This window comes from Equus caballus, chromosome 2, assembly GCF_041296265.1.
Source record: "Equus caballus isolate H_3958 breed thoroughbred chromosome 2, TB-T2T, whole genome shotgun sequence".
Lineage (NCBI taxonomy): Eukaryota > Metazoa > Chordata > Mammalia > Perissodactyla > Equidae > Equus > Equus caballus.
In genome coordinates this window covers 58,128,348-58,375,498 of record NC_091685.1, presented here as the reverse complement: position 1 = coordinate 58,375,498, position 247,151 = coordinate 58,128,348, and the positions used below count along the sequence as shown (strand labels likewise).

Genomic DNA, 247,151 nt, shown 5'->3' with positions numbered 1-247,151 from the left:
CCCTCCCCAGCACTTTCTGTCCCCTTACCCTGCTTTAATTTTCCCCATGGTGTCACCTTCTAGCATATTCTATATTCATTGTTCCTCGTGAGTCTCTACTAGAATGTAATCCACGGGGAGAAGAGTTGTGTTGGTTTCTCTGCTGTATCCCCGGTGCCTGGCACAGGGTCCGAGACACAGTAAAGGCTCAGTGAATATTTGTGGAATGAAAGAAAAGACCTTGCAGGAAGGGGTAACGATGGGCTGAGAAAGAGGAGCCTGCTTAACTCCCCCTCTGCCCCTGAGGTGTGGGGCAGGAACCAGGGCTCAAACCCCTTCCTCTATCTGGGGGGACATGCTTCCTGTGCAGAATCATCCCGCAGCGTGATGATGGCCTGTGACTGCCAGGCAGGCTGTGGTAAGCACCTCGTTGACACCCACGCTCCTGAGCACGGCAGCATGAGGCGGCGCAGTTGCTCTCCTCACTTTCTAGGTGGAGGAGCAGCCGTGGAGAGGTGGCGGGACCTGCCCACAGCTGCACAGCCAGTAAGCGGTGGGGCTGGGATTTTGAATTTGGCAGCCTGGCTCCCGTCTAGAGCTACGCTGTCCAGTAAGGCAGCCGCCAGCCACATGAAGTATGGTCACTGCTAACGAGACGGGCCGTAAGGCCAGATAGATGCCAGAGTTCAAAGCCTTCGTCCAAAGAAATAAGTAAAAGATCCCAATTTGTTTACATTGGTTACGTAAGACGTGATAACATTTTGGCTACATTGTGTTAAATGAAATATGTTATTAGATTGATGTCACCTGTTTTTTTTTACATTTTTCACGTGGCCGCTGGAAGCTTCACTGAGCTGCGTGTTCACGTTATTCTCCTGTCAGACAGCGCTGCTCTCGGTCCTGGCTTCTCAGAGCATGGTCCTTGGACCAGCAGCACACAGCCTGACCGAAGCGCCGAATCTTGGGGCCGCCTCAGACCTCCTGAGTGGGTTCCTCACTACAGGGTCTCCAGGTCGTCCCTGCTGCCCACTGCAGGTTGGGAAGTGCCGCTCTAGACCAGGAGTTGGCAAAATTTTCCTTCAGACAGCCAGATAGTGATACGTTAGCTTGGCCGACCATTTGACTTCTGTCTGAAACTGGCTTCACTCTGCTCTTGTAGTATGAAATGTGTCACAGATGATATGTGAATGAAGGGGTGTGGCTTTGTTCCACAAAAAGCAGATGGTAGGCCAGTTCTGCCCGTGGGCGGGAGTTGCCAACCCCCGCTGGAGACCACTACACAATGCTGGGCCTCACACCAGGGAAGACCTCCTGCCTCCAAGATCCCACCGCCTTTCCTTCCAGACCCCTCTTGAGAGTTATAGTCTCTTATTTCTGTTTCCTACTAGATGTTACCTAGATGTCCCAGAGGATCCTGAAGCTCACGTCCAAATATGAGCCTTTCCTCCCCCCGACCTCCTCTCTCTATGCACCAGGTGAGTCAGACCAGACTCCTGGAAGTCACTCTAGATGACTTCTTTCTTATCACCCTCTCTCCCCATCTAATCAGCCACCAACCAAGTTCAGGCCCCCCGTTTTTCTTGGATATAAGGTTCTAGGTGCAGTCTCACTCATCCTGTCTGGATAGTTTCCCCTCAGAGCCTGACCAAGGGCCAAGTGGCAGGTCTGGGGCCTCCCCTCATCAGGGGCCGAGTGGCTGCTGTCCAGCTACAGAAAGAGATGTTGCCACTCTCTGTGGTGGCTGCTCTAACTGCTGCTCTGAGAACCCGAACCGCCCTTATGAAGAAGCAGTGTCCCCTTTGCAATGTCATCAGAAGCTGAAAGTAGTCACTCTATGGGTGGAAGTCCAGAAGTGTTGAGCGAATTGTACGAAATGATAGAGACAGTAAATGTGAAGGTCTCCACAGCTCTCACTTCACCTCCACTGTTAGTGAGGAACTGAAGAGAGGTGATAACGTGACCAGTTAGCTTCCCTGGATGAGGAGCCTGTGTCTTCCCCAGGGCGCCTCCTTGGGATGTGTTCACTGCTTGCTCTCAGAGCGGAGAGTGGGCTCAGACTTGGAGAGCTGAGGTTTAGCACACAGACTCATCTCACTCTCACGAATGAATGAGTGCTAACCCGTCGTGGTGAGGCGAGTGGCAGGCTAGCGAGAAACTCACTTCGAATCAACAGGTATAGCAGGTATGTTAGTTTCCTGGGGCCGCCATAACAAATCCCCACAAACTTGGGGGGGCTTAAACAGTAGAAATTTATTCTCTCAGTTCTGGGGGCCGGAAGTCCAAGGGTGTTGGCAGGGCCGTGCTCTCCACTAAGGCTCTAGGAAGAATCCTTCCCGGCCTCTTCCTGGCTCCTGGGGGTTCCCTGGCAACCCTTAGTGTCCTTGGCTGTGGCAGCATCTCTCCAGTCTCTGCCTCACCTGCACTTGGCTTTCCTCTCTGTGTGTCTTCAGATCTCTCTCTCCTCATAAGGACACCAGTCACTGGATGCAGGGCCCACCCTAATCCAGTACAATCTCATTTTCAGTTGATTACGCTTGCAAAGACCTGATTTCCAAACCAGGTCACATTCCCGAGTACTGGAGATTAAGACTTCACCATCTCTTTTGGGGGACAGAATTCGACCCACAACAGCAGGTGATCATTTATTAAGCACCTTCTAGGAAGACAGAGCTCTGGTAAGGAAACGGTTAACTCGACTCCTCAAAAGTGAAGGGAAGCCTGTATGAGAAATGGGCGAACTCACTATAATAGAAGATTTTAACTCACTTTTCCCAGTTATTATTAGATCAAGCAGCAAAAATTAGTTTACTACACTTGAATAACATGCCAAGCAAACTTAATGTATGGACATTTGTGGAACACATACTTTTCAAGTGCAGGTAGAACATTCACAAAATTTGAGCTTAACGAATTTTGAGCAATTAATTTCACACAGACCACCTTTTCTGCCAACAATATCATGTTAGAAATTAATAGCAAAAGATAATTTTTAAAAAGACACAATATTTAAAAATTTTTAACACATTTCTAAGTAACTCATGTTCCAAAGAAGAAACCATATTAAGAATTAGAAAATAATTAGGGCCGGCCCAGTGGCACAGTGGTTCACTGTGCACGTTCCACTTCGGTGGCCCAGGGTTCACCAGTTTGGATCCCGGGTGCAGACATGGCACCACTTGGCACGCCATGCTGTGGTAGGTGTCCCACATATAAAGTAGAGGAAGATGGGCATGAATGTTAGCTCAGGGCCAGTCTTCCTCAGCAAAAAGAGGAGGATTGGCAGTAGTTAGCTCAGGGCTAATCTTCCTCAAAAAAGAAAAAATTGAAGCAAATAATTAGATCTGACCGTAAATGAAATACATCTGAAAACTTGCTGGGTGCAGCTAATGTTGTACTTAGAAGAACACTACAGTTTTAAAATGCATATATTAGAAAAGCATAAAAGATAAAATTTAATAAACAGCATAAAAGGGCTAGGCAAAAAAAGAATAAAGCAAATAATAAGCTTGAAAATAGAGGATCAGCAAAGCGTAAGTTGGTTTTTTGAAAAGACTGATAAAATGAACAAAACTTTAGCAAAATTGTTCAAGAAAAAAGAGAAGGCATAAACAATTTTACAAATAAAGCAGATATTAAAAAGATAAGAGAAAATTATAACTATATTAATGCCACTAAGTTGGAAAACTTAGATGAAATGAACAAAATCCTATACAATAACAACTTAACCAAACTGATTCAGGAAGCATTAAGGTACTTGCATAGTCTTACATTCATAAAAGAATTAATTAGTGATTTAAAATCTTCTCACTCAGCCTAAGTAGTTTGATAGGAAAATTCTACCACTGTTCAAAGAACAGATAATTCCAGTCTTATGCAAACTTTTCCAGATAATATAATATAGAGGGAACATTCCCCACCTCTTCTGTGAGGCTAGCCAGACCTCATATGAAAACTGGAAAAGGACAGTGGGAAAAGGAAAAACTAAGAAACGTATTTATGTAACTCAGTACCTTAATAATAAAGGAGAAAGACTGAATGATCACACCAGTAGATATAGGAAATATATAAATAAAATGATAAAATTCAACATGCTTGTAACAGTAAAAATCGACTTAGGACAAGGAAGAGCAGGGACCCCCGACCCTAGCAGAGGCATCTGCCACCGCCGGCAGCTGGCCTGGTGGGAAAGTGCTGCAGTCATTCTCTGCACAAGCAGAAGCAAAACTAGGGTTCCCACTAGGACCCTTTCTCCGTGGCCTCTCCCAGAATAACCAGGCCTGTGCACAAGGTCAAGGAAGCAAACAAAATCGTAAGAATTGGAAAGGGAGAAAGAAAATGGCCATTTTTCACAGATAAGCTTGTCTACATGGATTCTAATAAAAGAATCTATTTATTTATTAGAATGACTAAGAGAGCTAGCAAAGTTGCTAGATATTTTAATATCCAAAGAGCAATTGCATTTCTGTATATTGGCAACAGAATTAGAAAATGTAATTTGAAAAATGCCATTTATAATAGCAGTAAATAATATGAAGTGCTTAGAATAAATCTAACAAAAGGTGGGCAAGACTTTTATGCAGACAATTATACAACTTTAATGAGAAACAAGACAACGAAAATGGAAAAATATTCCATATTCATTGGCAGAGATGCTTAAGATATCAATTATAAGATATCAATTCTCCCCAAATTGATCTATAGATTCAGTGCAATTCTAATCAAAATTCTGCGAAGGTTTTTAATAGAAAAGCCGATTCTAAAATTTATGTGGAGGAACAAATGGTCAAAAATGGCCAAAGCACCTTTTAAAAACACAAAACGTTAAGATCTTTGTCATACCATGATTGTGTCATATCTCGTCATTACATGTTGTGTGGTTCTCCCCTTTAGGACAGGGTGCGGGTGGCTGTGTCTCTATCCAAGGCTCCTGGATGCTGTCTTTTCCCGTGGGTGTCACCACCCAGAGGGTGGAGATGTCTCCCGGTTCAGTGTCGCTCTAAGGCGATAATTGAACCTGAAATGCAGCTAGTTAACACCCCTAAATTTGAATACATCCTGCAGCATGGGCAAATTAAGACAAACGTTCAATTAATTAGGTTAGGCGATTCGTTTTTCTCATCAGATTGGCAAACATTAAGAACCGGTGCAGTCCAGCTCTGGAGGGTGTGGCAGGACAGACAGGTGCTCTCCTCTTCAGGGCTGGCTCGTGGGACCATGACATGCTGCAGTCCTTGGGGCAAGTCATCTGATAGTATCGATCAAAACTTAGAATACTCCTCCCCTGTGGCTAGACCATCCCACTCCTAGAAATCTATCCCATAAGAATGAAAGCACTGTGTGTACTGCGGAATATATAGCTGGCACGCGCAGGCCTCCCTGCTGCAGCCAGGCACGGTTCTACACTCCTCCTTATACGGATGCCCTCGTTTAACTCTACCACAATCCCGTGAAGCAAGAATGATTACCATCCTCATATTTCACATAAGGAACTAAAACTTAAGTCAAGCAACTTGGTAAAGCACATAGCTAGGGTGAAACTAGGATTCAAACCTCGGCAATCCATCTCCATAGCAAACAGTTTTAAACACAGAATTGCTTGTCATCACAAGAATGGAATAATCTGAATGCACATCCACAGTGGAATAAATGGTTGAATAAATTATGAAACTTCCATGCTACAAAATATTACAGTTACTAAAAGGAGTTAATTAGGTCTAAATAATACATTTGGACCTTGGAAAACTGTCTCTGATACATTTTTAAGTAGAGGAGCAACTTTCAGTGTAATTTGTTCATTACTAAACCATCTCAAAAAATCTTTATGTCATCCATTTTGATGTATTTGTACAACAGATCAAATAATGGAGTTATTAATATTAATCCTTCTGGGCTATATTTGTTATGAATGTCTTCTTCTAGTTTGTAGCTTGTATTCTCACTTTCTTTAAGCTGCATTTTGATCGACAAGATCTTAATTTTAATACAATAAAATTTATAAATTTTTTTGGAGTTAATGCTTTTGGTATTTAGTTTAAGAAACTCTTCCTCACTCCGCGGTTAGAAGGGTAATTTCCTATACTGTCGTCTAAAAGGCTTAAAATTTTGACTTTGACACAAGTTATTAATACCTCTGGGATTGGTTTTTGAGTACAGTGATAACTAGAATCCAGTTTCATTTTTCCATCTGGATCACTATAATTTCCAGCCGCATTTACTGAATAGTCCCTTTTCTCCCAGTAATCTGCCTTGACGCTTGTCACACATCAAAACTCCTCAAATGAGCGGGATTGTTTGCAGCTTGTCTGTACCGTTTCCCCGTCAGTTTGTCTATCCCTATGCCAAGTACCATACTTCTTTAATTAATGTAACTTTATATTATAATGCATCTTTTATTCTGGTGGGTCAATTCTTCCACTTCATTCCTTGTCTTCAGAAGTATCTGGGCTACTCTTGATCCGTTGCTTTTCCACATCATCTTATAAAATTTCTCCTACAATTTTTACCAAAGTTGAAATAAACCTACAGATCAGCTTGAGGAGAATTAGCATCTTTCTGAGATTGTCTTCTTAATCCATGAACATGGGATGCCTCAGAAAGAACAAACAGCCCCGAGACAACATGGGCAACAGTCTCAAAGGAAACATGAAGAGAAAGCCAGGTGGCCAATAAACATGAAGAAATCCTCCACCTCATTAGCAATCAGGGAAATGCAAATCAAGATCACTGTGGGAGACCATTCTGCACTCATTCAAATGGCAAAATTTAAGATGTCTGCTGGATTTTTGGTGAAGAAGTGGACCATTTCCAACTTGCTGGTGGGAAGGAAATTGGAACAGCTACTTTGGTAAACATCCTGATATTCTCATGTGAAGCTGATATTTACACATTCTAGGACCTAGAAATTGCAATGTAGGTGTACATACACCCTAGAGAATCTGGTCTGGGGCTGACCCAGTGGCGCAGTGGTTACATTTGCATGTTCCGCTTCGGTGGCCTGGGGTTCGCCGGTTCGGATCCCGGGTGCAGACATGGCACCACTTGGCAAGCCATGCGTGGCAGGCATCCCACATATAAAGTAGAGGAAGGTGGGCATGGATGTTAGGTCATGGCCAGTCTTCCTCAGCAAAAAGAGGAGGATTGGCAGCAGATGTTAGCTCAGGGCTAATCTTCCCCACCCCTCCCCCCCCAAAAAAAGAGAGAATCTGGTCTGTCGTCCCAAAAGATGTCCTGGCCTGAAACAATCCTTTCTTTTCTTTTGCTAATATCTTTTTGCTCCACTCTCCTTCTGCCTATAAAAAGCTTCCATTTGGTAATCTCCTGGGAGCAGTCTTCTATTTGCTAGATGGGATGCTGCCCTATCCATGAATTGTTGAATAAAGCCAATTAGGTCTTCAAATTTGCTCGGTTGAATTTTGTTTTTTTAACAGTTTTATTATAAAGGATACAAATCAGGACCCCAGGCCAATGAAAGGACTCAGAAGAGAAGGTCTGGGAGGGTCCCAAATACAAAGCTCTCCTCCCTCAGACACATCAGCCTGCAGGCACCTTAATGCACGTCACTAACCGGGAAGTGCCCCCAAGATGTGGCATCCAGAGTTTTTACTGGGGTTTCATTATATAAGTATGATTGGTTGAATCATCAACCACATTATTGGACTCAATCCTCAGCCTTCCTTTTGAGGTTGGGAGGTTGGACTGGTATCATGTAGCCCAAAACCTCACCCCTCTAATCACATAGTTGGTCTTTCTGGCATGGCCAGCCCCCAACCTGAAACTATCCAGGGACTACCATGAGTCATCTCATTAGCATAAACTCAGGTGTGAACTGAGGGGTCCACCATAAATAACAAAGACACTTCTGTCCCTGGGGAAATTAAGGGGTTATGTCACCACTCAGAATTGGGGTGCTCTTGCCTGAGGCACATAAACAGCCAATGAGTTATGGCATCAGCCTTTGGGAAAAGAGATCAGCTTTATTCTGTGACATGCATCTGCAGGGAGAAAAGGGGGCATGTGTTCTCAGGTCTGTCTCCCCGATTCAGGATTTGGGGTGAAATGTAAGAGGTTAGGGAGAACAGGCTGGCACATGGAAACGCTGGTGGGGCAGGTTTTGATTGGTGGGCTTCAAGCACTTGTGGTGAGGTTTGAATCATTTCTGACAGGGCTCTAAACATTCTCGATGAGGTGGGGAAGGAATTTGAACACCAGATCTTCCTGAACGAGGGACCCCTCACTTCTGCTAAGTCTGACTCTCGAGTTCCAGTCATGTCCCAGCCCCTGGGTTCCACGGGAAGGAGGATAATTGGTTCTGCGGTCATTTTGGGTCAAGATTTCTTCTTTTGTGCATACTCAGGTTACGTGACTTTGCAGACTTTCTGAATGACAATTCTTGGTCACTCTGTTAATAAGAGAGGGGGTCAGTTGAACTGGTCCTGGAGGGCCCTCGACCACGGTTAAAGACTCCCTCCCCAGAACCAAGGACAGAGACCAGACAAATTCTTTATTGTACAACACGCCACACACCCACACACACTCCGAAAAAAATCTGTGGTTACTGCAAGGCAGCCCCTCTGCGAACAGCACAGTTATTCTCTCTGCACCTCAGTTTCCCCTCAGCCACATGGTGAGAACTTGCCCTGACTTTGTAGGGAAGAAGTGAGTGCGTCTGTAAAAGTGCCGTGAAAACCTAGGAGGTGTGAACTCCTGGCTTTCCAAAAGCGGAGAAGTCAGGAACGCACTATGAGTGAGAGTGCTGAGATGAGGGACCAGGCAGGGCCGCGGGGCCAGCTTGGTATCTGCTCCTCAGGACTCTGCTGGCCTCAAAAAACCCGCCCATTTCTCCCTTTACAGAGCCCTAAGTGGATCCTTTTGCCCATGGCCGCTGCTGCCAACAGGACAAGACAGGGTTTGGAATAGCAGAGCAGAGACTTTATTCATTGATCAGTGAACGGAGGAGGCAGAGCTTGTGCTCTCCAACACCTTCTCCTGAAGGGAAGGTGAGAGGGTTCTTACAGGATGTGAAGGGGGAGGGGTCTCTGCCACATCACTCTGGGCTGGGCATTTGGGGCATACGCAGACCTTTTCTTGCACACAGCACCTTTAGCACATGGCACCCTGCTGCCATCTTGGCTCTTTCTGGTTTGGACCAGTTCTGCCATTTGGTCATCTGGCAATATTCTGCCTTGGTTCCTATAAGGAAGAACAACTTAAAAACAAAGATTAGACATGGGAAATGTTTTAGGGACTTCCCTGGGTGCCAATTACACAAATATTTATTAAGCCAAGCACTGTTTTAGGTGTTCAAAATAGCAGTGAAGAAAAACAAATTAAGAAAATAAAAAGCAAGCTCTGCCCCATGGAGCTTACATTCCAGTGGAGAGGAAAATTAATGAATAACGTGTATAGTATGCTAGAAGAAGGTTTAAGAGCTAAAGGGAGAAACAGAAAGCAGGGAAGTTGGGTCAGAAACTCCAGAGGGGCGGAGTGGAAAGTTAAAGTATTACCATCAAGAAGGACCTTCTAGAGGAGACAGTGCTGGAGCAAAGTCTTGAAGGAGGCAAGAGAGGAAGCCCAAGGAGCCCCAAGTAGAGAGAGCTCCAGTGTGAGGAAGGGTGCAAAGGCCCCGGGGAGCGGGCCGTGGGCCCCAGCAGGGGGAGTGAAGGGGAGACCAGGCAGAGAGGTGTGCGGTGGGGCAGAGGGCATAGGAGCTCGTGGGCTGTTGTAGTCATTCGGCTTAAACTCTCCGTGTGACGGGATGCCACCACAAGGTGCTGGTCGAAGGAGGGACAGCATCAGGCTGGTAAAGAAAAGCATTACCTGGCCTGGGGGCTTGAAAATCGGAGGTTGGGGCAAATGCAGAAGCAAAGCCATGAACTGGGCTCCTTCACGCTTCTGAAACAGAGGGACGAGCAGAGGATCCGGGGAGGGCTGGATGCTGGAGAGCCTGCGAAGGCAGAGACAGCAGAATTTGCAGTGAATCTGGGGCTTAAAAGTAAAAGACTGATAAGAAATTTTCACGTATTGAGGTTTAGAGGTAGCTATTGTGGTTTAAACCTGACTTGGCCCCAACTAAGTAGCCTGACTTACGGCCTATCAAACATACATTGTACATCTGCTTTAAGCGTTAAAGATAAGGGTGCATCAAACTATCTCAAAGTAAAGGAATGCACCCTTTGAAGATAAGCATGCACCTCTCCTTCCCATATCAGTACTCCCGAAGGAAAGTCGTCCTTTTCCCAAGTGGGGTCGGGTCGTGTTGACCTGCTAATCTGAACTGAATTGAAACTCTGATGAGTACAGGTCCTGGGTGTGTTTGATGTATGTTCTTTCTTCCAAAAAGGTATAAAACTGTACTGAAAACTGTGCTTCTCTGGAAAGCTGTCTTCCTTTGTGGAGACTGCCTTCCCAGATTACAGTCCTCCACGTGGCTCAGGTAACACTCCCCTTCTCTGTCCTGTTAGCAGGTTGGTTATTTGCACTGACAAGAGTTTCTGATTGGGGCAGATTTGGGGAGAGGATCAGGAGGGTGGTGTGGAACATAACACAGAGGCGTCCCTTAATCCCCAGTGGTGACTGTCAAGCGTGGAGGGGGTCACAGGGGTCGGAAGAGGTGTGCAGAGGGCCAGGCTGGAGATCCGCATCTGGGAATTGGCTACATGTAGAAGTGGTTACAGTGGGAGCCTGATGGCATCACCCAGGCTGAGCCCTGGAGCCCTCTGATATTAGGAGGTCAGGAGACACGCAGGGGACTCATTACCATAAAAAGAGAGAGTTTACCTTGGGACAGGGTGGCAGTTTTGGGGAGGAGTACGTTGTGAGGAAGTTTCTGGGATGCCAGTAACATTCTAGTTCTTGAGATGGTAGTGAGTGTTCGGGTGTTTGCTTTATATTGCTTCATTATGCTCATGTTTGTATTTTATGCATTTTCCTATATATAGGTTATATTTCACAATTTTAAAAGTTTTGAGATGATAGGTAGATTATAGACATCAAGCTAGTAAGGAAAAACCAGGAGAATGAAACTCAATGGCTAGAAATTACTTATGCTGAGCCACAGGAAGCTGCGTTTTTGTTTTACTACAGCTCAGGAACTCCGGGTTTCCTTTAAGGGAAAACGATTCCAATTCCCAAGCAGCGGCTGTGTGGAGAGGAGGCTGTTCAAAGACTGATGCTGCGCAGACATGCGCATCCCTGCTGCGGTCTCCTAACAACCCAGGAGGCTGGTCGCTGAGGCGGGGCCTCTGATGACGCGGCCCCTGCCGATTTTCCTGAGGTTGCTCCTTCCCTCATCACACCCAATGACAAAGGGGAGCAACTTTCCCTCCTTAGAGGATGTGCACGTTTAATTTCTTTCACGTTCTCAACAGCCCTGTGAGGTAAGTGAGGAAGGTATAATTATTTCTCAATCTCCAGGAAAGACCAAGAGTCAGAGAAAATAGAGCAATGCGACTTTTATAGCTAGGAGGGCCCTTCATTATCTAACTCAGCCTCTCGTTTCCGGAGGGGAAAAGCCGGGACGGGAGCGCAAGCCGCCTGCGATCTTGGAGCTCTCCACCAAGTGGCTCTGGCAGCTCCTGACACATCGCCAACTCCAGAGAACGAGAATAAAAGGAAAATAAGGTCTTAATTGTATTATGAAAATAGTTTGACTTCATGGACCTCCTGGAAGGGTCTTGGTAACCCCCGCGGGTCCCCGTCTCCCCCAGAGCATCAGGGGCCGAGTGGGGACAGCTGCTGTCCACCTGGAGGAGGGTCAGGCCAGAGGCCGAAGGGAGGGGGTGTTGGGGAGACACGACATCGCTCCCACATCTCTTAGGGCGCCTTATTCACGAGGCAGCCTCTTCGGCGGGAAGGCAGGGAGGCTCAGTGGATGCGCCTGTGTGTGAGGAGGGAGTATAACCGTGGAGGGAGGGGACCGAGGGGCAAAGCCCCAGGGTCACAGTGTTGCTGGGAGGCTGGGAGGAAGCAGCAGTCGTGTTTGTCTCAGTCAGGGCAGACTGCTGAACCAATGACCGCAGAAGGGCGGTTTCAGCAACACGCACTGTTTCCCTGAGTCTGGACGCTGAAGCCGCAGATCCAGGCGCTGCCGAGCTCCTTCCCCACGAGGCCCCGCCTCCCGCCTTGCAGACGGCCGCCTTCTTGCCCTGACCTCTCGTGGCAGAGAGCGGGCTCTGGTCTCTCCTCCTCTTCTTAGAAAGCCATGGATCCCAGCGGGGGGTCCCGCTCTCACGACCTCGTCTAACCCTAATCGCCTCCCAGAGCCCAAGTGCAAATACCATCCCACTGTGGGTAGGGCTCCAACATGTGAATCCAGGGGCACAATTCAGGGTGCGGCAGTGTTCCTGCATTTTGGTGATTAACTGTGTTGGGGTTCGAGGGCTTTTTCCTGAACCAGGGCTCCCTCTGAAGCTCCCGTCCTCTCCAGATACGTGAGATAAGGCATCTGCCCTTGCAGGCTCGTCCGGGCCTTCTCCCCAGCGGTGGGGGCTGGCAGGCTGAGCAGGATGGGGCCCTCCTCTCCCGCCCTGGGTGCTGAACCGGCTCTGGGCACGCAGGAGCCTCGTAAATGCCAGTGGCTGGAATGGAACAGAGTCAGGCTGTGTCCTCAGCCAACCTCGGGCAACGGGGCAGGCTGCTCCAAGGCTCTGCGAGGCTGTGGCCTGGAGCCAGGGCCCTGCCGGCCGCCAGCCCAGGGCACTGCAGAAGCACGTCCGTTTTTGTCTGGCCCTCACTCTCCCAGTTCCAGCTGCATCTTTGAGAGAAGGTGGTCAGAGCTGGCAGAGGCCAGGTGTCTGGGAGTGAGATTTGGATCAGGCTTGCTTTCTTTTTGCTTTTTTCCTCTAAATGAGGGGCTACCTCAAAGTCCCCTCCTCTCTCAGCAGGGACTTTCCCAGTGAGGGGCAGGTGAAAAGGGAGGGGAGGAGCAAAATTATAGTGCGAGTGAAGCTGGTGTTCAGAACCTGTTGCCTCGTGTTTTGTGCCTTCGCCAAATTCCCAGGGTCCACTCTCTGCCCAGCCCCATCCCGCCTGTGCCCAGATGTCCCGGGGCTCCTCCTTGCGCAAGGATTAGGCTGTTTTCCTGGATGTGTGTCTCTCACTGGCCATTCCCACCTGTCCCAGCCTGGACCGCATGCCCTGTTACATGTGACTTTTTTTCCAATTTTAAAAATTGTGGTAAAATACACAGAATATAAAATTTACCATCTTACCCATTTTTAAGTGTACCATTCAGTGGTATTAAACCTATTCATAATGCTGTGCAACCATCACCACTATCCATCTCCATAATTCTCTATGACATCTCATAACTCCATCTCCTTCATCTTGTAAACCTGAAACTCTTTACCCATTAAACACTTCCTTCACCCCTGCAAAGCCCTGGCAACCAACATTCTACTTTCTGTTTCTGTGATGTTTACTACTCTTAAGTACCTCTTATAAGTGAACTCATACAGTATTTGTCCTTTTGTGACTGGCTTATTTCACTCAGCATAATGTCCTCGAGGTTCATTCATGTTGCAGCATGTGTCAGAACTTCCTTCCTTTTTTTTTTCCTGCTTTTTTCTCCCCAAATACCCCCGGAACATAGTTGTATATTTTTAGTTGTGGATCCTTCTAGTTGTGGCATGTGGGACGCTGCCTCAATATGGCCTAATGAGCGATGTCATGTCTGCGCCCAGGATCTGAACCCTGGGCCGCCAAAGTGGAGCTCGAAAACTTAACCACTCGGCCACAGGGCCGGCCCCAGAACTTCCTTCCTTTTTAAGGCTGAATAATATCCCATCATATATGTATACCACTTAAACTAAACTCTTACTGTACACATATATCCAGCAATTTGCTCCATGGTATTTGCTCAAATGAGCTGAAAACTTATGTCCACACAAAAACCTGCACAAGGATGTTTACAGCAGCTTTAGTCATAATTGCCAAAACTAGGAAGCAACCAAGACGTCTTTCAATAGGTGAACGGATAAATAAACTGTGGCACATGCAGACAATGGAATATTATTCAGTGCTAAAAAGAAATGAGCTGTCAAGCCACGAAAAGACATAGAGGAAACTTAAATACATATTGTTAAGTGAAAGAAGCCACTCTGTAAAAGCTACATACTGTATGATTCCAACTATATGATGTTTAGGAAAAGGCAAAATATGGAGACAGTAAAAGGACCAGTGGTTGCCATGGGTTAGAGAGGAAGGAGGGATGAACAGAGAGGGCATGAGGGATTTTCAGGGCAGTGAAACTACTCTGTACGATACTGTAATGGTGGACACGTCATTATACATTTGTCAAAATGTCAGAACATACAACATAAAGAATGAACCCTAGTATACTATGAACTGTAGTTGATAATAATGTATCAATATTGTTTCATCAATTGTAACAAATGTACCAGCCAACTGCAAGATGTCAGTAATAGGGGAAATTCACTGTGTGAAGGGGGTATTGGGAGCTCTCTGTATTTTCTGCTCAATTTTTCTGTAAACCCAAAAGTGCTCTAAAAAAAAAACCAGGAACTAGGAAAAAAAAGCTTGACATGAGTCTGTGTCCAACAAGTCGCCTCCATGTAAATTAAATGAGCTGGCACTGGCCATGTGCCAGACACTGCGCTCTGAGCACCTCACATGTATGCATCCAAGTCAGCCTCATGAGAATTCTGTGAGGCATCTCCACACCTCATGGAGGAGGGACCCGAGGCCCAGAGAAGTTAACGACTCGCTCAGTTTCCACGGCTAGTAAGCGGGGAGCTGGATTCCACCGGGTAGCATGACCTGGCTACTGTGCTCTTAACCACACATCACCCTGGGCTGCCCTTGCCCCAACTGCTTTCACTTTAAAAGAGGACATCAGGGGGGCCCAATAAAGTTTTAAATCAACTTTATTCTGGAATAATTCACATAAAATGACATTCACCTATTTTAAGTATTCAGCTTCCCGAATTTTGGAAAAGTGCAAATACCAATGTAAACACCACCACAGTCAAGAAATAGAACGTTTCCATCACCCCAGAAAGTTCTCTCACGCTCCTTCCCAGGTAAGCCGCATGCCAGCTCCAGCGTCTGGCCAGACTGATCTGCTTTCAGCCACCGTAGTTGTTTTGACTTTCCCAAAGCATCATATGAATGGAATCATACAGTATGTTACTCTTTTGTGGATGGCTGCTTTTTTTTCTGGCTTAGCGTGATATTTCTGAGATTCCACCATCCTGTTGCGAGCACCAGTAGTTTATAAACAAGGGACTAATTTCTACCGGCGGGGCTGCAGATGCTCGCCCTCCGGGAGAGGAAAGCACACTTCCACGGAGGCTCCTCAAACTGCACCTACCAGGTCAAGTTCAAGGGATGGGAGCACTGGGGACATGAGGCTGAACTGGGCCCCGGGTCGGCTGCAAGCCCCTGAAGTTTTCTGAGGGTCTAAGTGGCTGCAGCCCAGGCTGGGGGCAGAAATGGTAGGTCAGCCATGCAAAATGGACTTCCCCTTTCTAGACTCAGTGTCTTCTCTGCAGGATGTAAAGGATGGCCTTGCCCTGCTTTCTTCCCTAGAGAAGGCTCTGGGAAGCTTTGAGCTCCCCAAGTAAATCAAAGATGCTGTGATGATGATTAATAACGAAAGTAAGAAAAGGAAAAGGAAAGGGATGAGGGAAGTGTAGCCCACAGTGTGTGACAAAGAATGATTATACGTCCTAGAAAATAGGTTATGTGAATGAAAGTATACTCCAATGTAAAAACATGTGCTTCCTGGGGAAGAGACAGAGGCACCCTAACCGCTCGGCATGTAGCCCACGTCCAGTTTACCACTGTGCTTTCTGAGCAGATTTGTGATTCTACCAGCGGTTAGAAGGCCTCCGTTAGAACATGGTTTCGGCGCAGCTTCTGTGACCCGTCGCCAGCGCTGGGGGTTCCCGCTCCCACGTCTGTAACGGAGATGCACGGACCTGACGTTCTCTGAACTCGGCCTTACAACCTGGTCCGGAAAGGGCAAAGGTCAGTGCTGTGCGAGGCGCGGACCACCAGGGGGCGCTGCCTCCCAGGAGGAGGCAGGAGCCGTCCTTGCTCTTCTCGGGTAAAGTGTCCACACTCGCTAAGCATGGTGGATAGAACACTACAGATTTCTGAATCTGAGAAAGCCGGATAGAAGAGCCTGACAGGTATCTGGCCAACATAGGACCACTGGAACATGTGAAATATTTGGCCACGCTGACTCTTTTAACCACAATCCCTTCCCCCAGGACCAGATCCAAACCACACCCTGGCCCCTTGACACAGATTTCCAAATCCCTTTCCAAACGGCTGAATCAATGGTCATTTATTGGGCTGGTTGGTTGGTTCCCTTTTAATTTAACAAGTAGGCAAGAGGGAGCCTCTTCTTCAGGTCTATAGATGTAAATTCCTCGTTTCTCCGTTCCTGTTAGTAAGGGCAATCAGTAACAATACCGACTAGAATGATTTCTGTTTTAATCATGCCTATAGGCTTTCAAGTGTTTTTTATTCAATCTGATTCACTTGAGCAGACGCTGACGGCCCATTATATGAGCAAGGCATGCTGCAGGCTACGGAGGTCGAGGCCGCGGGGCGAAGGTTTCTGTGCACAGGGCCTTACAGCGGTCCTGCGCAGAGAGAGACCCAGCGCACACACACCCTTACCAGCAGCCGAAGGGGATACCAGCTCACGAGTGGGACAGTGAAGTCCTGTGGAGCCCAGAGGACAGCGGGATCTTCTACCCCAAATGTCCACACCACCCCGTGCCCTCCTCCGAGCCTCTGCCTGTGCCACCTTGTCGGAGGTGACTTCCTGGCCACCTGGGATGAAATAGCGCCCCCTGCATCCCTCGCCTTCTAGCCTCCTTACTCGGCTTTGGTTTCCTCCATAGCCCTTGCCACGCTCCCTCCCATATGTCATTGTTTCCACGTGTCAGTTTGTGTCTTGCCAGTGTCCGCACACTGCTGTGTAAGCTCCAGGAGAGCACAGATGAGAACATTAGCTGGGCCTCCACTGAGGCCCAGGGGGTGCTTCCTACACATGCCCAGACTGTTAGCAAGGCCACTTGGCAAGAGAGCTCAACAGCCAAGAAAAAAGAGAGAGAACAGTCCCCACCCCTTGAGCTCAGTCATCCCATCCTGGGAGTGTGTCCTAAGGAAGCCATTCCCACGGACCCTGCAGGAGGCTGGGGCGCTGCCTTCCCTCCGGCTGCGTGGGCTCTGCAGCTCCCACTCACGCAGGGAGTTGCAGCAAAGTTGTGCCGGCTCCCTGCAGCCTTGCTGCGCTGCAGGAGCAGACGCCAGACAGCATCCTTCTGTGCAACACCACGCGGCGGGGACAGCTCCCTGCCCCCACGTGCATTCGGCCCTTTGACTCCAGGAGGAAAGTGAAGTGCTTGTTACAGACGAGGCAAAGGGAGTCACCCGTCCAGGACAGGAAGGGGTCCAGTCAGGATTTGAACCCAGGTCCTCCCACAGCAGAAGCATGCTCCAGATCCCTTGTGTGGCTCGGCCGCTGCAGCAGCACAGGACCTGGGGGATGGAGCGCACGCACCCGGATTTACAGACCTGCAGCACATGGTCATCATTTTGTTTCATCTGGAGCAGGAGTCTACTGCCTTCCTGAAGCGGTCTCCCAGGTCTTCGGTTTGATTCAACAAAAGTGCGTCAATGAATTACTCTGTGCAAGCTTCCGAAACTCATTTTCTCTTGGTAGTGGGGGCACGGTGATGCCCAGGTGGACTGGGGCCTCCAGCGTGCAGTCATTAAGTACTTGCAGGAGGGGTCAGGTACCCTTTAGTTGTCCCAGCTTGGCTCCTGATCAGCTCTGTGACTCTGGGAAAATTACCTAGCCTCTCTGAGCCTCGGTTTTCTCATCTGTAACAATTAGCAGGAACCACACAGTAGCTACTTGATAAATGTTACTTTTCCGAGCATAATTGTCACCGTGTAATTTATAGTAGTAAACAGTTGTAAACAACTTGACATCTAACAGTATAGAAATAATGCCATAACATGGTAGTTTTAGATCCTAGAATCGTCTAAAACCATTAAAAAGGACACTGTATAAAAATGCACACAAAACAATACAGTAAAAAGCAAAGCTAGATACAAAAACGATATCTAGTGGGCCAGCCAGTGGCGTGGTGGTGAAGTTTGCACACTCTGCTTTTGCAGCTGAGAGTTCACTAGTTTGGATCCCTGGTGTGGACCTACACACTGCTCATCAGCCATGCTGTGGTGGCGTCCCACATACAAAACAGAGGAAGATTGGCACAGGTGTTAGCTCAGTGACAATCTTCCTCACCCAAAACCCCAAAAACAAAAAGCCATATCTACAATTTGGTTTTTAAAATATCCTGAAGGAAATATTCCAAAATGTTCAGTGTTCATCCATGGGTGAGTGGACACCGGGGTGACCAATTTCTTCATTGTACTTTGTCATATTTTCTGAATGTTCCACAAGGAATTGGGCTTTTGTCACAATCAGAAAAAACATTGTTTACGAAGTGAGTTTCCTTTCACTTTGTGCCTTGTTGGTTGATGCTTTAGCAGGAAGAGTAGGACTAGAAGTGCAGGGATCAGAGAAAAGGATGAAGGGAGTAGAGAGACCCCAGGTCTACTTGCTTTCATTGAGCATCTGCCATGTGCAGGCCCTGCGTTGGGTAGACTGTCACAGCTGAGGGAGAGCTCAAAGAACTAGGCATTGCTGGGCAGACGAGACAAGGGAATGGTGTGTTCAAAGGCCCTGGGGTGTGAAACAACAGGCAAGGAGAACAGCAAACAGCACTGAGGGCCTATGGGGAGGGGGTGACCGGGAGATGGGTGGGCTGGAAGTTCCCTGTCAGCTGTACCCAAGGGTGCAGATTGTGTCCTGGGGGCCTTGGGGCTCCTGTGCGGTTGTTTTTCTTTTTTAAGTGGAAATTTTTATTGAGATCATTGTAGACTGACATGCAGTTGTAAGAAATAATACAGAGATGCCACATACACTTTGCCCGGTTTCCCCCAATGGTGACATTTTCCAAAGCTGCAGGAGAAGATCACAACCAGCATACTGACGTTGAGACAAGGTTTTGATCTTATTCAGATTTCGCCAGTGTTGCCTATACTTGTGAGTGTGCGGGTGTGTTAAGGTCTATACAATTTTATCACTCTTGTAGGTTCTTGCATCCACCACAACTGTTGAGACCCGGAACCGTTCCAACACCGCGAGAACTCGATCTCCCTTTCATGGCCACGCCCACCTCCCTCCCGCCCCTCCCCCTACTGCTCGCCAGACCAAGGGGTGATGGGTGTGGAGGGTCAACAGGAGGGGCCCGAGAAGACCCCATTTCTGCCTAGCAGAGCTCACAGGGGTGGGGCGCGCTGTGAGTTAGGGTGCCCAAGTCTGGCGCTCCTAGGTTACTGTGGCCGTGGGAATGTCCAGGGGGCCCGGAGGAATGACCTGGAGGCCAATGGGTTGGGCGAGAAGAGAAGGTTGAGCTGGAGTCTGAGATTTCGCTGGTGCTGTGTGCGCTGGGGAGGGAGCCGAGCGAGAGGACAGGACCGAGGAGGGAGAGGGACGCAGGAGGGTCGAGGAGGATCGCCGCGTCAGTGCGTCACAGTGTCTGCGGACTGCCCCCTCCGGGCCGGCCCGAACAGAGGCCCACAGACTGCTGCCTTGATTTACAGCTTGCGGCCTCCAGCCTGGCCAAGCCTGGCTCTTGCTTAAGGAGCCCCGGGAGTCTGCACGAGGGCTCCCCCAACAGGGTCACTTTGCCCCTGCTATGAGCTTCAGAGCCAGGCATGGAATGTCCTTCAGCACAACATGCACCCCTTGGCTGTGTCCTGTTCAGTACCCTCAGCGCAGAGCTTGTTAATCCTGGCCCTGCCATACCAGGAAGGACCTTCAAGGTCACTGACTCCAAAGCCTTTAATTTACAAAGGAGAAAGCTGATCCTCAGCGAAGAGAGAGTCTCGCTGATCGGTTGATGTGGTCTATTGGAAGAAAGGGGGCTGTTTGTTTCACCTTCAGAATCTGCTTTCCCCTCAGAGGAGAAAGCCCGGCGAGACGGATGAAAGTTTCTGAACTCTTCATTCATCAGTTTTTATTGAGCGTCTACTGTGTGCTGGGCCGTGCTGCGCTCCCTGGATACAGACATGGATTAGGGAAGGACGCCCTAGCGCTGGTGGATAAGGACATCGAAGGGTTAAATTCCGGGCGCTGTGCGGGTGGGGGAGGGCAGAGGACTCTCCCAGAGGAAAGGCCCCCTCCCTGGCTTCTCAGGCTCCGGAAACCTAGGCGTGAAGAGCCTGGGAAGGGCTCCCCGCTGGCGCGCGGCCTCCCCCGCAGACCCCCCTCGGCCCCGGGAGTGGCCGCTCTCGAATTACAACAAAAGGGGCTGGAGGCCAGGCGGCTGCGGTGGCCGCCTTCGGGGAAGGAGGTGGGTCCGGGGAGGGGTTTGCCGTCCGACTCCCTTTAAAAGTACCGGGAAAAGAGTAAAGGAGCGACTCCGGCCCGCGGCTTCCTAACTTGGAGCTCGCTTTCTCCAGCAGCCGGAGAAGTCCTCTCCCCCGCTCTGCTGCGGACGGGGCTCAACGCCGACGGGCGCAGAGGGGCCGCCGCGGAAAGCCCGAGCCCAGCCACGCCAGGGCGGACTCCTGCGGCCAAGTAAGAGAGCTGCCCGCGCCTCCCCTCCCCACTGCGGTGCGCGGGAATGCGGGAGCGTCCGGGTGGGGTCTCCAGGCTCCACTCCCCGCGAGGCCGCCTCTCAGCCGTGCTTGGGGGTCCCGGGATCTGAGCAGCGGGCGCACAGGGCGAAGGCTTCTTGCTCTGAGAGATGCGAGGACGTGCAGGCTAACGGGTCACCTCCCCTCTCGGGCAGACCCACCCAGCCCCACCTCGCCTGAGCCGGGCGAGGCGATGCAGCTGGCGCGTCCCGGGGAGGAGGGCGCTCGGTTCCTTGCTTGCCAGGGGTGCCTGCGACCAGGCAGGACGGAGCAAGTCTAGGCTTGGTGCGCGCTAGGTGCCTAGGAGGGTGCAACGTGGGGCCCAGAGACACTGGGGGCTGTTCTCGAGTCTGGAGTTCTGGTTTTTGAGGATGTGGAACGCTAGAGGAACAGGGGCGCCCTGGGGTGTCCCCGGAGCTGTGGCTTTGGGGATGTGGAGCGCACGGGGCTGGGACGGAGTGGGGGAACCCTGGGCCTGCTCCTGGGCGCTTCAGCGTCCACTGCCTGGAATTGGGCTTTTTCCCCAGCCTGCCGGAAGGCTCGTCAGAGCGCAGGAGCGCCCTGAGTCCTGCAGGAGAGGCGCGGTCCGCACGCCAGGTATTCACTCCCAAGTCGTTCCGGCTCGTCCGGCGACCAGGGAACCTCTCCCGCCATTATCCCAGAAGGGCCTGGAGTGGGGAAGAACCAGCACAAGTGAACCCACGGATCGTGCTTGTGGGGTCGCCCCGGGGTAGAGCTAATCCTCGTCTCGTGCCGATACTCCCGCGGTCCTCGGTGCCTGCAGTTTTTACGCAGGCGCTTTCGCCTGTGCGCTCCGCCCCCACGCCCCAGGTCCCCCAAATCTAGGAGCTCACTGATGTAGCTGCCTGCCGGAGGTTTCGCTGTAAATCATCGCCGGCGTAGAAACGAGGGGAAGAAACAAGCGAGACTCCTCTCTTTCATCACCCCCTCCCCAGCCCCCGCCCCGGCAAAGACCACCAAAACCAGCGGGGGTGGGGTGAGGGGACGCGGCGGAAGGCGGCAGGGGGAGGGGCCTGAACTGCTCCTTCTCGCTGGGAAAGCTCAAGTCTTGATGAGAGGAGAGAGATGCATGAAAGTCAGAAACTTGCCCCAAATTAATTTCATCCTCTAGAATTTTGGACTGTGGGGATCTTAAAATCAGTCCAGTCGTTTCTTTTGGCAGAAGAGGAAAAATGGTGAAGCTCAAGGCCACTGAGTTAGTCAGTGTGGGAACTCCGACCCACATGCTGTCTGTCCTGGGACCCAAAAACCCATTTGTCACCCTTGGTGGGATTATTTAGTTATTTATAGTGTCTTGTGAACTTAATGGTCAGGGATGGGGCTTAGGACGAAGACGAAGTGTTCATTTCCGTGTTCAGTTCCCAGATGTGACTGACTCATTGGACCCTGCCTTAGCTGAACTATTCATTTCCCAACCCCCTTTGGCCTCTTCCCCTTCCTGGTCCCTAGTATCTGTCCCTCGAATGACCATCAAACCCACGGCAAAGTGCCTGTGCCCCATGGACCGTGGTGGCTCCTAGGGCCCAAGGGGGTCGAGTCTAGTGGTTTTGTGTGTATGTGTGTGTGTGTATGTGTGTGTGTGCGCGCGCGTGTGCACGCACGTGCCCAAGCATCTGTTTGTCTCTCTGTGACTTTGTTATAAAGTGACTTGGTCTAAGGTCACTTAGCCATTAAATGACAAAGCTGAATATGAAAGCTAGGTCTGAAGACAAAGCATGACCTGACAGCACAGGGTGGCTGACTTTTGATGCGGAGCAGAGGAGAGATTCTGGGGAGCTGCTTCCTACTGTCTCTGGTCCCACTCGGCCCCTTGTCTGGCCTCTCCTGGCCTTGTCTTCTGACAGCGGGATGACCAGTGTGGAAAGGGCTCGTGAAGGAAACACATTTTCTATGCTCTGGAGATGACCATCAGTGGAACTTTCTAATGTCCTCCCAAATTTTGCATTGTTTACTTAAACATTAGTTTTTATTCTGAAAAGTTTTAAATATGCCCAAGAGTAGACAGAAGCTGTCCATACGCTTCTTACTCTGCTTCCACAGTTATCGACATTTTGCCACACTTGCTTCGTCTGTCCCTTTTCTCTTTCTTTGTTGAAGTATTTTAAAGAAAATCTCAGACATCAAATCATTTCATCCCTGCATATTTCAGCGTGATCTCAAAATATAAATAACCACTCTGCCATTATTATACCTAAGAAAATTAACAATCATTCTTTGGTATCATCTAATACCTGGTCCATATTAAAAAATTTTCCCCAAAATGTCTTTTTACAGTTGATCTGAGTTCTGTTGATTTTTATAATTTATGTTCACATTGTATGTTATTCTTTTCAAACCACTTTTCTGTTCACTATGTTATCTGACTCTTACCACATCCCACTAAAGAGTGAGGTGGGCATCACTGGTTTCATTTTGCAGCTGAGGACCTGGCGGGCAGATAAGTTGTCCGGACGGCACAGCTGGGACGGCGGGGCCAGGCCTGACCCAGCCTCCTGGCTCTGGCAGCAGTGGTGTTTCCCAGTGCTCCTCATGGAACATCAGCTGTTCTCTGAAGCGTTCATCTTGCCTCTGGCTCCGGCCTGGGCTTATCACTTCCTGTGCACCTGCTATCAGGACTGCCTGTGTAAATGTTTCCTCGTTGGCCATTTGGTGCTGGAGATAAATCAGCGGCAAAGTCAGGAAGCTTGGGGTCATTTCCCAGCTCATTGTAAAACCGTATAACGACTTACCTCTCAAGGACTCAGTGGTCCCTCTCCAAACCTTGAAGCATTGTCCCTCCCCATTCTCTGGCTCCTGGGTCTGAAAGTAGGATGAGTGACATGACTGTGGTGGGGATTCCTGGAAGAGACAAAGGCCCCAGAAAGAAATCTCATTGAGAACATTGACCTGCTCCCGAGTATTTTGGCAGCTGGCATCCTAAGTCGGAGGTTCCTATCCTGTGACAGAGAAGAGGCCTCCCTCTGAAGTCCTTCATCGATGGACAGCTATGTCTATTCTGCCTTTGTCTGGTGGGCAGTAGAAGACCAGACCTTTTTACTTTTAGCGTTTTCATTACTTGTGTTTTTCTGCTTTGAAATAGGGCGATAAATCATTTTTACGTCTTATTAATGAGACTCATGAGTCAGAATTCTCTTTCCTTGGCTGGCTGTGTGGGAAAATGGACTCTTTTATTTCTTGACTCCTAGATTTTCTGCTCTTAAGTTCATTGCCCTGAAATAGACAGAACGAACAGACCTTCCATAAAACAGCTGGTTAGGGACAGAGACACTGATTGCTCCAATCCCGTTATCCAACTGCAGGAACTCAAAAGGGTCAAAGCATTAAACTGAAGCCACACTGTCTTCTGGCAGCCACAAGTTCTCTTTCCCCTTAGCTAGGAGGCCAGCTCCGTGGGGGTGGAATTTCTAGGTGATTCCACGTCAGCAGCTGCAGTTGCTTCCTTCCTTTTACAGTTTTGGGATTGTAAGAGGTATGGTTCCTCACTCCCAGGGCTGCCTGGGTTCTGAAGAACAGCCTGTAATTACCATTGTCCATTTCCCTCGGGAGAAAGACCTTGTGGTCAGTCTGCAGGGTGGTGTCCCACAGACCCTCCTGCACTCTGGACCCTGGGTGGGCCATGAGGCCTCAGATGAAGAGGCCAGAGGCTGCCCGGCTGCAGGCCACAGAGTCAGCAGGACTAGCAATTGTCGGCCAGAAAAGGGAGAGCCCAGCAGACGTTGACAGAGACACAGCCACAGCAATGCTCTGCTCACCTTCTAAGTCTCCAGCCGTGTCTAGGTTGAGGCGAGTCTTCAGACCGTCTCCTCCTCGTCATTCCAGCTGTCCTCTGCTGTTGAGCGTGGTGCATGCCTGGCAGGGAACACAGCTCGGCCAGGTGTGCTGGCTGGTCTTCCCCGCCACCTGTGCCAGTGAAGTCTTTAGATGCCAAGACCACCCTTTCAGAATAGCCACTGCTTCAAGGGTGATAAAGCATGATGGTGACAGTTTAGATAAGATTTGCATCCAGACTTTTAAGAAATCTTTTGCACTTCCCTTGGCAGAAACAATCTACCTGGGCGAGTTGTGTGTGGCAAATACGGGTGTAGAGCGAGAACGGACTCAGCCCATCCTGAGGATGTGGGTGGGATCACGGTCAATAAGTTCTTCTTGCCCAGGGCTTCTTGATCTCTTCACTTGAGATGCCTTTAAATTATATTATAAAGTTATATGCAAATGGTGGTTTCTTTTTGGTTTTTTCACTGTCGGAATCTCTGACAAACAGACACAGGTTGGCCCCATGGATGTCCCTGGCAACGTCTCCCACGTGTCTTCCTTGATGAGTCGCCAACATAATGTTAAGAGTGTCTTCTGGGAGAATCATGCCGCCTGCCTATACAGCATGCACTTTATGAGAAGATAACATGTCCATCACTTGTGAACAGCTTCGTTTGCTCAGACAGCTGCTTTCTACTGTCCTTCCTGAACTTGGATCCATGAACTCCCCCCACCCCCACCCTTGTCCTTGAGTGCCATTGATGTCCTGGGATGAACAGAGCACAGCTTCCCAAAGTACCTGCATGACTCAAAGATTTAGTAAGAAAGAGAATTTTCTAAATATTTCTAGAACTCTTCTAAAGCACAAATATAAACTTGTGTAAGGTACATTTTTAAAGTAAACCGCCCCCCCCGCCCAAGAATACCATCCATAGGTAAAATGGCACCAATCCTATGCAAACACCTGGATGAACTTTTGTTTTTGTTTTTATTGTGGTAAAACATACATAACATAAAACTCTCCATTTTAACCTTTTTTTTTTTTTTTGGCTGAGGAAGATTAGCCCTTAGCTAACATCTGTTGCCAGTCTTCCTCTTTTTTTTTTGCTTGAGGAAGATTAGCCTTGAGCCAACATCTGTGCCAGTCTTTCTCAGCTTTATATGTTGGTTGCCACCACAGCATGTCTGACAAGTGGTGTAGGTCTGCGCCTGAGATCCAAACCTGTGAACCCAGGCTGCCAAAGCAGAGTGCACCAAACTCAACCGCTATGCCACTGAGCTGGTCCCTATTTTAACCATTTTTAAGTGTAAAGTTCAGTGGCATTAAGCGTATGCACACTGTTCTGTAACCATCACCACCATCCATCTCCAGAACTTTTTCATCTTCCAAAAAATGAAACTCTGTGCCCATTAAACATTAACTCTCCATTCTCCCATCACCCTGCCCCAGGAAACTTTATTCTACTTTCTGTCTCTATGAATTTGACTACTCTAGGTGCCTGATATAAGTGGACTCATACAGTATTTGTCTGTTTGTGACTTGCTTATTTCACTTAATGTATTGTCTTCAAGTTTTGTCCATGTTGTAGCATGCGTCAGAATTTCCTTCCTTTTTAAGGCCTAATAATATTCCATTGTATGTATAGACCACATTTGGCGTATCTCTTCATCCATCAGTGGACACCTGGGTTGCTTCCACCTTTTGGTTACTGTGAATAATGCTGCTGTGAACATGGGTGTGCACATACCTGTTCTAGATGACGTTTTACGAAATGAACATACCCTTGTGGCTCCCACCTAGATCAGGAATAGAACATGACCAGAGTGCATCGATTTAAAGGTACAGCAGGAGATTTCAGACAATTTCCCTGCCTGCGTGCGGCTGCTTCAGGTCTGGAGATTGGATGTGTATTTTCTCTACTGCGACGTGGTTTGAAAGAGATGTTTAAAAACACAGTTTATAATCTGGAAGGATGAGTTGTGCGATTTAAGCACCTTCTTTCCCTAAAACATCTCAGGAAGCTAGTGCGACATGTTTGGGGCTTGCAGCTGCAGCTGTATGAGCACAACGTCACTAAGTGTCATTCTTCCAGGCTCTCCTGGCCCAAGGAGGTTTGCGTCCACCTGGAGAACTCCCGCTCTTTTGTCAGCTTCTGCTGGGGCATGAGATTTCAGCCTGAGTGAAAAATTCTGTGGCCGTGTCCTGCCTTCCTGCCTCCCTTTCCTTCCTTCCTCCCTCCTTCCCTCCCCTTCTGGTCCTCTCTCTCTTCTTAACTAAAATGGTTGATTAGTGACTTTCTATGTGCCAGACACTCTGCCAGTCACTGTAGGAGATGCAAAAATTAAAAAGATGCAATATTTGACATGTGTATTTAAAAATAAGTTATCAGTCAAGAAAAATATTCTGGTGCCTGGCACCCAACCCCATGGAGCCCACCCGGTGCCAACAGCAGCCTTAGAGCACAGCCAAAGAATCTGGGGGGCTTGGGCTTGTTGCTGCCCACAAAGAGGGGAAGACCGTCCCTCAAGCTACCTGGAGTTGCTCTAGCATGCCCAGAACCAAATGGTAGGAAGAATTGTTTAAAATACTTTTAAGCTGCCTTGAATTCGGGTGCTCTGTCGAGACCACTCTGCTATATGATATTTAGGGGCCATTTTAATGATTAAGAAGGAAAAACCAAAATTTAGACATCAGTGAAAGCCTGTGACATCTCTAATAGGTTTCAGTGTCACTCTTGATTTTCCTAAATTGATTTTTCCCAAGTGTTTTTTCTTCCCTGCACCTGTCAAAGCCATGCCCACCGCTCCACCCCACCACCAACCCCCTATGTTATCTGTTACCCCAACGCCATGACATTGCATCATGACGTCTCCCCAGCGTCACCTGTTGCCAGGAGAGTTGCTGGTACCCTAACTGGCCTCCTTTCCTTTTGGTCTTAACCTGTGTCAAAACGTCCTTTATGCTGTAGCCACAGTGATCTTTCTAGAGCAGGGGTTGGTGCACTTTTTCTCTAAGGGCCAGATAAATATTTTAGACTTTACAGGCCCATACCATCTTCGTGGCAAATGGTCAACTCTGCTGTTTCAGTAGGAAAGCAGCCATAGATAACTACTAAAGAAATGAATATGACTGTGTTCCAATAAAACTTTATTTACAGATTTGGCCCATGGGCTATAGTTTGCTGACTTCTGCTCTAGATCACAGCTCTGCGTCCACCACCCTCCTCCCTACCTTTCATTGGCTCACCCCAAAGGAAAACTCAACATTTCTTAGCATGACTTTCAGGTTTCCTCATGGCCCTCTGCTTGCTTCTCCAACCTCACCTCTTCCACTTCTGACCACACCCACTCCCCCAGCACTTTCACTTTTCATCTTGCAGTTCTGAACCACACACACTCCAGAACACCCTGTGTTATTTTAGACCTGCTTGGAATGGTCTGCCCCCCACCTCCCCCCCGCCACCTGTCAAACTCTTAACTTTCCTTCAAAATCCGCCCAGGTGTCAACTGTCTAAAGCTTTCCCTGTTTCTCATCCTCAGTTGTATCACTGCCTTCCCGGTTCTATTTCTGTACCTTATTGCTTCTCTAAATATACGGTGAACTCCTGAGGGCAGAACCCATGTCAGGTTTATCTTTGAATTCTCAGTGCCTAAGTCATATAGCAAATGCTTTATAAATATATACTACTAAACTGAAGTGTCATTTAAGTAGATTCATTTTTTAACAGTTTGAGATGTAATTCAGATACCAATCAGTTCACCTATTTGAAGTGTTCAATTCAGTGGATTTTGGTGTATTCACAGATATGTGTAACCGTCACCACAGTCGATGCGAGATCATTCCATCACCACAGAGAGAATCCTGTACCCTTTAGCCATAGCCAGCTTCTCTCCCACTGATCCCTAAACAGCTACTAATCGACTTTCTGTCTCCATATTGCCAGTTTTGGATATTTGATATAAATGGAATCATATAATATATGGTCTCTTTGGTTTGGCTTCTTTCACTTCACATAATGTTTTCAGGTTCCATCCATGTTGTGGCATGTGACCATACTTCATTCCTTTTTATGGCTCAATAATGTTCCATTGTATGGATGCACCACATTTTGTTTATCCATTCATTATTTGTGGACATTTGGGTTGTTTCCACCTTTTGGCTATTACGAACAGTGTTGCTATGAATATTCGTGTACAAGTTTTTAATTGCACACCTGTTTTCAATTCTCCTGGGTGTATAAGTAGGAATGGAATTGCTAGGTCATATGGTAATTCTATGTCTAACTTTTTGAAGAACTGCCAAACTATTTTCCGCAATAGCTGTACCATTTTACATTCCATCCAGCAACGCATGAGGGTTCCAATTTTTCCCCGTGTTCACCAACACCTACTTTTTCCCACTGTTAAAACAATATTATAGACATCCTGGTGAATATGAAGTGGTATCTCGTTGTGGCTTTGATTTGCGTTTCCCTAATGATTAGTGATGCTGGGCATCTGTCCATGTGCTTGTTGACCGTTTGTATGTCCTCTTTGGGGAAATGTCTATTCAGGTCCTGTGCCCATTTTTAAATTGGATGGCTTGTCTTTTTGTTATTGAATTGTAAGAAGTTTTATATATTCTGGATACTAGCCCCATATCAGATATATCATTTACACAGATTGTCTCCCGTTCTGTGGGTTGTCTTTTCATTTTCTTGATAGTGTCTTTTTTTTTCTCAGTTCACATCACATTTACTCAATATTTATCCTGTGCTCGGCACAGGAGATCCAGAAATGTGTGCGTCACCAAGGGGTTTACAGTCTCAGGAGGGAGACAAACATGCAAGCAATATAATAAATACAGCCTTTTTCCTACCCCAGCTACTGCTGCCTGGTTCATGGAGCATCTTGATAGTGTCTTTTGATGTACAGAAGTTTTTAATTTTGATGAAGTCCAATATACCTATTTTTCGTTTTGTTGTCTGTGCTTTTGGTATCATACCTAAGAAACCATTGCCAAATCCAAAGTCATGGAGATTTACCTCTACGTTTTCTTCTAAGAGTTTTATAGTTTTGTTTTTTATATTTAGTTCTTTGATCCATTTTGAATTTCAATTAATTTTTGTAAATGGTGCGAGGTAAGGGTCCAACTTCTTCCTTTTACATGTGTCTATCCAATTACTCCAGCATCATTTTTTGAAAAGACAATTCTTTCCCAATTGATTGGTCTTGTTACCCTTGTCCAAATGAATTGGTCATAGATGTATGAGTTTATTACTGGACTCTCAATTCTATGCCATTGATCTATATGTCTGTTCTTGTGCCAGTACCATGCTGTCTTGATTACCCTTGCTTTGTAGTACCTTTTGAAATTGGGAGGTGTGAATCCTCCCACTTTGTTCTCCTTTCTCAGAATTGTCTTGGCTATTCTGTGTCCCTTACAATTCGGTATGAATATTAGAATCAGCTTGTCAATTTCCATGAAAAAGTCAGTCGGGATTCTCCTGGGATTGTGATGAATCTGTAGGTCGCTTTGTATTCTCATCTTAACGATATTAAGGCTTCCAACCCAAGGACATGGGATGTTTTCCCATTTGTTCAGATCTTCTTTAATTTCTTTCAACAATGTTTTATAGTTTTCTGAGTATAAATTTTGCATGTCTTTTGTTAAATTTATTCTTAAGTATTTTTTTGATGCTATTATAAGAGGAATTATTTTCTTAATTTCACTTTTGGATTATTCTTTGAAAGTGTGTAGAAACAGTTAATTTTTGTATATTGATCTTGTATCCTGTAACCTGCTGAGCTTTTTTTTTTATCAATTCTAATGGTCTTTTAGTAGATTCCTTAGGATTTTTTATTTACACATGTGGATAGATTCCTAAACAAAGAGTAGGTGCTCAGGAGGTGGATATATGGTGTCCTAGAAGAGGGAACAGCAAGTCCAAGGCAGGGTAGTGTGGAAACAGAATGACATGCACTCAGGTCAGTATGGCTGGAGCTCGGGGTTGCAGGCTGAAGCCAGTGTGTGTCCTGCTAAAGAGTGTGGAGGCATCCTGTATCCCCCAGTGGGAGCCATACCATGCTTGGAGATACAGTAAGAATATTAGAATCATTCTTAAAAGGAGGCCCAGAAAAGACTTATGATCAGCACCCAAGATATTGGTCTGCTCCAAAGGTAGCTGAGAAGGTCTGTCCCCTCAGTAAGAGCAAGAGCCTGTAGGTCTCTGTATACGCCAGTACTCTGCGGATGCTGTGATCTCGAGGAATGATCACCAGCGACAGTACCAGCTGGCATTGTGCAGCCGAGCCCGGCCAGCTTTGGTGACGTGGCAGCTGGTGCCTGCTGCTGTCACTCACTGGGCGTCTGGAGGGAGCCGGTGCTTCTATGGACAGCGGAATCCCAGATAACAGGGTCTTAGCAAACTTCACAGCAGCATTCCTACCCGCCTCCCCCATGTAGCCAGACATTTCCAGACAAGCCAAAGATCAGGCTGTGGCGCCCATGCCAGCGGCTCCTTCTTTCCCTGGGCCCTCTGAGTCTAGCTCTCGTCTGAGGAGCTCAGGCCTGACGAACTGACTGCTGGCCCAGGTTGCATTGATTGGAGGAGAGCCTGGTCTGGAAGCTTCTGGAGACACAAGAGGTGTACAAAGCTAAGGGTGAGTCCTGCTATGACCAGCCCTACCTGAGACACACGGGAAGCAAAACAGAGAGGGCTTGAGAACTTAGGAAATGAGCTCAGAAGGTGCCTCCTTGGCTGCTTTTGAGAGGCCGTCTCTTAGAAAAACTGGCTTTTACCCACCCTCCAGCATAGGACTCCCTGCCCCGCCCCTCCCTACCCCCTGCTCCTCTTACCCCCACTATCCCAGCCCCTCCCTCCCTCAGTGTCTGTGCCTGGACCAACCCTCGGCACGCCCCCTCCAGGAGTCTGTACGAAGTGGGCCCCATCTCTAACCACACCTCTTCCTGGAAACACTGAGCGGGTCTGCAGTGACTGGAGTGCGTACCGAGTGTGCTCACCCGTCTGGCCCTGCTCCTCTTCTCCTCCCCTGCCTGTCTTTTATGGACTTTAACATCTCCTTCAAAGTGGCATGGAAATTCAGACCAGTTTGGCTACTGACTGTAGCCCTGGGAAACAGCGTGTCTGAGAGTGTGGAGGGGGTCGGAGGATGGTTAAAGTCTGTTACCCGAGTGGGGTGTGAAGAGCAGTCAGTGTGTGAAGGGACACTCCTCTTGGAACTTTTCCAGGTTGTTGCTGTTTTTATAATTATAATAGTTACCACTCATTGAGCATCACTGTGAGTGGTCACCATACTGGGCACTCGATACTTCTTCTGTAACCCACTAAGACCCTAAGACCCTTTTCCATTCGCAGAAGCCAGATTGAACCCGGGACCATTCTCTGATACCAGCACCATGTTCTTTCAATTGTGATGTGTTCTCCTGTAGTCAAACCCTCTCTCCATTTTTTTTTAGGGGTTGGGGTTGGGGCTGGCTACTTTGAACCCAGTGGGCATCCTTGCCTCACTCTGTCTCCTCTGCCACCGTGGCAGCGTTGCCTGCCAGCTACTGCACTGATTGTGGGTTTTTCCTGCCCCTCCTTTATGGGCTACTTGCTCTAGAGATAAGATGTGTCTCTTACAAACATTATTTATTTGGCTTTTTCTTTCTGATCCAATCCAAGCGTCTCCAGCAGGCACCTTTTAAAGTGTATGAGGTTGTGCCTTCAGCCTCCCCAGGAAACACATTGGTCAAAGTGAGATTCCGCCCAGAGCCAGGGGTGGACTGTGGGGAAGCCTGGTCCATCACAACAAATCATGCCTGACAAAAGCCTCTTTCTGGGGGTGGAAAAAAATTCCGTGCTGTATGCCTACCTTCTCACCGTTTCCCTGTGCCCGAACATTCCCACTCTGTGGCCAGAAATAGATGGGACTGAGCCGGAATCTTTGGCCAGGGGCCAAGTGGACCAGCCTTGGCCAAGCCTGGTGTCGAAGTCTGCATTCTTGTCTGAGGTGGCTCAGAAGGCCCCCTCGTCCCCCATCCGCTTCCCTCTTTCTCTGAGCACACTCCATTCACCCAAGATAGCCTTCCTCCACAAAGGAATGTGTTCCACGTGTGGCCAGAAGCAGCACCCAGACCACAGCTGGGGTGGGCTCTCTGCGGTGCACTCTGGCCGTGAATGAGGCCCATTCATCACTCTGGCTGGTTCAGCAGGAGTCCCTGGCAGCAGGGGAGGGTCTGATGGAGGAGATGGCCCCCACCCCAACCCCTGACCCCAAATCTGAATGCTGACATCTGGCAGAGACGTTAGGCAGAGTGTTTCTGTCTGGGAGGAAGAATTCAGCTGAGCTCCATGCTGCGCTGTTCAATGACACTAAGCAAGTGCCCTTTGCATCGTGGGCCACTGCTCCTGGCTGGGGAGTGAGTGGCATGGTTGTTTATGTGATGCTTCCCGTTTGGGGCAGGAGGCCCATTACGGGAGCTCCAGAGCACAAGATGTGGAGCAAGTGCTGGGAGGAATGAATCATTTCCCCACCTACCGTGCCTCAGAAGCTGTGAGGCTAGTCACGCAGAGCTGGAGCCCGAGGGAGGCTGCTTTAGGAGGCTCCTATGCCCCAGAGGGCCAGGTTGGTGCGCTGGGGGAGTGGGAACAGTTACGCGGATCAGCTTGTGTAAGAGCTGTGCTTTTTGCTAAGTGCACTCTGCAGGAATAGTGCATAATTTTCAGTGTGTCCCCCGACTCTGTGTGTGCCTTTGCTGTTGACTAGGCATCAGTCCGTCGTATTGGGCATTTTTTGCCTGGGTGCCACAGAGTGAGGTGTCAGTTGTAAGAGGCCACGTTTGTCCTACTTTTGAAGAACACACGGGGGACGTCAATAACCACTTGGCTTTCAGGAATGTTCTTAGGCCGGCAAGTTCTACAGCACAGAATGCCTTTTCCGGGTAGACGAGAAGTGATCCAGACAGGCCTGCTCTGGGGAGAAGAAGAACATTTGAGCAGCCCCAAGGAGATCTTGGGACTCAGAGATCTTGGAGTAGGCCTTTCATCTTTCTTCCCAGGCAGAAGGATTCGGCTCTCAAAGTACGAGCCTCAGAAAAGGACGCTGGAAGTCCCAGTTTTACATTTTCTCCTTTCCCTTTTGGAGGCCTTTTGGGTCAAAATTAAGTAAAGGGTTTTCAGGTATTTATCCATTATCAGTACAATGCCACTCCTGGAATCATAGAAATCGCTGTTTCTATAATGTACTGGAAAGTTCCTGAGGCGACGTGTGCGCCAGAGCTAAAGATATCCTCCAGAGCTAAAGATGCTCTTCAGACAGTCGAAGTAGCACTGTTCATGATCAACGGAGAAACTTGAGCAAGGTGTGGGTTTAGAACCTCTGCCTCCCCCTCTGACCACACCCTGCGCCCCCGGTCCCAGCAAGCCCAGCAAGCAGCGGTTGAGGTAAGCCCGCTTAAACGTCTTATTTGCAGATACTGCCTCTCCTGAAGCACACCCTCCCGTGAAGTCAGCATTAGCGCCTACCCAGTTTATACTGCACATGTGAAGACACCTTTTTACGTAGGTAATTAAGCTTTTCTCCAATACTGTGTATTCTTTGGAGCAAATGTATGTTTCTGGTTTTCAAGTAAGTTGTTGCAAGAGCTGAGTCCACGAGGAATTCCCTAAGCTCAGCTGGGGAGTTCCCAGTTCCCAAAGAACGCTGGGGGAAATCTGAAGATCAAAATTAAATACAACCAATTGCATTATGTAGCTTAGGATCAACCAACATTGTCGCTGGCATATGAACAGCCTGACTTAAATCTAGCAGGTAATGCCTGTTTGAACAAAAATATTTTACCTGATATTTTTTGACCACCTACTATGGATCAGGAGCTTAAGAAACGTGATCTTTGATTTTATAACAGTCCTGAAAGGTAAAGTATATGTTTCTTGTTTTCCCTTAAAAAAGCTGCTTTTAAGCACGTATCATTTTCCATTTTATAGAAGAAATACTGAGACTTAGAAGATCTGAGTGTGCCTGAGTTCACAGGACTAAGAAGTGGTAAAAACGGGATTTGAATTCCATTCTATGTCACTCTAAACCACAGGTTCATGCTGCTTACTGGCAATAGAGAAGGGGCAGCACATCGAGCCTGTTCTCCATGGAGGAAAAACGTGCAGGCTGTCTGAGTGGGTCCCTGCATGCAGGGGCTGCTCAAGGCCCTTGGGGAAGGTGACCTGATTCTGGCTGATGTTTGTCAGGAATGCCTGGAACCCAGAGTCCCAGTGATGTGAAAGAATTCTTTACCCGTCTCCCCCAGACACCCCTTAGCGGTACAGTGTCCTTGTCGGCAGGCAAGGCTTGCACTAGTATCAACTGTGTCAACGCTGTATCCTCAAATGGATTGAGTTGAATGTAAGAATGTCCTCAACTGCTTAGCCAAGAGCCCAGTGAGAAAATACTGGGAGAGATAATTTACCACTTTCCGATAAGCCAAAGTCACAGCCAACATTTTTCTGGCACGTACTGGCTCTTATTTCTGTTAGTCAAATACCGCTGTCCTTGCGCATCTTGGCTTGAACCTTCTGATGATGACCCACCCCTGAGCTAAACTGTGTGAATAATTAACCATCTGCTGCAATAATTCCTTCATTCGGAGGAGGTTTTAAGAGAATACTCTCCAAGGTGGGCCTTCCTTTGTGGAACTTTCCTCTGCATGCCTGGAGAGGGTTGGTGAAACCTGAGCTTGGTTTGGTATGTGTGAACGAGCTGCAGCAATGTTCTCCTCACTCAGTTGGCTTGTGTTCAGGATAGAGGATGCCCCTGGAATTTCCCTGATGGGTGCTGATGCAACCTCCCTGGCATAGACTCTTCTTGGGCTGTCAGTGACCTTAGAGGTCTTCAAAGGTGAATGCTGAGAATAGATCTTCCTGTTATCTAAAAACTCTCCCAACCGTGGTATCAGATAGATGTCTCCACCAGGCTTTTCGATTTCTTTAGTGAAATAAAAATCTCTGACCAAGGACTAAGAGCAGGTGTGAGGAGGAGAAATGTGTCTTCATCAATGCAAATGTCATCAAGTGTCCAGAAGAGTAGGAGGAGAATTTACCATATTTGTTCATGATGAGGCACCAAAAAATGCCAGACACATAGCACGCTTCTGTTTGGTTTTCTTTCTTTTGTTTCATTCCAATTAAAATTCAAGCTTTTTTTTTTGGCTTTTGTTTTTAATCATTTGGATCCTACTACATTTCTTAGCGAAGCTCAAATCCTTTAACCCAAAGCAGTCTTCTCAAGCTGATTGGTCGCTGGGCAATGCGGCTGCACCGGAGTGCACACGTCTCAGTGCCGGGGATAAGAGGGGCTGGTGAAGAAGGGGTCGGCTCTGGCGTCTGGCCGCCTGGGTGCCAGCATGATCGCTTTCTAGCTCTGTGACCATAGGAGAATCACGAAGCCTTTCCATCCCTCGGGTTTTCCTCAGGGAAACAGGCGGGCTGATAGAACCTCTCTCACAGGGCTGCCCAGAGCTGTGCCATCCAGTGTGGCAGCCACCACCACATGGGGCCAGGGGGCACCTGAAATGTACTAGTCCCAACTGACATGGGCCGTGGGTGTAAAGTATGCACCAGATTTCAAAGACTAGAATGAGTAAAGAATGCAAAGTAACTCATACGTAATTCTTACATTGATTACATATTGGAATTATAATCTTTGGGACATATTGGTTTAAATAAAATATATCATTAACATTAATTTCTCCTGCTTCATTTTACTTTTTTAATGTGAGTACCAGAAAAATTTAAATTACGTATATGGCTCACATTATGCTTGAATTGTGAAGAGCCAGTTTAGACCAGATTAAAGGAGTTCACATCTGTGAAGCACTTTTCACACAGTAATTGACACAGAATAGTAATCAATAAATATAGGGTTTTTTAAAATATAACTTTGTCTTTAACAGAATCCCACCTTCAAGGCCAGCCCAGGTGGTGTCCAGGTTGCTGTTTAAAGTAGAAGTCATCTTTTAGAACAAGGTGGAGGGTGGGGTAAATGAATTCATAAATCAGTCAGAGAATAAGAAAGTCCAGACGTCCATAGGTGGGGGCAAATACTGTGGAGCTGCTCACCACAGTCCTTGCACGACGAAATTACCAGACCCACAAAGTAAAGCACTCTGACCTCTCAACACCTCCTAATATACTGTGATGCTGAAGATGGAGCCTCCTGGGCTGCTCCACAAGGGCTCCTCCTGCCTCCCTGAGGCTGGCATCCATTTGGAAATGGCCTCAGAGAGGCGATGAGATGCGCTTGGCTGCCTGGCACCCTGGGAACAGGAGAGGATGCCCGCCGCCCGTGGGCCCCGAGCACAGCTACAGGTGTGTGGAGGCAGGCCGCGGGTGGAAGCAGCCGAGGAGGCTTCTCAGAGGAAGTGGGACTTCAGGAGTCCCGGCTCCTGGTGAGTCTGCTCCGTGGGCCCTTCAGACGCAAGCGCAGGTGCCCGCACCCCCTCTGAGAGTCCGCAGCGCTCACTGCCTCAGGCCCTGAGGGCCAGGGCGCCAGGGTCCAGCACGTGATTAGGGGCCATTTAGGGGAGATTGCATGGATCCCAGGGGGGCTTCATTTCCCGTAAATTGCCCCAACGTCTGCCTGTGCCCTTTACTACCCGGAGTGGGTTGCAGACCTAAGCAGACACCCCGTCAGCTGATTTGAGGGACCTGGGCAAGGTCCACCTCCTCACAAGGAACCCTATGCCCTTACTTCCAACATTGCACAATATGCAAACTCAACTCTTAGAGTTCATGTCTAGGCATTCTTCATTAAAACATAAAAGTGCCCTGTCCTTAGAAAGGCAACTGATTTATTCCTTAATGTGTTAAATTCCTTAATACGATAAATTCATAAGGAATGCATTTATCAACTTGCTGTCCAATGCAAGTCAGAAGAAAAAGGTAGTTTTGATAAGGTGTGAAGATTTGAATAGGAATTGATAAGTATTCATTCAATAACTATTTGCCAAGTACAAGGCACAGGGCCCCACAGTCAGGGCATCTGAGTTGGCAGGAAGGAAAGCAAAGAATGAATGTGAATGAGGCTATGCTGTGTGCTAGGGATTTCCACATGTTATCTCATTTAACCATCACAACTCTCTCTCTCACACACACACACACACACACACGCACACACACTTAACGAGGGTTATTTCCATAATCAGGAGAGGAAATCCAGCCTCTAAAAGTAAATTGCCCCCAAATCTGTAGAGCTTGGTAGTGGTGAAAACAGGATTTCGACCCTTGTGTTCTGACTCCAAGATGCCCAACATCACCTGTCCTGGGAACCAACGGTGCCAATAGTTACCAGGAGGAAGGCTTGCCAAGAGGCCAGAGGCCCCCGCCGTCCACTCACTTTAATAGCCCTTGACCTATACAGTGGAGTTTGTTTTTCAAACCACAGTGGAGAGGCCTGTCAAGTATCAGATGACCGTCAGAGCAGATGAGCCGGATGTGGGTGGAGCAGCCATGGAGCAGAGCAAACACACTCATGGAGGTCTGGGGTGGGCTCGGCAGCCGAGTATCCACCGGTAGTCCTGTAGTGAGAGTGCCGGGGAGGAAGCTTTCCTGAGATCCAGCTCTAGACCCAGGGCTCACAGAGGGAGGGGTCTGCCCCTACAAAGACGGACCACAGCAAAGCAGGGAACCCAGTTCGACTCCTAACAATAGTCTTCTCACCTAGGACTTTGAGGACTCCAGTGGAGTCATAAAATCTTAGAACCAGAAAGGTTCTTAAGATTGTTCCTCCAGTGCCTAGGATGGCAAATGCCCAGCAGACATGCTGCCACTCTGCCACCCAGACCACAGCAGTCATCACAAATCCAGGCCAGCGCTCTTTCCCCTCGGGTCTCAATGCCACTCAGCACCACAGATAGCCATCAACGGCTAGCTGACTCTGACGTGCGAGTCGCCATCTGCCCACCTCCCCCATCCTAGCCCACTCTCCTCATGACACAATGAGGAACTGGAGGCTGGGAGTGGCAGGGACTTGTTAAAATTACGGAACAGACGGGGAGCCTGAGCTCTTGTCATGGTCCTTGGCTGCATCTTGGGACCCAGAATGATACTTCCAGGTCCTCTGCAAGAGACCTCATCCAGGAACTTAGAGCATGGCTGAGAGACAAAATGAGGACAGACAGGGACAGACAGGCAGCCTGGTATACGAGATAGAATTGGAAGCCAGGATACCCAAGGTTAAGATGAGGCTCTGCAAGTACTAACCGTCGACCCTGGGCCAGTCCGTTAAACTCTTATTCCGCATTTCTTTTATCTGTAAAGTGAAATGAGATGGACTTGCTGACTCTGAATTCCCCTCCTGCTCTGAAGGTCTGCCCATCCGTCCTTCTTTTCCAGCACCTTCCAAACACTGTGTTCCAAACCCCGTCTCTTTTCTTTCCCTGCACTGAGTGCTTATTTCCACATCTGTTGCTTGCATCACGTCGTTGGCTCCAGGCCAGGCTGCTCCACTTTTTTTTCCCTGATTCTCCTTCCCAGCCATGCTCACAGCCGTCCTCCTCTCATAGCCTCTCCTGACCTTTGTGCTGAAGTGGGAGGAGTCCTGCGCTGGAGAACCGGGAGATATAAATTATACTCCCTGCCCTTCCTCCCTTAGCCACGAGACCCTGGACACGGCCCTCCGCCTTCGCATGGCCCTGCATGGTCCTTTCTGGCTCTGACCTCTCTCATTGTACTCACAGGGACCCTTTGCATCCATACCTCCTAACACTCCCACAGCCTGGGCCCAACTGTTTGATACTTGAGTAACTTCTCTCCTTGTAATTCTCCCATTCCAGATAGAGAGATTGGACCCACTCAGGAGACAAGGGGCGAATAATGAGGACAGAATTTACATTCTAGATAGGACCAACCCTGCAAGAATGTGAGCACCTCCCATTTCTGGCGTCTCTCCCATGGCAGCTGGCTCCACACGTTCCAGAACAGGTGCTCAGTTAAGGGTAATCAGTAAGGATTTTTAAAATTGACTATTATAACTTTTTATTTACAGAGCACAATTTGTGATGATTCTATGAACTGATAGGAACAGAATATGGGATAGTTCACAGGAACTAGGGAGTCATACTGACTGTCCCTCCATTCTTGCAGGAAAAGAAAGGAGGGCATGTTTTTCTGTACCTTAACCCTTTATTTATCACCTTCTCTGGGAGGATAAATCCACAGAGGGAAGTTTTATTGTAGAGGCTACCAAAATTCAGTCAACAACTCTGCAAATTGTTCAATGAAAAAATGGTACTTTCACCGGCTTCAATGATCCCTTCGGGAAGAAGCACGTTTGTGAAACAAGACATTACTTACAGAAACGTAGGAGGCACAGGGAGTCTTTCTCGTTTGAGGTTTGGTACCGTCGACCACCCTGCTCCTCTCTGAGTTTTCCCGACCGAGCCTCACCGGAGCGCCTGAGGCAGATGAAAGCGACCCCTGGACGTGATAAAGCTGGGACCCGGGAGGGTGGCTGGGGCAAGATGGGGCTCCCACCTCCTGGGACATGGGGGGCTGCGGTCACCAAGTTTCTCTTCTGCATCAGCTGAATACATTTCATCACAGGTAGAATCCACGTGTCTGTTTTACAGAGAAAAAGGCTGACGAAGAGGGAATGACCTTCTAGGGGTGAGAGCCGCCCATTGTGCCAGCCTAACCGCAGTCCCAGCTGCCTGGGGTTCTCTTCCAGCTCCTTTGTGAGCTCTCTGCGGTTTACAGTCAAAATTGTGACTCTCATCCCCCAAGTGGGGCCAGGCCGAGGTCCTCCTGGTCCCCGCCGCCCCTCTCCCAGGAATGAGGCTGGATCTATGCTGAGCTGTCCGCACGCTGTTCTCATCCAGCGGGGTTTTAATGAGCGCCTAGCATGTGCTAGGCCCGGGGCCAGGCGAGTCCCGCTTCACCAGCAGCTCCCGCCCCGCGTGAGCCGTGTGAGAAGAGAGGGGACATCCGCTCCCACGGAGCCTGGGGCGGCCTCCGCCCCCTCCTGACCCGGCCGGGCCCGCGGGAGGCAGGGGCCTGGGCGCAGCTGCGGGGCTGGGGAGCCGAGGCCGCCGAGTGAGCGCGCGGTCCAGCTCGGGGACCGGGTCACCGGCCCGCGCGCCCCGCGCCCCCGGGCTCACGTGTGCCGCGCCCCGCGCCGCGTGCGCCCGCCGGAGCTCTTCCCCGACCCTGGGCCTGCGGGCCGCGAAGGGAACCTCCCCCCAACCGCCCCGGGGGCGCGGTCCTCAACCGGACCATCGCGGTGGCGGGCGGCCCAGGCTGTCCTCGAGAAAGGACCCAGGACGAGTTGCCGCGAACAGCGGGACCCAGTTCCCAGAGGCCGCCCCGCCCCAGCGGCTGGGGGCTCCGCCGGGGAGGGGCTGAGCCCGAGCGCGCGGGGGCGAGGGAGGCGCGGGCCTCAGCTCTGCACCCGCCCAGGCTCTGCTTTGGCCGTCGGCTTCCGCCGGACAGCTTACCCTCCCGAGGGTTGGATGGATGCCACTGAGAAAAATGAATTTTACAAAGCGATAGGGAAAGATGAACATCCAGTTGAACAGAGGATAAAAAACATGAAGACGTAATTTCCAAAAAAGAAGAAATACAGGGGCCATTAAGTATGGGGGAACAAGTTTAACCTTCTTAGTAGCAAAAGAAGTGCTAGTTAAAGCAAAATACTCTTTTCTGCTTATCGGATGGAGAAAGGTTTGATAACATGGTCATGGCTAGAATTTTTGAGATTGTGGGAAACCTACATATTCCTGGCTGACGTGTGAATTGATATAGCCTTTCTGGACTCTAGTATAGTTTTTCAGAAGTGTTGCCTTTTTTTTTTTTTTAAAGATTTTATTTTTTCCTTTTTCTCCCCAAAGCCCCCCGGTACATAGTTGTGTATTCTTCGTTGTGGGTTCTTCTAGTTGTGGCATGTGGGACGCTGCCTCAGCGTGGTCTGATGAGCAGTGCCATGTTCGCGCCCAGGATTCGAACTAAGGAAACATTGGGCCGCCTGCAGCGGAGCGCGCGAACCTAACCACTCGGCCACGGGGCCAGCCCCCAGAAGGGTTGCCTTTTAACCAGCCCTTTTCCCAGCAATTTTGCTTTTAGGAATTTATCCCAAGGTTGTGGAAAGTGTTACGTACAAGGATATTCATTTCAACAATGTTTATAGCACTATAGCAATATTCAATCTTACGGTGCATCCATAGGCTTGGATACTGTGTAATAAAAACCTAGTAAAAGAATAGTCAATGAGGCATAGCGTTGGCAATATACTGTTAAACGTGAAAAGCAGCTTACAAAGCAGTATGTAGAAAATGATTCCAATTTTTAAAAGGAAATATGTATGTACAGAAAAAAGGCTGTAAGCATTATACACCACAGTGCTGATAATGGTTATCTCTGACAGCAGTATTGCAAATTACGTTTTTCATTTTACTTGTTTGCATTCTCAAGATTTCCTTTTTTTTTTTTGGTTGAGGAAGATCGGCCCTGAGCTAACATCCATGCCCATCTTCCTTTATTTTATATGTTGGACACTGCCACAGCATGGCTTGATGAACGGTGCAGAGGTCGCAGCCTGGGATCCTAACCCATGAACCCTGGGCCACGGAAGCACAGCGCATGAAGGAAACAACTATGCCACTGGGCTGGCCCTGCATTCTCCAGATTGTTATCACCAGCTTGTATAACTTTTGCAATAAGAAATGACAACAACAAAAAACCCATAAAAGCTATTTTTAAAAGAAGAGAGAAGCATCTGGGTCAAATATTTACAATTCCCCAGAGCAAAGAGTAGGAGAAGGCCCCACAAAAGAAGCAAAAAGTCCAGGAGTATTTTTCTAGGAAAGATTTAGGAGTTGAACACTGGCCATTCCCACAGATTGTGGAATCCAAGAAGATGAGTGGAGCAGTTTATAGAAATGCAAATCCAGAGATTGAGTTCTTTTAAAATATTGCAGGGCCACATATTTTTTTCATTTCTTTCTGAGACGTGCAGAGATGGTCTGGAGGCCTTTGCGGCTCCCTTGTGGGGGAGAGGCTGGCGGATGTGGTGGGCAAGTGCTGGCCTGGGGCGCAGCTGCTGAGGGACAGCAGAGCATTTCTGCGAAGGACACAGCCCAGGTCAGCCTGCTGCCCTCGATCAGGTCCTGGCCTGCCACTTACCGTCACTGCAACCTTGGGCCACTTGCCCAACCTCTCTGTGCCTCGTCTACCTCCTAAGGATAATAATGGTGTATACCTCATTAGGTGAATTAATACAGTTGACAGAGGATAATAATGGTGTTTACCTCATTAGGTGAATTAATACAGAAAGTTGAGAATAATGTTTTTAAAAGTACTTGGAATTTGTTTTAATGGTAAGACACACAGACACGGAAATGACTGTCATGAAGGAAGAAGTGTATACTCACAGATCCCTAGAAACAGGAGGCGTGGTGGGCCATGCAGGGCCACATGGGGAAGCACCAGGTGGGTCAGGGGGCAGAGGGAGAGGGGAAACGTGGGCAAGAGCCTTTGTGTGGTTTCCCAGCAGGGAGGGGGTGAGGCAGGGCGAGCAGGGTAAGCAGGTTTAGGATTGGCTGGCTGAATAATTCTGGCTTGCTCTGTGGCATAGGGACTGTCTCTGTGACCCTGGGGTGATCAGGGCAGGGGGACAGTGGCCCAGAATGTGAGAGCCCATACAGGAGGTGATTGGGAGGGTGTGGCTCTGAACTGGCCGGTTTGCAGTCCTTTATCATCGCTAGGAATCAACTAGCCCTAGGAAAGATAGTCTCTCTACAGGGTCAGCAAGACCCCAGATGTCAAAACAGCAGAAATACAGAAAATAAAAAGGCATGATTAATACACAGTGCCCGCATATAGGAGACACTTTATAATGTCAGCTTCGTACCAGTTCTAGCTCTGTCATTCTGTGTGACCTTTGGCAAGTCATGCACTTTCTGCCTTAAATTTCTGTAAGATGAGGATATAGAAGCAGTGTGGAAGTGGAAAAGCTTCCTGAGTTCCAAGTCAGGCCACCCGGGCTCAGGTAGTTGACTCTATGAACATTCACTGATTTCCTGCCGGCACCCGGCAGCGTGACCATCAACACTGTGTCAGTGCCTATCAGCACCACGGAGAGAACACGTCTGCGGTGCCACGGGAGGCCCAGCGTGGAGAGGAGCTCGGTGCATGTCTGCTGAACAAGTAAATTGATTTGGAATGTGACCTGGGTGGAGATTAATAGTAATTGGATTACTAATAGTAATCTAATAGTAATTAGATTAATTGTAATAAATTTATTTCCTTTTACATCATTTCTAAATATTTGGGGATTTTCTAGTTATGGGTCTACAGCTTAATTCTATTGTAGTTGGGCAACACATTCTGTGTGAGTTCGTTGAATGTGGTGAGATTTACTTTATGACCCAACTTGGACACCGTTTGGGTAAATCTTGCAAGTGGACTTGAAGCAAATCTGTGCTCTGTAGTTGAGCACAGTGGACGGAAACTTGTCAGTTAGGTCACTCTTGTTAATCGTGTCGTTCACATCTTCAGAGCAAGGATTTTTTTGTCTACTGCTCCTGACAAAAGGTGTGTAAGCTCTCCCACTATAATTACAGATTTGTCTATTTTTTCCTGTTCTGGCAATATTTATTTTGCACATATCGAGTCCATGTATACAAATTGAGAAGTCATGTCTTCCTGTTGGACTCACTTTCATCATCATACAGTGTCCCTTCCCAAACCAGTAATGTTGCTTGTCTTGAAGTCAACTTTCTCTGACTTTGTACCAGCTCTTTTTTCATTAGTGTGTGTATGTTGTATATTTTAACTTTAAATGTCTGTGTCTCTTATAAAAAATTTAAATAGTATCGTTTTCTTAAATCCACTCTGACAATCTTTGTCTTTTCATTGGAGTATTTATTTCATCTAATGTAATTACTGTTATAATTTGGGTTTTAATCCACCATCTTACTATTTTTTCTACTTGTGATAACTGTTCTGTGTTACTTTTTCTCTGCTTTATTGCTTTAATTTTGGCTTAATCAAGTATTTTTTAGAATTCCATTATTTCCCCCCTTTATTAACCTGTTCATTCTCCGTTTTTGTTTTTTACTCTTCTTATGGTGATTATCATAAAGATTGCCACATCCGCCGATCTAAGACTATTAAGACTTGCTATCGTCTAATAGACTACAGACCTCTTACCACTTCTCAGATGGTGCGAGAACCTTGAAATGCTTTCCCTTTAATCCTCTCCTATCTTTTGCGCTATTGTTGCCATGTATCTTTTTTTTTTTCAAAGATTGGCACCTGAGCTAACAACTGTTGCCAATCTTGCTTTTTTTTTCTGCTTTATCTCCCCAAACTACCCCGTACATAGTTGTGTATCTTAGTTGTGGGTCCTTCTAGTTGTGGTATGTGGGACACTGCCTCAATGTGACCTGACAAGCGGTGCCATGTCCATGCCCAGGATCCGAACCCTGGGCCGCCGCAGTGGAGCATGAACTTAACCACTCGGCCATGGGGCCGGCCCCTGTTGCCATGTATCTTAATGACAGCTATGTTTTAAACTGCACAAGACGTTGTTTTACACAATTGATCTTCATTTAGATCCGCCTACATAGCTTCCCCTTCCATACCCTTCATTCCTCCTTACTAACATCTAGAGTGATTTTTCCTTTGGCCTGAAGAAATTCCTTTAGTATTTCCATCTTGTGGGTCCTCTGATGACAAATTCTCTCCAATTCGGTCTGTCTGAAATGCCCTTATTTCGCCTTTATTCTCTCCAATGGTTACAGAATTCTAAATTGACTTATTTTTTCGTCCCTTTGAAAATGTCAGGGATTCTCTTTGTTTCCCTGTTCCCGTGGAAGTCCAGCTGTTAGTCTTACTGTTGCTCCTTTAAAGGTAATGCTCCTTTTCTACTCTGGCTGCTTTTAAGATGTTCTCTTTGTCTTGGATTTCCCCTGGGTGGGTTTTGATATGCCCAGGTGTGGTTTTCTTTGTAAGCTGCTTGGACTTGATATCTTTCATCCGTTTTGTATAATTCTTGGCCATTACCTCTTAAATATTTCATACGTTCTTCCTTTCCTCTCCTTTGAAATTCCAATTATGTGGATGTTAGAGCTTTCTAACGTGTAGGACATAACTCGTGCCCCGGATCTGGAGTTGAGTCCTAGAGCTGTTTAACAGGGCCCTTCCTCCTTGGCAGACTCTGAACCCAGATTTTTGTCTTCTCAGTCCTCGGAGGCTGCCTAAAGCTTTGCTTAGCTTCTCAGCCTATGGACCTCTGCCTTGGAATTGCCGATGTCTGAAAGAGAAAAGCAGACACAACACCAGGCTCACCTGCTGGACTTCCCTTCTCTCTCTGGGTTCTTGGCTCCCTGAGTCCTTGCTAACCCAATAGTTTTCCATTGTCTTCAAATATGTGCTTTTAGTATTTCGTCTTCCTTTTCCAGCTATTCTCGGCAGGAAGGTTTATCTAATATGAGTTAGTCTGCCATAGCCAGAAATGACAAAGAGATGGCTTCTACCTCCTGGGGTGAGGGTCTGGTAGAGCCTGACATGATAATAGTGTAAAGCACAAGCAAAATGCCATTTCAAAGAGGATCAGAGAAGACATTCATTCTGATTAGGAGCATCTGGGAAGGTTTCCTTGAAGAATGGGAAGGATTGAGACATATGCTATTGGGGGGGTGGGGAGGGATTGGGGATGGAGGCACGTTAATCTAGGTGGAAAAACTTAAACCAAGTATAGCTGATATGATCGGACAGGTGATATGTGGAGACTGGAATGAGGGTGCAGGGAGAAGTGTCATTGGAACTGAAGCTAGGAATGTAGGCATGTGCCAGATCGTAAAGGCTTCTATGTCCTAAGCAGAATTTGGACTTTTTTTTGTATGTGCTAGTGGATCACTGAAGTTTTGGTAGCTTGAGAATGGCTCGTTCTGGCTTTGCCTGCACTAACTCGTGTCAAGTCCTTAATCCTCTCTGGTTCTTGATTTTGTCCCTTATACAATAAGAATCATAATCCTTGCCTCCTCCACCCACGCCTCAAGGTTCTGGCGAGGCAGAGATGAGCTCGTGAACTTTGAAGGGGATGAAGTGTGTCCAGGACACAGAGGCAACATTGCTGGTTTGTCAGGCTCTGGTCTGAAAGGGGCTATTGCAGGATCCCCACAACTTTCTGGCCTTGTTTGTGAGTCACAGGATGAGGATGGCTGGATCTCCTGTGGAACCGGGGGGCCTTCCGAAGTCCTTGGTCCCAACTGTCCCTTGAGCACTGGCGTCTCTGCTCTGGCACCCTCACGGGGGACTGGGCACTGCCTGGCCATCCTGACAGGCGAGGACTGCCTCTCTGCAAGTTCGATCGTCCCTCCTGGGCAGCTCTGGGCAGTCATCTGGTCTTTCCTTGATGGTGATGTGCCATGAGCTCTGTACCTGGTTAAAATAGGATGTATTCTGCCCCCTTTTAGCTCCCTCCTACTGGTCCTGGTTTTGCTTTTGGGGCCCCACATGCCAAGTCTGCTTCCTCTTCCATGAAACATTCCTGCGGTCCTTTTAAGATAGTCTTCCCATCCCTCCGAATTATGGAAGGAGCAAGGTACGCAGGCTAAGTACTTGTCCTTTGCTCTATGACCTCACTCCAGAATTCTTGGAAGTAGGCTCCACTTGGGTATGGTACCCACAGTCTTGAGAATTTACATTTTTATTTAGCAAATGCTCCTGTAGTGCTTATTACGTGCCTTTCATTCAATCTTCATAACAATGCTGTGAGCTAGATATGGTTGTGATCCCCAGTTTATAAGTCATAAACACAGAGAGGGTTAAATATTTGCACAAGGTTGCACAGCTAGTAATTATCAGAATGAGGATTTAACCCTAGACTGTCTGACTCCAGAGTCTGTGCTCCTCTCTCTCTGCTGTCCAGCCCTTCTTTGCTCAATGACAGGCCACTTGGCCCCTCTCCTGTTTGCCGCAGTGAGCCTTATGCCTCCCTACTGTGTGCAAAAATCAGGCTGGTCTAAGCCCCCTCACCCCTCAGGGACAGAAACTATGCAAAGGGATGGAATTGTCACCAGGGCACCCTTGGCCTCCCTGAGGTGAGAGATGTGCCTCAGGGCTGCTCTCTGAACTGCCATTTGCAGAAATGGCAGCTCAGCAAGGACAGGTGCGGTGTAAGAGCTGTTGAGGGGGCTTCGCCTCTGACCTCCTCACTCAGCAGCCTCGCCGTCTTGTGGTCCAGAGTCTAAGGCATAATAAGATCAGGTGTGTGTGTGGGCAGCATGTAAGTATGTCTGAAGACCTGGAGCCTGAAGGCAGCGCCACAGGAGGGTTTGGGTGTGTGCGCAGAGAGAACAGCAGCCCATGAGCCAGTAAAGACAGACTCAGAGCCTCCTAGTGTTCCTCTGGGCGCTTGGAAGAGGCCATTTCATCCGGTCAGCTGACATCCCCAGAGGGAGTACCTGGAGAGCTCACTACGGCCTCTTCAACGCAGCACCCTCCAGCTCCACATTTCACCAGGGCCGGTCCCTGAACTAACTCACCCTCTCCTTCAATAAACGTGTCCGTGATCCTATCATATTTGCTCTGGAGGAGCCAACGAAGAGTGAGATACAAGTCCTGCCCTTAAGAAGTTGGTAACCTGCTTGGGGACATGAAAGTGTCTGGGAAGGATGAGAAGAATGTCTAGCTAATAAGCCCACCCTGGAAGGGAGAACCCTGGAGGCTGCTTCGGTGGGAGTGTTGCATGAAGGAGATGGGACTTGAGCTGGGCCCTGGAGAAGGAGAAAGTGTACAGATGGGGAGGAGAAAGGAGGAGTGTGCGGGATGCTCTCTGCTGCCCTCCCTCTCCACCATCCCTGGTGCCTCAGGAGGCCAACCGGTATAGCTAAACTCAGGCTGGTTTGCCCAATAGGAGGCACCAGAAAGAGATCAGAAGACCGGAGGAAAATGAGCTCGGGCATTTATTCTGCCTGCCTCTGTTGCTGTGGGCTGGCTCTGAGACCCAGCTGTCACTGAAGCCACAGCTCCGAACAGGCGGCCCTCGCAGTTGAGCCACTCTCTCTGGTTCTGGTGACAGCTCTCGCCCTGGCCCTTCAAGCCTGGAGGTGGTAACAGCTTTCCTCTATTGCCAGCTGGGTGTCGCCCTCTCCGTTGTTCCTTTCCCTGAACTCTGCCCACACATCTGTAAGATAGTCTTTTAAAACACTTGCCTCAGATTAAGTCTGAGTGTGCTGTTTCCTGCCAGGAGCTCGACTGAAAAAAAGCATTTCAGAGACATGGGGAGGTGAGTGGGTGAAGGAGGTGGGAATTCACAGACCTGTCTGGCTGAAACGTAAAGTGGGAGAAAAGAGGAGGCTGGAGTCTAGAATGAACAGCTTTACGCATGAAGCAGAGCAGTATGAAATCCCCAGACGTTTTGCAGGGGTCTGCAGCCTTCATCTCTCCTCTCTTCCAGGAAACTCCTGCCTGTTGCCCCTAACCGCCCGGTGCCAGCTCCAGGAGGCGCTCCGGCAGAGGACGGGGATGGAGAGGCACGGAGGCTCCCGCCTCTGCAGTGGTTTGGCTGTGCTCTGCCTTCTTCCCTGCCTGAGCCTGGCGCAGTACGAGAGCTGGCCCCACTACCCCGAGTACTTCCAGCAACCGGCTCCCGAGTACCACCAGCCTCAGGCAACCTCCGACGTCAAGATCCAGCTGCGCCTGGCCGGGCAGAAGAGGAAGCACAGCGAGGGGCGGGTGGAGGTGTACTACGATGGCAAGTGGGGGACTGTGTGCGATGATGACTTCTCCATCCACGCCGCCCACGTCGTCTGCCGGGAGCTGGGATATGTGGAGGCCAAGTCCTGGACCGCCAGCTCCTCCTATGGCAAGGGGGAAGGTAAAACGCCCTGTGCTCTGGCACCGAGTGCTAATGTCTCCTGGAAACCCTGGAACAGGCTTACATGTGGTTAACCTGGTAAAGGGAGCTGCGATTACTGTCATGTATGAATTCCTGATAATACCCCATCTCGCAAGCTCCCGTGTCAGTGCAGGAAGGGGTAGTGGAGGGGTGCTGGGGAGGGTGTAGTGACCCGGACTTCCCTGGTTTAGCAGGCAAAGTCCGGTATCCTGGGAAATGCCTCATCGTGGGCGAGCCAGATGGGGTGGTGACCCTAGTTGGGGGCTGAAGTCAGTCTGTGCTCATCTCTCCGAGCCAGGTGCCCCGCCTGGGCTGTATCAGACAGAGCAGGTGGTACCTTTCTCCCTGTTGCGGCTTGGAGTTGTGCCTTTCGCTCCTTCTCACAAACGCTGCCCACAGGCCAGCGTTCCCTGCCTCTCCCCACCTCCTGCATGTAGAGCTCACGCTGTTCACACTAACAGGCTGTCCTGGGCTTGGCCGTGACAGGGAGAGTTGCTTTGGGTTTTCACTTTGCTTGGCCTAGTCTTTCTTCCCTTGTTAAGTTCAATCAATATATTGAAATTTTTTTTTGGTAGGAGCTTTGGGGGAGGGCAGGGTTGGAGCCCAGAACCTTGAGCTCAGTCTCGGTGCTGATCCAACTAAATAAATGCTTTACAGGAAGACACTTTTCCTCTTTGGCCTCAGTTTCCCCGTCTGGCAGTTAGACTTTCTAAGAACTCTTGACACTCTCATGTCTGTGATCCTAAGTAGGAAAATAGATAAGAGTGAAAGCCATTACTTAAAAAAAAAAAATCCAAGAGCTGAGAGCTCCCCCTCTCCAAGCTGGGAAAGCAATGGCAGCCCCTCTGCCTGGCCGGGCTACTGCCCCGGCCGCAGCATGGGTCTGGCTGCTGGACTAAAGCAGAGGTGCCCACACTCCCATCCTGGACTAATGGATTGATGCCACGCTGATGGCATAAGAATTCCTGGTGGGGACTAACCCACCCTACTCTGGGCCGAGGTCTGGGCTGGAGTCTAGGTCTCTGTAACTTTTGGAAACCTCCCAAGTGACTATAAACATAGCCAGGTTTGGGAGTCATTGAAATGGGTCATTGTTATGGTCCCATCCAACCCCTGCTTTCTGTTATTCTAGAACCTACAGGGGAAGGGAAATGCCATCTCATGCCTGTCTCACCTCTGTGGAGTCAAACGTGTCCTGTTGGAGTGATGGGGTCAGGAGACCGCCCTGAGGGCACAGTGTTCCTCCCAGTGAGGAGAGTGGAAGCTGCAGACATGAGTCAGCACATGCTGGGCTTTGGGAACCCATTTCTTCTCTTCTTTACAAAACCTCCGGACACTGCCCCATACTTCCACATCTCTGTTTCGCTGCTAGCTGAGTGATCCAGGAGTAATGGCGGATTTACATTTTCTATTCCAGGCTCTCTAAGCCTAATTATTTTATAACAAGTGCTTTCCAGTGACTATGGGGCTTTTCCAGTGACAACTTTATTTTATTTCTACCCAAACTTTACATTTACCTGTCATCAGATAAGACGGGTGTGGTTTTTCCTCCCCCAATGTTCACCTGCCCAGGAGTGAGAATGGGGTGGCTGCGGAGCTGGGTTAACCTGGCTCAGACTTTGCCATTGAAGATCGATGAAGCGAGAAAAATTCAAAGGAGTAGAGGGAATATGCAAGGGAGCAATTAAAATCATTGTCCGTGGAAGGTACTACGTGGAGGAGTCGGAGGGCTGTGGAAAGCTGCTAGGATTGATGGATTGTGGGTCTCTGTTGAGACTGCAACACTAGAAGGAGTATGCCCGAAAGATAGGGTGGGGGGGAGGTGGATGCACGGCAGAAGCGTAGAAATGGAGACTGGGGAGGGCATGCGAGTATTGATAATGACAAGGTCTCAGCTATGACCACGGGACAGTAGCTGACGTAGGCTGGAAGAAAGTCATTGGAGAGAAGAAGTATAGTAACCAAGAGTCCTGGATGGGTCATGTGTGTGGCTGTTGAAACCATCAAGATTTAGGAGAGGAGAAGTATCAAAGAGACAGATGCGAAGACAATTACAAACTGTCGTGTCTCCAGGACTTTAGGGATCATGCTGTCTACATAAAGTGATGCTTAGTTTACGTCATGAAAGACCTTTTAAATATAAATGTATTTGAATTTCATCGGCATTGGTCTAGGATTTTTAGCACTGGGTACAGGGCAGGCACTCAGTTAATATTAGCTGATGGATTCATTTTCATTTGGAAGAATATTAAAAGCAGTTGGCAACCAGTACTTGGCATAGTGACCAGAGGAGGTGAGCAGTGCCCTGTGGTGTGCTCCGATGGGGCTTAGCCTGCACGCCGGCTCTGGGATGAACAGGGAATGCCACAGCTGAGCCTGTGAGAGGTACCCCTGCCGGAGTGCTCACCACCCGCCTCCCCTGCAGCTCAGGCTGAGGAATGAAGCCTCGAGAGCACCCAGGGGCCTCCCCAGTTTTCCAGCCTGGCCTGTTCCCGGGTCTCTTCTCCTAAAGGTCTCTCAGCTCAGGAAATCATGGGCCCCTTTGGAGGGTTCCACAGAGGGAGCCGCTCCCTTTGCACCCTCTGGACAGGTCTCACAGCAGTCTGAACCTCACGTGGCTGCTGTCCTCTGCCTGTCTTCAGATCTGAGATCAGATTTGATGCCCCTGCACCTCGCACTCTTCAGATCAGAGTGACAGAGCCAACAGATGACCACAGTGGGGCCCTGAAGAGTCCAACTTGAACGCTATCGATTGCCCTGACACCCCAGGGGAACACTCTGGCATTCAAGTGGAAACTCACTTATCTTCCAAAGGGTCGGTTAATTTGTTTGTTCATCTCTTCTCCCTTCATCAGGAGAAGCATTTCGTAGAGTAAGTGAGTTGAAAGAGTACAATGAAGTTTTGCTCATGCTTGGGTGGCTTTTGGTGTACAAAGTTTGAGCCTTACGTGGGTCCCGAGTGCCACTTTTGTGGCAGCTCTGAGATGGCATCTACTGAACTGTGTCTAGAACCGTTCTGCCTTCCAGGAGGCAGAGCCAGAAGCTGATTCCTTGGGAATCAGACGGTCTAGTGATAGGCATTAAGCATCCAGAAAAAAAAAGTGTCATGAAATCAGACCATATTAGTATACCATGCATGGTCGTGCTATCTCGGGATAAGTAGAAGTTCACATTTCCACCATCTACGAAAAAAGAACCGGTGGGCATATGTAGAGAGCCGGCTTATTGGAGCTGAATTGAAGCTACTTATGAAAGCACCTCTTTCGGGTAAGTTAGTTCCCGGTAACACTCCCGGGTGCTAATTTCTACTGTTCCTTATCGGAAATGAAAGCAGGCCTTGTGGCTCTGTTTTGCAGCTCTTCGGGCTTCCCACCCGCTCGCCCCTTAGAGTGGTTTCTCTCGCTGCAGCTGCAGCTGGAATAGGGTGGAGGGTCTCTCCCGTTGCTACTGCTTAGCAGGACAAACATTGGTTTGTTGTTGAAACAGCAATCGATTAGGGAGCATTTGTTTCAGTGGAGCTCGGCAGCTTGGAAACTAAGCCAAATTGAAAGACCAGTTGCAAAACCTCAGCCCAGATGTTTTCAATAAGCTCCTTGTTCCCCACAATGCATCTGAGGCACTCTCATTTGAGCCCTGACCAGCCATCCATCACAGCGGACACATTTCGGAGAGGCCTCCAAGTCAGAAGACTGGCCTGTACCCTCCCTGACCTTCAAGAGCCTCAGATTCTCCTTAGTTTTCTCATCTCTATGATGGGAATGTTTGTATCTGCTTTCTCCTTGCGTCATGGAAACAACAGTATCCTCTCTTTTTCTGACTTACTGGAAGGAGGAAGGGGAAAGGGAAGTTGAACACGTACTAGGGACATACATTCTTTCATTGAATCTCATGGTGACCTGTTTGTTGGGTGTCGTTGTTTTCATTACAAGTGGGAAACAGGCTTGGTTAAGTAGTTGACCCAGCCATGGAGTGCCCAAGCCTGAGGCTGGGGGAATTTGAAACCAGGTTATCTGACTCCACTATATCATAGAGTGCTACATGGAATCATGAGAAAAACGAGAGGTTTGGTTTTGTTTCCTTTCATTTTGTAGTGGCTCTTATAAAAATCGCTATTTGGAAACCCTCCAGCACTTTTTTAAAAGTTTTTATTTTTAAATGTGGTAAAATGCACATAATATAAAATGTGCCATCTTAGCAATTTTTCGGTGTGCAGCTCAGTAGTGTTAAGCACATTCGCATTGTTGTATGACTGATCTCCAGAACACCTTTCCTCTTGCAAAACTAAACTTTATACCCATTGACAACCACTCCCCACGTGCCCTTCCCCCCAGCCCTGGCAACCACCATTCTGTCTTCTGTTCCTGTGAATTTGACTTCTCTAGATACCTCGTGTAGGTGGAACCAGACAGTCTTTATCTTTTTGTGACTGGTTTATTTTGCTTAGCATAATGAACTCAAGGTTCATCCTTGTTGTAGTATGTGTCAGAATTTCCTTCCTTTTTAAGGCTAAATAATAGTCCAGTGTATGCATATATCACATTTTGTTGGTGGACGCTTGAGTTGCTTCCACTTTTTGGCTGTTGTGAATAATACTGTAATAATGGGTGTGCAAATATCTCTTCGACACTCTGCTTTCAATTCTTTTGGTTACCTACCCAGAAGGGGAGTGCTGGATCATATCATAGTTCTATTTTTAATTTTTTGAGGAAGCTCCATACTATTTTCCTTAGTGGCTGCACCATTTTACATTCCCGCCAGCAGTGCACAAGGATTCTAAGTTCTCCGCATCCTCACCAACACTTGCTATTTCCTGTTTTTTTTATTGTAACCATCTCAATGAGTGTGAGGTGGTGTCCCATTATGGTTACCCCTCTAGCACTTTGCACGCCAAATTCTCAACTTACTGCAGACAGGCGAAGGCACAGGAAGGGAGCAGAGTTCTATGGGGAGTCCCAGGCAGATGGCCTGGCTGCAGCCCAGCCCTGCCTTCCCCTGACTTCTGAAACCTGACGAGGTGGCTCTGTGTGTTAGTCCGGCTGGGCAGTCTCTGAATCAGGTGGGAAACACGAGGAAGTGAGAAGAGCACTGAACGGGGAATCAAAGACCAAGTTCTGGGCTTGGGGGTGGGGTCCTTGCGTGGTGAGTTGCCCTCTCTGAGCCAGGCTCTGCATCTGTGAAATGGGAATAGCAATGCCACCTTGTCCTCTTCCCTGAGGTATGGGAAAGTCAGGGGAGGCAATAAATGTGAAAATGCCTTAAAAACCTGAAACCCTCAGTTGCAGGATAGCTTAGATTTTCCCCGAGGGGTCAGAGTTCAGCCTCTGCTGTAGATGGAAGGGGAGTCTCACTTGTGCCATAGTCAGTGTAATTGAAATCTCCTCCTCTTCATCATTACCGTTTGAAGTAGCCATGGGCCAACGATAAATGAGACCTGTGCCCTGTATCGTCTCTAATCTGCACACACCGCTGCAATTCAAGTGTCATTATCGTCCCCACTTTACTGATGAGAAAAAGGGGCTTTGACCAAGGTCGTATAGCTAAGTGGCTGAGCCAGAATTCAAGCCCAGCTTAGTATCCAAAGGCCCTGCTCCTTCTCCTCTACCACGTGACTTCCGGGCTTAGCTCTGCTTCCTATCCTAGTCATCTTTGATCTTCCACATCCCCAGCTCACATCAGCTGCCCACTCTGGCAAAGGCATCCAGATGGCCTAGAACATACTAAAAGTCGATTGATGACCACACCCAGCTGGCAAAATTAGAGGAAAATTATGTTTCTATGTATGACGTTGATGCCCCCAAAGACTCAAACTTCCTTAGACATAGTTCCTGGTTTTTCTTTTCTCTGCTTCCTTCAGGGCCCATCTGGTTGGACAATATCTACTGCACTGGCAAGGAGACAACCCTCGCAGCCTGCTCCTCCAACGGCTGGGGTGTCACTGACTGCAAGCACACGGAAGACGTGGGTGTGGTGTGCAGCGAGAAGAGGATTCCTGGGTTCAAATTCGACAATTTGTTGATCAACCAAATAGAGGCAAGTCATGCACTCTTGATGACTCCTTCATGTGAATATTTTCCTTCTTCCACGTAACTCACTTTCACCTATTCATTCCAGGAAGTGTGTGTGAGTGGTAAGGAGGTGGACGAAAGCCAATTTGATTTGGTGTGGGGGTAAATGAGGGGAAGATTTCTGGAAGAGGGGATAGCACAGTGGAGAAGGGGCATTCCAGACACACAGAATGGCTTATGCAAAGGCACAGAGGGACAGAAGTGTGAACTGGGGATAAGTAGGTCAGTACTGCTCAAGGCCAAAATGTGAATCTGGGAGTGGTGTGAAATGAAGCTAGCAAGGTGGGCATGAAAGGCCTGTGCTGTGTTCAGGAGCTTGCCCTTTGGACTGGGAAAATGTACTAGTTCTCAATTGCTGTGTAACAAGTTACCCCTGGATTTTGCAGATTCCAGCAACAACATTTATTATCTCATGTTGTTTCTGAGGACCAGGAATCAGGAGTGGCTTAGCTGGTTGATTCTGCTCAGAGCCCCTCATGAGGTTATAGTCGTGCTGTCAGCTGATGTTGGGGGACCCTCTCGCGTGTTGACTCTTGTGGTTGTTGGCAGGCTGTAGTTTTTCTCTGGCGTCAGCTGGAGCCCTCTGTTCCTCTCCACACAGCCTCTCTAAAGGCTGCCTGAGTGTCCTTAAGACTTATGGCAGTTGTCTTTCTCCAGAGAGAATGATTCAAAAGAGAAAGAGAGGGAGGGAGCAAAACGTGGAAGCCACAGTCTTTCATAACCAAATCTCAGAAATGGTACACCATCATTTCTGCTGCATTCTGTTGGTCACACAGACCAGCCATACACAGTGTGGGAGGGGATTACCCAAGAGCATGAATACAGAAGTGAGATCGTTGGGGGCCATCTCAGAGACTGGCTGCCTAAGGACAGGTATTCCCAAATCTAGCTAAGGATCAGAATCACTTTAAAAACGCAGCTACTGGGGTCTCACTGCAGACCTCCTGAATCCGAATCTGCCACTATAGGACTAGACTATTTATTTTAAGCTCTTCCAGATGATCTGATGTCGCCAGCCTGACCCAGGTCAGCGTTTGGGGATGGCAAAAGGGCTTTTGATTCTTTTTCTACACTTATGGCTGAATTTTCAGATTTAGCTTTTCAACAAGTTCTTTACCCAAATAAAGAAATTAACAAAGACTTATTGCACTACTCTTATGTGCAAGGTATATGGGGCTCGGGGCAAGAGGAGTGGGTAGCCAAGACTCCTTCCTCAAGGAACAGGTTGGATGTCACCCCCAAGGGGCTGTGGGGTCTGCTGTGAGTCCAGCCAGGGAGACTTCACTGTGCTCTAGCCTCCAGCTGACCCCAGGACTGACGCTGAAGGAAAGTGACTCTTGAAATGGCCTTATTTGGGCTCCAGAGGAAGTGCTACCCAGGCTGTGGTCTTTACATTTTCCTCTCATGACTCACACCAGCCTGCTCTTTTCTCATATGTTCCTAGAGCGTGCTGAGCGCGCTTGGGAACTGGTCCAAGCCTGCATTACAGCATGGAGAAGGGTTTCCAGCCTCCTCTCAGCCGGCAGGATGAGACTGCTTCTATTTGACACCCTTCAAACGCTGCCATTTTATTTGGGATAACCAGAAGAGATTGTTAGAGTTGATGTACTTGATGTACTTGGGTGTTCTAGTTACTGATGACAACTTTGCTTTACTGTGAAGTTTATGATTTGGAAGGTAGGCTTGTCCAACCCAGTTTCACCCTTTCCATCTCTGCTCTTTATATCCTCATACGGAGTAATTGGCATCCACTTATCTGTATCTCATCTTTCTAATGAGATTGGAAGCTCGTGGAGGGCAGGAGCTATATCTTATTCACCATTGTATCCAATAGAAATAATTCTAGGGACCTACTGAGAACAGTATCTCCAACCCCACATTTTCTTCTTCCCAGGAACACAGCCCAAAGATCATTATCCCCATAGGTGAAGAATCCCCCAAAATAAAGAATTAAACTAAACAGTGATGACAAGCACATAGAAATAAATCACCATTCATAGCATTGCCCTGCCTAATAGGACAGTGAGCTTTCTTGTAGCATCTTTGATGGGCCTCTGTTCAGACTAGAACCTCAGGCTAATCCAGTTGGATTGTCAAGTGAAGATCCAGGCTTCTGGACATAAGAAAGTCATCAATGGCTTGAATAAAAACAAGATGGGCCAAAATATCAGTGGGTTTTGGGCTGGGAAAATACGAAGTATCATGTGCCACTAGGAAAAAGTATTCTGGAAAAAGAACTCTGTGAGTGGCACTTCGACAGAGAAGTGTTTATCCAATACCTCCATGGGCCCGTTTTGATGCCCAGCGTCTGAAGGGGAAATAAGATGGGCCATATCAAAAACAGAGCCTTAATTGGGTGGAATAGTCAGAGAAATGACTGAAAAAAATACGTTAGAGAGTACTTTCTTATTCTGGAAGGGCTGAGAGTCCATGATAGGAAAGCTTAGCACCTGTCTTTATTCTGGACATTTGTCGGGTGCCTGATGCACCCACATCACGGTCCAGGATGCCATTAGGGAAAGAAAACACAGCCCTTGTCCTCCAGCCCTCATAACCTGAGAGGACAAGATGCATGCCTTGGGCAAAGCTGGAAGATCATTCCAAGGCAAGGAGCCTAGGTCCTCAGTGAACTTACAGTATCCCAGAGAGGACTACCTGTGGGGACGTCTGGTTTGAAGGGCCGGATGACTTCCACAGCATTTTCCTAGAAGGCCTCCCCCTTGCTGTCGTACAAATCAGACTGGTTACCATGAGACAGGCTGGGAGCTTTCTTGTCCAGCCACAGCCACTGAGGGCAACTTCAATTGATGAGCAGTCCCCTGTAACTTCTTCCCTTTGAGATTGGCTGAAAGTAGGTCATGAAAGGGCCTGGGTGTCAGGATGTCTGAGGAGAACCTTTGAGAGTTGCCAGAAGACTCTTCCATCCAGGATTTCATGGCGAGAGCTTATGCTTACTGGCTGAGCTGGCCTGATGGGTAGGGAGCCGCCCAGACCACCTACAGGGAATATTTGTGGGATGCTGAGAAATTTCTCCGCAATACCTCATGTAATAGCCTGTGTCGGTAGCTGAAGTCATGGAATCATTCCTCTGGGCTAGAGAAATGTCCCCTGTTTAATGTTTGTGGACAAGAGGAAGAGATGTACGTTTGGTGGACATGCAGTTAGATTGTGTCACAGTGTACTGACAACGGATGCCCCTGAGAACTGCTGATTGATCCATGTGAACTCGGTGCATGGTCTCTAATGATGTTCCCCAGGGCTCTGCTCCGGCCTCTCTGTCATGGCAGAAACTAGCATGGAGATTAAAATGTGTGCTGATAAAATTTATGGGACATACAAAACTAGGAGGGGTTGCTGAATATAACACCATGGAAGGAGCTTCAGAAAAACCTCAGTAGGTTGAAATAATAGGCCCAAACTGTAACACATAGGGATGAATATGAGGTCCTGTATCAAGGTTCATGGGAAAAGGTTCAGCCATAGAGTGAGAGCTGGAGAGAATGACTAAAAGGAATTAATTATATTTAAAAAATTTCTGAAGGAGATGGGTTGACTGAAGGCTCAGTCAGAGCCAAACGTGTGATATAGCTGCTGCAAAAGTGGAGATAAACAGCTACACCGAGTGAAGGATTATTTCCCTCAACTCTGCTTTTTGGACCAAGAACTGAGTACAGGGTTCAGCTCTCGGGCCATCTTTTATCTAGGTCACCCAGAAGAAAGGCCAGGAGGATGGTGACCGGTCTGGAGACCATATTATAAGAGGAAATGAAGATATGAGGGGAGGCATCTCAGTTCTTTTCAAATATTTGAAGTGCTACCATGAAGAAGGATGTTTATGATTTATTCTAACTCCTAGAACTGAGATGAGTGAGAGGCAATGGGTGTAGATTTCCTCCCAGCGCAAAGACTCTGTAATGTGGGGGAGCTGCCCCGCAGTGGATCGGGCTGCCCTGTTAGTGGTGAGCGCCTTGTCACTGGGGCAGCTCAAGCAGGAACACAATGACCTCCTGCCAGGAATATTGCAGCTAGATTCCTACACAGGGAAGGAAGCAAGACAAGGTGATTGCCATGTTCTAAGATCCCTTGTTACTGTGCATATGTGAAGACGCATCTGGCCTATGCAGGGGGCACCCACTAGCTGGCTATTGGCAGTATCCACCATTGTGTGAATTGGCGTCACCCATCATGCGCGTGCACGCGTGTGCGTGTGCACACACACACACACGAGGAAGGGATGCCAGCGAGTGTGTGTGCTGTGTGCTCGGGCCTCTCCCTGCCTCTCTCCGGTCCCTCATCACCTTGGCCTTGAAAGCAGGAGCAGACTTTTTGAGCTCACGCTTCCACATCAAAGTGTGAGATCTAAACTCCCTCCTGTATTCCCCTGGTTTGGGGCCCATAAATTCAGAGTGGAGTGTGTTCAAAGTGAGGTGTCAGTAACTGCTTTCTCTGTGTCTTGTGACCCCAGGGTAAATGAGTGGACTAATGGATGTGAGGAGGACAGCCTGTCTCTTCCCACCCGTACCCTGCAAGGGTGTGGCCAGCCTCAGTAACATCCATCCTCATCGACTCCTCTAGAATGGGGACAGATCCCAGACCACTAGAGATGACCGTTCACAGGCTTGCGCCTTCTCCAGACACGCTCAAATTCCCCAAGCAGAGAGTGGAAGAAAACTGCACATCAGTCTAGACCAAGTTCATCCCACTCGGGGATGCCAGAGGTGTGAGTCACTGAGCCCTGGGGCCTGGCTGATGGAATTTCACTCGCTGAGCTAACCGGGCTGCAGTGGACTCCTACATCTGCTTGGGGCTCCCTCACACTTCATAAATTCCCTTCTGGAGGAAGGAAAAAGTGTATCTTCTTCATATGAACGACCCCACCAAAGGAGAGTTCACAGGCGTGGACCCTGAGCTACCTCCTGGCCGGCAACTGGGACACTACGCGAGTCTGTTCTCTTCTTTAAGATGAGTGGGTTGAATTCCATCCCTCCTGCCTATGACAGTCTAATCCAGAGTGGCAATGGCTTCTCCATCAGAGTGACACAGCAGGCACTCATCATTTTTACAAGGGAGTTTCAAGTATTCTGTAGGGCAATAAATCAGATGGTCTCTGTGAAAGCGCTGCAGTAGGTCGGCACCACCACTCGGTCCTCAGCCCGCGTTCATTTCATCAAGAAAATTAGCCACGCGGAGTGTCAGTTCTCCCCTTTGCGGACACAGGCTGTGCTGTCACATCTTGCAGTGTAGTCTAAGTGTTGGACCCCAGAGTTCCAGTCCCAGTGGAGCTTGGGACTTACAGCTCTATGTCCAGAGTGACGGACCCTTCTTGGGTCTCTGGATACCTCCCTGTACAACAGCATTCCCTAAGGAAAATAAGTCTTAGGCCAATCCTCAAAACCTTCTTAAAAAGAGGTAAGCCCAAGCAAAGAATAAAATGCAAAATACTATTGATTTCAAGTGAATAGATCCTTTTTAAACCTAGAAAACGGAGCCCCAACCAAACCTCCCAGGATTTCAGAGGCTCTTAAATTGAGAGGCTTTATTTCCTGTCTGTGGCTGTAGACAAGTTGGAAAAAGCATTAGATAAGGACAGATGACAAATCCAGATGCCCTTCTGAGCAAACCTCTACACGAGCTGTTTTGCACGTTGCTAAGTCATGTGCTCACAGAAAGGCGTGGGCGGGACCGTGTGCCATTCGATCAGGGCACGGCAGGTCTTTTCCTTTCTTCCCCTCCCCACCCCACTTTCTTCCCTACTTATGTTTTTTATTTATTTATTTTTTGAGGAAGATTAGCCCTGAGCTAACATCTGCCCAAATCCTCCTCCTTTTTTTTTTTTTTTTTTTTTTTTGAGATTGGCACCTGAGCTAACATCTGTTGCCAATCTTATTTTCTTCTTCTTCTTCTTCTCTTCAAAGCCCCCGATATATAGTTATATATGCTAGTTGTGAGTGCCTCTGGTTGGGCTCTGTGGGATGCCACCTCAGCATGGCCTGATGAGCGGTGCCATGTCCGCACCCAGGATCTGAACCGGCAAAAACCTGGACTGCCGACCCGGAGCTCACGAACTTAACCGCTCGGCCACAAGCCGTCCCCCTTACTTATTTTTTAAAGGTTCTTTTGCAAAAGCAGTTAGGTTGCCAGAACTGGTTAGAAATTCCCAGGCTATGATATTTATGTGTTGTCTATCCCTTATGTAACCCCTGAGCCTCAGTTTCTCTTTTGTGACAGCAGGCAGCCCAGGAGGTCTTGAGAGGCCAAGAGGGATGATGAGGAAACAGTGAGGAGAATTTGGTATCCCTACCCCTCACAGTCTCACATCCTTGTGGAAGGGCCCTGAGGCCTGAAAAAGCTCTTTCTTCTCTTAACCACAGGGACTCAGGCTGTTGTGAATGTTTTAAATTCCAGGAGTCCAGGTTTTTATTAGTCACAGTCAGCGGCCAAATGCTTCAAGGCTTTCCTCTGAGCAGCAGCTTTATCTCACCAGCATCTAGGGGCTCCTGGGGGTGGAGGCCTGGAACCTAAAAGGGAGTAATTAACTCTGGAAAGATCCGAGCACTTCCCGGCCAGGAGTTCTGTCCCGCACAGAGAGTAGGTGCAGCAGGTTGCGCTGGGTGGGAGAGAAAGAGGGTCTGTGTTCATCTCTGTGTGGTTTAGAAAGTGGTGGTCCCTCCAAACCTAAATATAGACCTGCTTCCCCCAGTGGCTGCAGGAGAGCTGGGCGGCTTCCCTCTGGGGCAGAAATGGTAGCAAGTGGGCAGTTTGTGTCAGACTCTTGGCAGAAGAGTAAAGAGCTACGGTGGAAGCCCACAGCCTCTGAACCCCAAGCCTTGCCGTCGGATGTAGCTGTCCTGAGTTTTGTCTCTCCCAGCTCACAGGGAACCGGGGCAAGAGGATGCTTAAGATCCTGTCTGGTGCTAACATTCCATGATTCTATTTATCGAGAGCCTCTGTGTGGTCAGGGCTTGCCAGACACCACAAGAGACACAAGAGAAGTCGTTCTAAGGTGACCTATTTTCCCAACTAAAAATAGGTCACAGCATCTGAAAAGTAAAAGGGCATTTATGCAGCTAACACAACAAAATATTTGAAATTGTGCAAATCCTGGCAAATCTGGGAACCCGATTTGTGGCCAGGGTGTAGCACAGGTGACCCTTTGAAAAGTATGGATACGATTATAATTGTTTGTGAGGTGAAATAAATGAATAGGTAGCATTATAATTTGTTTTAGATGAAACAAACGAGTGGACAGCATGTGCACAAACTCCGAACATTGCGGGTTGGATGGGGAATTGTGGGGCAGCCTGGAAAGGGAGAGACTAACGGGGAGAGAGGAGTGGGAGAGAAGCTGTATGGAAGAGGCAGGGGCTTGAGCTGGGCCAGAGAGGCCCTCTCTCTGCCCCGTTTGTCTGGGTCTGTCTGTAGGGTGGTCTGCTGATGAAACTAGGACTGGCTCTGCAATGGGTTCACATAGCTCATTTGAGTCACCTCGGCCATGCTGGAGGGGTCAGTGCCAAGGAATCCCCCCAGCCATCCCAGGAGGCTGTTGGTAAGGCAGCAGGATGCTGCGTCTGTCCATTCACCCACTCACTACACTTTAATGGAGCTCCAGGCCCCACGCTAGGCACTGGGAATGGAGGGGTTGATGAGGTGAGTGGCCAGTCTTGCCCTGCTGGGGCTTCCTGTCTCGTAGTGGAGATCGCCATGAGCAGAAGCATCAGGTACCCTACCTGGGAGTGTGGTGGGTGGTTCGACCTGGCCCAGGGCTCGCCTGGTCTGTGGTCTCAGCTCCCCTGCTAGGTCAGAGGGACTGGTTGCTGGGGCAGGTGTCCTGCCAGCTTCCTGCAGACAGCAGGCCTTGCCTGTCCTCCAAAGAGGCAGCCTCTGTTACCTACCCAAGTGCTTGCAGGTTGGAAAATGAAACACAGAGCAGATGATTTTCCAGCAGCGTTGAACATCTCTTGATTTATAGGAGGACGGCCCAGACAGACTGCCGACTTTTTCCTCTGGTGGCTTGGCATGACCTCAGCTGTCCACGCCACCCCAGCCCTGACCCGACCCCCTCTGCCCGGACTGGTCTCCCTCACACAGAGCTGAGGCGCAGAAATCCTGCAGTGTCTGCCTTCTTCCCTTTCCTCCATCTGACCCCGTCGGAAGACACTAGCTAGAGAATGTTGCTGGCAGCTTCTTACGCTGTGAATTTGTGATCTGATCATCAAAAGAGGATAATTACAGTGTAGCCAGACTCCTCGAATACAACCTTCCTCATGCTGTTTACAGTAACACCCTCTTAGCTAAGCCGTGTAAACGTGGGCTGAGGGGCAGATCGGCTTTTAAGTCAGTTTCAATAACTATTTATTAGCATCACATTTTGAGGGGAAAAGGGAGTTTGTCAAATAGCTCAGACAGCAAGAGAAGCAAGGATAAAGCACAGATGTTCTCCGTGTCCATCCGTAGGTCACAGTAGCACTTATGTGGTGAAGGGAGGCGAGCACTGCCTCGCTGTTTATTTTGCGTTAAACAAAGAATAAAGGGAGTCCTTATTAAATTTTTGGCTTGGGAGCCCAAAGTTTCTAGCTAAGCTGAATTCCTGTACTTGGATTTTTAAAAATTATTATTGATTCATTCCAAAAATATTTGAGGACCCACTATGCGTTGTGCCTGTCTCTCGGAGCCGTGGGTAATATAAAAGTGAGTAAGGCACAGTTCTGCCCTTGAGGAACTCACAGTCCGATGAGGCGGCAAAAACACGTGGAAAGATAAATAATAGTACAAGATAGCATAAATCCGGGACCAAATGCATGACTCGGAAAGCGAGTGCCAGAAGGCTAAGGGGGAGATCCGATGATGAGGATGAGATATTTGGGGGAGGGGGCTTCGTGGAGGAGGTGGTGCTGTCTCTTTCCCCCTCTGTCATGAGTGACTGCAAGGGACTTGCTTGTCTGGCTGAACTGTGCGTCCCAGGGCCTCACACGGTGCCTGGGACATGGGACCACTCAACAAATATTTGTTGAATGAGTGGATGAAATTGTCCTTGATGGTCAGTAGGATTCTGATGGCGGGAGAGAATTGTGGAGAGTGGCTCAGTGCTGGGTGAAAAGCATGATGTGAGCACGGGGTTGAGAGAAGCTCTCTAGCCAGGAAAACAGAAGGGAGGGAACGAGGTGGGTCAGATGTGGGAGGCTCTTGACCGGCAGCCTGAGGCAGGGAGCCACGGGAACGTTTTGAGGAAGACACATGAATATGCAGTGGTCAAGGATGAATGTGCTGGTGCTGTGTGTGGTGGACTGGGCCAGCGATTCATCCAGACTGACGAGATGCACAGGGCCCACGTGAAGTGACAGGATTGTAATGCCCTTTCTTTTACTTCCACAATTCCCCCGACTGAAAAATAGAAATGGGAATGGAAAGGTGCTGGAAGGATGGAGAAGCTCTTGCTGGGCAGACTGGACTATAAGAGTGAGGGGGAGGGTGCAGAAGGCGTGTGAGGCATGTAGTCGCACGCGGGAAGGGTGGGAGCCCCACTCAGCGAGAGGAGGAAAGAGCGAGGCATCTGGGATGTGTTTGGTTCGAGGTGCTGAGGAAGGTGCCAAGCTGGCAGTTGAGAAAATGGGTCTCCATCTGGAAGGCCGTTTTTTAACAGCCGAAGAAAGAAGGCTGAGAGCAAGATGCGGGACCTGTTAGCAGCGGAGGGAAGGAGCTTGCTGAGGGAGCAGAAGTTGTATAGAACTAACCAGTCGTGCACTCCACTTGGGGTGATGGCATACTGGTCTATCTCTTCATCATGGTCCTCCCACCCCAGCCACTCCAAGGATGACTTCTCAGGTGGGAAGGCCTGGGCTGGTACTAAATTACAACTTCCAGAGCGGAGGGGAGGAGGATGGCCGGGCTGAGACCTGGCCCCGGCGAACGTGCCTCCCGGGACGCTCTGCCAGGGCCGAGCTTTTGGACAAATTGTGAAGTGGACTCTTTTAGGGTTGCCTGCTTTCTTGCCTCGTCTCCCCTTGTATCTTTCCCTGATGCAATCTCCCGCTAGACTTTCAAAACTGGTGATTTTTCTTCATTGGCGACAGCCCCAGACGGTCACGTTCTGGAATTTGCAAGTCCTTCACGGAGGCTGCGAATGTGAAAGTCATTCAGGTACAGGCCTGGGAGTCCCGGCCCTGCTGCTCCTTCGCTGGCCTGTCTTTCCACCGACCCCCTGGCTGAGGCAGCGGGGGTCCTGCCCCTGCCCCCTGGCTCTCTCTTTTGGAAGTGGATGAGAAGCCCTCCCAGGGCTCACGCCCTCCCCAGGGACGTGCTGAGCTTTGAGTAGGACAAGTCCAGAAGGCTCCGTGAGTCCCTTGGAGGGAAGCCTTTTGGAGTTCTGGGTGAACTAGTGAACTGTTGTCTCTGGCAAGAGGGGCACCATTCAGACTTTAATTTGAATTTTAAAATGTGCCAGATGCGTTACCAGCTTCTGGGCTATTGGGCTCAATGTAACACTAACAAGTCCAGAGAGTCCTCTGTTAGAAAAGAAAAACGTGTATGTGCTTTAGTGTTTCAAATCTTCTCTTCTCTTTTGGGGCTGAAGTTCTGGGAAAAAAGTCTTAACACTTGTGGTCATGGGAGGGATTCCAGAGCAGTGATGTCAGGAGGGAAGTTGTGTGGATGCGTGTGTTCTCCTCCACAGAGGCCTCTGAGTGGTCCACGCAAGCTCCTGCTGGCAGCAAGTGCCGGCAGTGAGCCCGAGCTGCCCCTGCCGCCCCCTGGCCGGCATCCCGGAGCAGCTGGGAGGCAGCTTTCCCTCACACACGCTGGTCGGACTCACGCTCCTCGGGGTGGGCGCAGGGCCCACTTTGACTGTGGACTTCGAATGTGCAGGCCCCAAAGGTCCCTCAGAAGGCTGAGCTCCAGGCCCTGCCTCGTGTGGGTCAACTCAGCACGGGGCAGTGGACCGGTAGGGGCGGCAGGGCGAGGATGGCGCAGAGACCGGGGGTTACGGGCCTGGAGGACGGGAGTGGAGTCAGAACTCGGTTTTCACCCTTGTTTGCCTATTTATCAGCTGTGTGAACTAGGAGAAGTTGCAAAACCTCACCAAGGTTTCTCGTTTTTCACCGGTAACATGGGTACGATTAGCCTTCTCCTAAGTTGTCGTGGGAATTGAGTACGGCAATGGACGGAAAGATCTGAGCACAGTGCCTGGAGTGTGATAAATTGGTTGGTATTTGATAGATGAGGGCCACCACAGTCATTATTATTCAGGGAAGAGACAGGCCCTGTAGTTGGGGCATGGGGAGGAAGCCCGGCAGGGTCCGTGGAGTGGACAGACTGCATTTTGTTGAATGAATGAATCAATCAAGTGAATTTGAGCCATACAGAATGAGGAGGAATTGGTTCCGTGGGGAGAGAGAGAAGACATTCCATTTTGAGGGAACAGTGGCTGTAAAGCCGACCCTGCCGGCTCGCTGAGGCTTTGAAGGGACAGTCCCTCTGGACCCCTCCTTCACCACATGGGTGCACAACAGACCTGCACTCCACACACACAGACCTACACAGTGCACAGACACACAACCCTGTCACGTACACAGCGTCAGGCACACAGACGCACACAAGCAGATGCACTCCCAGAGACACACATCCAGATACTCAGACACATACAGAGAGATACACTCAAGACAGACACGCAAAGAGACACACACGTCATCACACACACACACACACACACACACGCACGCAGTGAGTTGGTGGGAGAACAAGGACATGACACCTGGTCCTGGAGCTTCCCCTCCTCCAGGCCTCATTTCTGCATCCTGGAGCCCACCTGGCTTTCCCCAGCAGTCATACTTCTGCTGAGGGGGTGCTGTCCCACATCAGGACACAGGTCCAGGGATCTGCTGAGCTTCCCCTGCTGGGCCTGCCTCCTCCGGTCGTAGGTTCCCGTTTCACAGCTCCCCTTGGCGAGCCTGCACCGCGGGCCCACAGCAGGCAGGTGGTGGCAGGGAAGTGGAGTAGGGGAGCAGGGTCTTTGAGGTTAGTAAATCGGCCCGGCCTGTCTGTCCTGTGAAGCCACAGGGCTGATGCTAAGCGGTAACTTTCCTTCTGGGCACTGGGCATAACGCATGACACGCTGGAATTCCAGCCCGGCCTCCCGAGGTGGGAAGGCAGGACGGGGCTGGCCCGCCTGCTGGTTCAGACCTCAGGCCCTTTCGTGGCTCGCCTCTGTCCACGTGTCTTGGTGGCACGAGTCCTATGCCCCTAACGGGGACTGTAAAAGATCCAGATTCCAAGCTGGCGAACATTATCCTACCACTGGCGGCTTTCCTTCCACTCTGCGTGGAAAGGAACCCAGGCCAAATGCCATCACTCCCGCCACATACTTTCCACTGCCTTGCAGGACTGGTGAAGCAGGGCCTGGCTTTACACCCTGAAACCCGTGGTGAGGAGACATGAATCCCTGGGCACCCAGATAATGGTCCCGTTCAGCCTCGAGGTTCATCTGCATCCTGGCTGGACACGGGCTCGGGCACTCCGGGCGCCAGCTCCCTGCCTGCCAGCACCCTGCCCAGCCCCATCTCTCCTTGGCCCAGCTCAGAGAACTTCTCACCCTGTGGCTCAGGTGCTCCCTGCCGCTAGGTGGTCCTGGGGACATAACTGCGGATGATAAATGGGAATGACAAAAGCTATAAACCACCTCATTCTATTGTTTGAGGATCAAGTAGGAGAAAGCACATAAAACGCTTATTATGTTGTAATTCATCATATCTGATTATGGGTTTGGGGTGGGGCAGTGAGGGGCTGGAGGTGTAGGTGGAATCAGTCGTGACAGGCCGTGGGCACCTCGGTAAGGAATTGATTGAGGCATCAGTACGCAGGCACAGAGTAGTTGGTCAAGGGACAAGATGAGCTGTTTTAGAAAGAGCTCTCTGGTGGCTGCCCGGTGGCAGATGGGTGGAGGAGAGGCCCAGGGAGCCTGCAAGAGCTGGTGGGGCCCACTGGGCAGGGGCAGAAAGAGGGGCTTTGAGAGTTTGGGGAGGGAGCTTGCCCAGTGTTTAGGCACAGATTGGCTGACATTTGGAAAAGTGTGAAGGTATCGCTCCGGGGAAGCCTCCATTCCTCTCACCCAGCCTGGCTCTCAAGGCCCCTGTCCTTCTACTGAGTCCCTGGGACTCGGGTGCAGACGTGGGGCAGGGACATGGCCACTCAGAGTCAGGGGTACCGCGAGGACAGCCCCACTCCCCACCTCCAGCCTCTTCCCCTTCTGCCTGTCAGGTCCTGCCTCTTTCACTCGCTGCCACAGAAAGATTGGGGGGAGTGGGCTGAGGAGGGGGCTTTCCAAGGGCCTCGAGGCATTCCAAATCTTTCCTTTCCTTACCACAGCCAAATGATTGTGGCCATTCCCCCAGGACACCCCTCCCTGGTAAGCAGGCCTGGGTCCTTGCATACAACTTTCCCCTCCTCTCTCCTTCCCCTTCTCTCCTGGGATTTTCACACTGAGGAATGCCCACCCTGGGGTACGAGGTCAAGGTCAAGGTCGTGTGCAAGGTGATACTGCTAGTCTCAGGATATCTGAGGCTCAGCTGCCTGAAACTTAAATTTTACCTAAAGTGGAGAGACACACACGCACTCACATGTATGCACACACACGATTTGGGGTAAAATGCAAAATCCAAATTATTTTCAACATAGAACATGAAAATTCAAAGAACACATTCTTTTTTATGCTCTTAAGACCCCTGCAGGAGGAGGCTGCTGCCCTCTGCTCCCTGGGCTTTCTGTAGGATGTGGGAGAAGCTGCTGGGGTCTTCCCCCCAAGTCTGCTGATTGCTCCAGGCCACTCCTGCTCCCCGGCCTCTGTGCAGCCTGAGGGGAGGGCAGGCTGGCAGAGTGCCCAGCCTCTAGCCACCCCTCTCCGGCCAGACCAGGGAAGTAACCCCTCTCCTTCTGTGACCCTCCTGCCCAGAACATGAACATTCACGTGGAGGACATCCGGATCCGGGCCATCCTCTCCACCTACCGCAAGCGCAAGCCCGTGACCGAGGGCTACGTGGAGGTAAAAGAGGGCAAGACCTGGAAGCAGATCTGCGACAAGCACTGGACGGCCAAGAACTCCCGCGTGGTCTGCGGCATGTTTGGCTTCCCTGGGGAGAAGACGTACAACACCAAGGTGTACAAGTAAGAGGCTTGCCTATGGCGGCTGCCGGGCCCTGCTGTCTGGCTAGAGTCGCTCCTCAGTGCACCCTGGCGGAGGGGCATCCCGCAGCCACTGGGGGCCAGCGTGCAGTCCATGCCCTCGAGGAGCTCAGGCTCCTGCGGGAGGCTGACCCCACACCCACGACAATAGTTGATGAGGGATGGGGTATGGCAGAGGTGAAGGGCGAGAAAAACCCCACCTCTCCGTGCTGACGGCCTGCACAGTGACCACGCGAGCTGGACAAGGACGACACCAATCCGAGAAGAAATGTTTTCTTTCCCTCAGCAAATGATTATTCTGAGAAACCGGGAACTTACAGCAACTGTTAGGAAATTGAGAAACTGATCAGTTTGATTCAGTTACACCAATCCCAATTAGATTTACCACGCTTGTATGGCCTCCCAGGGGAGAACAGTAGATGGTAACGAGACAGAGTAATTTGCCATGAGGGATGTGCAATGAAGGGATTGCAGCCCCGTGACGAGCTGGTGGCTGGGTATATTGGTTGGTAGTGGGGTCTTCCTATCTCCTCTTAGTAATGATGATAATAATCTGTTTACTGAGTGCTTACTATGTGCCAGGCTCCCTTCTGAGTCATTTAATCCTGAGAACACTGGGAAGTGGGGTCTATTTCAGAGTTGAGGAAGCAAAGTCAGAGAGAGGAGAGAACTAGGTAGTGGCAAATCTAGGATTCAAGCACAGGTGTCCAGCTACAGGGTACACACTCCTAGAGAGCGGAGACTCACAACACTACCTCTCCTTTCAAGCCAAGGGGCCAGGTGGCTTCCAAGTCAGGAGACGTGGGTTCCAGCCCCAGCTCTCCCTCCAGATCCTTGGGGTCAGGGCAGGTTGCCTAGTTCCCTGGGCTTGGCCTGGCCACCTTTGGTCTGAGCCTGGCTCCCCCTCTCCCCCGTCCTCCCCACCCCCGCCCACCCTGAGGGTGAGTTCTAGCAGCAGAGCTGCCCAGCTGGGAGCGCTCACAGGGCCCCTGGGAGTGATCATAGTGGTGATCCCCCAGACATGGCCCAGACCTTCCTGTTTGCATGGGGTACGGGGCAGTGGTGGTCTCCATCTTCTGAGTACTTGGACAACTCCTGCCGGGTGGCCAACTCCTTCCCTGGAGACAACTTCTCAGATCTTCCTACCAAATGGGGGCAAGAGAGCCAACTGCTCCCCTGACAAGCTTCCCACCTGGTTGGCTCACCAGAGTCGCCAGCCTGGCCCCGTCCCGGGAGTAGGAAGGCTGCCATCAGCCCTGGCCCGGGGAAGGACAGGGTGCCTGGGGCCAGGCAGCACGTGGTGGCCCGTAGCCCTTTTCATGCTTTTGAGGTGGATCTCAGAGCTGTCTTGTTTGAAAACCTCCCTCCCTGCTTCTCCCACCCCCACATCTGGGGATTTGCTTTTTCAGATGGGGGCTGGAAAGGGCTTCGAAGGCTGGGAGGCCCCCAAGGTGGTGGTGGGTGGTGGTCTCATCTGAGATGGGAGATGACTGACAGATGCCACTGGAAACCAGCTCCTACTCCCCACCTCTAGCTGGAGGTGATGTGGAGCGTGGGCAGGCGGGCACAAAACTTCTCGGCTTGTCTCAGGCGTTTTGTGTTAGTCTCTGGGACTCAGCTGACAGTTGGGCCCCAAAAGGGAAAGGCACACTGGGAAGAGTTTCTGTGCCTCAGTGGTGCTGTTAGGGGCTGAGACGGCAGCTGCTGGAAGAAGCTGTCAGCAAAGAGCAGGGCTCCCGGGTCATGAGGTGGCCTCAGCGGTCATCTAGTCCAAGCTCTCAGGCTGCACAGGAGGAGACTGTCAACCTGCAAAACAAACCAGCTTAAGAGGCAAAGCGTTTGTTTGGGATCAGAGAATTGCAGTTCGGGAGCACAATTCGGTAGAAACCCAAATAGTGTCCCAGTAGGGAGTAAAAGTCAGGGGCTCTTAAAGGCAAAGAGGGGAGGTTGTATTACACGCAATTTTACCTAGAATTGGAGGCAGAGAGCTAGTCTTGGCTAAACATGGATTGACGATTGATTCCATCTTCAGAAAGTCCACCAGCCTCAATCTTTGTGATCAGAATGTCGTTCTCTTGCTGGCTTCTCAAAGGACTGCTTGTGAAATAATTGCTGTCTTGGCCCAGCCCAATGGTTTGGCCCAGCTCAAGGTTCAAGACAGCCAGGCAGTTTCTCTGGAAAGGCAGCTCTGACTCCATTTTAAAATGGCTCCACTATAGTCGATTTTGACAAGCCCCAGGCCTGAAGACAGTGGATTTGGAGGTCACAGAGCACCCTTCTGGCAGAACCTCTGGGGAGCCCAGGTCTGCCCCAGGGAGAGCTCTCTGCCCTGATGCCTCCACCTTCAGACACTGCTCCCGCTCTGGCTACACAACACAGGCCCCAGCACGGGGCTAGCTATTAAGTCTGAGAGCTGGGGCAGGACTGGCCTGAGGACGAGGTACCTGTGAGCCCTGCTCGGAGGTTGAGGACAAAAGAGGCCTGGGAACCGGAGTGAGGGCCACACCCTGCATGGTCCCTGAATCTTTGGTCTCCGGGAGCATCTTTCTCCATCTCCCTCTCACCCTTCCTACAGCCTGTACCTGCGGTTGCTGACATCGCCTCCCTGAGGCAGGGGAAGTAGCCTCCCCCGGCGGCTTTTCACTCTAGGAAGAAAATTGTCTTCAGAGCAGTTCTGTCTGGGGTGGGGTTAGTAATCCGCCTGTACCCACTGAGGCCCTAAGGGGCTGTGCAGCCGTGGAAATGCCCGGGGGAGCACCTGAGGCCCCGCCACCCCGGCTCACTCTGCTCACCTGCAAGTCTGCTGGCTGCTCAGAGGCCTCAGTGTTATCCCCAAGACCAGGACTGCAGCTCTTCCTCAGAGCCTCGGCTAGCCCTGGCCCCCCATGTCAGAGGAGTCTCGGGGGCTACCCGCACGTCCGCAGAGGCCTCTGCACCCACAGGCTCACCTGAGAGTGGAGTGAGAGGCTCCCCGCCAACGGCTGCTTTACCCTGAGCTGCTTTCTGCGCTAGACTAGGGCACGTGTGCCTTGAGGCTAATGAAGCCAAGCTTCAGGGCCCCATCCCCGGGCCAGGAGCGTTTGTCATTTAAGACCTGTTCACCTGCCCTGGGAGGATCCAGAAGACGCACCTTTCACTACGACTGTGAGAAATAAATTTGTGAGGGGGTCTCAGAATCCTTGAAGAGCTCTGTGATGGCTCCCCTCTGTAGGCCAGACCTTTCAGTGGGAAAAGCAGTTAGTGCAGCTTGGGAAACCTAAATGCAGTGGGGGCATTGCATCTCCAGGTGGCAGTGGCCCATGGGGGCACTCAACCGCCAAAGGCAGGGTGGGCGTGGTTACCGCATGGACAGCTGAGTCAAAGCAACAGTCAGAATGTCTGACTCACAGAGACCTGTGGCGCTGGCGAGTCCATCATGGTGTTCCTAGAAGTGGCATAGATGGGAAGCCTACTAAATTCTTACTTGATCTGTGTAAGCAGAAAATTTCTAGGTCAAGTGAACAAAAGTCTAACCTGAATCATAAAAACAGAGAGTCATGCCCCTCAATTACTTCCCACACCTGCACCAGTTTACAGACCAGAACCGCTGGAATGAAGGCGAGGCTGGTTCCCCTGAGTACACTGCCAAAAGTTTACACCGTTAATATTTCTCCCAGTCTTCCCTAAAGGGGCCTGGGATCTTTGACCAGGGTAACTGTGCACTGGGGAAAAGGAAATAATCAGAACTTTCTGACACCACCGGACGCTGGCTCTGAATTGACACTGATTCCAGGAGACCTAAACATCACTGTGGCCCACCCATCGCGGAGTCTGGCCTGTGGAGGGCAGGCGGTCAATGGAGTTTTTGCTAAGGTCCACCTCACAGTGGGCCCCTGGGTCCCTGAACCCATCCTGAGGTCAGTCCCCTAGTTCTGGAATGGAATTGGAATAGACATACTCAGCAGCTGGCAGAATGCCTGCAAAATGGGGCTTCCCCCCTTGGCTGGCGGACAGTCAGTGGGGCTTTTCATTTTTGGCTGAATCAGTCCGGCTCGCTGTTCTTCCTGCTCCCCTCTTTCTCAAGCAGCCTTCCCGCTTGGCCCACTCCAGTCACTCTCCAGTCACCAGGCCTGGAGTGGGCTGTCCACCATCCTCCCCGCACCTCCTCTCTGCACCCCCTGGGCCTGTCTGGGTAAATCGTGGGGGAGGGGGCCCGCTGCACTCAGCCTGTGGAGGCCACGGGCATTCCTGTGAGCTGATGTAAGAGGGAAGGGGGGCTGCTGGGGAAGGAGGAGCAGTCCGTGTTCGTGTTCGCCGGGAGCACTTCGCTCTATAGTAAGAGCTCGGGACCTCTGTTCCTGGGAGAGGGTGTGCTCGCTGAAAGCTGGAAGCCGAAGGAATCTGATGAGTCCTGTGCAGCTGCTATCTCCTGAGCGTGTTCTCTCGCCTGATGTGGGGTGTCATGGGGAACAAGCTGGAGTTTGCGTTTCCAAGTGCAGGGGCCTGACAGGAAGTGGGGAGGGGAAGTGGTTTTGGAATTAACAGTCCTCCTGTGTAGTTCTTTGCTCTAGGCTGTAGCTACAGCGAGCACACATCCTGAATTTTCCAGGATACTCCTTTTCTCAAAGATTTTGTGTCATTGTGCCCACAGCTACACTAGACTTATTACTAGTCGAAGTTTGGGTTAGGGAAAGGTATTGGCAGCATCTGTAGGGTTTTTTCTCCTTCTATGGTCACATCCCGTTCCCTCTGAGACAAAGCAGAAGCTCCCAGGCCTGCTAGACCAGCAGGGACAGGACCCCACTTCTGGCCCCCCCAGGGGCGAGCCTGCCCTGAGGCCCCTCACTGGGCAGCTGGCAGCGATGCTGGCTCTCTCTGGCATCTCACAGGGTTCCTCCAAGCAGGGACAAGCACACAGACCCCAAAGAGCTGTGACAACGTAAGAGGACAGGTGTCCTCCCTGCTCTCCTCCTTTGCAAATCCAGCCGTCACTCCAGGCCAGTTCACCCTGCTCTGCCTTGAGGTCGTCTCTCCTCGCTCTCACCACGGGGGTCCCACCCTTCTCTTGTCTCTTCTGCTTTTCCTTTAACCAACACAGGTTTTATTTATTTTATAAACACGCATTAGCCCTTCCTACGTGGTGGGTACTGCGGTAAGCGCTTTACAAGGATTAACTCGTTTAACTTTCCTAACAGTCTTGTGAAGTCGCTCGTATTGCTACTTCTAGTTTGGAGATGGGGAAACTGAGGCACAGTAACCTTTCTGTTGACCAATTGATTACTTATTGGTTGGTTATTGTTTTAGAAAAAGTTTGACTCACCTTGATCCATATTCTGCCTTCCAAAGAAATATAAAAAGGAGCCCTTTACAAGGATAGATAATAATACAGGCTGAGGGCTTCCCTGGAGGATGGGACAGAGACTGCCTCAGCCTCCTTGACTCCGGAGCGAAGGTTTGATAAGGGCTGTGGCTGAGTTTCATCACCATTATAATTTCTGCTGCAAAGCAAATTATACTTTGAGCAGATGAGGTCATTCGAGACTGTGCTCGCTGCTTCTCCGTGGGTTACACCTTTAATCTGGTAGATTACTGGGAGGGAGTTTAACCTTCAACCTGTACTGCTCACTGACAAAGGGAAAAAAAGGCAGGAATGACAAAAAATCGATAATCGTATTGAAATTATCTTAGGAAGTCGGGGACCAGTCATCCTGGTTTGCCTGGGACTGAGGGTTTCCTGGGGCCAGGGGTCTCGTGTCTCTTGGATCCCCTCTCGGATTTTGTGTTTGGTGGCTTTAGCATCATCTCACCATGCTGAGTTAGTCCCTTCTCCCCTAGAGTGTTAAGCTGCCTGGGGGCGGAAGGCTGGTCTGCCCTTCGAGGTCCTGCTGCCCCTGCCCCGCACGTGCCCTGTGCGAGCGAGGTGCTCAGTGAGTGCCGGCATAGGCGCCGTGCAGAGCCCCGCCTGTGGAGCAGGCCGAGCTCCAGCAGCAGGGTCCACCACCAGATGCCTGGCAGCCAGCACAGCGGCTGGCCCAGAGCCCAGCTGTGGGAGGAATGAGGGTGGGCACCCTAATGCCCTGTCACCTGCTCCCTCCTGCCCTCTGCAGGATGTTCGCCTCCCGGAAGAAGCAGCACTACTGGCCGTTCTCCATGGACTGCGTGGGCACGGAGGCCCACATCTCCAGCTGCAAGCTGGGCACTCAGGTGTCGCTGGACCCCGTGAAGAACGTCTCCTGTGAGAACGGGCTGCCGGCTGTGGTGAGCTGTGTGCCTGGCCAGATCTTCAGCCCTGATGGACCCTCAAGATTCCGGAAAGCCTACAAGCCAGAGGTGAGGGTGGAACAGGACATCTGGCTACTTGGGACCCGGGGGGGGGCGGGCGGGTTGGTTAAAGGAGTGGACAGGGACCCCAGGAGAGAGTGAGGAGAGCAGGCCCCCAAAATATAGCCACCAAAGGGTCTCTGTGATTTGCATATTCTAGAAACTGCTAATATGGGGCTGGTGGGTGGGAATAGCACATGGGAAGAAGAGAGGAAGGGGTAGGAAAGATAGTTGATCGTCTGTTAGGGAGTGATTCCCTGTGCCGGCTAAAATCTCCGTACTTGGTAATCAGTCACCTGGGCGGGGTGAGTCCAAGTCCTTCTGACCACAGCCGAGCTAAGAGGAGGGAGAAAGGCCGTGATGGGGCAGGTGCTGTGTCTACCTGGTCCAGGCGGTGGGGCAGGAGAAGCAGCCCTCTCCCAGCCGAGGCAGCCCCGCTCTGTGTCTCCTTTCCCCTCTCCCTGTCTCTCCATCTTTCCCCTCTCCGGTCTTCCCTAATGATGTGCTCTTGGACGCGGATGATAACTCTCATCCAGCAGAAAAGGGAAGGCAGGATGGGAGCCAGAAAAACTGCATTGGGTGTACTTGGACGAAAGGAATAGCCTTAAAGGAAGGGAGTGAGCAGAGCACTGGAGCCCGGCCATCAACCAGAGGGGTATGCAGAGTGCCTTCCCACAGGCGCCTGCCCCTCAGCCCCCTCAGTCTCCACAGGGGCCTCCGAAGTGCACAGGCCTGACCACACATCACATGTGTGCAGCCAGGTGACACAGGCACACCAGGACAGTGCCAGCCTCCCTGCTACCCCCCCACACCCTCACTTGCCTCCCTGCCATGTGATTTGATGGCCACATCCTTCCTACAGCCTCAGCCTGAGCCTCTGAGCTTTCCTCATGTGTCATCCAGAATACCAGGTCCTACTGTTTTGGAATTCCTCTTACAGTGTGTGGTTTCAAGGAAAGGAATCAAGTTCATACCAAACCAATTAAAAAAGAAACAGAGCAAGAGAGCCTTACATCACATTTTCCCTGGGTTTCTTTCTTTCCTCTCGGGCCAGCTGACTCTGCCTGGCCATTGCCAGGCTGGGGCAAGGTCATTTGGCACTTTGCCTCCACTGAACTGGGGTCAGGGATGGTCCACATCATGGAAGGGGGCCCTGGCAGCCAGCTAGACAGCTTGGGAAGGGAGAGGCCACAGTCTACAGCAGACAAGGCTGGAGCAAGCACGTCTACCGTTTTGTTTTCTAAAGCTAGAATAAAGGTTCCCGAAGCCAATGGGTGTTTTACACCCCCCTCGGTCCCTCTTTTCTTCTCCCCCTAGTGCCAGGGTCAGAACAGTCCCTGCGGTCTGTAAAACTGGGCGCTATCACCGCACCCCATCCTGCCACGGCAACCCTGGGGAACAGTCAGTGGGGAAGAGACATGTGGCTGACTGGGAACCTCAGCTGGAGCATGGAGACGCATCTCATTTGATGCCTTGGCCTCCAGGTGGCTGGTGTACGTGAATCCTCGAAAAACACCGCCTCCAACCAGGCCTGCCTTGGCTGGGCCTTCAGTGGGCAGGGTGAAGGCAGTCGTGGGAGGAGGCCTGCGTGGGCGAGAGCAGGCCCATGACTCTGGTCTGATCCAACACATGGAGCACGGCTGCACAGCGCCCCTTACGCACTCTGTGTTGAATCCAAGGAGTGTCAGCAATGACTCAGAGTCCTCTACCCCAACACACACACAAACATGCTCACACACACGCACACATACTCTTCCCGACTTTCTAGCCTCTTGTCTGCCCCCTCCTGCCTCTGTACATACATACACGCGCACACTTGCAGGCACAGAAATTGATGCAAACCAGGGTATGTGGGCAGATGGAGTCAAGTGACCTGGCTCCCATCTTGTAAGACGTGATCCAGTGGGGTCAAGATGCTGGTGGAGAATCGTCTTACTCCTGTGCAATTAGATAAGCCCCATAAGGTCATTAAGGATTCCAGGCTGTCAGCGAGCAATTAGGGCTCCTTAAACCGTAACTGCCCACCCTCTCTGCATTTTCTGGTGCGGCTGCATCTCCTGAAGAGTTGGGCCCATGTGGACTTGGAGTAGAATCAGGAGTGGCAGGAGCAGGAGTGGGGGCAGGGCACGAGCCCAGCTCCAGGACAGATGTCGGTCTTGACCGGTGTGAGGCTCCCCATCCCTTGCAGCGTCCGTCCTCTCAGTCGTGGCCTTCTTGGTTAGGCCCCTCTGCCCAGCTCCCTGCCTTCCCGCTTCTGCCTCTCACCTGCATGCAGAGCAGGACCCTTTCAGTGTGGTCTATTTAGTACCCTGGAGTCTCCGCAGGGCTAGACGATAGTGCTCTGTTATAAGCAGGGTAGAGTTCCGATCTAATTGGAACCTGCAGACTTTGGAGGTGGGAGCTTCTTTCTGTAGCTCTAAGGCTTGAGGTTCTGGAGTGAGGGGGTGGAGGAAAGTGCCGATGATAAGGTCTTTGAGCCAAGCATGGGTTGGGGTGACGAGTTAAGGAGGGTCCCAGTGGGCTCCCCAGTGGTCCAGGACAACAGCTCCCCAGGGGGCCGCAAAGGGAGGTTGCAGCAAAACAGAAAATGCAGAGTGAGCGTGCATCACCCCCCCATGCCCTTTCCCCCCACAAATCGAGCAGAGTTTCAGCTCTTGGCCTGGGCACCTGGGTTTGGAGTGGGGCGGTCGGGAAGGAAGGAGAGTGGGCAGTGACTCCCTGCTGAATGAACGTGATCAGCTTCTGCACTCAGCAGGACCATGTGTCTCTCCAGCAACCCCTGGTGCGACTGAGAGGTGGTGCCAACATCGGCGAGGGCCGCGTGGAGGTGCTCAAGAATGGAGAATGGGGTACCATCTGTGACGATAAGTGGGACTTGGTGTCTGCCAGCGTGGTCTGCAGAGAGCTGGGCTTTGGAAGTGCCAAAGAGGCCATCACTGGCTCCAGGCTGGGGCAAGGTAAGGAATGGGAGGATGTTCTGGGGCCTTTCTTCATGCAGAGCATTGCACAGGGAACCCAGCCTGGGCTGGCTGGCCTGGTGCTTTCCAGGCTCTTCTTACTCTGCCTGCTTCCTCCAGCAGCTGCTGCTCTCTTAGAGAATCCCAAGCCTCTCGCGAGTCAGTCAGAGCCAGGAGGGCCTTAGGGAACATTGAGTCCCCATTCTATGGATTTGGAAGCTGAGGCCCAGAGAACCCAGTAATGACCAAGATGAGACAACATATTAGCAGCCAATGAATACGTTAATGAAGGTCTCCCAACTCCTAACGCAGTGCTCCCCACAGCCCCACTGATAAAGCTGGAATTCTCCAGCCCTTCCTCCAGGAGAGGACCTTAGAATTCACCAGGCTGCGGACCACCCAGGGCACAGAAGAATCCCAGATGTCATCTTCCTCTTCCACTCTGTGCAGCACTGAAAACCTTCTGTCCCTGCCACCAGAGACTGGGAACGGGCTGCCCCTCTCTGGAAATCATGAGACACTAACAAGTAGGGGCCTGGTTTTCATTAAGTGTCCTGAACAAATCTTTCATCTGAGCAAAGAAAAAAGTATAGGAGGCTTTCAAGTGAGTCACTCTGTTGAGAGCAATGTTGTAAACATGACATGACAACACAACAGATAGCGAACCCCGCCACGACAAACTCCATGAAGACCACTGATTCGTGCAAGCCCTGGTCCTTCAGAAGGAGGAATCTTCACCCCAACAGACTCTGGCCTGGTGAGTGCCCAGCTCTCTCCCAGAGAACTGGGGCTGAGCAAGGGGAATTAGTCATCTCCTGGAGTCTTTTTAGTACTCACCGGCAAGGAGGCCACAGTGGACTGCAGCTGCCGTGGCTGGGAGCGGGTGGGAAGGAAGGAGAGTGGGCTGTGAACAAGGAGGGTGTCGTAGCGTGTGGGGAGATGTTTCCATACTGTCATACATAGGGCCATCACTCCACAGAAAGGAATGTGGTGAGGTCATCGATCACAGCCTGGAATAGCCCAGTGGACTGGAGAGAGAGTCCTGGAACCATGCACGGCACTGCTGGAGGGGAGTCAGATTGTCTAGTCCAACAGATAAGGAGTTTGAGGCTCAGGAGAACGAGCCCGAGGCCACTCCAACAGTTAGTGGTAGACTGAAACCCAAGTCTTCTGACTCAGATTTGAGCTTCTCCCTTTATACCCACCTTGGCCCAGCCCTATGCACGTTTAGAACATCTCTCCACCTTCGTTCTCCAGTCCCTGCAAGCTTCCGGGCCTGACTGAAGTTTGGGGGTCTAGGGTGGACTTCACCGTTGCATTGTGCACCGGCAGCCTCAATTACGCCACATGACAGTCGTCCTCCTCCCCAGTCATGGTGAGCTCTTTGGGGAGCCCTGGATCCTGAATATCCCACAGTCCGTCTCACCAATCGGCTGAAGTGTTGGTTTGTGCTCTCCCAAGGCCTTCAGGACGAAGACTGGCCATTCTGAGGAATAAACGAGCACTGGAGACACAAACATTCCATTTGTCATGGGTGTGTGCTATTTGACCTAATTATTTCACTGCCCAGAGCAGCCGAAGGTTTCCAAGGGCGGGCAGAACTCTGGGAGAAAGAGACATTTGGCATTTTCAGTGCTGTCCTGGAAGGAACCGTTGGGTGATTTATTATCTTCTGCCACGCTGGGTGGGTCAACTCCGGTAGGCAGAAAAGGAAAAGTCCACATTTAATGTCAAGTCACAGAGCAGACAGAGTCAGTCGTTGGTCCTGGCTCTGGCTGGTGGGCTGAGTGACTATATCCCCAGTGAGGGGGTGAAGAGGCAAGGACTGTCGGGCAGTCTGAGTCCTGGTCCCAGACTCGCAACCTGCTTGCTCAGTGACCTTGAGCAACCTCCTGGGCCTCAGATTCCTCACTGGATTCATGATGTCTGAGGATCCGTCTGCTCCAGCCTCCTGTGAGTCTCTGAGACCAGGCCTCATCACCAGGGTGGATGTCAGGTCAGAGGCAGGCACTGTGCCGCGTGTTCTGGGACCCTCTGCACACATCTGGATGCCAGCTGTTTACACAGCTCCCTCCCCCCGAGACTGAGTGAGGGGAGGCTTGTGTCTTTTATTTCTGTGTCCTTGGTGCTGAGTCTGTGCCCAGCTTATAGTGTCCTGGGAATAGTCACTTGGTGAAGAATGAATGAATGAATGGAGGTCCAGTTGCATAAGTTGGGTCAGCTAAATGAACACTTGGTAAAGAAGTTTCGACACTCTAGACCTGCGCTGCCCAATGGAAGTATCATGTGAGCCACATATATAATTTTAAATTTTCTAGTAGCCAGTTAAAAAAAACAAGTAAAAAGAAACAGGTGAAATTAATTTTAATAATATATTTTCTTTACCCAGTACATCTGAAATATTATGATTTCAACATGTAATCGATATAAATGCTATTAATGAGATAGCCTACATTTTGCGTACTCTCTGAAATGCAGGATGTGTTTTACGCTTACAACACATCTCAATCTGGGCTGACCACATTCCCAGTGCTCACTGTGGCCAGTGGCGACTGTATTGGAAAAGGCAGCTCTAGAGCAGTGGCTTTAAAACCCTTTTGCCTGCAATCCCCAATAAGAAATACATGTGACTGTACACGCCACATGTGTAAAGGTGAAACAATGCAACCTCTACAACACGCAAAACACTATTCTCCTGTGCTCTTTAAAGTCTGATTGTACCCTGCAGAGTTGATGATAGGTCCAGAGTCCATAACATTGCTCCAAGAGGTTGGGCGTGGCTTTACCTAGCACCTTGTCCCAGGCCTGTGGTCCCCCGGGCCAGGCTTTGTATGTGGGGGAAAGCAGAGCCAAGGTGGAGGTGGGGAAGGCATCATGAGGAGGAGCAATGCAGTGTTGGTCCAGAACCCAAGAGTAAGGGAAAGCTGGGGGTCGGGATGCAGATGGTGAAACCCGGGTCAACAAAAGGAGCCAGGAGCCCACAGACCGCACTGGGAGTGCTCAGCTGGACACCAAGGCCAGTGTCCTTCAGCGACGCCTCCCGCCCTGCCTGATCCACTGCAGAGCTGAGTGTGGTTGGGAAGAGGGTGAGAAACACTGGGTCTCCCATCTCTGTACTCTGCCTCTGTTATGCTGTGAATGTGAATGCTTCAGGAAAGTGGGCCCTGCCCTCCGGGGCCTTGTCCCCACATGTCTGAGAGGACCACATAAGTGTACATAAGTTTGGCCAAAAGGAGACTCAGCCAGTTGTTAGTTGGAGTCTAAAGCGTGTCAGGCTCTCGCATTAACCTTTCCCTCCTGTCCAGCCCTGTAGGCTAGCGATCCACAAGCACTCACTGAGTTCTGTTTGGGCCCTATCCTGAAATGGAGAACTCATTTATGCCACAAATTTATAGTAATGGTTTCTGCTCTCCAGGAGCTCATGTCAAGTAGGGGGAATAAGAAATAACCACAATCAAAGAAAACTGACACTAACAAATAGGTGATGATATGTAAGAAAGAATACTGGTAGTCATACCTGCTATTTACGGAGTCCCTAGTAATTTGACACACTGTATCTCATTCATTCCTCATAAGACCAACTCTGCAAGAGAGATATTATTATTGCCTTTTGCAGATGAGGAAATGGAGCTTGGAAAGGTTCCATCACTTTCCAAGGAGATGCAGGCTGAATCCAATACCAAGCTGACTGCACAGCGCATTGCCTTGTGACCTAAAGGTGTAAAACGTCCGTGCTGCAGATGTTTAGATGAGGGTGAGGTGGTTTCAAGCCAAGCCATGGAGGAAGAGGGATTGGAGGTGGTCCTTGAAGACAAGCTACTGCCTAGATAAGCAGACAGGAGAAGGTGCTCCTGGAGGCAGGAGGCAGAGGGAGCATCCCTACATGAAGGAGAACATAGGTGCTTCCAAACGCTCAGCTCCTTCCCAGAGCAACCTTCTCCTCTTTTCCAGCATAGGGTTTTCTCTCCTGACTCTCCCGAATGAGCTTCAGAAACTTAGCAAGATCATGCTCTGGGATCAGATTGCCTGGTTTGAATCCTGGTTCCTCCATTGGGCCAGTTACTTAATCTTTGGTCCCCAGTTTCCTCATTTTATTGGGTTGTTGTGATGATTAAATGAGTTAATATAAGCAATGCATTTAGGGTGGAATCCAGTACATAATAAATAAATATTAGATATCATCATCACCCTCACCATTACTATCATCATCACTCACCACCATCATCATCACCACCATCAACATCACACCATTATCATCACCACCACCATCATCACCACCAATGTAATCATCATCACCACCATTATCATCATCACCACCACCATCATCACCACCAACGTAATCATCATCACCACCATTATCACCACCATTATCATCATCACCACCATCATCATCATCACCACCACCATCATCACCACCAACGTAATCATCATCACCACCATTATCACCACCATTATCATCATCACCACCATCATCATCATCACCACCACCATCATCACCACCAACGTAATCATCATCACCACCATTATCACCACCATTATCATCATCACCAGCATCATCATCATCACCACCAGCAAACAAGCCCCTAATCTAACTGGATACTCAAGCACAAGATTGCTGCCCATTTCTGTACCCATCTTAATCCGTGAGCTGTGGCCCTGCTTTCTTCAAGGGTTCTATTTAGGATCTATATTTTGTCACAGCCTTTCCAGTCTGAGTCGTTGGATGCTTCCAGCTATAGTCACTGATGTGTTTTTATAAATTTCATAAAATTCCCAGGAATTGGAAGCACCACCACTTATGAATTTCCAAGGAAATGTAAACTTGACTCTTACCTACTACCTCGGGTTGCTCCTGAAAGTTAATTTTTGGCCTCCTTGAGCCTAGATACCAGGTGTCTCCAGAAACCCCCCCCCCCCCCACGGTTTCCTTTGGGCCAAGGGTCAAGGGCTGCAACTTTGGTCTCCAAAGCACAGGCAGGCACTTCCCTCTTTATCGTTTACCACATTATATTACAAGTCTTTGTGTAAGTGTCTGTTCCGCATGAACTAACCGTGAGCTCTTTATAGCAGGGGCCTGCCTTGTTCATCTTTGCGTCTCCAACACCTAGTACAGAGGCTGACATACAACAGGTGCTCGGTGAAGGCAACAACATCCATTCAGACACTATTTGTAGCACTTCCAATTTGCTGAGTGCTGGTTGAACATACAAAAGGAACACAGACTTGACACGTGCCCTCCTGGGCCCTCTGACCCAGTAGGGAAATAGTCAGACATTGAACACATAGCCATCTGAGTGCAACGTGAAGCAGAGTGCTCAGTGGGAGGCTTCATGAGGGCACCCAGCTTAGATGGGGATCAGAAAGGCTTCTCTAAGGAAGTGATCCTAGCCTTGAAGGATGATTAGGAGTTACCTGCTGAAGAGAGGGAGAAAGCCGGTCCAGGCAGAGGGTTCAGGCAGAGGGAAAGGCTCGGCTCAATGGAGCAGCCAAAGGAGATGGGTAAGGCTGAGTGGGGAGGAGGAGGCAGAGCTGGAACTCTAAGTGGGAGCCCAGATCATACTGGACCTTGTAGGCCATTCCATGACTGGATTTTACCCTTATGGGCAGTGAGAAGACATTACAATGATTTAACACAGGGAGCGACATGATTTAATATGCATTAAAAAAATCTCTTGGGCTGCCATGTGCTGAATGTTTTAGAATAAGCAAGTGGAGGGAGACTAGAGGCTGTTGCCTTCATCCAAAGGGGAGAGGATGGGGCTGGACTAGTGTTGTGGTGGCAGAAATGAAAGGCACTCAGATTTTGGGGGGGCGAACAGAATGTGGTGAGGGATTGCTTGTCAGCGATGAAGGAGGTGGTACCCGAGATGACCTCTTGGTTCTGGTGAGACAACTGGCAAATGGAGGTGCTGTGTCCTGTGATGGGAGGCATGGTGGAGAAACAGATGGAAGAGTCAACTGCTGGCTGTGGAAGTGGAGAGAACAAAAACAGACGACTCTTCCAAGAAGTTTGCCCTGAAATGGGGAGGAAAGTGCCAGGCCAGAGGGAAGTGTGGGATCAGGGGAGGGTCATCGTGAGGATGGGAGATTTTAGCACATGTTTGAGTGCTGAGGAGCAGGACCCTAAGGAGAGGAGGCCGGTGAGGATCAGGAGAGAGAGGAGATCGTGGGCAGGGCCGGGTCTAAGACGGGAGCCGATGCAGCCCAGAGCTACCGGCAGGAATTGGGCTGTGATCCATCTCGACAGGCTAGACAGAGGAGAGGTCATTTGGTGAACTGAGTTGCGCCGACACTGGTCAGGCTGGGAATTCTCTTCCCAGCAGGGGGAGGCTCCCTTGGTGTCTGTAAGAGAAGCTTCTCCATGCACTCACCACAGGTCACCTGCTGGATGTCTTCCATCTCCCCCTCCAGCTCCACTCCCCACCCTTGTTCACATTGTCCAGTGCCCTGGGAGGCTCCTTGGGTGTGCCCAACAAGGGGCACTGATGGGAGACTGGAGGTGGCGAAAGGAGAGACACCAGATAATTTGTTTTCCCTACAGGGTCCCTGCCAGCAGCTATGTCCCTCCACCAAAGATAACAGCTCTTATCAGGTGGCCTCTCTGCACAGCTCCTGTGCTCTCCTGGGTCAGATATTGGCATCCTCCCCTCACTCCTGCAGGTCTACGGGTGGTGTCTGTGCCCTAGTGCCATTAGCCCTGGACTGTCCTTTGTGGTTTTGTGATTTCCCTACACTCTGTCCATACTTTTATTCTTAAAAATCTTTTTCTAACTCTCTTCAAGTCATCCAATTTGAGCATGCCATCTGTTTCCTGCAGAGACCCTGACTATACAGCAATAGTCACCCCTTCCAGATTCATAAATGCAGGGGACATTAAAGTTGGGAAGGAAACTTAGATGTCTTCTAGTCCAAATCCTTTAGTTAAGTAAGAAAACCAGTGTTCAGAGAGGCTGAGTGAGTTGGCCAAGGTCACACAAGTTAGAAGCAACCTTTACTGGCTCTTATGGGAGAAGTGGATCTAAGACAAGAAGCAATTCTCTCCAGGGAGAAGAGGCCCGGGTCACCGAGCTGATTATGGGAGGCAGCTGGGAGAGTTTTGAGGTTGGGAGAGGCATGTTCTTATTGTCTGGAACTTTCTTCCCATTCTGGAAACTTTCCTTTGGAAGCTTTGATAGCACATGTTTATTTTCCTTCCACAGGGATAGGACCCATCCACCTCAATGAGATCCAGTGCAATGGCACTGAGAAGTCCATCATAGACTGCAAATTTAACATCGAGTCTCAGGGCTGCAACCACGAGGAGGATGCTGGTGTGAGGTGTAACATCCCTGCCATGGGCTTCCACAAAAAGGTGAGGAGCCAGCCACCCAGGGGGACTGTGCTCTGGTCTGGTCCCCAAGGCCCTAGAAAGTGTAGACCAGGTGACCTCACGCCGAAAGTGTCTAACAGGTGGTGTTAGGGTACTCTGATGATGAACGCAGACAGGGCTCAGGCTCTGCCACCGTCACTGTTAATGACATTGTCACCTAGAATTCGTTAAATGTGCCAAATGCGAGAACATACAGAGAAGCACCAGCGTCCTTAGTGGCAGATGGTGGGTGTCCATGTCCTGCACTGGGACTGGACACAGTGTGATCGCAACTCGTCCTTTCTGTGAGGTACTCAGGGTCTACGGTGCCTGTGACACCTTTGGAATGGGCCCTTGTCAAAGTCCAGAGGAACCACATCCACAGCAGGTCTGCAAACCACCCAGATGTGAGCACAGTACAGACAGTATCTTGGGACAGAAGACTGTATTTTGGTAGCTAGAGGGGAAGAGGAGGGGACCTCAACCGCATCACACCAGAAACACACCCCTCCCTTCCTGAGACGGGGTCTCTAAGAACCTACATTGTGTCTCCTAGCTTGGGTGACCTCTCCCAAGGGGTAGCAAACAAGGTGAAGTCCTCTTTGCTGGGAGATCTATCTACTGCTTCCAAAAGGCCCAGTAAATCCTATTTATCACACTTCACAAGACCCTGAATTTGGTTGGGTCCTGTGCATCCTCTGGCACAGGGCTGGCATGTTGGAAGAGCTTGAATGCTTATTGGAAACATGAGTGGAGCAGACACATCAGAGTGCAGGATGGTTCCCCAGTCGGGTTCCTGCTCTGACAGTGATCTTGACCTTGGCACCTGCATGCCAAAGGCGCTAGTGAACTGGTCAGCCACAACACGCCTCGTGCAATTCACTGCCCAATGGGGCCAAAGTTGTGAATTCAAAAGCACTCAGCCAAGCCGTGCATTTGCTTGTGAGTAAGCAGGAGTGAGGGCTCAGAGCTGTGGGGGAAGGCTTGCCATGTCGAATTGCCCAGCAGCATTCCAAGATAGGCATAATGGAGCTGTAAAAGCTCACATGCCGTGAGGCCCAGCGTGCTGTGGCACCATTCACTTCAGACAGATTGGAGTTGGGTGGAATGGGGTTTTCAACCCAAATGAAAAGACCTAGGCCAAAGAAAGTGAAGTTTTCCAGAACTGCTTTCTGGCTGGTAGAGCTGAGCCAGGTCGTGTGCCTGGTCATGGCAGCGGAGGTAGCACGTTCCCAGCACGAACAGCCCTCGCCCTGCCGCAGGCCCTCCAGGCTCAAGGAGGCGAGCCTGCGCTCAGCATAGGGCGTGGGAGAGTTTTACACCTGGATCTGCCGTTTCTCTCCTCCAGGGAGGAAACGGGGAAAGTCACCCAGGAAGGAATTCCTCTGGGCTGTGCCAGTTCTCCACACAGAGTGGGTCAGGCTTCTGCTGGCCTGGCTTGGGGCTCCCAAAGGCATTGGCAGCCACACTGGGCAGAACAGTCGAGACCCCTGAGTTTTCTCACTGTGTTAGTGTGCTGGGGCTGCCAAAAAGAAACACCACAGACCAGGAGGCTTTCGCAATAACAATCCGCTGTCTCACGGTTCTGGTCGGCTTCTCCCGAGGCCTCTCTCCCTGGCCTGCAGACAGCCGCATCCCCACGGTGTCCTCACACAGCCTTCCTTCTGTGCCCTGGTGTCCCTGGGTCTCTTCCTCTTTCTGTAAGGACACCATTCCTACTGGATTAGGGCCCCTCCACGTGACCTCATTCAACTTTAATCACCTCCTTTAAAGCCATCTCTCCAAATACAGTCACACTGGGGGTTGGGGCTTCAGCATATAAATTTGGGGGGAACACAATTCAGTTCATAACGGTCACTCACTAGCTGATTCCTTAATTAGTCTCTTTGAGGCTTCAGTTTCCTCCTCTGAAAATAAGGAGGTAAGAGAGTTGATTCCTAGAAAAGCCAATTGACTTTTCTATTGAATGGCTCATAAAGGCCAGCCTTGAAACTGGGTGGTTTTGTCCATTCAGCCAGAGCAAAGCCTCATTTCTTTCATTGCTGGGAGAGAGGAGCCAGTGTGGGAGGCTCTGGGAATGGCAGGTGCATCTACCACGTGAGCTGATCCACCCAGGGGTGCCGACACCCTTGCCAACCTCCGGTTCCCCTCTGAACTGGGCCTGGCCTGGCCTGGTAGCAGGACCAAGCCCATGTGAGGAACGTGGGGTGGAAAGTGCCCGTGCTTCCTTTCATGTTAGCATCTGGGTTGTGTTACCTGACCTCTTACCCCCCACCTCCAAAAATAGGTGTGGGATTGGCTAACCACAACCTTATCAAAACACAGTGCAACCTTGCCATCCTCCGCTGGCTGGAGGTGTTTTGTTTTCTCTGTTCATGCTTAGAAAAATTCAGCTGCCTGCACTTCACTCCCTTATTTCAAACCCCATACTGCTGCCATCGAGAACCAAAGGAACTGGAAAAGGGAAATGCCTGGGTTGTTTTAAGAAACTTTGAGAAGGATCGACCTTTCCTGGCTTCCTCACTGGATGGTGTGGTGGAGACGTGAGGGCCAGAGGCTCCTGGCTGACCTCGAGGCCTCTTGGGGCTCCACTGGTGCTGGTAATGTCAGAGCACCTTAGCTGGTGAGCCAGGCAATTGCAGAATGCTGGGGCCCGGGAACCGGGCCCTGGGAATGGAGAGTTGTGTCCTGAGCTGTGTTAGAACTTCATAGCCAACCTCTCTTGCGCCCTCCAGTCATGTGTAGAAGATAAGAAAAGTCCCCCAGTGCATCTAGATTCCTTCTGGAGCAATGGAACCTGCTCCCTGTCACGGCGGCTGCTCCAGCCCACTCAGCCCTCTGGAGCGCGGCAGCAGTGTGGAGCCTGGGGAAGTGCTTCAAGGAGAGGCGCCAGCTCACCACTGATGACCATATGTTTTCCTTGCCCCAGAGTCACTGTGCAGCCACGGTCCTCAGCCACAGCCTCTGAGACTTCTTCTGGCTTTAGAATACAGGATAGGACACTGCCACATAGTTGGCCACCTTTCGGGAGGGCTACACAGGCAATGGCGGACAGGGTAGAGGGTCCTCTGGTACCCTCCAAAAGAGAACCTTAGAGACAGGAGCCTTCACATCAAGACCTAAACTTGGGCGCTCCACCGCCCTCTGGTAGCGGGAAAAAGTATGAATGGTGGTTCTTCAGGCTCCTCCATCCTCATCTTTCATTGACCTCAAGGGATCCAAATGAGGCCAGTTTTGGGGAGGCAGTGGCCCATGAAGGGGGCAGTGGAGGGAGCCATCTGCCCCCAGAGCAGCCAATAAGGCAGGGCACAGTCCTTAGGGAATTCAGACACCATAATTAACCCAATTGAAAGTCATTCTGCCTTTTCTCATCACCGCCTGCTGGCAGTCAGAACTTCAGTGCCAACCAGTCCACTGGAAGGGTCCATGCCCACGGCTTCCACCTCCCCAGGGTGTGCCCACTGTGCGGGCCCTCAGCTGCAGCAGGCCAGGCGTCGGGAGCAGGAGACGCAGGTGAAGGGAGAGGATCCGGCCGGACCTCCCCAAGAGCAGGGAAGCTGCTCGGCAGGACTCACGTTGTCAGAGGGCTCAGCCCGAGGCTGCGCTGTGAGGCCGGCAGCCTTTGTCACAGTCCCCACTGTCCGTCTGTCCTGGACACACAGTGTTCTGGGGCCTACGGCCAGCCCAGGAGGCTGGAGACTCAGGGGACCAGGGCTGTGGGGATGTGCATGAGGGGTCAGCAGACTGCTTCTCGCCGAGGCTGCGGCAGCCACCCAGAGGTGACCTGAGATGGTTTCACGAGGCACACAATTAGGTGCCTGAGTGAGTATTCTAAGCCTCAGGGGTCAGTGTGACCCCAGTGGGTGGTAAATGCCTCAGAACACCTGGGCCAGGCTCCGGGACTGGACCTCCCAGCACGAGGGCCCCACCTCGGCCCTCACTTCTGGTTCGGTGGGCCCTGCTTTGGGACAAAAGCGTCCCTGGAGAAGGGGCTTATGCAGGTGGTGGAGACACTAACCTTCTCTGAGACTCCCCTTTCTCACCTGTAGGATGGGGAATGAAATAGTACTGCTGCCTCCCGGGGTTGCAGTGAGGACCGAGTCAGCTGATGTCCTTAAGGGACTTGCAGGGCCAGGGACACGGGCAGTGCTCCACGGACTCCAGGGACACTGGGAGTGCTGCTCATTCCCAGCTCCCGGCGCAGCCCAGCACACGGTCAAAGCTCAGTAAATGTTGGGTGAAAGTGGATCCGGTGCAATCCGCGCCATCCATTTCCTCTCCTGGGCGTGCTGGCACCACCAGCAGAGTGCAGTGAGCTCGTGAAGGAAGTACACGGTGAAAACCAGGCCTGTGTTGGGCAGGCTGAGGGATGTCGGGTTTTTGGCAGATTCATAGATTAGGAGTAGAGTTTTTACAGTACAACAAGTCTATGTAAATGTCTTGAAATAAAATTCTCAAGTCTCAAATAAGCAGAGGGGTCAACCTGGGTTCCCCAGAGACGCCCCTGATGGGTTTAAATGCACACCCTCCCCCAAGGCTGCTGGCCCTTCCTAGGGTGATGGAGCCGGGTGGCTCATCTCCTGCTCCTGCCTCCTGCTGAGGCTCAGGCCCTTCTGGGACTTTCTCGATGGCTCTGCTTGTCGTATTTGTTTGTGTTTTTACACATGTCCAAATATATATTAGTCGTGGGTGCTGTACAGTCCATATCCAAGACAGCGTCCAGAGCCCACCTGCACCCAGCTCCAGCACAGAGGCACCGCGAAGACACATGCGGCCGCCCGGAGGCCAGCTCTTCTGCCTGCTCTGACCCCTTTTGCCCCCTCTGAGGAGACTTTTGATTTCCGATGTGACTCCCATCCTAACCATGGTCATTGCTAAGAAGATGTCCAATATTTCTCAAGCACTTCCTGTGGCCGGGCCCCATCTGAGCACCTTACATGGACTGTCTCATTTAATTCATCCACTTGACAACCCTGGGAGCTAGATCCGCCATCAAGGCTGCCTTCCGCTCCTCTGCTTGCCGCTGACTTCATTGACCCCCGAAACCCTAAGTCCTTAGTAAGAATTAAGACTCGTGACCTAGGGGTCATGACTCTTGCAGCCCTTAACTCCATCGTAAGAATTAAGACCCATGACCCAGGGGTCGTGTTATTGCTAGGGACTGCTGAGGGAACAGCCTGACATGCTGAGGAACAGTTATTCAGTCATTCCTAACGTTTGTGAGGTGCAGTCTTAGATACTGACCACACAGGAAACCACCCAAATGCAGCTCTGCCCTCTGGAGCTCACGTTCCGGCAGAGAAGGCAGATGGGAACACACTGTGAGTTAGCGTAACTGTAATTGTCTCAAATGCTAAGAAGGAGATGGCCGGCGACGATAGTGTGTAAGCAGGCACTGATCCCAAGAGGAGGGAAGTATTGTTAGATGAAAGATGAGCAGGGGTCAGCCAGGCAAAAGGGGCTCTGTATGTAGTGGGCTTCATTGTGAAATGTGTGGCTTACTGTGTGACATGGTCAGGAACGTTAAGTAGCCACGGAAACTGAAGGAAGACCCACGTGCCTGGAGGTCGGAGAACAAGGATGAGAGAGACGCAGTAAGCCTCAAGAAGAGAGTCGCGGAGCACTGGAAGCCACTGACGTGTTCTAAGCAGGGGAGGGACATGATCAGGTGTGTTTCAGAGATGACTCTGGCTTCTGAGTGGAGAATGTGTTGATGAAGGCAAGAGCAGAGGCAGCGAGAGGTGTTGGTGCCTGGAGAAGGGGTAGGGATGGAGCTGGAGGGCAGCGGGCCGACTGGAGACAGGCTCGGAAGACAAATCCACAGAGGAAGATTTTGCCAGGATGTGGGGGTGAGAGGGCGCTGTTAGGATGGCTCCTGGACTTCCGGCTTGTATAACAGAATAGATTTGGGATCAGCAAGCTACAGGCCAAACTCACCCCCTGCGTGTTTCTGTAAATGTGGTTTTATTGGAAAACAGCCGTGACATATCATCGGTGGCTGCTGCCACGACAGAGGCCATGTGGCCCACAAAGCCTAAAATGTTTACCTCCTGGGCCTTTATGGAAAGTTTGCTGCCTGTGGGGTAAATGATGGTGACTTCAGCTGAAATAGGGAACAAGGGGGAGAGAGGGCACAGGTTTAGGTGGAGAGACAAAAGATGACTAACTCAGATTTGGGGTCTCCAAGGTGCCAAGTGGAACTGTCAAATAGGCAGTTGGCTCTATGGGTCAGAAAAGAGTTCTGGTGGAGAGCACAGCAGGGGCGCTGTGGGACGAGACGAGATCCGGAGCTGGAAGCAGCCAAGCAGAGTGTGGTGAGGAGCAAAGGACCCAGGAAGGCATCTTGGGGAGTCCGACCACTTTAAGGCCCCTTGAGGCATCCTTCCAAGTCCCTGAATCTAAGAGCAGCCCTGGCTGGTCGGCTCGTGGGGCGCGGCGGGGAGCAGAGGCAGATTCTGCGGTGGTGCTCAGTGGGGGTCAGCGGGCCTCCCCTGCTGCATAGGCTTCTAGGGCCCCAGGGTGCCTGCAGGGGGCGGGGACCTATATGTAATACCACGCTGGGCATGATGCTGGCATGCAGGGGGCTCTCAGTGATGCTGTTGAACCTGACTGTATCCTAGGCAGGACTGTCTGGCTTGGGGAACTTGGGACTGATGTGGCAGGGCATCCCCTCTGTCCCCTCCTAATGACCATGCCTTCCTTTCTGTCCATAGCTGCGCCTGAATGGGGGCCGAAACCCCTACGAGGGCCGGGTGGAGGTGCTGGTGGAGAGAAACGGGTCCCTCGTATGGGGGAAGGTGTGCGGTGAGAACTGGGGCATCGTGGAGGCCATGGTGGTCTGCCGGCAGCTCGGCCTGGGCTTTGCCAGCAATGCCTTCCAGGTAAGAAGCTGCAGCCTCAGATGCTTCCATCCAGTCTGGTCCTGCCCCTCACTAGTCAGACCTTGTCTTCATGAACCTTCCCCAGCTACCTGGGCAGTGGAGAGCAAAGAGCCGTTGACCGGCCGAGAGGCGAGACCCGCCTCTCGGCCTCAGCTCCGCCCTCACAGCCCTGAGTCCGTGGGTGGGGCATGCCCACCTCTCTCCGAGGTGGGGCCTCTGCTTCCCCACTGCAGAATGAGGGCCTGGACTCTGGTTTCACAGACCACACACCTCTGTGCACTGCGATTCACCCCGGGCTGAGGGCTGATCCTGGGGTGTCCTGATGTGCCTTTTGCAGAGGGAAGCAACTCACTCCTACCTGGCGGTAGAGACCATCTGGCCCAAGGCCTAGCACTCAGATGCCTTCCCTCGCTCTCTTGGAGGGCCCTCTGGCCAGAATACGCTCCCGAGCTGGTGTCCACACTCATACATTCTCCCACTGGCAGGCTGACAGCCTCTGAGCCCTGTCTGGAGCCCTTGTCGCAGGAGCTGCACCCTCCTCCCGCCGGCCCCTCCCTAGAGAGACTGACTCAGCTGAGGGCAGCTAAGCTTCTGCCCCATGGAAAGGCAGCAGAAGAAAGACAAGAAGTGCTTTGGCTTCAAAAGTCATTGCCTTCTGGACCCTACACTGTCAGGGGGCATTGTTAGAAAGAGGCTGTGGGAGGAGCGGGAGACAGGAGGCTGGGGTCTATTCCCAACTGCAGCCCCTCGGCCTGCTGCATGACACGTGGGCAAAGCAGCCGCCCTTCCACGCCTCAGTTTTCCTCCCTGCGATGAGATGAGTAGGCCCAGGTCCCGAGCATCCTGGCTCCAAGCGCTTTCCTTAAGCTTCTTACAGAACAGGAAAGTGGCTGGAGCCCCCCATCTTGCTTCACTCACCCCGACTCCAGCTCCTGTGCCCAGGTGGCCCTGCTTGGGAAGGGGGTTCTCAGGGAGAGACACGGGACAACTCCGCAGCCTTGCGGAACATGACTGCTGCCATGGGCTGGCCGGGTCCAGGGTAGGCGCTGAGTCCTGGGCTCCTCATCCCAGCATCCTGGAGGGACAGGCCTCTGATACGCTGCCTACGCCCTCTGGGAGCCCGGCTTCCCAGGGCTACACAGTGCGTCTGCTAGTGCTGCTTATGACAGGCCAGGGTGCGCTCTGGCTCTCCAGCGGGAGGGGAAAACAGTGCTCATGAGCAGAGTGGTTGTCCAGCTATTTTTGTTCTCTGTCAGCTCATTCTTAAGAGACGTGGGCCTCAGCTGGAGATGTGAGATGGGCTGGACCTGATATCAGTCCCAACTCTGTCACCGATTACAAGCCCTGTCCTTCTCTAGGCACCGGCTTTGTCTCTAGAGGATGAGGGGGTGTATCATCAGGTTATCTAGAGAATCAGAGCCAGGAGGATGTATGAACATCAGACTAACTATTGACATAAGTGAATAGATTTCTTCTCTCCTGCCAATTCTGATCAATTGGTAGTGTCTTCCTGGAGCACTGCGTTGAGAAGGATTCTGAGAGCACATTCAGACTTAGAGGAGAGAGTGCTATGATTGACTAGTAATGTCTGCCCTGGGCTCAGGATGAGACAGTTGGCAGCATGAGTTGCAGGTGCCAGCCATTCCTGACACGCAACACTGAACCATCGTTCGAGCAGAGCCTTAGCTGTGTTTTCCCAAGAGGGAGAGTGGCAGAATCCAAGGGTGAGGGTCTCACTTGCTTGGCCACCAACAAACTGTGTGACTTGGGTAAGTGACTCTTTGTGCCTCAGCTGTCTCCATCTGAAAAATGGGGTCGTAAAAGCTTGGGACTTTTGTGAGACAGAATATGAGGAAGTGACAGTTCAAGGTGACGCACTAGCCATTTCTTTTGTTGATTCGTCCAGGAGACCTGGTATTGGCACGGAAACATCGACGCCAACAAAGTAGTCATGAGCGGAGTGAAGTGCTCGGGAACGGAGCTGTCCCTGGCGCACTGCCACCACGACGGGGAGGACGTGGCCTGCCCCCAGGGCGGGGTGCAGTACGGGGCCGGAGTCGCCTGCTCAGAAAGTGAGAGTTCCTGGGGATCATCTCCCACCCTGCCCGCCGGGCTCCAGGAGGGGCCCAGCGTCTTACTGGTTACTCTTTGCAAGGCTCTGGGGCCTCTGCCATGAGCCGAGCAGAGGAGGGACGCAGACATGAGTTAGTGAGATGAGTCAGGGCAAGAGGCCCCGCCCCCGCCCCCCTGGAGCCCCGCCTGACGACAGAGTGCAAAGCAGGGCGGGAGGGCGGGGCTGGAGTTCAAATCCCAGGGCCCGCGGAGTCTGCTTAAGAGACCGGGGGCGAATTAGGTGACTGAGGACTTGTTCTCACCCGTCAGCCAGGCAGGTAAACCTTCCTCGGAGGATGTTTTGGAGGCGAGCGAAGCAGATGAAGCACGTGAGCCCGAGATCATTCCCTGTTTTCACACTCAGGAGGCAGTGTAGCTTCCTGGTGACTCCCTGGGAATCCCAGAGAGACAGAATACAGAAGGGCAACGGCGCCGGGATTCCGCATGGCCCAGCTGATGCCGTGTCCCTTCCATGCTGAGAGAGGACTGGCGACAGCCCCGTAGGGTGTTGCTCTCCTGGTCCCCGGACTCCGCGTTCCCCACCCCTGGCCGTATGAAACCACACCTAGCCGTCTCCCTCATGAATCTGGGAGGTGGGAGAGGTCCAGGATCTGGCCGGAGAACAGACCCCACTTGCCACTTATTAGCTGATCCTGGCAAAGTGAGTTCACCACCACGATCTACAGTCGTTCCTAGAAACTGGAAATCCGATGTGACAATGAATATGCGCAAGTGCTTACTAAACAGTGAGGCACTGTCATTTACCATCATGGAGAACTAGGGAGAAGATTAAACCTGAGCTCAGTCAGTTCCTCTCTCCCATCCACCCCTTTTGGACTCACTCAGCATTCCCTAACCCTCGTAAGCCAGGACTCTTGGCCCCAGTGCGAGCTTCTCCGGGCGGACATCACAAGCTATGGCACCCTGTCTGAGAGGAGAGAGCGAGTCGATCGCCCTCACCAGCCCCCAAGGGAAGAGCATCCACGCAGACAGAAGTAGTCAGGGCCTCTTGTTTGCTTACTAATTTATTTATATTTGTAATAGACCATCTTTTCCAAAAGGAAATTAAGATAACGTAAACCTAAATAAAATTCAAAGTAGTATAAGATAAAAGGAGATGAACAGAAGATAGGTGTTGGCAAAAAGGTAGTGGCTCAAAATGGAGCCGTAATAAAAAATATGCACTATGGAATCCTATACATTTACTATGAGGAGGTTGTAAATTTCACAGTGAGCTTCCTAGCAGCCAAAGGAAAGAGGGAAACCTGATCATTAATATAATTCACAGTATCCATGAAATCGAAACAACCTCATGAGTCACGAAAGGGCTGCTATTCTAAATACTTAGATTGAAGGGACTTTCTCAGTGGGAGCGCTGAGAGTTATGAACAATGCTCTCAGCACTGTCATGGCAGACCAAAAATGAGTTTCATGGGGCTGTTGCTGAGAGAACCGAGGCTCAGAACACCCTCCAATGACAGTGGGCCCAGCACGCTCAGCGCCAGCCATGTGGCGTCCGGGCGCATGCGCCAGGAGGAAACAGTTCTCAGCCCAGAGCCTCCTGATTGACGTCTTCCGCGCCCTACCCCACATCCCATCTGTTCTCCCTTTCATGGCCTCGCGCTTCCACACCCAGCCCCTGCAGGCAGATTTGCTCTCTAGAGGCTGCCGGCCCCATCAGCTGCAGGTGTTTCTTGCGAACCTGCTGTGCCCCAGTGTAGCCGGGATGGAGAGGGCCGCAGACGAGCGGGGGTGCGCACGGCTCCCGGGAACTGGAGGGAAGCCAAGCTCACAGACCCACACTCCCTTCAGAAATTTACAAGCAACTTGTCAGGAAACAAGATGGATGGATCTTGTAAATGATTCATATACAACATTTGTGTGAATTGAAGTGTACTAGAAATGTTCAGTGGAATCTCACTTTTCAAGGCAAACTTACAGTTAATCCTTTTGAAAAGAAGCTAAACCTCTGATACAATAGTTTAGTAGATCTAGATTGTGGCCATGGGTAATTTTTTAAACACCTGCTGTGTGCAGTGTGCTAATTGAATACATCAAGCTTGTTTTAAAAGATGCACCTGGGGGGAAAGGCTCACATAGGTCAAGAATGCCAGTGAAGACTGGGAGAACCTGTTAAGAAGGCCGTTAGGCACTACGCATGCGAGCCTCGCGAGGATGCAACCCTTCCTCCCGGCAGTTTCCCTTACAGGATAGAATCTAAAGAAATAATCAAGTTATACACACAGATTTGCTACAGGATGTTTGCCACAGCTTTATCTTTGTGAAAAATTCCAAGAACTGATGTATCTAAAAGTATGGGATAGGGTTATGAATTAAATATTATGTAGCCATGACATGAATGTTGCAACAGATATTTATTAACAAGGAAATATGTCAAGATATATTTTAAGTGAAACGGTATTAGCAGACTACAAATCTACATATGATACTACACATATTGGAAAATATATTTGTGTCATTCCCAGAGGAATCAGACCAAGGTATTAAGTGTTCTCTCTCTGGGTAGCACAATTTCATCGTTATTGTTTGCTTTTTATTGTGGAAAATCTCAAGCCACTCAAAGGTAAAGAGAAAAATATAATGAACTCTCACGTACCCATCGCCCAGACTGTCAACATTTTTGCCCCTCTGCACTGATAACTGCAGAGGTGTCCAGGAGGACTCTCAGAGAAGAAGAGAAATTTGGGGTAGCATTCCTCAAGGAAGATGACCTTGAGGGGGAGACCATGAGCCAGTTCCAGAAAGTGGCGCTAGGCAGGGCTAGGGTTTGTCCCAGCTCGGGAATCACAAGTAAAATACTTGGGAAGGGGTGGCGGGGTTTCATCTCGTTCCAACACCGTGTCTGCCCTCCCCAGCTGCCCCTGACCTGGTCCTCAATGCGGAGATTGTCCAGCAGAGCACCTACCTGGAGGACCGGCCCATGTTCATGCTCCAGTGCGCCATGGAGGAGAACTGCCTCTCGGCCTCGGCCGCCCAGACCAACCCCACCACCGGCTACCGGCGGCTTCTGCGCTTCTCCTCCCAGATCCACAACAATGGCCAGTCTGACTTCCGACCCAAGAACGGCCGCCATGCATGGATCTGGCATGACTGCCACAGGTAAGCCCTCCCTTCCATCACCACCAAACTGCCCTGGCCCGACATCCTGCAGGGTCCCGATGGGATTCAGAATCACATGGTCCAGGAGGCAGGCTTATCCTAAGATGGAGGGAGTTCGGTCTGCCTCACCGACCTTCCATGTTTACTGAAGCCGTTCCCCACTCCAGTTGCCCTGGCCCACCTCACCTTCCTGTCTTATCTCCAACACCCCTGCCATTAGGAAACAAACTTTGAGTACCTAATGCCCCTCCACTGACCTTTGGTCAATGGTTTTGTTTGTGTTCTGCAGGGTGCTTGGGGGTTCTGCAATTGTTGGACTCTGAGTTCATTCAGAAATCTATTTAAATACCAGGGTATATTTTAAATATCTGTAGGAAGACAGTGGGTGTGGAGACAAGAGGCCTAGGCCCAGGAGTCATGAGACCTGGTCTCCCAACCCAGCTGTACCTCTAACCAGCTGCATGAAGTTGGGCCAGCTGGGCCACATCACCCACGACCTGTAACGTCCCTTCCAGCCTTCAGTCTGTGGATCTGGTCCCAGTGCTATAAATTCCAGAAAAGAACAGAAGGAAACCCTAGAGCCAGCCCTAGCTGGAGCCAACGGCAGCTATCCTGCGCATCCCTCTGCCTTTCCTGTTTTTTTCTTTGCCTTGATTCTTACTCTAATCCAGACTCTGCTGTCCCTGCTTGTCACATTTTCCAGCTCAGACCTGAGCTGGCAGGTAGAGGGAACACACCTGTGGAAAGGAAGGGACGGTGGCCCCTGCTGTTCAACACGGCAGCAATCCTCCTGAGGCCACAGACTCCGGCCCCGCGAGTCCCCTTCTCTCTGCTCAGAACTCCTTCTACGCAAGAAAGCTTTTGCACTGGGTCCCTGCTTCTCAAAGTGAGGCCCGTGGGCTGGCAGCATCTGCCATCAGTGCTGAATCCCGAGCCGTGGCAGACCTTCGAGTCAGAATCCGAATTTTAACAGGATCGACAGGTTTCTGTGCACATCGAAGTCTGAGAAGCCCTGGGCTAGCAGATCGCTAGGTGTTCTTCCAGCCCCAAAATGTGGGGATCACTGTTGGGGGCACCAGAACTAGCGTGTATGGACCCCCTAAGTGCCAGGCACGTGGAACCCTCATTTCACGGGCAAGGGAACAGAGGCTCAGGGCTCCTGTGACGTGCCCAAGATAACACAAGCCGTGGTGGAGCAGGGGCCCCCACTCGGGCCGGTTCCGCTCCAAAGCGTGCATTTCCTGTTACCGCCACCAAATCTTCCTTAGACATCTGTCTCTGGCTTCTTCTTCCTGTCACACCTGTGGCCTAGTCACCTTCAAATCGGTTTTGGGATAGGGTTGTTCAACCGTTTTCAAAAGAAAGGACTATGATAGAATTTAGGGGTGCTGATTTTCCTTTATAATTATCTGTATGTGCTGAAAGTCATAATTAGCCAAAGAACTTTTGGTCTTTCTATGGAAGCATGTAAGTCTTCTGCAGGGCAGAAGTCAAAGACTACAATTAAAGTCCTGAGCACACTGGTGCCTGATTTCCTTTAGAGAACATGGGGTGGAAGCCCTGACACCGTGTGGCGGGGGGTCTGTAAGTAGACAGGAATGCATCTCTGCCCACAGATGGGGTCTGCCCGGACATCACATGGTAGGAGGCTCCATGTGGCATACACTTGCTCTCTGAGGAATGGTCTCTCCCCAGGAATACACATGGCGACATCATGGAAGTCTTTCTTCTAATCTGGAGCCCCAGGGACTCTGCTTTTCCTGTGGTCTGCTTTACTTCTTTGCTTACAGATGTTCCAATAAATGGTTTGGGAGGGATGGGTGGAAAAGAACGTGCTGGCTAAGCGTATGTCCCATCAGACCTCCCCTTCCTGGTCCATAACTGAGAACCTGTGACCATACATCCCAGGGAGCATAAGCGGGGCCCCCTGGCCTCCAGAGTCTTGGGGAATTCTTCAGGCTCTGTGGGAGGACCTTTCAACAGGACCCCTGGCCCCAATCCTCTGTTGGGTCCCTTCGGGAGTGTGATGAAACCTGGCCCTTCCTCCACTCCAAAGAATTATTTCTAGAAGATTTAACATCCTATGTCACAGATTTACAGACACACTAAAACTCATCTGTGGACCCACAGTTGAGAGCCCTGGCTCAAAGTCTTGTGAATGGGGACAAGGATCACTCCCTGTTCGATTGATGCAAGCTGAGGACCAGAGCTGTGTTCCTGGAAAGGTCTGAGATGAAACACAAAGATTGACCCCTCAGGAGCTTCCTCACCAGCCAGACAGTGGCGAATGCCTGGAGTTATTCCCTGTCGTATGCATTGTGCCCTTGGCTGATGATCTTGCTGAGGTCTTCCTCCTGCTTCTTGTGCCCCAGGGAGTTGGGGCCATACCTACGTAACTGGCCATCATGTCGTAGCTTTGACAGGGGCCAGACAAAGCTGGGCACAGATGCATACCAGGGCACGGAGCAGCTCTGTCCCTCCTGGTTCGTGACTCCTGCTGTGTCCCAGGGCCTGGCCCTCCCACCTCAGGGAAACCACAGGAGAGGCTCTGGGACAGGCAGAAGCCCTGGATGTCCGCTTCCATGGTGGACAGCCAGCACCAATGCAGCCCTCCGAGTCAGGGATGGCAGTGCTACCAAGGGGAGACCTTCATTCATTCTGCCCTGCCTCTCCCATGTGCAGAGCAGCCCCCATGTTGGGTCCAAGCCCCACAGATGTGATATGGCCTCTGTGAGCCAATTTTAGGCCCTCATCGCACCTGTGGGTCTTTGTTCCGGCCAGGGGACTGCCTAACACGTACAGAAGGCATGTGGAAGGCAGGGTGGAGCAAGCGGAAGGGCCCCTGCCCTTTGTAGCAGCACCTCCTGAGACTGGAACACACCCCCAGTGTTCTCTGAAATGGGGACAGGAGCATTGGCCCAACCACAGCTGAGCACCGGCCAGGACTGTCCACTCTGGAGGCCAGGGGATGTGTGGCTGGTGTGGCACAGGAGGAGGAGTGAAACATCTCCTCCATGGTGGGCATGGATTCTCTGACTGGGAGTTTCACTTGGGCCCCCAATGACCTAGGATAACCAAGAGCGTACCCAAACCTCTCGTCTTTCTCTGGACTGGCTGTGTCTGTCGTCCGAGTGGGCGTCTGGAACCTCCTTCCTCAGCTAGGACTGTGTCTCAGGATAGGAGGTAGAAGGCGTCCTGCCTTCACTGCAATGGCCTCCATCAAGTGTCAGGTTATTCTCACTCCCCTTTGCATTCTGGAATTTCTTTCCACGTAGGAGTTTTTCCATCTCTACCTCATGGATCAGGCCCCCTCTTCTACTTCCAAAGGTCAGGACACCTCAGCCTGGAAAGAGGAAGGATGCCCCCATCACCAGGACGCACCCTCCCACCTTCCCCGCAGCCCCATTCTGTATTGCTGGGCTATGTGTGGGGGTGGTGGAGGTGGGTGCCCCTGGGCTCCACAGCCCGCTGGCTGGCCCAGGGATGATGTCCACATAAGCCGGGGAGGTAAAGCGGAGAGGCCGCAGGACCGCAGCTGGCCAGAGTTGGGAGGCTCCAAACCAGCTGTTTCCCTGCCCGTCTTCTCAGGGGAAAAGCTGAAGAGCAGGAAAGACTCTTACATCAAGTCTGCAGGAAGCCGGGGAGCGGGAGAGGGCCAGCCTGACAGCCGCCCATCTGTGGACTCCGTCTGAATTTTGTTTAGACAACGGAACATAAACCATTTCTCTTCAGTCCCTCCAGCCGGTAAACATGGCAACATAAGCCCCTCTCTGAAAGATGCAGACATGTTTTAGGCAGTGAGTCAGACCTCATGTCTCATCTTGCTCCTTCAAGAAGCCAAAATAGACTCTTTCAAAGTCGTGGCTTCAGCGGCCACAAAACGCGTCCTTGTGAGTGTTCTCAGGGGCCTCTGGCCAGCACCCTTTTACCCAGAAGCATGAGTGACCTGGGAAAAGCCCAACTTAGGAACTTCTGACGTTATTTTTAGGATAAGCAAACACAGGAGGAAAGGAAAAAGAGCCTCTAACTTCCTCTCAGAAAACCTATCCTTGTGATTCCCCTCTTCCTGTGTCCTCTGCTGCCCGTGTTCCAGCGGACGGAGCCCGAGGCCAACAGCACAAGGCCTGGGAGGCGAGGAAGCCATTGTCAGTTAGGAATAATAGTAGGTAGGAATGGTGGTGGTGGTGGAGTAATAAAAATACTACTCCTGTTACTGCTGGGAGTAGTAGTAATAATGAGAGAGTTCACAGGTACCAAGAACTCTCTGTTAGAAGCCCCTTGTTAGATGTTTCTGCGACTTCTGTTCGGTCCCAGCGTTCCCCTGAGAGCGGGCCATGTGGCCTTGCCCTCTTCCCCGAGGAGGAGGCTCAGGTCACAGGTAAACAAAAGAAGAGATTCTGCTCCCCATTCCCTAGTACCTTGTTCTTCTGTGTCCCCATTTTCCAGATGTCCCTGTCATGACATCGAGCGTGTTCGAATAGTTGGGGACGCTCCTGATACACACGTTGCCGCTTGGGATGGGCCAGGCCAGCTGAGGGCTGCAGGAAGGCCCTGCGGCAGCACACGGCAGCCATGTCCCTCCTGGTTTATTCTGAACCAAATACATCACCTTCCAAGCATCTGCATCTGTTCTCAATTCCTCCCAAGCGAGGAGATGAGACACCATTGTGTAAACAGGCACCGAGCAGGGGCAGCCCGGGGCACAGCTCTCTGCCGCTCCCTTCCAGAGCCCACAGGGACGCCCTGCATCTCCGTCCCAGAACTCACTGCTCCTTCCAGGGGGCTCCAGAGCAGTCTTTCTCCCTCCTTCTTCCTTTGCTCAGTGCAAGGAGCACAGCTCCAGGCTGTAGGCGGCTGAGGTCGCTGAAGCCTCAGCTCCTGGTCCCGCCTCCTGCCCGTCTGTCCCTGGGGACATGAGTCCTGCTCAGGACACAGGCCCCGCTCATTAGTGCCTGCTCTTCCCGCCCCTCCACTTACCCTCCCCCTTTCTGTTCTTCCTCCCTCTCTACCATGTTCCCACTTTAAAAAGTTTTCAAAAGACATCAAAAAGTGACTTTTATTAGTCTATGGAAAGTATACCCAAAAGGAATGGGCTGTGGGAGCCACATTAGTGCCCAGGGGGTTTACTGAAAGCACTTAGGAAAAATAGCTTAGTTTATTGAGCTGCTTGTACCCCAGGCCTGTACGCGTCAGTTGCTCTCACTGGTTCCCACCACACCCCAGGCGTACGGACGTTATCAGTCCCACTTAGCTGATGAGAGACATGAGGTGGGGCAGCCCCGCTCTGGAGCCCACTCCTGTAAGCACCACCGTTCCTGGCTTTCACTTCCATCCTCCCTGTCCTCATGCCCTGTCGCCCACTTCTTTCCCAACTGCCACCCCTTCAGACCACGCGACTCAAGGTGTTCCCAGAGGCAAATCGCCAGCTGGGCAGCTGCTTGCAGGGGGCAGTGGCTCCAGAAACTGACTGCCAGGCCCTCTCTCCTCCAGGCACTACCACAGCATGGAAGTGTTCACCCACTATGACCTGCTGAACCTCAATGGCACCAAGGTGGCAGAGGGCCACAAAGCCAGCTTCTGCTTGGAGGACACGGAATGTGAAGGAGGTGACTTTGTGTGGGGGTGGGGAGCTTCAGAGGGACTCAGATGCTCCCACGGCTGTGATCACCTGGCCCAGAGCCCAGGCCTGACGCTGGACTCTGTCACTCTGGCCACTGCTGATTCTCCACATGACCTTTCTCCACTGGGTCTCCCATGGCAATGACTTGGGGCTGAGGGTGTGGGCAAGGCCTGGCTCTAAAGGCGCCTGGCTCCCCCAGAGTTATGCTGACGGCACTGGGGGTCCATATGGCTCCTGGGTGAGACCCAAACCCTTGGATGTGACACACAGTCCCCTCCCACTCTGGCTGCCACCACCTCTCTGTGTCACGGTGCCAAGTGCCCATGCCCCACAGGCTCTGGCCCTGCCAGTCCAAGCTCCAGCGACCCCCTCTGAGGTTCCCAGACTCTCTCGACTCCCCCAGGCAGAGAGTACTCTGCTCCCACCGCCAGTAGGCCGCCACATGTGCCCTGTGATCACCTGTGGGTGCCCTGCCGTCCTGCGCTTCTGGTCCCTTCAAGGGGAGACACGGTGACTCTTCTGGTGTACTCTGTGCCTAGAGTAGTGCCTGGGCACGGGAGCCTCTCAACAACTGAGTTAGTCCCTCACGTGGCCTGCCACTGACGTGCCACAAACTCACACAGCAAATAGGTTTTGAGCACCTACTATGGACCGGACAAGGGGCTGACCCAGTAAGAGTCAGAGAGACGAACCAGACCCGAGCCCACAGCCAAGTGCGAATTCTTCAGAGGGAGACAAGATGACCCCCACACTAAGCTAAACAATGGACACTGGAGCTTTCCCAGATATGCACGTGCTTCATTCCCAGGCTAATGATTCCTCAGAAAGGCCAGGGTGAGCCAGAGTGGCCAAGGAGGGCTTCATGGAGGAGGGGAACTTGGCTGGGCCTGAAGAGGGGGATGGGATGTGGGTAGGGGATTGAGTGAGGGATTCCACTGAACGAGAGCAGATGGGGCGCCAAGCCCAGATGAAGCAGAGGTAGGGGTCTTGGGGGAAGGAAGAGAGATTCTGAGGGGGGGGACATCACCCACTCAGCAGGGCTTCTCAGGGCCCTTTGTGGAGAAGGCGGCGCAGGGGGCAGAGGAAGATGCTTCGGGCCGCGGGGCCTTGGATGCCGTGGATGCCTGGTGACCGGCTTCCCTCTGCCCCTGCCTGCAGACATCCAGAAGAGTTACGAGTGTGCCAACTTTGGCGAGCAGGGCATCACCATGGGCTGCTGGGACATGTACCGCCATGACATTGACTGTCAGTGGGTCGACATCACTGACGTGCCCCCTGGAGACTACCTGTTTCAGGTGAGGAGTGTGGGAAGGGGTTCCAGGCCCCTGCTGATGGGAGGAGGGGTCTTCTCCCCAGCAAGAGGGGAGCAGCCTCCTTCCTGTTGGTGCCCAAGCACAACTCGTGCATGGAGGCTAGGCTGTCTGAAGTGCGGGAGCGCCACTCCCAGGGCCCTCACGGTCAGTCAGGCTACCTGAGTCTGGGGGACCTGCGGGCCAGGGGGATCTGCAGCCCTCCTGAGACGCTCACACCCTGTCCAGCTAACACCCAGGGCTGACAAGTCAAAGTGCAGCTGCAGGCCAGGAAAGTGTTCCACAGAGGCAAGCTGTGGAGCCGTGCTCTCACAGCACCCCGGTTTCTCCCAGGGCCCTCACCCTGCCTCGGTTGTGCTGTCGAGGCTGAACGCAATCTCATAAAGAGCTGTTCCCTCGCAAGTGTTTGTGACTTGCCTCTCCCAAAAAAGTTTGCCTCATAAAAGAGGATCTGCAGAGGGGACATTTCTCCCACGTCGTCGTGCAAACAGCTGCAGGCTCCAGCCAGGGCCCAACTGGTGGGGGAGGCGGGGCGCCACGTTCCCAGGGCTCCCCCTGCTGGTGCTCAGGTGCGCTCCTGCCTACCACCCTCTCATTTCTCCCACATGTCCACCCATCCTGCTTCCAAGCTTGCCCTGTTGGGTGGCAAAGTGGCTGACCAGAAATGTGTCATTCTGCCTTGAAAGCTTTCCCAAGGGGACATTCAGCCAGCCGAGGGCTTGGTCTATGGTCCCCACCCCGTAGACAGCCCTGGGAAGAAGGAACACCTGCAGAGAAGGGACCACAGAGGGGCTCTGAACGTTTCCCTGGGCAATTCCAGAGGCTGGAAATCAGACAGCCAAGCGCTTTTCCACCCAGAAGCCCAGAACCGCAGACTTGGAGAGCCCAACCAGAGCAGACTGCTCTTTAGTTCACAGTGAATGCCTGTGTCTCTGTGCACGCACGCTCTGCAGGGTGGTGTATGCCTGAGGTTTGCTATCGCTCTGCTGAGTGAGTGTATCGTCGCGTATTCTGACAAATACCATCTATTTAAATAACTATGCTCATTGAAGATAGACACGGGGCCAGGCCCTGCCTAGGCCTGTGAATGCATGGTCTGTGTAATCCCCCAGGGAAGGGCATACCATGACCTCATTTTACAGCCAGGCAAACCCAGCTCACGTCACGATACTCAATGTGCTGTGTTCTCCACTCCTAAACTATACCGTTAGCAAATCAACTCATTAGGGGCAGGTTAGCACCTCTGATTAATGGAAGAGACTACTTGCCTTGGCATAGACGTGCGAGAGCCCTGGCCTGGGATTCACTTCCCCCTCCGTTCCCACGTGACCCAAGCGCAGCCATCAGTCATGCTGCCCGCGACAGAGAAAGCCAGTGAGGGGGACGTGCATTACAGGAGCAGGGCCTGTGCCACAGGCTGGCGGCAGGGTTCAGTGGCTTACAGGTTCCTGGCGGCCTTGCTTTATCCTCGTTCTCACCATTTCCTGGATTCACAGCAGATTGTTTTTCTAAGAAACTAAAGCCACTTCCCGCAGATCCTCACAGGATCCAGAACTGCAGAATCTGAGAGTGAGACGGGGCTGTGGAGACCCCATATTTCAGCACCCCCCCCCGGCCCCCAGCTGACCCGGAGAGCCGTGCTGCCCTCCCTGCAGGGACGCCCAGCTGGGCCCCGTGGGGGCGGCTGTCGGTGGGCAAGGAGCCGCGTGGGCCTCAGTGTGTGGTTTGTTTGAACACTGTGCAGCATGGCGGAGGGCAGGGGACAGCTAAGACTGTTGGGTAGAAATCAAAGACAAGTAAGACCCCCTAGAGTGGGACATTTACCCACCTTAGCTGAAGAGACGGGGTAACAGCAGGACACAGCCTAGGGCCCCCGAACGGCCGCGCTGGGCCAGGACACAGGTTGGGCCCGTGCTGGCCTGTCTCCCACAGCGTGTCTTTGGGAGGCCCAGCAGGGACATGGCCCTGCTAAAGGGTCAGATCCAGGCCCTTCTGGAGGGAGAGGTCCTGAGGGCCCCAAACCTGGACGCTGTCCCTCCCCATCACCACTGCCCTGGGGCAGCTCTGCCCCTGTCCCCCCATAGGGCCACAGCCCTTCTGCAGGTGCGGTCCTGAGGGAGGGGCTCACTTGTGTCCGTCCTCGTTACCGTCACCCACAGTCCCAGGTGCAGCTTTTGCCCCTCCCCCTCCCTCCCCTTTGTCTTTTCTTCTGGGTTCCTCACCGCAAATCTCCCTTTACTGTCCGCTCACTCACAGGACTATCCTTCCTATTCCTGCTCCCTTGGGCTATGCCCTCTTAGCTGGGGCAATGCACAGGAAGGGGGTACAAGGCAGGGCGCAGTCTCCCCCAGAGCCCTGGACTCTGGGCCCGAGCAGGAGGGGCTTGAGGATCACCCAGAGCAACGCCAAGACCCGGAGAGCGGAAGGTTCGGTCCACAGTCACACCGCCAGGAGCAGCAGCATCGCCAAGGCCCAGGGCGCCATCCTCCCACTTCCCACACCACCCAGTCCTTGTCCCCACCCCGCCCAGCAAGTCCTGCTCCCCAGCTCCTGTCTAGTTCCCATCAACAGCCTGTTCTGTGGCCTCCCCAGGCCCCAACTCCTGCCTCTCTGCCAACCTCAAGCCTCCCAGGGCACCCAGGAGAGGGTAACCCCTTCTGGAGGCCGGCTCTTGGTAGGGGTGTGTGTGAATTACACGAGACAGACAGACAGGTGCATGGAGGTCTCACTCCTTTGGGCCTTGCCCCTCTCTGCCTCCCTGACCTTACCTCTGGCTGTCCTGCCCCCAGCTGCTCCTGGAGCACAGCCCCTGCCATGCTCCCTTTTGTGAGCCATCCCGGCTCTGGGGCCAGGGCGGGACTCAGCAGCCCCCTCGACCTGCTCTCCCCCAGGTTGTCATTAACCCCTACTACGAGGTTGCCGAGTCTGACTTCACCAACAACATCATGAAGTGCAGGGCCCGCTACGACGGCCACCGCATCTGGATGTACAACTGCCACATAGGTAAGGCCCCCGGCACTCCAGGGGGCACTGCACCCTCAGGGCTGCCCCCCAGGCCTGCCAGGGCCCCTGCAGGAGACAGGCAAGAGCTGTCCTGCTTTCTCAAGGAAGCAGAGCAGCTTCCTCGTCTGGGTAAAGAGCTCGGGGGTGGGGCCAGCCTCGCATCTCCACATGCAGGAGGGACGCTGTGGACACACACAGCCTGGATGGAGACTGGGTTTTCACAGCCAGCTCTGGCCAAAGAGAGAGGGCAGTATAGAACCAGCCAGCCCAGACCCCAAAGCTATTTAAGGGCTGGAGCTGAGGCCACCACCTCATTATGCATGTGACCTCAAAAACACGGGCATCAGCAATTTGTGGGCTCTCTGTATCACTGTCCTCTGTTGAGAACTAGAAGCTAGTGAACCACTGGCTTCTGGTCACCCATCAAGGAACTTCCCTGCTTCACACAGCCTGGGGACAAGAGGGGAAGCAGTGCTCTCTTCTACAGGAAGAGCGGTGGCCCTTACCCTTGGTGAAGGCAAAAACTAAATGCACTATATTACTCACTCCTCCGCCCAACCTTGACAGAGCACACGACGCGTGCCTGGCCGGAGAGACGACCAGCACCTAGTTGCTGCCCTGGTGGCGTCACATAGAGATGGCCCCTGCAGGCCACCTGGTGGAGGGCGCTGGCTCCAGGGCCCCTGAGGCCGACCGCTCCCGCCTGGGTGAGGGGGTTGCATCCAGTTTGCCAAACTCTGTCCCCCTGCTGCCCACCCCTCAGGTGGTTCCTTCAGCGAAGAGACGGAAAGAAAGTTTGAACACTTCAGTGGACTCATAAATAACCAGCTCTCCTCGCGGTAAAGCAGTCTCCGTGGTCACCTCGTGCCTTTGGGCCACAGCGCAGCCTCCCCAACAACTGTGACCCATCGCCACACTCCCCCTACCCAGCCCAACCCCTGCCCCATCTCGACCCCTGAAGCCATGTCCAAACTCAGGAGGAAGGGCTGTTCCTGATGCTGGAGCCTGGGAAGGCCTCTGGGGTGGGGCTCATCCACAGGGCTGTGGGAGCATTGCCAACAGCCACTTGTCCGGGACCCCAGGGGCACAGGGTGTCATCCATCCAAACCACACTCCACCCTGAGTCTGACACCTCCCCGCTCAGCTCACCACAGACGACGTGGGGCCATTTTCTTCTCAAGTTACATTGGCAGTGTGACCATAACCCAAGGTCAGGCCGAATCCCATTTTTCCTCTTAGGTTGTCTCCAGCCAACCTGAGTATCTAGACCTCTAAACAAAGTCCTTGCTTCTACTCACACATGTAAACAATGCTGCCTCGTGCTCTCTGAGTGGGGAGTTCAGTCGGTGCTTCTCCCGCAGCCCGCCCCCCATCCTCTTATTTTTAAGATACTGTTATTCTATTTTCACAGACTTTGAAACACAAAGTAATTTAGTGGCATTTAATATTGGGCATCTGGGCCTTTGAAAGTATAACTCAAAAGAAAATCCACCTTACCTGTGTGAGTGGCTCATCTTTGTTGCTCCAATTCTGTGGATTACTGATTCAGAGGTGCTGCAACCAAGGTCCTGTGACGAGGACGCTCACCCAACGCCTTGTGTCATCAGGGACGCTTACACATACTTGAAACTTTGAATAAAAGGTTTATGACACGTGTCTGCGTTTCACTGGGGCCTCTGCACCTGCCTGAGCCACAGGTTTCATGTGGTCGCACACTCGGGCCCCTCCTGCAGAGCTGGGCTCTGGGCTGCCTTCAGTGCACCTCCAAAGGAGCAACTCCTGCTCTGAGAGCACAGCCCAAGGAGATCACAAAAACCAACAAAAACACAAGTCACAGCCTTTCTAGAACTCTCATTTTTTACTGAATTTGTCGGGGTGCAGCAGTTGTTAGGACCAGAGGGGACTTCTCGATTTAAACTCTCAGGAGGCTTAAAAAAAAAGGGCGGTGCTGGGCGGGGCTCCGAGGGAGGGGGCAGCGATGGTGAGCACTCGGGTTGGCAGACAGGGCTCAGAGCCCTTCCCAGCGCAGCGAGGCGGGGCCGAGGAGCCAGTGCTCTCACAAGACACGGGGGCTCCCACTTGTGTCGAGTGTGCTACGGCCCAGCAAATCAGAGGGGGCCCCAACATCCTCAAAGTGCTGGGTGGGACCACCTCAGCACTAATTCCACCTAAACCAGAAAAATGAGCACGCTGGGACCCTGTCACCAGAGAGATGTCCTTGCATCCGTGCCTGTGAGGGAGGCAGACTCAGCAGGCACTCAGGAGTTCACCTCTTGGCTTTGTTCCTGTCTACTTCTGCAAGGAGCACTTTCGTAACCAACAGACAACACAAGGCCTGGGGGAAGACTGAGCAGGTGTCACGCAACAGGTGGAGACAACCCCCCAACTGGGCAGGCTCTGTGCAAAAATGCCCTCAAGGCCCAGCTGGGATCCTGCAGGCCAGTCTCCTAGAGTGACCAATTGCTTCTGCAGCCCCAGGTCCAAAATGGGATACAAACAGCACTTCCTAGTGTCCCATGGCAGACGGTCACATTTTAAAACAATCACATTATAACAACATTCAAGTCTTTATTTTTTCTTGACTCTGGAACTAGACCAAACTAAAGCGCCCCACGCCCCACGGTGATGCTCTGATGATGGCGCAGGCTGTTCTGGTGGCCGTAAAGGCTTGTGGTGTTCGGGTACCTGCTTAGTCCTGAGGGTGCCCATCCAGGCTTGTGGGCCTCTCAGGGCCTCAAGGAGGTAGGAGACTCGACAGCAGGCCGCTCTCTCTTTTTATGTTGGAGCCCCAGGGCCCGGGCCACCAGCCTCCGGGCCACAGCTGTGTTGGTCTGTGGTCTCTCCTTTGCCAGACGCAGGAGCTCTGAAAAGAAAGCCCCATAGGGTGGGGGCTTGAATTCGAGGCTACGGCCGCCTGTCCCCCAAGCAACAAAGCAGCCTGAGAAGCCATGTGAGCCAGCCTCTAAGGCGCAGTTGTGCCCTGTGTGGCCATATGCTAGAGAGAAGGGGCCTGCTTAGGGCTCCAGGGCCCCTGTGGGGTCCGGACCCAATGCTGCCAGCTCCCTGTGCTCTGCATTTCTCCATCTGTGGGGGGAGCTAATCCTGCCAGCTCCCTGGGCTCCGCATTTCTCCATCCGTGGGGAAAGCTAATCCTGCCAGTTCCCTGTGCCTCGCATTTCTCCATCTGTGGGGGGGTTAATCCTGCCAGCTCTGTGTGCCCCGCATTTCTCCATCTGTGGGGGAGTTAATCCTGCCAGCTCCCTGGGCTCTGCATTTCTCCATCTGTGGGGGAGCTAATCCTGCCAGCTCCCTGTGCTCCCCATTTCTCCATCTGTGGGGAGCTAATCCTGCCAGTTCCCTGTGCCCCGCATTTCTCCATCCGTGGGGGGAGCTAATCCTGCCAGCTCCCTGGGCTCCGCATTTCTCCATCTGTGGGGGAGTTAATCCTGCCAGCTCCCTGTGCCCCACATTTCTCCATCTGTGGGGGGAGTTAATCCTGCCAGCTCCCTGTGCCCCGCATTTCTCCATCTGTGGGGGGAGTTAATCCTGCCAGCTCCCTGGGCTCCGCATTTCTCCATCTGTGGGGGGGTTAATCCTGCCAGTTCCCTGTGCCCCGCATTTCTCCATCTGTGGGGGGAGTTAATCCTGCCAGCTCCCTGGGCTCTGCATTTCTCCATCTGTGGGGGGGTTAATCCTGCCAGCTCCCTGTGCCCCGCATTTCTCCATCTGTGGAGGGAGTTAATCCTGCCAGCTCCCTGGGCTCCGCATTTCTCCATCTGTGGGGGGAGTTAATCCTGCCAGCTCCCTGGGCTCCGCATTTCTCCATCTGTGGGGGGAGTTAATCCTGCCAGCTCCCTGTGCCCCGCATTTCTCCATCTGTGGGGGAGTTAATCCTGCCAGCTCCCTGGGCTCCCCATTTCTCCAACTGTGGGGGAGTTAATCCTGCCAGGTCCCTGTGCTCCCCATTTCTCCATCTGTGGGGGGAGCTAATCCTGCCAGCTCCCTGTGCTCGGCATTTCTCCCTCTGTGGGGAGCTAATCCTGCCAGCTCCCTGCTTTGTAGGGCCCTTTGAAAGGGAAACCAAGTCAGGGTCGGACACCTGGGCTCTGGGGCTCACAGACAAGATATTCATTGTCCTCAAGCAGTCTGGGACCAGGGCCACACGACCCACAGGAGCGTGGATGGCTTCAGCAGGCCTCTTCCAGGCCCGTTTTGCCAGCCACTGCTCTGGAGCCACAGAAAACTGGCCTTTAAAAGCCGCCATCATGCTTTCTGGAAGGGGAAGAGGAACGGGGAGGAGCTGTCGTTTATGTGGCACCTTCTGCGTGCCCCTCGCTGCTGCAGGCAGGTCTGCCAGGCTCTCACTCACTCCTCCAGTCTACTCTGCATGGTCTGCTTATTTTACAGAGAAAGAAACCAACTCAGACATGAGGTCACTTCCTCAAGGTCAACTTGAATGAGTGACAGCCAGAGTTACATCCAGGGCTAACCCCAAACCCACGCTCTTTTTTCCCACTGCAAACTCTGGTTTCCACAGCCCTAGAGGAAAGACCAAGCTTTTTCCTGGGCAACACCCAGAAGAGGTGTGAAGAGGAGGGCAAGCGCGGAAGAGAGCGGCAGGCAGGCAGCTCTCCCCAACAGCACCCTTCTTCCCTGGGTACCCCAGGCCCCAGGGTGGTGGGAGGAGTGCCCCACTGGCCACCGTCACCTGGGGGTCAGAGCAGATAGCTGCAACAGGCACAGCCAGTCCTTACTTGGCCTCTGCAAGGCTTTCAGCTTGGACTGCTTGGTTCCCTGTGTGAGGGGCCGGATCTTGAGTGCTGAGAAATCCTTGGTCAGGGCTTCAGTAGCTACGGAAAAAAAGCAGACATGGAGCCATCCCCTCCACCTCCTAGGGAGGCCCCTCAGGGCCCAGGAACACATACAGCACCCAAACCCACGTAGCCGCTTTGCGCACCATCCACGGCCCAGGGACAGGGCTATCCTGACCCCCCTGGCTGGGCAGGAGACGCCCACCATCTGCTTGCCTGGTCCCAGACTCCCCAGGCCTGCACTGTGGTCACTTTGCTCAGGCAGCAAGCCTGCGCAGGGCCAGGCTGCCACGCTCCCCTCTGCTGGTCAGGAGCCACAGCAGGGGCCTGTGCTTCTGACGCCAGGAGACGCAGGCTCCCGCCTTCTAGAGCCCAGGAGCTTAAAACGAACTCTGCCCTTCCCCACTCAAGACCCTCCTGGGGCACGTGCCCCCACTGCCCAGGCTGTGCTGGGCCCAAGTACTTGGGCTGCCTAGAGATGCAGCATGTCGGAGCTGGCAGGGGCTTCCTGGCCCAGAGTCCACTCTGCCCCCTGGACTTCTGGCTATGGTGGCTGGGAGTAGCTCCCGGGCCACCAGCTCAGGTTAACCTGCACCCTGAACATGGGTGACCCTCCAACCAGGGAAACCAAAGCTCCTTCCCTTCTCAGCGGTGGCCAGAGAAAGGGGCCAAGCTCACCGTGAAGCCACGTTACCTGAGGCCAGGCAGGGAAAGACGCCGAGTGCGTGCGTGTCATCCACCCAGTGAATCCTGAACCCCTTCTCCCTGTGCCGAGAAGAGGAGATGATTGACTACAAAAGCCAATGGCAAAGCCTTTCTGCAAAACGAAGTGCCCCGCCTCCAGCCCTCAAACAGTGCAAGCCCAGGATGAGGCCCTATCTTCCCGGGAAGGAGACAGCATTTGTGCACATTTCCCCTGCAGACCACAGGGTTAGCCTCAGAAAGACAAATGTCACCCTGTCGATCGGGTGGGTCCCTGATTCCTAGAACTGAAGAAGCCAGACTCAAGGAGTTCATAGAACACAATGCCAAGGGGAAGAAGGCTCCTCCAGGCACTGTCATAGCCAGGCCAAGGGCATGGGGTCCGAGGCTGGAGACAAAAGGGTTTATGTGGTGGGGACACGCCAATGTTACCGCTCCGATCAACTTTCTTCCTACTGCTCAGGAAAGCACCACTGAGTCTGGGGACCATGAGGACAGCTCCTCTGTGGGCACTGCCCACACTGGCCGAGGAAGCCACCGGTGGCCCAGGTTTGGCCACACTTCCAGGGGGTTGAGAGCAAAGGGTCCCTTGTGCCCCACCGAGCTGCCCCTTCACCTCTCCTCCAGCTCAGGCTGCTGAGGAAGCAGTCAGAAAAGCAAGCCACAGACAGGGAGTTTTAAAGCCTGAGCAGGAAAAGAGAAGGGGGACTAGAGAGGGAAATGAGCGTTAAAAAGAAAGAGGAGGAGGAGAAAAGACCAGAGTTGGGTCCAAGGGATTTGGAAACAAAAGCCTGTTCTCTCAATATGTCCCTTTGGCTCCCATCTTGCCTCAGAGTGCTCAAACCCAGTTCACTCCAGAAATAGCTCCTGCCTGGAGATGGCCCTCAGCTGACTGACTGGGTGGCTGGGAGGTGGAACAAGGAGAGGCAGTGGGCCGCCCACGTCCTGCATGCTGATGGAGGGCCCCACCAGGTCGTGGCAGGCATGAAGGTGTGCAGGGGGGCGGGGCAAGGATGGAGGTCTGCGGCCGCGGCCCAGGAGGACCAGGTCTGAGGCCTCCGGAATGTGTCTAGAACCAAAAAATTGGCTCTCCTTTTCTGCACAGTCCTGGCCAGCAGGCTGAACTGCCCAGGAGTAGGGAGCCCAGAGCAACCACAGCCACTTGCTGCCTCTTTCTAGATTGCTGGGTACCAGGGGAGGGGCAGGCCAAGCATCCCCAACAACAAAGGGATGTCCGAGCTCCTCTCTCGAGGCGAGCACCGCGCATCCCCTGCCTCCCTAAAGCCTGGCCGGTACTCACTGGAACTCGGAAAATGCTGCCAGCAGATCCTCGGTCTTGAGCGCCGGCTCAAAGTCATAGATCTCCACCACATGGGCGAAGTCCTTCTCTCCAGGCAGCTCCTCTACGGAGGACGTGTCCACGTGGATCTTCTCTACCTGAATCTCCTTCTCCGTCAGGTTGTCTGTTATCTGGGAGGGATCAGACCTTTAGCGAGGGGAGCTCTGACACACAGGGCTCCAAACACCTGCTTTTAAAAGCACACTGAGAGTCCTGCAGGCTTCTGGGTCCACGGGGAGCGAGCACCACAGGTGGCTTCCCATGGAGCCACGCCCAGCAGGAGTCTGGGAAGGGCACCATGATGGCAGCCCGGGCTAGAAGACGGAGAAGCGTGAGTCTGAGGGCAGGGAACTTACTTTTCTGGAGTCCTCATTGGGTGACTGGCACTTACACACATTTGTTTCATAGAATCCTGAAAACTATACTCCACATACTGCTTTACAGATGGGGACACTGTAAATCAGAGTTAAGTAATTCTGACCAAAGTTGCAGTCAGTAAGGCACAGAGCTGGGCAAGTCCAGGATCTTCCTTCCCTTATTAACAATGTGATACTAAGCAAGTCTTTCTGGTCGGCATCCTTCATCTATAAAATAGCAATAAAAGATGCCAGCCCTCCCAACTGAACAGCACAGCCAGTCTCAGGGGCAGACCCACAGTTCCAAGGAAATGAGATTTCTAAGACAAGGCTTCAGTTTTCATGACCAACATCTGTAGTCCCTTACAAAGCAATTCCATATACATCCTGTCCCTATCTAGATCACCTTATGAAACAAGTATTATTATCCGCTCTTCAGATGGGGAAACCGAGACTTCGAAAAGCAAAATGACTTGCCCACGGTCAAACATCTACTTGGTTAAGCTGGGACCCAAATCCACACCTCTGACCCCATATCCTGAGACTCCTCCTCTCTACTGTGTCAGTCCTGACTCCTTTGGGCAAGGCCCTCATGCTCCCCACCCCCCATCTCCTAAGGGACCCCTATCAGCCAACACCCAGCCTTGCTCAGCCAGCAAATCCTGCCCCCTGCCCACCACACCCCTTGGTCCCCACCCACCCAGGACTAACCCACCTCACTTCTGCCCTCCCTTTGCTGGGCTTACGAGCCTCATCACCTCTTGCAGCAGGTCACTGCAGTCATCCTCGGCGCAGCTGCCAGGCCCCTCCTCTGCCACCTCCTCCTCTTCCTCTTCCTCCTCTGCTGCCAGGCTCTTCTCCAGCTCACTCCCGTTCCCCTCTTGCAAATCCAGCTGCAGACTGGATGCAAGCTGGGTGGCCGTCTCCAACCTGTCTCCTGTCCCTGAGTGGCTCTCAGGGCCCGGGAGCTCAGTGCCAACTGAGTCCAGCAGCTGCTCATTCTCATAATGTTGGCCTAGGCCCTTCAGCTCCTCTGTTGCCTGAGTCATCAACACAGGGAGTTCCTGATCAGAGTTGGGGTCCCCAACACCAACATCTCCAGGCTCTTCTGGGAGGCCACCAGCTGAAGCATCTCCCTTGAACCTTGGGGTAGGGGGTGGTGCCCATTCTTCTTGCCTGCGCAGTACCCGGGGCACATACAAAGCCTGGTCTGGCTTACGTCCACGATGCCACCGGCCGGCCCGTGCTCCTCGGGGACCAGCAGCCACTCCCTGGTTTGAGGTGGGCCGAGGACCTTGGTACTTGCTAGGGTGGGAGGCAGGAGGGCGGCAGGGGCCAGAGAGTCCATCTGAACTGGGTAACCTGCAGCAGGAGCAGGAGGTGATCAGAGTGGTGTTTGGGCCCCAAGGAAAACGGTTTACTGGAGCTACCTGCCATTCAGGCATGAGGCTCTCAAGTCAGCGTTAGGCAAAAACCAAAGCCAAAGTGAGGCCCGAGAATACCTTAGGAAGCCATCATAGTGGAGGCTGAATGCCACCTCTGAATGAGCCCACAGCAGTCAGGTCCCCCTCCAGTGTTAGAAACCAAATTAGAGATAGCTGAGTCTTCAGTTACACACGGGGTGAGCTAAGTACTTGCAGTAGGAACTATGTTATTAGAGAAATGTCTAACTCTAAACACTAGGATCATTATGACAAGGTCCTGCAAGATGCACACGGCAACAAAGCTCAGATGTGCCTCTCACAGCCCATGGCCCCAGGGCACGAGCTCGCTGAGGGGAATGTTGGGCTGAGGCCCTCACGGCTTATCTGCTCACTCGCAGGCACGCGCATGCGCGTTCTCTCTCTCTCCCTCTCTTGGCCCAATGCGTACAAAGTTGACTTTGCTAAATGATCTCCGTAAACAATGTACATCTACTCCACTGCTGAGTAAAGGCAGCAGTGAGCCTGGGGGCTCCCCGCCCTGGATCCTGACAAGCTCCACCCTCCTGGGGGCTGACCAGCTCACCCAACCACCCACAAGGAAACGCTGAGGGCCCTCCAAGGTGGTAGGATACACACCTGATGTCCAGGTGACAGATGACCGTCCTCCTCCTCCAGCCCTCCCCAACAGAGAAGCTGCTCAAAAGATCAAAATTCTCTGCTGTCCTATGGATCAAGTACCGGAGGCGACTGGAGAGTGGGGGGAAAAGAAGTACCCTGGGAAGGGACAGGAAGGAGTGCTGAGCAGCGGCTCCATGTGCGGACCCTGGGGTCTGACCCCCACCAGGTCCACACCTAGTTTAAAAGTAGCTCAACACTTAGGCTCCCTCTGCCCCCGTGGGCCCCCGGCCAACTACAAAGGGCCTGAACATAGAGGTTATCACAGGGAGCTACTGGTCCCATGCCCATTCCTGTTCTGGGTCCCTTCAGTCTTGGGGTGATACTCAGAATTACACAGGAAAGATGCCAGAGAGCAAATTATTAAACCTAAACGCCAAGGTCAGGGACAGCTGCGAACCAGTTACCACGGATGCATGCCCGGGGAAGGGGGCACAGCTGGCTCGCAGCAGAGCGGCCCCGGCCGCCGCCCCTCCAGCTCCCTCGCCCCCGCTCACTTTGACAGCTGCTTCTGCAGCAGGAAGCGGTCCAGCTCCTCCTGGATGCGCTGCACAAAGTCATTCTCAGCCGCGGAGAGGAAGACGCCGTCCAAGCAGAGCAGGGCCAGGGTGACAGAGGGAGAGCCTGGGGAGCAGACGACACGGCCGGGCTCAGAGCGGGCCCCGCGCCCACCCCCGGCCCCGCACCGTGGGCGCTGAGAGCCCCTCGCGGCCAAGGTCTCTCCTCTGCCTCCCCCTCGGAGGAGCCAGGCTCCGAGGCGGGCAAGGGACGTGCCCAGGGCCCCGGCCAGGCGGCGGCGGGGCGAGGGACGGTCCCCTGGGCCGCTCGAGCGCTCCCCGGGGCTCTCGGGCCTGCCCGGCGGGCACGCCCGGCCCTCCGCAGCCGGGAGCCGGAGGCCGCAGGGCGCGGGGCCCGCCCGCCGCACTCACCGCGGCCGCCCCGCGCCTCGCCGCCGCCGCCCGGAGGGTCCCCAGCAGCCTGCGCGACGCTGCGCGCCACCCCGAGCCGGGCCTCGGCGGAGCCACAGCGCCCCCGCGCGGCCCGGGGGAGGCATCGCAGAAACGCAGAGGGGCGTGCTTTTGATTTTTTTGCCCTTAAGAGCAGTCTCTTCGAGGATCAATTAAGTCCAGCAAATACTTTCGAGTGGCTCCTACATTTTCCGGTACATTGTTCCCCTCCCTAGGGACGTAACAGAGGAATGAGGAGGAAGGACGCTTCGGGGCACCAAGTATTTCCTCACCCTTTGCCATCACTGCCTGTCCTTGGGCCTCACTGATGAAACCTGTAAAAAGGTCCAACTCACACCAAGACGTCACTTACTGACAGGCTGTACTAGCCTTGTGGGAACAGGGCGGGGTAGCCACTAGCATGGTGATTTGTAGACCATCAAATTATACCACCTTGCTACATCCGCAAATAACTCTAGCACCCACCTTAAATAGGACCTGAAATTCTTGCTATGGGACAGCCCTTGGGATGGAGGCCAGGGTTGCAATCCTCCTCTTCCCTGAAAAGTGCTGAAATGTAAGCTCTTGGTCATCCTGAATTCAGAAGCCCAGAGCAAAGCAGGGCCCTGAGCTAACAGCATTTAAGACCCAGAATTTAGTGCAAGGGTGGGGCAGTCTGAGCGGGTCCTGCAGTAGGATACGGGTGAGCAGTCAGAAGGAGAGTGTGCCTCAAAAGGCCAGCTGGGAGAAGAGGCCTGGGACAGAAAAATGGAGAAAACTTAAGATACATTTTGTTCTCTTGCAATTTTTCCCAGAGTATTTCTAAAAAAGATGGTGGTATTGTATCACATTTACAAAAACTATCTGGAAAGATAGTATTTCAAGAATAAAAAGGACCCATAATAAAGACAAAACCAAATGCAAAGAGAACTCAGGGAGCCAAGTCATGAATCTCCTTTTCGGTCATGGTTGTGAGAGGAGATTCCAAAGGTCTGACAGGGCCCCTGCCCCAGCCTCCAGCCTAGCAGGCATCAAGGCCGTTGGGGGCAGAGGCAGAGAGCAGCAGGAAGAACTGGGGACACTCATTTGGATTCTGACTTTGCCAGCCCCACCCACACTCCACACTGGCGTGACTGAAGTGGGAGCAGGCCTCGAGAGAATGCTGATGGCCACACAATGGCGCTGTTTTATTTGACCAGGCTTCCTTGACTGGGAGCTGGAAGGCGGGAGGCAAGCCCACTTAGCAGATATGACCTGGAAGAAATATGCATGCTGAATAAGAAAATAAAGGCCCAACTTTATCAATAAAGTGGCCATCTCTTCCCAAAGTGGACGAACAAACTGAAAACCCAGGAAACAAACAAAAAACCCCACCTCTTTAGAGCTGGCCTGTGATAGAGGAGTTCAACATTCAGAGAACCTCAGAAACAAAGCTCAGAGAGGAAGGCTGCCTGTGAACCCAGGTCTACCACACCCTCTTCGAGTAACTCAGAGGCTGAACAGAAGAAGGTGTCAGCCTGCAGGCCTCCACCATCTGTGGAGGTCATCAAAGGATGCCTAGATAAGGGGAAGGGCATCAAAGTGATGTCCCCACACTATTTTGGGACAAACAGCACGTGAGGATAGAATGGTCCCCAGTCAGAGGTGAGTAAATAGAAGAAAAGCAGCACAAAGGACACGCAGAATTCTACAGGAAAAATAAGAAAAAGAGCACAGCAGGAAAAAGACAGAGGGTAAGAGGATATCAGACGATTCTCTTGACAAAAGAGAGGAAAATTTCAGTTAACAACTGCTTCACATTCCCAAGGAAATCAAAGAAAACCTGATTTCCAAGTCACAACAGATTGAGATGAAAGAGACTGTGAAAGCCATGGAAAGACCTAAAAGAGGCAATCGTGTTCATCCCGGAAGCCGCAAAAACTAGTCAGCCTGCTGAAAACAAATGAGTGACACAACGTACAGGCTTGAGAAAGTGAAGATAACTACTATTTACACAAAGCCGCCATCTAAACTGCATGCATTTAATCTTTGCTGCGGCCCCTTCAGATGAGGATTGTTGCCCTTATTTTAGGGGAATAAACTGAGGTTTAGCCGAGGGTGCCCAGCGCCTGAGTGCAGAGTTGGAACTCACTCAAAAACAGATCTAGCCTGACTGCCACGCCCATGCTCTTAAACACCATAAGATTAAGAGTTTCCGTCTTTAGAATGTCATTAGAATTGCTTGGCACTGTGGCCAGTAGCCAGATAGAGAAGTCAGGAATTAAATAAACTGGATGAATGCAATCAGGTAGAGAAGCGTGCTAGGTGTGTGCTGTAGAATTTCATCTGAAATGAGAGGTACAACTGAAAGATTATGAAAGGATTGAATGTGGGTGACGTGAGGTTGCACAGTCCCATCTGAAGGGATGGACCTAGAGTCCTCTGCTGCCATAGTGACCCTAAATCACAACCCAGGGCACCTTTCCTTACCACGGTAGGGTCACGCTGGCAGCTGAAGCCGCAGAGCCTGTGTCCCAGTGTCACTTCTTACTCTAAGCAACCTCACCCTGCCTGAGACGGTAATAGAGGCACTGCATTGTCTGCCCAGTAACCTCAGCGTGCTTGAGACGACAATCTGTCCTCTCCATGTTTAAAGTTAGGTTTAAGAATATCCAGTTTATGTTTGTTATCGAAAGTCCTTGTAATGTTTACATAGTTTCAGCATATTAGAGAATCTAATTCATTACGTGGTGATTCCAATTTAGACAGTGAATGGAACTGACTTACAATTTTAGATGGGCAGATGCAAGAGTATTTGGCTAAGTTTGTAAACAGTATTATAATATTAAAGAGGACTGGATTCACAATATTTTAATATCAACAAGATTTGTTTAAATATAGCACATAGGAAGGTTTTGTTTCATAGTCTGCCAGGTCATCCATTTGATATGTATAAGAAGAAAATCAGAACTTCTGGGCAGATGGAATAAATGTATTTTTCCCTATTCCTTCCACTAAATACAACTAAAAACTCTGGACATTAAATATAAAACAAACATAAGGAGACTCTGAAAGGTGGAGAGAAGAAGGCAGACCAGCTAGGGACCTTGGGTGCCAAGGAACAACGAAGTGGTAAGTTTCCTATATGCCTCAAATTCCCAGAGTTGGAGCTTGAAGAAGCCAGCAACCAGGAAACACCAATGGACACAGATTAAAAACAAAAAACTCCACCCCAACAAAAGCCTTTTATGTCTCTAGTCAAAGGGGAAGGCCAGCAAGACAGAGACACTTTGAGACAATAACTACTGTTTTCCCCAGCTAAACACCATCCCTTCTCACACCAGCAAAGGCCGCGCAGGACCCTAAATTCTTGCCTTCACCAGATTGTAATGAAGTGCCACAACCTTCCCACCAAGATGACATCAGAGAAAGCCAAGTAGAAAGCTGAGACTTTCATGCCCTGCAAGCAGTAATGAGCCACAGCCCCTGCCTGCAGCGTCAGTAGCACCACTGGAGAGCCTGACTTGCACCTCCACCCAGCAGTAAAAAGGCACCCTCCTTCCTGCCTCCCTACTGCCACTGGAGTGCTGTCAGAGGAGGCCTAGTGGACAGTAGGACTTTCACCACCACCCAGAGATCAAGAGGTCACCCCGCCCCATAGTGTCAGTGGAGGCCGTGGGGAGCAGCAGCAAGGCACTTCTACCCCTCCCAGTCAGGGAGGTATCCATGGAGGCCCGGTCGGGAGCCAGGAGGCCCGGTGGGGAGCCAGGACTCCCACCCCCACCCAGCAGGAATGAAGAGCCCCACCTCCCCTGTCAATGGAGGCTGAGTGGGGACCCGGACTTTAACCCCTACCCAGCAGGAACCAGGCAGATATTAACCCTCACCTGGCAGTGCCAAGGCAATGTCCCCATACCCCTGCTGGAGTGGTGTCAGAGAGAGACAACTAGACAGAGATATAAACAGGATCCAGATTCTCATAACATAACACCAAGATGTCCAGGATTCAATAAAAAATAACTCTTGACACTAAGAACTAGGAAGATCTCAGACTCAGTGAAAAAAGACAGTCAATAGGTCAAACACCGAGATGCCAGAAATGTTAAATGATCTGACAAAGATTTCAGAGCAGCCATGATAGAAATGCTGCAACAAGCAATTATGAGCACACTTTAAATAAAGGAAAAAATAGTCTCAGCAATGAAATAGAAGATATAAAGAAGAACCAAAAGGAAATGTTAGAATTGAAAAATACAGCAACTGAAATAAAAAGCTCCATAGCAGAATGGAAGAGGAAAAGGACACAATCTGTGAACTGGAAGAAGGAACAATAGAAATTACCCAATCTGACAACAAGAGAGAAAATAGACTGAAAATAAAAATGAACAGAGACTAGGGGATCTGTGGGACTATAATAAAAAGATTTAACATTTGTATCATTGGAGTCTCAGAAAGAGAGGGGGAAGAGGGTGAGGCTTACAAAGTACTTGAGGAAATAATGACTAAAAACTTCCCAAATCTGGGAAGAAACATAAGCCAACACATTCAAAAGGCAAGAAACAGAACAAAACCACAGAAATCCATGCTGAGACACATCATTATTACATGTCTGAAAACTAAAGACAAAGAAAATTTTGAAAGCAGCCAGAAAAACATCTTATCTTACCTATAGGGGAAAAATTATTTGAATGACAGTGGATTTCTCATCAGAAACCAGAAGGACAGAAAGAAGTGGCACAACTTTTTTTCAAGTGCTGAAAGAAAAGAACTACAAACCCAGAATTCTGTATTCAGTGACAGTATACTTCAGGAATGAAGAAGAAGTCAAGACATGCTCAGATGAAGGAAGAATTTGTTGCTGGGAGACCTAGCCTAAAAGAGTGGCTAAAAGAAGTTTTCTACACAGAAAGGAAACAATAAAAGAAATAATCTTGGAACATCAGGAAGGAAGAAAGAACACAGTAAGCAAAGATATAAGTAACACAATAGAATCTTCTCCTCTTGAATCTTCTAAATTATGTTTGATGGTTGAAGCAAAAACTATAACCCTGTCTGATGTGGCTCTAAATGTATGTAGAGAAAATATTTATGACAATTATATTATAAACGGAGGAGGGTAAAATGATGTAAAGGGAGGTAAGTTTCTATACTTCACCCAAATTGGTAACATGACACCAGAAGACTGTGATAAATTATGTAATACTTAGAGCAACCACTAAAAAAGTTATATAAGAGGGACATTTAAAAAATACTATAGATAACTCAAAACAGAATTCCAAAAAATATTTAAGTAACCCACAGAAAGGCAGGTCAAAGAAAACTGAGAAATGAAAAACAGAGAGAACAAACAGAAAACAAAAAATAAAATAGCATACTTAGACCATAGTATCTCAATAATTACACTAAATGTAAATGTTCTAAATACACCAATTAAAAGACAGAGATAATTTAAAATCTGATTCAACCATTTGCTGTCTGCAAGAAGCTTACTTCAAATATAAAAATACAGACAGGTTGAAAGGATGGAAAAAGATCATGCAAATATTAATCAAAAGAAAGCAGGTGTGGCTATATTAATTTCAGATAAGATAAACTTCAGAGCAAAGAAGATTACCTGAGTCAGAGAGGGATACTACATAATGGTAAAAGGGTCAGAGGCCAGCCCAGTGGCCAAGTGGTTAAGTTCATGCTCCACTTCAGCGGCCCAGGTTCACCAGTTCAGATCCTGGGGGCAGACCTACGCATCGCTCATCAAGCCATGCTGTGGTGGCATCCCACATGGAGGAACTGGAATGACCTACAACTAGGATATACATCTACACGCTGGGGCTTTGGGGAGATAAAAAAAAAAAAAAGGAAAGAGGAAGATTGGCAACAGATGTTAGCTCAGGGCCAATCTCCTCACCAAAAACAAACAAAAAAAAGTGATGTCTCTGTTAAATTAAAAAAAAAAAGGGTCAATTCACCAAGACGACATAGCAATCCTAAGTACATTTTATATTATGTGTAGCACAAAAGAACTGCAAAATATGTAAAGCAAAAACTCATAGAACTGAAAGGAGACATAAATAAATCCACAATTATAGTTAGAGACTTTGATATATCTCTCTCTCTCAACAATGATAGAATAACTAGACAGAAAATCAGCAAGGATATAGAAGAACTCAACAACACCATTAATCAACAGGATCTAATCAATATAGAATGCTCCACCAACAATAGCAGAATACACCTTCTTTTTGAATACACATGGAACATATTCCGTGACAGACCCTATCCTAGACCATAAAGCAAACCTCAGCAAATTTAAGAGTTTAAATCATACCAGGTGTGTTCCCTGACCACAATGAAATCAAACTGGAAATAAGCAACAGAAGGATAGCAGAAAAGTCTCCAAATGTTTAGAAAAGTCTCTAAACACCACACTTCTAAATAATCCATGGGTCAAAGAGGAAATCATGAGGGAAATTAAAAAAATACATCGAATGGAATGAAAATGAATAGAACATATCAAAATTTGTGGGACACAGTAAGCAATGCTGAGCCCTCTCAAGAGTAGATGCATCCATTAGGAAAAAAAGGAAAAGTCTCAAACCAATAGAAAAAGAAGAGCAATAAACCCAAAGAAAGCAGAAAGGAGGAAAATATAAAACAAGAGTAGAAATCAATGAAATTAAAAGCAGAAAAACAATAGAGAAAATCAATAGCACAAAGAGCTGGTTCTTTGAAAATATCAGTAACATTGACAAAGCTCTAATAAAAAGAATATGGAAAAAAAGAGAGAAGACACAACTTACCAATCTCAGGAATGAAACCGGGGAGATCTCTACAGCCCCTATAGACATCAAAAGTGTAATAAATGCAATAAACAACTTTGCACACACACATTTGACAGTCAAAATTTCAATCCTAAAATGTTACTTAGTCTATTCCATTTGTATAAACTTTTTGAAAAGACAAAATTGTAGAAATGGAGAACAGATTAGTGGTTGAAATGGTTAGGAACAGGAGGTGAGGAGAGGAGAGGAGGTAGGAGGGAGACGGGTGTAATTAAAAGAACTCTAGGAGTAATCCTTGTGTTCTATATCTTGCCTGTGGTGTTGGATACAGGAACCTACAATCGTAACAAAGTTATATATAAGTAAATACACTCACACACGAGTACAAGTAGAACTGAGAAAATCTGAATAAAATTGGTAGATTGTATTAATGTCAATATCCTGGTTGTGATATTGTACCCTAGCTTGCAAGATGTTACCATTGGGTGACACTGGGTAAAGGGTACATGGGATCTTATAATTGTGTGCAACTCTACAACTTGCTAAAAAAAAATTAGCAAATAATAGAAAAGGAAAATCAAATATATAAAATTTATAAATGCCAATTAAATGTTTAATAACAATAAATATGAGTAAAACCAGGACCAAATGTTTAAGGGAAATAAATTTGTTCCGTCATTTTGAGTTTATCAAATTTGTTCTCATTTTTTATAAAATACATTAGATATATAAATAAAATTACAATATTTATAAACTTAAATTTAAAACAATTAAAACTAGATCTTTAAGTGTGTTGTTTTCATAAACTAATACAACTTAAAATATAAATAACTATAAGAAATCCTTTGTCAATAAAAAGCCGCTCTCAGACATGAAAAACTCTACATGAAACACAAAGAAAAAGCCAAAAGGTTAAAGCAACTAAAGAAAATATAAATATGGATGCCTGCATTGGAGATCCAACATATGGATAATTGGTATATCTGAGGAAGAAAACAAAACTACTACAACAGAGAAAAAAAATACAACCATATTTTGTTGAAACAAAGGAAAACGTGAATCTACAGATTAAAGTGGTTTACCAAATTCCAAAAATGATTGATAGATAGATAGAAAGATAGATAGATAGATAGATAGATGGATGGATGGATGGAAAGAGAGATAGACAGATAGATGGCTGATAAAGATCATGGTAAAATCATTTTCTCTGGGCTTTGAAAAAAACAACTGTAATGATTTAGGCAGAATACAAAGGAAAAAAATCAAGTGGCTTGCAGATTTCCCTAGCAAATCGTATGCCAGAGTAACTGGAACAATATCTGTAGAATTTTAAAAGGAAAATGTTAAGACCAGAAAATTCTATAAACTGTGATGGCAACAGAAAGACGTTTCAAACCTGCAATGATCTGGAAGTCTCTCTCTCACAGAAATTCTGCTGAGGGAAATGGCGCCATCCTGGCCTGTCTAAGGTGGAGCTACCAGGACACTGGCAGACAAGGTTTATAGACAGCTGTCACATGTCCCTCACAGCTTAAATCTCAAGACTTTCTGGAAAATCCACAAATAACTGAAATTATTTTCTCTAAGGACCTAGTCAATCTATTCTAGAACAGATTGCCCAAACTGGTCTCTTTGACAGATTCCAGCTACTTAATTAGAAAAACGAAATTCACTCCTCCTAGACTGGCACCTCCTTCTCCTCTTCCCATTTCTCTATTTTCTTATATGAATCCTTCCCTCTGCCCACCTTTTTGACTTTGTTCATTGATAAGAACATAGCAACTGTCTCCTTGGGGTACTTGTGGGTTAGTCACACAACTCACTGCATGTTTCCCACTCATGCTTGGACATTCATTACCCTTTCTGGGAAGCCACTGGAAGACATAATCCAGACGACCAAGAGACAAACCAAAATAAATGGCTCATAATTGGGATGTCATGAGAGAAAAAGCTTTGTGATAAACATTTAATTTGCTTAAACAATTAACTGAAATAATCACAGCAACAAAATCGTATACAAATATTATAATGCTTCAAAGTAGGGCTACAGAATATAGAAACAAAAGCATTTTTTATCACAGTAGATTAGGACAGGAACTCTGGAATGCATTCTAAAGTGTGGAGGAAGGAGGAACGGCAGATAACTGTGGCAAAGTCAATAAGTACTATTTTTTCCAAGTAACTGACAGAGCCTGGGGACCTTGGTTAACAAAGAAACACCAACCATATAATAAAATATTACACAGGGGAAGAAAAGCTTTAAAAACAGACAGAAAAGAGGTGATAGAAATAACACTAGAAGAAAGCTTTTGTAGCAAAACCATAAATGGGATAGATTCAATTGTATTATAAACGTTAAAATTGATTCAAAAAGCAAAATATTCTGTATTCTTTACCAAATTCACACCTGGAACAATTCTATGTAAATTCATTTAAGGATCTAAATGAAATAGTCAACACACCAGGTCAAGCTTAATGGGGAAACACTAGAGACATCACCTTAATTTCAGGACAAGACACGGTTATCTATTAATGCTTCGATTATTTACCATTTTTCTAGAGGTACTAGCAAAAGAAAGAAATAAAAACTGGACACTTTGGAAATTTGATGATCAAATCATCATTGTTTACAGAATATTTAAATCTTTTTTCACCTGAAAATCAACTAAGAAATTCTTATAAGAAAAACTGTTTCCAGAACTGAAGGCGGCCTGGAGCAGAGGAGCAGGAGTGCTGACAGGAGGGCCCAGAAAGGCCGGGAGGAGGAAGGCTCTAGAAGACAGGCGGGCCCAGGAAAGGAACTGTGGAGAAGGGAGAGGCAAGGGGCCGGAGGAGGGAAGGAAGGAGACATCCACCCAGTCCCTGCCCTACCTGAGGAGCCAGCCGAGGAGAGTCCCCACCTCGCCCTCCAAATCTCTGCCGCAGTTCAGTTCGTTGTCCCTCAGTTTCCAGGAGACCACTGCCTCAGGCCTGCCCGAGTTCCAACTCCCTTCTTAAAGGGCCAGAGTAACGGAACCCAGATGGCATGGGGAGGTCCCCCCACTGGGCTGCAGGGTGCAGGCCTATCATCTTAGCCTCCAAGCTCCCGCCAGGGACTCCTTACAGCGACAAGTCTTTGCAAAGATGTTTGCACACCCGCCCCAACCCAGACCTATTTTCCCAGTTCTCATCTCACAGCAGAGCCTGTTGCCGCAGTGGTGTCAATGGGGCAGGAGGAAAAATGAATTTTAAGACTTTGTAAGGACACAGGAAACACCCATGGTTAAAAGTTCAGGGAAAGACATGGCACAAAACTGGTCTATTTAAAAAAAAAAGACAACAGAAAAAAATATTGGAAGAAAACAGGCTGAAATTGGGCAGTGGGTGTCTCTGAGTGGTTTTATTATGAGTTGTTTTCTTCTTTAGACTCCTGCACTTCTCACACAGATTTACTATATTTATATTATAGATATATTTCTATAATATATGTATACATATATCCTATTTTTATAAGCAGAGATAATACACCTAATTTTTAATCTTCCCAAATCTTTCAAAGTAGCACTACAGGCAAATTTAGCAAAACCTTTTAATAACTTAGCAAACATTTTGAAAACGACCCTCCCTTTATTGCAAAACCCAGTGACTTCCAGCCCTCCCCAGTGTCATCCACTTGGGCAGGGTTTAATCTCCATGAGCTGAGGCAGTGTTTGCACAGGCTGAGCTCCTGGGGGAATGCTTCTGCCCACACTTATTGGGCTCTGTGTCGCCCCCTGTCATCCACTTGCCACCTCCTGAAGCAGTGGTCATTGCCTCCATTTTACAGACACAGATTTGGGTTCCCAGCATTCAGTAAACTGCCCACAACTGATCTGCCAACAAACAGCAGTGCTGAGCTTCAAACCCAGGGGAATGGTCTCAAAGCTTGTGCTCTGTCCTCCATTCCAGTAACTGCCCAACAGTTTTTAGCTGTGGACCTCACTTCAGACAAATGCCACCCTGATGTATTAGTTTGCTAGGATTGCCATAACAAAATACTAAAGACTGGGTGGCTTACGCAACCGAAATTTACTGTCTCACAGTCGTGGAGATCAAGATGCCAGCAGGGCTGGGTTCCTCTAAGGCCTCTCTCCTTGCCTTGCAGATGGCCACCCTCTTGCTGCCTCTTCACATGGCTGTTCCTCTGTGCACAGGCACTCCTGGTGTCTCTTTGTACGTCCAGATCTCTTCTTCTTATGAGGACATCAGCCATATTGGATTTGGGTCACCCTAACAGCCTCATTTTAACTTAGTCACCACTTTAAAGGCCCTGTCTCCAAATACAGCCATATTTTGAGGTCCTGAGGGCTAGGGCTTCAATGTATGAACTTTGAGAGGAGGCAACCCAGCCCACAACACCTGGACTCTGTGTGTAGATGTGGCCTGTCCCAGTTCAAGCCAGGCTGGGAGGCACCAGCCCAACTCTCCAATTTACTCTCTTCGACTTCCTAAAACTCCTTGAAGGGCTCTGGGGAGAAGGATCAGGAAATTGCTACTTTTTAGGCTTTGAAAAAGGAGAAAATATTCAAGGAAACCCAGCAAAATAAAACTCTACAAATGAGCCGTTTCTGTGAAAATACAGACGGAGCCGTGAGTGAATTTAATATGAAGACTGCCACGTTTCGTCTGGTATTTCCCTCTGCCTGGCACCCAGCGTCCCTCCGTACAGGCCAGAAGAAATTCCAATTCTTTCTCCTCACCAAGTTCTCAAACTGAAAGGATAGCGACCACTCCAGGAGGTGGTAAGCTTTGTCTTTATATATTTATATTCAAAGATGAAATATTGAGTATTTTGGTGTCATAACTAGAGTATCTGACCCGGGGAGCAGATTTTTTAAACACCTTCCTCCCCTATATGACAAAATCATTTTTGGTAATAATAGCATAGTAACCAATAACAATCATTATTGTCTTGATTTGTTCTTTAGTTTAGCAACAATTAACACTTTAAAAAGATAAATTTCAACTTAAAGATATTTAAATTCAGTAAAATATTTCATGAATGAACTAAAATTTGCACTTGCTACAGAAAAATATTGTACCATACACTTTGCACTCTTTCACTGTTTCAAATTTTAAACACAAGTAAAACTCCAAGTGGTCACATAGAATGACATAATTACTCTAACTCATGCTCCATGTCTCCTGTCTTTATAATCGCCACGTTCTCCTGGCTGATTGTGAATCTACTGTTGAAACACAGGAATATGGATTATCATAAGGCTGAATATACGAACTGCACCTAAAACGAGCTTTAATGATTCTGAACCATTAAGAACTTACTTTCAAAACAACTGCATGGCAGCTCACTGTATCACTTTGATTTCCCAGAATTAACTTCGAAGTACAAGGTTTGTTAAGGGATAAGGAATAAAAATGTGCCATTTGAAACTTAAGTAACCACAGCAATTATTTAGAAGTTAGACCAATAAGTTATTTTTTCAGAGAGAAGTATTTTATCATCCACATTGTTTAGAATTGTCAGTACGTGTGATAATAAAAAGAAGACTGGGTTTTATTGTTGTTTCTGTATTATCTGCGACAATGCATCCCTTTGTGCCTGCACCTGGAACACAGGGCTCCCACTGCCTGGTTCTTGCTGGAGTGGGATCAGGGTGGAGGTCAAGTTCAGAGTGGAAATCAGGGTGAATTTGAGAGATAGGAAATGGTAGAATCGACAGAACTTAGTGCTGGCTCTTCTCTTTCAGTTTCCAAGATACTGCGAGTTACTGGCTTCCTCTTCTGTAGCCACTCTTTCAGTTTTCTATTGGGCTCCATTTCTCCTACTCAATCTCTAAAAGCTGGAAGGCCTCGGGGCTCTATCCTGGGTCAGCCCTCATGTTTATTCCTCCCCTGGTTTTCACCATCTCAGTAAATGAAACCAGCATCCACCCCCATGTTCAAGGCCAGTATGCACGGGTCATCCTTTATTCCTCCCTTTCCTTCCTATCTTACCCTACGCCTTTGGGAATCTGCGGGTTCTGTCTCCAATGTACACCCAGAAACTGGCCTCTTCTGACACCCCGCTCCTATCTCTATACAAAGTCAAACCCTCTGTTAGGGGCTGAGTTAAGTCCCTCCCAATTCCTAGGTTGAAGCCCTAACCACCACGATCTCAGAATGTGACTATATTTGGAGATAGGACCTTTAAAAAGGTAATTAAAGTAAAAGGAGGTCAAGAGATGGGCCCTAATCCAATCTGACTGGTGTCCTTGTAAAACCAGGAGATTAGGACTCAGAGACACAGAGGGAAGACCAGGTGGGGACACAGGGAGAAGACGACCACGTACAAGCCAATGAGAGAGGCCTCAGAAGAAACCTGGACACCTTGATCTTGGAATTCCAGCCTCCAGAACTGAGGAAATTAACTTCTATTGTTCAAGCACCTCAGCCTGTGCTGCTTTGTTATAGCAGCCGGAACAAACCAATCCCCCTCCTAGCCTCTCGGCCTGCTTCCCGCCCAGGACTGCCTGTCTCCCTCCTGCGGATTGACTGTATGCTTTACTGTTTTCTCCCTCCTTTGGGGTTGTCTCTTTTAGATTTGCAGGAGGTTGTCACTTATGTGAGTTGTAACTATCTCCTCATGGTTTTAAGCTTGTGTTTTTGCCTATTTTAAAAAAAATCATGGGTGTTCCACAGATATTTTAAATTACACCATAGACAAATCTGGCAAGTGTTCTCTTTATGGTCTGCACTTTGTGTCATGTTTAGGAAATCCTTCCCTACCTGAAATGATATTTTTCTAAAATTTAAAAGTATTTTTTATTGGTATAAGTAATTTTAATATTTTTCTCCTTAGGAAAACCAATTGTGCCAGCGCTTTTATTGACTAGACCATCATTTTCCCTCTGTTTTGTAATGCCATCTGTAGTGGATTGGACCGTGGCTGCACAGATATAGTCACTCCCTAGTCTCCCTGACCTGTGGATGTACTAGTATCTGGTGAAAGATATAATTAAGTTAAGGCTCTAGGCTATTGAGAGGAGGAGCTTATCCTGGATTTTTCAGGTGGGCCCTAAATGCAATCACATGTTTCCTGATAAGAGGAAGTCAGAGGGAGCTTTGACACAGACAGAAGAGCAGGACACGTGCACAGTGGAGAAGGTGCTGTGAAGACGGAGGCAGAGACAGGAGTGATGCAGCTACAGTCCAAGGGTGCAGGCAGCCCCTAGAAGCTAGGAATGGATTCTCCTGCAGAGCCCCGGAGGGCAGGCTCTGTGGACACCGCGGTTTCAGACCTCTGGCCCCCAGAACTTGAGAGAATAAATTTGTTGTTTTAAGTCACCAAATTTGTGGTAATTTGTTACAGCAGCTCCAGGAAACAAACACACCACTTTCTCATGTATTATTTCTGTGCACACATGAATGGGTTTCCAGGCTTCCTCTTATGCTTCTTTGGTCTATTTGTCTTTTTCTATCCCATTATCACTCTAATTAATACACCTTTGTAATAGTTCTTGATATTTCAGAGTATAAGCCCCTTTACCTGTTTGACTTCTAAGTTTTCTTAGCTTCTCTGGGAACTTTTCTCTCCTCTATGAATTTTGGAAACAGTCATCAGTTACTATAAAAAATCATAGAAATTTTAATTGGAATTGAATTTACAGGTTATTTTGGGAACATCTGCTATCTTTAAAATATTAGTCTTCCTATTTACAAACATAATATATATATGTCCATTTATTTAGGTCTTTTTACTTTATCTTTTGACATACAAAAAGCCGTACATAATTATTGAGACAACTTGATGAGTTTGGAGATAAATGTATACCCATGAAACCATCACCACGATCTATGCCATAAACCTATCCATCACCACCAAAAGTATTATCCTGCCGTCTTATTATTATTGTGATAAGAGCACAATGTAAGAGCACATCTCAGCAAACTTTTAAGTGAATCATACAGTGTTATATATATTATATAGATAGTTATCTACAGGCGCTATGCTGCCCAGTAGATCTCTAGGACTTATTCATCTTGTATAACCCAAACTTTGTACCCTCTGACTACTACCTCCCTACTTCCGCCTCCCCCAGCCCCTGGCAGCCACCATTCTACTCTCTGTTTCTATGATTTGGCTATCTTAGATTCACCATGTAAGTGGGATCGTGCAGTATTTGTCCTTCTGTGTCTGGCTTATTTCACTTAGCATAATGTCCTGCATGTTCATCCATGTTGTCTATTTAGACTTTATTTTATGTATTTTGACCTAGTTTTATAAGTTTATTTACAAAGGTCTTGCACATCTAATGTTCTATATTTTTCTAGGTACATTATACTTCTCTTATTGTTGTAGAAAGTATCATCGACTTTTGTACATTGATCTTATACCCAGAAACCTTGCTAAACTCTCATTATTTCATTGGACTATTTCTTACATTTTCTATATAAACGGTTAATCTGTGACTAAAGACAGATTTGTTTCTTCTCTTGGAATGCTTAACTTTTTTCTTTGTCTTATCTTACTGCTCTGGACAAAGCCCCTTGGGTAATGCTGAACACAAGTGGTAGCGGTGAGCAGTCTTGTCTTGTTTCTGATTTTAAAAAGGTTACTTCCAAGATTATACCATTACATATGATGTTTTCCGTAGGTTTGTATATATTTTAAGTTAAATATACATTATTAGGTTAAGGAAATTTCCTTCTAGTCCTAGTTTGTTTTATTAAAACATAAACGAGTATTGAATTTATCACAGGCCTCTTCTATCGAAGACTTTGTAAGATATTTATTCTTTAGTTTATTAATGTGAGCAGGGCCATCAATAGCCCATATGGTACCTTTGTGTAAATGAGAAAAAGGTGCTCCCTCCTCCAGGTGGACGTAGCCCCATGCCAGGGACCGTAGCTTGGCAGCAGAGCTTGAACTGCATTTCAGCCCCATTCAGCCCTTCAGCAAGATGCCCACACGCAGGTTACACCCTGTGAGGAGTCGGCTCCAGGTCAGAAAAGTAGGTGTGATCTTTCAGGCTTGAACATAGGCACTTACAAAGGCAGCCCGCACCGAGGAAGCTGCCCTCCTCACAGCAGACTGGGTGCGCACCAGTGCATGGCCGTCTGCAGGGAGTTGCAGTCGAGGACTCAGCCCCTTGCCCCTCCGCTGGCCATGCTCTTACAAACGTCTGCAATGTCTGCATCCCTAGCCTAGAGGCCTCCACTGGGGAGGACGGGGCTCAGAGGCCTCTGCATCTACCCTTGCCCTCCCTCCCCACGGCCCCAGGTCCATAGGACACCAAGAGCCTTTGTCCAGGCCTCCCTGGGCAGTGAGACAGTTCCTTTCCCCACTTCCCTGGTTCATCTAACCCTCCTCTGTGCTTCCACGGGGGAAAATGGAACTTTGGGGAGCTGGCATCCTTTCTTGTGTGGCCTCTTGTTTATACTATTGCAGGAGTAAATAAAGGCCTCACTGTTACATCCAGTTTGGCTCCTTGTTTTAATTGACACCTGGCAGCTCAGTACTGTGACAACCTGCATACCCATATCTGGAGGCTTGGTGGTAAATGATATTAGGAGATTTTCTGATATTAAACCACCCTTGGAAAATGAGTATAATGAAAACTTTGTGACGCAGGAATTCTTTTAGATACTTTGCTAGTAAGTTCGCTAAGATTTTTAATGGCTTATTGATTTCAGTCATTTTTCTCTTCATTTTTTAATAATAGCGTGTACAGATGTAAATTTCCCCCTAAGTATCTCTTTAGCTCCATCGTATGAATTTTAATATGGAGAGAAAACAATATGGGCGAAGACACTGATGTGAGAGCTTTCCTGGGGGGTTCAGGGTCAGAAAGGAGGTCGATGTGGCTACATATCTTCATAGAATTTATTCTCTGACCCATGAGTTATTTAGAAATGTTTTCTAAGGTCCAAATGTATGTTTTGTTGAAGTTATCCTGTTGCTGTATATATCTAGCTTAATGCATCATGATCAGAGAATACGGACAATGTGATACTGATCTTTTAGTGTTTTTTGAAACTTGCTTTGTGTCCTAGTACAAGGTCAACTTTTGTAATTAATCTACATATACTTAAAAAAGTGGACAGTCTCTAATCGTTAGATAAAGAGTTGAAGATATTCCCACTAGATCAAGCATGTTAATTGTGTGCTTCAAATCTTCCATGTCCTTCTAATTTTTGATCTACTTGATCTGAGTTGATCTTACACTATTAGAATACACTGTATTAAAATTTACCACTGTAATTGTGATTTGTCAATTTCTCTCTGTAATCTCATTTTGAAATGATATTAGGTGCATATAAATGTAGAAAAGATATATTTTCATGGTAAATTGTTCCTATTATTATTAATGATTATCTTTAACCCTAAAAATATGCTTTTGCCCTAAAGTCTATTTTGTTTGGTATTACAGTAGATATACCGAATTTTCTGTCTCCTAATTTAAAATTTTTGTGTGTCCTTATTTTTAAGTCTTTCCCTTACAAACAGTTCAGAAGTAGCTTTTATTATTTTTTAAAAATCTGACAATATGTTTTTCATCTGACAGGTTCAATTCATTTACACTTACTGTGATTCCTGACATCTTTCCATTGATTTTTACCATCTAACTTTGTACTTTATGTTAACCAAGATTTTTGTGCCTCTGTTATTTTTTCCTATCTTCTATTAAATTGTTTTCCTTACTACCCTCTTATACTCTAATGGTTTAAACGTTACTCATCCAATATCTATTTCTTTAGTAGTTATCCACTTTACAAAAAGTCGAGGCTTGGCATACACGTAGAAAAGTGTGTCGTCTAGCTTTCTTCTTCCTCTTCAAGCTTGCCTTGGCTACTCTTGATCCTCTGCATTTCTGTATAAGTTTTAGAATTTGCTTTTTAATTTGCGTGCGTGCACACACCCTCCCTGCTGGGATTTTGATTGGGTTTTCACTGAATTTAGAAGAATGGATGGACATCTTTACAATATTAAGTCTTTCAATCTATGAATGTGACATATTTTTATATCTGTTCATTTATTTAAGAATTTATCATTTTTTCTCTATAATATTTTACAGTGCTCAGTGTAGAGCAATGGTTCTTAATTAGGGGTGATTTTGCACCCCCTCCCTGACCCTTTCGGCGCCCCCCCCCCCCCCCCGCCACACCTAGTGCGAAACGTCTGGAGACATTTCTGGTTGTCACACTGCGGGGTGGAGAGTTCTGCTGGAATCCAGCACATGGATGCCAGGGATGCTTCTAAACATCCCATAATGCACAATCCCCCTTATGGGGTCGACATTCACAACTGGCAAAATTCATATGTTGAAGTCCTAATCCCAATGTGACTGTATGTGGAGATAGGGCCTGTGGGGAGGTGATAAAAGTTGAATGATGTTATAAGAGTGGGGCCTAATCTGATAGGGCTTATGCCCCTAAAAGAAGAGGAAGAGAGGGCCAGCCTGGGTGGCTTAGTGGTTGAGCTTAGCATGCTCTGCTTTGGCAGCTGGGGTTGGATTCCTGGGCACCGACCTGCACCGCTGTTGGTGGCTATGCTGTGGTGGTGACCTACATACAGAGAATGGAGGAAGACTGGCAACAGATGTTGGCTCAGGGCGAATCTTCCTCAGCAAAAAAAAAAAAAGAAGAAGAAGAAGAAGAAGAAGAGGAGGAAGAGACACCAGAGCTAGCTCTCTCTCCTCCGTGTGAGGATACAGTGGCAGGCAGCTGTCTGCAAGCCAGGAATAGAGCCCTCACCAGGAACTGAATCTGCTGGCACCTTGAGCTTGGACTTCCAGCCTTCAGAACTGTGAGAAATGAATTTCTGTTGTTTACACCACCCAGTCTGTGTATTTTTGTTTACAGCTGCCAGAGCTGACTAATATACCTCCACAACAGATAATCATCCATTCCAAACTGTCAATAGTGCCAAGGTGGAGAAACTCTGGTGAAGTGGTATTAAACATCTTTTATTAGACTCTTTCTCGGGAATTTGATATTTTGGGGGCTACTGTAGATAATATCTTTAAAACTTTTAGTTTTATGTTTATTGCTTATAGAAATATAATTGACTTTTTGAATATTGAGTTTTTGGTGACTTTGCAAAAGTCACTTTTTCTTTCAAGTAATTTGTCTATAGATTCTTTGGGTTTACTATATACCCAGTTGTACCACCTGTGAATAAAGACAGCTTTATTTCTTGTTTCCCAATGCTTACACTTTTTATTTCTTTTCCTTGCCCTATGGAACTGGCTAGAACTTCCAGTACTACGTTAAATAAACATGATACCAATAGGAAGGTTTTCAATATTTCACCACTACATATGATGTTCTTGATAGGTTTTATTGTTGATGACTTTTATCAGATTTTAAAAAGTTATCCTCTACTCTTGGCTTGCTAAAGAAGTTATGTTTTTCTTAATCATGAATGGGTGTTGAATTTTATCAAATGCTTTTCCTAATTTGTCAAGATAATTATGTTTTTTTCTCTGTGTTTCTCCCTTTCATGTGGTGAACTGAACTGATTGATTTTCAAGTATTAAACTCCCTTTGTACTCTTGGGATAAACTTGCCCTTAATCTTGATGTATTAATTTTCCTTTTTTGTCATGTACTCGTCAAGGTTTTGTATCTAGATTATGCTGACCTCATAAAAATGTTGGCCAGTAGCCCCTATTTTTCTATTCCTCAGGAAGAGTTTGTGCAAAACTGTTATTTCTTCCTTAAATGGTTGGAAAAATTTGCCAGTGAAGCCATTTTGGACCAGGATTTTCTTTGTGAGAAGGTTTGAAATAATGGATTCAATGTCTTCAACAGATAGCAAACTATTCAGCTCTTCTGTTCCTTGTTCTGTCAGTTTGGTAAGCTGTATTTTTAAAAGTGTAAAGTTGTCCCTAATATCTGTAGGATAACTGCTTCTATGGTCTGTAGTGATCTTTCTTTCATTTTCTTTGTTTTTTTTTTTGATCAGTCTTGCTAGAGGTTTATCAATGTCGTAAATCGTGTCAAAGAACCAGATTTTGGGTTTGATACATTTCTTTGTTGTACATTTGTTTTCTATTTCATCAATATCTGCTCCTATGTTTGTTTCCTTCTTCTAGTTTTTTAGGTTTGATTTACTGTTTTTTCCTAGCTTCTTGATATGGAAGCTGAGATGGCTGATTTTTCAGTGTTCCTCTTTTATTTTCAACATATGCATTTAAGGCTATGAGCATATGCTGTTGTGGTCCCACAACATTTAATATATTGCATTGTTCATCATATGCTTTATTAATTTTTTAATGACCAAAGGATCTAAATATAGGTACGGATTATTTTTTATTTAATCTGTCTGCAGTTTGCTATTCCAAAATTCGAGAATTCATGTCTCTCATCAGTTCTGGAAAACTCTCATTGATTTTCCCTTGAATATTGTCTCTCCTTCATTTTTAAGCTCTTTCTGGGTGCTGAGTTAGGCATGTGTAGACCTTTTCATTGTATTCTCTCTCTCTTCTCCCCTCTCCTCCACCCCTGCCCCAGCCTTTCTCTAATTTCTTAATCTTTCTGTACTGCCTTTGGGTAATTTCCTCACATCTGTTTTTCAGTTCACTTACTCTTTTCTCAGATATATCAAATCTGCTGTTTAACCCATTTATTGAGATTTTAATTTCTATAAATATTTGTTGAATAAACAAACATTTTATTTTAAAAATTCTATTTTCTTTTTAAAATCTGCCTAGTCATTTTCGCAATGTATTATTCTTTTCTTTTGATTCCTTGTTTATGCCTTTAGATTACTTTAAATATTTTCATTTTTATAGTCTTCAGCTATGCATTCTTTTAGCCGACGACCTGGGGGTCTAAGCTTGCTATTTTCTGTGTCAGCCCTCACTCGTGGTGGATTGTTTCCTTGTTGGGGCCACGAGCTCATGTTCCGCAGGTTCATCTGTGGGAATGGTGTGAGGCCTGTGTGAAGGCCTGAGGAGCTGTCTGCCTCTTCCTGGTGTTCACAGTGTCAATAGTCTGGGCCCACTTTCTTCTTTTAAATTCTGGTAAAATACACATATAGCATCACTTCTTATGTCTCGTCTTGGTGGTTCTAATATCACAAGAAAAATGTCAATTTAAACCCCAAACAAGAGTGAGCAGGCTTGTGTCTGATTTCCTAGGTGATACTTATTTTTTTCCGTCTGAGTCCAGGCTGAGATACACACACTGCCTTGTCATCTCCTTGTCCCAGAGGACAACTTTGCTTCTCGTTCACCTTTTCGGGGAGGATGTTGTACTTTCAGGTTCACAGTGTAATTGGTGAGTCTTGGTTCCAGCTCTCTGCTTGCATAGACTTTTGCATTCATCTTTGTCTCTGTTGTAAATTCTGTGCACCCCACCTGGAGGCAGCCACCATGTCAGCTCATCTAGATTTAAGTTTTGTTTTTGTCCCCTGGGATTTCTTTTCTTTTTTTATGATCTCAGTAATGCATTATTTTATCCCCACTTTTATTTTGAAATATTTCAAACCCATGAAACTGAAAACAAAACACAGTTTCTTTTACCCGATTCACAGCAAAGCCAATCACCAAAAGCTCAGGCCTGTAGCAAGGAAAGAGGTTTATTATTGAAAGCCAGCGAGACGAGGAGGTGGGAGTAGAAAACTCAAACCCACCTCCTCACAGGGAAAAAGGTGGGGTTTTTAGGTAGAGGAGGGGAGCAGGTGGCCTTGCTGGCTGTGCCTCCCCACCAGCCTGCGGCATCACCTTCAGCCTGCGTGTGGCCTTTTGAGACTGAACTGCCTTTCTTCTTGACTGTCGGACCTTGACTTCCCGGGAAACTCACTCACTCATTACAGAAAGATCTGGTTAGTTTGAGCAGCTGAGTACATGCATGCACAGTGCAGTTAGCAGAGCTTATGTCCAATTTTTTCCTCTCTTCTAACCCAGGGAAAATTTTAACTCATTCATTCCTGGTTTCACTCACAGAAGAACCGCAAGAAGAACAGACTGAACAGACACACATTAACGTTTTCTCTTTGCTGAACCATCCGAAAGTTAGTTGCAGATATCGCAACACTCTACCTTAAACGCTTCTCCACATATGTCCCACATAATGACAATGCAGTTAGCATACTCTCAGAATTTAACAATGGCACAGTGAGTTCATCCAATACAGCCCAATTTCTCCATTTGTGCCAATAATGTCCTTTAAAACTGTTTTTTTTGTAATCCAGAATCCAGTTAAAGACCACACCATTTACTTAGATGTCTTGTCTATTTTGTGTCCTTTAATCTAGAACAGTGTACCTGCCTTGTTTTGTCTTTCATGACATTGATATTTTAAAAGTCTAGACCAGTTTTTTTTCAGAATGGCTCTTAATTTGGATTTGATTATTTTCTTAGTGAGTAGTTTCAGAGTAAACATTTTTTGGCAAGAATTGCGCATACTAAATGTTGTGTCCTTCTCGGTCCATCCTATCAGGAGGAACATGATGGCATTTTCTGCATTAGTGGTAATGCTAAGTTTATTTGGTTAAGCTGGTATTTACCCGGTTGATCCACTGAAAAGTATTTTCCTTCATTTGTCATAATAAGTTGTGGGGTGATACTTTCAGGCTGTGTGAATATCCTGGTTCCCAATAAGCTTTTGCTTAATGGAAATTTGTGTCTAAATTAGCTATTACTGACTGTATTAATTTTAGTGTGATGGTTGCAAAATGGTAATTTTTTCTATTATTCCTTTGATGTTTATTAGTTGACATTCTTCTCCAAGGAGAGCTTTCCTTTCTCCATCCTCCTACCTAGGCCCGCCTTAGTCATTATCATCATTGTAGTTAGTTTCAAAATAAACTCATTATTATTTTTTTGGTAACATTGCTTTATAACATTATACAAATTTCAGGCATACATTATTATATTTTGATTTCTGGGTAGATTACATCATGTTCACCACCCAAAGTCTAATTGCCGTCTGTCACTGTGCACATGTGCCCTTTTATCTCTTTCGACCCATCCTCCCGCTATGGTAACCACCAATCTATTCTCTGTGTCTATGTGTTTGTTTGTTTGTTTTTAATCTTCTACATGAGTGAAATCATTCGGTATTGGGCTTTCTCCATCTGACTTATTTTGCTCAGCATAATGCCCTCACGGTCTATCCATTCTAGTTGTAATGGCAAGACTTCATCTTTTTTATGGCTGAGTAGTATTCTATTATATATATACCACATATTCTTTATTCATTCATCTGTTGATGAGCACTTAGGTTGTTTGCAAGGCTTGGCTATTGTGAATAATGCTGCAATGAACATAGAAGTGTGTATATCTTTTCAAATTAGTGTTTTTGTGTTCTTTGGATAAATACCCAGAAGTAGAGTAGCTGGGTCATATGGTATTTCTATTCTTAATTTTTTGAGGAATCTCCATACTATTTTCCACAGTGGCTGCACTAATTTGCATTCCCACCAGCAGTGTATGAGGGTTGCCTTTTCTCCACATCCTCTCCAACACTTATTTCTTGTCTTTATAATAATAGTTATTCTGACAGGTGTACAGTGATAGCTCATTGTAGTTTTGACTCGAATTTCCCTAATAAACAGTGATGTTGAACATCTTTTCTTGTGCCTGTTGGCCATCTGTATATCTTCTTTGGAAAAGTGTCCATTCAGATCCTTTGCCCATTTTTTAATTTCATTGTTTGTTTTTTTTGTTGAGTTGTATGAGTTCTTTATATATTTTGGATATTAACCCCTTATCAGATATATAATTTGCAAATATCTCCTCCCAATTTTTAGGCTGTCTTTTCTTTTGTTGATGGTTTCCTTTGTTCTGCAGAAGCTTTTTAGTTTGATGTAGTCCCACGTGTTTATTTTTTCTTTTGTTTCCCTTGCCTGGTGAGACATAATATTCACAAACATACTGCTGAGTGATGTTGAAGAGTGTACTGTCTATGTTTTCTTCTAGGAGTTGTATGATTTCAGGTCTTACATTCAAGTCTTTAATCCATTTTGAGTCAAATTTTGTGTATGGTGTAAAATAATGGTCTACTTTCATTCTTTTGCATGCGGCTATCTGGTTTTCCCAACACCATTTATTGAAGAGACTTTCCTTTCTCCATTGTGTATTCTTGGTTCCTTTCTTGGAAATTAGCTGTCCATAGATGTGTTCATTTCACTAATTTTTAAGCACATTGTGTTAAAAACAACTTCTCTCATTATTCATTTTGATTCTCAGATTGTTCTGAAGTTGGCCATTAGGAGTCCCTTCAAGTGGACTCTTGTGTCCTTTTGACATATTCTCATTGGTTTTTGAGTAATTACTTTCTGGAATAACAAGATATTCTAGGCTCACCTGGAACTTTCCCAGACCCAGCCCTCAGAATCATTTATCCAAGGAGCCTTGATTCCTTTCACTGGGGAATGGTATTTTAAAATTAAGATCGGGCTTTATGTGTGTTCATTGCTTTGGGGTCCATTGTTTCTAGGCCTGTGATGATTAATTGTATGTGTCAACTTGACTAGGTCACAGGATCCCAAGATATTGGGTTAAACATTATTTCTAAGTATGTCTGTGAGAGTGTTTCTGGAAGAGATTAGTATTTGAATTGGTGAGCTGAGTAAAGCAGATTGCCCTCCCCAATGTGGGTTGGCATCATCCAATACAAGCCAAGACACTGCATAGATTGAAAAGGTGGAATTTGTCCTCTGCTTGACTGCCATGCTGGAACACCATTCTTTTCTTGAGCTCTGTGCTCCTGGTTCTCAGGTCTTCAGACTCGGGCTGCAATCTACATCGTCAGCTCTCTGGCTCTCAGGCCTTCCTGGGTCTTCAGTCTGCAGAGAGCAGATCATGGAACAGTTCAGCCTCTATAATTGTGAGAGCCAATATCTTATAATAAATCTCTTTAGATAGATAGATAGATAGATCTCCTATTGGTTCTGTTTTTCTGGAGAACCCTGACTAATACAGGGCCCTTTGAATGGACAGAGATAAGAGCTTTTTGTTTTTTAGTTTTTGTCAAATATGAGTCCATACTGATTCTTTAATTCTAGTCCAACATCAGCAAATCAACAAATTCTCCCCCTTTTCCTCCCATTCCTTGTTTATATATCCTTTCTCTTATAGTAACAACACTGTTTTCCAACAATATCAATATATTTTTTCATTTGTTCAATCCTATAACCAGATATACATTTAAATTTATGTTTGTTAAATTTTACCAAGTATTTCTGGGCATTTTTGCAGAAAGAGACATTTAGGGTAATTCTGTCTGCTTTATTGCTGGCAACATGGAGACTCTTATGTGTCTGAATAATATTGATCCCCAGAGCTGGTATTACTCACTCACTAATTGAGGGGCAGAGGGTCACAACCACAGTGTCCAGCCAAGTCCTTGTAGGGATTAGCTAGCAACTATCCACTAAAGGAGTGAGACATTTTGCCCCTTTTTATTTTCTTTCCCTTAGGCATCATGAAAAGAAAAATATGGCGCCATGGTCTTCAGACCCCTTTGATGGGATAATCTTGAAGATCTCCCATAACAAGTTACCAGAGTGATATTTCAAAAGGTAAATCAAATCATAGCATCCTCTCCCCTATATAAAATCCTTTAATGGTCCCAATACATTAAAATAATGTATTACCAGGCTCTAAGTTATCTGGCCTTCTACACTGGGTCGGGACCAGGGTGAGGCAAGCGAGGCATGACCCTGAGAGTGAGTGCCTCCTTAAGCTCCGTGTCCTCGCTGCTTGAAGCGCCTCACCTTAGGATCACTCCAGCCTCACACACCGTCACCCTCCTCCTCGCCTGTTACACCCCAGCCACACTGGCCTCCTCTCTGCCTCCACTACAAGTTCTTTCCTGCCTCAAGAGCTTTGCAGTGGCTGTTCCCTCTGCCTGCAATGCTCTTCCTCTGGCTCCTTTCAGGGTGCTCTGTCTTGTCTGCATTTAAGAACTCTAATCAGATGAGATTTTTTTCACTGTGGTGACATTTACATGGAAACTACCAGAAGCAGTTGCCTCTAAGATGCTATCTAAGCCTACAGTGGTCCCATGGATTCTGGGCAGCTCTCTGCTTCTCTGCCACAAATGGGGTAAATCAATCTATGCTGAGACTGGAAACCTGGGGGCCTACATCCAGCCTCCCCAGGTGGAACATACAATCCATTTCCTTTGAAGGCCTGCCAACGACTTGGGTTGTGGTAGGATCCACAGACCCCTGCCTCTTTTCTGTTTCCCTAAATGTCTTCTGTTCTTTCCCCCATGAGCACAGTTCCCTCGCCTCTTGAGGACTTCTAGTAGAATCTCCTAAAGGGGCTCAGAATTTACGAGAACAAAAGTCAGGAAAGTCAGTGACTGGTGGGCAATTTCTGCCCAGCCTCTCTGAGGCAAAGGAGTGCAAAAGGCCGTGCTGGCTTTCGGGGAGGCAGAGGTCAGCAGGAGATGCAGGAGGACCAGTGCAATGCCCGGCACACAGTAGGCACTCAATAATCATTTGTTGAATGAATGAATGAACAGATTTCCCAGTACCTATGAAGAAACAGCAGTGGAAAATCATGTGCGTGGACTTCCAGACAAATTGATATTGTTGAAAAAGGCAGGTAAATGAAAAAGACACAGCTGTGCTCAAAAACATGACTGGCGTCTCTGGGAAACACCATGTAGTAAGCTTGACTGAGCCGCGAGCCAGCTGGGCTCCCCGTCTGGAAACCAGCAGAGGCTCTGGGATTTCAGTCCCTGTGGATTAACAAGGAATAAAAGTGCCCCATGTGAGGAGGAGAGCAAAGCCACCCAACCTCTTAAAACCAGGGATAGAGGGGGAGCTTCCCCTTTACACAGTTATACAGCATAAAGCTACATTTGACCAGTGCTGGGAGCTATGGCTTATTCGAGGAGGCAGAAGACCACAGATAACTTCACTGGGCCACACTAACTGCTAGCCAACTGGGGCAATGGTATGCCCAATAAGGACATCACTCTCTGCTGCCTAGAAAACCTGGTTCTTTTCGCTCTTTTTTTTTTTTAGGAAGATTAGCCCTGAGCTAACATCTGCTGCCAATCCTCCTCTTTTTTTTGCTGAAGAAGACTGGCCCTGAGCTAACGTCTGTGCCCATCTTCCTCCACTTCATACGTGGGATGCCTGCCATAGCATGGCTTGACAAGCAGTGCCATGTCCACACCCGGGATCCGAACTGACGAATCCCAGGCCACCAAAGCGGAATGTGTGAACTTAATGGCTGCGCCACCTGTCTGGCCCCGAAAACCTTGTTCTTAACTGAGTGCCCTGGGGCAGGGATGGAGGCAGGCACAGAATCACCAAACAAGGATGAGTGAACTCAAAGAAAGGGGAAAAACTACCCACTAAAGGAGAATTTAGCAAACCAAAACTCTAAACACATGAAAAAGAACTAATGGTAAGAAAAGACACATCAACCAAATGCAAGAGGTGGGCCTTCGTAGATCCAGATTTGAACAAACCAATGGGAAAAGGACGTGTTTGATAAAGTCTGGGAAATCTGAACACAGTGTGGGTACTAGACGGTATGAAGGGACTGTTCTTACTTTTCAGGTATGTTCATTGTTGTAGTTACTTTTTCATCTGTTATAGATTTATACTAAAGTGTGTATAGACAAAATGATATATAATTATATTTGCCCTAAAATATTCCTGTTGGGGAGGGGAGAAGAAAAGCATGGAATTATAAAGGAAACAAGATTGGCAAAATGTTGATCATTATTAAAACTGGGTGATGGGGGGCTGGCCCCGTGGCCGAGCGGTTAAGTTCACGCGCTCCGCTGCAGGCGGCCCAGTGTTTCGTTAGTTCGAATCCTGGGCGCGGACATGGCACTGCTCATCAGACCACGCTGAGGCAGCGTCCCACATGCCACAACTAGAAGAACCCACAACGAAGAATACACAACTATGTACCGGGGGGCTTTGGGGAGAAAAAGGAAAAAAATAAAATCTTTAAAAAAAAAAACAAAAAAAACTGGGTGACGGGTACATTATTCTTCCAATGATTATGTATAGTTGAAATTTTCCATAATAAGTTGATTTTTTTTCTTTTTCTTTGTGAGGAAGACTGGCCCTGAGCTAACATCCATGCCAATCTTCCTCTATTTCATGTAGGATGCCGCCACAGCATGGCTTGACAAGCGGTGCTAGGTCTGTGCCAGGGATGCAAACCTGCAAATCCTGGGCTGCCAAAGTGGAGTGCACGAACTTAACCACTGTGCCTCTGGGCTGGCCCCAAGAAGTTGATTTTGGGATGCCAAACTAAAGCTCTTGAAAACAGTAAAAAGATGGGCAGGGTAATAGTCAATGTGTAGTTAGAACATCTTTAAGTTCTCGAATGGGAAAAGATAAAGATAAGGAAGAATTTTAGAACTTGATAGAAAACTGTACAGTTAAATCCATATGCTAAAAATTTGAGGGTAACCACTGAAAGATAAGAAATATAATCTATAGTTTCCAGATCATCACAAGAAAACAATAATGATATAAAGACTTTACCCAGCGTAACATACAACGAAGAAAAACAGGCTAAAATATAGCGAACCAAAAAGTGTCTCTTTTGCTTCAATAAAGATATGAAAGGAAAGGAAAAAGGAAAAAAATGTATAATAATTTCTTTTTAAAGGATGACCACATGACTCAGCCCAGTTCACCCTGGGAGAGAATCTACAGCTGACTGCAGACGTTCTGCCCTGAGAGAACTGGGTGAAAATTAAGAATTTTCAATGAAAATCCAGACCCTCATTTGCTTAATTCTTTAAAACGCCGTTACATTCTTTATTAGTCAATATTTGACTATGCAAACCTTAATATTTATTTTTAATCTGAAGCCTATCAGCAAAACCCTGAAGAAGGGCACAGAAGCAAAGAGGCAGAGAAAGACACGTGATGGTGCGTCCAGACAAGAGCACTATTTAAACCGCACAAAATGCGAACACTGCTTTCGTATTGGTTTGGACCTTTGCCGATGAGAGAGCAGAGCTCCACAAGTGAACAAAGAGACAGAAGGTCCCTGGGTGGACCTCCCGGAGGGCGACAGGGCCTCAGAAGGGTCTAAGAGCTACACACGCTGAATTGGCTTCCTCTATACCAGGTGCCTCTATCCGCTTTACACAACTGAACTCATTTGTTCCTGACAACAGTGCCATGTGGCACTACCATCGTCATCCCCAATTTATAGATGAAGACATTAACATACAGAGAAGTTAAGTGATTTGCCCGAGGTCACACAGCTAATAACTGGCAGAACCGGCACTCAAACCCGGGCAGTCTCTTGCTCCAGAAGCCCTGGTCGAGTCTCCCTGGAAAGGAGAGGAGGAGAGAAGGTGGGAACAGAAGTTCCTGCTGCCCCTCCGAGGGCTCTGGCCTGGCCGTGGACTCAGTCAGGTCTGTGCTGGCAGCTCTGCAGCCTTCAAGTGCCCTCCCCATCTTCCGGGTTTCCAGACCCTAACCTGGCCCCACCGTGCTTTCCGATCAGTCTCTCTTGGTGTGTTCTGAATGCAAACATTGTGCTTAGGACAAGGAAAGGGTAAAGCGCACTGCCTGCCTCAAGGGGCTTTTCGACTAGGCAAGAAGACAGGCATTACACAGTTCCTAAGTCAGAAAACGAACGAGGTCCTGAACCAAATCAGGCAGACGGGAAACACGGGAACTGGGACAGGGTACGGTGGTGAGGACTGGGCCATCGGGGACAGCTTCAGAGAGGTGCAGCCAGGGGTGGGCCTCGGGAGGCTTGGACTCAAAGTCCCTGCAGCCCTCCTGCTTCCATCTCTGTCTCAGGCCCCAGGCCCAGTGCTGCCAAGATTCTTCAGCCACTGCTCGGTTTCATTCAGTGCCGCACAGTGCCTGCTGCAGGGAGGGGCGGAGGAGCTGGGGTGCAGGCAAGGCAGACCCTTCCAAAGCCACCAGGCCTCTGGAGCCTGGGCACGGCCCCTTGCAATCTCCCTCCACCGACAAAGTTAGTCTCCCAGGCTCCCTCAACACTACCCTCACCCCTTCAGGGCCAGCCAGCCTGGGCCATGGCCGCTGTGGTCAAGCCAGGCTCTGATTGACCAAGAAGCCCCAGACCCTCAGGTGGCTGGAGTGTTCCCCACAAGGGCTCCCTGTGTCCCCTCACTGCTGGCAGCATTCCACCCGGCCCCAGTTCAACCTGCCTCCCTCTTTCAGCCCCAGCTCAAGACCCAAGTAGGGAGGGGGGCAGGCCACAGCAGGACAAATGTCTGATCAAGGCCAGTAGACCTGATTTGTGTTTGAGACTGAGGTTGCACAGGACAGTGGCCCAGCCACCGGGGGAAAATGCCCCTGATTCCACGGGGCAGTTTGGAGTCCCCACCTTCATCACACCCTTCATTTGTGTAGCACTTGATACTTTCAAAAAGCATTTACACAGCTCCCATTTCTTTGTGGTCATCAATGCCCACCTTTGAGGTAGGCTAAACAGAAATAATTATTCCCTCGGATCTTTTCTTCATAAAGAAGAATATTCTACAAAGGCACATGCCTTTCCTTACATCACACCTCCAGGCAGTGATGGAGCCAGGACTCAGATCTCTTGTCTCCTCACTGCACTGGGTCACGCCGGCCCACCCCTGCACGCACAGGAAGCCAGCCCACAGTTGTCCTTAGTGGGAATGAGGGTAGCTCCAAACCCACGCACCACAGTGACAGCAAACATGCATCTCTGCCCATGGAACAGCAGAAAAGTCAGGCTGGGGACACACCTGTCTGTATTTTGCACAGAAAGCGGAAATCCCTGCATAACCACATAAGAAGAGAGCAGATCCTAAGCAATTTATTAAAATAGCCAAAAAACATGGACATTCTATCCCCAAACTCCCCCTCATCCCATTATCCCAGAATAGCATGGTGCCTATGAGGGAGAGTACTGGGGTCAGACTACCCGTTTCGATACTGGCTTGGCTACTTAACTCTGTGACCTTGGGCAAATGGCACATCTCTGTTTTGGTTTCTTCACCTGCGAAATGGGGCTAACAGTGCTGGCCTCACTGAGGTAAGCAGCGATGAACTAATCCATAATGAGACAACCCACGTACAGTACCTAGCACCGCGTGTGGCACATAAAGGCTAGAGGAGAGGGAACCCCTGTGTGTCTCTCCTGTGCAGCTGAGGCATTCCAGGAGCTCCAGCTCTGAAAGAGCCAGATCCAAGGCTCTCTTGACCTCCTCCGGCCATGGACCGAGGGTCCAGGCCACAAAATCACAAGTCCGGCTGCTGGCCCTAGGTCTTGCCATCTTCTCTCCACCATGCAAAACAACCTGTAGACAAAAGCAGAAAGGACCACTCTATCCTGCTATTTCAACCTCTACACTGTGAGGGAAGGGAAGGCTGTCACAATGTTAACCTAGTGGCCATGAGTCCTGGCTGAGCCTGGGCCCCAGCTGTCCACACACAGCCTGGCTCCAGGGGCTCTCAGCCTGCTTCCCACTTGGCACTGGGAAAAGTCATTCCATATGCAGAGCTTGTCTCAGAAATGTGACTTCCACCCACCTGTCAGATCCCCTGTGCTCACCAGCACCCACTCCAAGGCCTCCTGCCATAGCATCCCCATGTGCCATGGTCCTCTTCTCTCACCTCCTCAAAACTTACCTGCTTGTTGACTTGATCCCTCAAGTCCCCCAGGGGACTAGCTGGCTATTCTGCCAACTAAACTGTATGCTAATGAGAAAGTCAAGAATTAAGGCTTGGGAGCTGCCTGGGAACCAGGCTACTGGCCAGGGATAGACCTTGGGACACTAGGGCTGCCTTTAGCCCAGATGGCTCCCAACAGGAGTATGAGTCATGACACCAGGTTCCTGTTTCTTCTCTGTCCCTTACTCATAAGGTGACCACAGAAAAGTGACTCCCTTTCTGAGCCTCATCTTGGAACTCTGGTCTCTGAGGCTGATTCACTCTAAAGTTCTGACTATCAAGTCTACCCTGAGGTGGTTCCACCCTTATGTTCACCCTCCACATCATCCTTTCCCCACCACCACTGCCATCATCATTACCACCACTACCACTACAGCCACCATCACTACCACTGCCCCCACCACCACTACAACCATCAGCACCCCCACCCCTACCCCCACTACCCCCATCATCACTACCACCATCACCACCACCACTACCACTATAACCACCACCATCACCACAAACACTGCTGGTCATTGCCAATACTATCATCACTATCACTACCAGCTGCATCACCATTACCATCATCACCACCACCACCAACCCCAGCGGTAAACTCAGATCATACCCCAGCAGCAAGGAAGGAAAAGGGCTGGTAGGCAGAGACAGCTCTTGGCCAAATTATGAAGTTTACTATCAGTGCCTCCACCCACCTGCTTCTCCACCATGTCCTCTGACACACCCAGACCCTCCCCTTCAAGTCATCCTGCCCTCTTTCATCGCCTTCAGTCATTCACCCTGCAGTGTAAATTTAACTCAGCATGTTGCCTCTCCAAAGAATATGAGCATATAAAGCTTGGGATCTGACTGTGGCCTAAAAGACTTTGACTCCCTTCAAGATTTGAGGAGTGAGAAAAGATATGATTGATCAAGGACCAGATGTCTCGTCCAACAGGGTTTTGGGGTGAGGACTGCCTTGATGCCGTAAGATGGGAAGAACTAGTTACAGGAACGAAAGGGAAAACCCAGAAATAGTCCTGTGATGTAGAGAACCCAGAAACATGATACCAAAGTGCCCTACAGATCCCACAAGGGCATCCCCTCCACTGCAGAGGTGTCACTAACTTAAGTCTCTCAATTCCTCAGCTTCTGGCCTCCCAGACTCCACATGCCAGCTCCATGGCTCACCTTCTAACATTCTGCTGCAGCCATTTGCTCGGAGCACATGGGAGAGCAGGAGACGATCTTCTCCAGGGATAATGCCCGTGCAGTGGAGGAGCCCTCCTCCAGGCTCAGTGCCATCTCATCTGCTAGGACCAGGGGAGCTGGGTTCAGAATGGGGGGCTCTACTGGAGGAGCAGCAGCCATCTCCTTCAGGCAGGGTGTGTCCCTGTGGCAGGACACCAGCTTACTGCGGAAGATGACCGTCTCCACCACAGCTGAGGGGACCGGGGGCAGGGGCTGCAGGCCAGGAAAGAGACAAAAGCCTGCGGAACTCCCCATTAAATGCATACTCCGTGGGACGGAGGGCTGAGTTGGCCCAGCCACACCACTCAAAGATGCTGAAGACGTCTCCCTGACACAGGGTGGGTGCCCCGGCCCAGCAGCAGGGCAGAAGGGCATCGGGCAGCTGAGAGCGAAGAAGGGGAGCAACAGCACACAGATCCTCACGACGATAGACAAGGTCTTTAGCACCTTGGTCTCCTTGTAGGAAGTGTTCTAGGGGACAGGACAGGGGCTGATCAGGGCCCCATGGGGCCCTTTTCCAGCCAGGCACACTCACCAGCTCCAGCACAGAAATGCTGTGCAGCTGACAATATGAGAGGTAGTAGATGTGACCACAAGTGACCTGCATGACTAGCACAGGGACATAGAAGCTAGCCACCAAGGAGGCCACCGCATAGGTCTGGCTGAGGCTGCGGTTGCATCTTTGAACCAGATAGTGGGCTCTCTACTGCTGGGCTGGGCTGGGCTCTGCCCTGTGCCACCTGCCCCGTCTGCCTGATGCCAAAGTGTAGGTGGACAGGGATGAAGGGCGTGAGAACTGAAGGAAACCAGGCTACCGCAATGAGCACCAGAGCAGGCCTAGTGGCCACATGTTGTTGGTAGTAGAAGGAACTGGCCACAGCCGGATAGCCTGCAGGCCGATGAGGCACAGGCGCCGGATGGAGGCTGTGCAGCACATGGTGTCAAAGGCCACTCAGATGTCGCAGATGCCCCCAAAGGGCCTGTAGCTAGCTCCGGGCTTCTTTGCAAGGCATGACCAGCAGAGCCACCAGGAAGTCCAAGGCCACCAGGAAAAAAACGAGGACACTGGTGACCTTGGAGCACAGGTGGCAAAAGGGCAGGACAACAGCACACAGCAGGATGTTTCTCAGCAGCCTCCAGAGGAGCCCTAGGAAGGCACCATCCACTTCCTGCCCTCTGCTGGACCAGGGCCTCGGTCACCTCTGGTGCCGCCAGGAAGGCCTCCTCGCTGGGAATCTGGAGGCACTCGAGCTGGGCTGAGATGAGGGCCAAGGGCCAAGTCATGAGGTCAGGTTGGAGGGACCGGCCTTCTCGGTAAAATCAGCCAAATGTCCCCCGACTTGCTGCAGGGTCCTTCTCCCTGCACTGAAGAGGCGCTCCTGGCAGGATCCCGCTGTTGGAGGAGAGGACAGGTCCCTGCACAGAGTAAAGAACAGAATGTCCCGGAGGATTTTATCCGGTGAAGGGAGCAGGAAGGTTCTGCTCAGTGGCTCCCGGGCTTGCCCCAGCATCGCAGGAAGGAGGGTGCCAGTAAGAACCACAAACATAGACTAAGGGCCCAGTGCCTGCACCAGTGGGCACGCGTGGGGACACAAAGGGCCTGGGCGCAAGAAACCGGCTGGAGAGGAAAGCGTTATGCGGCCCGTGTCAAGGCAAGGACCTGGCCGGGGGCGCAGGCAGCAGACTGCGGAGACTTTACCGCCCGACGGCTCTCAGCGTCTGGCGTCTGGCACCCGGTGCTCGCCTCCCAACAAGACGCGCGACCCGCCGGAGAGCCCTGAGGCCCGGCCTCCACCCGCTCGCTCCCCGGAGCGCGGAGCACGGTGGTCCCTCTCACCTCCTTCCCCCGAGGGCGCCGGCCCCTCGGTTCTCAGTGACCAGACCGCTCCCGCCGTGGTGTAGACTGAGTCCCAGCAGAAGCGCCAGCAGGCACCTGAGCGGCCTCTCCGGGAGGGTGAGCTGCACGAACTCAGCGCGCCCTCCGGGCCCTCTCCCGGGCTTCCTCCGAACCCCCTCGCTGCCCCTGGAGTTTCCTCCACTCCCCGCCCCCTCCGGCTGCCTCGTCGCCCACTCCAGGCCTTAAATGCCTCCCCAGAGTTGGGGCTGGCCTTGTCTCCTCGGAACAAGAACTCGGCTTTGGAGGCTTTCCTTCTAGAAGGATCACTTCTTGCCTCCGCAGCCACTCACCGGACTCGGGAAGACCAGAAGAAATGTTCTCTTGCCACAACGGTGTTTTTGAGCTGAGGGAGGAGTCTGGCGGAGCCTGACGCCAGACAGCCCTGTCTGCAGTGTTAGTGGCGCAAAATTAGAAGGTGGCAATAAGGAATGTCACCTGTTCTTCGTCCTCTCGTTAGTGACCAGGATGGTGGAAACTGGTAAAGGTGGCTGAGATTTGGATCCATTCTATAAAGGGCCGGACTCCCAAGAAGCTCTGCTAATGGCAAACAGAAAACAATAACAAACTCAATTCTGGTTTCTGGAAGTTTCTCTTCCAGTCCTCTCCAGAGTCAAAGGGAATTATTTATACGAAACCTGCAGCAAAGATGCAATCAGTTTACAAGAAACAAGGTGGTATGTGTATGAGCTTTATAAATCTGGTAAGATGATGAGAATCACAGCCAACCCTTGCCCCAATTGAGATAAGAACAGAAAAGGAAAAGAAAAATGCAAAAATTAGATTTACCTAGCTAAACCCCCTCTCTGTCATCAGGAGGGGTTCTGCAACCACTTTCACTGTGTGGGGATGCAGGCAGGGGTTCCCCACACCGTCAAGCAATTCTCCCATACCTGCTGGGTGTCCTACACTTCAGCTCAATTCTGACACTACCTACCCAGAAATAGCATCAGATCCCACAGGTTGAGGGCTCATCCCACAAGACTGCCCTCACTTCAGGTGCCATCGCAAGTCCAGGCCGTTACCTGTGCTTCTGACTGATTGTAAATCAGGTGGGGTTCCCACAATCCCTTCCTTGGGTTCAATTAATTTGCTAGAGTGGCTCACGGGACCCAGGAGACCTGTTTACTCACTAGATGCTGATTTATTACAAAGGATATTAAAGGATATGAATCAACAGCGAGATGAAGAGATACGTAGGGCAAGTCCTCCGACAAAGAAGCTTCCCCGAAGGAGCTTGGGGCCCGGCACTGTGGCACGGGGAGGGTTCTGGTTCCCCAACCCGGAAGGACTCCAAACCTTGTCCTTTTGGGGTTTTACGGAGGCTTCCCTACATAGGCACGATTGATTAAAGCATTAGCTACAGGGGATTGAACTCAATCTCCAGCCCCTCTCCTTCTCTGGGGGTTGAGTGGTGGAAGGGGGGACTGAAAGTTCCAGCTGTCTATTCATATGGTTGGTTCTCCCGGCAACCCCCCCCCCGTCCTTAGGTGCTTTCCAAAAGTCACCTCATTCACATAAACTCAAGTGTGGTTGACAGGAGTTTGTTATACATATCAAGACACCTTTCCTGCTCTCATCACTTAGGAAATTCCAAGGGTTTTAGCAGCTCTGTGCCAGAAATGGAGACAAAGACCAAATATATATTTATTATAAATCATAATCATCCACTGGAAACCATGGACAAATTATTGACCATTTCTAAGCCTCCATGAGCTAATTTGTGAAATCACAGTACCCATCTCACTGGAAAGAGTAAACATGTTCAAAGAGCTTAGCATGGTGTGGTGATCGTGGAGACGCACTGCCCAGGCCTTCCTTCAAGGATTTGCTGCCCAGCTGCAGGGAGTGTGGTCAACAGCCAACTGGCCAGCTGTCAGCTCCTTCAGGGGCTGCCCCAGCTGTAGAGAGTCACCCTAGATGAGGTCACCCCCTTGCCAGGGGTATCTGATAACTGAGGGAGAAGGGTGGGGATGGATAAAGGACTGGCCATTTCTGCCCGACGTGGGACACTAACGGGCAACACTCACTGTAGAATTCCCGGACAGAGTGGCCAAGGCTTTTTGGGGCCTGCATCATGGACTGACTTCTTCCTCTCACTAATCCTGCTTCTTCCCCCTTCCTTTCATAGGTGGTGATCCCTGATACCCCAGACTCTGTCTCCAGGCCTGCTTCTGGAGAACCCAGCCTGCGATACGTGACCAGCAGACAGTAAGTACCCAATAAGTGTTAGTTATTGTTCATTTTTTGTTGTTGTTATTGCATTAAAATAGGAGCCAGAGTCCAAGACTGGGCATTTTGTTCCCAACCCATCTAACCCTGCCCTACAATTGCTTAGGGCTGTACTAATCCTTCATTGTGCTGATGTCTTGGAATTACCCTTCATTATGGGCTGAATGCTTGTGTCTCCCCCAAATTCATATGTTGAAACTCTAACTCCCAATGTAACGGTATTAGGAGCTGGGGCCTTTGGGGGTAATCAGGCTGTAAGGGTGGACCCTCATGCATGGGATTAGTGAGTGCCCTTATAAAGGAGACATCAAACAGTTCTCTTGCCCTCTTTCCACCACGTGAGGATGTAAGAAGGGGCCATCTGCAGCTCAGACGACAGCCCTCACTAGAACTCTCATCTCAGACTGCCGGCCTCCAGAACAGGAGAAACACATTTCTGTTGTTTATACGTCTATGGTATTTTGTTACAGGAGCCTGAATGGACTGAAGACACCCTCCCTCTGACTTTGAGTTCCTGGAGGGAGGGACCCTATCTAAAACTTCTTTCTTTCCTCCACTGATTTGTTAGTTCACACATAAAAGGCACACCGCTCAGATTTGCTACTTTTTAAGTTTCCTGGCTTGGGAACTCCAGCGAGATGTTTTCAATAGCTAACTCTCTTCCAAGCATATAATCTAAACAAGTTTCTGTTGTCCTAGACTCAGCCATTATGTGCTAACCCATAAGCCAGCCTCCATTCATTACACCACGCGGCGGGATGGAAATCCACTGGCTGAGGTTTGATCCACGCTGCAGTCCATGTGCTTGGGGGGTACTGAGTCACCTGGTCACAGCATTGGTTTGTCTCAAGAGGGTCCTAAGTCTGGCTCCTTTAGGAAGCGCTGTGCGGCCCATTGCTGTGACTTTTTTCTGCACAATTTATGTGCTGCTACAAAATACAAGTTGGAAAAGTTACCCTCATGGCGCGTATCAGCAAAGAACAGTGTGAAGACTATACTTGGTTTCCCTAAAAACTGGAAACTGGCCAGCCAGTTGAGGGGCAATTTTCAATCCCTAGATTCTGTGTAATTGCAGTCCTGACAGCTAGAGGAAGCTGATCTGCCAACCCAAAGCACTGACACACACCAACCACCGACCGCAGACCACCGACCACGGACCACCGACCACGGACCACCGACCACGGACGAGCGCCCCCGGGAAGTACTTATGGAGTTATGTGGTTTTTGAGTCTGTGTTAAGAGGAGCCTCGTGTAAGAGAGAATATCAAACCGGAAGCCAACAAACCTAAATTCCCCAGCCAACTCTGTGACCTCGGGCAAGTCCCCGAAGCTTCAGTGTCCTCATCTGTAAAATGGAGGCTCTGTATTGTTTCTGTGCAGGAGAAGGAACCATCCTTTACCCAAAGAGTAGCTGCAACTCCAGGAAAAATGAGACATTGGTGGAGAAAACAGTAAAATACTTCCAAAGAAAGAAAGGGTTGTGAAACTCACCCATAAACCTCCAGGCCCAAGCTTCGTTTGGATTCCTTGTGAGTCAGCAGCTCTCGCAGTGGCCTCCTCTTTCTCAACTGCCTTGGTGGTTTTTCCTCTGGGGATTGCCTGATTACATATCCAGCAGACTGAACCAGAATATCATAACCTCTTCCCAGGGGGCGTCTGCTCAACCTTGGACCCTCTCTGCCCTTCAGGCAGGCAGTGACAAGTGACTCAGTTTCACCTTCACTCGTCCCCCTCACAAGTGTCTGATGTCATAGCCCACGCAGGTCCCAGGGCTCTGGATAAGAGCCCCTGTCAGGAAGGCCCAGGACATTCTGAGATTGGGCCCTTCCCCGCTTCCTCCCACCTCCCCAAATGTGCACTCTTACCCCTTCCCCACATCTGCTCTCCACACGCTGCATCACTGTCCCCCAGCTAGCAGTGACGGGGCACCCTCCCCCCACCTTTCCAGGCTCAGCATTGCTGTGGCACTGCTCTGACTCCTGCCACAAGCCAGCAGGGATCTGATAAGAGATTTTCACATATTGGGGTTATGGGGTAGCTATTCTGGTTCAAAATGGATTTGGCTTGAACTAAAGAAGCCTGACTTATGGCCTACCAAACAGACATTGTACCTTTGCTTTAACCATTAAAGAATGTACTCTCTTAAGAATGCATACTTCCCCTCCTATGCCAGAATCTGTAATGCCCTATTGGCAAGATCCCACCCTGAGCCCCAGCCCACTCCGCCTGCCAGTATTAGCCCCTTTCCTGACATCAGGGTCATATTAACCTGCTAATTTGCAACTGGATACCTCTTTGCATCTTTGATGAATGTGTATCTTGGGAGTGTTTAATGTATGTTCTTTGTTCTAAGAAGGTGTAAGACTATACTGAAAACATGCTTCTCCAGAAGCCTTTCTTCCTCTGTGGAAACTGCCTTTCCAGGCTATTGTCCTCATCCTGGTTCAAGAAAAACTCACCTTCTCTCTCTTATCTGTAGGATGGTTATTGGTTATTTTGCATCCAGCTTCAAGAGAAGGGAGAAGTGGACCACACAGAGTGACACTAAGACGATCAGAATTTCAGGAGTCATTTTGTCTCTGCTTCACTCTTCAGAAGAGAAACGGGATGCTGTTTCCAAAGTCACACGAGTTAGTGGCTGAGGAAGACCTGGAACCAGGTTTCCTGATCCCAGTCAGGGCCAGTCCCTACCGGATTCATTACATTTTCTCTCCCTACTTGAACTCAGTGGGATCATGGATAGCTGAAACTATAACACTTGTAGATTGCTTTACAAGATTTTGAATGCCCAAGGAAACATCCAAGGGAAAGGGGAGCTTGGATGTCATCTCTTCACTGAAGCCCTCCCTGCGCCCACCAACTTCAAGTGTTTATTCTCTGAGCTTCCTTAGCTCTGTATCCCATAGGTACTCCACTTTCAACAGGGCAGTATCCGAAGCTGACTCATTTGGGCCTGGCATCTCTCCACAAATAAGAAAACTCACCAGCCCCTTTAATAAACGAGTCCATCCCTTGGAGAGGAGAGAATCTTGATGCAAGACTCGGGCCCCCCCATGGGGATTGCATGCTCACAATGCAGCCATCAGACAGCGGCTCCTTTTTCTCACTCTGATCCAACCCCAGACTCAACATCGTCTCTTAATTTCCTGTAGCACAGCAAGGAACTATGCTGAAACATTGCTGAAAGCCCCTGTTGAAGAGACTCCTCAGCAGCTCAGGTCAGCGAGAGAAAAGGAGCAATACAAGAGCAGGTAAGAGGCTCACAAAGTCCAGGTCACTGACTTTCAGCAGGGGTCCCTACCACACGCCTCCCTCAGAGAACCTGGCCTGTCTTCACTCTCTTCTTCGTTCAAACTGTTTCTGCCCTGGGTTTGCTCCCAACACCTTTTCCTGGTTGGTTCGCCTGCTGACTTACCTAGAGCTGTGAACCTAGTGCTGTGGCAGATCTTACTGGCCTGTTGCTAGCTCTGCACTCAGCCTCAAAGTCCATCTCTCCATGGGGCGTGCAAACACCAGGCATGGAGCGGACGCTGAGTGAATACTGGTGCCAGACCACAATACAGGACAATCACACGGGCAGAGGAAATTGGGTCAGAGAATAGGCAATGGAAAAGAATGAAAAAATGACGGTATGTTCCTAGAACCGATGAGGCAATCCAAAGAATGCGTCCTCCCCAGCATGGTGTCAGTGTGACAGCCACTGGCCAGGCTGACCAGCCTCACTGCGGCTCAGTACTCACACTACGAAGCACATCCTCCCATGGCCTTAAGTGAAAGGCCCAAGTGGGGCTACGCTGGAGGTGCCGGGGGGGAGGCATGAGGAACAGGACACCTTACATAACCCAAAGAAGAGATGACGACAAGCACTCGGGTTTTTTCTTTTAATTATTTACCAGATAAAAAAGAAAAAATAGTGATTGTTTCTCTTCACCCCCAACATTTCAGTTTACCAAGGTCAAATGGGAGAGAAGTTTGTTGAACAGTGATTCGTGCTCCTGGCCTGGAGCAAATTCTTCTTCCCCTCTGCTCTACACCACCTCAAGCAGGAGGAGCAGGCCAAAGGGCTCCAGGTGGAACACTTGTACTGTGGCCGCCAAGGGGCAGTAGTTGGGCTGTCTTCTTTTCTTCTCCCTGTTGCCAGAACATTTAGACCTCTCCTGTCTGTCCCCCCTCACCATCCTCCCCAATTCATCAAGGAAGTAGGAAGATGGTCTGGAGGCAGGCACAGGTGTAGAGCAGGGCGGAGAAGCACACAGCACATGTGGCAGAAGGCCACGATCTTCTGCTTCTATTGCACATCTTGGCTCAGACGCCCTGCCCTGAGCAATGGACTACAAAGTAAAACGCTTCTGCAATTCAGACAACCTGTGGTTTGTGCCAGGCTCAAGAAAGGGAGGTGCTGTTGTTGTGTGGCTTGTTCTGATACATATATATTTCAGTTATTCCATGATAGGGGCAAGGTGAAGATTATGCCTCTTTTAAAAAGCATTCTGGGTTTGACACTTGGGGCCCTGCCGTCACCTGGGCTTCTCCTCCTCAAGTTAAAAAGCCCAAGAATAACCCTTTCTCCAGTCAGATCTTCTGCATAAGATGGAAGAGCAGCAGTGTCCCCCAACCACACAAGCTCCCTCTCCAGTCTTCATTACTCTGAGCCACTCAGGGGTGACCTCTTTCTGAACACCTGGAGAATCTGACAAATGACCCCAGAGAAAAATCTTTTACACTGTATGTTTCTCCATAAAGTGGCACCTGTTTGATTCTCATTCTTCTCATTTCCAACGAAAAGAGACTGGAAAAAGTTGTTTCACTGACCTCACACACAGAATAAATTCCTCTAAAAAACAGTGAGGATGGGGGAAAAGGACTGATTTTGATTTGGCAAAGCTGCAAATCTTTCACCTTCATTGGCTGGCACGAAGCTGGTGGGTGAAGGCAAACCTGACTGAGCCAACGGCGAGCAGGGCAGGCTGCGGGAGACGACAGGGCAGACACAGGACTATAAACCGTGGCACTATAAAGACGAGGAGGCAGGTCCGGGACACGGGCCGGGAGCGAGCCGCGGAGCACGCTTCCAGAAACTGTGTCTGTCCTGCAGTAAGTGGCAGCATCCAGGTAAACTGGAGTAGTTCTTCTTCCTCCTCTTCCCAACAAATTCTGAGAGTTTCTCATTTAAATAACTATATACACACACACACAAGCCTGGTCACTCTTTTACATGAGGGTCCTTCACTTGAGGGTCCTATAATGGCTTTAGAGAGTCGGTTCCAATTGCCTTTTTGGAGATTTACTGCTTGGGACCAAACCTGCAAGGAGAAGAAATGACTGAACAGTTCACCAGGAGGATCTTTAAAACGAAAGCATCCCAGTGATTAAGAGATTGAGTCTTAAATATAAATAATGAGCCTGCAACTCCCTTACTGGGCTTTGGTAGCATGGCAAATTGAGTAACTGGGCTGGGACTCATCAACTCTGTGCCTGGCTACTGTCAGCCAGAGGTCCCGCTGCCCACCAGCAACCCTAGAAGACAGCTCCATACCTCCCTCTGATAAGGACAGTTTCTCAAGTTCAGCTTCAAGTTCAGCATCCGAGATCCTAGGCTTAGGCACAGTGTTGGTATAAAATGTCTCATGGGTGTTGTCAGGCAGATACGAAGGTTCTTTGGTGGTATCCTGAAGAAGGATGTCCAATTCCTTCTCCAGTTCCTCACTGTCAAAATCTGGAAAGAAAAGATGACATAAGGACACATGAAGACCAGGGAGGAAACACACGAATGAGTCAAGGACTGAGGATAGCCAAACCCAGCCCAACTTTACAAAACATGTCCAGACCTCCTTGCAGGTTAAAAAAAGTCATGCAAGTTAGGACACAGAAGGCACCTTCAAGCAGATACTCTCCTTCCATACACAGAGCGAAGTCATTCTGGAGATCTATTTTGCTAACACCATGGAACCCCTGCTTCCCCTTGCCCTTGAAGGAGGACCCTCCAGTGACAAGGCTAGTGAGTAAGGAAAGCTGGAGCACAGAGGGGTCATTGGCACAGCCTCTCAAGGAGGGAAGGACAATTCCTTCTAACTGCCCTTGTGGCTAAGGCCCAGAGACAGGGCAGGGTAGGAGAGCCCTGCCTGTGCCAGGAAAAGCAGATTGATGATCAAACCTATCACAACACGAGGAAGTGAAGTCCTCTTAGAAAGGAAAGAAGAAAGAGTCACTTTGTCAACTCACCTAAGCCATTGGTTACCCCACCAGCCAGAGTCTGAGAAACTTCATCCTGGGTGTCGCACAGCTGTAAGAGAAAAGTGCAAGGCCTTGAACTCTGAATGGTGTCTCTGAGGGCCTCAATGGTCAGGGTTACAAAGTAATGCTGCCCCATCTGAGAATCAAGGAAAGCCTCCTCAGGTTCACAAGGTAGAGAGTCAAGTTTGGGTAGAGGAGGTGCAACAATGTCACATCTGTCCTCAGTCACTTCTTCTGTCAGGGTCCCTCCCCAGCTCCCTCCTGTACCTCCTGGATCTGATCCACCAGGCTCTCTGCCTTCTCCACTGTGACATCCTTCATGGAGAGTTTCAGTGCTCCTACCCCAGCCTGATAGGCATTGAAAACCTAAAGAGAAAGCAAAGTTATCAGTGCAAATGAAGAACACTGGGCCAAATACACGCAATACTGTTTCATCTCTAAAAGATAACTTCGGGTTTTTTGGGTTTCTTTTGCCACCCATGCTTGATTCAGTCCATGCCAACTGAGGCCAAAATCTCCCAACAGGAGAGGCAAAGGCAATCCCAACCATATCGTGAAAGAGCCCGGGGCTCCCACAAATAGCAAAGCCGCAGTGGCGGGGATGAGGACTGCATGCCGGAGAGACCAGCCACGTCCTGGAGCAGAGGCGCGGTGGCTACCATCTGATCTGTCTGGGAGGCATAGATCCGGTCCAGGATGCCTTGAACAGTGTCCAGCTTGGCATGGAGGGCCTCGATGCGCTTCTCCGTCCGTTGCTTGGCCTTGAGAGATCTCAGTGCCTGGGGGGCATGGAAACTTGGTCAGGGTCAGACTAGGCAGGCCAAAGGGCCAGAGGAAGATAGCCCTTCTCAGGTGAGAAAACCATCCCAGGCCTCCTTCCCTCTCGTTTGTAAAACAAGTTATGGCACCTGGGCCACTTGCCGCCTGTTCCCCTCAAGCCCCAAGTTCCTCTCTGAGCTGCGGGGGTGTGTCTCACTGCCAGCCCAGGGCACAGGTACACAGCTGGAGGGAAAAGGGAAAACTCACCAGCTGCTTCTTTCCTGCTCGGCAGGCCCGGCGGGCTTCTTCTTTACACCTACGAAACAAAGGAAGAGATCAGGATGACTATGTCATTGGATGGAGGTGGCAGGGTCCTGAGGGGTCCCCAAGAGTAGCACTTAGTTAAGGTACTTTCAAATCTGAAGATCAAACCCATTCCATCTAGTGGCAAGAAAAACGATGCCCGACAGCCCACTGCCAAACTCTTGCAGCAAGTTGAGATATAAGCTTGAGCATGTGCATGTGGGAAAGGCAGACTAAGGAAAAGCTGTTTCAACCCAAAGGGAGAGAGAGCATGTCAACAAGGCACCTGAAAAACAGATTCCCACCTTGGGAGCCAGGAGAAAGGGAATGAATTTCTAATACCAACAATGACCTTGGACATATCCCTTCGCCTTCTGACAGTGTTGGGCTTCTCCTGCTGTAAGATGGAGTGAGCGAGCACACTCTAATTCAGTGTCTATATGTCCCACTTTCCAGAGAAGTGTTCATGTGCCTTTAGCAGGGACACCTTGTGTGGTCATCCAAGGGGACGAGCAGGAGTCCCTCAGAAAGACCTGTATCCCCACATCCCTAAGACAAGGCTTGGCTCAAGAAATACTGGTTAAATGGATACTGACATGGAAGAGCATAAACATAACATTAACAGTTGTAATCTTTGGGGGAAGAATTAAATTTCATTTTTTTCCTTTGCGATAGCCTGTGCTTTCTGTGATGGCTGCACTGAGCAGTCAGCACCTTTGTAATTAGTATCAAAATAACCTTTTTTTTAAAGAGCCAGCAGACACCAATGCTTTGCCGGCTCTGAGGGGGCAGGGGGCACTCAGCTCAGTGGTGGTTACCTCTCTGCTTCCTGGGACAAGGACTCCACTTTGCGCGAGAGCAGCTGTTCACTCTGCATCAGCTGGTACACCCCAACATCTACGTCGTTGACAGGAGAGACCTTGGCATGTGGCCCCCGGGCAAACTTCACAATCTGAGGGACAGGGACAAATTACTGCTGCCCCCACCACAAATGCTGAGGAACCCCCAGGCGCAAATGCTGGTGGGCATGTCAGTCAATACTTAATAAGCCATCAGTGAGTCAATGACTGAACGAATGACCCTCCATACCTTTTCCCCATTCTGCTCGAGGACCGTGACTCTCTTTTCCTTCTGCAGTTGCAGCAACACCAAGTAGAAGGTCCTCTCATCTGGGCAGCAGCCCGCACAGAGGGTGCTCAGCTCCGACAGGGCCACCACAGGGTGGGAGGAGAGAGGGGAGTTCTGATACACACGATACACCTCCTCGGCCTTCTCCTGCAGGGAAGGCAACACGTGCTGACAGGCCTTGACGGCCTCCCATGGAGCCCAATGAACCCTGATCCCATGCTTCAAAACCATCATCACACAAGGCAAGAGCAGGGGATCCCCGACTCCATCTTCCCTAAAGTAGCAGCTTTCGAAAAGGAAAAAGGATTTGTGTTGTTTTAAACCTTGGAGGAAAGCTCCAGGTACACAATACATTGGGAGCCAGCTCTGTGCTTCACTTCCATCTGGGACTTCACACTTCTGCATGTCCCTGCCCCTTGGTTCCCCAAGGGAAGAATGAGGCGGTGTGGTGTGGTGCAGTGGCCATGAGCAAGAGCTGAGGCCTGGTTTTCAGCACAGCCCGTGTGACCCTGGACCAGTCACAGTCTCACTGGTCCTTAGCATCTCCTCACAAACTGAAGAAGGTGGATGAGATGACACCTAAATTCCCTTCTAATCTTGGTCTCTCCATTTTTATGCCAATTGGCAATGCTGCAAATAAGAACATTACTGAGTCTATAAAGAGTCTCAAGAGAGAAGGATGTGACAAACAGATGGGATAGGGTTTGTGAGAAGTCTAAGAAATATATGTTCCAAGAAATGGGGCCGGCCCCATGGCCAAGTGGTTAAGTTTGTGCACTCTGCTTTGCCGGTCCAGGGTTTGCTGGTTCGGATCCTGGGCACGGACATGGCACTGCTCATGAAGACATGCTGAGGCGGCATCCCACATGCCACAATTAGAAGGACCTACAACTAGAATATACAAGTATGTACTGGGGGGCTTTGGGGAGAAGAAGAGAAGAAGAAGAAGAAGAAAAAAAGATTGGCAACAGATGTTAGCTCAGGGCCAATTTAAAAAAAAGGTTCCAAGAAACGATGCCACTATGTTCCACTCACATGGAAACTACTCTCTCAGTCTTCCACAAATAAGAAATGTTTACTGAGGTATACAGAGAATGCTATGAAAACACAGAGAAAGAATATCCAGGAGTTCAGAGGTTGCTCAGAAAAAAATGTTTTTTGAGCAGAATTCTGAATGGTGAGTAAGTTACTAGGTGAAATAAGTGGGCAGGGCATCTCAGGAAGAGAGCCGATCAAGAGCAGTGGCAGAGTATGAGTCAATGTGGGTTTGTGGATGCGGCCGAAAAGGGAGAGAGAGCAGAAGCACTCTGTCTCATACAAAGTGTAACATCTATGCTGTCCTTTATTCTGCAGATGGCAGGTGGGCACTGAAGGGAAAGGACACGGCTAGATCAACAGAGATCTAGCTGACAAATGGGAAAGGATGGATTCTAGGAGTCAGGCTTAGAGGCAGGGAGACCATTTATTAAAGAGAATATGAGGGATTGAACAGAACAATGGTAATAGGGACAGAGAAGGGATGGGTCCAAGCAAAACTGAAAAGATAAAACTGGCAGTCCATGGTAACTGGGTCTGGGGTGGAAGGAGAAAGAAGAGTCTAGGATGGCTTCTGGCTTCTGGCTTGAGTGATGGGTGGATGTGATGCTATTAATTAATAGCAAGAATATAGGAGAAAAAGCATATTTTAAAGGAAAGACAAAACCTTCCACTTTGAACATGTTGGTTTGGCATGTGTGTTGGTTTAAGATGCCAAAGTATTAAAACTTAAATTAAGAAAAGGAAAGTATAAAATAATCTAAAGAAAGTATTTTAAAAATCTGATTAACCTGAATGTAGAGGATGCTTTCCTAAGCAAGACCAGAAATTCAGTAGCCATAAAGGCAAATCTGAGAGATCTGAATGTAGAAATATGAAAACTTCTATAGGTAAAAGACATCATAAATAAAAAATGAAAAGCATACAAGAGACTGGAAAACAATACTTCCATCCCTAATACTAAATATATTACATATATGTCTCTCTCTAATACATGAAGAACTCCTACAAATTAATATAAAAGACAAACAATCCACTATAAACATAGGCAAAGGATATAAACAGGTAATTCATAAAAGGGGATGTGTAAATGGCCAGTGGATTGGTGAAAAGACGCTCAGATCACAAACAGTATCATTTTTATTCATCAAATTGGCAAAATTTAAAAGACTGATGTTATCCAGTGCTGGCAAGGATGTTGGGAGACTGGACAATTTAAAGTAGTCTTGATGAAAGTGTAAATTAGTACAAACTTTTGAAAAGTAATTTGGCAATTTCTGTTAAAATTTAAAATGTACATAAGCATTTCTAGAAACTGATTCCATAAAAATAAAAGTAGAAGAACACAGATGTATACACAAGGCTGTCAGAGAAGTATTTTTTTTGTAACAGAAATTGGAATGACGTAAATGTCCATCTGTGTGATAACTACTGCATAAACTGTGGCATATCTATAGATTATTATGCAGCCATCCAAAATAATGCAGTAGATCTATATTGTGTAGAGACGTGGAAAGATGCTCAGGATATTAAAGAGGAAAGAAAAGAAAAGCAGGTTGTAGACCAATAGGTAAAATAAAATGCCATTTCCGGAAAAAAATGGAGTGTATGTGTATACTTGTGTGTGTATGTATATATTCATTTATATAGTCAACAAACATTTATTGACTCTCTACTGTGTACTAGGCACTGTTCCCAGGGTCCATGGCCCTGGAACTTTCCCCTTCTGGTAGGAGAGATAGATAACAAATAAACAAGTAAATAAGATTTTCAGGAAGTATTAAATGCTAACAAGAAAATAAAATGGAAACTAATATAATAGTGTGGGACAGGATCAATAAGATATGTCTGTAACACACACACATGAATGGGAAGGGAACATACCCGAAGAGATGGAAATGGGATGAAGACAAAGGAAACTCATTTCTTTGTATGTATTTTTTGAAATAACAAATCAATGGTCAATTTTTACCTTTCTATATTTTTTCAAAGAAAATTCAAAGTTACTGGCTGCTTTCTGTGTCTAGACTTGAGAAAATCAATTTACCTCAGAAGCAGGCTTGTTTTGTTTTATAAAAATATCCAGGTAAGACCCTTTAGTTTCACACATGTAAACAAGTCTCCACCCTAAGAGAAAACAGTGAAGTCACCATGCATTTGAAAGCAGATGCCCCCAAATGAGATTAAGCGTCAAGTGTTCTGTTTAATGATGTAAACTGGGTATAGATTTAACAGTACCATGCCCCAGCAGAGCTAGAAGATTGATTTTCCTACCTAAATAGGATTAGACTACATTGCTGTCAAAAATTATTGTTGGTTCTTGGAAGAGCTATGCAATTCCACCCCCATCTCTGCCTTTGCTCTCAAAAGACTGAGTCCAAAACCACATCTGTGGGATAAACGGAGCTCCCTGCCTTTGCTCCAGGTCGGAGAACACGTGAGGTAAGACTCCAAAGAGGAATGGAGCTTGCCTCAGAACCACCCACACCATCATGTAGTTTCTGTGGGCCTTGGCTGAGCCTGGAGGTAGGGCACTGGGTTGCGGGGATAATCAAGTGGGTGGGGGAGAGTGGAGTGCAGAGGGGGACAGGGGTGTGCCCTTAAGAAAATGCATGCTGCTCAGTCAAAATCCTGGGGAACTGGGAGAGCTGGTAGATTTGGGAGACCTCCTCCTCTGTCTGAGGCCGAGAGGGTTGGGGGTGTTGAGATACCAAGAAACTGGAGTTTCTGTTGGGGTGGGGAATGGGGATTCTGAGCCAGCTCCAGCTGTGCGGAAGCTTCCAGGGCTTGCAAGGGCCCTGAGGTTGGGCTTGGTCTGTGTTTCAAAAAGAACTACTGTCTGCTACCCAGTGTTCAGTCAACTTTATAACACACACACATACTTAAAGCTTACTATGGCCTTGTCCACAGCAGTCTGGGTGGAGCGGGGGGCTGAAGCAGGTCTGCACTGGGTTAAAGACTGTGTGGGAGGTGAGGAAGTGGTGACAATAAACCTTGGCTGAGGAGAGAGACACAGCAGTAACTAGGCAGGGGCTCAGGTCCCACAGAGGAGACATTCTGTGACGGGAAAAACCTGAGTGGGTTCAGAGGCTGCAGGAGAGCAGCGAAAGAGAGGGAGATGGGATAAACAGATCAAGAAGCTACGTGATGGGACAAGGGGACAAGCAGGGAGGGACAGACTTGAGTACATGCGGAACAGAGGAAGGACACTTCATCCTCTGAGCTTGGGGAGAAGGAAGGGCTCAGAAGAGGTTACACTGGAGGAGGAAGGACAGAACACTGAAGGTACGACTCAGGAAATTCCGCCTTCTCAATGATGTGTCTGCAGAGAGTAGGGGGGGACAATGGACGAGTGTGTGAGGGGCTGGGAGAGGACAAGACAGCTGGGCTGTGCAGTGACTCTGAGGGTCCTCCTACAGCTGGGGGCCGGGAAAGCGGCCCCGGTCTGGGTGATAGGGTGATTTTCTCGGCAGGGACGCAGACCATGGGGGCTGATCTAAGGCAGCTGATTTGCTGGTGTCTCTGGTATGGATCGAGAGAGGCGCAAAGGAGCCGAGGGCAGTGATGAGGAAAGCGGTCAAGCATGAGCGACATGCTCTAGGCTGGGCAGGGAAGGCAGGCCAGGAGGAAGCTCACTGACCAGGAGAGCACGAAGGGATCAAGGGCCTGGTGGCATCTTCGACGGAAGTTCATTTCAGAGGAGGAACTCAGCCTCGTTTGCCGATTTAGGGGAGGGCAAAGCTGAAGTCACAAGGTCCTGAGAAATTCTTGTCAGTAAACTACAGAAGGCAAAGCATTTTCTAAACTTCAGCTTATCATTAATCCCTACAAATACAGAAAATAATCAACTGTACGTTACTGACAATTCGTAGACAAAGGATCACCCTTGAAATGTACAAGTCCAACTAACAACTAAATGATATGCCACAAAGTACCATATAAGGGAGGCCAGATAAACTCAGTTATCAACTCTGTCACCAGGTCAAAAAGTAAGTTCTTTTTCCAAGGATACACAGAAGGAATGTGCAGGATCCTGTCATCACACCAGATGACACCCAGCCCTCTCCCTTCTGAGCACCTACCTTAAGCAGCTCCACAGCCACAAGCACCTCTTCGGCAGGAACCTTATTATCCCCTAGCATGTTGGAAAGAGTCCACTTGAGGGGCTTCAGCAGGAAGACTCCAACCCCCCAGGAGATCCAGCTGCTGTCTACACTGGCCATGAAGTCTGACTCCCGCTGCAGCTCACCTCGACTGCAGGCAAAGAAAGAAAAGGGTATACAGTAGGCTTAATGCAACGTCCCCTTACAGTCTCCACCTCCTCCCTTACCCCAAAAGAGGAAATTTGATCATCATAAATACCATTTCTCAGGCACCTACTCTGTGTCCGCTACTGTTCCTGCTCCAGCTCTAAGCCTCAGAACAACTCTGCAAGGCGGATGGTGTTACCGGCAGTTTAGCTCAGGAGAAAACTGAGGAACTGGGAAGGTGGGAAAGGCCAGAGCTAATCTATAATTTGGCTCCAAAACGCAAGCTCTCCACTAAGACTACTGAGGTACGGGAGGCTACAGGGCCTATGTGGAGACTTCCTTTCACAAATGGACCTCAGCATGATAAAATGAAAACAATGGTGGATTACCGTCAAGTGCAAGACCTAAGAAAGAATACAAACATATTCAGAGGAAGGGTTTTCTGCTATTCCTAAGTGAGGGTGGAGATAAGACATAAGCATTTCATGGTACTGGGAATGAGGAGCTAAACTGGCTGAAGGCACACCATGGGCCAGGCCCTACACTGAGGCCTATGTAAGAAATAGGTCTTCAAATCCTCACAATGAACCTGAGGACAATGACCACCATTTTCTAATTGGTCAAACTGAAGCTTAAAGAGGGGCACATACTCTGTCCATGGTCACATAATTCAGCACGCGGCAGAGCCAGGATTTGAGCCCAGGTCATCTGGCCCTCAAGCAAAATTGTCAACCACTGTTAGGCTGCCTCCACGGGGAGCCGTCTCCCTCAGAAATTCCTCGGGCACCAGACCCCATGGAGCACCAGGAGGCATCAGCAGAGTGCTGGCAGTCAGGCGGGGGGACATCAAGGGGCTGGGGGGTCTCTGGATCGGAGTGGCAGAGAAGGTCCTGCTGCAGCAAGGAAGCCCAGCCTGCTCCCGCCCGTCACTGACTTCTCCAGCTACCGTCTCCCCTGCGCCCCACTGCAGGCATGAACTAAAACCATGTCCACAGTACACTTTCTCAGAAAAGACAAGTTTCAGAAATGGCCTGTGGCACTCGTGTCAGCCACTGGAAAGGTACTGGGGAGGAGGGAGACCTCTCAGGCAGGAAGAGAGGAAAGCTGAGAGCAGCACAGCACAGGTGAGCTTCTCCTTCACCCACGGAGGGAGGCACTATGCTCCCACGGCCGCTTTGGGTGACATCTACCATGTGAAGCGCAGAAGACCCAGCCAGAACACCAGGGCCAGTCCTGGCATGGCCCTAACTAGCTGTGTGACCCAGAGTAAATGGCTCCATCTCGCTGAGACTGTTTCCTCTTCTGTCTGCTGAGGATGAGCCTATGGGCGCATCCACCGGACTGATGGGGGGCTCAGAGGAAGCGGTGTGGAAAGTATCTGCCTATTGCGAAGAGCTGTACAGCTACTGGCTACTCATGTCACCGCCTCAGGTGCCTCCCACACCCGGCACCTGTCGCACAGGTAGCACCCGCAGGACCTTCTCAGGACACCAAGATACTCAGTAAAGCCCTCAACCTCCCTCATGTCCTCTGCTCCAAACAGCCCATGCCACGGACAAGCCAAGAGAGGCCGGCCCACGGCCGTGCCGGGGGCGGTGGGCAGGATTCCACAGGCCTCTTCGCCACGACCGCCCTCCTTGGCTCTGACCTTCCTGAGTTCAGTGAATCCTATCTCACAGGCCTTCTGCTCCGGGCTAACTCAAACCTGGAAGCCCCTACGAAATAACTACACAACGGGGTCCCAGCCCAGGCAAATCACTGTCACCTCTGTCAGACCGGCCCCTCCTCTTACCGTCTGGATCTCATCTACGCGGACCACCCCGGCCCCCAACTTCCCCGCTACGCCGTCTCCCTCCACACCCCCCAGCCCAGCCCCGTCCTGCCTTCCTCCTGCGCCTGCCGAACAGACACGGGACGGCCCTCGGGGCCCGGCCCTGGCGGCGCGGCGCGCTGTCCCAGGAGGTCCGGAGGCAGCCCCCCGCCCGGCCCGGCCCGGCCCGGCCCGCCCTCACCGCAGCAAGTCCTGCAGCACGGTGGCCAGCCCCAGCGGGACGCTGCCCTTGCGCTGGAAGGCCTCCTGCAAGTCCCGCAGACGCAGGCGCACCACCCCCTGGCGGCGGCTGTGGCTCAGCACCAACGGCGCCCAGAAGCCCATCTTGCTGTCCCAGTCGGTGCTGTTCACCTCGCGACTCCTTTTGAAGGCGGAGAACAGGAAGGACATGCGCTCCTCATCCTCCTCCCACTCGGGGGGCAGCAGGCCCGCCGGGTCTCCCCCGGCCGGGGCCTCGGCCTCCCGCTCCGGGGACCACATCGGAACCCCAGCCCCGCCAAGGCTCCAAACACAACCCTGGCCCTGGTCCCCTTCCGCCCTAGTTCCCTCCCGGCTTCCGTTCTTTGACCACCTCCTCCCCTGTCACTACGTCACCGCCGCTCCAGCGTGAAAAAAGTCGCGTGCGTTCTCACTGCGCATGCGTCTCTCGGGCCTCCCTGCGACAGAAGCGGGAAGACCGCCGTACTTTCGGAGAGACTCAAAGCGCTTGCGCCGACACCTCCTCCCGCAGTCTTTGTGAGGAAAGAGGGCTTCGCGCGTGCGCGCCCCCTCGGGAATCATAGAGTTTGGGGAAGCGTTATAGAGAGGCAAGCAGTTACGCCCCTAACTTGGGGTGGCTTCCGATGTTGGGGCTGGAGGGCTGGCTGGAGTGGGTGCGGGGCGCCGCGCCGCCGGGTGCCGGCCGGCCTGACTTCAGACGTTGAAACTTCCGAGCTCCGTCCGCGCCGGAGCGGCCCTCGGTGTCCATCTCAGTGCCACTATCCAGCTGAGGATCCCTTAGGCTCGAGCTCAAGTCTGATCTCTCGGAAACCCGCTCCGACTGCCTGGCGCGTTGCTGGGCTCCTTCCTGAGCTGCAGGTCAGCGGTTACCGCTCTGCGTCCCGTTCCCGAGGCCCCTGAGGCGGGTGCAGTGCCTTCAAGAGCTTGCTGTGACACCTCGTGGTGCTGAAGAAATGTTTCTTAAACTGAAAGGGCGTAATTTGACCCTGCCCTTCTAGTGTCTTAGAATCTTGTTAGAATGAGAGCTCATATACAAGATCCTCATAAACTTAGAGCAATGAAGACGTGCAGTGTGTTAAGAATAAACTGGCTTCTTTTTAATCGGACCGTTTAAAAGGTGAAAAGAATTTCTTGTTTAATGGGACCGGGTTACGATCGCCAGAGTTGCATATGAATCTGGCCTTTGTCGCGCACTGGCTGTGCGGCCTTGGTCAAGTACCTAACCTTTCTGAGCCCCTTTTATAAAATCGTATTTCCTAGTCGGGCTGTTTGAGGGCGATGTTATGATGTATGTAAAGTACCCGCACATAGGTGAGGTGTTACCACCGAGTAGCAGGATGTCTCGTAGTTGAAACAGCGTAAGGAGGAGCTTTAATGAGAATTTCGAAGGAGGGGAAGGGCTGCGTTGGTCATGGGAACGAACGTGTCGGCTGCTACTGACGCTCCGCCAGGACTTTCAAGTCCCTCTCTCATTCACTGCTCATAACGAGTGACAGAAATTCCCTCTGAACGCACTCTAGACGGGCTCCTTGACCAGCCTGCCGACCTTGGCCTGTAAAGACTTGAACACACACCGACGGAGTTTTTAACAGCTCAAGGCCTCATCCCCGGGATGACCCTGGCTCTCCTTAAAGTGCCTGCCCGAGAAACCTCGGGGCTGTCCACAGAGTTCGCTGTTTGTTCCGCCCGCCGCCTGGGGACAGGGCCTGTGGCTTCTGTGGCAACAGTGTGACGCGGATAAGCCGGTTGGCAGCACAGGTGGGCCCCAGGGACCACCCCCTCCCCGGTTTTGTGATTTCTCACCGCCCTGACTCTGCAGAGACCCCCTGGTCTTCCTCCCTATTCCCTTGTTCTCTTTTTAAAATCCCAGTCGCCTGTGTGCTGGAAGTTGAGTTCACTTCACCCTGGTCTTGTTTCCATTTGGCAGTAGTATACTACTGATTAACATCTGTCCTTACTACTTTAACTAGTGTCTGGCTCTGTAAACAAAGATAAATATTTGACACAACCCCATGAGATAAGTTTTGGCACTTGCTCTATTTAACAGAAGAGAAAGTTGAACCGCGCTCTTTTAAGTCTGGTGGAGAACATTCCAGAAAAGAAGAATAGTATGTAATTTGAGCAAATAAGTTATACCCTAAGAAGCACATTTCTGCCCTGCTGTCATGCCCAAAAAATGGCTGGTTGGTTTGTGTCATGAGAGGGACCGGGTTGTTTTCTCACCCAGGTCTCGGGTGTGTGTCAAAATAGTCCTGCTCCTAAGCATTTTCAGGAGAGCAAAGTTGTGTACCTGCGGCCACCTGCACCTGAAAATGCCACTGGGCTCCTGACTCCTCGAGGCAGAGGGTTCTCCGCTGTCACCGTTTGGAGGGTGGAAGAACTGGGAGTAGTGGAGACTGGCAGGAGAAGCTCGGCTGATCCTGAGAGGGGTGACGGGCTGCATGGCAAGCCCTTCTCACCTCAGTGCTTCCCCTGCCGCACTCTTCCTCTACTCTGGTGCCGGGCTCCTTTGCATCCTTTAGTGTGACCAGGGAACCAGGCAAAGAAAGGGTTACTGAGGACCTGCTCAACAACAAACGTAACCTGTCAAATGCTGTTCAGACAGGAAGGAGCTAGGTATCCTGTTTTGCAGAAGTTGTTGTCCCCATTGTGCAGGTGTTGATGTTTTGCAGACAAATCACACATTTGCAGAAAGACCCTGGCAAATTGTTCCAGCACCAGCCGTCCTAAAGTTACTTTTAACTCATTAACATGCTGAATTCTCCTCCTCTGGGAGGGTCCAAACAACCATTTTTAGATCATGCAATGTATGTGATAACACATACACATGTTATGCAAGTGCCTTAAAGGAGCACAGTTGTTCCACAGTTGTTATGCAAATAAACCCCTATCTTCTGCTCTATTTTGTATAAAGTCTCCAGCAGTACTGAGCTAGGAGAGACTGCTTTGGGTGTTATCCCCAGTGTTCTCCATTGCTTGTGCAAGCCATAAACCTTTCTTCACCTACTTCTGCCCTGGTTGTGCATACTCACCAAGAGATGAACCCATTGCATTCAGTTACATTAAGACACAGCTTAAAAGTTACTTCCTCAGAAAGACCTTGTCTGAACACCCTATCTAACATAGCACCCTTAGAAATTTAGAATGGATGGATTAATCAACACCTGCTGATTAATCTTAACATCACAAGAAGGAAAGACAATCAGAGGTTACATGCCTCCTGAAGTAACGTAATATGCAGAAACACCAGTGAAGTATTTTTGTTAAAAAATGGAACCTGAATCTGATCTCTTAGATGAGATCTAAGTACTATTTTATGGAGGTAAAAAAAAAAAATCAGAGAGCCGCCTGGTGGTGTAGTGGTTAAGTTCACATGCTCTGCTTTGGCAGCCTCGGGTTTGCAGGGTCGGATCCCAGGCGGGGACCTAGACACCGCTCGTCAAGCCATGCTGTGGTGGCATCCCACATGCAAAGTAGAGGAAGCCTGGCACAGATGTTAGCTCAGGGCCAATCTTCCACACACACACACACACACACACACACACAACATTAGAAGGTAGAAGAACATGTTAAGTGAAAACTGAGGTCGCAATGAGCAAAGTCCAGACTGAGGAATTCTTCTAGGTAATGACCTTGCTGCCTTGACAAATAATGGCAACAAAAATAATTTTAATGTGCAATGTTTTGGATCAGATTTGTATCCCATCTGCACAACCATAAAAACTCTCCAAGATCGGGGCTGGCCCCGTGGCCGAGTGGTTAAGTTCTCGTGCTCCGCTGCAGGCTGCCCAGTGTTTCGTTGGTTCGAATCCTGGGTGCGGACATGGCACTGCTCATTAAACCACGCTGAGGCAGCGTCCCACATGCCACAACTAGAAGGACCCACAACAAAGAATATACAACTATGTACTGGGGGGCTTTGGGGAGAAAAAGTAAAAAATAAAATCTTTAAAAAAAAAAAAACTCTCCAAGATAATTAGATGCTTTCAATGTTAACTGGATATTTGATGTTATTAGTGAATTATTTTGAGCACGATGATATGGTGGTTATGTTTTCTTAAAAATACTTATATTTTGAAGATACATCTAAGATACTTATGAGTGCAACTGTATAATATTTTTGACAGGAGGTTGGGTAGGGGAAAGTAGGAAAGTATCAATGAGCATAAATTTCATACAATGTACCTAGCACATAGCTTGGCACTTAGTTAATGAATAAATAAAGAAATGACCCCCACCTGCATTCTGGATTTATCTCTGTTAGTAAGTAGCTGCATGACCTCAGGCAAGCAGGTTTCCTCACAGGTTCCTCCTCTATGAATTAAAGGTTTCTATGCCACGATCTTGTGGTTTTTCCTAGTGCCCACTTTCTGATTTTACATGTACTATCCACTGTAAATGTGTGAGTGAGTGCAGAAGCTCTTTAGTTTGGGGAGTGTGAAGAACAGATGTTGCCTAAACATCACCATCTTGTGGCAGTGATATTTATTTACTCATGCCCCCGATATGTTTTTGGTCAGACACCTAAGCAGGCTCAGTCCAGCCGTAATGTACAAATATCATAGAGGCTTCAAACACTGCAATGCCTCTATAATGCTGCGTGATGCTTCATGCCATCTCTCCTGCTTACTGGGGATGCGTCATCATTTTTGTAGAAATATGCATACTTGTTATATTATCCAGTTATGTCTAGTTCTTATCTCTAGGATTCACAGCCTTTAAGACTTGGCTAGAAGAGGAGTGAAAAAAATAGATTATTCCTAGTCTATGAGATTTATAAGAGAAGAAGCCAGGCTTGTTGCTATTCTGTTCAGGCACCACTATGTTCTGTAAGCACTTCTTGATCTCTTTGATTCCTCTTCCTTCCTTCCTGCTCCAGGCTGTATTGAGTGTCCCTTATTATCTCTCTATAACCTTGTATACTTCTCTATCATTTTGTGTGCCACATTGTCTTCTAAGTTTCCATTTATATGCCTGTCTCTCTGACTAGTTTAAGTGCCTTGCTGGAAGGGACCATGTTCTTAATTATGTTTGTTTCTAGAATAGTGCCCAGAACATCCTAAGGATTTAGTTTGCTAAGTGAATAAATGAATGAATTTAATTAATCAAACCGTGAGTAAAGAAACAATTCCATCAAGGTCTGTCCTTTATATCGTAAGAACATTTATCCAAATATAATGTACTGATACAATAGTTGAATGACTTATTTGTTTCTGGGCTGTTTTAAACTGAAATACCTCTAAATTGAGTTGCCTATAAGCTTGGACAGAGGACTTAGAGGAATCGCAGATTTGGGAAATCCCTTTGCTGCTTTCTTCAAAGTGTCCAAACCACAGGAAGGTGTCTCTGTCTATCTATTCATGACCGTGACCTTCTAGAATGCATCAGTGACAGTTTGTGAAACTGTTCATTGTCACTCCAAAGAATATATTGCTTTTTAATCTCCCTGTCTTCTCTTCCACTCTTCCCTTTTAAATTGCTCTGTATTCCAGTCCAGCATGTAAGTAGCCTGGAAGTCGTCATTCTGTTCTAACAACAAGTAAAAAGGTGGACAAACTAAAAATCAACAATTCTTCTTAGATCCTTCAGAGAAGTGAGATCAGAGGGCAAACTGCTACCACACAAACTGGAGAGACAGGTGGATACAGAGAACCACAACTTACTGGAGAAGAGACCTGTAGACAACCTTCCTTGGGAACCAGTAGCAGAGTGGGAAAACCAAAACTGAAAGTGTGGACAAGCATGAAAGTTAAAGACTCCAAGTAAGGCCGGTCTAGAGGGATCCCCAAACTATTGTGAGTTTTACCTCCAGGAGATCTTCCAGGTTCTTACGGTGAAGGTTAAAAAATCCCTTCTTGCTTCCTGCGGGGGGCAAGGGAGTAGCATTTTGAACTATGAAAGTGTTCAGTTCTTCTAAACAAGGCCTGTTCTCAAGAGAAACTTTTTCTTAACAGCTCTGTGCAGTTTTATTAATCATTCAAGTGCAGCAGCATCTGGTAAGATCGGACGGAATTGGAATTTAATAGTGAACAGACATTCTCTCTAATAGTTTGAAAGAAGCCACTACCTTCTCTTTTCACAAACATGTTTTCACAGAGCCAATACAGTACTAGCCATTAACCCAGTACACCAAGTGTACCAAAGCAGAAAAGATGCCACAAGAAAAATAGCCACATTAGAAAGACTTCAGCATTTTAGAAAAAGAGTAAAACACTTTTAGTTTCTCCCCTTCAGCCCTTAAAACAACATCATACAGTCTGGATCTACCTGTACAGTCCTATATCAGCTTCTGGAATATTTGTCAAGAGGGCCAAAATAAAGTGACGCTGGCCGGTACAGTCTTTGGATATGTAGGCAGTGGAGGGGGAGAAAGTCAGTTCTCGGAACAAGTTGTCAGCCTCAGTCTCATCGGCAGGGTCTTTGAATTCATGCTTCTCCCATGCTTCTTCCACGTGCTTGTCTTTCTCTCACACGTGCTCCAGCTTGGAATCCATCTGTGCCTCTTGGTTCTCTTCCATTTTGTGGGTCAGCTCCTCTTCTGCCATTTTACTGAAGTTGTGTTCTCTTCTACTGCTTTCTGAAACATTTGTTTCTGGTGCTCTCCTTTCTCAGCAAGCTGCTTCAAGACCTCACCTTCTTGGGACTTGTGTCTTTCTTTTGCGGCTTCTAATTTCTTCTGAATTTCCTGCAGGGAAAGACTCTTCTTTGGAGGTGAAAGGGAGAATGCTGGGATGGATTCTTTTGACCAAGGACTGAGAAACTGCTCAGAAGCCTGGCCTGAGGGACACTTCTTCAGACTTTCATTTGAATATCAGAAGTCATGGTGAACAGAAGACAAGAGCCTGGCAGTGTACTCTACATAATCCACTGGCAAGAAAACCCCCTGTTTCATCTATGTCCACTATGGTGGAAAACAAAATGCCCAAGCTAATATTAACCAACAATGCTGAACTCCTGTTCTTCCTGGGGTTTAAGCTCCTTGTCTAAGAGCAGACAAAATTAATTAGGTTTATGAACCTCAAGGTTTTAGGTTATAATATTTTCTGCCTTGTGTCATGAAATAGTCTACATCCCATCTTAATTTTTTTTTGCTGAGGAAGATTCGCCCTAAGCTAACATCTGTGCCAATCTTCTTCTATTTTGTATGTGGGCTGCTGCCACAGCATGGCCACTGATGAGTGGTGTAGTTCCATGCCCCGGAACTGCCTCCAAAGTGGAACACGCTGAACTTAACCACTAGGCCACTGGAGCTGGCCCAGCCTTCTTGATTTCTTAAAGGTCATGATACTTTTAGACTCCAGTGAGTACCAAAAACATAGGCCTACAGGTTCCCAACAACTAGAAATTAAAATCAGAGGCAATGAAATGATCTAACCCCAGCAGAGCATTAGATGCAGCACCAGACTCAGGATGGATGTGGCCCTGGTCAGGCTAGGAAAAACAAGCAGCTCCCCCCGGTCAGAGCACGCCCTGCACTCCAGCCTCTGGTCCTGCTCCTTCCTCCCTACACCCTTTTGAATCTCCCCAAACTCTCAACACCCTAGACCCTGCCCGTGGGTTAGAGAAACTGTTTTACCAGAACCTAATCTGTTGGGGTTTTATCAGCGTCTAACTGACACGGGGGAAGGAAAATACCCAGCTTCAGGCTCTGTGGCCATCCTGTCTTACCTAAGGTTGTGGGGAACTGAGAAGTACTGGTGAAGTTCACAACCCAGGGACACATGCTCACTATGAGATGAGACCTAATCATAGATCTATAGAACAGCTTCCTCCCCCCACAACCTCACAACCACGTTATTAAGGCCTATTTACCACAGTTCTTTTTTCCCCAATACATCATGTACAGCTTTCAACAAAAAAATTACACGGCATACTAAAAGGGGGAAAAATACAGTTTAAAGAGACAGAGCAAGTATCAGAACCAGAGTTAGACACAGCAGGAATGTTGGAATTATCAAATCAGCAATCTAAAGTAACTATGATTAATATGCTAAGGATTCTAATAGAAAAAGTAGACAACATGCAAAACCAGATAGGTAATATAAGCAGAGAGATGGGAATTGGAAGAAAGAATCAAAAAGAAACGTTTGAGATCAAAAACACTGTAACAAAAATGAAGAATGTCTTTGATGAGCTCATTAGCACACTAGCTGTGGCTGAGAAAAGAATCAGTGAGCTTAAGGATTTGTCAATAGAAACTTCTAAAACTGAAAAGCAAGAGAAAAAAAGACCAAAAAAAAAAAGGAACAGAATATCCAAGAACTATGGGACAACTACAAAAGGTGTAATATACATGTAACAGGAATATCAGAAGAGAAGAGAGAGAGAAAGTAACAGAAGAAATATTTGAAATAATAATGACTGAATTTCTCAAAATTAATGTCAGATATCAAACCACAGATCCAAAAAGCTCAGAGAACACCCAGCAGAATAAATGCCAAAATAAAACTACACCTAAGGATATTGTGTTCAAACTGCAGAAAGTCAAAGATGAGGAAAAAGTCTTGAAAGAAGCCAAAGGAAAAGAAACTTTGTCTATAGAGGAACAAAGATAAGAATTACATTTGACTTCTCTTTGGCGAGAGCATGCAAGCAAGAAGAGAATAGAGTAAAATATTTAACATTTTGAGAGGAAAAAAACTACCTAGAATTCTATACGCAGCAAAATCACCCTTCAAAAGTGAAAGAGGGGGCAGCCCCGGTGGCCTGGTTAAGTATGGTGTGCTCCGCTTCAGCAGCCCAGGTTTGCTTCCTGGGTGCAGACCTCTACCACTCATCTGACGAGTGGCCATCTGTGGTGGCAGCTCACATACAAAAAAAAAGAGGAAGATTGGCAACAGGTGTTAGTTCAGGGTCAATATTCCTCAGCAAAAGAAAAGAAAAGAAAAAAAAGTGAAGAGGAATAAAAACTTTCCCAGACAAACAAAAATTGAGGGAATTTGTTGCTAGTAGACCTGATTTGCAAGAAAGGTTAAAAGTTCTTCAGAAAGAAGGAAAATAATGTAGGTCAGAAACTCAGATCTACATAAAAAAGGAAAAGCATTAAAGAAGAAATAAGTGAAGGTAAAATAAAAACTTTTATTTTTCTTATTCTTAATTGATACAGTAGGTAAGAGTTTGTGCCAAATAACAACAATAAATTTGATGATTACAGCTTATTTGTAAGTGAAATAAATCACAGCAATGACGCAAGGGACAAGATGAAGGAATTAGGAATACTTTGTTATTACAAGGCACTTGCACTACCTGTGAAGTGGTGTAGGATTGTTTTAAAGTGGATTGGATTAGTCATAAATGTATCTTGCAAACTTTAGAGTGACCATGAAAAACAGTAAAAAAAAAAAAAAAGTATGATCGATATGCTAAGAAAAGAGAGCAAATGAAATAATATAGAAATAATATAAAACCACAAATGGCAGAAAAAGAGAAGACAAAAATAGGAACAAATAACAATGGCAATGAATAGAAAACAGTAACAAATATGGTAGATATTAGTCCAACTGTATCAGTAAGCACTTTAAACATTAACAGTCTAAAAATACACTAATCGAAAGATAGAGACTGTCACAGCAGATTAAAATACAAGACCCAACTATTTGTTGTCTACAAGAAAACAACTTTAAATATAAAGATATGTATAGATTAAAAAGAAAGGGATAGAGAAGGATATAACATGCTACACTAATCATAAGAAAGTGGGAGTAGCAACATTAATTTCAAACAAAGCAGACTTCAGAGCAAGAAAAGTTATTAGGGATAAAAAGTGGCATTACATAAAGATGATATAACAATCTGTAATGCGTACGTACCTAACAGCAGAGTGTCAAAATGTGTGAGGCAAAAACTGATAGAAATGCAGGAGGAATAGATGAATCAATCATCATAGCTGAATAGTTCAACAGCCTTCTATCAGATCCATCAGGCAGAAAATCAGTAAGAACGTAGTTGAACTCAGCCGCACTACCAATCAACTGGATATAAGGGATATCTATAGACTATTTATCTAGCAACAGCAGAATATACATTCTTCTTAAGCTCACATGGAACATTCACTGAGATAGACACATTCTGGCCATAAAACACATCTTAAATTTAAAAAAATAGAAATCATATAATGTCAGCTCTCAGACTATAATGGAATTAAAATAGGAATCTGAAACAGAACAATATCTGGAAAATATCAAAATATTTGGAGATCAACAACGCACTTCTAAATAACACATGAGTTAAAGAAATCTCAGGAGAAATTTTATAACATTTTGAACTAGACGAGAATGAAAAAACAACTTACCAAACCTTGTGGGATGGAGCAAAAGCTGTGCATGAAAGGAAATTTATAGCATGAAATGCACATATTAGAAAAGAAGAAAGATCTAAAATCAATGGTCTAAAATTTCAATTAGGAAACTAGAAAAAGAAGAGAAAATTAAATCCAAAGTAAGGAGAAGAAGAGAAAAAAATTAGAGCAGTAATCAAGGAATTTGAAAATAAGATATTAATAGAGGACATCAACGAAACCAAAAGCTGGCTCTTTGAAAAGATAAATCAATAAGCCTCTAGACAAGCTAAGGACAAAAGACACAAAATACTAATATCAGAAATGAAAGAAGGGACATCATTACAGATCCCATGGATATTAAAAGGATAATAAGTGACTGCTATGAAAAACTGTATGTCCATAAATTATATAACCTAGATAAAATGGACCAATTTCTTGAAAGAAACAATCTACCAAAACTCACACAGGAAGAAATAGACAGTCTGGATAGGCCTGTATCTATTAAAGAAATTGAACCAATAATTGATAACCTTCCAAAACTGAAAGCACCAGGCCCAGATGGGTTCACCAGTGAATTCTAATAAAGATTTAAGAAAGAAATTGTATCAATTCTTTACAATCTCTTCCAGAAGATAGAAGCAGAGAGAATACTCCTTAACTCATTATGTGAGACCAGCATTACCCTAATATCAAAACCAGACAAAGACATTGCAAGAAAGGACAACTACAGACCGATATCTCTCAAACATATATGCAAAAATCCCCAACAAAATACTAGCAAATCTAATCAGACAATACATAAAAAGAATTATACACCACAAGCAAGTGAGATTTATCCAAGTATGCAAGGCTGGTTCAATATTTGAAAATCATTTAATGTAATCCACCACATCGACAAGCTAAAGAAAACTCATATCAAAAGATTCAGAAAAAGCATTTGACAAGATCCAGCACCCATTCATGATTAAAACTCTCAGGAAACTAGGAATAGAGGGGAACTTCCTCAATTTGATAAGGAACATCAACCAAAAAACCTGCAGCTAATATCATACTTGCTGGTGAGAAACTAGAAGCTTTCCCCCTATCAGGAACAAGAAGCATGTCCCCTCTTACCCCTCTTTTTCAACATCGTGCTGGAAGTCATAGCTAACACAATAGGAAATAAAAGGTATACAGATTGGGAAGGAAAAAATAAAACTATCTTTGCCTGCAGATGACATGATTGTCTATGTAGAAAATGCAGAAGACTCAGGGGAAATAAACCCTCCTGAAACAAACAAGCAAGGTTGCAGGATACAAGGTTAATATATAAAAGTCTATTGCTTTCTTGTACACCAGTAATGAACAAGTGAATTTTGAAATGAAAAACACAATACCATTTACATTAGCACCCCCAAATTGTAATACTTAAGTGTGAATCTAACAAAACATGTACAAATCTACATGAGAAAAACTACAAACCTATGATGAAAGAAATCAAAGAAGAACTAAATAGAGAGATATTCTATGTTTATGGATAAGAAGACAATATTGTCAAGATGTCGGTTCTCCCCAAATTAATCTATAGATTCAACATAATCCCAGACAAAATCCCATCAAGCTATATTGTGGATATCAATAAACTGATTCTAAAGTTTATATGGACAGGCAAAAGAGCCAGAATAGCCAACACAACATTGTAGGAGATGAACAAATTTGGAGGACTGACACTGGCCAGCTTCAAGATTTATTATAATTTTACAGTAATCAAGACAGTGTGGCATTGGTGAAAGAATAGAAAATAGATCAATGGAACAGAATGGACAGCCCAGAAATAGCCCCACATAAATACAGTCAACTGATCTTGTTTTGTTTTGTTTTGTTTTGTTTGTTTGTTTTTGAGGAAGATTAGCCCTGAGCTAACATCTGCCACCAATCCTCCTCTTTTTGCTGAGGAAGACTGGCCCTGGGCTAACATCCATGCCCATCTTCCTCTGCTTTATATGTGGGACACCTACCACAGCATGGCTTGACAAGCAGTGCCATGTCCGCACCTGGGATCTGAACCGGTGAACGTGGGGCCATCAAAGCGGAATGTGTGAACTTAACCGCTGCGCCACCGGGCCGGCCCCCAGTCAACTGACCTTTGATAAAGAAACAAAGCAATACAATGGAGGAAAGACAGATTGTTCAACAAATAGTGCTGGAACAACTGGACATCCACATGCAGAAAAACCTGAATGTGGACATGAATTTTACACTATTCACAAAAATTACCTCAAAATGGATTGTAGACCTAAACATAAAACTCAAAACTATAAAAATCCTAGAAGATAACGTAGGAGAAAACCTAGATGGCCTCAGGGATGTGATGACTTTAGACACAACACCAAGGGCACAATCCAATGATAAAAATAATTGGTAACTGGATATCATTAAAATAAAAAATTGTTGATCTGTGAAAAACTCCGTCAAGAAAATGAGACAATAAGCCACAAACTGGGAGAAAATATTTGCAAAAGACACATCAGGCAAAGGACTGTTATCCAAAATACACAAAGAACTCTTAAAACTCAAAAATAAGAAAATAAAAACGATTAAAAGATGGGTAATAGATCTGAGCAGACACCTCACTAAGGAAGATATATCAATGACAAGTAAGTATATGAAAATATGTTCAATACCATATGTCATTAGTAAATTGCAAATCAAAACAACAAAGAGATTTTACTACACATTTATTAGAATGACAAACATCCTAAATACTGACAACTCTAAATGCTGGCAAGGAGGTGGAGCCACAGGAGCTCTGATTAATTGCTGATGGGAGTACAAGAATGGTACAGCCACTTTGGAAGACAGTTCGGCAGTTTCTCACAAAACTAAACATTCTCTTACCACATAATCCAGAAATTGCACTTCTTGAAATTTACCCAAATGAGTTGAAAATATATTTCCACACAAAAGCCTGCCCATGGATGTTTATAGCAGCTTTATTGATAATTGCCAAAACTTGGAAGCAGCCAAGATGTCCTTCAGTAGGTGAATGGAGAAATAAACTGTGGTCCATCCAGACAATGAAATATTATTCAGCGACATGAAGAAATGAGCTATCAAGCCATGAAAAGACATGGAGGAAACTTAATGCACATTACTACGTGAAAGAAGCCAACCTGAAAAGGCTACATACTGTATGATTCCAACTACATGACATTCTGGAAAAAGAACACTATGGACACAGTAAAAAGCTGCGTGGTTGTCAGGGTTTGGGGGGAGGGAGGGATGAACAGGTGGAACACAGAGGAATTTTAGAGCACTGAAACAATCCTGTATGATACTATCATGGTGGATAGGTGTTATTGTTTATTTGCCAAAAACCGTAGAATGTAAAACACCAAGAGTGAACCCTAATGTCAACTCTGAACTTTGGTTAATGATGATGTGTCACTGTAGATCATTGACTCTAACAAATGTCCCACTCTACTGTGAAATGTTGTGGGAACTGCAAGTATAGAGGAAATGTCTGTCCTTCCACCCAACTTTGCCATGAACCTAAAACTGCTCTGTTCTAGAGGAAATCGTTTATTTCCTGTAAGTCAATGCTCAGGAAAATGAATTGGGTGTTCCCTGTGATTATCTCCTTGTGTAAACACATGCCTTATGATTCACTGCCACGTGGAATTAGAAAGAGTCAGGACCATGGCGCCTCCCAGGAACTCTGGGTGAGAGGGAGAGCCGGGGCCTAAAGAGCAAGAGGAGGGGAAATGGGTCTCTGGGAGCTTTCAGGGCTGAGCCATCTGGCCCACTGATGAGGATGCAGAAGGGCCAGAGGGGAGAGAAAGTGAGGGTGGCCCAGGAGGTGCAGGAAGCCCACAGGAGAGGGGCCACAGAATGACCTCAGCAGCCAGGGACGCACCCCCTCTTCCCAAATGCTGTGTCAGAGCCAGCCTGCACCACACTGGAGCCCAGCAGGCCCAGGTGCAACCCAGAGACACCACCTGGGGAGGCTGTGGGGGAGCCAGGCCAGGACTGGTGTCCCTCTCCCAGGGGGAAGGGCAGGGAGGTGAAGGAGGGGCAAGGTGCTGAATTCCAGTTCCTCAGGAACCTGGCACTTGGAGATCCAGAGTCAGCAGGAAACCCACCCATGCAGGGCAAGCCTGGAGGCACAGAGGGGAGAAGGGAAGGAGCAAGTCCCACAGCAAGAATACACACCCTTGCACTTGTGTCACTCGGAGCTGCTTCAGAGGAGAATGGGAGGATGGGGGAGAAAAAACCCACACCTCTTTTTATATAAGGTTTCATATTTAATTTGGTCATGAGTTCATAAATACATGAGTATTTTGTACCTAACGGCCTTCCTCGTAGTCTTTGATATTTCCAACAAGCTCTTCAAAGAAGGAGTCTTCCCAGTGGGAGAAGCTTGAAAGGATCCCCACCCATTAAGTAAAACTTAAAAGTTTTGTACTGGGGATAAAGCAATAAGAAGACCATTTCAGGCCTCCATGAAGATTCCCTCTGGTACAAGACACACAGTAGACATATGAACACGTGAATACACATGACACTTTACTGGGCGTTTAGGGAAGTCCTCTGAGAAAGGGACCAGTTTGCTGAAACGTGACCAACAAGTATCGCTCCTATCTCCACCTAGAGATGCACGGGCGGGCGTCCTGCACTGAAGGGCCGGCGAAGGCAGGAAACACCTACGTCTTTCAGCAAAGGGAGGGGCACACCATGGGACCTCGGGAAGGAAGTGGGAGAGCGGTGTAAGAACCAAGGCCACGGGGTCGCCCCTCTCTGAAAACTCCAGAGGATATCATGCCCTGAACACGCCCCAAAGTCCAAGCAGTTCCAGTTTTAGCCCGGCCACACCAGCCGCGGAAGAAGACAGTATCCTGTCTCGAGATGGGAAAGACCACAAACCCTGAGAATCGCTTCCTCCGTAATATTCTCCTGCCACGACTGTAATACGATGGAGAAGGGTGCAGTGTGTCAGAAGTTCAGGAAAAAGCAGAAGTAAAATCAAAGAATCACTGTAGTAATTTGTAAAAGTTTACGGTGCACACACCAAAAAAGATAGTTTGCAAAGCGAGAGCATTGGAACCCACCACGAGGGAGCAGAGGCTCAGAGGCACGCAGCTACAAAGCAGCTTAAACAGGGCAGAGGAAGGCGCAGTCGGCTCTTCACAGTGAGGGATTACCACATGAGAATTTTCCTAAGTGAAAGGGGACTGGTTATCCGTCACCTCCTAGCAATTCTGGGGAACAAACTAACTTTTGCTTATGATTTTCAGAGGCATCATCAGTAAGAGGTCACTCAGGTTAAATTAGCCTCGCCTGTCTTGAAAAATAAGCTAACTTAAGCTTTGCTTGTATGCCCAAATTCATTTGGTCTGCTCAGAGAATTTTCAAGTCTGGTCTCTGTGTTTAACAAGTGGAAGAAGAGCTAAAGTGGTTACCGAGGATTAAAAAAATAAGATAAAGCAATAAAAGGACATAACCCTCATGTATCAGTCATTTTAGGCCAAATCTCACAATATTTAGAAATTGGTATTTCTATGTGAGTCTTCCATGCAGGAAGCAGAGGCTTACAGAGGAGCTAAGATCCTTAAATAGCCAATCCAGACCCAAAAAGGCACCAAAAAGACCAAGAAGTGAGAGGACATCCAGTGCTGAGTCAGCAGACATTTAGCACAACCCACGAGCACGCGGCAGACCCCAGGAGCAGACCCCGTTCTCTCCCTTGAGCCCAGACAGGGCTGAGGGTGCACTAACGTGACCTGAAATGGCACATGACATAGAGCATATTGCCCCCTCGGATCCAACCCACTCCCAGCCTCCCCCCAGCACCCACAGACGGGGAGCAGGAGGCCATGCATGGCCGCCCAGTGCCCAGACACAGGGCTGCACGCAATACCACTTCTCCCCTCTCTGCTCTCTTGCGAACATGTGCCTGTAACTAACATAAATATTCACACACAGAGGAAACTGCCATGTTGAAAAGAGTGGGCTCTTTAGAAGTTGCCGGTCATCTAATCCTGGACAACAAGCTCACATTGCATATGAGGGAGAACTGGAACCCACCAGTGCCCCCAACAGAGGTCGGGTTTTTTTCCCTCCCTCTCCTTTTGCATTTCTCCTTGTTTTTGATTGCCAACTCTCATCCGGGTAACCCATGTAAACAACCAAGTGAGTATATGTCTACAATTTTCTTCCATGCTCTATAAATACATACAAAAATTGAAAGTAGGATGCACATCATAAAGCATTAAGCAATAGTTACACATAGTTAAATACATACATACCAACATGGAATCATCTTACCATATAACAAATACAAGTAAAAAGCGCAAGTCTATTAGGATAAAACAGTGCCAGGAACTGAAAGGATGAGGTCCTAAACACTCAGTGCACAGCAGAGCCTTTTCATACACAGATTTTCCTGAGCCTACCTGGTGGTCCTGAATTGTCTCCTTTGTGTTTCTCCTTCCCTCCCAGGTTTCCACGGCATCCAGCAGGGTGCTGACTGAGGCACCTCGCCCCGTACTGTTGAGCCAGGTCACCGGTATTTCACACAGGGCATCCTGTGGGCCCGAGGCTCCAGCTCTGGACGCAGGGATCTCACTGTCCATGAGGCTCATCTGCTGCATGAACAGCTTCTAGGATTTGAACAAAGGGCACGATGATTGGAAAGTAACTGAAGAACAGCCGCAGGCCTAGGTGGGGAAAGCACAGGGACAGTCAGGTGAGCTGGGCCGCCTACAGAAAGGGCAGAGGACCCTCAGTCAGGCCCAGACCTAATGGAACCTGGTGGAACCTCTGCGCTCCCCCTGCTCTGAGCCTGCTGCTCTGCCTCCCTTCCCTGCTTCCCATCAGCAGAGGATCAGGTCACGCTGCCTGGGCCCCACCTGGGCCCAGGTCACTGCGGGGAGCCAAGGTCAACAGAGAATCCTGCCCTAAGGGAGGCTGAGAGCCCACCTGGGAGGGGAGACGGACGTCATGGAGGGAGAAAGCAGAACGTGGTGTGAGACAGACAGAGGGGAAAAGGTCCTCAGAGGAGGGAACCCGCTCAGGGTGTGCCCACCATGCGAGGGACATCCCAGGACTGCCACACCTGCCCCTGTGGACAGAGCGAGGCCTGGAGGCAGCAAGGTCTCTGGCTTTACACCTGGCCTGGCCTCTGTCACCAACACTGTGGCAGAGCGAGATGGGGACAGACAGACTCTGAGCAAGAATTTAACCTGTGAGATGGAGCAGACACCACCCAACTCATGGGACCGTACTGGGCATTAAATGAGACATGTGTGAAATGCTCTGCACACTGCCGTCCAACAGAAATACAGGTGGGCTGCAAATATAACTTCATATTTTCTATCAGCTGCATTTCAAAAAATAAAAAGAAACAAGTAATACTAATTTTAATAATGTATAGTACTCAATATATTCTAAATATTTTCATTTCAAAATATAATCAACATTGAAAAATTGTTAATGAGACATTTTGCACACTTCTTTTGTACTAATCCTTTGAAATATGGCATGGAGTTTACAGTAAAGCTCATCCAATTTGGCCTAGCCACAGGTCAGGTGCTCGGTAGCCGCCTGGGGCCAGTGGGTGCCCTGCTGGTCAGATTTGCCCCTTAGGTGTCCTCAGTGTGGGGGAACCTGGCCCTGAACAACAAGGGAGGAGAAGGGGAGGTGGAAGAGGGAGGGACAGGGAGGTGCAGAATGTTATTGGGATGAGATGGGATGGGGTGCAGTGGGGGGAAGAGGTGGGAGAGGAGGATTAAGGGTCCCGATGGCCCAGTGACAATCAGCATAGGCCCCCTGTGTCCAGCATCCCCTGCTCTGTGCTTCCCTAACAGCTAAGACACAGCAGGAAGGATACTGACCCTCTTCCCTCCACTGCCCCGAACAAAACACTCACTTTCAGTGGGGTCTGCACCGTTGGCTGGAACCAGCAGCCTCCTTCTCATCTGAGACCCTTCAGCTCCTGCAGGTCCCTGTGAAATACAGTGGAGACTGCCCTCGGGTCGAGACAAAGAGTCCTAGATCTCAGACCTGGGCCTGACAACCAGCCAGCCGTGTGGCTTGGGGCAGCCACCTCGCCTCCCGGGTCTCCATGGAAATGGAGAGGAACCTCCCACTCCGTGCAGCTCTCAGGCTGCGTGTGCTTGTGTGCTCACGGAGGCCCACCCTACCTGCATAATGCCCACTTCTCAAGTGTCGTTCCAGCTCTGACAACTGTATACACCCAAGTAACCATCACCCAATCAAGACATGGAACATTCTCTCCACCCCACACAGTTCCCTTCTGCCCCGTGCAGTCCATCCCCACCCACCCCATCAAAAGAGTCAGCCCGCCACAGGCTTTTATGTGACTCAAAGGAAGAAGATAGATGAGGGCAATTTGGAAAATCACAAGTGGGCATTTATTCGATGAATGTGAAGGTGCTTTCATCAATAATATGGTACCATATCAATAGTCTAAATAAGGAAATGAAAGCATCAGGTACTCTCCATGGAGGCTAAAAAGACATTTTTTTAAATTAAACATCAACTCAGATTTTTAAGACACCTCAGAATAGGAGGCTGCATCCATAATGATGAGAATTCCCATACTAAACAAGGGCCAACGTCATTTCCAATGGTGACATGGGAGGCCTCCTACACAAAGGCCAATCAAGACCAAATGCCTGGGCAAAAGATCTGAACAGACATTTCTCCAAAGAAGATATCCACATGGCCAACAGGCACATGCAAAGATGTTTGACATCACTAACTATCAGGGAAATGCAAATCAAAACTGTAATGAGATATCACTCACTGCCACCAGAATGGCTACAATTAACAAGACAGGACACACCAAGTGTTGGAGAGAATGTGGAGAGAAGGGAACTCTCATACACTGCTGGTAGGAGTGCAAACTGGTGCAGCCACTATGGAAAGCAGTATGGAGTATCCTCAGAAAATTAAGAATAGATCTACCATACGATCCAGCTATTCCACTGCTGGGTATTTATCCAAAGAACTTGAAAACACAAATGTGTAAAGATATATGCACCCCTAGGTTCATTGCAGCATTATACACAATAGCCAAGACTTGGAAGCAACCTAGGTGCCCATCAAGGGAAGAACGGATAAAGAAGATGTGGTGTATACACACAATTCAATACTACTCAGCCATAAGTAAGGAGGAAATCTGACCATTTGTGACAACATGGATGGACCTTGAGGGTATTATGCTGAGCGAAACAAGACAGAGGGAGAAAGTCAAATACTGTATGATCTCACTCATAAGTAGAAGATAAAAACAACAATGACAACAACAATAAACGAATATAGAGACAGAGATCGGACTGGTGGTTATCAGAGGGGAAAGTGTGAGGGAGGAGGGTGAAAGGAGTGATTAAGCACAAATGTGTGGTGATGGATGGTAATTAGTCTCTGGGTGGTGAACATGATGTAGTCTACACAGGAACTGAAATGTAATGATATACACCTGAAATTTATATTATGTTCTAAACCATGTTACCAATAAAGAAAGAATAAAAATTTTTTAAAAAAACAATTAAAAATACTTAAAAAGCAGCCAGAGAATAAATAATATTATTGTCAAAAAAGCAGTGAGGTTGTCAGCTAATTTCTCAATAAGAGTGATAGAATCCAGAATAGAGTGAAACGATGCCTTTAAAGAACCGAAAATAAATACAACCAGAATTTTCTAAACAGCCAGTATGTCTTTTAAAAATGAAGAGAATATAAAAGCTTTTTCAGATAACAAAAATTAAGACAATAATTTGCCAACAAATCTAAACTGAAAGAAATACTAAAGTGGGTTCTGTTAGCAAAAGAAAAATGATTCAAAATGGGTCAGTATAGATTCCTCATTTCTAACAAATGTACTACTCTAGCGGAAGACGTTGACAACGGGGAAGGCCATGCATGTGTGGGGACTGGAGGCACATGGGGATCTTTCTACCTTCTGCTCAACACTGCTGTGAACCTAAAACTTCTCTACAAAATAAAATCTATCAAATTTTTTTTTTTTAAAAAAAAGACCAAAATGCCTGCCTTCTCGAAGCATCATTGGACGTTGTTCTGAATGTTGTGGCCCATGCAACCTGGGCAGGAAAGAAAAATAAGAGTCAAGACTCTTGGGAGAGAGCAGAAGAAATATTCATTATTTTAGATAAGTTTGTATATTTAAAAAACTCTCAGGTTGGGGCCGGCCCAGTGGCATAGTGGTTAAGTTCACGCACTCCGCTTTGGTGGCCTGGGGTTCTGGGCGCAGACCTACACACCACTCATCAAGCCATGCTGTGGCAGCATCCCACATACAAAACAGAGGAAGACCGGCAATAGATCAGGGCAATCTGCTTCACCAAAAAAAAAAAAACCCTCTAAGGTTAAACTACAATAGCTAAAAGTGAAGGCGTTTGCATGAATGCTTAGAAAACAAATGAGGAGAAACAATAAGTTGGAAATGGAGTTACATGAGATCCAAAGCATAATGATTATAAAACACATAAACACATCAAATACAACGAAACACTCTTGACAAAAACAGGAATAATTTATGTGAAGAAAATGCAAATTTTTACTGGATTATAATAAAATACTTGACTTAAAATACTTTTTTTCCCTTTCAAATGGACTTTACTGTTTTAGACCAGTTTCAGGCTCACAGCAGAATGAGTGGAAAGTACAGAGTTGCCATCTCCTCTCTGCTCCCACGTGAGTACAGCCTCACTCACTGTCCACGTCCCGCACCAGAGGGGGACATTTGTTACCATCTGTGAACCTGCTGGACGACACCATAATCACCCAGAGTCCACCCAGTACGTTAGGGTCACTCCTGGAGCCGTCCATTCTACGGGTTTGGACAAACACAATGACGCGTAGCCACGACCACACTGACTGCAGCATAACTGCTCTGCTCCCAAACCCCGGGCTTGACCTATTCAATCCCCTCTCGCGCCTAAACCCTGGTGCACAGTTTTGCCTTTTCCAGAATGTGCATTTTAGGTTCCTCCATGTCTCTTCATGAATTGATAAGTCATTTCTTTTAACTGCTGAATAATAAACCATTATCTGGGTGTACCACAGTTTACTGATCCGTTCACCTACTAAAGGATATCTTGGTTGTTTGCGAGTTTTGGTAATCATAAATAAAGTTGCTATAAATACCGTGTGTAGGTTTTTGTGGGGACATAAGTTTTCAGTTCATTTGGGTAAATACTAAGGAGCGTGACTCCCAGATCCTCTGGTAACACTAGGTTTAGTCTAGTGAGAAACTGCCAAACTGTCTTCCAGAGCGGCTGTGCCATTTCGCGTTCCCACCAGCAATGAATGAGGGTTCCTGTTGGTCGACATCCTCACCTGTGTTTGGTGTTGGCATGTCCTGGATCTTCTAAGTTTGGCTGAACAAACTTAAAAAACCTGAAACATGTTTGGTGGTATCTCAGTGTTGTTTTAATCTGCTTTATCCCAATGACATAAGATATGGAGCATCTTTTCAAATGCTTATTTGCCATCTGTATACATTCTTCAGTGAGGTGTCTGTTTGGATCTTTTGCCCTTGTTTAACTGGATTGTTTCTTTTCCTATAGTTTATTTCTTATTCCCTTGGAAGTTTCTGCACTGGTAAGTTGTGATTCTCTGTGTCCAATGAGCCAGAGACACAGAACAATTCAGGGAGCTCCTTACATCATATTGTGTCTCAGAATAAATTCCATGAAGATTACATAGCTTTATGGTGAAAATAAAATCATTTAAAAGACTGCCTGAGAAATTAGAGAAGTTCACCCTGTGTGAGGGAAGAGTCTTTCTAAGCTTCTGAGCAACGACAAAGTAAACGTGCCGACAGTGATAGACAGTTATAACATTAGACCAGACGAGAGGGCAAGCAGGGTCCCATCATCTGCACGTAGGAAGGGAACGGAACCCGAGCTCTCAGAAGGACTCCGGGAGACAGAGCCACAACCACATGCAGCACAGTCAGAGCAAGGAAGTGTGGCTTCAAGCCAACGTTTCTTAGCAAAAATGACGAAAGAAAAGCACTCAGTGTCAGACCAAGATTGATGAACCCATATGACCAACACCATGGGTGTGTGCGTGTGTGTGTGTGTAGAGCGCCCCGCTGTGTGTGTGTCTGTGAAATGAAAAAGTACTTCGACACATTCACCCAGCGATTCTACTTCTTCCAGAACAGCTCTACAAAAAGATCAGGAATCTGGACAAAGATTTCTTTTCAAGTACCCTCACTGGAATAATAATTTATTTTGAAATAAACGTAAAACTTCCTACTGCTACAGGAACAGCTGACTGAATTATTTTACTAGCACATATGCTGGAATATTATGCAGCCCCCCTCCCATCACTCAGCAATCACAGGAGCACCCACTCTGTGCCTGCCTGTTCCAGGCTGTCCAGTGAGACGTGGACAGATAGGAAGACCCACACAGTCCACGGGGCTGACACTCTACCATATCCGGGTGGCGGGCTCCTGCACACGCAGCCTCCTCCCCTTCGGGTCCGGATCTCCCTCCATCACTACTTCCCATGGACAGGAGAGCTGACCAGCGCCAGCCTTTCCCTGTTCCTACCACGGTCCTGGGCAAGCAGAAGGGCCAGGGCGCCACATGGCCCATCACCCACTCACCAGCAGACACTCTGCTTCCCCTGGGGACTGTGCGCTGACACCTGTCGGCTCTGCCTGCTCCTGGCCTTCCAGTTCCTGCTCAGAAGCCAGGGTGGACGACGACTCTCTGTTGTTCAGGGTCTTGTTGTAGGCGTTGTCCAGAGCCTCAGGTCCTCTTGGGGGACAGGAGCGCCAGAAAAAGACCTTGGGAAGGCAAAGAGCTGTCTCAGGGATCCTCACCCACAGCCCCCTGCAGGGCCCCAGGGGACACGGCAGGCTCTCCCCCCATCCCCTCCCACGCTGTCCCCCAGGCTGGCCCAGGCTCAGCACATCCAGGACTCGAGGGTCGGCACCTCTGCCTGACGCCCCCGATGCCCAGGGGGCAGGGCCGTGGGGTGAGGGCGTCTCACAAGCAGCAGGAAGGACAGGACTCGGCACTGCCAACAGGCCTGGGGGCTGCTCACAACGGGCCACTTGACCTCTTATGGTCAGCCCAGGCCCCCAGGCCACTTTAAGAGCCAGGGGCAGCAGTACAGGACAATGGGGACCACATCCACCCAGGGCTTGCTGTGGGCGGGAAGAGGTTCCAGAGGGCCTGACGCTGCTAGGTCCTGGAGAAACCAGCTCACTCTGTTTATGCAGTTGGCAGCCACTTCACAACCTAGAAGAGAAGGGGCGTCCGCCTTAGCCATGGAGAGGCCTCTTTGCAGCGCCTCCCTGTCCATGGACAGTGCAGGGGCAGGGTGTGGGCTGGGGGCTCAGACACCAAACAAGGAGCCCCGGGCCTGGTGACAGGAGGGGGCCATTCCAACCCCAGGCACCCTGGGGGACGGGGAAATAAAAATAAACACATATAGATCTCTGTTGGGTTCTGCTCTGACCAAAGCTGTGCAGACCCCTGACCCTCTCCTCCTGAGTCCAGGTACCCAGTCGAGGAGCAGACCGCCCCTCTGCCCTGGCCGGGGCCCGAAGGCATGAAGAACTGGCTCTGCCCTTCTGGACTTATCTAGGGACAGGAGGTGACCGTCAGCCCCAAGAAGAGGGCACTGATGTGATCTCGGCCCTCGTGAGGTGCAGGTGAGGTGGGAGATGGAGGGAGATGACAGGAACAAGATCAGAGCGAGACCAGAAAGACCAGGGGGTTTGGGAGTTGGAGGGGAGGGCCCTTCTGTCTGGAGAAACAAAGCGGGGAGTGAGGGAGGCAGAGAGCGTCAGCGCCTCCCCGCCCACCTCACCTTGAAGGATGCGCCTCCGGTAAAGATACACAGTCAGCCCCAGCAGCAGGACAGCCACAGCCACAGCCACAGCTACAATCCCAATCACCGGCCATGGATTGCCTGAGGAGGGAGTGGGAGTAGTGGGTAGCCCCACGGTCACTGGCTCTCCAGGAACCGGGGCCTCCCCACTGGCCTGGGTACCTGATCCTTGGTGGACACACTTGAGGTCACTCCAGGGGGTACAGGGACCGGCCTCAACCATCCCATCAGGGCACCTGGGCACAGACACAGAAAGGACATGGAGGGGATCGGTGAGAGAGAGCTGGCAAGAGGAGGAGAAAGAGGGCACAACCTCCCGCCCAATGTCCCTAAGAGTGGAGGAAGAGCGGCCTTCTCCTGTCTGCAGGCCCTGGGCCCCTCACTCCCCTGCTGGGTGCCAGAGGATCTGAGCATGTGCACTTCAGCCCCTGGGGCCCCTGCTGAGTGTTCAGAGCTGCACCTGCAGGGGCTGCGACTTCTCTGCAAGCTGAGCTTCCCTGGCTGCGGGTGGAGCCCTGCATGAGGGGGCGTCTCACCCAGGTCAAGGGTCAGAAGCCCTTTAGGCACCAGCTGAACCTCATCCTCCATCAACCTTTAATACAAGGAACGTCTTGTCCTCCCCGTGCTGACTATTCCTACCAATCGCGGCCAACACCAGGGTCAGAGAACAGGAAATTACTGCTAGATCCTGAATCCCAGTAATAGGGAAACGCACGTCTTACTGGGGTGACAGAGGCCTGGGCCAGGCAGGCTGAGTCAGCTCAGGACTTTGTTGGAACCAGGAAGGAGCCACAGGCTAGGTCTCACGGGGGCTCGGCTGTGGGCACGTTCATGTTCACGGGCCCTGCCTGCATAAAAATAATATTAAAAATCACGCTTGATGGTTAGATTGGCAAAAATATCCAAAACCAAGAGTGACAAATTTTGGAGAGGTTGTGGAGAAAAAGGAACCCTCATACACTGTTGGTGGGAATGCAAACGGGTGCAGCCACTATGGAAAACAGTATAGAGATTTCTCAAAAAGTTAAAAATAGAAATACCTTATGACCCAGCCATCCCACTACTGGGTATCTATCCTAAGAACCTGAAATCAGCAATTCCAGGAGTCCCATGGACCCCTATGTTCATGGCAGCATTATTTACAATAGCCAAGACGTGGAACCAACCAAAGTGCCCAGCAACTGATGATTGGATAAAGAAGATATGGTATATATACACAATGGAATACTACTCAGCCATAAAAAAGGACAAAATCGTCCCATTCGCATCAACATGGATGGACCTTGAGGGTATTATGTTAAGCGAAATAAGCCAGACAGAGAAAGACGAACTCTATGACTCCACTCATAGGTGGAAGTTAACATATAGACAAGGAGAACTGATCCGTTGTTACCAGGGGAAAGCGGGGGGGGGTGGGGGGGGGGAGGGCACAAAGGGTGAAGTGGTGTTCCCACAACATGACGAACAATAATGTACAACTGAAATCTCACAAGGTTGTAATCTATCATAACCTTAATAAAAATAAATTAAAAAAATAAAAATTTTTAAAAAATCACGCTTGATGACGCAATTGTTGTAAAGAAGAAGACAAGCCCAGCTGCACTCCACTCAGTTTTCCCTTGTGATTTCAGAAGAAACTAAACATTTTCTGGGGCCACTGACAGCATCACAGGCCCTACATAGCGGCCCACTGTGCCCCGTGGAAAACTTTACCCGGCCGCAGGGCAAACACGTTGTGAGATCGGGGAAGGGGACACTGCAGGGGCCAGGGTGGGGGCACGCTGATGGATGACGAGCGCCGATGCAGGCTCAGAAGACCCCACAGGCACAGGGAACCCTGGGGAGGCAGAGGGGCTGCATGGACGAGGACAGAGAGAGGGTGGGGGAACCTGCGTCTTCTGTGGGCTGGGAGCCTCAGTGGCTCCTCGTCTCACCTGCTGCTGCACGTCTGGCAGACCTCGGGGAAATCTTCTCCGTGGAAAGTGCCACGTTTGCACCAACACTCCGTTTCTCTGGTCCCGGTGCATTTACTTCTCTCCTGTTCACCTGGAGACAAAGGACAAAGATTTGGCCACATGTTTCCCTCACATCCCTCAGTTCTTTTCCACTCAAACCCCTTCCACTCAGCTTAACTCAGTTGACTAATTTTGGGGGCAATTTTCTGCAGCAACACACGTGGGGCACACAAAAGACAGCCACCATTCACCTGTCACCAACACTCAGAGTCATACAAAAAGGAACATGTTTCAAGCATCACGTTTGAAAGGAAAAATCCTTTAGCTCACAGGCAGGAGCAAGGGCTGGGAAAAAATCTCATAGACCCTGGATGGACAGGAACCCTTGGGTGACTTCCCAAACCTGGTCCTGCTGCAGACATAGGGCAGCCTTAGGCCACGAGGCTGAGAGAGTCGAGCCCCCTCCAGGAGCACAGAGCAGAGGGCTAAGGAGGGCCTGGCACTGACCAGACCGACGTCTCAGCTCAAACCTAGCCTTCTCCACTAGGCCTGGCCTGTTCACTGTTGTGACTATACTGGCCTCCTTCTCAAGGGAAAGATTATTACCCTTCTTCCAACTGATGGTCTAAAAGATTTCCCTACTGTATGGCATACATTATAAAAATAATTTCTGTCTTCATTTTATTTTATTGACCTAAGACATAATCACAAAACAGGGTATGATGAAGACCAAGCTGAGCTAGAAATCAGCTTTCTGACTCCCCATTGGAGACAATTCACATCTCATCATCCGGCACCCTAACTGTAGGCATGGGGTCCACATGTTCTCTACCTGATTGCAAATCATACAAAGTCAGCAAGCAGGGCAGGCGTCTGAATGACTGTGTGACCCGCTCCATCTGTGCACGGTGTACAATCTCTACTGTCTTCTGACACATGGGATCCTGGGAAGGGAGAGAAAAGCTGGTGAGTGAATCCCCACAGGATTCCCAGAGGCTGGCAGTGGTGGCCAGAGAATGCCTCTCTCAGCCATCTGTGGAACTCTAACGGAAATCCACTCCACTGGCATCAGTCAGCTCACCAGTTCTGCACCCCCCGCACACCTGAGGCCAGCGCTGCCAACAGAGCTACAATCCAATCCAATAGGAAATACGAACTTATAGTTACCACGTTACAAAGGCAAAAATAAAGGGTCATATTATTTTTAATAATGCATTTAGCCTTATATATCCCAATTAATATCATTTTAACATCAATCAGTATAAAACATTGAGATACTTTACGTTATTTTTTCATAACCTCTCTTAGAATCTAGAGTATATTTCTCCCTTCTCACTTTCATCACAGCTCGATTCGGAGTAGCCATATTTCAAGTGCTCAAAAGTCAGATGGGCCCACTGACTACCGCACTGGACAGCACTGCCCTAGACCTCGGACACTCAAAGAAGCAAGCCCTAATCCCTGAACTCAGCGAGCTCACGGTCAGTAGATGACACAATCAAACGGGAGCAGAAGTAACAGGACAGTGAGAGGACAGCCTGCAGTGAAAGCTCATGCCATCTGCCACGGGAGGAAGATAAGGGAAAAGTGGGTCAGACCTGTAGAGGGTCAAAGAGTGATACAGAGAAGAGGGGCCCGAGGCTGCCCTGGAGTGGAGAGGATTCTAGCTCTGAGAGGAGGGGCCCGTGTCCAGAAGCCCAGCCATCATCTCCAGCGAGAGACCTCAACCTCCCCTGAAGGATCAACCTCTCCCCTTTCCTGATTCACTTTTTTTTTTATTGTGGTAAAATTTGCCATTTTAACCACTTTTAAGTGTACATTTCAGTGGCATTAATTACATTCACTATATTGTGCAACCATCACTACTACCTAGTTCCAAAAAATGATCTCCCCAAACAGAAACTCTGTACCCATTAAGCCATAGCTCTCCGTTTTTCCTCCTCCCTCCGCCCCTGGTCAACTCCCAACTGCTTTCTGTCTCTATGAATTTGCCTAGTCTAGATATTTCACCTAAGTGGAATCACACAACATTTGTCCTTTCGTGTCTGGCTTATTTCACTTAGCACAATGTTTTCAAGGTTCACCCATGTTGTAACATGTACCATACCTGCATTCTTTTTTTTTTTTAATCACTGAATGATATTCCATTATCTGTATAGACCATATTTTGTTTTCCCGTTCTTCTGTTGATGGACACTGGGCTGTTTCTGCCTAGAAGCAAATGCTGCAGTTTGTTACGTGAGGGAGAGTATGCTGCAGCAGAAACAAATGCTGCCGCAAATGCTGCAGTGGACATGGGATATAGCTACCTGTTCATCTCTGTTTCAGTTCTTTCGGCGAATACCCCAGAGAGGAATTGCTGGGCCATACAGTAGTCTACGCTCTACTCTTTGAGGTACCACCAAACTATTTCCATTAGCCATACCATTTCACATTCCCAACAAAGGTTGCAGTTTCTCCACATCCTCTCCAACCCTTGATTTTTTTCCCATTTTAATTATTACCCATCCTAGAAGGTGTGAAGTGGTATCTCTTTATCATTTTGATTTGTATTCTCTTAATGACCAATACCGTTGAGCATCTTTTCACATGCTTATTGGCCATTGATATATGTTCTTTGGAAAAATGTCTATTCAAGTCCTTTGCTCATTTTCTAATTGGATTGTTTGTCTTTTTGTTGTTGAGTTATAAGATTTCCTTATATATTCTGGGTGTTAAATCCTTATCAATTATATGATTTGAAAATATTTTCTGTCACTCTGTAGGTTATCTTTTCACTCTCTTTACAGTGTTCCTTGATGAACAAAGCTTTCAATTTTAATCAATTTGTCTATTTTTTGCTGTTGCCTCTGCTTTTAGTGTTATTTTTAAGAAACCATTTCAGATGGGATTATAGTATTAATGAAGTCCCCTCTTTCTTCTTGATCCTTTTTCTAGTCATTCTAGCATCTTTTTGAAAGAGGAGTAGTGAAGTATCCAAGTATTATTGTTGAAATGTCTGTATCTTCCTTCAATTCTGTAAATTTTTGCTTCATAAATTTTGGGACACTGATGTTAAACGCATATATGTCTATAATTGTTATGCATTCTTGATGGGTGAAACTTTTATCAACATGCAATGTTCTTTTTGTCTCTTTTAATATACAAATACATAACATATTATAATTTCAAGTATTGTCTGATAATAATATAATCTCTTCAACTCTCTTTTGGTTACTATTTTCATGGAAAATCTTTGTCTGTCCTTTCACTTTACCTCCTTGAGTCTTTGCTATCACTAGAGGGGTTCAACTTCAGGTTTGAGCAGACAGAAGAATCTGTAACATGAAGAAAGGCTGTTGAAATTAACCAGTCTGAAAAGCAGAAAGAAAAAGAACGAAATAAAATGAACAGAACCTAGGGACCTGTGGGACACTATCACACATATCAGTGTAGTCATCATGGGAGTCCCAGAAGGAGAAAAGAGAGAAGGGGTCAGAAAACAATTATTTGAAGAAACTTCCCAAATTTGATAAAAAGACATGTCTACACATCCAGAAAACTCAATGAACTCCAAGTGGGATAAACTCAAGGAGATTCACACTAAGACGGAGTACAGTGAAACTGATAAAGACAAAGAATCTTAAAAGCAGCAAGTGAGAAGCAACTCATTAAGAACAAAGGATCCTGGGTATGATTATCAGATGATTTCTCATCAGAAATCATGGAGGTCAGAAGGCAATGGGATAACATATTTTAAAGTACTAAAAGAAAAGAATAGTCATATAAGAATTCTATATCCAGGAAAATAATCTTTAAAGAATAAAGGAAAAATTAAGACATTCTCAGATAAACAAAAGCTAATGGAGTTCAATATGAGTCAAACTTCTCTACAATAAAAGTTAAAGAGAGTCCTTCAGGCTGAAATGAAGGGAGACTAAACAGTAACTTCAAGCTATATGAAAAAATAGAGAACATTGGCAAAGGAAACTACATGGGCGAATGTAAATGCCAGGATCATAGTACTTTTGGTTTGTAACTCTCCTTTTTCCCCCCTATGATTTAACAGGCAAATTTTAAAAAGAATAATTATAAATCTATGTCGCTGGGCACATAATGTACAATGATGTGATTATGTCAATAAAAATACACAGGAGAGATGGAGATATATAGGAGCAGAGTGTTTACATACCATTGAAACTAAGTGGGTCTTATTCGAGTTAAGACGTTACAAAATTAGATGGCAACTGTAATCTTCAAGGTAACCACTAAGAAAATAGCTACAATAAATATATATAGATCCAGGGCCCTGTGTGATCTGGTCCCACCTGTCACTCTGACTCCTGCCCTTCCACCCACCCGGGCTGCCTTCTGGCTCTATCCAAACACCCCCAGCCCCTGCCCCCGAGGTACCAGTTCCTGCAGCGCCCTCCCAGGGAGCACTCTCTCTGGCTTTCAGCACCCCTGGCCCTGCCCACCTATGGTTGTCAGTCCAAAGTCACCCTCCCTGGGAGGCCTCACCAACCCTGTCAGTGTCTCACACATCACTCAATCATCCTTCACGATTTGTGTAGCAACTTGCTTGGTGACCCTAACAAAATGCCACAGACTGGGTAGCATAAACGACAGAAATCTGTCATAGTTCTGGAAGCTGGAAGTCCAAGATCAAGGCAGTAGCAGGGTTGGCTTCCTTTGAGGCCTGTCTCATGGGCTTTCAGATGGATGCATCTTGTTGCCTTTTTATGTGGTGTCTCTCTGCACATATGTGCCCCGGTGCCTCTCTGAGGTTCCAAATCACCTCTTCTTATAAGGACTCCAATCAGCTTGGAATAGGGCCCACTCTAATGGCCTCGTGTTCACTTACTCACTTCTTTAAAAATCGTGTGTCCAAATAGAGTCATATTCTGAGGTACTGAGGGTTAGGCCTTCAGCATTTAAATTCTGGACGGACACACTTCAGGCATAACCCGTCCCCCCGGACCCCCATAATTCATGTCCTTCTCACATGCAAAATACAGTCATCCCCATCCCAGCAGCCCAAAAGTCTTAACCCATTGCGACATGAACTCTGTCCTAAATCTCATCTAAATATCATCGAACCAGGTATGGGTGAGACTCAAGGCATGATTCGTTCTAAGGCAAAATTCCTCTCCAGCCATGAATCTGTGAAACCAGACAGGTTATCTGCTTTCAAATACACTGGTGAGACAGGTGTGGGTGGACAGTTCCATTCTAATAGGAGAAATCAGAAAGAAAGAAGTTATAAATCCAAGAAAGCCCAGAATCTAGCTTGACAAATTCAATTAGATTTTAAGACTGGAGAATAATCCTTTTTGGCTTGATAATTAGTCCTCTAGGCCCACCAGGATGGTAGCCTCACTTTCTACACCTGCTGGGGCAGTGCATCCCCCCCTTGGCCCCAGGCAGAGGTCCGTCCCCGAGGCCCTGGCAGCGGCCTAGTTCATGGAAACCAAGTGGTGACCTCGCCTTCTGGAACCAAGAAGGAGGCAGACTGGCCCCCCGGACCTGTGCCCTCTGGGCCCGTGGCAGAGGCGGCAGCTCTACTGATCTCTGAACCACTTCCACGGGCATTCTTCCCTGTTTTAAAGGATAACACGTGTTTGTAGCTGGACGGCTCTATCATCCTGTCCTACAGTATTCCAGAAGCCTGATGGCCTTCCTTCATTTTATCCCATCTCCGTCTCGTCTCCTTCAGACCGAGCTGGCAGTGTTTCTGCTGGTATAACCCCATCTCTAGCGCTGGCTTCTGCTGAGATGCGTAATTGAATCTTGGAGACACAGCCACAGTCTCTTTTTGGAGAGATTATCCCACTATACCTTGGTGTTTTCTCCAGAACACACTTTCTCATTTTTTTTTTTTTTTTTTGCAATATGGATAGGCTGAGAATTTTCAAAATCTTTAAGTTCTGGTTCCTTTTTGCTTGACAATGCCTTCAATTTCTCTCTCTCATCTCACATTTTACTATAAGCAGGAAGGAGAAACCAGACTGTGCCTTCAAGACTTTGCTAAGAGCCATCTCCAACTAAACGTCCTAGTTCGTCACTCACAGGCTCCACCTTCCACAAAACACTAGAACGCAATTCCGCCCAGTGCTCCGCCACTGTGTAACAAGAACTGCCTTTTCTCCAGCACCCGAGACCGCGTTCCTCACCCCCATCTGAGACCAGAAGGCCTTTAGCATCCACATTTCTGAAAACAGTTTCTTTAAGGCAATCTCTACTTTTTCTAACATGCACCTCCAAACTCTTCCAGCCTGTATATGTTCCCCAGTTCCAAAGCCACTTCCACATTATTTTTAGGTATTTGATACAACAGCACCTCACTTCCTGGTACCAAAAAATACATTAGTTTGCTAGGCTGCCATAACAAAATACCACAGACGGAGTGACTTACACAAAACAAATTTCTTTCCTCACAGTTCTGGAAGCTGAAATTCCAAGAGCAATGTCACGGCAGGGTGGGTTCCTGTGAAGCTTCTCTCCTTGGCATTCAAATGGCCGCCATCTTGCTGCCTCTTCAGATGGTGGGCCCTCCCTCTTTGCACATGTGCCTGTAGTGTCTGTCTGTGAGTCTAAATTTTTTCTTCTTGTAAGAACACCAGTCAGATTGAAATAGGGCCTACTCTACCAGCCTCATTTTACCTTAATCACCTCTTTAAACACCCTATATCCAAACACCCACACATTCTAAGGAACTAGGGGTTAGAGCTTCAACATATGAATCTGAGGTGAGGGGGCCACAGTTTGGTCCGTAACAGTTCTTATCACGCCTCTGATTGTCACATGCATCCTCTGTGTGGACCATCCCAGAAGGAGAGCCCCAAGGGCAGGGGCCTCGTGCCCTCCCCTAGCACGGTGCCTGGCACACAGAGGGCATCCAGTAGGCACCTGTGGAATAAAGAACCAGAAACTGCAGGAATGGAACACTGGAAGGGCGTGGAGGCAGGGCGGGTAAAGGGTTAGAGATCAGTCTTCAAAAGTACCTGGTGGACACAACCCTCCCAGGGGCTGCACTTCCCAGAGGGGCAGCTAATTGCAGTGAATTCTGTCCTGCTCGGTGGTCGTGGCTGAGGCAGCTGGGACCTGCAGGGACAAAGCAGGGATGGGCATGAGTGGCTTCCAGACTCTCACCCTCCCAGGAGCCTTCTCACATTCCTTTAACCTCATTTCCAAAAACAGAGCTGGGACCTTTCTTCTTCCAGCTCTAAACACTTACTCGTGTGCATTCGTGTTTGCCCCGTCACCATTTGGGGCTAACCAAGTATCATAAACTTGTGAAATCCTTCTTTATCTTTTTTTCGTATTATAAAACATGTTTATTCTAGAAAATGTGGGCAAATAATAGAAAGTTTTTCTACAAACACAAAAATTCTATGTGATTCCTTCACTAGAGGAAGTTTTCTTTAATATTTTCTCATTTAGTTCTACTGTTGGACCATATGTATGAATACTCATTGTCTCTCTCACACACACACACAAATTTTTACAATTAAGGGTTATACGATATGCAAACTTTTAGAGATCAAGATGCAAGATTAAATGTTAAATAATGCAAGATTAAATGTTAAATAATGAAATTCCAGTTTAAAAAGCAACCTCAGAAGCTGCCTCAAAGGAGTCCTCAGTGTCCCAGTAAATACCGAAGAGTCACAGAAGGAGTGACATGGCAACACACGGATCTGGTCCAGGACCGCTGTGCTATACGTGACATCACGGAGCCAGGTGGAGAAATTTGAGTAGGTTCTCATGATGAGACACAGCGATGTACTGATGATGATTTTCGGATTTGGAAGGTTGCTTTGTGGTTACGGGGCAGAATGGCCTTGTTAGTAGAAAGTACACACTTGTTACTCAGTGTTTATTTTTGAGCAGCTATTTTTCAAATGATTCAGGAAAATTTTTTTTGAATAGTTTTTGCAACTTTTCTTCAATTTGGGAGTATTTTAAAGTAGACAGTTAAAGTTCAAGGGAAAGGACGTAAAATAAAAACTGTTTATGTTGAAACCAGTTCAACGGCCTGGGTCTAACCACAGTAAAACGCAGCCCTCTCCCATGTGAAGGCTTGTGAATCACTGGGTGACAGCTCAGCTCACCTGTGTCCACCGAGCCTTCCCCTGTCTGGGCTGGGCCTCCTCCCTTTAAATTTTTAAAGCATTCAATAAAGTTTAAAGATTTATACAATCAACATCCTCTATCTGCCTCCTTGATTCTATAATTAATAAATTTTCCTGTTTGCTTTATCATGTATTTATTTTTCTATCCACTCATTTATCTTATTTCTATGATCAACTGAAGTTGCACACATCAGTACCCTTCTCTTAATACTTCAGCATGTATTCTACTAACTAGAGTTAATGCCTGTTTAGTTTTTTGTTTTGTTGTTTTTTGGTTGAGGAAGACTAGCCCTGAGCTAACATCTGCTACCAATCCTCCTCTTTTTGCTGAGGAAGACTGGCCCTGAGCTAACATCCATGCCCATCTTCCTCTATTTTGTAAGTGGGACGCCTGCCACAGCATGGCCTGATGAGTGGTGTGTAGGTCTTCGCCTGGGATCTGAACCCTCGAACCCTGGGCAGCAGAAGCCAAGTGTGGGAACTTAACCACTACGCCATTGGGCTGGCCCCGTTAGTTTAGTTTTTTTAACAGCAAAACTTCAGGGAAATACACGGTTCTTAGGTGTGCCATTCAGTGAGTTTTGATAAATGCATACATGTGTGTAGCCCTAACTCTCTATCTAGATCAGACAACATCAGCATTACCACAGAACATCCCCTCACACCTCTGTACCCCTTCCCGGCTCATCCTAACCTGCAATGCCCCCTCCAACAGTTGGAGGAAGTTTCCTTCTGTTCCTAACATCATGAGAGCTTTCATCATGAAAGGGGGGTAAATGTTCTCAAATGCTTTTCCTACATCTATCAAACTTTACGTCCTTTTTCTCCTTCACATTGTTAATATAGTGAATAACACTGATTAAGTTACAGATGTTACTTGAACTTAAATCCCTGGGATTCACCCCACTTGGTCATGATATTTCATCTCCCATAAGCACTGCTGACCTTGGTTGGCTGTTGTTTTGCTAAGGGTTTTTGCATCAATACTTAGGAGGGATACTGATCAGTATTTTTCTTTTTTGTAATGTCTTTCTCTAGTTTTGGTATCAGGGTAACACTGACCTCATAAAGCAGTGAAAAAGTGTTTCCTCCTCCTTAAAGTTTTGACAGAATTTGTGTAAGATTGGTGTTCTCTCTGTTATAAGCTTGTATAGACCTCACCGGGGGAACCACCTGCATCTGCTCAGCTGGGGATGAGGCTCTAAATAACGGACGCCAATCCACAAACAGGGACAGGACAGCTCAGACTATCTGCTCCTGCAGCAGCCATTTTGCTAAGTAGTCTTTTTCCAGGAATTTGTCCATTTCGTCCACATTATTGAACTTTTTGGCATAAAGCTGCTCACAAGATCGTGTTACTATCCTTTTAAAGATACAGGTTTTGTTATGATACCCCCATTAGCTCCTGATACTGGCATTTTGTGTTCTCTTTATTTTTTCTTTGTAAGCCTGGCTAGGGGGTTATTAATTCAGCGGATCCCTTCAGAAAACGAACTTTTGGCTTGGCCAGCTCTTTTTATTGTTTCATCTATTTCATTGATTTCCACTCCTCCTTGTTACTTCGTTTGGTTCCAATTTACACTTATTTTGTATGGCTGATTAGTCAATATGGATCTTTGGGTTATTGATTTTATATCTTGCTTTTTTAGAAAATTTATTTGGACTTGTTTTACAGCCCGGAATGTGGTCTCTCTTGGGGAACGTACGTGTTCGCGGAAGAGAATGAGTCTTCAGTAGATGTTGCATGTCTGCTCTGTGAATGTCCCTTAAGTCAAGGTGGTTGACAGTGCTCAGACGTCTCATAACTTTACAGATGTTTTCATCTAATCGTTCCATCAATTGTGTGGGAAAGGGTGTTATAATCTCCCTTTCAGTCTGTCGTTTTTTGCTTCATGTATATTTAAGCTCTATTACCAGGTTCACGCACGTTTATGATTATTAGGACTAATGAATTAACCCTTCTAGCACTACAAAAGGTCCCTGTTTACCTCTGGGAGTATTCTTTCCCTTAAAATCAACTTCATCTGCTATTAAGATAGCCACAACACGTTGGCTTACTATCTGCACGGTACATCTGTTTCCACTCAGCTACTTTCAGTATATCTGTGTCTTGCTTTTAAATTGCGTCTCTTGCTTTCTCATCCTTTCTAACATTTTCTACCTTTGGATTGTAATGCTCAGTGGATTTACAGTCAATGTAATAACTGATGAGGTTGAAGTCGGTCTACAAGTTTACCATTTATTTTGAATTTGTCCAGTCTATTATTTTGCAGTTTCTCCTTCCCTGCATACTTTACTGTTAATTATGTACTTTTTAGAATTCCATTTTAATTCAGTATTGGCTTTTCATCTATAAATATTTCCATTATTTATATGCAGTTGGTACAGAGTTTAAAATATATAATCAACTGTTGCAATCTATTTAAAGTCTTTTAAAACGAGATTTACTGAGATATAGTTGACATGCAATAAACTGCAGATGATTAAAGCATGCCATTTATCAATTTTGGCAGACATACACACCTGTGAAATCATCACCACATCAAGATAATGACCTTGTCATCAACCGCAAAAGATTCCTCACAGACAGGTACGAAGTCAAAGTATTGGGGTGCATGTAAAAACAAGAGGAAGGGGAGGGGGTCTGTAGTTTATGGTTGTCTCTACTTGAAGGAGACCAAGGGTGCAGCCAGAGATCAAGGGAGAGAAGGAAAACAAGAAGAGAGGCAGTGGCATGTGGAGTACTTGGCCTGCCTAGGCTCCACGGACCCTGCCTCCTCCAGAGACGCGTCATGAACTGGGGGCGGGGCCTGGGGTGGGGCTGATTCCTTGCCTTGGCCGTCCACACCAGGGATGTACGAGAGAGACACTTCCACAGCAAAGTGTGACCCTCACACCCTCAGGAGTCTAGACATCAGCATCACCCGAGTTCTCAGCATCTTCCTAGGCCTGAGATCTGCTTCTGAGGTTTATGGGTTGTTGTTTTCTAACTGCAGTAAGAAATTGAATTGAAAGTCAAGTCACCTGGCTTCTAGTCAGGGCCAGGCACTAAACAGTGGCATGATCCTGGGACAGTCACTTTCCTTCCTCTCTAAACCTCATGCTACCCTTTTTGAAATGACAGGCCACACTAAATGGCCTCTCAGGGACACACCCTGGGCCAGCCTACTCCAGGCCTCATAGACGAGCACCAAATGCTCAACTGGGTGAATGGGGGATCCAGTGACCCAACCCTTGGTGTCGCTGCCCCTGGGGCTGCTCACCCGCCTGCCCGCCCCTCCACCAAAGAGCTGGGTGACCTCCAGCAAGTCGCCGAATTAACCTGTGTCTCACACTGCTCATCAGAGAACAAAGATAATCACAGCTCCTACATAGTGGGGTTGTGAGAATGAAATGAGTTAATAAGTCTATAAAGTACGGGGACAGAGCTGGGCAAATGGTAAGTGTTGTATTTAAGCACAAGCTGTGTTAGTATAATCATTACCCTCAATGCCGATTTAATCAACACCGATCCTCCAACCAGCGATAGCACAACCCGAGGCCTCGCCTCTGTCCCAGCAAATTTGTGGAGGCCTCTCTGGAAGGTGGGGCGAGGTCTCACGCCTCCCTCACACTGCCTTCTTCATTATTTAGGTCCCTCGTCCCATCTCCTCCACCACACTGCAGCTCCCAGGCGCAGGATGAACACAGGTCATTTGTTCCCTCCCCGAGGGCCCCTAGGTTCCCACTCCTTGGGGGGTGAATAACAGCGTCCTCCCCTAGGAAACAAAGGAGGTGAGTCCAGAGACTGACAGCCTCAGCGTCCTGCCCAAGGAGAGTTTCCAGGCTGCAGCCCAGGGAGGGGAGCAACAGGAGCCCCGGGGCCTCTGTTGAGGAGATCCAGATAGGAGCTCCCAGAGGCCAAAGGCGGGGCAGAGAGCTGGAGAAGGAGAAGCTGCTCAGAGAGGGCCCTGGAGACGCGCAGAGGGGCCCATCCAGCATCTGGGTGAGTGCTGATCTGTGCACGCAGGAGAGGGACCTGCCCGGCTGAGAAGAGGCCCCTGGAAATCAGCAGGCTGGACAAGGACCGGGGTTCACCGGGGCTGGGAACTGTCCACGTGCCCATTCACCAGAGGGGACAGACCGCGTAAGAGGGGTGCTGTCTGGTTATCAGAAGTTTACCGTTAACTAACCCTTAAGAGGCAACTAAACTCCAATGACCTAATAGTGAAATTCTAGTTTAATGCTGAGATTGGCCCTATATCTTGCTTTTAAAAGTGGTCATTCCTGTTTTGCCCTCTTCCTCTCAGCTCCTCTCTACAGACTTGAGTCCCAGCCCGGACACGTTTCCTCTTTGAGCTGCAGTTTCTCATCTGTAAACTGTAATTACCTCCACTCCCCCAAAGGACCGAGGTGGTCGTCTGAAGCGTTGGCGCCCTGGGGTGTTAGGGTCAAGGCAGAGCCTCCCTCCCTTCCCCACTTGTCATGCACACATGAACAGGAAAGGCAGGAGGTGCTGTTCCCGGGCCAAAACGTAGCTGCTATTATAAAGGAGCTCAGGCCAAAATGCCAGAGACCATCCTACTGAATCTCGTTTCCTCCACGTTAAAGACACGTGAAAACCATGCCCAGCTCCCGGGCTTGTCAGGAAAACTACACAGGACAACAGATGCTCATGGCAGGACCGAATCTGCCCAACAGCACATGCTCGGTGCCTGTCTCTGCCCCGCTCCCCGACCCTGCCCTGGAAGGCGGAGCCCCCTTCTCTTCCATCCCTGGCTAAGGGAAAGTGGCCCAAGAACAGGGACAGAGGCCTTCTGAGCAGGGCCTGGGGCCACCAGCCACTGCAGCCACACAGATTGATAGGCTTCCCGCTCGCCCCTCAAATTGCACCTGTGCAAGGCCCTCAGCAGAGGGACAACAGAATCATCTGGACACACCAGGCCTGTGGCCCTGCAATGCCGTCACTGTCATCCCTTGATGTTTGGGTTCCTCTGCATTCCTCCATGACCCCCTCCAGCATCTCTCTCCCCCATGTCCTTCAGAAGCTCCTGCCTCCACCTCAGGGAGCCGACAGCAAGGTGCCAATCAAGCAGGTGGCAGCCACTGCTGGGCTGCACACCATGTGCCCTGTGACCCTCCCAGCACCACAGTGACCGACCCCACCCTGAGGATGTGATTTGTCCTCCCACAGGCGCCCTCACGGCTCTCAGTGGTTTACAAAGGGCCCTGCAGACTTTCATCGCCTCCCCATTTCACACTTGGGGAAGCGGGGGCCACACCAGGGTCCCAAAGCTGGAAAGGAGCAGAGCAGGCCCGCTGTCTCCAGCTCCAACATCAGGACTCACAAGCCTGAGTGAGCTTCCGAGCCGCTGAGCCTCACAGTTCCTACTTTGATAGGTGGAAGCCCGCGCGGAAGACCTGGAACGGAAATGGGGTCGTGCCAGCACTGCAGACAAGGACCGGGGCCAGGAAGGAGCTCAGCACTGGGCCCCGTGACGTCCCCCTTCAACAGCCCGAGGACACGGGCCCCATCACGTTACAGGCAGGGCTGGGGCAGCAACTGGCCCCAGGTGACACAGTTCAAGGGCAGAACTGGGATTCCAGTCCCCCTGCCACCCTCCCCTGCTGCCTAATCTGGGTCTCCTGGTCATCGGCCCCGAGTCTCGGAAAGCTGATGGAGCCTTGAAATCTCTCAGAGCACCGAGGAATCAAAACCACGACTCTGTGGCCCACTGCTTTCTACCTCTTGACGAGCAAAGAATTAAAGCTGAGTGGAGCAAGGGTGTAAGGAGCCAGGAGCGCTTGTGGACTCGGTGGGAGTGTAAATTGGTGCAGCCTGCTTTCGGAGGACAGTTGGTCAATATCTAAAAAATTCTAGGGCGCCAACCCTGTGGCCCAGTGGTTAAAATTCCATGTGCTCTGTCAGCGGCAGTGTTCGTGAGCCCGAGTCCGGGCGCAGACCTGCTCCACCCGTCAGCCACACTGTGGCGGCATCCTACATACAAAATAGAGGAAGACTGGTACAGATGTCAGCTCAGGGCCAATCTTCCTCAGGCAAAAAACGAGGAAGATTAGCAATGGATATTAGCTCAGGGTGAATCTTGTTCAGCAAAAAAATAAAAATAAAGAAAGTCTATAATTATTTATCCCATTGACCCAACCATTCCACTTGCAAGTAATTACATAACATGGCTATATGGATATTTGATACCTACAAAGGTATTTACTACAATGCTGCTGGAATTGGCAAAAACATAAATAGGATATAATTGAAACAGCTATCCATAAGAGGGGAAAGTACAATAAACCGTAGTTCACGCAAGCAATAAGACACTATGTCATTATTTAAAAAATAAGATAAATCTTAAGGTACTTTAAAAATCGAATGTAAGTTGTTCTTGGCTCAGAGTTTCAAGAATGGTCAAGCATGTAAATGCGTAGAAAAGGCGAGACTTCTCGAGGGGTGACTAGAGCACTGGGACGTCATTCCCCAAAACGTGAACGTTAGATTTTCACCTTCTTGACACAGGTATCCTTGCAGTCACCGAGCCACCAGGTCCTGACTAAATGGAGCCATTCTCGAAGCAGCGTTAAATGTGGATCCCACTTAATACAAAATATTTTAAGAAAAATAAGTTCTGGAATTATTTTATGAGCACAAAATGACTGCTTTTTTGAATTTAGTATTAATTATTTAAACAAAAACATTTAAAATGTCACTATTCCTGTAACCTTGGTTTGTCATTAAAATTTTTTTTTTTTACATCTAAGCAGCCTTAATCACCATGGGAAAGAACTCTTGAAGCTGCACTTTTGTCCATATTGAGTTTCATCTCCAAGCTCACCACTAGCTGCTTTTCTGTCTCAAAAGAGAAATCAAAGCAAGAACTTCGCACCACCTTCCGCAGGAAGAGAGGCCCCCAGGTCCCAGCTGTGGGATTATTAGCTGTTTATACAGAGCCCTGGGCTCGTGGCTGTGCAGGAGAGGAGAAGAATGGAATACTGGGGACGCTGGAGGTCAGACCTGGAAGGTGAGGAAGACAACAGAGGGAAAGTGACCTGTGGGGGCTGCACTTTTTTTTTAAGATTGCCACCTGAGATAACAACTGTTGCCAATCTTTTTTTTTTTTTTCCCCTGCTTTTTCTCCCCCAATCCCCCCCGGTATATAGCTGTATATCTTAGTTGCAGGTCCTTCTAGCTGTGACATGTGGGCCGCTGCCTCAATGTGGCTTGACCAGCGGTGCCAGGTCCGCGCCCAGGATCCGAACCGTGGAAACCCTGGGCCTCCACGGCGGAGCGCGCGAATTAACCACTGGCCACGGGGCCACCCCAGGGCTGCACATTTAACAGATTTGCAATGAGAATGTTTTAAAATTAAATATACCTCCCACTCCTCGCCTTCCCAAAAAAGGGATCAGGCACTTTGAATGCTTGCTACGGAGTTTCCAACCCGTTTTGCGCCATCGATTCTGCAATTTACTTCCGGACCAGCCAAGACAAGGACAGGGACGGCGAATGGGGACCCTTCTCCCTCTCTGCCGATGCCCGTTCTGCTAGGCCGAGATCTGGCTTTTCCCCTCGAATCTGCCCGAGTTCGACCTGCCTGGACGTGCCCTAGCCAGAGGTGACCCGGGCAGGAACCCTGCCATATCCTCCCACTCTGCTTGCCCTCTCCCGGCCGTCTGGAGCCAGGAACCGCGGCAGGGACTCACCGGCAGCAGGATACCCAAGACGAAGAAGATAAGGGTCCTGGGGCCCCGCGCCGGCCTGGGACCTGGCGCGCGCCCTGCCGGGGCGCCCGAGGAGGCCAGGGCGCTGGGTCCCCGCTGCCCCGCGAGGTTAGGGAGCGCTCCGAGTTCCTGCCGCCGCTGGGTTTGCCGCTGGCTGAAATCTGGCAGTCACCCTGCAGGAACTCGTCTGTGTATCTTGTGGGGGCACGGGAACATCCTTGCGCGTCTGGGCTCTGAGTGCCGGCTGTGCGTCAGCCTGCACCGTGGGAAGTGGAAAGGGGATGTGGCACAAACCCCTGCCTTGTGGAGGCTACCCAGGCTCAGCGGTTTTGATTATTTCGGGAGGAGGAAGACATTGGGGACTCCAGGACGCTGTGCTCTCTGCTGTGAACAGGAAAGTGAGGTTGGGACGCTGCCCCTGCCCGGGTCCGGCTCTTAAGTCCTGACCTACCGCCTGTCCCCTCTATGTCCTTCTGCCCACTGTCAGCTTCGCTCCTATTCCTCCCCTGACCCTACCCAGCCCCAACCAGGGACTTATTCACTGGGAGCAGGGATGGCCCTGCTTCCAGGGTCTCTCTGCAGCTCTGTCCCAGCACAAGGCTTCCCCAGGGGGCTGGATCTCAGCATCGCAGTGGCCGGGTGCCTGGCATGGAGCAAGGAGAGGGTCAGAAAACAGGGTCACCAGAAGTCCTCCACATCCTCCCCAGCCCCTCATCACACCTTGTGAGTGAATCATCCGTCTTTCGGTCTCAGGGTTTTATGCCAGTAGAATGTCACCTCCACCCTACTGCTCCTGGTGTCATCAAGGCGGAAGAACTCAACCTTCCTGATTTTTCCTTCTGTTAGATGCTTTAAAGCCTTTGGGAAGCAGAACTATAGGAAACTACCTGGCACCTGAAACTGGATGCCTGATGCATGTCCCCAGGAGGATCAGGTCCCTCCTTCAGTTCCTAAACAGCCAGAGCTGTGCCGGGCCCAGGGCACGGGGAGTCCAGTATTCTGAAAGCTATGCAAACCCAGGTCCTGCCTGCTGTGCTCGCAGAGTGACGGGCCTTCTGGAGGTTTCATGGGCCCAGGGCACACTCTCTCCAGTGCTGGCCTCAGCGGCAATAGTACTGAAGCCCAAAGGATGGAAGGAAGACCAGGGAGTGGCCTCTGCAGCCTGACCCCAAGTCTTGTGTCTACTAGGGTCCAATTGTCTAACCTTGGACAACACACCTGCCCCTGGGGTTAACCATGCCGGCTGGGGTGTGGGTTGTGCCACATGCAGTGCAGGGAGCACCTCAGCTTGAGACCATTAGAGTCAGGTCATATGAAAAGTTTCCTAGACTCCCAGGTTAGTTGGTTCCTGAACAACACAAAGCGCCCCTGGTGCAGTGACGGTAGGTGGAAGACGACATCAGATGCAGAGTGCTACAGACACTGAGAAAGCTTCTTCCACTCCCCACAGACCTGGGGCGGGAGCATCCTCCTGTGGGCAATGCTCGAACTTAATGGACCGTGTCGGATGTGCGCCTGCCAGGCCCAAGGGGCCAAGCCAGGGTCTGGATTGTGTGCTGTGCAGGGTTGGGGAGTGCGAAGGTGTAGAGAAAGAATGCGGACTTCCAGGAAGGAGACCGAGGATGGTCTGCACAGCGCCGCCAGCCGCCCTGGCACCAGAAGGGGCCAAGGATGCATTGCAGGGAGGGAGTGGTCCACCACCCTGCTTCAGTGAGGAGGATGTGGCCCCGAGAGCAAGTGCCTGGGAGAGTGAGGAGGACGCCCAAGCTCAATGAGCATATTGGTTCTCACCCTGGAATCGTCCGTTCACAAATGTGCATGTGTATTTCACAACCCAGAAAATGGCAATTTAGAACATTAACATCCCCGTATCTAACCCCCCGTATAACTTCTTTCTGAGTGTTTTCTTAGCACACACTAGCCAGCCGTAGAATATATGGAAAAGAATGGATTCACACTCTTCACACTTGTTCTCCAAGTTCTTGCTTTTTCACTGAACAATGCATCTTGACTACTTTTCCACGTGACCTCACTCTTTTCAGCACTTGCGCAGATTCCCTGGGTGGCGGAAGAGCAGAGAACCACAAAGTGCCCTGAGTGAGACAGCAGTGGGGAGTTGGGGGGAAAGCCCCAGCGAGGGGGAGCTGGTGCTCTAACTGTTGGGAGGCTGTGTGGTGTGGGCCCCTGGCTCCCCTCTGTGCCTGACGGCAGAAGCGTTCCCTGGAACCTTTCCTGCCCCTGAAAAGTGCACAGGCCCTCCTGGTGTGGGTGGAACTGCCAGGCAGAGTCCCCACCAATGGCAGAGGCTCCCTGTGAGGGGGCCGTTCAAAGTGGGGACCGCAGGAGCAGAGGGGAGAGGGGCCCAGCGTAAGAGGACCCTGCTGAGGTTCTGGGGGCTGCCCCCACCCTGAGGGTTTGCTTTCCAGAGTCAACGCGAGGGGAAGTCAGTTTACCTTGGGTGACGATCAGAATAGACGAGAGCGCCAGGCATAAGAAACCTTGAATCCTTAAGAAAAAAATCAGTGTTTTGACAGTCTCCTCTTTCCTTTTTAGAGAATTTAAGTACTTAGTAAATAAGATAACCCAGGTGAAATGTTTTTCCACAGAAATTTTTAATTATTTGTTAAGTAATGATCAATTCATTATTGAATTACTGAGAAGATTTTACTTGTAAGCAAAGAACTATATTTTACTACCGCAGTCTGTGTTTTAAGGACTTTAATTACCAGAACATATGTCTCTTCCGATAAATTGACTTTGCCCTTGTAATTTTATAAACTTAAAGTTCTACATCACAGAACATTTTGAGGCTGTTAAACAGCTATTTTTCTTATTTTCAAACTAAAGTGGAATTGATGAGAAGGCAGGTGGCCTAGCTGTGATGATGGAGCTCAACTACTATTTTATAGATAAATAAACTCACGTATTGTTTATCTTCATGACTCTCGGCATCTCTGTCAATGATAACAGGGCCCTGATTTCACAATCCCGGCTCACCATTCATATTGGGCAATGCTGTACTTCCTGTCACCGGGCTCAGAGACACGTGCACAAGTCACCGTGGACTGCCCCATCTCCTTAGTCTGCCGGGGCGTGGAGTTACCGAAGCCTGTCCATCCTGCTCCTCACTTCCTCCCCTCTCTATCTTATGCTCCAGTGTCTGGGTGAGGCCTCCGCTGTCTGCGGGCTGCTGCCACCGACTCCAGAGTCCTGTTCGCAAACACGTGTCCCTCCCCTTTCCCTCGTGCCAGCAGGACGGTGGGAGGCAGCCTGTCCAGTGAGAGGCACTTGGCAGGCGGCCTTGAGGAAAGCGCAGCGTTAGAAAGGGGGGGCAGAGCTGGGCTTTGTGAGAGGACTGGAAGATACAATGCAGGGGGGAACAAGCTCCCTTACAATGTCAGGGACCAGTGACGACATCATCAACACATTTCAAAAACGACAATGCAAAAATTTTTAAAATATGAAAGAATCTTTGTTATAAAACCTTTTTCCTTTGAAAGAGAATGCAATCAGGAGTGAGCCTAGAATCAGAACAGGATTCATGGTTGTTGGGCTGTGATCCTCAGCCACTGAGCAGAAACATGCTAAATGGGTGCGTCTGGTGCCCTGTGTGCCGGGCTGCAGGCCTGATTCAACAGTACAGGGCAGCTTGGATAGGCCAAGCACGGAGGTGCTCAGTGGGCAAGATGGGCCCACTCTCTGGTCCTTAACAGGACCAGTGGAAGGAACAGATTGAGAACGAAGTTACGTGGATTATACCTGAGAGCAGAGCTACGAGGAGAACGGTGCTGCATTTATTGTTTACAGCTCAGCCGCACCTGCCCTTCCACCTTCCTGGCCCCCTCCACCCTTCTGGATTTAACACATACTAGTGCTTCCAAGGACTTGCTTTGCTCTTGGCTAGAAATGGGAGAGGAAAAACAAAAACAAAGAGGCCCACTGTGCAATTTCCTTCCTGTGCATCCAGGCTGTTTGGAGAATGCTTTCTGTTTTTTCCAATACTCTGCACAATCATAAGTTTCTGCTTGTAAAATTTACAGGGTGTAGCAGTGCACTTTCATTTTACATCCTTTAATAGTTGAAAACATCATCAGGTGCTTTGGCCTAAAGCCAAGCTTGCCCGAACCCTGTGTCAACAAATAAAAGAGTCATAAACTACAAGAGAAGCAAAAAGTTTATGTGGGGTATCAAGAATTGCAATTCAGGAGACACAGATTTGAGTAGAAACTCAAATGTGCTCTGAGGAGAACAAAGGAGGCAGGGGTTTATAAAGGCCAAAAGTGATGAATCATGCAGGGTGTTTTGCAAGATTTGTGACGACACTGGCAGCTGTTCCCTCCCGGCTCTGCCTGACTGGTTGCTAAGCCATCTCCACGCAGCAAGTTCTTATCTACGAGATTACGCACACTTCTTGAGAAGTCTGGGCGACAGCAGTGAAACACTTTTCACAAGTTACATTCCATCTGGGTGGAGACGTGCACAAGCCCCGCTTCCCGAAAGCCCTCTCAGCTCCATTTTAGAAGCCTTACTCCATTTTGCTATCATGGTCCACACCTGTGACCAAGTCCTGTAACGCTGTCAGCACCCAGGGACTCTCCAGAGCAAGACCTTCCCACCCCACCTCAGAACTCCAGACCCTGGTGGGAGACCTGGGCCAGGATGCATTTCTTGGTTGGCCTGCTGCAAGATGGACGACTGTGCAAGTCTTTTATTAAAAGCAAAACCAGAAAGTCTGGAAATTATTTTTCTTTTTTCTAAAGCAAAGCAAGGCACGTTCAGTGGATAGTCAAAATGACAACAGTGTTATACTGATTACTTCTAAAGCAGGATATGAAGATTAAATTAGGTATATTTGGATACCTGGCACTTGGTAACATTGAATAAATTCATTCTATTATTGCTGAACAACTGCAATTACCATCAATGTCAGTGAGCAGTTGCCCCTTCAGGAATCCAACTGGAATTCCCCTTTCAAAAACGTTTCTGTCTCATGACCTAAAAAAATGAGTCTTGCTCAAGGTAGTGCTTATTTCTAAGTATGTGTTTCATTGAAATATTTTATATTAAAGTAAATTTTATCATTGTAAAGAGGCTTCTCTTATAGACAAGGCAGAGCAGTGTATATTTTTAAGTGATATCTATTATATATTTTAAGTTAGACATGTTTGCTGTGGAAGATTAAAATGATATATATATATACAGAAGTCTCACTGTTTTCCCATCATCTAGATATATTACCTTAACATGTTAGTGTATTTCATTGGAATAGACATGAATGAACAGAAGAAAATGTCAAAGGGATGGAAGAAAGAGTGAGTTTGGGATGGCTCGATGATTCCTTGTCCTCAATGCATCATGTATATTGTAATAATTATCTATCGCTGCCTACACACCTCCTGAAAACACTGAAGCTTAACACCACAAGCACTTATAATCCAATTGTTCATGGGGGTCAGGCGCGGGGAGCGGCCTAGCTTGGATGTTGGTGGTTTGGGGTCTCTCCTTGCTTGTGGTCAAGATGCCAGTTGGGTTGCGGTCAGCTCCAGGACTGACTGAGGCCGAGGGTCTGCTGCCCAGAGGGCTCATCATATGGCTCTTGCCGAAGCCTCCATTTCTTGCTGGCTCTCAGCAGAAGGATTCAGTGACTTGCTGCAGAGACTTCTCCACAGGAGTGCTTTCTAATCCTCACGCCAGGGCAGCTGGTCTCCCCAGAGGGAGTGACCCTAGAGAAGGAGGAAGGAGGAAGCCACAACGCCTTTTATGACCCAGCCTCAGGAGTCATACATTGCCACTTCTGTTGTGTCCTGTCCACTACAGGTGAGTCCCTGATTCCAGCCTATGCCCAGCTATATCATTTGAAGAGAAAACTACCAAAAAATTTTGGACTTCTCTTAAAAATCACCAAATATACATGCTATTTAATAATCTCAGTTTTTCCTCCTACCATATTTCGATCACACTCCATCTCATCAATTATCTTGCAACATTATTTTAATAACCCCCTAACATTACTCTATACGGTGATAAGAAATTTTCATATACTGAGGTACACGGGGAGGCTAATTTGGCTTAAACTTGATTCAGCCCGAACTGTACGTGAACTAAAGAAGCCTGACTTACGCCCTGTCAAACACACACTGTACATCTGCTTTAACCATTAAAGTAAAGGACGTGTGAAACAGCCCAAAGAATGCACTCTCTGAAGATAGGGATGCATGCTTCCTTTCCTATGACACCAGTATCAGTACTCCTCTGAAGACGTTTCCTTTCCCAGACATTGGGGTCATGCTGACCTGCTAATCTGTGACTAAACACCTCTTTGAAACTTTGAGAAATATGTATCCTGGACATGTTTGATGTATCTTCTTTGTTCTAAAAAGGCATAAAATTTTACTGAAAACCAGTCTTCTCCAGAGAGCTGTCTTCCTTTGTGAAGACTGCCTTTCCGGGTTATAATCGTCAGCTGGGCTCAAGTAAAATTCACTTTATCTTTCTTATGTATAGAATGGTTATTGATTATTTGCTTCAACGATGGGTATGCCATCATTTACTCAATCAGAATCATATAGAGGATATTCTACTCTTTTGATGTGTTGAACATTTTGCATAATGCTGCAAGGAACATTTTTGAACACAAATCTTTTTATAATCTATGATGATTTCCCTAGGTTAATTCTTTCAGTTAGTAGGTAGTGCAAATGGCCATTAGTGTGAGAAAGGTTTCAGTGGCCCAGAGGAATGGAGCAAAAGCCACCTGACTGGTGCCTGGACCCTCTCCATGAGGAGGATTACAGATCCTGGGAAGTGGTTTGGATTGAGCAGACTCCAGAGCTCCTCCAGGATCGTCAGGGCGAGTGCAGGAGAGAGACAGCTGTCAAAACGAAAGACTTTTTGCAGTGATTCAGCAGGAAGAGTGTGATATTGTGATTTATAAGAAATATATATTTGATCTTCATCCCTGTTTCTAGCACAGAGCTCCTAAAGCCCTAAGTGATGCATTTCCTAAGTGATGGGAGCCATGAGGTGTCTTTTGTTATGTCAATGAGGTGACCTTTGGAAAATCTCTAAACTACCTAAGGATGGGGGCTGGTTGCTAGGGGAACCAACCGTGTGATTTGAGGGTTGGAAATCTGCAGTCTCATCCCCTCTCCCACAACCTCCAGGGAGGGGAGAGGGGCTGGAGATTGAGTTTAACCACAATGACCAATGGTTTAATCAATCGTGCCAAAGTAATGAAACCTCCACAAAAACCCAGAAGGAGAGGTTTTGGAGAGCTTCCAGGTTCGTAAGCACGTGGAGGTGCTGGGAAGGTGGTACCTGGAGAGAGAGTGGAAGTTCTGCCCCCATTCTCACCCACCTTGTCCAATGCATCTCTTCCTTCCGGCTGTTCCTGAACTATATCCCTTTATAGTAAACCAGTAATCTAGTAAAAAGAATGTTTCATTGAGTGCTGCGAGCTGCTCTAGCAAATTAATCAAACCCAAGGAAGGGGTCGTGGGAACCTCTCAGGTAGAAGCACAGGTGACAGTCTGGACTTGTGATTGGCATCTGAAGCGAGGGACAGGCTTGTGGCACTGAGTCCTTAACCTATGGAATCTGATGTTATCTCCAGGTAGATAGTGTCAGACTTGAGTTGAATGGTAGCACACGCAGCTGGTGTCAGAGAATTGTCGGGTGATGTGGAGAACCCCCCCAACACTGTAATTGGAGTCAAAACCCCCTTAAAGAGGATAAGATGTGCCCACAGGGCTGGAGAAGAAAGAAGTGAAGGGACCAACAGCTCACCAGAGTGGCATACAGATTGCTTTAAACTGAAAACATTTGTTACAGCAGATGCAAGAACAAATCTTATCTAAACTTCCTTATCTGACTAAAGCAGAGCTCTGGAAAATACAGCTGCCGTTAACCTCTGTCCTAGGGAATTTTTTGATTCAGAGAAGACTAATTCTCATAGCCAGAGGAGGAAACTGGGCTGCAGGAAGAGGACTCTCACCAGGAAATGAATCTTTCAGGACTTTGATCTTGACTTTCTCAGCCTCCAGAATGGTCAGAAATAAATCTGTCTATGATATTTTGCTATGATAACACAAGCAGACTAATACAGTTTCATAAGCTGGTTGTTCAAGCTGACCTTGCAGATAGGTGAGTCTGAGGTTCTCACCAGAAAGGCATCCACTTAGACAAACTTTGCTATGGATCACCAACAAAAGCAGAGGAGTTTCTCCTTTCATCTTGATTTTGTATCCTGAGAGGTTGGTTCTCGCCATCAGCATTCTCTATGGTTTTCTGTCCAACAGGGGTGCAGATTTGTTGGGTCTGTGTCTAGAAGTGGCCCACCATCAGGTGGGAACCTGAGACTGATGAGGATTTTTAGGCTGCTTAATTTTAAAACAGTTTATGACGAGGATTTTTAGGCTGGTTACTTTTAAAACTACAGATAAGAAGCAGGCTCCTAGGAGTGGAATTTGCTTGCCCTTTGATCAGAGACAGTTGCATTTGTGAAGGAAATCTCCATGCCTCCCTCTCTGCGCCAGGAGGAAGGGGGGATGGCCTTATCTCCGGAAACTCTTAACGGGGAAGGCAAGAACTTAAGTTGTTTACTGTCTGGCAACCTCATGTAACTGACCCCCCACCCCAAAATCCTCCTTTGTCTTTAGTTGAAGATAATATTTGAGCGGTGACTTCTGCCATTTACTCAATCCGGTTTGATTCTTATCTAAAAGTTGTGGGACCGCCCAATGGCCGGACCCTACCAGCACTGGTACCATTTTAACTTTTTTTCCTTTGTCTTGTAAAGAGATGACTCACATACCCATGCCTTAAATTTAGCCCTAACCCTCAACTCGGGGCAGCAGCAGGAGCTCTGACTGCCCGTGGGTCCTGTCCCCACGCACCAGCTCTGCCTGCCCATGGGCTCTGTCCCCATGCCAGCGGGGACAGCAGAAGCAGTGGCAGCAGAAGCTCTGACTGCCCATAGGTCCTGTCCCCATGCTATTCTATACTATTCTCTAAATAAAAGAGCACTACTGCCAGATCTTGAGAGTATAAGAAATCTTTCTTTCGACTCCTCGGCTCACCGACCCCGCATCAAGACGAGGGACAAACAAGCCTTATCTTCTTACTGTCACCAGCTCTCATGAGATTGTCTAAATGTAAATCTTTTCCCGTCTCACTGCCCTTGTCGTGCTGACAGTTCCAGTCTCAGTATTATCTACCTGGTCTTAGAGATTAGCACTCCGTGATCAAAGGCATCTCATTTTTTGTAGAGGGGCCAGATCTTCATTTTTACTGCCTATAGCAACTTAGTTTCTTTCTTTTAGGCTGTCTTTGGGAGTGACTTTGGATTAGGGGATGCATCTTCCAGGCTCTATTCGGGGATGCCTCCTGTATCCATGGTTTTACCATAAAAAAGTTTATGGTTTTGAGTCACATTTGAAAAAGTCATACTTATGCAGATCCTAATCATCAATGGTCAGAGGTTGGATCTTTTGATTTAGAAAACATTTTATATTTGACGGGATTTCTAGAGAGTTCTTATCCTAAACAAATGTCACATTACTTTTGGAAGAATCAAATTAGAAAAAAAAATGACACAAAAATAGCATGAGGGCTAGCCTAAAATACTCCCTTAACAAGATTAAAGAGAAGAAATCATTCAAACATTAGCCCCATTCTCCCCACATTGGGGGCTGTAAAGGGACTTGGGGATCCCCAAAAACAAGACTGTGGGGCTGAAAAAGAAATGAGGCTAACTGGAAATAGATTGAATATTTTTTCCACTCAAATGTGCTTGGGAGACACCCAGACAGCTACATGCTGTCTCCTCAGTTCCTCACTCAGATTTTAGTCTCCAATCACACTAAGATTATATGAAGGTAAAAGAAAATCTTAAAAATCTCCTCCATTAATATTGATGGAAGGCCTTTTGGTAACCACAAGGAAAACCTATAGCAGATACAAAAGATAAAGAGAAAACAATCAGGGCCTATCACTACAAAAAATCATCAAATCACAAAGGAAGACAGCAAGAGAGGAAGAGAGAAATGAAAAAAAAAACCCTACAAAATAAACAAAAAACGATTAGCAAAATGGCACTATTAAACCCTAGCCTATCAATAATTACTTCAAATGTAAATGGATTAAACTCACCAATAAAAAAGCATAGAGTGGAGGAATGGACAAAGAAACAAGATCCACCTATATGTGATCTATAAAAGACCCATTTAGAGTTAAGGATACATCTAGGTTAAAACTGAGGGGCTGGAAAAAGATATTCGATGCAAATTGTAACCAAAAGAGAGCAAGAGTAGCTATACTTATCTCAAACAAAATAGAATTTCAGCCAAAAACTGTCAAAACAGACAAAGAAGGTCATTACATAATGATGAAAGGGTAAATTCTACAGGACAATATAACAATTATAAATATATGTGCACCCAACATCTGAGTACCTAAATACATAAAGCAAACATTGACAGATTTGAAAGGAGAAATAGACAGCAATACAATAATACTAGGGGAATTTCTTACCCTACTTACAACAATGGGAAGATCATCTGGACAGAAAATCAATATGAAAAGAGCAGACTTGAACTATGCTATAGACCAAATGGACCTAACAGATAAATGCAGAACATTCCACCCAACAGCAACAGAATACACATTCTTCTCAAGCTCATACAGAACATTCTCCAAGATATATCACATACTAGGTCACAAAACAAGTCCTATAAAGTTTAAGAAAATTGAAATCATTCAAAGAATCTTTTCTTAACACAATGGATTGAAATTAGAAATCAATAACAAAATGAAAATAAAAAAATTCACAAATGCATGTAAATTAAACAACACACTCTTAAACAACCATTGGGTTAAAGAAGAAATCAAACAGAAATTAGAAAATATCTTGAGACAATCAAAAACAAAAACACAACATACCAAAACTTACACAATGAAGCAAAAGCAGCACTAAGAGGAAATTTTATAGTGATAAATGACCACAACAAAAAAGAAGAATCTCAGGGGCCGGCCCAGTGGCACAGCAGTTAAGTTCGCACGTTCCACTTCTCAGCAGCCTGGGGTTCGCCGGTTTGAATCCCGGGTGCGGACATGGCACCACTTGGCACGCCATGCTGTGGTAGGCGTCCCACATATAAAGTAGAGGAAGATGGGCAAGGATGTTAGCTCAGGGCCAGGCTTCCTCAGCAAAAAGAGGAGGACTGGCAGTAGTTAGCTCAGGGCTAATCTTCCTCAAAAAAAAAAAAAGAATCTCAACTATCTCATATGTGACCTAACATTACACCTCAAGGAACTAGAAAGAGAAGAACAAACTAAGCCCAAAGTTCACAGAAGCAAGGAAAAAATAAATATCAGAAAATAAATAAAATAGAAAAGTAATAGGAAAAAACCAAAGAATTGGTTTTTTGAAAATATAAACAAAAATCAACAAAACCTTAGCTAAACTAATTAAGAAAAAAGAGAGGACTCATAAAATCAGAAATGGAAGAGGATACATTATAACTGAAGCAACAGAAATAAAAAAGATCACAACAGACTATTATGAAAAATTATGTGACAACAAATTGGATAACCTAGAAGAAACGAATAAATTCCAGAAGCATAAAATCTACCAAGACTCTCAAAAGAAACAGAAAGCCTGAACAGATCAATAACAAACAAGGAGACTGAGTCAGTAATCAAAAACTTTCCAACAAATAAAACCCAAGGCCAGATGGCTTCACAGTGAAGTCTACCAGATATTTAAAGAAGAATTAATACCAATCCTTCTTAAACTCTTCCAAAAAGAAACAGAAGAAGAGGGAGTATTTCCAAACTCTTTATTTGAGGCCAGCCCCACCCTAATACCAAAGCCAGACAAAGACACAACCAGAAAGTAAACTATAGGCCAATATCCCTGATGAAGATGGATGCAAAAATCCTCAACAAAATATCAGCAAACCAAGGTCAACAGCTCATTAAAAGGATCATACACCATAAACAAGTGAGATTTGTCCCTGGGATGTATGGATGGTTCAGCGCTGGCAAATCAATCAATGTGCTACACCACATTAACAGAATGAAGGATAACAATCATATGATCATCTCAATAGATATACAAAAAGTATTTGAGAAAATTCAACACCCTTTCATGATGAAAAGTCTCAACAATTAGATATAGAAGGAATGTACCTTAACACAATAAAGACCATATACAAGAAGCCCACAGATAACCTCACATTCAATGGTAAAAAGTTAAGAGCTTTTCCCCTAAAATCTAGAACAAGGTAAAGATGCCCACTCTTGCCACTTCTATTCAACATAGTACTGGAAGTCTTAGTCAGAGCAATTAGGTAAGAAAAAGAAATAACATCCAAAGCAGAAAGGAAAAAGTAAAATTGCCTCCATTTGCAAATGACATGATCTTATAAGTAGAAAACTATAAAGACTTCACATCTGTTAGAACTGATAGAAAAATTCAAGAAAATTGCAGGATACAAAGTCTATGTACAAAATTGGTTGTGTTTCTACATGTCAACAATGAACTATCCAAAAGGAAAATTAAGAACAAAATCTCATTTAAACTAGCACCAAAAAGAATAAAATACTTAGAAATAAACTTAACCAAGGAGGTGAAAGACTTGTACACAGAAAACTATAAACCACTTATAAAAGAAATTAAAACAGACACAAACAAATGGAAAGACATCCCATGGTCACGGAATGGAAGGCTTAATGTTATTAACGTGTCCTTACTATCCAAAGTGATCCACAGGTTCAATACAATCCCTATTAAAATTCCAATGGTATTTTTTATAGAAACAGAAAAAAATTCCTATAATTCATAAGGAACCACATAAGACTCTGAATAGCTAACGCAATTTTGAGCAAGAAGAACAAAACTAGAAGCCTCACATTTCCTGATCTTAAAATATATTACAAAGCTATAGTAATCAAAACAGCATGGTACTGGTGTAAAAACAGACACATAGACAAATGGAACAGAATAGAGAGCCCAAAAAGAAACCCAAACATATACAGTCAATTGATCTTTGACAGGAATGTCAAGAAGGCATAATGAGGAATGGATAGTCTCTTCAACAAATGATGTTGGGAATGTTGGATATCCATACGCAAAAGAATGAAAATGGACCATTATCTCACATCGTACACAAAAATCGACCCAAAATGGGTTAAAGACTTAAATGTAAGACCTGAAACTGTAACATTCCTAAAAGAAAACAGAGGAGAAAAAATTCTGGACATTGGCCTTGGCAATGATTTCTTGGATATGACACTAAAAGCACAGGCAACAAAAGCAAAAATAGACAAATCAGATTACGTCAAACTAAAAAAGCTTCTGCAGGAAAGGAAACAATCAAGAAAATGAAAAAACAACCTACAGAATGGGAGAAAAGATTTGCAAACCATTTATCTGATAAAGGGTTAATATTCAAAATATATAAGGAATTCCTACAACTCAATAGCTAAAAAACAAATAACCTGATTTAAAAATGGGCAAAGGACCTGAATAGACAATTCTCTAAAGAACACATACAAATGTCCAACAGATATATGAAAAGATATTCAACATCACTAATCACCAGGGAAATGCAAACCAAAACCACAAGGAGATAACACCTCACACCTGTTAAATGGCTGTTATTAAAAAAACAGAAGATAATAAATGCTAATGCGGATGTGAAGCAAAGGGAATTCTTGTGCACTGTTGGTGGGAATGTAAATTGGTGCAGCCACTATGGAAAACAGTATGGAGATTCCTTAAAGAACTAAAAATAGAACTACTGTATGATCCAGCAATCCCACTTCTGGATATATATCAAAAAGGATTGAAATCAGGATCTTAAAATGACGTCTGCACTCCCGTGTTCATTGCAGCATTATGCACAATAGCCAAGATGTGGAACCCACCTAAACGCCTGCTGATTGATGAATGGATAAAGAAAATGTGGTGTATACATACAGTGGAATATCATTCAGCCTTAAAAAATAAGGAAATCCTGCCATTTGTGACATGAATGAATCTGGAGGACATTGTGCTAAGTGAAATGTCAGACACAGAAGAACAGACACTACATAATACCACTTATGTGAAGAATCCAAACAGCCAGACTCATAGCAGCAGGTGGCACAACGGTGATTTCCAGGAGCTGGCGGGAGGAGAGCTGGGGAGGTGCTAGCAAAGGGTACATAGTTTCAGTTATAGGAGTTGAATAAGTCCTAGAGATCTACCGTACAGCAGAGTGCCTATAGCTAACAACACCGTACTGTGAACTTAAGAATTTGATAAGAAGGTAGATCTTATGGTAAGTGTTCTTATCATAAATTAATAATAATAAACTAAAATGGGAGGGAATTTTTAGAGATGATAGACAGGTTTATGGCATAGATTATGGTGATGGTTTCACAGGCACATACTTATTCCAAACTCAAGTTGTATACGTTAATGCTCTACAGCATTTTGTATGTCAAAAAAACCCGCCAACATCAATGATGAGTTTAAAGAAAAGAGCATCCTCCTTACTCTCTGCTTTTAAGAAAATAAAGTGAGACGGACCAATGACTTAACTGTAAAATAGGAAACCACAAACCCCGGCAAATAAATATGAGAAATTCTTCTTACATGTTTGTACAGCAAAAGGACAATTTCAGTACGACAAGAAACTATCAAAATTGGATAAAGTCAACTAGCACATAAAAATGTTAAGAAGAAAAATCTTCATGGCAGATATCATGACAAAGATAAAAAAAAACTAGAAGAAAATACTTACAACACGAATCACACAAAAGCATAATTTCCCTGATCGATAATTCTTATGATTCAATCATAAAAAACCAATACCTTAATAGAGAAACTGAAGAGATGCTCACAGAAAGTAAAGCACAAATGATCTGTAACTCTTGAATAGATCTTCATCCTCATTCAGAGTATGAGAAATGCAAATTTGGGGGAGATTCCCTGTCTCGGGTCCCAGGCATTCGCTAAGCGGCCATAACCTTTGGATGGGACTCTCTCCACTTCCAGGACCTGTGTTCTCCCTTCTGTCTCCTGGCCATTCCTTCCCAGCTCCTTTGCTGACCCATATCCCCAGCTGACCTCTGCATGTCCCAGTCCTCTGGGATCAATTGTGCCCTCTCTCCTCTTCAGTATCTGCCGTCTCTCCCTTGGGGACCCACTCAGGACTCAGGGTCAAGTACCACCTATGTGCTGATGTCCCCAGATGTGTACCACTAGCCCTGCAGACACCATGTCCTCAGAGGCTCAATTCACCCCAGCAGTTCAGAGTGGAGCCTCTCTTGTCCTCACTCCCCATAACATAATCCATCTGCAAGTGCTAATCACTCACGCTGACCGTGTCCCAAGTCTTTCCTGTTCTGCCTACAGCTCTACAGCCTACAGCTCACTATCCTGCTCAAGCCCCCCCATCTTTACCCATGGACCACAGCAACAGTGCCTGAAGCTCTCCTGCTTTGACAGTTCCTTCGTGTGCTTGTCTGGCCTGGCTCCTCCCTCTCCACATCCTGACACCTTGAGGAGCCCGCTGTGGAATGTGGGCTCGCCCTAACGGAAGGGCACAGAAGACTTTCCTATGATGCACTCAGTAACAGAAAGGAAACGCAAACTCTTAAAGGGATCTTAAGCACCCTGAGTGCTACTCTTGCCAGCTCTGGATGCCCCTGTGCAGGAGATCAGTTCCCAACTCACCCAAGTAGACAAAGAAGCAGACATGCAAGAGGCAAACCCCCAGCCAACCACCTGCCACACGTGGCTCCTGCGCCTTTCCCCGTGCTCACAGGGCCACATGGAACACACACACCACACCAGGAGAAAACCGAGGGGTGTGCTTCAGTCATGCCTGGAAGGCCCTCCACCTGTCCTAGTCTCGTCCCCTTTCAGTTCAAGGGTGTGCGCTTGAAACACAAATCCGATCCCAGCAGTCCTCTGCCTGTAACGTTTCCAAGATGTCCCTCGCTCACAAAATGAATCCCGTGCTCCCTGTGTGGTCTGCCCCAGCTGTCCCTCTCACCTCTTCACCCTCCGCTCACCCCAGCTGCCCCCTAGCTTCACTCAAACAAGCCCCGCCCAGGGGCGACAGTTTCCTCTTGGTGTCCTGGGGGCCTCTCAGGAGCACCTACCTGGCTCTCTGAACGAAAGTCACATCCCTGGGAGGCCTCACCAGCCCCGCCTCTGTCCCACCCATCACTCAGTTATCCTCACGGTTCCTAGCACGCCTCTCTGACTGTCACGTTCGTCCTCTGGGGACCATCCCAGAAGGCGGGCTCCAAGGGCAGGGCCCTCTTGCCCTCCACTGGCACGGTGCCTGGCACACAGAGGACATCCAGTAAACACCTGGGGAATGAAGACCCAGGAAGTGCAGGAATAGAAGACGGGAAGGGCGTGGAGGCAGGCTGGGTAAAGCGTTAGAGATCAGTCTTGGAAAGTACCTGCTGGACACTTGGTGGACATCTGTGGGGCCGCTAACTGTTGGTGAACTCTCTTCTGCTGGATGATCACGGCTGAAGCAGCTGGGCCCTGTGGGGACAAAGCAGGGACGGGCATGAGTGGTTTCTGGACTCTCATCCTCCCAGGATCCCTCTCATATTTCCTTCACCCCAGCCACCAAAAGCAAATAGAAGTGGGACCTTTCTTCCTGCTCTAAACTTATTGTTCTGTTTTTGTGTTTGTCCCTTGCCCTTTGGGACTAACCAAGTAACATACACCTGAAAATCTCCTCAGTATTTTTTTCTATTATTGTAAAATAAAATATGTTTATCAGAAAATTGGGCAAGGAAAGTTTTTATGAGTGCAGAAACTGCACATGATCCCCTCAACTAGACATAGTAGCTATTAATATTTTGTCTTGGTTCAATTCTTTGAACATATGTATAAATATTCTCTGTCTCTCTCTCTCTCCCTCTCTCCCTCTGTCACTTTTACTGCATGTGAGGCGGCAGCCCACATACAAAATAGAGGAAGATTGGCATCGATGTTACTTCAGGGTGAATCTTCCTCAGCAAAAAAAAAAAGAAGAAGAAGAAGAAGAAGAATACAAATACTTGGCCTAATCTCAAGTTGCAAATATTGTCTCCTAAGCTTTCCTCAAGAATCTTCATTCTGGTTTGGGTTTTGTAGGTAGGTAATGACCCATCTCAAATCAATTTTTGAGTATAGTCTGATGGAGGAGATGATATTCCTTTTCTCCCAAATTGATATATCCATTGTTCCATCATCTTTCACTGAAAATAATTTTCTTTCCCCATTGAATTGTTTTGACACCTTGGCTAAACATCAGGAAAACATACAGGTCTGGGTCCATTTTGCAGCTGTCTATTCTGTTCCATTGATTTAATTTTCCAAAATTCTGACAGTACCACACTGTTCTAATTAATGTTGCTTTACACTATGTCCTGAAGTCAGATGGGGTGAGTCATCTAATTGTGTTCTTTCTTTTAGTGTTGTTGTGGGTATTCTAGAACCTTTGTGTTTTCATATTAATTTTAGAATCAGCTTGCCAATTTCTACAGAAAAACCTGGGAGGGTTGGGAATTTATAGGATGCATTGAATTTACACATCAATTTGGGTAAAATTGACAATATGGAGTTTTCCAATCGATGAATTTCTACTAATTTAGGTCTTCATTAACTTCTTTCCGCAATGCTTTGTAGTTTTCTCTCTAAAGGTGTGCATGATTACAATTTTGCTTTTGACACTATTTTAAATCAAACTTCTACACTTTATGTGTTATGGTTTTTGATGTTCTTTTAAACAGAATCTTAAAATTGGCCTTCCCAACAGTTTTCTGCTATATATAGAACTGGCCAGGCCTGGTGGTCTAGTGGCTAAGATTTGGTGCTCTGGCCACCCCGCTAAGGTTTGTTTCCCAGTCAGGGAACCACACCACCTGTCTGTTGGTTGTCATACTACGGCAGCTGTGTCACTGGGAATTCAAACACCAGCAGGATCACCTACGGTGGACACCTTTCAGTGGAGCGTCCAGACTAAGACGGACTAGGAAGAAGGACCTGACCACCCACTTTTGAAAAAACTGGCCATGAAGATCCTGTGAACAGCAGTGAACAGTGGAGCATTATCTGACAGAGTGCCAGAGGTAAGTAGATGGTGCAAAAGCCCTGCTCAGGGTTCCACTCTGCTGTGCACCGGTTACTAGGAGTGAGAATCAACTCCATGCCACTAAGAACAGCAGTGGAAAACGGTGATTGATGCTTGTACGTTGACAGTGTATCCTGTGACCTCTTGGATTCACTGACTGGGTCTAGTAGCTGTTCTCTCCAAATGAAAACAGTTTATCTCTTTCTTTCCAATCCTTGTGTCTCTTCCCTGTCTACTGCACTGGCTAGGACCTTTAGGACGATGGTGAATAGATGTGATGAGCTAGCACACTTGGAATTCTTCCCAGAATTCATGGGAAAACATTCAGTATTTTACCATTTTCAGTGATGTTAGTTGGAGCTTTTTTATATATACCCTTTAGCAGATGATGGAAATTCCTGTCTGTGCCCAATACAACGGGAGCTTTGATCATGAAAGGGTGTTAAATGTTGTCAAATGTCTTTTCTACATCTATTAAGATGTTCATATTTTTTTCCTTTACATTGTTAATGTACTGAAAAACATGGATTAATTTCAGATATAATCTAGTGTGTATTCCTGAAATTCTTCTCACTTGGTCATTCGATATTGATTTCTTCAAATTTTTTCAATTCAATTAGGTATTGTTTTACTAAAGATTTTTGCATTGATATTTAGGAGGGATATCGACCAGTTTTTTTTCTTTGTGTGTGTATGACGTCTTTGTCAGGTTTTTCTTTAAATCAGGTTTATGCTGGCCTCATAAAACAGTTAAGAAGTGTTCTCTCCTCCCATATTTTCTGAAAGAACACATGTAATATTGATGTTATCTCTTTGATAAATATTTGTGGAATTCACCAGTAAGCCACCTGGGCCTGGAGTTTTCTTTGTTAAAAGGTTTTAAATAGGCTTCCGGTTACTTTCCTGGTATGGGGGAAGCTTGGAAGTCACCACTCGGTCCTAAAAACAATGAAGAAGCTGAACAAATTAAAACAACTCTTGTAGATCCGGAAGAGAAGTGAGCTTGGAGAGGAAATCACTCCCGCAAATCTGAGAGGCCTGCAGGGAAATGCAGACACTCACAACTTTCCAGAGCAGAATCCGGTGGTCAGGAACTTGGGGGAATGGTGCCAGCTAGGAACACTTGAGCTGTAACTCATGAACTGCGAGCTGCTCAGTGTGAATTTTTCTATTTCTGCAAAAACCACCATTGAGACTGCACTGAGTCTGCAGATCACTTTGGGTGTTATTGACATCTTAGCAATATTAAGTCTAGCAATACAATAATAAATCTATTAAGTCGAACACAGGATGTCTCTCCATTTATTAGTGTCTTTAATTTCTTTCAGCCAAGTTTTACAGTTTTCAGTGTACAAGTCTTTCGCCTCTGTAGTGAAGTATATTCATAAGAATTTTATTCTTTTTTATGCTATTGTAAACGGAATTTTCTTAATTTTCTTTTCAGATTGTTCATTGTTAGTATGTAGGAATGCAGCTGATTTTTGTGTCTTGATTTTGTGTACGGCAACTTTACTTAATTCATTTATTAGCTCTAATAGGTATATGTGTGATCATTAGAGTTTCGTATATATATGACAATGTCATCTGAGAATGGAGATAATTTTACTCCTTCCTTTCCAATTTGAATGCCTTTCATTTCTTTTTCTTGCCTAATTGGTCTGGCTACGACTTCCAGTTCTATGTTGAATAGAAATAGCTAAAGTGGGCATCCTTGTCTTATTCCTGATCTTTGAGGAAAAGCTTTCTTTCACTGTTTCCTATGATGTTAGCAGTGGGCCGTTCATATGTGGCCTTTCTTAGGTAGAGATAGTTTCCCTCTATTCCTAGTTTTTGAGTACTGTTCTTGTGAAAAGGTGTTGAATTTTGTCAAATCCTTTTTCTGCATCAATTGAGATGGTCATGTGGGTTTTTTTCCTTCATCCTGTTAACGTGGAGTATTGCATCAATCGATGTTCATATTTTGAATCATTCTTGCATTCCAGGAATAAATCTCACTTGGTCGTGGTGCTTCCTTTTAATGTGCTGTTGAATTCTGTTATCCAGTATTTTGTTAAGGATTTTTGCATCGATATTCATGAGAGATATTGGTCTGTAGATTTACTTTCTCATGTTGTCTTTGGTATGACGGTAATTCTGGCTACATAGAATGAGCTTGGAAGTGTTCTCTCTTCAATTCTTTTTCAGAGTTTGAGGAGGATTGGTGTTAATTCTTTAAATGCATGGTAGAATTCACCATTGATCCATCTGGTCCAGGGCTTTCCTTTGTTGAGACATTTTTGATCGCTGATTCAGTCTCCTTAAAAGTTATAGGTGTATTCGGGTTTTCTATTCTTTATGATTCAGTCTTGGAAGGTTGTGTGTTTCTATAATTTTTTTCCATTTCATCTGGGTTATCTAATTTGTTGGTATACAATTTTTCATAGTACTCTCTTGTAGTCTTTTATTTCTATAAGATTGTTTATAATGACCCCTCTTTCATTTCTGATTTTATTTGAGCCTTTTTGGTTTTAATTTAATCTACGTAAAGGTTTGCCAGTTTTGTTGATCTTTTTGAGGAATGAACGCTCAGTTTTGTTAATTTTCTCTCTATTTTTCTATTCCCTCACTTGTTCATCTCTGTTCTAATCTCTATTATTTCCTTCTATTGATAGATCTGAGTTTAGTTTGTTATTCTTTTTTTTTTTTTAAGATTTTATTTTTTTCCCTTTTTCTCCCCAAAGCCCCCCGGTACATAGTTGTACATTCTTCGTTGTGGGTCCTTCTAGTTGTGCCATGTGGGACGCTGCCTCAGCGTGGTTTGATGAGCAGTGCCATGTCCGCGCCCAGGATTCGAACCAACGAAACACTGGGCCGCCTGCAGCGGAGCGCGTGAACTTAACCACTCGGCCACGGGGCCAGCCCCAAGTTTGCTATTCTTTTTATAGTTCCTTTAGGTATAAATTTAAGCTGTTGACTTGAGATCTTTCTTCCTTTTTAATGCAAGCATTCAAAGCTGTGAATTTCCCTTCTCCCACTGCCTTCACCACGTTCCACAGGAACTGAGGAGCTGTGTTTGCATTTTCCACTGTCTTAAGATATTTTCTTATTTCCAATGTGATTTCTTTTTTGAACCGTTGGTTAAGAGTTGTTTATTTCCACACACTTCTGGATTTTTCAGTTTTACTTCTGCTATTGACTTCTAATTTCATTCCACTGTGATTGGGAAATACACTTTGCATAATTTCAATCTTCTGCCTGATTTCAATCTTTTTAAATTTATGAGACTTTTTTGTGGCCTAATATATGGTCTATCCTGGAGACTATTCCATGCACACTTGAGAGAAATGAGTATTCTGCTATTGCTTGCTGGAGTGTACGATATACATCTGTTATGTCCAATCGCTCTGCAGTTTGGTTCCAGTCTTCTATTTCCTTATGGATCTTTCATCTGATTGTTGTATCCATTATTGAAAGTGGGATATTGAAGTGTCCTGGTGATATTGTAGATCTGTCTCTTTCTTCCTTCAATTCTGTGCACGTTTACTTCATATATTTAGGAGCCCTGATGTTTAGTGCACCTGTGTTTATAATTGTTATATATCCATGGTGAATTGATTCTTTCATCATTATATAAAGTCCTACTTTGCCCCTTGTAACAGTTTTTTACTTAATCTATTTTGTCTGATATTAGTAGAGCCAACTCTAATCTCTTTCAATTACTATTTGCTTGAATTTTTTTTTTTTTAACTTACATGTGTTTGTGATGGTTAATTTTATATGTCAATTTGACTGGGTATCAGAGTGCCCAGACATTTGGTCAAACATTATTTTGGTGTGTCTGTGAGGGTGCTTCCAGGTGACATTGGCATTTGAATTGGCAGACTGAGTAAAGCACAGTGTCCTCCCTGATGTGGGTGAATCCCATCTAATCAGCTGAAGGCCTGAATGGAACAAAAAGGCTGACCTTCAACTCCTCCTGTCTGAGGGCCTTTGAGCAGGAACACCAGTTTTTTCCTGCCTTCAGACTTGAACTGAAACATCAGCCCTTATTGTGCCTCAAGCCTGCCAGCCCTCAGACTAGAACTACGCCATCAGCCCTCCCAGTTCCCAGGCCTTTGGACTTGGACTCAAACTACACCACTGCCTCTCCTGAGTCTCCAGCTTGCTGGCTGCAGATCTTAGAACTTATCAGCCTCCATAACTGTCTGACCAATTTCTTATACCTCTTTCTCTCTCTCTCTCTCACTATTTCGCTGTCAGTATGTATCTTACTGTTTCTGCTTCTCTGAAGAACTCTGACTGATACAGTGTCTTTAGATCTAAAATGAGTCATTGTAGATAGCATACAGTTGGATCTTGTTTTTTTTAATCTATTCTGCCAATCTATATCTTTTATTGGGGAGCTTAATCCATTTACATGTAAAGTAATTACGCCTAGGGGGGACTTACTGTTGCCCTTTTGCTATTTTTCTGTATGCCTCATAGCTTTTTTGTCTATCATTTCCTCTATTACTGCTTCCTTTGTGTTTGGTTGATTTTTTATAGTGAAATGTTTTGATTCCTGTCATATCATGATATAATAAGAAATATATATTTTGTCTTCAACTTCAGTTCCTGGCACAGAACTCCTAAAATTCTTGTAATTCTCTCAGTGATACGAGTGATAGGAGCATATTTTGTTATCCATTAGTCCCTTTCAAGCATACTTGATTTGTGCTAATGAGATGATTCTGGGTGGGTCCCTAATAGCTCCAGGATGGTGGCTGGCTGCCAGAGGAACGAACCACGTAATTTGTTTTATTCTACTCATACTGCTGCAACAAAAATATTAGAAACTGAAACTGAGTGGCTTGTGAACAGCAAACATTTATTTCTCCCGGTTCTGGAGGCTGGGAAGTCTAGATCACGGCACTGACAGATGTGGTATCTGACAAGAGCTTGCTTCCTCTGTAACAGCACCTTCTCACTGTGTCCTCATGTGGTACAAGGGGCAAGGGAGCTCTCTGGGGCCTCTATTATACAGGCACTAATCCCATTCAGCAGGGCTGTACCCTCACGACCTAACCACATCCCAAAGGCCCCACCTCCTAAAATTATCACCTTCGGGGTTAAAATTTCAATATATGGATTTTAGGGGGACACAAACATTTAGCCCATTGCATGGTTAGAAGGTTGGAACTTTCAGCCCACAGAGGGACCTTCAGGGAGGGAAAGGGCTGGAGATTGAGTTCAATCACCAATGGCCAATGACTTAATTAATCATGCCTATGTAATGGAACCTCCCCCAAACCCCTAAATGATGGGGTTCAGAGAGCTTCTGGGTTGGTGAACTCATCGAAGTGATGGGAGGGTAGCGCGCCTGGAGAGGGCATGGAAGCCCGGTCCCTCCCCCCCACCACTCGCTGCTCTGTGTGTCTCTTCTATTTGGATGTTTCTGAGCATGTCCTTTATCACGCACTGGCAGCAATAAGTAAACAGTTTCCCTGAGTTCTATGAGGTGTTCTAGCAAATTATCAAGCCTGAGGTGGGAGTCGCGGGAACTCTCAATTTATAGCTGGTTGATCAGAAGTATGTGAGGCCCTGGACTTGCGACTGGTGTCTGAAGTGGGGACAGTCTGTTTCAGAACCGAGACCTTGACTTGTGGTCTGATGCTAACTTCAGGTAAATAGTGCCAGAATTGAACTGAATTGTAGGACATGCATCTTGCATCAGAACTGACTGGTGTAGAGAAAAAAAAAAAAAACATGTTTTGTGTCAGAAGTGTTGTGAGAAAAGACAGTTCAGAATTCCTTTCTCTTTTCTTTTTGAATATATTCCATAGCTATTTTCTTTGTGGTTACCGTGAAGATTACATATAACATCCTAAAGTTATAACAATCTATTTTAAATTAATAAAAAGTTCAACCATTGAGCCAGCCCGGATTGCCTAGTGGTTAAAATTCAGAAGTTACCCCTTCAGCAGTCCGGGTTCACTTCCCGGTCGAGAACCACACCACCCGTCTGTCAGTTGCCATGCTGTGACGGTAGCTCACACGGAAGAACCAGAACAGCTTACAACTTACAAGTAGGATACACAACCACGCACTGGGGCTTTGGGGAGGAAAAAAGGAAGGTTAGCAACATATATTAGCTCAGGGAGAATCTTTCTCTGCAAAAAAGAAAAAGTTCAATCACATATAAAAATTCTACCCCTTTACAGCTTCAGTCCCTCCACTTTATGTTATTGATGTTACAAATGACATCTTTATATATTGTGTATCCATTAACATAGACTTATGATTATTTTTATGCTTTTGTCATTTAAAGCAAAAGAATAAAAAGTGGAGATACAAATGAAAATTACAATAGTATACTGGTTTCATGTTTGTCTGTATATTTATCTTACCAAAGAATTTTATATTTTTGTGTGAGTTCAAATTACTGTCTCGCTTCCTTTCCTTTCAACTTGAAGGAATCTCTTTGGCATTTCTTGTAGGTTAGGACCAGTGGTAATGAACTCCCTCAGCTTTTGTTATCTGTGTATGTCTTAATTTCTCCCTCATTTATTTTTTTAATTTTTACTTATTTTTACAATTATTTTATTGAGGTCATATTGACTTACAACATTGTGTAAATTTCAAGTGTACATCACTGTATTTCAGTTTCTGTATAGACTGCATTGTGTTCACCACCAACAGTCCAGTTTTTATCCATCACCATACATATGTGCCCCTTTACCCCTTTTGCCCTCCCCGCACTCCCTTCTCTGGTAACCACTAATCTATTTTCCTTATCTATGTGTTTGTTTATCTTAGACATATGAGTGAAATCATATGGTATTTGTCTTTCTCTGTCTGACTTATTTCACTCAGTATAATACCCTCAAAGTCCATCCATGTTATTGCAAATGGCACAATTTTGTCTTTTTTATGGCTGAATAGTATTCCATTGTGTATATATACCACATCTTCTTTATCCACTCATCCATTGATGGGCACTTGGGTTGCTGCCACATCTTAGCTATTGTGAATAATGCTGCAAGGAACATAGGGGTACATATATCTTTTCAAATTATTGATTTCATGCTCTTTAGCTAAATATCCAGTAGTGGAATAGCTGGATCATATTCTATTACTATTGTTAATTTTCTAAGAAATACTGTTTTCCATAGTGGCTGCACCAGTTTGCATTCTCACCAGCAGTGTATGAGGGTTCCAGTTTCTCCACATCCTCTCCAACACTTGCTATTTCTTGTCTTGTTAATTATAGCCATTCTGATGAGTGTGAAGTGATATCTCATTGTAGTTTTGATTTCCATTTTCCTAATAATTAGTGATGTTGAACATCTTTTCATGTGCCTGGTCGCCATCTGTATATCCTCTTCAGAAAAATGTCCATTCATATCCTCTGCCCTTTCTTTGATCAGGATGTTCATTTTTATTGTTGTTGAGTTATATGAGCTATTTACATATTTTAGAAATTAACCCCTTGTTAGATATATGATTTGCAAATATTTTCTCCCAGTTGGTGGATTGTCTTTTCATTTTGTTCATGGTTTCCTTTGCCACGCAGAAGCTTTTTAGTCTGATGTCATCCCATTTGTTTATTTTTTCTTTTGTTTCCCCTGCCTAGGTAGACACGGTATTTGAAAGATACTGCTAAGACTGATGTCAAAGAGTTTATTGCCTGTATTTTCTTCTAAGAGTTTTATGGTTTCAGGTCTTACATTCAAGTCTTTAATCCATTTTGAGTTAATTTTTGTGTATGGTGTAAGATAATGGTCTACTTTCATTCTTTTGCACGTGGCTGTCCAGTTTTCCCAGCAACATTTATTGAAGAGACTTTCCTTTCTCCATCGTATGTTCTTGGCTCCTTTGTCATTGATCAGCTGTCCACAGATGTGTGGGTTTATATCTGGGCTTTCAATTCTGTTCCATTGATCTGTGTGTCTGTTTTTGTGCCAGTACCACGCTGTTTTGATTACTATAGCTTTGTAGTATATTTTGAAGTCAGGGAGTGTGATACCTCTAGCTTTGCTCTCTTTTCTCAGGGTTGCTTTGGCTATTGGGGATCTTTTGTTATTCCATACAAATTTTGGCTTTCTTTGTTCTGTTTCCATGAAGAATGTCATTGGGATTCTGACTGGGATTGCACTGAAGCTGTAGATTGCTTTACATAATATGGACATTTTAACTGTGTTTATTCTTCCAATCCATGAGCATGGAATACCTTTTCATCTCTTGATGTCTTCTTTGACTTCTTTCAATAATGTCTTACAGTTTTCAGTGTATAGGTCTTCCACCTCCTTGGTTAAATTTATTCCTAGATATTTTATTCTTTTTGTTGCAATTGTAAATGGGATTGTATTTTTTTTTAATAAAATAAAAAGATTTTCTTCTTCCTTTTTCTCTCCAAAGCCCCCGGGTACATAGTTGTGTATTTTTAGGTGTGGGTCCTTCTAGTTGTGGCATGTGGGATGCTGCCTCAACGTGGTTTGATGAGCAGTGCCATGTCCGCGCCCGGGATCCGAACTGACGAAACATTGGGCCACCTGCGTTGGAGTGTGAGAACTTAACCACTCGGCCACAGGACCAGCCCCAGGGATTATATTCTTGATTTCCCTTTCTGCTAGTTTGTTGTTAGTGTGTTGCAATGCAACTGATTTTTGTATGTTGATTTCGTACCCTGAAACTTTACTGTATTCATTGATTATTTCTAACTTTTTTGGTGGATTCTTTAGGGTTTTCTATATATATAATCACATTGTTTACAAAAAAGGAAGTATTACTCCTTCCTTTCCAATTTGGATCCCTTTTACTTCTTTTTGTTGCCTAATTGCTCTGGCTAAAACTTCCAGTACTATGTTGAATAAGAGTGGTGAGGGTGGGCATCCATCTCTTGCTCCTCTTCTCAGAGGAATAGCTTTCAGTTTTTCATGGTTGAACATGATGTTGGCTGTGGTTTGTCATATGTGGCCTTTATTATATGGAGGTACTTTTCTTTTATACCCATCTTATTGAGAGTTTTTATTATAAATGGATGTTGTATCTTGTCAAATGCTTTCTCTGCATCTATTGAGATGATCATGTGATTTTTAGTATTCATTTTGTTAATGTGGTGTATCACTTTGATTGATTTGCAGATGTTGAACCATCCCTGCATCACTGGAATAAATCTGACTTGGTCATAGTGTATGATCCTTTTAATGTATTGTTGTATTCGATTTGCTAATGTTTTGTTGAGGATTTTACGTCCATGTTCCTCAGGGATATTGGCCTGTAATTTTCCTTTTTAGTGTTGTCCTTGCCTGGTTTGGGTATCAGGGTAATGTTAGCCTTGTAGAATGAGTCAGGAAGTGTCTTGTCCTCTTGAATTTTTTGTAATAGTTTGAGAAGGATAAGTATTAACTCTTCTTTGAATGTTTGGTAGAATTCACAAGAGAAGACATTTGGTCCTAGACTTTTGTTTTTTGGGAAGTTTTGGACTACTGTTTCAGTCTCTTTACTTGTGATTGGTCTATTCAGATTCTCTATTTCTTCTTGATTCAGTTACGATTCTAAGAATTTATCCACTTCCTCTAGCTTATCCAATTTGTTGGCATATAGCTTTTCCTAGTATTGTCTTATAATCCTTTGTATTTCTTTCTTTTTTTTTTTTTTAAAGATTTTATTCTTTCCTTTTTCTCCCCAAAGCCCCCCAGTACATAGTTATATATTCTTTGTTGTGGGTCCTTCTAGTTGTAGCATGTGGGACGCTGCCTCAGCGTGGTTTGATGAGCAGTGCCATGTCCGTGCCCAGGATTCGAACCAACGAAACACTCGGCCGCCTGCAGCGGAGCGCACAGACTTAACCACTCAGCCACGGGGCCAGCCTCTAATCCTTTGTATTTCTATGATGCCTGTTGTTCTCTTTCATTTCTGATTTTATTTATTTGAATCTTCTCTCTTTTTTTCTTAGTGAGTCTGGCTAAAGGTTTGTCAACTTTTTATCTTCTCAAAGAACCAGCTCTTAATTTCATCGGTCCTTTCTACTGTTTTTTAAAATCTTTGTTTCATTTATGTCTGCTTTGATTTTAATTATTTCCTTCCTTATACTGACTTTGAACTTTGCTTGTTCTTGTTTTTCTAGTTCTTTTAGGCATAGTGTAAGAGTGTTCATTCTGAGATTTTTCTTGTTTGTTGAGTTAGGTCTGTATTGCTATAAACTTCCCTCTTAGTACTGTTTTTGCTGCATCCCATAAGTTTTGGGATCTCTCCCTCTAGATCTGTTAACAGTTCTTTTTTATACTTTGGTGCTCCTGTGTTAGATGCACATATATTAATAAGTGTGTGTCTCCTTGGTGGAATGTCCCTTTTATTGTTATATAATGCCCGTCTTTGTCTCTTGTTATCTTTTTTATCTTGAAGTCTGTTTTGTCTATCTAAGTATGACAACACCCACTTTCTTTTGCTTGCCATTTTCTTGAAGTATCATCTTCCATCCCTTCACTCGAGCCTATGTTTGTCTTTAGAGGTGAAATGGTTTCCTGGAGGCAACATATTGTTGTGTCTTGTTTTTTAATCCATCTAGCAATTCTATGTCTTTTGACTGGTGAAATCAATCCATTCACATTTAGAGTGATTATTAATATATGAGGGCTTAATATCGCCATCTTATCTTTTGTTTTCCAGTTGTTCTATATTTCCATTGTTTCTTTTTCCTTGTGCTTCTGTCTGGCATTTCAGTTTGGTGGTTTGCTGTGATGTTTTCCTCTATTTTCTCTTTCTTTATGATTTGTGACTCTGCTCTGATTTTTTGTTTTGTGGTTTGTATAAAAGATCCCACAGATGAGACAGTCCTTTTCTGACAGCCTCTTATCTTTATTAGCCTAAGCAGGTTCCATCCCTTTCCTATTGTCTTTCTATGTTTTTTTGGTCACAAGTTATTCTGTTTTGTGTTGTGAGCTTGTGACCAAATTGAAGTGGTTATAGTTATTGTTTTATTAAGATTATGATAGTTTACAACCTTGTGAAATTTCAGTTGTACATTATTGTTAGTCATGTTGTGGGAACACCACTTCACCCTTTGTGCCCTCCCCCCACCCCCCCTTTCCCTTGGTAACCACTGATTAGTTCTCTTTGTCTATATGTTAACTTCCACCTATGAGTGGAGTCATACAGAGTTTGGTTTTCTCTGTCTGGCTTATTTCACTTAACATAATACCCTCAAGGTCCATCCAAGTTGTTGTGAATGGGACGATTTTGTCCATTTTTATGGCTGAGTAGTATTCCATTGTATATATATACCATATCTTCTTTATCCAATCATCAGTTGCTGGGCACTTTGGTTGGTTCCACGTCTTGGCTATTGTAAATAATGCTGCCATGAACATAGGGGTGCATGGGACTCCTGGAATTGCTGATTTCAGGTTCTTAGGATAGATACCCAGTAGTGGGATGGCTGGGTCATAAGGTATTTCTATTTTTAACTTTTTGAGAAATCTCCATACTGTTTTCCATAGTGGCTGCACCAGTTTGCATTCCCACCAACAGTGTATGAGGGTTCCTTTTTCTCCACAACCTCTCCAAAATTTGTCACTCTTGGTTTTGGATATTTTTGTCATTCTAACAGGTGTAAGGTGATATCTTAGTGTAGTTTTGATTTGCATTTCCTTGATGATTAGTGATGATGAACATCTTTTCATGTGTCTATTGGCCATCCTTATATCTTCTTTGGAGAAAAGTCTGTTCATGTCCCCTGCCCATTTTTTGATCGGGTTGTTTGATTTTTTTGTTGTTGAGTTGTGTGAATTCTTTATATATTATGGAGATTAACCTTTTGTTGGATATATAACTTGTAAATATTTTTTCCCAATTAGTGGGCTGTTTTTTTGTTTCAATCCTGTTTTCCCTTGCCTTGAAGAAGCTCTTTAGTCTGATGAAGTCCCATTTGTTTATTCTTTCTATTGTTTCCCTCGTCTGAGGAGTTATGGTGTCCCAAAAGATTCTTTTGAAACTGATGTCAAAGAGTGTACTGCCTATATTCTCTTCTAGAAGACTTATTGTTTCAGGCCTAATCTTTAGGTCTTTGATCCATTTTGAGTTTATTTTTGTGAATGGTGAAAAAGAATGGTCAATTTTCATTCTTTTACATGTGGCTGTCCAGTTTTCCCAGCACCATTTGTTGAAGAGACTTTCTTTTCTCCATTTCAGGCCCTCTGCTCCTTTGTCGAAGATTAGCTGTCCATATATGTGTGGTTTTATTTCTGGGCTTTCAATTCTGTTCCATTGATCTGTGCACCTGTTTTTGTACCAGTACCATGCTGTTTTGATTACTGCAGCTTTGTAGTATGCTTTGAAGTCAGGGATTGTGATGCCTCCAGCTGTGTTCTTCTTTCTCAGGATTGCTTTAGAAATTCGGGGTCTTTTGTTGCCCTATATGCATTTTAGGATTCTTTGTTCAATTTCTGTAAAGAATGTCATTGGGATTCTGATTGGGATAGTGTTGAATCTGTAGATTGCTTTAGGTAGTATGGACATTTTAACTATGTTTATTCTTCTAATCCATGTGCATGGAATGTCTTTCCATCTCTTTATGTCGTCATCAATTTCTTTCAAGAAAGTCTTGTAGTTTTCGTTGTATAGATCTTTCACTTCCTTGGTTAAATTTATCCCAAGGTATTTTATTCTTTTTGTTGCGATTGTGAATGGGATTGAGTTCTTGAGTTCTTTTTCTGTTAGTTCATTGTTAGCGTATAGAAATACTACTGATTTATGTATGTTGATTTTATACCCTGCAACTTTGCTGTAGCTGTTGATTGTTTCTAATAGTTTTGCTATGGATTCTTTGGGGTTTTCTATATATAAGATCATGTTGTCTGCAAACAGCGAGAGTTTTACTTCTTCATTGCCTATTTGGATTCCTTTTATTTCTTTTTCCTGCTGAATTGCTCTGGCCAACACCTCCAGTACTATGTTGAATAAGAGTGGTGAAAGTGGGCACCCTTGTCTTGTTCCTGTTCTCAGAGGGGTGGCTTTCAGTTTTTGTCTGTTGAGTATGATGTTGGCTGTGGGTTTGTCATATATGGTCTTTATTATGTTGAGGTACTTTCCTTCTATACCCATTTTATTGAGAGTTTTTATCATAAATGGATGTTGGATCTTGTTGAATGCTTTCTCTGCATCTATTGATGTGGTTTTTGTTTCTCATTTTGTTAATGTAGTGTATCACGTTGATTGACTTGTGGATGTTGAACCATCCCTGTGTCCCCGGTATAAATCCCACTTGATCATGGTGTATAATCTTTTTGATGTATTGCTGTATTCGGTTTGCCAGAATTTTGTTGAGGATTTTTGCATCTATGTTCATCAGTGATATTGGCTTGTAGTTTTCCTTCTTTGTGTTGTCCTTGCCAGGTTTGGGGATCAGAGTGATATTGGCTTCATAGAATATGTTAGGGAGTGCTCCATCTTCCTCAATTTTCTGGAATAGTTTGAGAAGGTAGATACTAAATCTTATTTAAATGTTTGGTAGAATTCTCCAGAGAAGCCGTCTGGTCCTGGACTCTTATTTTTGGGGAGGTTTTTGATTACTGTTTCTATTTCTTTACTTGTGATTGGTCTATTCAGATTCTCTATTTCTTCCTGATTCAGTTTGGGGAGGTTGTAAGAGTCTAGGAATTTATCCATTTCTTCTAGGTTGTTCAATTTGTTGGCATATAGTTTTTTGTAGTATTCTCTTATGATCCCTTGTATTTCTTTGGTATCCGTTGCGATTTCTCCTCTTTCATTTCTAATTTTATTTATTTGAGACTTCTCTCTTTTTTTCTTAGTGAGTCTGGCTAAGGGTTTGTCGATTTTGTTAATTTTTTCAAAGAACCAACTCTTTGTTTCATTGATCCTTTCTACTGTCTTTTTTGTTTCAATATTGTTTATTTCTGCTCTAATTTTTATTATTTCCCTCCTTCTACTGGCTTTGGGCTTTATTTGTTCTTCTTTTTCTAATTCTATGAGGTGTTGTTTGAGGTTGCTTATGTGGGATTTTTCTTCTTTGTTGAGGTGAGCCTGTATTGCAATGAATTTCCTTCTTAGGACTGCTTTTGCTGCATCCCAAATGAGTTGGTATGGCGTGTTTTCATTTTCATTTGTCTCCAGATAATATTTGATTTCTTCTTTAATTTCTTCAATAATCCATTGTTTGTTCAGTAGCATGTTGTTTAGTCTCCACATTTTTGCCCCTTTCCCAGCTTTATTCTTGTAGTTGATTTCTAGTTTCATAGCATTATGATCAGAAAAAATGCTCGATATTATTTCAACCCTCTTGAATTTATCGATGCTTGCTTTGTTTCCCAAGATATGGTCTATCCTTGAGAATGTTCCATGCGCACTTGAGAAGAATGTGTAAACCTGCTGTTTTTGGATGAAGTGTTCTATATATATCTATTAAGTCCATCTGGTCTAATTTTTCATTTAATTCTATAATTTCCTTGTTGATTTTCTGTCTGGATGACCTATCCATTGGTGTTAATGGGGTGTTGAGGTCCCTACTATTATTGTATTGTTGTTCATGTCAACTTTTAGCTTTATTAAGAGTTGCTTTACAAATTTTGGTGCTCCTGTGTTGGGTGTGTATATATTTATAAGTGTTATGTCATCTTGGTGGAGTGTCCCTTTTATCATTATAAACTGCCCCTCTTTGTCTTTCTTTATCTATTTTGCTTTGAAGTCTACTTTGTCTGATATAAGTATGGTGACACCTGCTTTCTTTTGTTCATTATTAGCTTGGAGTATTGTCTTCCATCCCTTCACTCTGAGTCTGTTTTTGTCTTTGGGGCTGAGGTGTGTTTCCTGGAGGCAGCATATTGTTGGGTCTTGTTCTTTGATCCATCCTGCCTCTCTGTGTCTTTTGATTGGAGAGTTCAATCCATTTACATTTAGAGTGATTATTGAAATGTGGGGGCCTACCACTGCCATTTTATCACTTGTTTCCCAGTTCTCTTGCATTTCCTTTGTTTCTTGTCCCATGATTTTTGGATTACTAATTCAGGTAGGTAAATTTCTGTATTGGCTTTCTTCTTATTTGTAATTTGTGTCTTTATTCTTGTTATTTGTTTACTGGTTACCAGGTGGTTTGTATAAAACATCTCATGGATGAGATAGTCCATTTTTTGATAGCCTCTTATTTCCTTAAATTGAAATGTTCCATCCCTTTTTTCTTCCCCTTCTAGGTTGTTATTGTCAGATATTTTTTTTCCTCTTCCTTCTTGTGTTGTGAGTTTCTGGTTAAAATGACAGGATTATATTTATTCTTGGTGTTTCCCTTCCTTTTATCTTTAATGTTTTATTTAACTTTTGCTAACCTGTTCTGATGGAGAGCTGCTACTTTCTGTTATTGTCCTTCTACTTATCTCCTTTGCTCTGGGTTTTGTAACCCCTTTCCTTTTTTTGATTTTTCAGGTATGAGGGTCTTCCTGAGCATTTCTTGTAGGGGAGGTTTTGTGGCAATGAACTCCCTTAACTTTTGTTTATCTGGGAAAGTTTTTATTTCTCCATCGTATTTGAATGATATTTTTACTGGGTAGAGTATTCTTGGCTGTGGGTTTTTGTCCTTCAGAGTTTTGAATATATCATTCCACTCTCTTCTGGCCTGTAAGGTATCTGCTGAGAAATCTGCTGATAGCTTTATGGGGGTTCCTTTGTAGGTTATTTTCTTCTGCCTGGCTGCCCTTATTATTTTCTCTTTGTTGTTGACTTTTGCTAGCTTCACTACTATATGCCTTGGGGTTGGTCTTTTTACATTGATAAAGTTTGGAGATCTATTGGCTTCTGTCACATGAAGTTCCATCTCTCTCCTCAGGTTTGGAAAATTCTCAGCCATTATTTCTTTGAACAGGCTTTCTGCCCCCTTCTCCTTCTCTTCTCCCTCTGGTATACCTATAATCCTATGTTGCATCTCCTAATTGAGTCAGATAATTCTCGGAGAGTTTCTTCATTTCTTTTTAGTCTTAGTTCTCTCTCCTCCTCTGTCTGCAGCATTTCTATATTCCTATCCTCCAAATTGCTAATTCTGTCCTCCATATTATCGACCCTACTGTTCAGAGAGTCCAGATTTTTCTTAATCTCCTCCATTGTGATCTTCATCTCCAGTATTTCTGATTGGTTCTTCTTTACAGTATCAAGCTCTTTTGTGACATAGCTCCTGAACTCGTTGAGTTGTTTATCTGTATT

The 247,151-nt window shown here is 47.7% G+C and overlaps 4 protein-coding genes, 2 long non-coding RNA genes and 1 pseudogene across 16 annotated transcripts; 3 read left to right on the top strand and 4 right to left on the bottom strand.

Annotated features, from left to right (window-relative positions):
- The first annotated feature begins 11,261 nt into the window (after nt 1-11,261).
- Nucleotides 11,262-17,900, top strand: LOC138921616 (uncharacterized). Its single transcript, XR_011434322.1, has 3 exons — nt 11,262-11,354; nt 15,797-15,966; nt 16,494-17,900. It is a non-coding gene; the product is annotated as an uncharacterized lncRNA (long non-coding RNA).
- Nucleotides 17,901-20,198: 2,298 nt separating this feature from the next.
- Nucleotides 20,199-109,857, top strand: LOXL2 (lysyl oxidase like 2). Of its 9 annotated transcripts, none has more exons than XM_070256064.1 (15): nt 20,417-20,611; nt 33,902-33,993; nt 48,880-49,299; nt 55,175-55,350; nt 69,325-69,536; nt 75,641-75,863; nt 78,628-78,811; nt 86,011-86,162; nt 92,873-93,040; nt 94,947-95,112; nt 98,029-98,272; nt 103,763-103,878; nt 105,051-105,187; nt 108,094-108,205; nt 108,969-109,857. In XM_070256064.1, exons 3-15 carry the CDS (start codon nt 48,948-48,950, stop codon nt 109,046-109,048), a joined length of 2,322 nt encoding a protein of 773 aa, XP_070112165.1. In that variant the 5' UTR covers nt 20,417-20,611; nt 33,902-33,993; nt 48,880-48,947; the 3' UTR covers nt 109,049-109,857. The 9 variants fall into 9 exon arrangements, with proteins under 9 accessions (XP_001914889.4, XP_070112169.1, XP_023491931.2 ...); XM_070256072.1 differs by having other exon boundaries at nt 20,452-20,611; nt 108,773-109,857; XM_023636162.2 differs by having other exon boundaries at nt 20,499-20,611; nt 78,607-78,811.
- Nucleotides 109,858-110,753: 896 nt separating this feature from the next.
- On the bottom strand, nt 110,754-129,006 carry R3HCC1 (R3H domain and coiled-coil containing 1). The gene is made up of 10 exons (XM_070259841.1): nt 128,946-129,006; nt 128,089-128,206; nt 125,236-125,273; nt 118,010-118,136; nt 117,474-117,611; nt 116,172-116,775; nt 115,019-115,188; nt 113,711-113,781; nt 112,960-113,055; nt 110,754-111,068 (listed from the first exon to the last, which is right to left on the bottom strand). The coding sequence occupies exons 1-10, from the start codon at nt 129,004-129,006 to the stop codon at nt 110,932-110,934; spliced, it is 1,560 nt and encodes a 519-aa protein (XP_070115942.1). The 3' UTR covers nt 110,754-110,931.
- Nucleotides 129,007-137,907: 8,901 nt separating this feature from the next.
- On the top strand, nt 137,908-158,409 carry LOC138923261 (uncharacterized). The gene is made up of 4 exons (XR_011436652.1): nt 137,908-138,031; nt 143,605-143,706; nt 155,058-155,137; nt 158,311-158,409. It is a non-coding gene; the product is annotated as an uncharacterized lncRNA (long non-coding RNA).
- Nucleotides 158,410-159,025: 616 nt separating this feature from the next.
- On the bottom strand, nt 159,026-171,815 carry CHMP7 (charged multivesicular body protein 7). Of its 3 annotated transcripts, none has more exons than XM_023636159.2 (10): nt 170,880-171,815; nt 168,700-168,871; nt 163,544-163,729; nt 163,273-163,406; nt 162,419-162,467; nt 162,052-162,171; nt 161,660-161,758; nt 161,381-161,441; nt 160,695-160,874; nt 159,026-160,461 (listed from the first exon to the last, which is right to left on the bottom strand). In XM_023636159.2, the coding sequence occupies exons 1-10, from the start codon at nt 171,176-171,178 to the stop codon at nt 160,409-160,411; spliced, it is 1,353 nt and encodes a 450-aa protein (XP_023491927.2). In that variant the 5' UTR covers nt 171,179-171,815; the 3' UTR covers nt 159,026-160,408. The 3 variants fall into 3 exon arrangements, with proteins under 3 accessions (XP_023491927.2, XP_014593258.2, XP_070117366.1); XM_014737772.3 differs by having other exon boundaries at nt 171,050-171,406; XM_070261265.1 differs by lacking the exon at nt 161,381-161,441 and having other exon boundaries at nt 170,880-171,316.
- A 5,043-nt stretch (nt 171,816-176,858) lies between these two features.
- On the bottom strand, nt 176,859-177,739 carry LOC138923126 (stathmin pseudogene; annotated as a pseudogene).
- A 6,157-nt stretch (nt 177,740-183,896) lies between these two features.
- Nucleotides 183,897-214,094, bottom strand: LOC102149226 (tumor necrosis factor receptor superfamily member 10A). The gene is made up of 11 exons (XM_023636160.2): nt 214,075-214,094; nt 212,839-213,051; nt 204,013-204,112; nt 197,862-197,973; nt 197,009-197,120; nt 195,237-195,310; nt 195,054-195,155; nt 194,448-194,479; nt 193,840-194,022; nt 189,103-189,178; nt 183,897-187,834 (listed from the first exon to the last, which is right to left on the bottom strand). Exons 1-11 carry the CDS (start codon nt 214,092-214,094, stop codon nt 187,797-187,799), a joined length of 1,062 nt encoding a protein of 353 aa, XP_023491928.2. The 3' UTR covers nt 183,897-187,796.
- Nucleotides 214,095-247,151: the final 33,057 nt, after the last annotated feature.

Coding starts and splice junctions, on each gene's coding strand:
- LOC102149226 (XM_023636160.2), bottom strand. CDS start 214,094: ATGGTTAACCCCAGGGGCAG. Junction 197,974..204,012: donor GGGAGGGTTGTGTCCACCAG/GTACTTTTGAAG, acceptor CTCCCTTCCCAG/GATCCCATGTGTCAGAAGAC. Junction 197,121..197,861: donor TTTGTATGATTTGCAATCAG/GTAGAGAACATG, acceptor CTTTGTCTCCAG/GTGAACAGGAGAGAAGTAAA.
- R3HCC1 (XM_070259841.1), bottom strand. CDS start 129,006: ATGACCACTGCTTCAGGAGGTGGCAAGTGGATGACAGGGGGCGACACA. Junction 113,782..115,018: donor GCAGCATTTTCCGAGTTCCA/GTGAGTACCGGC, acceptor TTCTCGGCACAG/GGAGAAGGGGTTCAGGATTC. Junction 111,069..112,959: donor GAAAGCCTTGCAGAGGCCAA/GTAAGGACTGGC, acceptor CTTTCTTTTCAG/AGCTCCTGCGTCTGGCAAAG.
- CHMP7 (XM_070261265.1), bottom strand. CDS start 171,178: ATGTGGTCCCCGGAGCGGGAGGCCGAGGCCCCGGCCGGGGGAGACCCG. Junction 163,407..163,543: donor TCGAGCAGAATGGGGAAAAG/GTATGGAGGGTC, acceptor CCTGTCCCTCAG/ATTGTGAAGTTTGCCCGGGG. Junction 162,468..163,272: donor TTGTCCCAGGAAGCAGAGAG/GTAACCACCACT, acceptor TTTGTTTCGTAG/GTGTAAAGAAGAAGCCCGCC.
- LOXL2 (XM_023636161.2), top strand. CDS start 48,948: ATGGAGAGGCACGGAGGCTCCCGCCTCTGCAGTGGTTTGGCTGTGCTC. Junction 86,163..92,872: donor CCATGGGCTTCCACAAAAAG/GTGAGGAGCCAG, acceptor TTCTGTCCATAG/CTGCGCCTGAATGGGGGCCG. Junction 95,113..98,028: donor CGGAGTCGCCTGCTCAGAAA/GTGAGAGTTCCT, acceptor TGCCCTCCCCAG/CTGCCCCTGACCTGGTCCTC.